The sequence below is a fragment of the Thamnophis sirtalis genome, unplaced genomic scaffold (assembly GCF_051295495.1).
Source record: "Thamnophis sirtalis isolate CommonGarterSnake01/CBP01778 unplaced genomic scaffold, rThaSir2_p1.2 scaffold_5, whole genome shotgun sequence".
NCBI lineage: Eukaryota > Metazoa > Chordata > Lepidosauria > Squamata > Natricidae > Thamnophis > Thamnophis sirtalis.
In genome coordinates this window covers 50,772,890-51,014,927 of record NW_028261385.1, presented here as the reverse complement: position 1 = coordinate 51,014,927, position 242,038 = coordinate 50,772,890, and the positions used below count along the sequence as shown (strand labels likewise).

The 242,038-nt window shown below is 36.6% G+C and overlaps 2 protein-coding genes across 5 annotated transcripts; one reads left to right on the top strand and one right to left on the bottom strand.

Moving 5' to 3' along the window:
- Nucleotides 1-1,662: 1,662 nt before the first annotated feature.
- Nucleotides 1,663-46,878, bottom strand: YTHDC2 (YTH N6-methyladenosine RNA binding protein C2). 3 transcript variants are annotated; one of them, XM_087715815.1, is made up of 32 exons: nt 46,544-46,614; nt 45,894-46,001; nt 45,159-45,249; nt 43,865-44,061; nt 42,534-42,733; nt 42,204-42,370; nt 40,179-40,281; nt 38,483-38,639; nt 35,089-35,196; nt 34,776-34,921; nt 33,779-33,914; nt 32,789-32,915; nt 30,000-30,065; nt 28,123-28,301; nt 27,248-27,344; nt 27,066-27,153; nt 26,904-26,984; nt 26,553-26,635; nt 26,204-26,309; nt 24,591-24,710; nt 24,192-24,464; nt 22,893-23,019; nt 21,674-21,879; nt 20,464-20,659; nt 19,227-19,336; nt 17,965-18,257; nt 14,557-14,619; nt 13,902-14,079; nt 5,119-5,322; nt 3,651-3,833; nt 3,264-3,366; nt 1,663-2,859 (listed from the first exon to the last, which is right to left on the bottom strand). In XM_087715815.1, the coding sequence occupies exons 3-31, from the start codon at nt 45,245-45,247 to the stop codon at nt 3,286-3,288; spliced, it is 4,164 nt and encodes a 1,387-aa protein (XP_087571941.1). In that variant the 5' UTR covers nt 45,248-45,249; nt 45,894-46,001; nt 46,544-46,614; the 3' UTR covers nt 1,663-2,859; nt 3,264-3,285. The 3 variants fall into 3 exon arrangements, with proteins under 3 accessions (XP_087571941.1, XP_013911441.1, XP_013911442.1); XM_014055966.2 differs by lacking the exon at nt 45,894-46,001 and having other exon boundaries at nt 46,544-46,878; XM_014055967.2 differs by lacking the exons at nt 45,894-46,001; nt 46,544-46,614 and adding an exon at nt 46,446-46,463.
- Nucleotides 46,879-54,831: 7,953 nt separating this feature from the next.
- On the top strand, nt 54,832-237,487 carry MCC (MCC regulator of Wnt signaling pathway). 2 transcript variants are annotated; one of them, XM_087715812.1, is made up of 19 exons: nt 54,832-55,042; nt 67,949-68,196; nt 79,216-79,427; nt 166,921-167,034; nt 171,483-171,625; nt 184,961-185,103; nt 193,914-194,077; nt 202,339-202,545; nt 210,342-210,488; nt 210,732-210,821; nt 211,867-212,015; nt 213,085-213,225; nt 214,939-215,039; nt 216,802-216,985; nt 225,113-225,347; nt 227,180-227,386; nt 228,446-228,543; nt 236,583-236,705; nt 236,993-237,487. In XM_087715812.1, exons 1-19 carry the CDS (start codon nt 54,891-54,893, stop codon nt 237,171-237,173), a joined length of 3,039 nt encoding a protein of 1,012 aa, XP_087571938.1. In that variant the 5' UTR covers nt 54,832-54,890; the 3' UTR covers nt 237,174-237,487. The 2 variants fall into 2 exon arrangements, with proteins under 2 accessions (XP_087571938.1, XP_087571939.1); XM_087715813.1 differs by lacking the exons at nt 54,832-55,042; nt 67,949-68,196; nt 79,216-79,427 and adding an exon at nt 92,872-93,431.
- The last annotated feature ends 4,551 nt before the right edge of the window (nt 237,488-242,038 follow it).

The following is a 242,038-nucleotide window of genomic DNA, read 5'->3' as shown; positions in this document are numbered from 1 at the left end:
TAGCACTGCAATTTAAACAAATGCCTTGACATTTGGTCTTACAAGTATATTTTCTGAGAAGCAAACCGATATGAAAACATTAGTTTTTGTAGAGAAATTGTTTCTAACCTGTCCACAATAAGTATTTCTATATCAAAACTGGTGAGTTATCCTTTGATTTAACTGTTTCAATGTGACTTTTAGTGGCCAGGAGTACAAACTGCACTTGTCTTTTATACAACATTTTTTCATCCCAGTGTTTCAGGACTGAATGAATCCAACAAGACAGTGTTTTCCTGTGAAGTTTCTAACAAACAGATGCAGTATGACTTTAGTTTATGGGAAGTAAACATGTTTGCTGAGGTCAATAGTCTCTCATTCCCATAATTTCGAACAGCTGGACCAATTTAAACAGCACTTTCTACACAAAGGAAGGAAATGGAAGACATTCCTAGCCAGGCCTAAATTGTAATCTTCAATTTAAAAATAATCTGTTTCCTGCTGTACAGAATAAAAAATGCTTATTATATCTAGGCCAAATAGACAAATCAATTCTCTGTGAGATCTTGCAGGGTGAATAGAAATGTAATTGGTCATTCTAATGAACTGATTTTAGTCCTTCATAGATATGAACCCTGTTCAGTCAATGCAGATGATAATCAGATTCAAATTCTGCATGTAATTTGTTTCCATTGCTGCCTTCATATTTCTTATTAATTGGAAATTTGACCCTGCCCAGAGCACCGGATACTGTTCTAGTATGGTGTTCCGGAGAGCCTACCGGCACTCTTTACCTGTCTTTAAACTCTTCGGCATTTCTGTGTATGCGCACGGCGCATACAGCACCTGTGCGACACTCTGCAAAGCAGCTGGAGCGTCGTGGAGGCGTCGCTGGATGGTAAGATGCATGTGCGTGCTACACGCATTCATATGGAGGATGCCAGGCTCCGTTGCAACTGTACCAGTTGCAACGGGATCTGGAACCCATCAATGGAGGATTGGCATGAAACTATACTTAACAAAAGATAACCAAATATGGTTCAATGCTATTCCTGCATTTACTTTAAAATAGAACTATTTACCTCAATAAAATGGTGGGTCATCTTACATTTGTGAAAAATATGATGTTTCATTTCGATCACTTTTCTTTTGTCAATCAACAAAAGAGATATAGAACACATCAACACTACACAAAGCTGAGATGACCAGCTTATCTTTTGTGCATATATACTCCATCTTGCTGCCAACCTATTGGTAGGCAGTGAACCTGAACCAAAGCAATTTTGCAGAAAAATTGCATTTTCCAGGGGAAAATGTGATATAACCTATACAAATGTTATGATTCACCTGCAAGAGGAAGCCGAGGAAGGATAGAGACTTTAAAGAAATTTAGAGCTGATGTTGGGGAAGGTATGAGTGAACCAACAAACTTGGACAAGAGGTCATAGAGTTCAGAGGCTAAAGGAAGTGTGAGAAATAAATCACAAAATAACCCCACTTTGTTTTTGTCTTGTATAGGATGAGATAGAGACAAAATTATTGGCTTTCAGAATTCTGTTGTTGTACACAGATTTTGAATGTAGTTTAACAATCAACAAGTGAAGAGAGTTTTGTAGGTCAATACTCTTCAATATAACTTGATAACTTTTTGGCAATACTACAAATTACTCCAAACCACACGACTAAAACAAAACAATTTTATTCTAAAACATCTTATTTCAACTTAAAACTTCTTGAGATACTGATTCACAATTGATTTACAATTATTATAATGATTTATAATTCATTAACAAGAGAATACTAAATGAATATGTAAAAATTACAAATAATCACACTATGGATAAATATATATCTAAAAAGGAACATCTGAATGAAAAAGCAATGAATGCTGCAGATGAAGCCTTCCGTTATAATTTCTTCTTCCATGTAGTGGTTTTGGATAAGAAATGTCATTCCTTTTTCATTATTAGATTACACCATGACAAATAATTAAATGGCTCTTTAACTCTATTCAAACATAGCTTAGATGTACTAAGGTATCATCTCTTTAGCATGACATTTTTTCTTCTTGTTCAACTGACCCACCACTTCTCAAAACATTAGATAAAGAAACTACAGGTTGTAGTGGCCAATATCACTCTAAAAGTAAAATGCAGTAAATCAGATAAAGAATTAAGTAAGGAGTAAGGTATTTAATAAAATATAAAAACCACAGAAAGAAAAAGAAAAATTAGAAGTACACAAAAGAAAAATTTTAAAAGGAAGGAGAGGGAAAAAAGTACTTGAGGTTGTCACATGGTTAACACCACATGGTTTTTCAAGTGTCCTTTTCTTCGATACTGAAGAAATTATTTCTGGTACAACTGCTACAAGAATATACAAAAATATCCAACACTTTTTGTGAGCTCATATTATACAGAATGTAAACTAAATGTCCTGAAACCAACTTAAAGGACCCTTTAAGATACATATAGTTCTCAATAATTTGATTCAAGTTTAAATAGAGAAGAAGCTCTCATTTGTCTATTTACTACAATTATTTCGACCTTAAACTTTCCATGCTCCTTATTTTTGCCCTTGAGCATTTCTGAACAGGACCTTATTGAAAACTTATGCATTGTAGATATATCTATTTCTCCAAAGATATATTAAATATAATTACAACATTATTCACAGTTCACCAGGTTCTTATCTGATTTGATGTGCAAACAGTAGAACTTCCAAGGTGAAGAACAAATTTCTTAGTGGAAGTTAACAGCAGCCTCTTTAGTTCAGTCTGTGTTTGAAAAATGCCCCTGGTTTCCTTCAATCTTATTCATTATGGCACTTCTTTTCTGCATGAGCATTGATGATTTTAGCTGCCTTTCACATGAGATGCAACTATGGAGGAGAAGGATGAAATTAAAATTTATCTATTACTTTTGCAATAACCAAAACATCTGCCTTCTGGTAAATGATCCTGACATTTTCTCAGTTGGTTTGCAAAGATCTGCCATACAAAATTGTTCTGGAAGAGTGTCTTGTGGTATAAGTAAGTGTGGCAATATGTCATAGATACATTAGTTTCCCCCCCTCCCCTTCTGCTGTTATTACTGTGATACAGAGAGTATATGCTCCACTTCTCCCTCTTCTGGCTTCACGTATATAGGCCATCTAACATTACATTAACTATGTGTTGATGGCAGCTACTTTCTCCCAAATATCTAAATGCCTTGAGGTGAATCAGTAAAAGAAGAAAATCTCAACACTTTCATTTATAATATCAACCTGGGACTTGCACCTACCTCAAAATTTGCCCTTTTATTTTCAGTCTGCTGTGTTTCTCTCCCCTAGAGGAATACGGTCCCATAGTTGTAGTAACTGTTCACCAACCTGAGGTTCCAGTTCCTAAATGGAAGGAGAAAAAAAGGCTTTGAGATTGCTAAAAATTTAAATTATGGCTTATAAAAAAGCAAAGCACTTTATAAACACAGACAGAATTGAAGCAATGAGATTCAGTATCATTTTAATAATAATGGGAAAAATTGTTTTTTTTTTCCAGAAATATTTTCAGAACTGCAAAAGACTCCCATCTATTGCTTTTAAAAAAACTACCTGTATGAAAACATTGATGACAATAAAGACTAAAAGAAGCAAGAAAATCATATTTTATAGTGTAAAAAGTAGCATACCTGGCCATCTCGGCTTATCTGTACTTTCTTATTGTCGTTCCAAGGATTAAGCAGATGATGAGCAAATTGAAAAGGAAGACTTTCCTTCCGGATCCATTCCACCTTGAACACTCCCCCTAAACCAGTAGAACCCCAGTCCTGACTTTTCTCACGGCCTATCTCAGAAGACATTCGAGCAAAACCCTGTGGAAATTTTAGCAAGATTAAAAATCTAAGTAAAATTTAGATATTAATTTTCAGCTTTGTGTTAAAACAATATCTTCTATGTTGTAGGTAATCCTTGATTTATAATCACAATTAGAACTGGAACTTCTGTCACTAGGCAATGCGGCAAGAAAGTTGCCCATGATATTGCAACCTTTTTTTGCTATGGTCATTAAACAAATCACTGTATTCATTAAGCAAATCTGGCTTCCCTCATTTACTTTGCTTGTTGGAAGCCACTGCAGTGAAGGTTTAGCAGCATAATCCAGGCAATACTTTAGGATTGTTTTGTCTTGACATTATATACCATTTAACCAAATCATGTATTAGTTTTCAGCCTTCATCCTTATATGTGAGCATTTATTTAAAAAAGCAGCCTCCTCTCCCAAAAATAGGTTTATTCCTATAAAATGAAGTTGTGATAAAATCACAACAGTCGTATTTACCACAATGCTATTACTAGTGATGAAAAATACTTCAATTCTATTAAGATTATTTAATTCAAACATTCGTAAAAATAAAATGAGAATGTTCACAAAAATGTGTTTCTGTGTGTGTATGTGTGTGAAGGGAAACCTTGTCTGAATCAGCTTTTATATGAAAATTTTACTGCACATGATATAAAATCTACAATGTTACTTTGCATCTGCAGGGAGCACAGGTGGTCCTTGTTTAACCATTCATTCAAGGACCATTCAAACTTAAGAATGCAGTGAACAAATGGTAGTTGCAACCACTCTTTATTCATATGGTCATCACAGTATCCCATGGTCACACAATTGCTATCTGCAATTTTCTTTGCTGACTCCCTGCAAGCAAATTCAATGTGGAAGCCAGGAGAAGTTGGCAAACAGCAACTACATCAGTGGTGGGATTCAAATTTTTTTACTGCCGGTTCTATGGGCGTGGCTTTGTGGACGTGGCAGGAAGGATACTGCATTCCCTCCCCACTATCAAAATTTCCACTACCGGTTTTCTAGAACCTGTCTGAACTGGCTGAATATCACCTCTGAACTACATGACATCGTTGTTTTTACTGATCCATAGTGATTCCCTTAATGACAGCAACCTGGACTGCCAGAATGTCTGTTGCTAAATGGAATGACATTGCACTTTACTACTATGTTGCTTAGAGATGTAAATTCTTGTTCCAATTACTGCCTTTAAGTGAGAATTATCTGTATATCACAAAAGCACATTTTTTTCCTGAAATTATCAACATGTAAGTAATATGTAGTGAATAGTGAATTTGGAAAGTTCTTACCTGAAAATGTCCTGATCCCTGGACAGAAAATACCAAGTAAACAACACTACTTTCCCAAAAAGCACGATTCAGTTTCCTCTCATTACTTGGAGTTGTAGACCAAATCCCCTTCTGTTGTGAAATCTCAAGATTCCTTAAATTGCTGCTTTTCATAATAAAGTACCGAATTGGCATATTTGGCCGTGGAGAAGGAGATTTGGAACCCTGCAAAAAAAGTTTTATTTTATAGTGCTTGGGATATATGATTACGGTTTGTAAAAACTTTAAGAACTCAGCAATTTTTGTACTATGTAATTTAAGAGCTGTCAACCAAAAGAATGAGAACCCTGTATGAATGCTGTATGCTCCAAATTAAGTACAAAATCAAATATAACAATCCCACTGACGTTTAACTGGTGACTTTGGAACTTCAGTATAATTGCAGTATAGAATCAATACACTTTGGTCCTTCTGCTATGGCTTGTCATTAAGCTTCCCAAAATAGTATGTAAATCTGGAAATAGATTTTATTTGATCTTATTTGTTTTAAACATTTTACAGTCAAACTATAGCCAAGGTTTCATAATTAAATGAGATGAAAAACTGTTCTTGATTCCTGAGCAAATTGGTATTTTGCCTCTTGGGAAAATGCAAAAATCACTATAGCTAGAAATGTGGAATGGATTATATAATTAAGTCACTATTCCACTTCACTAAGCATTTCATTTTAGCCTAATACTTGCTAACACATTGTTTTTAAAAAAATGTTTTATACCTATATTAAAGCTTTAGTAGGAGGGTGCAGTTTTACTTAATGGTGGTTAAAAAGGGGCTAGGTATTTTGCATAAAAGAATTTAAATTAATAATTTATTAATTTAAATAATATTATATCCAATAATATTAGTCATCAGAAAATATTGTCAGGACTCATCATGCTTTATAACAAGATGTTCCTATTCCATCAGTGCAATGTGGAAGTGGTCTAAGTAGGATGCAAGGCAAATCCAGCGAATCCCTATTGAGTGAACTTCCCAAGCATACTGTAGCCTTTCTGTTTGCACTTCAATCCTCTTTTAAATCCTCTTTTTTTTAACTCCTCCAACCAATTTGCCTCCTTTATACACATTACTGTTCCTTCAGCTAACACCATGTTTTTCAAACTTGTCAACTTTAAGATGTGTGGACTTCAAACCAACACCACCCCCAAATTCCACAACCAGCATGCTTAAAGTTGTCAAGTTTGAAAAACTCTTGAACTAATTTGTTGTTTTTCCAGCAACTGAAGATGTCACCCACTTTGGCAAACAAACTATTTTCTCCATGCTAGATCAACAAATGAAGTTGTAAGGTAGCACTTGAATAGACAGGGTGGAAAGCTGATAGTCATGCTTTGATGTGATCAGGACTATCTGTCTCCAAAGGTGGAATGAAAGCAACACCCCATCTCTTGATGCTGATGGAATAATTCCTCTTCACTCTCACTGCTTTCTTCCAGCATCATTCCTTTTTCTTTTTGTCACTCAAGCAAAAAAAGAATCAAGTTGTTTCTCTGGCAAAGTGGTACAGTGCAATTAGAGCCTTGGAGTACTTCAGACACAGACAAATTTCAGCTCAAACCTGCTCAGAAGTAGGCTAACAGAGTGACCTTCCTGTGAGTTTCATATATATATATGAAATATATATATGTGTATATATATATATAAAACCAGTGTTGAAGCCTTTCTTCACTGCTACCTTGTCACCACTATTATTATAAAAAGATAATAGAATGCCTTTTAAACTTGTAAATGTTTTTAAGGGAAAATGTATATTTTTGAAGTTATGACTCAGGTTTCTTGATAAAGTACCTGCTGGAATGTTAACATAAAATATTGAAAACCACAGTCTATTCACAATAACATACAGTAGTGCTTAAAAGTTTGTGAATCATTTGGATTTTTAATATTTCTGCGTAAAATCATCTAAAACTAGATAAAGAAAACCCAGTGAAACAAATGAATCAAAAACATCATACTTGTTCATCCATTCATTGTGAAAAACTACATCCTTGAGTTGAAACATTTCAAAAAAATGGGCTAAAATTCCTTTGAGCTGATGTGCAGGATTGATCAATAGTTTAGAAAATATTTACCAGTGATTGCTTGCCCAAGGGGTATGCATTACTGAAAAAGGAAAGGTTCACATTTGCTACATAGAAATATGTAGGTTTAGATCATTTTTCCCAATAAATATATGAACATAATCTGTATGTCTTTTACTCATTTGTTACTGGGTTCTCTTTATACTATTTTAGGACTTGTATAGACATTAGAATAAGTATGTAATGTACTTATTACAATCAGTGGTGAAATTCAAACTTATTTACCGGTTCTGTGGGCGTGGCTTGGTGGGCGTGGCAGGGGAAGGATACTGCAAAATCCCCACTCTCCCCCCATTCCTGGGGAAAGGATATTACAAAATCTCCATTCTCACCCCACTCTGGGGCCAGCCAAAGGTGGTATTTGCTGATTCTCCGAACTACTCAAAATTTCCGCTACCAGTTCTCCAGAACCTGTCAGAACCTGCTGAATTTGACCCGATTACAATATGTATTAAGACATACTTATGCAGAAATATTGAAAACGACCTTTCACTTACCTGAACGGTCCTTCTATGTGCGCTGCGAGAATCCAAGCATGGATTAACTTTGTCCATTAGCCTAGAGACTGAGTTATGAAATTGTTGACCACACCTCCTCTGACTGGAAGGGTTCAGTTTTGTACAAAGGCTCAGCCAGACTAAGAGATATAGCTTTTAGTCAGTTCAGATGTAAATGATAAAGTCCGACAAATTCAAGGCACGTGTCAATCCCGAATAATGCGGAACCAGAAATACAAGTTCCGAATTCCCCTGGACCAGCTGAAGCCAGGACGGGGTGGATTCTCCTCACAGTGCACATAGAAGGACCGTTCAGGTAATTCAACAGTCGTTCGCCTGTGCGCTGCTTGGAGAATCCAAGCACGGGACATGCCAAAGCAATGAATCTCAAGGGCGGGAGCTAGGCTGGTTGTGGGCCTGAGAAGCTGTTAGGACCCTCTGAAGGACTCATCGCCCAAATGAGCCTCTGCCGAAGCAAACACTCCAATTTATAGTGTCTGATGAAGGGCAAAGTCAATAACCAGGTCGCCGCCCTGCAAATTTCTTCAACCGAGGCTTGAGGGGCCCAGGCTGCTGAAGTAGCCGCACTCCTGGTGGAATGAGGAGCGATGCGTCTGGGCACAGGCCTGGGTTGGCTCTCATATGCAAGGGCAATGCATGCTTTCAGCCAACGTCCAATGATGTTGGAGGACACTTTCTATCCCATGGTTGCTGGCTGAAAAGCAACGAATAAGGCTTCCGACCTTCTGAATGAAGCCGTGTGTTTCACATAACGATGAAGTGCCCTGCAAACGTCAAGACCGTGCCATTGCCTGTCCCTAGGGTGTGCAGGCTGTGGACAAAAGCCCGGGAGGATGATCTCCTGTGCCTGATGAAACCATGAATTGACCTTGGGGAGGAATGCCAGATCCAAGCGAAGGATAACCCTGTTCAGATGAAAGATACAGAGGTCCTCGCAGACAGACAGGGCTGCTAGTTCCGACACCCTCCGAGCTGATGTAATGGCTACAAGGAAAATGGTTTTAAGGGTCAACAATCTGAGACTAACTGAATGGAAGGTCTCGAATGGCTCCGCGGTGAGAGCCTGGAGTACTCTGTCAGATTCCACATGGGATAGCGATGGATTACGGGGGGCTTGAGATTTGAAGCCCCTTTGAGAAATGACTGTACCCGTGGATGGTGAGATAGGGAACGACCGTGTCCGCCGCAAATGACCGTCGACAGTGCTGTAATCTGGCAGCGTAGAGTATTGGGAGTAAGTCCTTTGTCCGTACCTGTCTGTAAAAATTCAAGCACTTGTGGTACCGAGGCAGAGACGGGGTTAATGTTGGCTCTGTGGCTCTCCAGGTGGCTTCGTAAATGCATGTTGTCGACGGACGCTGAGCTGCCTGGATTGTTTTAATGACCTTGGTAGAAAACTTTTGCTTGATTAAGCTATCCCTCTCAAGTGCCACACGGCTAATTGTAAGTCTTGGGGGCTTGGATGAATTAGTGCCCCCTGGGAGAGGGATATCTGAGTGTCCAGAATTCTCCAAGGGTGGGAGATAGATAGATTCAGCAGGTCGGCATACCAAGGGCATCGGGCCACGTCGGGGCAACCAGAAGGACCTCCACTCTCTCCACCAATATTTTCTGAATGACATATGAAATTATTGGGAGAGCGGAAATGCATAAAGCAGTCCTGGTGGCCAAGGACTGCTTAGTGCATCGATACCCTCCGCTCCCGGTACCTGGAACATGGCAAAGAACCGTGGGACGTGAGTGTTCTGAGGCTGTGCGAAGAGGTCTACTTCTGGGTGACCGAACCTGTGGGATAGTTCCTGAAACAGTGCCGGGGATAGACGCCATTCCATCTGATCCACCGTTGCTCTGCTCAGCCAATCCGCTTGTACATTCATGGTCCCCGATATGTGCTCCGCTTGGATTGATAAAAGATGTTTCTCCGCCCAACAGTGGAATCATTCCGCCTCCAACATCAGTGACTTGGACCGCGTGCCTCCCTGGCGGTTGACATGAGCCTTGGAGGCGATGTTGACTGTGAGGACCAGCACATGACTGTCCTGACCAAGTCCTGAAATTCGTAAATTGTCAGCCGGATGGCACGCAGCTCCAGCCAATTGTTGCTGTTCCTGAGCTCTTGCGCGTTCCAGCACCCCTGGGCTACCTGATCGAGAGAATGTGCTCCCCACCCATATAGGCTCGTGTCCGTTGTTATTACAATGCGCTCCGGCTCCTTGAATAGAGACCCCCAGAGCAGGTTGGGAGTCTTCCACCAGTGGAGCGATGTGGACACCTTGGGTGGAATTTGCACCCTGGATTGAGAGTGGCTGGTGTGTATCCTCTGAAACGAAAGAAGGAACCACTGGAGGGGACAAGCATGGAATCGTGCTCAGGGAACAATGTCTATACACAAAATAATTTTTCCCAGAAGTTGAGAAAGTACTGCCAGTGGTAAGAACTCTGACCTTGAACATGACTCACCAGTGACTAGATGCTGCTGTGTCGTTCCGGAAATAATGCCACCTCGCATGTGTCGGAGTTTGTGGAAGTCCCAAGATGCAACAGTCTCGTAGTCGGCTAAATATGGCTTTTTGGGAAATTCAGTACAAAGCGGTGGCACTGCAAGGTGTTGATAGTCGTCTGAAGATATCAAACTGCCTGAGATCGTGATGACAAGAGGATCAAGACGTCGTTGAGATAGCAATATATTCTGACCGCTAGAAAGCGAAGATATGCGGCTATTGCTGCCAGAAGCTTGGTAAAGGTTCACGGGGCTGACGAAAGGGCGAATGGTAGGGCCTGGTATTGAAAGTGGAGGCCTGCAAACTGGAACCGCAGGAATTTTCTCTCTGCTGTATGCATTGGGACATGCAGGTAGGCCTCTTTTATGTCTTTATTTTATTTATTTTATTTATTTATAAATAAAAAATAAATAAAAAATCTTTTATGTCGATTGATGTCATCAGGTCGCCTTGTCTGATGCAGGTCAATATGCTCTTGAGGGACTGCATCTTGAATCTTTGATATTTGATGTAAAGGTTGAGTTGCTTTAAATCTAGGATGGTCCTCCATCCTCCCGAGAACTTGGGGACTAGGATCAAGATTGAATAAAACCCTAGCCTTTCCTATCCCTTGGTAACTGGTTCTATGGTGTCAATGGATAACAGGTGTTGGAACTCTTGGTTCATGAGCACCTATTTCACCTGATATCTGGGGACGGGGCACTTGATGAAACTTCTCGGGGAGATGGAGAGAAATTTTAGAGTGAGGCCTAGCCTCACTGTTTGAACGACCCAAGCGTCGGAGGTTGTTTCTGCCCATTGGCTTGCGAAGGCTGACAATCGCCCGCCAATAGGCCCATTCCTTTGGGAGTCACCTATACCAGTGAAAGGACTGGTTGTTGGCGCCACGAAGTGGCCACCGAGCCTGCAATTGTTGCTGATTCTGTTGTCTATTTCTATCCTGGGCCCGACCGGTCCTGTCCCTGTGTGTATGGCCAGTTGTACTGGGGAACATAAGGTGCCACTGTGAACCCAGAATCTGTGCACCGAAATGGTTGCCTCTTGAAATAAGGGTGGTGCCTCCTATCAGAATGCCTGTTGGTGGATGGAAGCACTTTGCACTTGTTCCTTGTCTCTATTAAAATGGGATCCAAGGCAGTACCAAACAGGGGCCCACCCTTGAATGGAGTTGAAGCTAAGCGCCATTTAGATTTTATATCCGCCTGCCAATGGCGGAGCCATAGGAGGAAGTGGGATGTGACATTGGACGCTACAACTTGAGACACAAATTTAGTTGCATTAAGAGTAGCGTAAGAGGAATATTCCAGTGCTGTGACCAATTTGTTGATTTATAGGCCGCCCAGAGTCCTCCAGGATTGGGCGGCCTATAAATCGTATAAATAAATAAATAAATAAATAATCCTGGTGGAGCCGCATATCCTCTCGGGCAACTCTGGCCTGGAGTTGTTTAAGCCACACCAGGGATGTCCGGTTCAAAAATGAGGCCGCAGCCGCTGATCGTAACACCCAGGCAGCTGCCTGGTGCGTCTTGCGTATCATCAATTCGGCTTTGTGGTCCTTCCCATTTGAGGCCTTCCGACAGTTTGGATGGTACCAGGGCTGGGGAGGCCAAAGCGGCAATTGGGGGGGTCTACAGTAGGGAACTGAAGAATCCCATCTACCTCCGGGGTTGAGCTATATAGCTTTCTGTCGCCACTGTTGGGAGGTGGGATCGCAGCAGGCTGCGTTCACTGTCTCTGCACTTTCCTAAAATAATTTAGGAAAGGGAATAACATCCTGCTCTTGAACCTGTTCAGCAAAGAACTGGCCCATGGAATCCAGTCCCACCGCCACCCATGTTGGTGGTGGTCTTGGCCTTGTATAACAATGATTTAAACAATGGGGGCCAAAATAACCCAGAAAAGGAAGGCTTGTCCTGCCCTGGGCCATCATCATCAGAGATTTCCTGCTCAACCAGGTGACCCAGGATAGAACCCTCACTGTGAATTGAAGAGAGCAGGAAGGGAGGATCCTCCTGGTAAGCGAATGGATCCCTGGACAAGGCCACCTGTCTGGGCCGTTGTCCCCTTGGCTGGAGTTCAGCATCTACTCCCTGAGTTATGGCACCGGGGAGAGCATATATCTGAGCTCCAAAGGAATATTGAGGGGAGAAGTTTCCTTGGGCCTCAATCCTGCCGCGGTGAGGGTGAAGGTGGCTGACAGTTCTGTGCACCCAGGTGCAGGCGCCTGACCCTCCAACATGACTGAGAAATCAGATAAGGATTGGGTCCCCAATCCCACTTCTCCTACAAAGAAGCCTTATGTCATAGAAATATCAGGGGACCAACCTTGGACCCCTGCCAGACTGGGTGGGGAAGCAGATGGAAAACCCTGCACCGTAAGAGCTGGTGGGGACCTGCTGGAAGTGGAGGTGGCCTGAGGCCTAGCTGCTTTCTCATTTTTCTCCTTGTGCCCGGAGGCCCTATCTGCAGCCACAGATGACGCGCTTGCCCTGGTTCTGCAGGAGGCCCTGGTGACAGTCCTCCCAACCCTATCGCTGGCCCTGTACTGATTGGATGGCAATGAGGGGGAGGTTTCTGCCCCAGAGTTGTTCCCAGTTGCCAAGTGATCTGCCATTATTGCTGTTAGAAAGCTCACTCAGATAAATCAGCCTAATTGAGAAGTAAAGATTCGTTCTAGCTATCGGGCTTTCACAATAGACTGCACTGTGTGAGGAGAGCACGAGCCGTTGAACTGCACCGGACAAATCCTCGCGCGCAATGGCGGCCAGCAATAAGAGGCAGTTAATTCCACCCTCGGGTGATCTTGCGTCACGCTACTTGGCGGGAAGAATCCGGCAGCCGTTTCTGTTGGCTCTGAATGGCGCAAAATTCAAACGCTACCAAAATGGCCACCGTTTCAAACTCCGTCAGGGGCAATAGCAGCTCCAACGCCACTTTCCCTCGCGGCAGCAACAGTTGCAGCAGTAGCGGTAGTGCTGGCAGAACGCTGAATGTGCCCTTTAAGCGGATCACATGTAAACTGGCAAGCCGATCACGTTTCAGCAGGCAAGCCCAGCAGCAAACTATTTCAGCAAAGAGGGGACTGATCACACTTAATAAGCGGATCACGCCTGCGGTAGCCGACACGAGAGTGGTGCACCAGCTTTCAGCTGCGGTGATCAGTAGGCAAGAGCAGTCAATCGTCACCAGTCCCAGCCGATTTAGGCATAAGAGGCTCCAATATTGCGCTGAGAAATGGCCAGGCGAAGCAGTCAGTTGGAACGGAACAGCATGCCCTTTATAATCTGTAGTCACCTAGAGGAAAAAAGGAGCATGCTACAAGAAAAAAATACTTACCTTTAATAAGAGTTAATTTGTCCATTATCTTAAGAGAAAATTATACGTCTCTTCAGGTTTGACTGAGTTAAAAAAACTGAACCCTTCCAGTCAGAGGAGGCATGGTCAACAATTTCATAACTCAGTCTCTAGGCTAATGGACAAAGTTAACCCATGCTTGGATTCTCCAAGCAGCGCACAGGAGAATTTAAAAGGGTTCACAAACTTTTAACCATCACTGTAGGCTTATTTTAGTTTGGTGTTTGATTTTAGCCAATGTTCTTCAGTTTGCATTATTTTTTACTAGGATTTCAAAGTATTATATACCTTCCCAGATGATGGAGGAGAAGGACTGGCACAGGGACTGGGGTAACTGATACTATCTGTAGATTTCACAGATGTTTGGTCTGCCCTGTCATCTGTGCTTCGTTTGGAATGCACAACACCCCTTTCTTTATATTTCAGTGGTTGGTGAAATGCTGGAGATGTAGATTTCATTAAGACTCTGTAAATGAAAAGCAGAATGCAATGTTTAATAAAAATAAGCTGTGGTTCTAACCAGAGATACTGCAGCTTTAATGTTGTTTCAAAAGGATTCCTGCAGGATTCCTCTTATTTTCAGGTCTATCAGACTAAGCACATTTTATACGCACAAGACAATCTCATCATTGTAGTATAGCAAAAATTAAGTAGTGTTAACTATACCTGGTATTAAGTAAATAGCTCAGAAGCATAGAAATACTTAACTGTTTCCAAGGTATTTCTGAGATCTGTCATTATGAAGCTAGGTTTAGGATTTGGGAATGGAAAGAAATGAATGTAATACTTACGGTTACCTAATATCATCAGAGCCCATAGTCTGAGATATCCTAAAGGTATCCTTGAGCTTCCTGCAAAGTTACCTTAATTTCCTGGAAAAATAACAATATTAATGCTACGGTAAATGTAAAATTTAAAAGAAGTGTTATAAGAGAAACATTACCTTAATATTGTATTATTTTGCTCTTTGTTTATATCATAGCTTAAAGTTGCTTTGGGAGTATTTCTGAAAGAGAAAAAGAAAAACTAAGTACATTTGAGGTATTATCATGATTGTCATCATTATGACTGCCTGCTCCAAAAAGGACACTATCCATATACACAATTGAAGGTTAAAAGCATGAAACAATACATGAAGCAGGAACTAAACACAACAGTAACAACAAAAACATGGCAGGGGCTCTCCAAATATGCTACTCCCAGGCCATGTAACAGAGCTCTTAAGGGTCTTCTAGAATCCCAGGACAGTAGGCAAAGACGTATCTTTGGGGGTTGCCATTTGGGGAAATGACAGAGAAGGCACATTTTCATCACAATACCACAATACTTGAGAGGCCCTGAAGCTCAATCACTGTCAAATGTACCAGAGTATTTTTAGCAGAAACAACTGGAGAATTATTTTTAGAGATGTTGTAACCACGTTCAAATTATACTCACATCTTTCATAAAACATTCCTTTATTTCCTATGTATTTGATTTTGAAGTTAAAGAGTTGGCTTTTGTTAAAGCTTATGTTATTTTGTCCGTGTGTGTATTATTCACACGCACACACATACGTGTGTGTGTGTATATACACATACATATACACACACACACACACACACACAGATATATATATATATATATATATATATATATATATATATATATATATATATATATATATATATATATATATATATATATATATATATAAAGTCACAACTCCTGGTATGCCCCAATTATGGGAGGAAGCTAACTGCTTCCATTCTCTGTCAATCGGCTCGTCACAAGAGTCCATCACAACAGAAACCCAATATTTTTACTGTTGCCTTTGTTATATTGGGTTTCTGTCATGATGGACTCTTGTGACGAGCCAATTGACAGAGAATGGAAGCAGTTAGCTTCCTCCCATAATTGGGCATACCAAGGGTTGTGACTTTAAATATATACCTTTCTCCCTGGCTCAGCTGATAACGGATTAGAGCCTGTGGCTTAATGGCTAAGACGTCTGCCTAATATGTAATATAGCCCAGGTTTGAATCCCAGTAAGGGTATGGCTAGCTGATGAGAGCTAAATAGCTTGAAATAGATCTATACTAGTCTCCCTTTATTTATTTATCAGCACAAATAAAACACACACACACACACACACACACACACACATATATGTATGTATTTATGCATACATACATACATACATACATACACACATACACACACACAGTACTGTGCAAAAGTTTTAGGCAGGTGTGAACAAATGCTGTAAACAAAGAATGCTTTCAGAATTATAGATAATGATTGTTCATTTTTGTCAATTTTCAAAATGCAAAGTGAGCGCACAAAAGAAAAATCTAAATCAAATCAATATGTGGTGTTACTACCTTTTGCCTTCAAACCAACATCCATTTTCATAGGTACACTTGCACAAAGTCAGAGATTTTGTAGGATTATAGTCAGGTGTATGATCAACCAATTATACCAAAAAGGTGCTAATGATCATCAATGTCACACATAGGTTGAAACCCAGTCATGAACTGACACAGAAACAGCTGTGTAGGAGGCGTAAAACTGGGTGAGGAACAGCCAAACTCTGATACCAAGGTGAGGTTGTGAAAGACAGTTTCATGTCATGGCAAGATTGAGCATGGCAAAAAGACGCAAGGTAGTTATACTGCATCAACAAGGTATCTCCCAGACAAAGATTTCAAAGCAGCCTGGGGTTTCAAGATGTGCTTTCAAGCTCTTTGGAAAAAGCACAAAGAAACGGGCAACGTTGAGGATCGTAGACGCAGTGGTCGGCCAAGGAAACTTAGTGCAGTAGATGAAAGACGCATCAAGCTTATTACCCTTCAAAATTGGAAGATGTCCAGCAGTGCCATCAACTCAGAACTGGCAGAAACCAGTGGGACCCAGGTACACCCATATGTACCTCTCTGGAGAAGTCTGGCCAGAAGTGGTCTTCATGTAAGAGTTGCAGCCAAAAAGCCATACCTCCAATGTGGGAACAAGGCCAAGCGACTAAAGTATGCATGAAAACATAGGAACCGGGGTGCAGAAAAATGGCAGCAGATGCTTTGGACTGATGAGTCAAAATTTGAAATATTTGGCTGTAGCAGAAGGCAGTGTGTTCGTCAAAGGGCTGGAGAACAGTACAATAATGAGTGTCTGCAGGCAACAATGAAGCATGGTGCAGGTTCCTTGAATGTTTGGGGCTGCATTTTTGCAAATGGAGTTGGAGATTTGGTCAGGATTAATGGTGGTCTCAATGCTGAGAAATACAGGCAGAGACTTATCCATCATGCAATACCATCAGGGAGGCGTATGATTGGCCCCAAATTTATTCTGCAGCAGGACAAGGACCCCAAACATACAGCCAAAGTCATTAAGAGCTACCTTCAGCATAAAGAAGAACAAGAAGTACTGAAAGTGATGGCATGGCCCCCACAGAACCCTGATCTCAACATCATCGAATGTGTCTGGGATTACATGAAGAAGATCTGTGGTTAGGTCTCCAAGATGTTTGGAACAACCTACCAGCAGAGTTCCTTCAAAAACTGTATGCAAGTGTACCTAGAAGAATTGCTGCTGCTTTGAAGGCAAAGGGTGGTCACACCAAATATTGATTTGATTTAGATTTCTCTTTTGTTCATTCACTGCATTTTGTTCATTTATGAGCATAAATGTTTAACACTTCCATTTTTGAAAGCATTAAAATGTTTTAAATTTTAAATTGAATATGATGTTTCAATGATATCAAACTACCTTAATATTTATGTTGGGAAGATGCCTGTTTTAACACATATGACACATTCGGCTTTTAGCAGGATTCACAGGAAAATATGAATAATGAGAGATTTTTTATACATACGTATGCAAACATATCTATTTACATACTGACCTTCCATAAACAGAGAACTAGCAGAATCTTCCCATATAATATAGCTTGTTTTTAAACTGTTAGGAAAATAATTATTTTATATGGTCATAAGAAAACTATGCACTTTACCAGGTTGTCCATATTTTAATTAATGAAACCAAATCAATAAACTTTAGGTAGTAGTTAAATGTCTGTCCGTCTGTCCATCCATCCATCTCATTGTACAGCAAGATTATGCATTTTTTTCGCAAGAGTAAGAATCAACCAGATTCCTTAATTCATCTTTTACAAATGACATAAGTTATGTAGCACCAAGAAACATCTTCTTGAAAGAAGGCAAACATATAGTATAAGGTGACCCACCTAGCTGAACAGCAATTTTTTTGGGTGACCCTGTCACTTCTAAAAGAAAAAAACTAAAAACTGTTTTCCCATTTGTTACTGGGGTTCTAAAAAATGGGTTTCCCGCTGTGTAAAATTTGAGATATTAACCTTTCTGCATTAAAAGCATCATCTGCAAACTCTGATTCTCCTGAGCTTTTTCGACTGGTGTTTGATCTCCAAGAAGATGCTAAGGGAAGTTCTTCAGAAGACATAGGTCTTGGTCTTTGCCCAATTCCTGAAGGTTGCTGCAGACCTGCAGATTGTTCTTCGGTGCTCAAAACTGCAATGATTGCTCGTATTGTTGCTTCATCAACTTGAGACCATGGCTTTGAAGGAGCTCTCATACGTCGCAGAAATAAACTATGCCATTTTTGTCTTAACTGCAAGAGGAGGGTAGCGGCCTGTTTTAAAAAAACAAGTTTTATTTTAGCACACATGCCTTTGAGGCTTTTTTGAAACTGACAATTCAGATACAAATAACTGTATAAACTGAACTTTCTACATCTCAAATACTATTAATTGAATTGAATGACAAATACAAGATCTATGATATGAGTCATAAACATACTATATTTTTGCATTTCATACTTATCCCATGAAATAGATATTTTGCTGATTTCTTTTTTACATGTGAACATGAACATTTGCAAATCTACAGCCAATCATTTACATATTCAAATATAGGAACAAAACAAACTGGACTTTCATTACCTTGAATGGCTAGCTAGAAGTGGTCTGAATTTTATTTTTTGTGCAGAACCAAAACACAAGAGAAAGAAAAGAAACCTCATATTAACACCATCAACATTGAACTTTTATTGTCTAATATGAATTGGTACTCAGCATCATACTGATCAAGGGCAGAAATTCCACTTAGAAGTCAGAATTAGCAGCTCTTCATTGACAATCTCTTTGAAAATTTAATCTACTCTCTTTTAAAGCATTGTATGCCAATGGCCATTGCCACATGGTGTAGCAATAAAATGTCATGTTCATTAAGGATTATTTGAAATTACTGATAACCAATTTTATGGAGTTCATACTTTGTGCTGGAAAAATATACTTATATCTATGTTCTCTATATTGTCCTTTTTAAAAAAAATAAATCCTCAAACCTTTCAGATCTTCTCCAATCTTTCAACTCTTTATTTCCAAAATTACCCTGCTTCCTTTTTTTTAAGCAACTAAATTCCACATAGAGTAACACAGATAAATGCAATATGTTATAAAAGTTCCATAAATTTACTGAAATATAGTAGTACAGAATTTTTTCTTTCTTTCACGGATCTACATTTGGAGTCCTCAGGTTAGAAGCCTTTAAGCAAACATTTCTCTTGGGGGGGGGGATTGTATAAAGTGTTTTTTTTTACCTCTGGATCTAATTTGAAATTGAGCCACTCATCTAATTTTAAAGCAGCCAAGTTCGCAGTTGTTCGATCCTCCATTTCACTATCACTGCTATCGTTAGGGACACCATCAACTATATTAGAAAACAAAGATCCTATGTATTAATCATTTTAAAATAATATTTAAATTAATAATTTGAGATTTTGTTTAATCTGTACTAAATACTCCCAAAAGTAAACATTCAATTTCCCTAAAATACAAAGTTATGGAATCATTGTTTTTCCAGGAAAGAGGAAACACGTCTAGAATCTGTATACTATGCAACATGTATATACAATCATATTCATTTGTTTAGCAAATTAGTTTACTTAACTAGAACAATTATGATATATTGTATATAGAGACTTATATAACTTTTTAAAGAATATACTGTTAGAAAGTATCAGAAATTTAGAGCTGTATAATTATTATGAAAGATAAGTTAGTTCAATAATATTATAGAAATATTATACTTGCAATCATATTTAATATTTATAATTAGAAATGAAATCAGGACTGTACATGTATAGATTTGCAGACAAATAAATAAATATAAAATTATGATTGTTCATATTGTGATCATCAATGGAGACCAAATTTTAGGATCACAATAAACTCAACTTGCCATGAATTAGACTAATATGTGAAAAACTATTCAATATGTCTAATAATCATATATTTTGATTTTATTCTGGAATTATTTCCTAATCAATAATAATACAATGTAGCTCTCCCTACAGTAGCCCTCGATTTATGTCCAGGCGCTTAGCAATAATTTGAAATTATGACACCTCTCCCCCTCCAAGCTACTTACAACCTAGTTTCTAAGTTACAGCTGCTGCAGTGCCCCCACCACCACACCCCCAGTCACATTCACAAAATTCAGGCTGATTCGCCCCTATGATTAACTGCAGGGATGCTGTAGCAACTTCCAGCTTATTCCCCCGGCCCCCATCTTGCTCAAACTGGTCCTCACAGGGCTTGGGTCCGTTTTCTACTCCACCGACTGCTGCACCATCTTTCCCACCCACACCCATCATCAATCGCTGACCATCCATTTTTCTTTCACCCAACCCATTAAAAATCATGTTTAGATTTATATTGAATAATACATACAACAAAACGAACTTGTTATCTATGTTTACATTTTGATCCAGTAGTTTAAACATTAATTTTCAAGGATTTCTTAAAATATAAATTAAAGGAATATAAATACCCTACCTCGGAAGGAAGAAGGCTCCTGTAAAGCATTACTTGGCAATCTAGCTGATCCACAAAAGAGGGCCACTGTGACTGGAGTCACAACTGAGCAGCACCTGATATTAGCTATTCGGTGGGCTCTTGTCATTTCATCATATATAAGCCAGTCAGTGGGAAGTGCCTGAATAGCTGCTACTTGGCCATTTGCAGGAGGAATCTGTTAGCAATTCAACAAAGTGGTTTGTTTCAGCATAATAAAAGAGGCAATTCAAAAACATTCACTTTAAACGATGTTGCACAAATTAACAAGAAAAGAATTGGGATCACTTAATGTTCTCAAATTACTAATCTAAGCAGCTGTAGAGTTTTGTTAAAAAATTTAAGCAGGATATTTCCTGTAAGTCATTTTAGTTTGCTGAAAGTCAATCTATTCCTATTCTAGAACCGAATACCTTACAACAAAAAATGCTGTTAAATATCAAATGTAACAAATCTATGGTTCAAAAAAAATGTTAAATATATATCTGTGTATAAAGAAACACAACACTATGTCACATATATTCACTATGTATAAAAGATTATATACACAAAATGTATTCATGTAATTCATAACCTGATATACGTCTTTATTTAATCTTCCATTGACTAAGCAGATTCAGACGTGCTTAATTCTTGGGTGGGAGACTTTCCAAGAAAAACAAAAGCTCTAGACAGGATGGAAAGATGAAAAAACGGCCCAAAAGAAAATAGTGGTAAACAATTTATGTACTGCTGCTAAGAAAATTCATGAATGTGTCTCTAAAATCACCAAGAGTCACACTCAATTTAAAAAAGACTTTACCTTTTCACTTGTCCTCTAAACAGAAATTAATCAATAGTTGAACTCTTTAATCTCCCTCCAAGCTGTTCAATCAGCAAACTAGTTTTCATTTTTCATATTTAATTAAATGTTTTAAAGCCTGGTAAATTATGTGAGAAATCCTGAGAAAAGTATCCCAAAAATTTGGGAAGTGAATTGCCCATGGATCTTGGACTCCCCCCCCCCCAAAAAAAAATCTGAATAGCAAGGTATGCAAAACACTTGAAAAAGATGCATCACAAAGTGTACTAGAATGAGCCAAGTGTTAAACTAAGGACACACTTAGTTTGGGCCTCAGTAACTGCTTTGAAGGCTATTTCCAATGCTCTCTTCCCATGGGCCAGGACTGCAACCCTAATAATTTTATCTTACCTTTTTATATTGGGGCTGGCTAAGAACAGATGTAGGATGAAAACGGACTTTTTTTTCCTTTGGTCCAGTCAAAACTACATTTTCTCTGTCAACATGAACGATATTTGGATACATTCCAGCTACTAAGGCTCCTTTAACTACAGCCCAATTTTCTGAGTTTGTGTTCACATCCCTTATATCACCACCACCTCTGGCTCTAACAAAACCTGAAAAAGAAACAAATAACTAGTTAATTATTTTTTAAAAAAACAACTTTATTTCTTGTTCTTATCTATCAGACTAGATAGTTTCTTAACTCTCACCTTGTTTTTAAGATATATTAATTGTACAATTAGCACAGATGAATTCTACTGAAAAACAGATTTTAGGAGATTTGCTCTCCACTTTATTTGGCTGGTTTGTATTGGTCTTTTTGTATCTTAATATCATATAGTTTGTTGAGGTTAGGTAGATATGTAAACTTATGTAATTCTGAACCTTCCATAAGACACCTTTTCACTATTAGTAATTATACAATGGCATTTCTAATCCAATTAGATATACTTATGAATTAGCTATAAATTCAGAAACTGCAGTCTGGAAATACTGTTCCTTAAAACAGTGAACAAAAAGCAACATCTAAAAGTTTTTCTAACAAATGTTCAGAAAATTACATAAAAATGGAATTCATTCCAACCCTCATTTCCCCTATTTTAATATTTAAAATAACATAAAAATAAGAACTTTTAACTTGAATAGAAGAAACTAGTTTTGAATATGGAAATGAATAATATTTTTGTGGAATATTCTAAGCCACTAGGTAGGCAACACCTCCTCCACCTCCCCAAAAAAACCTAACTGAAATTAGGAAGGGAATGAATCATAGGCAAAATTAAAACAATTAATTTATATTATTCTAGATACAATAATGATTTGACTTTATTGTATAAATTGCCTTAAATTCTGACATATAGATTTTTTAAAAGAATTATATTTTTATTATTTTCCATGTACTATTAAATTGCCTATAACAACTGATGTCCCTTTATTTTTGTGTTAGGAAACTAGAGCAATATCTGTTATTTACTATGTGTCTCAATACCGAAAACTGCAATGTGGCTTGAATAAATTACAGCAGCTTATTCTTTCAAATGTAAGGAAAGTTGTGGCTTTCTATATATGGAACCAAGAGATGGATTTTGTTATTATTTATGATTATTATGAATATACAGATTTGTACCTGATGCTCTCAGTTGCCCAAGCAACTGTGTTCTCATTCCTATGATAATTTCCATGGTTGCCTGAGAAAGGAAATTCTTCTCACAAAAAGCTCTTTCCCAGCCATCACTTCGTGCTTTCTGCCATGCCTGCCAAATATGTTGGTTTAAAATGCTTAACAGATTAGATAGATAGATAGATAGATAGATAGATAGATAGATAGATAGATAGATAGACAGACAGACAGACAGACAGACAGACAGACAGACAGACAGGATAAGACAAGACAAGATAAGACAAGACTGACTACATCTTCAGTGGCCTTTCCAAACTTAATCCCTTTCCAGATTACCAAAAAATGATGTATTCCCATAGCTCAAATTTACAATCATAGACAACCAATATCTATACTGCCTCTGCAGGCTCTTTGGGCAGAAGATCAAATTAATAAATCCACAATTCAAAAGGCAAAAACTATTACACTGTCTCTGAGGCAACTTATTAGGAGTTGCAGAAGTCTTTGAATTGTGTTCCCTTGAGGGCAGAAAAATCATAATAGCTGAGAGGGAGAGTTCACCAAAAGTCTCTATAGTGTTCCTAGAACCAATGAGTATATTTGGAAAATCAAACTGACAGAAGCAATTTCCAACACAGCAATGAAGAGAGCACTTCACTCTTCATTGCTCTTGAACACTTTTCAAATCAAACAATCTTCAGTCCTCCATTAACCTTTTATTACATGCAGCAAATAAACCAAAGGCTAGCTCTATAACAATGCTTTTTTATACACGATATCCTTTTCCCACAGCATAATCTTTACAATTGTTTTTCTATTATTATTTCAACTAATACGGAATTTTAAAAATATGAAAATAAGATGCATTCTTTTATCAAGTTTTAAGGAAAATGTAAAAGTTTCAGCAATTGATTTAAACATATTACAGCATTACAGGAACCAGAACTGCAAGCTGCAGAGGTTCCCACTTTTAACACAGGTTAAAGATGAAAGTCTTGAAAGCGATGAAGAAAAAGCAGAGAATACATACACATAGAACCAATATAACACTATTGTCTTTTGCCAGCTGGCAACAATGAAAAAAGGGAAACAAATAGCAGATGGCAATCAGAGGCTAGCTGGCAGCAGCGAAAAGGAGACAGGAACTAACAACAATATAGATTAGATTTTCAAGAGCACTGCTCCAATTATATTATTCCTAAGGTAACTTTTCAAAACAATTTGATCTAGCTAAAATAGCTCATCTGTTTCATATAATCAAACATGAATGGTTAAATGTCCTTTTAGTAAATAAACGTACAATACCTGGAAAGCCCGAAGAAGGGCCATATGGTCACTAAATGTTCCTGCAGTAAATCGTTTTCTACACAGCATGGCTGCACGTTTTTGAGAAGCCTGTGTGGGTAGCACAAAGGGATCCCGATACGCAAGTGTGCAAGCAATTGTCAGAATAGGATCCAGGCACTTCAGAACCACAGCGCACAGCACCATTTTCCCAAGATGGGGTTCTACAGGTAAGTCAGCCAGATGATAGCCAAGTTCTGTTAAATCTTCCCAGGTGTCCATAGCATCTATGGTCTATTTAAACAAATTATAAGCAATGTTGTAGACAGACATGCATAATCTTAAATATTTTCTGGGCCAAAATTAACGTTCAAATTCAAATTAGTTAAAAATTCAGTTTTTTTCATTCTATTTACTCACCTTAAGTATCTGCACAGCATTTCTCACAATTAAAGCAGGAGGTGGCTCTGGAGCTTTCATTAAGAAGTCAGCAATTGGACAATTGATGGGAGCTAGCAATTTTGTATGTAAACAAAGCTCCTATAATGTAAAGATATCTTTTTCAGATCATGACTTCATTTATAGTATAATCTTATATATGTCCACTTAGATGTCAGTGATGGAATAATGTTTTTTTTCCAATTTATTTTACCCATTGTAGCAACTTCAGCTCTTCTCTGAAGGAGATGAGAGGTTCAGAAATATGAATTATACATAAATAAATAAAGTGCTAAGAAAACTAGTCTAGTTGAAAAAAATCTTCCAAAACATTAGATTACAATCTTGCAGTTTCACTTCAATATTTATATTTTATTTACCATACACACACACACAATTTCTTTGCTGCTCATCTCACAGGTGACACTAAGCCATTGTACAAGTCACAATTGTCTTCTGACATTAAGTATAATTAAATAATATAAATTCTAATGTTAATTTTTGGGAACTGTTATTGACTACAGACTTTACACAATGCAATATCACCAAAATGCCTAGCAAACTCAAATTGTTTAACAAATAACTATGCCTAGGATTATAGTTCAACTGTATATACTTAAGATATAATATAAAAAGGGAGAGAGTTATATTAGCTTTTTTGACATGGTGAAGCAGATACTGGCAATGTAGTTGCCTGTAGCACCTTAAATTTTTGATACTTTTTGAAATGCTGAAATCATATAAGGTCAGATATTGTCAGGCAAAATTTCAAGCATTTCATTGCTTGATGAATCTGTGAGGTTTCAGTGATTTAAAAATAATTTTCCAGTTGATAAAATATTTTCCAGTGCAAAAAAAAAAGTGTTACTTGAATCTTTAGGAATATTCCAAGCAGTGTTATATATGCAGGCATGAAAAGAAAACCTACAACAGTGACTATCATCAGATTCAACATTGCATATTAATTAACTCTTGTTCAAGAGACAGTGAGGCTGAAATGCAGGATATCTCATAAAAATCTACTATCCCATTAAGCATTTAGTACAATTTAATATTTAGCACAATTGAAAAATACTGTTATTTTTAATATTCAAAAGATTTCAAGGTTTTTTATGCCATGCCTGCAAAACAGCTTTTAATATAGTTGCATATTTGTTGTGCATAGAGGTCAACCAGAATTTGTTTAAAGTTTTTTTGGGCAAGACACACTTACTCTTGTAAACATATAGATACATAGATACATACATACATACATACTTTGATAGGCTATCTGAACCTAGAAACCATCATTTCATATTTTTTTGCCTCCATAGGCTATTCTTTGAATATGGAAACAAATTACTGAACTTAACTGATGAAAATATCATAAAGTAAAAGAAATTAACATTTCTTTACTCACCATTTCTACATTAAGATTAATAAAAAGTGAATCAGATATTAGTTGAATTTCACATCTTGTGCCAAGCCTCTCTAGTTGATAGGCTAATTTGAGCCAAATCCTCACAGGTGATTCAACAAATAATAGTTAAAATAAACTACAATTTAACTCAAGCATAGTATTACCAGGGCTTAACAACAGAATAAAAATTACTCACTTGTAGAGGCATTCTTAGAAGTTCAGGTGTCTGAAATTCCAACATATTTTGAAATCTTAACCTACTGAAGAGTCTAAAACAAATTCCAGGTCGACAACGTCCTGCCCTTATAAGTAAAACATTATTTAAGTTATATTAAAAAATTACAAAAAATATGAATAAATTATCAAAGCAGATTAAAATTTCATTCATTAAAATTTCTTTCCTAAGTTAACATTTTCTTTCCACTTTTAATTTTATATATCTGTGAGGGTTTCTTGCTAGGTCCGGAAAATGGATTTTTTAAATGATGTATCTTAAAAAAATATCTCTAATGTAGCCAAAAAAAATTTTTTTTTAGTTTTATTACCTGCCCTTCCTCTGAACAGCACTTGCTTTAGAAATCCACACCATCTTAAGCATAGTTACACAATTCAGTGCATCAAAGGACTTCTAGAAAGTTAAGAAAAATCTACATTATAAAACATCTATGTTTATTTATTTATTACATTTATATGCCTCTAACTCTTAGCAATTAACATGATATAAATATGAACATCAAATTAGCAATTAAGATATGTGTATGTGTGTAACATAATAATTATTTTTTATTTTACTAAAGCAATGCCATCATGATTTCAATTACATTTTTCTGCAAAGTACTTTTCAATTAATATATACATTATATTATAAAATATCCATGACATTAAGGAGAGCATACCTCTTTCATTTTTCCTGAGTCAATCACAAAAACAACATCATTTACTGTGATACTGGTTTCTGCAATATTTGTAGAAAGTATCTGCAGAAATGAAAACAATAACCTTATAATGATGTAAAAATGGGAACAATCATTAAAGAACTAAAGTTATTTGATACTTGCTATTTTGCGGATGCCTAGAGGAGAAGTCTTAAGAACCTTTTTCTGATCAGATGTCTGCATATTTGAGTGGAGCATAAACACCTGGAATCTGATAGCAAAAAATCAGAATGGAATATCAAAAATATTTCAGTTTTGAAAGTAAATCAAAAAGCCCTTCAAAATAAAAATGTATAAACTTTTACCTATGAGCATTATCCGCAAATCTTTTGTCATCAAAGAGTATGCGATCTCTCAATCCAACTATCTCATCATATCCAGGAAGAAAAATTAAAACTGCACCTGTGTAACAAAATTCAAATGCTAAAGAAAAATGAACCTAAGCAATTCTAATTATTATTGCATTCAAGTTTCTCACAATTGATAAAAGTAGCTTTGGAATTTTGAGGAATTATATATGTTGTATTTAGCTTGAGAATTCATATTTTTCTATCATCAGCTAGTTCTGTTTGTTCCTGAATGTGAATGTGCTACAAGAGAAATAAAAATAAGCCAAGGTTTCAGCTTTCTTGTCTATGTAACTGATGTGAAACAAATCTTCTCAATTTCATTTATATGCATTTAACCTTGCTCATAATTGCAAGAAACAAGTGAGAATATCTAATCACTTGCTGCTGAAAAAAATACAAAAAAACCCTCATGTGTACAGAGAGAGAGAGAGAGAGAGAGAGAGAGAGAGGGAGGGAGGGAGGGAGGGAGGGAGGGAGGGAGGGAGAGGGAGGGAGGGAGGGAGGGAGGGAGGGAGGGAGAGAGAGAGAGAGAGAGAGAGAGAGAGAGAGAGAGAGAGAGAGAGAGAGAGAGAGAGCGCGCCTGCCTTGGGTACATGCCGGAGTGTAATGCAAATAATCCATCCTTCAGTCACTGATCTTTTATCTCAGGTCTTTCAAAGTTTTTAAATTATTTTATTGTTATTTTAATTTCTAGTAATCCTGTGGGATTAGGATTGAGCAAAAAAACCCTTTAATTAATAAACAAACAAATAAACAAACAAATAAATGAATTAAGCAAACCTTGATATGAAATAATGTATTAATACTGGGCATAGCTAAATGGACATTACCTGCATCACAGCTATGGCAGATGTTGTACAGTAGGTGCATTATCAGGTCAAGATCTACCTTTTCATCATCAAAACTGTAGTGATAAGCTTTCAGGAGCTCTCGATCTTCTATATTCAGTTCACCAGCATTAGCATGGACCAAGGAACTTTCATCTAAATTACCAGACTCTAATGAGGCACTGAAATATATAACAGAGATAAATAAGGTGTTAAATCTAAAAAACAAAAATAAGAAATCCCAAAATGATTTTTTCCAATTTTACAAATATTTGGAAACTACAAAGAAATATTTCTAGGAATTCAACAGCAGTGATTCAACAAAAACTCTGTTACTCCGCAATTATTTTGTCTATTTTCCCTTTCATTCTCAAAATCCTAAACAGGCAATAGTAATTCTATCTTGGTTAATAATCTACTGAATTTGTCTGAACAGACACACTACAATTAATCCATAATTTTATTAATCCATAATCCATAATTTTACTCACTTTATTTGTTCAATTCACTCAATGAAAACATTGCAAAACTAATCTCCATAGAAAGCAACACAGTTAACACTTTTAGTATGAACTATCAATCTATTTACCCTAGTGGCAAGAAGATGAAAGGGAGTTAAGCTTTTATTTATTATATTGCCCATCTTGCCTCTTCCCAGTTCCTAATGGTTTCTATAGCTCAAAGATGAGAATACAAAATGAAATAACTAATTCAGAATGTTGTGATAGAAAAACTCATATAGTGCTGTTATGCACTTGATATGCTTGATATGCTGTTATGCACCTGATCTAAATAGGACTTCCACTAAACAATAAAAAATATGTTTTACATTACATTTTTAAAAAATCTCTTCCCATACTGTGTTACAACTGCTGTTCAATAATGTTCCAGTTCATCCTATTTCGTATCTTTCAAATATAGGCTACATTACAGAAACAAATCATTTGCTAATTTTGCCAGGACCATTAATGCCTTGTTTTAGAGGTAGCTTTACTTTGAACATATACAACAAGAAGAAAATAAACTAATGTATGCAATAAAAACAGCTTGGAAATGATCCTAAAATACTTTTACTAAACATTAAGAGTCTTTCAGAGATCTTTTCCTATTTCAATTTTATCATGATTTCTTTTTACTTTAAGACTCCGTATCAAGAAATACAGATAGTCCTAGTAACTGTTTGACGTTACAACAGTACTGGAAAAAGTGACTTATGACCAGTTTTCACACTTATGTCCATTGCAGCATCTCCGTGGTTACATGATCAAAATTTGGATGCTTGGCATTTATGACAGTTGCACTGTTTTTGGGTCATGTGATCACCATTTTTAACCTTCCCAAATGGCTGACAAGCAAAATCAATGGGGCAAGATAATTTAACGACATGATTAACTTGACATACTGCAGTAATTTGTTTAACCACCATGGCAAAAAAGATCATAAAATGGGACTCACTCACTTATCAACTGCCTGTTTAGCAATGGAAATTTGTGGCTCACTTATGATTGTAACTTGAAGAAGTGGCACACGGAGCCATGTCGCCTGGCACACACGGAGTCACCCGTTCCTCTTCTGGGTTTTTGGTGTGCATGCATGCCAGACGATCAGCTGGTTTTTGTGCATGAGGCAGTGTCAGAAAGTGGAACAGTGCTGGAAACATGCTCACACATCACGATGGCTAGCTGATCATCTCACACGCATGTGCGCCAGTAATCAGAAGACTAGCATGCGCATCGGAAACCGAAAGTTCATTTTCTGGCACACATATGCCCCCTGGGCAGTTCATCTTCCAGGTTGCCTACGCTTCCTTTTTGGCACTCGGTGCCAAAAAGGTTCGCCATCACTGCTACAGTACATTTCAGTAACAGAAAATACTTTACCAATAGGATTCCAGCAGGTCAATTACTTCTGTCTGCCCAAAGTGTTTAGCCCAATCCAAAGCTGTCCTGTAAAAGTATTTAATAAAATGTCTGGTTTATGCACAACGGAACATTCTCAATACTCTTTAGTTACATTCATCAAGTATGGGATTTGCAATAGGTTTATGAAGATCTTTTCAAATAAATGCTTCACAATGACATGTAAACCATGCAGACACCAGCAAACAGTTTAGAAAACAGCTACATAAGCCTAGAAAAACACATGACTGCTTTAATAGTTACAAGAAATGTACTTTCTACATACCGTATTTTCACCCATATAACCCGCGGGTTATATGCGGTTTTTACATGCACAGCGCCCCCCTGCGGGTTATATGCGTGGGCGGGGTATACGAAAAATATTTTACACGATCGGAGGCTTACACGATCGGAGGCTTGCTTCTTTCTCCGTTTCTTCCCCCACCCCGATCTCAGCTGTTTCCTTCTCCTCCGTTCCTTTCCTCTTCCCCAGCGTGCGCAGGCTTCTTTCTCCGTTTCTTCCCCCACCCCGATCTCAGCTGTTTCCTTCTCCTCCGTTCCTTTCCTCTTCCCCAGCGTGCGCAGGCTTCTTTCTCCGTTTCTTCCCCCACCCCGATCTCAGCTGTTTCCTTCTCCTCCGTTCCTTTCCTCTTCCCCAGCGTGCGCAGGCTTCTTTCTCCGTTTCTTCCCCCACCCCGATCTCAGCTGTTTCCCTTCTCTTTTACTCGTCGCGGGTTATACGCGTGGGCGGGTTATATGCGTGGGCGGGGTATACGGGAAATATTTTACACGATCCGGAAAACCCGCGGGTTATATGCGTGTGCGGGTTATTTGCGTGGGCGGGTTATATGGGTGAAAATACGGTACTCCTTTACACTTATTTTGAAGAATTTGATCAACTCGGATCTTTAAAAATGTTTTATTACCCTGATATTGTTTAATGAGTCTCTTAATGATAGGGAAAAAAAGAATCTTAATAATATTTGGACCTCTAAGGTTGCACCTTTAACTACTGCTACTATACTAAGTAATCTATAGTATATGAAAAAAATCATTTCTTTTCTCAGGTGTCATATATTTAATGTAATTATTTGCAGAACCCCTAGCTACAGCTATTTCTACCAGTCTCACAAGTTTGTACTGCATGGAGTGTTCCAGATCCCCTCACTGAAGTTTTGCTATTTGATGGGATGTGGACAACGCAGGTTCTCTATCATTGTGCCTACCTTCCCTCACAACCTTCCCCACAAGGATTCTATCAATTTTTCATAGAACCAAGAAGACCGGGCTTTTCTCCTATGTATTGGGTATCACTTGTGGTTGGTAAAGAAAATAAGCAGTTAAGAAATACACAGCAGAGTAGCATTGGTAGGGCAGCTATGACAATTTTGGAAAACATATTTGTATGCAGTGATGTGATTATATCCTCAAGATAAGAATAGTGCAAGTAGTGGTATTTCCTGCGGCACTCTATAAAGGTGGAGTTTGAAGAAGCAGGCTATCTTGCTTTGCATATAATGAGTCTACCTCATATATTAGTTTCACTTTTTAAGTTGCATTACTGAAATAAATGAACTTTTGCACAATAGTCTAATTTTTCGAGTTTCACCTGTATACTGATACTTTTGAGCTGTGGTATTGAAGAAAACTCCTCAGAATACTATGGATAGCCAAGAAAACAAACTAGTATGTCACTGAACAAATCTACACAACTGTCATTCAAGAAACAAACGACCAGGCTGAAATTGTCCTCCTTCAGGCACATTACTCAAAGATCTAGCTCTAATGCTGAACAAGGTGGAAGGAAAGAGAAAAAAAGGATGACCAGGAGAAAGTGGGTAGCTTTAGTTACAATGGCAATGGTTTTACCATTTGAAGACCAAGTTGAGTACAAATTATCATGGCGAATACATATATACCCACATGCATTCATATATACATATATATGGAGAGAGAGAATAAATACTGACTTGATAATATATAAACAAATATATAAATTTATATATTTATAATTTACAAAAATATATAAACAAATAATAAACACTGACTGTTGAAGTGAAGGTGAGGACATATAAGACAATCAATTGCTTAAAGGTTAAATTATATTATATCTTTCAATGTTAGAATTAATATTATCCTTTTCTCCTTGCTATGTTCCAATGCACTCAGGCTTTCAACTTCAAAATAACTGATATACTGTATGCATTTTAAATTCAATCAGAGTATCAGAATTATAGTATCAAAATATGAGAAAAATATCCTTCCTTGATGCAATACATAAAGTGTATTTTATTAAATATTTTAAAAATATAAAGAAAAAACAAAGAGAAAAAATTACAACCATCACAGAATTAGGTACATAATTTTCAATATTCAATATCCAGTTTTAAATAATAAAGTATATAAACTGTTTTATTAAAATCCAAACAATATATAAAAAAATCAACAGAAGTAATTAGCAAATCAATCTACTGAAGATTTATTCTGGTTTAACAGATCTTTTTCAACTGTAGTATTTATAATGAACAGAAAACTCAAATTTCAAATCCGTATATAGAATTATAATCCAGGAATGGTTTCCAAGATAAGCTGAATTCTGTGGCAAGTTTACTTTTAAGTTATTTTTTTCATTGTTGGATACTACACACTAAAGCATGATCAGAAACTGAAATATTCATTAAAAACTAGAATTAAGCTCTTTCCTGCCCCCTTCCAGTCTTATATCTACATACATTCCCTAGATAAAAACAATGAAAAAACTGTATTTTTACCAGCCATTGGATGATTTTATATGGACATTTGCTCCCATACCAATCAGCTGTTCTACTTGATTCAAGAAACCTCTTCCAGAAGCTACCATTAGTGTTGTTGCACTTGTTTCATTATGCCTGTAATCAACTGGGGAGGGAGGGAGAAAAGATGGGAAATATATTTTAGAAATATTATTTATGAACTGCTCAAACTTTTAACTATTCTTCCAAGATTGTCAAAATATTCTGCTATTGTTACAAAGCATTAAAAATTGAATTGCCCAAATATTAATTACTATTTTTCAGAGCATAAGACACACCTTTTCCCCCCTTAAAAGTGCGTGGAAATGTAGGTGTTTCTTACAGGTGTTTTAAGCCTCCCGAACCCTCCGTGCATTGCATTTTTGTCCTCCCCAGCCCTTAGAAGCACTCAAAAAAAAAAAAAAAAAAAGGAATAGAAGCACTCCCATTTACACAAAAAAACACGCCTGATTTGGGACTCCAAAGCCCTCACGTTTTCACCCTCCCAGGTCCCCAGAAGCACTCTGCAGTGATCTGCACTGCCCGTTTTCACCAAAAATGGGCCAATTTTTACCAAAAACATGCCCGTTTTTGTCCTGCAGAGTGTTTCTGGAGACCAGGGAGGGTGAAAATGTGATGCACAGAGGACATAAACTATTTTTTCTTGTTTTCCTCCTGTAAATTTAGGTGCGTCTTATAGTCCGAAAAATATGGTATTATGACTGTTAAGTACAAATGTTATGTATATTTATTAGACAGCTTGTTAAAGATCAAGCTTCATTATTTAAGAAAATTCAGACACTGGAAAAAATGGTGATGATTCATCAGTCAGATAGCTGACTTATTCAGAAACCATCAACCATTTCAAAATTATTATTCAGACTTCTAAGAAACCAGAGCTGGGTTATTATTCTGTCAGATGCCATCGTCATTCTATATCGTATCTCAGCATATCATTCAGTAAAAAAATGTTAATTATTGTGAACTTACCACTGACATTTTCAGTTAAAATAAGATGGAACACTTGTGCAAAAGCATCAATGTCCTTATGTAGCCAAATATCAGAAAGACAAGCATCCATTTCTTTAATTAACCAAGGTTCAAGACAATTAACATCTTTTTCAGCCTGCAAATGAAAACTCACTTTGTTACTTGAAAAATTATTTAATTATTTTTAAAAATTATTTCATCATTTGTCCTAAAACTAGCAAAAGAGTACATTATTAAATCTATATGCCGCACAGCTCTCCAGAGGCATCTCAAGGCGGTTTACAACCATTCAATTAAAATGCAATATAAAACATTAAAACCATAAATAGGGGTCTTATATTAACATCTAAATTTCAGTTAAAATAAAATTGACCAGTAGAGAGCGAAGGAGCAAAATGTGTACAGGGAAAAGGTGCAATGTTATCTAATCGATTAGCCACCTCCAAAATGCCACACGCCCAATGGGGCCCAGGCCACTTTTGGAAAGCCAAAAGTTGACTGTAGATCTTATCTGGGAGAACACAATGCTCCAGAGGATAGAAGCCATAGCTGAAAAGGCTCTTCTTCTGGACCTCATCAGCCAAAATTACTGTACTGTTGTTACTACTGTAAAATCCGGAGAAAGTCATGCATATTTCTGATACAGCCAATTCAAGCTGCTTCCTCATTTATATATAGATCAAATTCAATTGTACATAATACAAAGTTAATAAAGCATGAACTCAATTAAGAGACAGAATGATAAAAGCATGAAAAGTTATTCAAAAACTGAAAAGCACAAAAGAATACAATGTGGAAGTTGTAGCAGAGTTTGGACTTTCACTGTCTTCTAATTTTTTTGTTGGAAACATAAACATGCTTATGAAGATATCTGTGAAAAAGATATATCAACCAGGACTTGATGTTTACTGGCACAGCCTGAGCTTACAACCATAACTATTCCTATCCAATATAAAATCTAACATAAAATATCGAAGATCTTAAGAGTAGTGCATACCAATTGACTGAAGACAGTGTCACCCCCATCATCCAGCAGTTCATATTCTTCAGCTACATTTGGAACTGCCCTCTGTCGTTGCAATTCAGGTTTGCTATTATCTTGCGCAGAATACCATTCAGTCAACGTTGTCTGCTGTTTTTCTTCTACATATCATATATATGTTTTAAATAAAGAAAAAAGTCAAGATTAGATGCATAGCTTTTGCTATGTTAGGGTTTTTCTAGTATTTTATAGCATCTTCCGTTTCCATTTTGCAATTTTTATATTAATCAAGATTAAATTTCCAACAACTGCAAAACTAGATACCCACCTCGCTGTTGTTCTTTTTTGTATTTGATCATCTCTTTATTTGTATAGCCTGTACTTCTTAATATGTCTTCTAAAAACATTTCCTTTACTTCAAAGGGTCTTCCTGGAACTGGTAACACAAACATTATTATAAATCCCCAGAGTTCATTCAGAACAATCAATTAGGAATTGTAATAAACACATGTGTCTTTAGGCAACACCTAAATATAGTTTAATTGAAAGTTTTAAAAACAAGAGTAAAAATTAACATAAAAGAGAAAGGAAAAAAGAAAAAGGAAGAAATAAAAAGCAAAGTCAAATCTTTCCATCTTTATACGTACGATAATCTTGCTGCAGTTATCATATGCAGGTAATCCTCGACTTACAACAGTTCATTTAGTGACCTTTAAAAGTTTAACAGCACTGAAATATAGTGACTTCCAACCATTTTTCATACAACGTTGCAGCACCCCCATAGTCACATAATTAAAAATCAGACCCTTGGCAACTGACTGATATTTATAATGGTTGCAGTGTCCTGGGGACAAGTGATCACCTTTTGAGACCTTTGAACAAGAATCTGGGAGGCCAGATTCACTTAACAAACGTATTACTAATTTAACAACTGCAGTGATTCACTTAACTGTATCAAGAAAGTTTGTAAAAGGGAGCAAAAAAAGTCACTTAACAAATTTCTCAGTTACCAACATAAACTTTGGGCTCATTGTGATTATAAGTCCACAATTACCTGTATAAAAACAAAGTTCCATTAGTTTTTTCCAACTGTTAGTCCAACAGTACCAAAAGAAAAAGCCCTGGTTTTAATTTGTATATCAATCTTTAAAATCTTCTAATTGGTGTATGATTTAAGCCCAAAATCTTCTAGCTTTTTTGCATGTCCACGAAGCACAATAAAATGATCAAATGAAGCAGATTTAAATGAAAATATTAATATCTGATTTAAGTCAAAGGATATATGTTTATTATACTGATTTGATTAGTTAGCTATTAGTCCACAGAGATGAACTTTAGCAAGTGATTAGTTAGCTATTAGTCCACAGAGATGAACTTTGAAGAGCCGAAGTGGTGCAGTGGTTAGGGTGCAGTACTGTAGGCCACTTCAGCTGACTGTTATCTGCAGTTCAGCGGTTCTAATCTCACCGGCTCAAGGTTGACTCAGCCTTCCATCCTTCCGAGGTGGGTGAAATGAGGACCCAGACTGTGGGGGCGATATTCTGACTCTGTAAACTGCTTAGAGAGGGCTGAAAGCCCTATGAAGCGGCATATAAGTCTAACTGCTATTGCTATTGCTAATTTTAGCACACTTGTTAATATGCTTTTCTGTACTGTTTGCTTTGCTCATTCTTAACGAGTTAAGCATTAATATATAGGTAATGGTAACATGTTTATTTAAGTATCCTTCTATTGATTATTTTTTTATTATTTATTATTTAATTAATTTGTATGCCGCCCACTCTCAAAGAGACTCAGGGCGGCTTACAAGTAAAAAAGGGGAAGGGAAGGACCATCACTTAATTTTAATAGGCTCCAGTTTAATTACATAAATCTGATTATCTGCAGTTTAGTTTAATTGCATAAATCTGGATCTGATTTTTGGGACTCTGGGTCCAGTCCCCACAAAATCGTTTAATGTATTCTTCCTGCCTTTGTGAAGTACAACTCTCTATGCAAGCAAACAAATAATGCAAATCATAGTACAATCAATCAATCAATCATAAATCTTCTGTTGGCACATTTTCCATAGCCAGTGACTTAACTTGCAATATTTTTCCCTACCCAATCTTCTTTCACAGACTGGAATGATATCATCTACAGAACTACAAACTCTTCATATTTTTCCTTCCAAAAATTTAAAATTATGAGATGAGATCTTTGCAACTATTCTAGGTAATAACATTTGTCACATACAAGAAATTAGTAGGCTTGAGCTTGACATCACTTGGGTCATGGGTACCTGTGGTGGCCTGAATGTTCTGTCAGCAAAAACAGGCTCCTAACCTCCGCTAACCTCCGCTGGGATTGCCTCCTACAACCTTCTGCTAGCAAATTGGAACTCGGGAGGGTCTCATGCCAAAAAGAGAGATTGGGACCCCATTTTCACTGACAGAGGTGCCAGAGGCTGGTCCTTTGCAGTTTCTAGGGTGGCCCTGCGGCCAGATCTAAGCACCTTGCGAGCCGGCCACATCTGGTCCACAGGTCTTGTGTTTTACACTCTGCCCTAGTGTATATTCTTGGAAAATGAAAACTAATTCTTAATAAGCCAGTAAGTCAGGCCAGCAGACAATAGCAGGTATCAGTCTCCTGCTATTCAAGACAACCTTTTCTATCCTGTTAAGTGGTGTTATTCTCCAGTTTGACTATACATATTGATGACCTGAAAGGTGTTGATAAATTCCAGCGCTGCAGAATGTGTAGTTTCTTGTTTCTCTGTGTTAGTCTTGTTCACTGGAATTTGGCTTTTTTTTTCAGTAAGGCAAATTGCTTCCTCCAACAATTCTGCTGTAATTCTGCCTTCTTTCTTTCTGGTAATTCTTCATCTAAGTTCTTTCTCAAGAACTGAAGTATGGCCAATATTTGAGCAAACATTGTCCACACTTCAGTTCTTGAGAAAAAACTTAGATGAAAACTTAACCAACAAAGGGAGAATTACGGTAGAATTGATGGAGGAAGCAAGATCCAGTGCTGGAATTATACCCTAAGTGTGCACGTTATAAATATATGCCATGTTTTAAGGCACAAAATCAATGCCACAAACACTGCTGGTTATGATGGCAGAACTATGCTTACTTATTTTATTTCTTAAGGCATCACAAATGTGTGTGTGTGCGTGCACGTGCATGTGTATCTGTGTTCTCTTTTCAAAATCCTTTGAGTTCCTTGTGGAACTCAAATGCCAAAGCTGTTTCATTGCCTCAATGCTCTTTTTAGACTGCTACTGTAACCACTGGAAAAAAATGTTAGGATAATTGTTTGCCCAATTAAATCAAGCTCCATCTAATACATAATAGGAGTAATATTTTTTTAAGTTTATATCCAAATCGTTTATATCCAAATTTACTTCTACATAGGCAACGATTACATACTCATGAATTGAACAAAAATATTATATCACAGGTAAGAGATTCTGATTTTTTTCAAAAACATACTATGTCAAATAATCTAAGTTCTACTAAATTTTTCATTGAGGGTAAACTTTGACTTGACAAAATGGTGCATAATAGGGCAATAATTTTGAACCAAGATATCTCGAATCAGCTAAATTACAGCATGTATCCAAAATATGAGATCCTCCCTCATTCCCTCTCCCCACTACCCCCCCTCTGTCTCACAGAATAATACATATCTTCCTGAACTGTATTTAGTACTGGGATTTTTAAAAAAATATTTGAACTTACTATATATCACTGGACAGCCTCCAAAATATCTGAGAAAGAGATTCACATCAAGAGCAGCACTAGAAAGTATGAGTTTCAATGACAAATGTTTTTGTAGCATATCTCTTAATTTTGTTAACAAAAAATCACTGAATCGATCTCTCTCGTGGACTTCATCCTGTAATATAAACAAACCATGATTTTTATAATAAAATCTGAGCATTTTGTTACATCACATTATAATTTGTTTCCTGTTGTCATGTCAACTGAAGTTGTTCATCTCTTGCAAACATCTCAATTATACATATCTCATTTATATATAAATTTAATAAGGCTCCTTGGACAGAAAAGGTGACAACAAGCATGTAGTCAGTAATATAAAAGTTTACCACATGGCTGAAAGACAAAACCACAAAATTCCACCTTACTTATTTCAGCCGTATCACATGATGAAACTCACTGGAAAAAATAATTATGCTTAGAATGGTCATCAGTAAAAGGAAAAAGGCTGTTAAACACAATGGGTAGATACTATAAAAGCCAACATCACCCAAAGAAAAAAATAACTAAAATAAACTGCACAGGATAAAAAAAATATGAAGAGTGCTGGTCCATAGAATCATTGAGAATCAAACATGATTGAACAGATAGTATAATCACTATGATTATCATCCATATTTGCCCTATGGCAGCCATAGTTCTTAAAATTCCAATGAAACCATTGGCCATGAGATTTTGAAACTCCTGACATGGAAAATGATAATAGAAACGATGGTCATGGTTTTTTTTGTCTTTATTAGCATACATCATAATGACCAAGGTTACTATACTGAAGCTATGCTTTGCTATGTTTTTACTGCATGGTCTACAAATACTGATTTTCATTTCTACTGGTCGACATATTTTCTCTATCTTGTGCACACTCTTAATATATGGGCTCAAACTCTCAGAATTACCTAGCAATTGTCCCATCTAATATTAACAGTCCCAAAAATCAACATATAATTCATCCTGGAATACTGGAATTTTATGTAGTATTTTGCTTCAGAATATTCAAGCTGTCAAATGAAATCCCAAATTCTACATGGTTCATTTGAAAACTGCTCCTTAAATTTCACATTCTGATTATATATAGAAATTGCTGAAGACAGAAAACGATATGCTTTCATAATTCGGTACCCATAGGTATCAAGTATGTTCATATTGGAAGTTAAATGTTTTTATCAAACCACTTTAAGTCAAAATGATCAGAATTTCAAAATAATTTTAATTAAATTGTAAATTTATCAATACATTATTACACGATTCAAGCTTACAAACACTGGTAAAAATATCTAGTATGTAGGTTTAGTTGTTCAAGCTTTAGAACCTACTAGTTATAAAAAGCATAATAATCAAATTCTATTCAACGCATCTCTAGAAGTTTAAAAAATGAATCAAAACCTACTCCTCTATTGGAGTCCAGGAGCAAGTGCCTCAAAGTAATATATGATCAATAAAGCAATACAAGAGTTACAGGAGAAAAGACATTCTTAGAAATTGATTAAATAAATAATACCACTAACATGCTAATAAAAAGTTTTTTTTTAATCTGTTAACATTTTTACTTTAAAACATTATTTAAAAATATTTTTATTTTAAAATAAATAAAATTTTGTATTAAAAAGTTTGCACATTAATAAGGATACCATTTCGGAAAAACATTGGCCAGACTTACCACAATAACATGAGTTACAGTAGACAATGCGCTATCCCCCGCCATTAGTGTACGAAGTAATACACCATTCGTGCAAAATGTTAAGAGCGTTTTTGGAGAAACCCTGTTAATATAAAGTTATTTGTTAGATTTTGTAAGTCTCTCCACATCATCAATGTGTGAGTTGGGTAGCTATAAAAATGTTTAATGAATAAATAAAAACATTTAAGCACAATTACATAGACAAGAAGTTTCTAGAAATAAAGGCTTCTAATTACAATGTTATCACTTCAACACTGTAAATTTTGAACAAGCTGTACTACACAGTTGTACTGCAATGGAGCAATATTATTCTGAAAGACCAAATGACTAGTTTTAAATTGTAGATTCAACACAAAGAAAAGATTAGAGTATAGAAAACCCTGTCTAAGCAAAAACAATAGAGAAAGACTATGTTACATGCAGTTCCTCTATCAAAATTTATCTGTAACATAAGCACATAGTAGCAGGTGGAAATGCTTTTTTTCTAAACTTACCTGCACAAAATCTAAGGCTAGAAGGCGGTGCTTAAAATATGAAACAGTTCATGTTCATTCAATGAGAAATACCGATTGATTCCTCAACAAATCAATGTCAGCATTACACACAGAAGCAACTTGCAAGAAATATTTTTTAAATACCTTATCTACACTTAGTTTCACAATTTCCAAGCTTGATTAACATAATCAAGAATAATGTGAGGAATCACAAAAAAGAGTAGAGTACTTGACAGTTAGAAGGAAAACGGAAATCACTACCAGTATTAAAACAAATTTTGGACTATATTTTTAAAACCTTGGAAATGTAAACCAATAAATCACTGGGAAAGGTTTTTTTTTTAAAAAAAATCTAAATCTATGAAACAAAGCTTCTGTGAAAAGCATCATATAAATACTATATCACTTCATTATGTATTGTGGACTAATTCTGGAAGGAAGAATTATAAAAAAATAGACTTGGGAGATGATGATATAGATTACATTTGGAAACAGTATATGCTATTAGTATTTATCATTATAATGCAACACAGCATTAATAGTCAAACAAGCCTATTATAGGTACTCCTTGACTTATAACTGGTCATTTAGTTGCAGGATCCAATCTGGGTCGGTCACCAGTACTAGAGATTTTGTCTTGAGCTTTCAGACTCATGTTAGATCCCACCTTCAGTAGAAATATGGGCTCCAGTACAAGTCTAAAAGCTCGGAAGACAAAACCTCTGGTCCCAGTGACCGACCCAGATTGGATCCTGCAACATTATCCTGGGACACATATATTTGCCTTTATTCGTGGTCATTTAGTGACTGTTCAAAGTTACAACAGGCCACCTCAAGAATATTGTACAAGTGTACAAGGGACAGAACCTTGGGACATAGTCAAAAAAGGAATTGGCCTACATTGCTACAAATGGACTAAGTTCAAACTCTCTGGAATTTTGTTGATACTTACCTAACACCAAGATAGTGCTAACCATTAATTTAGTAGATTCCTATACATAGGCATGACTAGTAATAAAATAAATTTAATTGGAATGTCATACTATCCTGATATTTCCCACCTGACAATAATTCAGATTCAAAGTTCTGACAGTCGCCTCCCCACCATTTTGGGAGCTTGGCAACCAGACCATTTATGATCATTTGCAGTTTCCCGTGCCATTTACTTCTGGTTTCCAGCAAAAAACACCTATTTTGGACAATGGTTTCATTTACTGACTGTCGCAAAAAAGGTCATAAAATTTGTAACACAGATGCCTTGACTTATGACCGTCATGATATATGACAGAAATTCTGGATTCATTTATGGTCGTAAGTCGAGGACTACCTGCATACTAGTCTTCCTATACCAAACGAAGAGGGATATAGAGGTATAGGATCAAAAAGAAAAAATATAATATGCCAAGCAAGGGGTGAGATTATCTCTTAAACCTTGTTATTTGCGCAATCTGTAATCTGCAAGTCTTCTAAAATACTGAAATCTAAGAATACAAAAAACATTTGGTGAGACCTGCTTTCTAATCGGATCTGATAACCAATAGTCTGACCAATCTTCTCTCTTCTTTCAGCAGCAACTCTTTCAGCCACAGCAATTGCCGCTAACCGTCTTGGTTGAGTGCAAAATATGCGACACGGTATGCCATTTTTGTAACAGTCGTCAAGTAGAAATTGTGGTATCTGAACATAAAGATAGGTGTTATTATTAGAAAAAAATCAGTTAACTATACATACAAACCCCACATCACATATTACCATGAAACTAGATGATTTTAAAATATTAAAACTATTTACTAATTAGGACAGCTGTTCCATTTTTTTATTTTTCTTATATATAGCATACCTGAGTAGTTTTTCCAGATCCAGTTTCCCCTACAATCAAAATTACTTTATTTTCTTTAATAATTCTAACGATTTCATCTTGCTTTTCATAAACTGGTAGAGACTGCCGAAATGAATCAAATTCAGATTCTCCTCGTTTCACTGGGATCTGAGGGATGCCACTGTTAAGACGCCCGCTTGTTTTGCTCATTTCTCTATTCTCTAGGGGGGGGGAGAAATAAGGATTATGATAAGATGAAAATTTATCTATTCTAACATGTAATAAATAAACAATTTTATTTTAGAAATAGAATATCACACAGCAAGACAGTACCAAACTATTAATTAGTTTGTACTGTAATAGTAATTCTTTGATAAATAAAATTCCGGTTGAACATAATTGTGAATAAACAGGAATTGCTCAGCCTGACAACAGACACACATTCCATTGTTCACAATGGATACAGAACAGCTATTCTTTATTTACATTTTCATTCTGAAAACCAGGAAAATCAAAGATGAAAGTAGTAAATAGCTTAGTGATTGCACAATAAAATCCAGAACTAATACAATCTGTTTTACAGCTCCCAGGTGAAAGCTTTAGGATTACTCTCATCATTTCTGTGTGGTTACCAAACTACCTGGTCTGCTAAAAGTTTGCCTATTTAAGACTTAATAGAAGGAAAATTTTAACCTTTTAAAAAATATTATATAGCTTATGGGATTAAAACAGCTAAACTCAGCCCTACCATATGGCGGAAGTAGAACGTAAGGATTTTTTTGGTACAAAAATAGTTTAAATTGGTCTTTGAACTACAATAGTAGGAAAAATCAAAAATGTTTCTGGGGAATCAAAGAGCAGGCTGGTCCACTGTGTATCTCCTCAGATTTCTTCAGAATCTCATCTGATATGGCCCAAGCTCCTCAAAGTATAATTTAAGAAATGTGGAATTTGTACTGAAATCCCACTTGAACAATGTCAAATTCTACCTACTGTTCATTCTTAATGAAGTTATTTCTGTGACTCTTATTGTTACTTGAAAATGTAGATAAGGGTATGAATGCTGAGTTCTGCTTGGAACTCATTAAAGGGAATGGGAAGCATTCCACCAAACTTCTCCTTTCTTCTTTAGGGAAGAATTAGAAAAGTTTTCAAAAAAACAATAAAACACTATTGGGGAAATGGTGAATCAGCAGCATCGACACAGGATTGAACTCACACTCATTAGGATAGCAATCATCACATTTATAAAAATCTCAGACTGTAATGGTGACATTTTTTTAAGCATGTCTTTCAGCAACATATTTTCCTCCCATAATTTTCTGTAGTTTTTCACAGGATATTCAACCTACCAGCTTCAACAGCAAATACATTTCCCCTCTCTGTCTTTGGTTGAAGTTCTGTGCGTTCTTTATTGGTAACAGGAAATCTCTGAACTAAACTTCTAATAGCATGCTTTGTGTTTGGAATCAAATTACAAGTCATCACTGTATGTGCCAATTCGGATCCATCTTTTTTCTTCACAGTTAGGTATCTGTTCGCTCCTTTTCTGTAATATGGATGCATTGTTGTATTTATTGCCAGAATGAGCCTTAACATTCACATTTATCAGAACATCTGGACATTAAATAATTATCTCAAAGAATATTAAAATATGCTAGGCTTCTGTTTAATTTGTTGTCTGTAACAGTTATTTCTGAATTATCAATGCATAGATCAGCTACTCTGAAATGTAATCAAACAAACAGCTGAATATCTTTACTGTATTTTAAATGCTCAGTATACATTTCAATGAATAGGATTTAAAACATGTAGAAGTGAGTTTGTTTCACTCATAAGGTTTTTTATACTATAAGCTGAAATGGCTATATAAACACATACTTTTTAAAGCATTAATAACTTTTTAGGAACATCTAGTATTTTACTAATGACAATAATATAAGAGTAAAAGTAAAGTATCTTTTAAATGAAGTTGGTGATTGATTGAGTGATTGATTGATTGATACATCCATGCAGTCTTCTTGATATAAGGTTTTCCACTGCTGACTTCTGGGATGTTTTTAACTTCCCAGTTAGTCTACAGTACTTACATCTTCCATTTCAACACTAACCAGGGAGAGTCTAGTTACTTTCCAAACTCAGTCAGATGCTGCCACCTACTGAGATCACGAATACGTATCACAATTATTTCTAACTAAAGAAATTTCATTGTGATTATTTAAATTATCATATATAGTTTTAGTATCTGATAAAAATTCCCAGAATAAAATACATTAAGAATTTTTACATAGGCAATGTTCAGAAAACCTAGTTAATTCTTAACAATATTTATTTAGAAGAAAGTACATCTCATTTCAATGCATTTTATTTCTAAAATCTACAAAATTTATGTACCTTCCAAACCTAAGAATAGTCAGTGTTATCTGGCTATCAATTCTATCTGAACATGGAATTATGAACAAGCACTTGACAGCAATACAGTAACTATATGTAGCACTATTTAAAACAGAAGCACACAAAACTCATGAAGAACTCAACATCATTAAAATACTTCAGAAGCATTAATTAATTAGAACATTAATTCTGAACAACCCATGTTGACTCACAACATATGGAAGCTGCTTATTTTATAAGATACCATCTTACCCTTTGCTTTTAGAAATCAAACCAAGAGATTGACTTAGTCGATGAATAAAAGCTCTCTCAGTGCTCGTCAATGATGAAGGAAAATCCATTTCTGCAGGAGAAAATTACAACAGGAATATTCAGTCTTTGGATTATTTTCATCCATAAACAGGAAAAAATATTTCTCAAACATGAGAAAGGAGTCTCATCTGGGAAGATTCCATTAAATTCTATGGATCTTATTTCAGAACAGAACACACAGAGTTATATCATCTATCAATTAACAAATTTGATTGGTAATACACTGGGGAGAAAATAAAAGTATTGACTGCTAAATGTACAAATATTCTTATTTTACATAGCATTTAAATAAATAGACAAATGAATATATGATAAATATTATACCAAAGTACATAAATTCTTTAATTTGAATAATTTCTTCAACCAAAAAATGCTTGGTGCCCAGGGCCTGATAAACTTCCTGGATTCATTATGACCACCATGCTTGCTTGTTACCTTTTCAAGGTATTTGGGAAAGCACAATTGGAAACATGCCTTATCTGCCGCTTGGGCTGGCTGGCTGGCTATACACGCGCGCACACACACACACACACACACACACACACGAGCCAAATAATCTAATTCATATTTAATCTTCCCTTAGTATACCTGATATAAAACTGTAGAAAAACCTTTTATTTCTGAATGCCTGAAAATATTATCAGTATGGGCAACTCCACATTAAATCATTTGTACCGAAGCAGTAGGCGTGAGCTTAAATGGATTCCAGAGGATGGTAGAGGACAGGAAGGCCTGGAGAAACGTTGTCCATGGGGTGGCGATGTGTCGGACTCGACTTCGCAACTAACAACAACAACAAAAAATTTAATAGGGGGAAACTGCCTTGTGAGTTGCAAGAGAATGAAAGATCCTAGGTATCTAATAGATTAAAAAAGATTGAATATCGTCCTTAATAAATGCTGTATTGATGCTGTTTATTGATGCTGCTACATTATTTCTGCAGCAGCAACTACAATCAGCAACCAAGACAGTCGTACTTTCCTAGCCAGAGTGATGCAAGGGGAGGAAAGGTTGGCCTCCTTTAGGTAACAGACATCTATCATTTTGACCCCAAGGGTAAGGAAAATAGTACAGACAGTTGTTCACCAGCAATTGTTTACTCCATAAGGGATATCCTCCAGTTGTGTTGAACCACAACCCCCACTGTGTTTGTCGGATACACTGAGAGAGCGGTTGCAGGTAAATCCAGAGGAAGAACCAACAAGAAGGATCACTTAATTTGCAAACCTTTAACAGTGGATTAGCTTGGGGGAGGGGGCTGCCCTGGTTCAAGGCAGGGACGACCCCATCAACTGTGCGCCGCCTCGGGGGTAGGAAGCCATTACCTCGTTGATCCCCATACCGAAACCGCTCCAGAGAGATATTCACAGCGATTTTCACTTCTTCGTCAATACGAATGTCCTTCAGTCCCTTAGCTCGACCACCGCCGGAGCAGGACGACGACGAGGAGGCGGCGGAGGCGGTAGAGGGGCCTCCGCCTGTGGACCCGCTCCCCGAGGGACGAGGCGAGACGCTATTCGGCCGGGACATCTCCTACAGCAGTCCTGGACCTCACGTTCAGCCCGGGACACTCAGCGCCGCCAGAGGGAGCCGGGTTGGGCCGCGACAGGCCCGAGACAGCCCAAAACTCCGTCGGGAAACCGAAAGGAGCAGCGTAAGGGGCGGAGTCTTCGGCTGCGCGGGGTGACGTCACAGCCTCCCAGGCGGGAAAGAAAAGGTAGAAAGAGAAGAAGCTGCCGCTGATGATGGGGGGAGGGGGGTCGTTTTCCTCCCTCTCAAAATTAGGTGCGATGATATTACGAGTCAAGCCCGATGGGTCGGTGCCACATTTTGGCCTAGTGAACAGACAATGATACTGCGAGCGTACGCGCACCAGTGTGCCTAACCTCCCTGTCCTACTGTCTCCATTTATTTGTACCCATTTTCTGTGTTCTGATTCATGTTTATTCTTATTCCTGTTATCTTGTACACGAGTGACTAGATAAATAAATAAATAACGATTCTAGGGTGATTTTTAAAAATATGGTTAGCGTGTTAGGCGAACCCATAAGTCTTTTGAAAGAGATCGCCTTCTAAGTATATTAACAGAACAACAACGCATCCTTTTCCAGCATCCTGGAGATGGATACATTTATTTTCATATAAGTTTTTATGGATCAGATGATGATGACCGCCATACTTCAAGTATTGTCCTAATAAGTTGTTTAGTAATGAAACTTCTGCTAAATAAAAAAAATCAGTGACTGCCTTCACAAATCAAACCAAATCAAAATTTGGCATCTTGACACCCTAGTTTTCTGTCATTCTGAGGAAAAAGCCCTTGATTTAACTTTAGGGTAAAATCCTATTTGAGCTCAGCCTCTTATATTTTAGTATACGGTATATTTAATGGTTTCTATAGGCAAATTCTGAATTTCATCACGGGATATCTGGGCTTCAGGAAAAAAAAAGAGATCCTACTGTCTGGCTAAACATGGAAGCTTTTTGGAGGCACGGCATTTTTATTTTCTATTGTACTGACTACTGCATTGTTCTGTATGCAGGTCTAATGTGGAAGAGTATTAAATTCATGTCCATCTTTGAAGAGTTGACAGGTGAGGAAAAGGAGTATGGATGAAGATGAAATAAATTTTCTTTCTATTCTTACCCACCATGGTCATGACCTAACAGTCAATCTAGTTTTGAGTTTACAGCTTACCAGAATACTACAATGTTTGAAAATGTTATTGCTATAAACTCAGATCTACATGCTACTAAAACTCTTTTCATCTTTAAATGGGTAATATGATGAACTATAAGACAACAATTTTTGAACCAAGATACCTTAAATGGGTTAACCTACAGGTACCCAACTAATGTTTTCCAAGGGAATGAAATTTGGGAACATTGTGGCTGCTGCTGGGCTGCAGCTCAGTCACACCATCTTCATTTTTAATGTTCTGTGACGGTTTCCCAGATACTTGCAATCCCTCACTCCCTTCCTGAATCAGTACCAGCCACTCGCCTGTTGGAAAGGGAGAGGAAGGGAAAGAGGAAGAAACAGAAAAGAACCCCTATGCACCCTTCCCAGCCCAGGCATCTACATGTTCCCACAACCTGTGCTGTACCCCATATGCCTGCCTTGACCCACCCAGCACTTTCTGCTCACCCCCATGCACTTCATCTTCCAGATCTGCATTCCTCCATGCACTTTCCCTGACCTATTTGACACTTTAGGGCATTCCCAAACACCCTTCCTGACCTGCACCACCTCCTATGCCTCATTCCCAATCTGCATAGCAATTTTTGTACACTCCCAAACATTTCCAGGTATCTTTCACAAACCCAGGCAATCCCCTACTGCATGCCATCCCTGACTGCATGTAATTCCCTGCATACTTCCATTCCTATTAACCTGCATTGTCACACTTTGCATCCTACGTGAGCTGCACAGCACCCCTTGTGCATACCCGTGACCCCATGCACTGTTCTTAACCTGTCATACATATAGCCTTCCTGATCTGCATAGCATCTTTTGTGCATCCCTCTGCCCAAACTATGCTGCTCATCCACATGTTCTCCCCAACCCATATGGCATTCTGGTGCACACACACCCATCCCTTCCGAATAGCACGTCTCAACTGCATCCATGTACCATTCCTGACCTGCACCTCTATGCACCCTCACTCCTTCACCTATCCAGTAGCAGCCATTTATACCCCTGCTGCAGAGGTGGTATGTTGCCGGTTTGCACAGGTTCGGGAAAACCGGTAGCGGCGATGGCACAAGACTCCGGTCACCCACCCAGACATCATCATGGACCTTCTGCACACGTGCATGCGGGCTCCCACTACTCAACCGGTAGTGAAGATAATAGGATACCATTACTGCCTTGCTGGTCTTGGACTTGCCACTTCCTGCTGGCTTCCCCACTGACTTTCTTCTTGGAAGCTTCCCACAAGAAAACTCAATGGGAAAGTTGTCAGGAATGCGAGGTAGAGAGGAAGGAAGGAAGATTTCCGATGCTACCTGCACAAGGAAACTTAGTGCTGAAGTTGGAAATTGCTCCTGATCTCATGTTTATTGCCCATTTGTGGTAATTTTGTTTCTCTGTTTAGTTAAGAAAATCTCTGAAACGATGACTCATCTGAACTTGGGTTGTCAAGTATAATATAACATTTTATAATCCATTTGATTTTTTATTTAATATATTTATGTGTTTCTTATATTATTATGCTATTTATTTAAATTTTTAATTCCAGGAGCTTTTTAATTGAGAATATCTCTCTGGTTCTTAACTGGCTTGTCCTAATCACTCATATATACAATTTAAACAGTTAATTTGTTCTATAAAATGCAATATAATTTGAGACTTGGATGTCTGAATTAATTTCTACCTCCAAATTAAGCTACTCTGCAATCTCTCCAGACACTTACTATAGAGGTTCCCAGCAACTTAGGTGAAATTGATAACAATTGAGGTAAAGGCCTGGGAATTCACTCTTACAGACATTACAGCTATTGCTTTCTCTCTCTTTTTAGCTCCCTAACCCTTAATGACACAATATACACAAATATAAAGCATACTGAGGCATATTGGCCCTCCTGCTGCTCCTTCAATTCCTTATACATTGCTAAACTGGTGGTAGTCTTCCCCTAAACTATATTTCAACTTCCTTGCTTTGCAGTGAGGTTGGGTTTACTCAAGTTCATGCCTACTGTGCTAACCATGGACTTCCCCTGAATTATCAGCATTGTTGGGTCAGCAGGTAGAAGCCATGATCAGAAGAGCCTTTGACTTATATATAACACTTCACAGTCCTCTCTAAGCAGTTTACAGAGTGAGCATATTGCCCCCAACAAACTGGGTTCTCTTTTTACCCACCTTGGAAGGATGGAAGGTTGAGTTAACCTTGAAATGTTCACCAATTGTACCTGTTCCTTAGTCTTTAAAATCAAGTAAGAAAATGTAGTCAAAATAATATAGTTGATGAATGGGCAAAGGAATTCTCCATGAGATTCCCTCTGTGTGTGTGTGTGAAATGTATCTGGTGAAAAGAGTGTGATTGTGGCAAAAAAGTGGATTTATTTGGAAAAATCCAGATATATGATAATCTTGCTTTGTTGTCTTCCTTCATTGATCCTTGTTTCTTTCCTCCATCCACCTATACCATTTATCCCATATCTGATAGTATTCTATTTCTTCTTTTCCCTGGATTTCTTTTGTTAATTTGCCCATTCCAGCACAGTCCATTATTTCATCTTCGCTTGGAATTAATTTGTTTTTCCATTTCTGGGCAAAGACAATCCTCACTGCTGTAATTATGTGTAATATTAAATACTCATTTTTTTATATTTCACAGTCATTATTCCGAATAAAAAAACTTCAGGTTTCCACTCTATTTTAACACGTTATTACCTCTAGCCACTTTTTGATCCTTTTCCAAAAATTTTAAGCTTTCTCACAGGTCCACCATAAGTGTTATTATGTTCCATGTATTGATTCACATTTCCAGCATTTTGGGGAGGTGTTTGTTGAGATTTTAGCTAACCTTGTTGGTGCCAGGTGCCATCTGTAAAACATTTTGTACTGGTTTTCCTTGTATGCAACTGATAGTGTTATTTTTAAGTTTGTTCCCCAAATTTTTTCCCGTTTATTCAATTCAATATTATAGCCAAAGTTCTCTGCCCATTTTATCATTTGTTCTTTCACGATTTCCTGTTCCATTTTATGCTTCAGGAGAAATTTATATATTCTCCCTATCATATTTCTATGAGCTGTGAATTATTTTATCCAATTCGGGTGGTTCTGTTTCAATGTCATATATTTTAGTATCATTATTGTGTTTAGTTTTGATTTGCAAGTAGGTTAGCCAGTTAACTTTCATGTTTTTTTCTGCCAATTCTTCAATTGTTTTTAAATTTCCCTGTCCGTCAATTATGTCTCTGTATCTTAGCATTTTATTCATAGCTATAAAATTTGGATGGATCGTCCTTTCTGTTAGTGATAGCCAATTCGGGATTTTCACATAGTGGATTTTTTTGATTTTGAGCCAGTTTGCAATAATGCTGTTCTAATTAAATATTTTTGAAGGTATTTGTGAATTTTATTTTTATCATCCCATAGGAATGTATGTCAACCTGCTTGCAAATCATGGCCTTCTAAGGTCAAAATTCTTTTATTCTTTAGCTCTATCCAATCTTTCACCCATGTTATTGTTACTGCTAATGTGTATAATTCCCAATTTGGTAATGCTAAATCTCCTCTCTCCTTGCTATCTTGCATTCACTTTAGTTTAATCCTCGCTTTTCGTCCTTGCCAAATGAATCTAGCAGTTATTTTGTTTAATTCTCGAAAGAAAGTTTTACCCAAGTTTTACCTGTTCCTTATCCTTTAAAATCAAGTAAGAAAATGTAGTCAGAATAATATAGTTGATGAATGGGCAAAAGAATTCTCCATGAGATGTGTGTGTGTGTGTGTGTGTGTGTGTGTGTGTGTGTGTGTGTGTGAGAGAGAGAGAGAGAGAGAGAGAGAGAGAGAGAGAGAAATGTATCTGGTGAAAAGTGTGATTGTGGCAAAAAGTGGATTTATTTGGAAAAATACAGATATATGATAATCTTGCTAAATCATACATATTTCCAAATTCCAGTAATAGGAGCACAACTATAAGGACATTCTGTTAAATTTAGGGTTGCTCCTTCTTGATTTGTATATTACTTGGTTAGCTATTGTGGAAAACATGTTACATCAAATGGGTACTTAAAGGCAAAAGTAAAGGTTACCCTGCACCTGAGTGCTAGTCATTTCCGGCTTTAGGGGCGGTGCTCATTTCCATTTCTAAGCTGAAGAGCCAGCACTGTTGGAAGACGTCTCCATGGTCATGTGGCCAGCATCACTCATCACCGAAGGTGCACAGAGCACTGTTACTTCCCCACCAAAGTGGTCCCTATTTTTCTACTTGCATTTTTTATATGCTTTTGAACTGCTAGGTTGGCAGAAGCTGGGATAAGTAACAAGAGCTCACCCCGTTACATGGCGCTAGAAATTTGAACCTCTGAACTGCCAACCTTCTGATCGACAAGCTCAGTCTCTTAGCCACTGAGCCACCGTGTCTCTGAAATGGGTACTTACTCTGGCCTAATTTGTTTCTGGTTATGTATTTAATAAGTTATGGCCACTTTCTAACAATAGAAATAAAGAAGGCTCAAGATAAGATTTATAATTACATGCTTTGAAGGGATATTATTGTAAAGAAATTTCATGGAAGGCATTTTTGAGTTTAATTACAGTGCTGAAGAAATCCAATTGTAAGCATACAATAGTACACATTCCAAGAATTAAAACCTGATAAGAATGCAGTAACCTGTTTGTAACCTGAAGTAACTTGTTTGCTGGAAAACATCTAATTAGTTCCACAGATGTATTTAACCCTTTTTAGAAATAGCCAGTAGCTAGATGAAGGCATAAGAAATAGAAGCATTATGTAATTAAAATTAGCAAGGAAAAATATATTGAGAAATGTATGATAAGAAAAAATGTAGAATGGGAAAAGCAAGGAAAGAAAAGATAAGAGTTAAGATACATAATTATGATTGGTAAAAATCATAAGTGATTCCTTACAAGGCCACAGGTTGGAGACTTTTTTAGTCTGAATAGATTTAGAAGTTTTGTACACACTCACAAAATTCTGGCCATATGAGAGCTATAATCAGTTATAAAGAACAATGTCTCAAAATTCTACATCTATCATATTCTCATGGAATACTTTCTGTACTACTTGTTTCCTTTTATTCTTTTTTGAAGCAACTAGGTGCATCTTCAAAATACTCTGGCTTTTTTTTCTGCTAAGGAAATTTACAGGTCAAATAATGGCTGGGGTGTGACAATAGAAGAGGGGTATTATTAAGATAGAGAGTTAGTGTAAGGGAATTTTCAGATTAGTGAAAGCAATTAGTTGGGTTAAGCAATGAAATGTCAAGTCTTTGATTTATTGCTGAAGCCAAGTGGTTATTTTAAAAAATGGGGCAAATATTAGTGATATAACATTTGTATGCAACTTGAAATCTGATCATTTGACAGAGCTTATTTGAATGACAGGCACCTACTTTCATATTCCAAGTTAATATTCTCCAATTTCACTCTAGATAAGTTATTATTAGATACCAGAATGTAGATGATTTGCAGTTGGGATGAGATGTGGAATGGCCATGTATATTAATATAAAATTATTTAGGACAATAAAATAAAAACAACTATCAACAAGATCTAAAATAGCATCTCCAAACTGAGGAAAAATAGTTCCATAACAATGAACTGGGCATTACATCATATGCCACTTGAGTACCATAAGCCAGACAGATAGTGCTGTATCAAAAAAACCTCAAAAACACGTCCATAAACCATTTCGTAGTACTTCAACTCTCAGGTATTCACAAACTAAAGTATAATAAAAGGAGATGGTAAAGGTTTCCCTTGCACACATGTGCTAGTCGTTCCCGACTCTAGGGGTCGGTGCTCATCTCAATTTCAAAGCCGAAGAGCCAGTGCTGTCCTAAGACATCTCCGTGGTCATGTGTTTGGCATAACTAAATGCCAAAGGTGCATGGAACACTGTTTCGTATACAACGTACAATAAAATTCATTGTAAATAAAATTGTAATAAAATGCATTGTACAAGTACAATGCAGCTTCTGAAAAGTAGAAAATAAAGCTACTAAAAACAAATGAAAAGCTGTCACATTGGCTAAAATTATTTAAAATTAAATTGAATCAACCTACATATCAAGTTGAAGATTTGATCTCATGTTCATGAAGCATGCATTTGCAGCATTCATATTTTGCTAATCAATAACATTGACCACTTCAAGAGAAATCAGACATAGTTATAAAGTTTTATTTAAGGAACTGCAAATTTACGATTACAGTAGAGTTAATGTGTAATATAAAGAGGTACGTTTTGGGAGGGATGCAACATTTTCTTCTACTTTTACCAATAATACTTTTACATCTCTTACATGACATACATAATGATTGTTTGGCACGAAACGCAGAGAGAAACATTTTTTGCTCAAGGCTAAACGTCAGCAAGCCCAAACATAACTTTTGCGAGCATAGTTCACATGCAGTGCAGTTTTACGGTGGTCTAAGGATATGCATGCACTCTGCAGACGTTAACAAATCTTCTTTCCATTTGCTCCAGAAAGATACTCCTCCGTTCGTTCGCCTACATCTCAGGGAAATAAGCCGAAACCACAACTAAGCACGCAAACTTCCACCTCTGCGTCCGCCACACCTTCCTTCTAACTCTCCCCTGCTCTTACGTTGTAACCCGACGGACCCCCACCCCCAGCTTTTGGTTCCAAAGAAGAAAAGGGCCAGAGAGCGGGTCTCGCGCGCCAGCCAGCGTGCGCGCCGTCCCTGGGATGTGCCTGATTGGCGCCCAAGGCGGCGCGCGCTGAATTCGTGCGCGAGAAGGGGCGGCGGAGCGTCTGGGTTTCCCCACCCTCCTTGTTTTCATTGTGCCGCCTTCTCGTGCTTTGTATGCGCGACAGCTGAGCTGGGAAAGGGGAGCACGCGCGGGGGGGGGGCGGGTTCCCTGGCGAGCTGGAGGTTCCGGGAACCTTGCTTGGACGCCTTGAGCGGGCTTGAGTCGCCGTCGCCTCCTCCTCCTCCTCTTGGGAAGAGAGGGTACGATGGCGACGGCGGCTAGCCCGGCAGTGGTGGTAGAGGTGAGCGTGAGCAGCACCGGGAGCAGCAGCAGCGACACTTCCAGCACGGGCGAGGAGGAGAGGATGCGGCGCCTCTTCCAGACGTGCGATGGGGACGGCGACGGTTTTATCAGCAGGTGAGGGAAGACCTGGAGGGCAGAAGCAACATTGGGGCAGATGCAACGTTTCGTTTCGTAGCGAACAGTCGTTAAAGCAGGTCTTATAAGAGATGTGAAGTGCTCCGTGAAGCCCCGTAAAGTGCGGGTCAACTTCCTCGCAAGTTTTCTGAGTTGAATTTCCGAGTCGGGTATTTGCCCCGAGCTGAATGGTGGGCTAGGGGAGGTGCCGTCAGTTCTGCCAAGAACGCCGCCGAATGGGCCCAGAGCACCTTCTGACTACTTAAGGGACACGCACGCTGGCATTTTCCAGCGAGTAGAAATGATTCTAAAGACAAGCCCTTCTCCTTCGAGCCATTTTGCCTCTCCCAGTTTCTTGCCCGTGTTTCTTAAAAAGTTCCGTATAAGATTTGCATTCCGACTGCGGAAACGCATTTTTGTCCCTTTTTTTTTTAGTCTAAAAGAGTATAAGCTGTGATTGGAAGTATTTGGGATGGTAAAAATGCCACACTGGTTACTTTAAAGTATCTCCTCTCGTTGTTACTCCTGTTGAGCTACTTCAGATTAAGCTGAACTGTTTTTTTATTTGTTCAGAAATTGAAGGAGGAGATGAAAAGGAAACAGGTTTCCACTATCACCGTTTTTCCCATTAGATATCCTTATCTTAGTTTTGGTATTAAGTAATGCAATCTATTTTTTAAATTTATTACATTTTTATGCCACTCACCTCCCCTATAAGGCGACTGTGGGTACTATAGCTTACAAGTTATAAAACAAGTAGAAAAATAATATATTAAAATATTGAAACTACACAGTTTAAGATTTTAAAACTAATTAAAGTAGGTTTTGGGGAAGGTATTCTCACAAGCCCCCAACATATCTTGATGGATTTAATACAGTATTAATTAAATGAAGCAATACATTACATGGCATCCTTCAATGATTAAATTGAGAATCTAAAATTAATTGACTATTCTTTATAATGAGGTGAAATAAAATCTCCTTTAAGCACAACAAAAATAATGTGAAAAGCTCAGAAATGTTCATGTTCCATATTGTCCTACAATAATTAAAGAACTGAAAAGTATAAATAAAAACACAAGGAAGCACTAAAATCTAGAACATCTTGTAAGACAGGGGAAGATTTAAAGGAGCATTGTAAACTTAGCATAAGAATCTAACCTCATCATGTTTCATATTTCTCCAATATATCTTTCTGATTTGAATTCTATTCATACTATGAATTTTTAAAAAGTTTTGAAATTGTTAATTGGTTTTGAAAACCATATGACTGAAGAAATAAAAAGACACAAGAGTGTTCAGGCAAGACAGTAGATTGTTATTGGTGGTAAATTTTTAAGTACAGTAGTAAATTACTTTGGCAATTCTATCAGTATGTAGAGGGATATATACTCTTAATTATAAATGGTTAAAAGCAGTCCCTGTGGAAAGCAATTTGAACATACTGGATTGTTAGTCAGCAGAAGGGCATAGTAAATACCTACAATGGAATCCTTTGGTGTTTGCTTTTTGGTAGTTCTTGCAGAATACTTATGCACAGGATGAAACTATCCTCCAAATTGATGAAATATTGAAAGTCTTGATGCTTTGATTTGTTATTCTCATTTGTTGTAAATAACTGGTGTATACAGTGTTTTAAAAATAAAGTAGTTGCATATATTTTAGTGAATTTTTACTTTACTTTATTTTATATTTTACTTTAAGTGAAGGTGTAAGATCATTTAATTTTTTTTAATGTATTCAATATATAATCTGAAAATATATTTTTGAAAATATGCACAGATTTATTTAGAGAAGGTTGTTTTGATTTCTAGGAAACTTCAGCTGATGTTACATATTAAAATTACATTATAAGGCATGTTTTTCCCTCCTTGGGCTGATGAATAAATAGCATGTTTTACTTTTTAAACATTTTGACCTTACAGACCAAATTGAAATATTTGACACTACTTAAAATAGGGGAAATGTTACAATCCAATTACCTTGACAAGTATCAGCACTTTAAGATCATTATCTTAAATCGCTTTGTCTAAAATTGCAATTCAATAAAGTATTGTTTTATGTGTATTACATATGCATGTTTCATTTTATAAAGGAATAGAGATTGATAGCTACAGTTACGGTATTCTGCAAGAACTACCAAAGAGATGTGGAATGTCTTGTGGTCATGTGACAGTCAATTGCAGATAATGGGCTTTCTTAATTCTGGGCATGTTTGTTTCATGAGTACTATAATTCCCTTAATGACCATTGCCAAGGTCATAAAATCAGATATAGTTGCGCAATGACCTGCATAATGATTGGCCCAACTTAGAACCATATTTCTGGGTTGAATTATAGTTGTAAGTTGAGAACTACCATACTGTATTGTAGTAGGAAGAAACAAAAAAGAAAAAGGCTGAACGTCTAGTACATTATGAACTAATGAACTAATCCCAGTTTTGGTAGAGTACATAACAGAAAAACCAGAATTTTTCATTCCAAACCAAGTGAAACTCATAATTCTTTTCCCAGTGAATTACATGGCTTTAATTCATTCACATTGCTTTGATTCCTAGCCTCATTTTGTTTTTTTAAATGTTTGGAAAGTGCTTCTATGTGGGGGTGTTCTATTCCATTAAAGTACTTTCATGACATTTATTTGGTGTGATAGTCGAATTTCTGTTATTGAAAAGTAAGAGAGATCTGCACTGGATTGATTTGGGTTGTTGCTGCTGCTAGTTAGTTTTATAAATACACTAACTAGGTTAGTTTTATAAATAAACTTTACCATTAAATTGCTTGAGCAATTGCTTATAAGAGTTGTAAGTTCTGTTACAATATCTAATTATCCATCTAAAAATACTTATATTGTCTTGTAAATACTTTGTAAGCAGAATAGAATGTATAGCTTGGCATAGATTCATGGAGACATCCCCCTCACACAAACACACACACCCAACGTTGAGTCCAATCTTCAGAGTTCTTTCACAAATTGCAATGAAATTGGAATTTTGACTATAACAATTAAAGTTTGGAAGAAACAAATATATGTTATTTTGATTACCCACTTTAGTATAATTTAAAATGAATCCATTGTTGTTTTAATCCTAGCTGCACTCACTGTGAAATGTATCCTGCCCTCCAGCACTCTAAAAAGTTATTTATCACTTCATGGCAGCTCACCAGCCCAGTCTAAAAATATCTTGGAAAACTCCTGAATAAAGATTATCCCTAGACTTAGTCTACCTAACTGATATATTTGGGGCTGATACATCCAGGATAGATTTCTAAGAAAACAGAAGGAAGCACATCAATCTGCCATTTTCCACCCATTCAGAAGCCGCACCCACGTGCGCATGTGTGTGTGTGCACACACATGCACGCACACCTTTGAGTCAATCTTGAGATCTGTCAACTGCCTTGACTAGCCCTGTAGTTTTCTTGGCAAGGGTTTTGAAGAGGTTTGCCACTGCCTGCTTCTTAGGGCTAAGAGAGTATGACTAACTAAGATCAGGATCACGATCATGTCTAAAACAGAACTAAATTCACAGTCTCCCGGTTTCAAAACTCATGCCTTAGCCACTACATCAATCTGTTTAGGATTGGGTTATTAGGCTGAACATCTTGCGACTGATTCTGACAATCTATCTGTTCACTTAGAGATTTACCTGAAGATATACAGCAAGAATTCTTAAATATTCTCAAGCTAAATACGTAACAGTAATGATCTTTAATGGGAAGAGTAACATAAGATGTTGTTGTATCAATTTCATGCATCTTTTGATTAATGATTATCTTAAGCTAGGATATTCTTTTATTATAAGCTTTGTTTAGTGATTGAGATTTCTAAGATTCTGGGTCAAAAAATCTAAACATAAAGCTCTCTGTCTACTTCCTCCAGTAAACACTTTGTTCAGAAATGATAATTTCTTCTCATACTTCTAGGTAGAAGCCCTTTGTGCTTGCTTCTATCAATATGATTGCCATTTCCTTTTTAACTGGTCATGAAACAGTTTAAGTTCAGTAAATCATCTTCCTGAGCAATAGCTTACAAATGAAGCACAACTCAGATACTAACTACTTACTTGTATATGAAGCTTCTTATATGAATCTGCAACAACACAAGATCGAATATCTTGGAAGGTACTATAAATACATATACTCTTGTCATCTCTGATCTCTCCAGCTTGTTTTGACTACCTTGTTTTCAAAGACAAGTATTGAGATATGACTTTGTCTGCTTTATAAAGAAAGCAAATATAAATTCAAATTAGTGAGGAATGTATTTTATTATACATGTGAAATTTAGCCTTTATATTCTGGATATTAAAACTTAAAAATATTTTCTTTTTTGCATGTATTTTGTTCCCTTGTTTCCCCGTGTGCATTATTGAATGAAGTTGTTTCTTGTCTTAAAAGCCCTCATAAACATGAGTTTTATAGAGAACTGATGTTTATTCTTTTTCTAAAGCAAGTGCTTTCCTATTGTATGCAACTTAATTTGGTGTATGGAGACAAGCTATTTGCATGCTTAATGAAGTTATATGGTGTCTCAGCTGTGAAAAGCTTTTGTGGTACATTAAATTGAAAACTCTTTGAATACTAGCTGGGTAATAAAAGCTGCATATGGAGAGAAAAGGCACCTCCAGAGAGAATAGTTAATTGTCATACTATGAATAGTTAGGGTGACATTTTAAAATGTGAATTAAAAAAATGCTGATTGATACTAAAAAGGAATTGCATTTGGCAGTACAGGGTGTCATTTAAAATTCAGCTAATGAACTAATGGTTTAAAATATTTCCTTATAATACAATGAACATTTTAATAACTGTTGTCAAAATAAAGAACATAAAATAACAAAAATTAGGCATAATGAAAACTCTAAATATTTCAATGTATTTCTATACCAATGTCTACTTAAACTGGCATTGGAAGTGAGAGTTAATATTTGTAATAATTTCAGAACAAGAGAATTTGGATTGTATATGACACAGTTTCAAAGATGCTGATTGTTTCCGGCAACAATATACAAAGGTAAATCATCCCAAATCTTGAATGATTAGCTAAACCCTAGGAACGCAACCCATGGACTCCATGTGCATGCTTCCTAACCTCTCCACTTGCGTCAGCTTCTGCTAATTTTTAGAAGCATGTATATGCCACCATGAAATTTGAGCAATAGGTAGAATCAAGCTGCTAGGAGGACGAGGAAAATGGTGATCATGTTAATACCTTAAACTCTTTTCCTTGTTCTCAGGTGATGGCCTGATGGCCATCAATATGCCAACTTGGATGTAGAGCATTTTAGAATTGGTCAGTCTTCAGTGACAAACTTTGATTTCAGAGAACTTAGCAGCTGATAAACTAGATTTTTTTTAAAAAGTGTGATTTTATTTATTATAATGAATAAGAATGTATTATATTCATAATTTTTATTACAACTAAGCATAGTATAGATACTATATAGAACAATAATTGGAACACTCATTTATTATAATTATTCTGACTAATATAAAATGACCTGATAAACCATGACATATAATAATATCCCTTATGTCAGAAGTCCTCAATGCTTTTGTCACCAATTTCCTGTAAGACGATTTTTCCACAGACGTAGAACTCCTATCCATCACCCTCCTATGAGAATCTAATGCCTGATGATCTGAGGTGAACTAAGGTAGTTCCACCTGGGGAGCGGCTGCAAATACAGATGGAGCTTCGTTCACTTGCCTCCAGCTGTGCAGCCTGGTTCCTCATTGTGCCCAGGAGTTAGAAACCCATGCCCTATATAATCAAAGTTCAGGCAATAATTTGTTATAAAGAAATTTCAGAGGAACCTATAAAAAGAATACTTTAGTGCTTTTTAAAACTTTAAATAATGTGATTCCAAGTGTGATCTTGGTGGTAATCTATTAAAAGAAACAGAAGTTGATAAGTAAAAGTTCTTAACTCTGACATTAGTGACGATAAAATTAGACATACTGGGATAAGGTTGGAAGGAAAGCAAAATTTACATTTTATCTGACTTGTTTTATATGTTAATGAATAAAATAAAATGATCAAATACAATGTTAAATGGATTAAATGGATTAGAAAAATTCTGCAGGATATAACTGTATTCCTGCTGTACCAGTAATGCATGTTAATTTCCTATAATGTTAATATGAGTGGCCTTGTGTACAGAATATGAAGTTTTTAACTTTTTATAAAGGAGTTTTATATTTTACGGCATGATTATCGTATCAGCATTGCTGTGTTAATGTTTTACACCTTTTTCTTCATAATTGCTTTCAAAGATTACTAAAATTGTTTTCTCAGATTTTTATGTAGAGCTTTATATATAATTATGTATGTGCATACTAGATAAGTCCTTTTTTTAAAAAAACCTACAGGTTGTTAATGACATTGATAAGAACTAGAATGTCAATAATTCAAAATTGTGTGTTTCTTTCCTGTGTTCTTTTAGATACACAACAATGTTTTATTTTGACTTTTCTGTGTATACAGTGGATTCTTGCTGTTTACATCAATAGGGCATTATGCATCACTTCATATACCAAATGTATATTTGCAACATACATGGCAGCATCATGTTGGAACATGGAACAATAATATATTTTTCAAACTTATTTCCGAGTATCTTTCTCATTTTAGTAAAAAGTAGCTAATAAAATAAGTTAGTTGTGACTATAGGGTATTCACGTTAATAAAATAGGTATGTAAATAAACATATACGGGTTATTCCAGTTGCTGAAATTCTTGTGACAATAAATCTGGTTAAAAAAGGTTCTGTGAGAATCTTTCATTCAGGTTGAGGCAATTGTCAGAAGCTTGACAATAATTGTAGCAAATATTTTACACTTTTGAAAAAGAGGTAATCTTCCTTCAATTTCATAAGCTTTGACTAGCTTTTCAAGATCACTTATTCAGTTGCTGCATTTTGACTGCACAAATAGAAATTACCACTTAATGGCAAGAAAGGGATAGAAAAGGAACTCTTTGTAAGGAATAAAAAAAAGAACCTGAGCATTGTGTATGCAAGTTGGAAAATGTTTTTCATGCCATGGATAACAGGTGAGACTAGAATTTCATCTGAGGGAACCATAATAGAGTAATGGCATTTCAAATATGTATGTGTGTGCACGTAATGTTTAATAGTGGAGTAAAAAACACCCACAAAAATTATAGTAATGGTTTTATAGTGAGAAAAGAATCCACATTAAATGAAGATGATTAAAATAAATGTAACAAGAAAGGGAGGGTCATATAAAATTACTTTATTATTTATGTAGAATTAATTCAGTCCTTTAACATTAAATTTAGACCACATGGAAATATAATGCATATTTAAACCATAAAGCCATTTGAGAAACAGAAGAGAAAAAATGTTGAAAAATGAATTCAAGAAGTAAAGTTCATGGTTTTTTTTACCCAGAGCAGACCCATTGATTTTCCAAACTTGAATATTTCAATTATTTTTTTCCCATGAAATATATAACTAACTTTCCTTTTTAATTTCTTATGTTGTTTTCTTAAAATGTGATACCTCTTAAAGAAGCTAAAATTTCAGATACCTTGGCTGCTAACACATCTGGGAACATTGTTTAGTTAATGCAGGTAGCTCTTGACTTACAACAGTTCATTTAGTGACTGTTCAGAGTTACAACGGCACTGAAAAAAAGAGACATGATAGTTTTTCAGACTTACAACCATTGCAGCATCCACATGGCCAGTCACATGGTCAGAATCGAGACTTTTGGAAGAAACTGACTCATATTTAGTGAGTCGGTTGCAGTGTCCCAGGATCATGTAAATTACCTTTTGCAATCTTTTGACAAGCAAAGACAATGGGAAAGCCAGATGCAATTTTCAACCAAGTTACTAACTTAACAACTATAGTGATTCACTTAACAACTGTGGCAAGAAAGGTTATAAAAATGGGTCAACATTCACTTAACAAATGTCTCAGAGCAACAGAAATTTTGGCTTCAATAGTCCTCAATAAGTTGAAGACTACCTGTAAATGTTGTTATAGTTGTATATGTTGTCACATGTGCATTGAGGACAAGTCATACTTAAATGAATATCTTAAAAAACAAGCATAAAAATTAACTAATTTAAAATATTATTCCCTTGTAGAAATTCTTATCCATTATTTTTAAATTTGAATTATATCACAAAATGAATTCTATATATAATAATGCAGCCTTTTATTATGCCTAACAGTCTTTAAAACAGAAAACAAATATCTTGATTTAAGAAACCTAGATCCTAATATATTTCAGGATGTCAAAGGTATTATGCATGTTTTCCAAATAGGTTCAGAGAGTAATAAAGGCATTCCACAAAATATAGATATTAATATAAAGGTCCCATGATATAGATAGGAAAGCATTTCTGAGATGAGAGATCCCCTGGCAAGAAACCAGCTGTACCTATTAAAAATTGGAAGGAATGGTTTTGGGAAATACTGTTATACAGGAGGTCAAACTAAATGATGTGGAAGAACACAGGCTATAAAATAGTTCAGTGATAAGAACTGAAATGGGGTTGAAGGGTATGTAGAAAATGCAGAGTCCTCTGGCGAGGAATATATAAATACAGAAAAGAACAGGTCAAGTTATGTGACACAAGGGTTTCAATAACTGTATACAAATATATAATGTATGGAGGACATATTTTAAGAAACACATTTCTTACTGCAGAAGACAAATGAGATTTAGTAGGTATTGCTGAAACTTGAGAAATGCTGAGGAATGTAGATGATGTTACATCTTCTTTCCTGCCCTCCCACATATTAAGGCTGCTGGTACTGTTATACTGACCTATGAACTCTTTTCCATCCTCCCCCCACAATCTTAAACATAACCCTTGAAGTTCTCTATCTATAACATTTGTCCAATGTATAAATAGACATTCAAGAATCAATCTTTTGGACTATGTAATACTGATAACAGTATGCCATTGAACTTCCTTAAGTAGAAGTCTTTGAAATATAATGGAACTCTTCTTTATTTTGGATTGTTTCCATTTTATAAGTTCAAAGAGTTCTTTTCTTTTCATAGCAGGCCAAATGCCAAACTTTTTCTCTAAGAAGCTTTCCTAACAAGCTTAAATGAGTACAAATGGGAACAGAAGTTAGAAAAGGTATAGGGAAACCTTTATTTTCTCTTTTCTTCCAAGTATGGCAGAAAGCAAAATAAAATCATGTAATTAGGTATTTTAGACAAGATGGCTAGCAATGACAGAATTTTTGTACAAGTCTAAGAAATAAGTTGTCTAAGAAATAGTGTAAAAAAGTTTGATGAACATTTGCTTTTTATCAGTTATCTCTAAATAGGGCTAAAAATGCATTAAAGCCTGGGCATCATTCTGTTTAACGACTACATCCTCACACAAGTCAGAGTGACCCGTCTGCACTATAGGACTCTTTGTATACTGAAAAACACATATAAAAATATAAGTAATTTCTGCTATTAATACACATGTAATTCATACTACATAGCTCTTATCTAGTTTCTGGGGATTTTCTAGAAAGCAGAATTTTGACAATACAGCTGCAGCCACAAACTTTAACAGTGTTAGTCAGTTTAGCTTTGAAAAGGAATGAGTTATTTGAAAATACCATTCAAAAGATTATTGCAAATAGTCTTGAACATAACAGTTGGGAATGTGGATATAGATTTGATTTGATGACATGCCTTATTCCAAATATTTCAGTTTGAATATGGATCAGTAAAAGCCAATTATAGCAGTAATTTTGACAACCAAGCCAGATGCTCAAACATGTTGGGATGTGGTTTGTTGACCAGCTATTCAGAGACAAAAAATTAAGCTAAACATGAGCTAGTTCTTACTTTTGAAAACAATTATGGATTTATTAGATTCAAAATATAATATGCTAAGAGAAATGCAAGATCAAGGCATCGTTGAATTTAAGTATTGTCCCTCAGAAGGCATGATAGCTGATGTGTTGAACAACCAGTTACCAAACAACTTTCATCCTGGTTTCATAACAGATTAATCTTGATTTAATATTACTTCATTTTATTATGCTAAATTATTAAAAAATAACAAACTAATACTTTTAAATCAAAATATAAATCTATATTAATTTTAAAAGTATTAATTGATGTAGTAGCTATATAGGATCAATACAATCTCAAGATTGATAGGCAGAGTAATAAAAAGAAAAGATAAATAGAGGGAAAAGCCTGAAAATTATTTTACAAACAGATAGTTACAAAGCTACAAACATATTACCTGAAAGTCTTCTTTGTTGGCCTATTGCTAAAAAAAAAAAGACCATTTCAAACTTTGCCAATACAACTATGCTACTTTATATATGGAATTATTTCTGTAAAGAACAATGTGTATTCAGTGCCTTCTTAAAAGTTTAAAACAAATACACACAGACAGACATAGAGATATACTGTACATTAAAATTATATACATTTTTAATATAAATAAATACAAAGAAAATATGAAAAAAGTTATGACTATTATTATTCTGTTGTTTTGTATGTACGCTGAAAATTTTTGCACTGGAGAAATTCCTCGTGCAAAATGGGACAGCATGGCACCGTGAGCTTGCTGCCGCCAAGTTGCCCAACTCACCGCTGCCAAGTCACAACAGGACAACTCCACACAGTCAACCTCTCACAAGGAAACTCTGCGGATGGCCCAGGGAGAGCCAGGCAGGCAAGCGAGCAGGTGGTCAGAGTGCAGAGTGGTGGCAGTAGCTAGAGGTTTACTATTTTCATACCCCAAGCTGCTGCCACCACATATGGACTGAAAAAGCTGGGGATAGTGGCAGTGGGTGGGGCGGAAGTAAGGTGGTGGCTGGGCACATCCCATTTTCATATATCCCGTTGCCACCACCATGGACTATATGTTGGTGGCAATGTTTGGGTAATGCAGTGCCAGCAGCAGTGGATGGTGGGGAAGCAGCAAAGCTGGGCACATCATTTTCAGACACACTGCCACTGCCGAATGGGTTGTGTGAAAATGGGATGTGATCAGCTGCCATTGCTTCTAACTACCAACCCGCTCACCACCACCACTGCCAAATGGCCTGAACTCTGAACTGCTTGGAGCTTGGCACAGCGGCGACAGCAGTGGCAGGTGGTGTGAAAATGGGAAGTCCCCAACTGCTGCCATCACTCTGCTCTGCATACCTGCTCGTTCACCCTCCCAGCTCTTTCTCCAGCCACCCCTAGTGAGTTATTCCCATGGCAAGTTGTCCATATGGAGTTGTCCTGCTGTAATATGGCGGTGGTGAGTTGGCACTGGCAAGCTGAGAGTAGTGAGCTGGTGTGCCAAATTGTCTTAGACCCATCTTGTGTGTCTAATCACACTTGGCCAAATAAAGTATTCAATTTATCAAATCCATAAATCATTATTTCCTTTTTTTCATTTTCATTATACATTTCCAATTTTATTGTACTTAAAGTACTAATTGTTTTGTCTCTGATCAAACAGGTCAGTTTTATCATTTCTGTCAATTCTAGCACCTTCACAATCCATTCTGCTATTGTGAAAGTTTCAGTTTTTCCATTTCTGCGTACATCTGTAATAATTATGTTGCAGTTTCCAGTCATCCAAATATATTTCTTGTTCTTCTGTCAAACATTAGGTTAAATTTTAATTACCTCCAACAAAAACAAACAAAAACAAACACTGGCGGTTTTAAAGAAGAGATTGGATAACCATTTGTCTGAAATGCTACAGGGTTTCCTGCCTAAGCAGGGGGTTGGACTAGAAGACCTCCAAGGTCCCTTCCAACTCTGTTATTCTATTTCTATATACTACAGAAAGGTAACAATAGTGTTATTGGCCTTCTGCTAATATGCATGCCAGAAGGTTGTCTGCAGCCTGATCCATTACCCTTGATAGTCTTTATCACTAGTGCTAATAGTTTACTTGCCCCAAGTGACCAGTGACAGAAGTGGGAAGAATTACAGCAGTCACCATTTTTCCCCAATCTTCTCCTTCTGTTCAGATTTGAATCTAAATGGCTAAAGCAGGCAGGCAGTGATAAGAAGAAAAACTTGGAGCAAACATTAGAAGTTAGAATATTAATTGCTTCATATAAATGTTTCAAAATATTACTAGTAGACAGCATTGCAGGGATTTATTTTAGCAATCATGAACAATTACCTATTTTTTCAATACAAAAGGCACTCAACAATATTATGCAAAATTTAAAAATTAAAAACTAGTTATAGTATAAGTTATATTAGTAGGCACAATTCTCACAAAAGTGTAGAACATGCACACTAAATAATAGAGAAAAATAGACTCTTAATGATTTCAGAGCGAAACGTTTGATGTTATACTTGAAATCTCTGTTTTTTAAAATATTCATAATTTTTTCATTTTGTTTGTGTCCTGTATATATTAAAAACATTTTTGTATGAGGATGCGTGAAATGTATTTCAAATACTTCACAGCCTACTTTAAGAGAAATAAAAATTCACATATACAGTACATATATCATACATAAATAATTGTGGTGTTATTTGCCAGTATCCTGATAGAGTATTTTCTTTTCCAGCTAATAAATTGGGATGAAGATGCGGGAGAAGTACATACATTTTGAATCCAGAAAATATTTTTCTTTTTTGTACCACCCTATTCTTCCCTCATATAAATTCAGAGATGGTATCATTTCTTCTTATTTGAAAAAGCATCAAATATTTTTAATAGACGGGCAGAATCTTGATTGTAGCAAAAATATTGGAGTATATAAATTTGCTTTTTTTAAATCAGACATCTTTGCTCTTGTTGAAATTGGTTATCTCTAAAATCTCTTACTGAGAAAAAAATATCATTCATTAACTATTATGTTTAAAATAACTGGACATCTTGGCATTTTTTAATTAAATTAAATTCATTTGGGGTTTTATTTTTTCTTTCTTTAGGAATGATTTGCTGATGGTGTGTCGCCAACTGAACATGGAAGAATCTGTGATTGAAATCATGCATCAGCTTGGTGCAGATGAACATGGAAAAATTTCCTTTCAAGATTTCACACGATGTCGTATGCAGCTTGTGCGAGAAATCAGAAAGGAAGAAGTGGAACTTTCTGTGAAAGTGGATGACCCATGTAAAAAGAAAACATTAAGGGATAGAATAGCTTCATGGCCAACCAGCAGCAATAACAGTTTAGGTCAGTGTGGTTTAATTATATCTATTACCTAAAAGTCCAACACAATTAGGAAGATTAACTGCAATATTTATATATTTAATTTATTTTAAAAGATTGATAAACCCATCAGAATATCAAATATTTTGAAATCTGGTTCAAAGTCCAATATGAAATAGCCACCACCATACTTATAATGTTATCTATATTGCAAATTATGCTGTTTGCCTTTAAATTATTCCTCATTCAAGCTAGCTCTGGGTTGTAAACCACAATAAATATATTTAAATCCTAAATTTATTAACTAAAACTCTGAAGAGAAAGCACAGCTTGGGGTCATTCCAGATGCTCTCGCCCACAGTTCGGCGGAGACTATTGCTGCGGCCTGGCACTCGGCGGCATCAGAGTCTCTGGACCGAATTGCGCCACTACGGCCCCTCCGGGTCAGCGGCTCGCGGAGACCCCCTTGGTTTACCGAGGAGCTCCGTGAGATAAAGCGCCGGAGGAGACGCCTAGAGCACCTGTGGAGGTCCGATAGGTCCGCATCGAACCGAGCACTGTTGACAGCTTGCACCAAGGAGTATATTTGGGCATTGAGAACCGCCAAAAGATCACATATTGCCTCCTTGGTAGCGTCCGCCGAGTCTCGCCCAGCCGCCCTGTTCAGGATAACCCGCTCCCTCCTAAATAGGAGGGAGACGGGGAACCCCCTGCAGGGTAAGGCTGAGGAATATAGTCAGTTCTTGGCGGACAAAATTGCTCGGTTTCGATCGGAACTGGACTCCACCCCCGCAGATCCAGCCGGGACACAGGGGAACAACTTGGTAGACCATCTCTGGGTTGAGTTTCAGGATGTTGCCTCTGGGGATGTGGACAAGGCTATGCGAGCTGTGAGTTCCTCCACCTGTATACTGGACCCGTGTCCCTCCTGGCTGACTGCCAACAGCAGAGAGGTGACACGAGGCTGGATCCAGGCGGTTGTCACCGCCTCTCTTCGGGAGGGACACCTCCCCACCGCGCTTAAGGCGGCGGTGGTGAGGCCCCTCCTGAAGAAACCGTCCTTGGATCCAGCAATTCTTAACAACTATCGTCCAGTCTCCAACCTCCCCTCTCTGGGGAAGGTTGTTGAGAAGGTGGTGGCCTTACAGCTTCAGCGTACCTTGGAGGAAGCTAACTATCTTGACCCCTTCCAGTCTGGCTTCAGGCCCGGTTACAGCACTGAAACCGCTTTGGTCGCATTGACCGATGATCTCTGGAGAGCCAGAGATGGAGGCTATGCGTCCATCCTGGTTCTCCTCGACCTCTCAGCGGCTTTCGATACCATCGACCATGGTATCCTTCTGCGACGACTGCGGGAGGTGGGGGTGGGCGGCACTGTTTTACAGTGGTTCTCCTCCTACCTCTCAGACAGGTCGCAGTCGGTGTTAGTGGGGAGGGAGAGATCGTCCCCGAGGCCCCTAACCTGTGGGGTGCCGCAGGGCTCGGTTCTGTCCCCCCTGCTATTTAACATATACATGAAACCGCTGGGCGAGATCATTCGGAGGCACGGGATTAAGTACCATCAATATGCGGACGATACGCAGTTGTATCTGTCCGCCCCGTGCCAACTCAATGAAGCGGTGGACGTGATGAACCGGGGCCTTGAGGCTGTTAAAGACTGGATGAGAGCTAACAAACTGGTACTCAACCCGGAAAAGACCGAGTGGCTGTTGTGTTTTCCTCCCAAAAATTTGGCTGACGTTCCATCGATCAGGCTGGGGGGGCAAAATCTGTTCCCCTCAGACAGGGTCCGCAACTTGGGAGTCCTCCTGGACCCACAGCTGAGTTTTGACCACCACTTGTCGGCTGTGACCAGGGGGGCATTTGCCCAGGTTCGCCTGGTGCGCCAGTTGCGGCCCTACCTGAATCGGGAGGCTCTCACAACAGTCACTCGAGCCCTTGTGATCTCTAGGCTGGAATACTGCAATGTGCTCTACATGGGGCTGCCCTTGAAGAGCATCCGGCGACTTCAGCTAGTCCAGAACGCGGCCGCGCGAGTGATTATGGGCGCACCACGGTTCGCCCATATTACACCAATCCTCCGTGAGCTGCGCTGGCTACCTGTGGATCGTCGGGTGCACTTCAAGGTCTTACTTACTACCTATAAAGCGCTCCATGGTAGTGGATCTGACTATTTGAGAGACCGCCTCCTGCCAATCACCTCCCTGCGTCCCATCAGATCGCACAGAGTAGGCCTCCTCCGAATCCCATCCGCCAGTCAGTGCCGACTGGCGACTACGCGGAAGAGAGCCTTCTCTGTTGCAGCTCCGACATTATGGAACAACCTCCCCGTGGAGATCCGTACCCTCACCACAGTCCAGGCCTTCCGCACAGCCCTCAAGATCTGGCTATCCCGTCAGGCCTGGGGATAGGATTATTTCTCACCCCGCCCGAATGTTGAGTGAATGTTGTATTTTTATGGTTTAATTTCTTTTAATCACGATTCTTTTTTTCAAGTCTTGTCTTGCACTCCCTTCCCTTCATTGTTGTAAGCCGCCCTGAGTCCCCTCAGGGAAAAGGGCGGCATATAAATCCTTAATAAAATACAAAATAAAAATACAAAATACACTATATTTTGTATGCTCCTACGAATCAGTCTGTTGCAGGCATACTATATTAGAAACCACTAGGCACATCTGGAGTTTTGAAAACATGTTATAAGCATCTTCAAGAAACTGCCTCGGTGGTCATTGCAGTCTTAAATCATTACTTGGCTAGAAGGTATATTGAAGTTCCACCCTACAACTATTTCTGGTCTTCCTCCTGTTCAAGGCAGCAGTTCTGTTCAAAAATGAAATCTTATGCAAGATTACACAAGCTTGCTTCTGTATTTAATGATGTTTGTTCACTTCTGTGTGCAATACTTTTGTAAACATGTTATTTAATATCATAACTATCAATTTGAAAATATTTAGCAAATATCGGAGTGATAGATGGGCTAAATACATTGCCAAAGGAGTGGTCTGCAATTTTCTAATTTTTAAAAAAGATTACCTCTGAAGCAGTGCCATGCAATCAGGGGAGGCAGGGCCTCACCACTGTCATCATGAAAAGGAAAAAAAATTAAAAGGAAAAAGGCTGAGGTAGTTGCTTCCAGAGTCACAGTGGATGACTCTGCTTAGTGCTTAACTGTTTAAAAAAGCCTCTTAAAAAAGTGCCCTCTACAGGAGGAGGTGGGAGAACCACGTGCCTCATTTAGTCTATCTTTATGATCACTCGAGCAGAGTTAAGCAAGGGTTAAAAGCCGAAAAATTCCTTATGTAGATGAGACACGTGGTTCTTTTGCCTCCTCCTGTAGAGGGTACTTTTTAGAGGCTTTTTTAAACAGTTAAGCAGAATCATCCATTGGAGACTCTGGCAGCAGCTAACCCAGCCTGACCTCAGCAGCTCTTACCTTTTTCCTTTTACATTTTTACATTTTCATCATGGCAGGCAAGAGCAGAGTTGAAATCCTCTGTGAAACAGCTGGAAAAGGTATGTGGGTCAGAGGGAGGGAGAGGAATTCAAAATTAATGTAATTTGTAAGTAATTGTATTATTGTAAGTAATTTGTGTGTGTATGTATGTTTTAACAGCCTCTGCTAGTGCGCGGGCTGGCACTTTTTTTTATGTCGGACACAGCGGCAGGGCTTTTGGGCTTTTTATGTTGGACATAGCCCTGGGGTGGCAGGGTGGCTTTTGCCTCTTGAAAGCATTCCCCCTCTATGGCGGACATAGTGCCGAGGCGGACATAGCGCCGGAGAGGCAGGGCGGCTTTTGCCTCTTGAAAGCGTCCTGCCTCTATGGCGGACATAGCACCGGGGCGGCTTCTGCCTCTTGAAAGCTATGCTGCGGGCGAAAGAAAGCGCTTTAATTAGTGCGGTGCCGGGAGAGAGGAGAGAATGCCTGAGCATTCTCTCCTCTCCCCCAGTATCCCCCGGTATCCCACTGACTAAAGCGCTTCCTTTCGGCTGCCTGAACTCTGCTGCGGGCGAAAGCAAGCACTTTAATCAGTGGGGTGCCGGGGAAGAGGACTGCCTCACCAGCCATAAACTTCACTGCACATCACTGCTCTGAATATAGGCATAGTCTAGAAGTGGCCTTGCAGATAGATGCTACACTTGAAGCATATCCTTTAGTTTTTAAGATGCTATCTTTTTATTTATATAATATGAGGATGTTCTTTTAGATACCCACCACCAGTAAGGATAGTATCTTTATCTTTCCTGTGTGGCTGCTATTACAAAAAAAGCTCTTATTTCTTCTCACTTAACATCTACCTTTAAACTTATAGTCTACACTATACAATTCCTATACTCATCACTATGACTGCTGTATCTGCATATCTAAGAATCCTAAGAATACTAAATCAGTTCTTTTTTGCTTGTTGTTGCAAAGTCTTTAGCCATTATTTAGCCAACTTCTTGCCAATTGCTGCCGAAGCACTGGCTTTGCAAAGTCTTTGGGGGAGGCAAAAAAAAGTACCTTCAACAACTACTGGCTGATGTAGACTAACCATCTGTGCTGGAACAGAGATACTGCCTGGCTCCCCTCTCTTTTTCAAGAATTCTGCTATTGGTTTGCTGGAATCTATCCCTGCTTCTCCTTCACAGGTGCCTACTATGCTAGACTTTATCCTGGCAACTGCTCCACATTTGTGCCTACAATTTCTCCTAATACTACTGGTCTTCTATACAATAAGAATCTCTTTCCAATGCATACCATAGTCCTGTGCTTTCCTTTGTGATGGAAGGTTGGGTGTGTATTAATGCTTTCCTAGTGAGGAAAGTTAACAAAGAAAAGGAAGGGGTTGAAATGACTGCTTCAAGAGTCTCCTTCCATAGTGTGGTTTCAAGAAATTTGTAGTAGAAGTATTAATTTTAAAAGATACGATGTTGGTGACCCTGAAACTGGATTTTCCCCCTAGTCTCTGTTATTTTCTGTTTGATAACTTGAGTCAATTTCATTTCCACTTTGTATGAAAATTATACCTTTTCCGTTCCTACATAGCCTGTATGTATTCTTTTATATAACATAGCCCTTTATGTTTCTTTAATCTGTTGATATAACTTGAAAACACTTTGCAACCTGCAGCTTTTTAATATGGGTATAAATAACATTGATTGCAAAAATTGTGCATTTGTAAAAAATGTGAAGTAGCTATCAGCATGGCAATTTTAGTGTATAATAATGTGCTGTGTTTACAATTCTGGCAAGTAGCAACATCACCAAAGATGAGAAATCTGTGAATTTTCAAAAGTTGCTCAAATAGAATTTCCAGACCTTGTAGCTAGCATAGTTAATATAAAAAATGCTGGGAGATTTGAACTGAAGAACATCTACAGAACTGCATGCTTCTTGCCTATGTTATATCTCAAAAGATTAGACCAGGAAGAAAAAAATATATTTGTTCCCTACATAATATCATGTAGTTCCATTTTCCTTAGTCCTACAGGTGAAACTCGAAAAATTAGAATATCATGCAAAAGTTTATTTATTTCAGTAATGCAACTTAAAAGGTGAAACTAATATGAGATAGACTCATTACATGCAAAGCAAGATAGTTCAAGCCGTGATTTGTCATAATTGTGATGATTATGGCTTACAGCTTATGAAAACCCCAAAGAAAACCATCATTGACACCCTCCATAAGGAGGGAAAGCCTCAAAAGGGAATTGCAAAAGAAGTTGGATGTTCCAAAAGTGCTGTATCAAAACACCTTAATAGAATGTGTGTTACATGGAAGGGAAAAGTGTGGAAGAAAATGGTGCACAAGCAGCAGTGATGACCGCAGCCTGGAGAGGATTGTCAGGAAAAGGCCATTCAAAAGTGTTGGGGACTTTCACAAGGAGTGGCCTGAGGGTGGAGTCAGTGCATCAAAAGCCACCACACACAGACAGATCCTGGACATGGGCTTCAAATGTCATATTCCTCTTGTCAAGCCGCTCCTGAACAACAAACAACGTCAGAAGCGTCTTACCTGGGCTAAAGAAAAACAGACCTGGTCTGTTGCTCAGTTGTCCAAAGTCCTCTTTTCCGATGAGAGCAAATTTTGCATCTCATTTGGAAACCAAGGACCCAGAGTAAGGAAGAAGAATGGAGAGGCACACACTGCAAGATGCTTGAAGTCTACTGTGAAGTTTCCATAGTCTGTGTTGATTTGGGGAGCCACGTCATCTGCTTGTGTTGGTCCACTGTGCTTCATTAAGTCCAGGGTCAACGCAGCCGTCTACCAGAAGATTTTGGAGCACTTCATGCTTCCTTTCGAAGTCAAGCTTTATGGGGATGCTGACTTCACTTTCCAGCAGGACTTGGCACCTGCCCACACTCCCAAAAGCACCAAAACCTGGTTCAATGACCATGGGATTACTGTGCTTGATTGGCCAGCAAACTCGCCTGACCTGAACCCCATAGAGAATCCCCATGAGACCGAACAATGCAGAAGAGCTGAAGGCTGCTATTGAAGCATCCTGGTCTTCCATAACACCTCAGCAGTGCCACAGGCTGATAGCTTCCATGCCATATTGAGGCAGTAATTGCTGCAAAAGGGGCCCAAACCAAGTACTGAGTACATATGCATGCTTATACTTTTCAGAGATCAGATATTGTTCTATGTACAATCCTTGTTTTATTTTAATTTTCTGAGATTGTGGATTTGGGGTTTTCATGAGCTGTAAGCCATAATTATCACAATTATGACAAATCATGATTTGAACTACCCTGCTTTGCATGTAATGAGTCTATCTCATATATTAGTTTCACCTTTTAAGTTGCATTACTGAAATAAATGAACTTTTGCACGATATTCTAATTTTTTGAGTTTCACCTGTATATATAAAATGTAAGCATCATGTTTTCTAATGAATTTCTTATTGAAAAAAATCACACAAAACATCTATTTAAGTCCTGTTAAAACATAGTTTTGACATTGTTCATTTAACATATAAAGAATTGAGCAATTTGTATTATTCATTGTGACAAATTAGTATTTTTTCATTTTATATCTATCTTTTTAAGATCAGTTAATAAAATAACCAGATTCTAAACCTACAGTATATGTATTATTTTCAATTGCTTTATAAAAGTAGCTGAATGCTTGAGACATTAAAATACACCTTGAAAATACACCAAGCATTTTTTGGCTAGTTTCTATTTTTATTAATGAGATTTCTATGCTGTCCCATTTCAGATTGATTGAGCAATGTACTGGGGGGGGGGGGGGGACATTACAAATGAAGAAAAGCAAAGCAAAAGCAAAGGAGAGATAACTTATGACAATAACATGTTTTGCATGTAAATGCAGCCATTGTTTGTATTATGCATTTGTTTTGTTCTGCTTCCAAAGCTTCTGTTGGGTGTCCTTCATGTTATCCTATGTGGCATACTGTTATCTATGGATGGGCAGATGGGTGTATAGAATATAAATAAAAGTGGAGGACTCCTGTATGCATCAAACCTTACTGGGAACATGTTCATATTTCATAAGTGATGTTAATATTTTCAGCTAGTTTTTCTTTGTTTCTTACTAAAAGAAGTCTTATCAAAGGCTGGCAAAAAGCTTGGAAGAGATTGGAGAAGTGGAGAAAACTGGGAATCCAAAGCTTTTTCATCCTTTTCTGCATAATCTGGCAGATAGGAGACAAATGATTGATTATTTACTTATATATTAGGTGCTTAGTTTGCCTTTATTACATTATAAGTAACTCAAGGAATCAAACATAGCTAATACTCCTTACTCCTATTTTTTCCATTAGAACAATCCTGTGAAATAGGTTGGGCTGAGAGAAGGACTGGCACAAGTTCACCCAGCTAGCTTTTCCAGGCGGGACTGGAACTCACAGTTTCTCGTTTCTAGCCTGGTACCTTAACCACTAGACCAACTAGACCCAAATGATTGATATAATACTAATCTAATACTCCTGGAGGGGAGGGGAAAGGAAAGGACAGGACAGGAAAGACTCACTTTCCCCTTTCTAACATTTTTCAGAAAAGATCCCAAAACATTTTGGTTTTGTAGGTGTATTGGGGATGTATTTCAGAACAGCTGCAAGGTGATGCCTAACCATTCATATAATGGCTACAATGGCAAAATGACTAATAAATAAAAATAATTTTATTGGAAGCCGTCCTGATATTTCCTAATGCTACCAACTTCCAACTTACTCTAGGCTTTTTTTCCAGGATAATGGACATACTTTCTACCTTTCTGGAAAGTACTGAACTATAGGTAACCACCACTTTGATTTAAGGTAAATACCTATGCTTCTGTCCATAATGAGAACTGACACAATAATTAATAAATTGTTTGTGAATAAGTAACAATCTATCTCATCCTTTATCTTTATGTAATCTATTTGTTCCAAATAATTTACTTTTGCAATATTTTTACAACAGATGAAAGAGTTGCACAGTTTACTGGTAAAATATTTTTTTTATTTTGCTTCACATCATACTTATGAAAATATTTTTTATAACTTGAAGATAATTTTCTTATCCAACATGACAGAAATCATATTTATCCAAAAATAAAGTAAATTCAAGATGATACTGCTCCAAGAAAAGAAGACTCGCATACCTCCATTACCATATTCTGAATGAATCTGAGACAATTTTCCTATTTCATGCAGTAAAGTTATTAGGAAAGCCTACATTTCATTTCTTTCAACAATTGCACAGTTAAATGTTCAGTGAAACAATGTGGGTTCAATTAAACTACAAAGCCAGCATTTCTAATATTTTTTGTACAGTCCTTGTAGAATCTAGGACAATTGTAATTTTACTTTTCTATTGGTTTCTTTTTCAGCAGTTAGGTACTTTTCAATGAATGCACGTTGAGTAAATTGTATTTTATTGAGGCATCAGTGCAGCTGCATTTGAAAGTAATTAACATGTGAAGCAAAATAACCATTATGCATAGAATTCAATAAAGATTTTGGCCTTTAACTCCCTCAGCTCAATGTGCTGCAGCTATTCTTCAATTGTTCAGATGCCGATGTAATTAAATGGGTATTGTAGTTATGAGTAGAAAAGATGCAGCATGAACTTTTCCAACAAGGCTATACATGCTTGTCTTCCATATATGTTGTATTAAAAAATCCAATAATTTGGATATTTGGATCCTATATCCTAGTTTCGAGTAATGAGCTTTTAGCAGTATACTGTATATACTATAAATGCTTGTTAACTGAGAGTTGCTTGAAAATTAAAATAGCATAATAAAGCAAATCATAGCTAAGCATTGTAAAAGAATAGCTGCTTGAAATATGATTTACTCTGACATAACTGAAAGGGTTGGATGAATAAAAATATGATCCACCTGGCATAAGGAAAATGTAAAGGTTACCCTCGCACATATATGGTAGTTGTTCCCAACTGTAGGGGGCAGTACACATCTCAGTTTCAAAGCTGAAGAGCCAGCGCTTTCCGAAGGTGTATCCGTGGTCATGTGGCCAGCATGACTAAATACCGAAGGCACATGGAATGCTGTTACCTTCCCACCCAAAGGTGGTTCCTATTTTTCTACTTGCATTTTTACATGCTTTCAATCTGCTAGGTTGACAGAAGCTGGGACAAGTAACGGGAGCTCATCTGTTATGAGATTCAAACTGCCGAAATGTCGACCTTTCTGATCGATAAGCTCAGCATCTTGGCCACTGAGCCACGATGTCACCTGGCATAAACAACAACAAAAAGAACCAAAGTGAATATCACTTAGAAACCTGAGAAAATGAAGAGTATCTGTGGGTCTAATTACAATTTAATCCTTCAAAAGTGATGGAATATATGGAGAACATGTGGAGCTACATACAAAGCATCTCCTCTCTAGTAGTTAAATTACCATCTCTTTCCAGACTCAGGAAACTGCTTTGGAAGCTATTTTTACTGCAGATACAGTTAGGAGTAGTCTCCAATACAGCACTGCAAGCCTGTAAAAAAACATAGTTGTTTTACCATTCCAAAATAGATGGGTTATTCCATGAATTTTTGTGAAAGATTTGAACAGGCCTAATTACTATTTTCAGAAGATGAAATAATTCAGGCAAAGGAATCAGAGGGTAATCCTTACAACCAGAAGAAATGTAATGTGAAAAAGGAACATTCCCTATAACTGCAATTTCAAAATATCTGGAAACTGGAATGCGTTTCTACTCAGCTGTTTCTAAAAACAGATTACCAAAGCTTTGCAGGTATTATTACAGAATATTGGAAACCTATGCCCCTCCAAATGTTTCTGACCTATAATTCTCAGAATCCATTGCTATGCTGACCTTGATCCTTTTAAGAGAATTATTAATAAGGTATAACAGCTCAACATTTATGCATTGATTTATTTTCTATCAATTTCTAAGATAGGTAATGATGTACTTTTAATATGTAACTGGAATTTGTTATATAATTGTGTGCTTCTTTCCTTTACACTCAGATTACATAGTTGAGGAGTTGTCTTTTTAATGTATGTTTTTGTTTTTTTAATGTATGTTTTTTTTAAAAAGCATAATCTGATTTATCAAGGGTAGCTGGGTATTAACCCACTTGAATTTAGAAATTTAGAGTGAAGAAGTTATTCTTCATTCAGATCAATGCCTAATTGCTCTGTGCTTATGAAGACAAAGCAGTGGTGGGTTGCAGGTGATACGCCCTGATATGGGCGTACCGGATCCTGCCCGGAGCACCGGATACCGGTATGGTGCTCCAGAGTGCCCTCCCGCCCGCACTCCCTACTGGTGCTTTATGCTGTTGGTCCTTCCATGCACACACATTGTGCATACGGCGCCTGCATGACACTCCACGGAGCAGCTGGAGCGTCACAGAGGCTTGCAGAAGCGCCATTTGATGCTAAAACGCACACCACACATGTGTGCATGTGGGTAACTCCGGGGCCGTTCCAACCGTACTGTTTGGAATGGAATCCGGAACCCACCACTGAGACAAAGAGCAAGTCAGTACAAGAAGATTATAAAATCAGAAGATATTTGTATAGAATTATTGCATTACTCTTTAAAAATAAATATCTTTTTCTATCCAGGTGCCCTTTCTGGAGCTAGAGAGAGTTGGGAATACGATTCTGGAGCTAGAGATCTTCAAAGCCCTGATTTGCATAGTTGTTCAATTTTACAAAAGCCATTTGAATATGGTGGGAATACTATGAATCAACAAGTTGTCCTTCAAAGATTGCTTACACAGGCCACCAATCTAAGCAATTCAGTCGGAGGAAGTTATCTAGAACTTGCCAACACTGTAAGTACCACTTTTTCAGATTCAGTTCTTTAATTTATCAATCTCAGCAGTTTTAACATGTGTGAATGTCAACTCCCAGAATTCCCAAGCTAGCATTAGGTAAGATAAAGTGATTTCATGACGTGAGTAAGTGTTATTATCGTTTTCCTATCAATGGAAATACTGATAAGAATCTACTATATTTTTGGGAGTATAAGACAGACCTTTTCCCCCCCTAAAAGAGGATGAAAATGTTGGTGTGTCAAATAAAGCCATTTTTGACCTCTGGAAACCCCCGCCCCGCACATCCAGTTTCTCTTGAGCGATGATCCACATGCAGTTCCCGCCAGTGTCCAGCCTTCCAGATCCAGGTGATCGAGGACATTCGCCATGTGATAGGCGGGAATTCTCTAGGTCAGGCGGGAGTTCTTTTTTATCCGCAGCTCAAAATGGGCCTGTTTTTCATTTTTCCAAACCCCCCACGCATCACATGTTTGCCCTCCCCAGCCCCCAGGAGCACTTTTCAGGCCTCCAAAACTCTCTGCATGCCCTGTTTTTCACAAAAGACGGGGCATGCAGGGGGTTTGGGAGGCTGCAGAGTGCTCCTGGGGGCCAGGGAGGCAAAACCTTATTTTTTAATTACCTTTTCAAAATCTTGTTGTGTCTTATACTCCGGTGTGTCTTATAGTCCAAAAAATACAGTAATCACAGGTGACCATATAAATGCATATAAAGGGCAAAATTCATTGAAGCAACTAAATCTGGAAAGATACATTAGATTGTTGCATTCATGCATTTTAATTATTCAGATCTCTCTTTTGCACATTAAGTCACTTACTTACTCTTTCATTGGCAAGGCATTTCTTGCATCCAATCCTTCATTCTAGTTTTCTTTTAGGGACTGAAGACAGTTGTCTCATCAGTATATGTGCATGACACATACTTCTCTAGAAGGATGACTAGGTTTTGCTAGTCAGGGCTATGCTTATCATTTTGGGGGGCCACACTAGATAGAACAATGGCACAGCATTGGTCCAGTTTAAAGTATTTATTTTTACTTTGTCCAGGCGACCTTTGTTGCACCTATTTCTAGACTTAACTTGCAACTTGTGTATATTTTCTTTATCAAAATTCTGAAAAACAGAGGTGCCAGTTTTCACCCAGACCTGATTGAGTTCTGGGGGCCATGGAAGAGGGATTAGGAGTCTGCATGTGGTCTCCTGAATATGGGTAAGCCTTTGGTTAACAATGGTAATTAGAGTTGGGAACTCTGTAATAAGGCGTGACTGTGAAATTACAATGGCAATTTCAACAGTCCCACTTGTTTCTGTAGGGATCATTCGGATTGTTATGAATAGGAATTAGTTGGGATTGTTGCTGTAGTACCAACATCCCAGCTGCATAGCAACCTCCCTGACTATTTCTGGGCTGACAGTGGAGTTCCCCAGATTTATGGTTCTAAGGAACTTAAACCTCCCTTTCTTAAGAGTTGGAATGGTTTCAGTTCATGGACATAATGACAGTCATGGACCTATATCAGGTCATCCTAAGATTGACATGGGACAGTGGTCACATTCTGCAGCTGGTATTTCTGTTGGAGCAGTGGCTATGTGATCTGAAATTGGGGGAGCTCTTGGTCTCTTCTTGTAGTGATATGCAATACAATTCTCTGCAGAAAGGAAGCCTGTAGCAAATTGGTTTCAACGTGTGTCGAGGTGGCTACATATTTTCTTTTTTCAGAATGCTCTGCTGCATGTGTGATTATTATAAGGAGATGGATTGAATTTAAACAAAGGAGTTAACAGAGTTTTGTAGCAGTACTCATATTAGGACCCCTTTTCATGTCTACAAATTACTGTATGGTTTTTGTGGGAATGCATCTCAAATCATTTCTATTTAATATAAAAGCATAAATATAAAATTTGCCAATTGATGTACATTGTACATCAGTCATACTTTATTGCATAATTGCATAGTGTCCTTTCAACTCTTTCAAGTATTATGAAAATAAATGGAAGAAATGCATGAAAGGTTTCTTTGCTTAATAATGAGGAAGAATAGCACCGTAATAATAATCACGAACTTCTTGCCTTTTGTGATAATTATACCACAAGACTGTACTACAAAATGAGTCACTGTTGTACTTCTTTGAACTGCTTCAGTTGAATCTCATTCATTTCACGTTTTTCAGGTTTTTTTCTGTTCAAATGCTAATTGTCTCCATTAAGTGTATTTTTCTAAGTGACTGGCAGAGGGCATACTATACATAGGCAGTATCATTTAAGCCTCTTGTTTTACTGCTTTCTTGCTATATAAAAAAGGCATTGCTAATGTTACGTTTTACTGCAAGCAAAGCCAGGGTTATTATGTTAAACATGTTGTAAAATATTAAGACCATTCAGATTTTTAAATTTAGAAATTATATCTTTATATTTAAATATGGTCTTAATTACATTGTAAACACAGAGCTTAATTTGATGATTTTCACATTTCCATTTTTGCTTTTCTATCTACATAAATGAATTTTGTTTAAAATACAAAAATTATAGGACGTGTGTGTGTGTGTTTGTGTGTGTGGCTTTATTCAATTTATGTGGCCGCCCATCTCAAATACATGACTCTGGGCAGGTACAAATACTTAAAAACAAGATAAAAAACATATAGCAAAATATCACATGTGGCAACCAAGAAAAAAACAAGCAACAGCAATTAAAATAGCCATGACACAGCTCAGTGAGATATCTGGGACTCAGGACTTTATGAAAAAACCAAGTTTTTGAGGCCTAATAGGATTGGGCCAAATCTGATCTCTGGGTGAATGATATGCCAGAGAGAGAATGTTACAACAGAAAAGGCTCTCTTTGTGGGTCCTACTAGATAATATTCCATCATGTTATGCAGGACCTGGAGCATGCTTCTCCTACCAAATCTAAGAGTGTAGATAGATACAACCAGGGAGGGACAGCACAACAAGTAACACAGTCACAAAACATGAAGACCAACAAGCTCTTGTGTGAGTTTTAATAGTCTGTTCCCTTCACCATGACATGCGATTGAATTCTATAATTATGCATAATGGTGCTTTTATAACATTAAAAAAACAGCTTGACATTTGATTTGTATTTGTTTTTCTAGAAATTCCTGTGAAAAATTAGTCAGGATTTTTTCCCCCAAAAAAGGGTAGATCATTCAGAAATATTTCTATATGGGACCAATTAATAAAACATGTTTAAACATTAGATCAGGATCCAATTTTGTCCTGGCATTGCATTGTCTTTTGCAGTGGGACATGCAGAGAATATTTGCATAAAAACAGAATATTAAACTTGACATACATTTGAAAAATTGGCTCTCAACTCTGTGTGTCTGCATATCCATAATGGCTTTAATTTTCTAAAGAATGTTTAGTGGAAAATAAATACTAAAATATTGAAACCCAGTAAATGGCAACAAGCTGAGTCTAAAACAGCCTATTTATATATACAGTTACTTAAAATTAATAGCTTTGATTCTTCTAAGATGAAGCTAACATATGTTTGAAAACTGTTTTTATAGTACAGTTTTTCTATACTATTTTAATTTTTATTTATTTTTTATTGTTGCTGAATGGTTCCAGATTTTAAATGTGATAATTGGGTTGTGTCATGTATGTGTAAACTGATATTCACAAATTATATTAGTCATGGTCCTAACTTTTGCTTTACTCTTCAGAAAGTTTTTCTGAAAATTCATCTGTACTTAAAAAGAATTACCATGTTTTAAAATGCTGGATTCAAATATATCATACATATTGGATTTACTCTAATTCATTTCTTATGTGCGCATGTGCTGTGAGTTACTTTCTTCTCAGTGTCTGTGGTTCTTTTGATAGTCCTATTAAAACATGTGGATAATTTCCTGGATGTGAAGGAAAAGAACTTTCAAAGTGGTGAAATTTTTGGAAATCAACTTCTGTCCAATATCCTTTGTTTGTGTCTGTGTGTATATTTTTTTATTTTAAAATTAATTGTATTTATCTGCCTAGGACTCATATTGTTCTGACACACAAAAACTTTAGCATATTACTAAGTTGTCTGAATAGCAACATCAGTCATAAGACCAAGCTTTTGTACTATTTACATAGCGAATTGATTCTGTTGGTTTTTTAATTTCCTAGTTTGGTTTTACATGAATTCATTTTTAATCTAAACTTCAGGGTTTTTTTAATTCATTAAGTCAATTTTCTTCACTGTGTACTGAAGAAACAAAGCATTTACCATCAACGTCAAGATGGTGATATTTATTTATTCCATTATTTAAGTGATATATATATTGAGCAAATTTGACCTATTTTATATTCAAGTCATTTAGATGCATAAACTGAATAAAAACAGTGTTACTCTACTTTAGCATGCTACCAAAAATCTTAATAAAATGTACAAATGGAACAATGAAACATCGTGTGATTGAAAAAGGTTGAAATTCACATTACTAATACTACTACGGTCATGTCAGGAACCCTGGAGCACTTCCAGGTTGAAACAATGAACAATGACATCACTGTTGCCCTGGGTACACTCTTTCATGTCCCCATTAAGTTGCCCACTGAAGTGGTACCCATTTATCTACTCATGGTTGGCTGCTTTTAAACGGCTACGTCAGCAGGAGCTGGAGTGCGTGACAAGAGCTCACTCAGTCCCACTGCGAGCCTGCCAATCGTCAGCCGACTATTCTAACTGCATTCCTACAATTCAGATTATGTTATAGTCTTAAGGACAACTTTTAAAAAATAATGTATTGTTACATGGTCATTTCCAGTACATATAACCAGAAATCTGTCTAGAACGTATAAAGATTCTTCAAATAAAGTTTTGGACTCAATTACATATAATATACAATTGAAACCTGAAAATCTTCTCTTGGATCCATTGGTTAAGTAGATGGGAAATATAATCATGGAACTTTGTTTTTTTATGACAACTTCAATAAGATTGTTGAGGTGAGGTAAGAGCCGAGGTGGCGCAGTGGTTAGAGTGCAGTATTGCAGGCCATTTCAGCTGACTGTTATCTGCAGTTCAGCGGTTCAAATCTCACCGGCTCAAGGTTGACTCAGCCTTCCATCCTTCCAAGGTGGGTAAAATGACCCGGATTGTTAGGAGGCAATATACTGACTCTGTAAACCGCTTAGAGAGGGCTGAAAGCCCTATGAAGCGGTATATAAGTCTAACTGCTATTGCTATTGCTATTGTTGAATGTTATGAATTTTTTCACAAAGATGAAAATATTCAACTTTATCTCAATGGAGAAATGGATTGTGAAGATGATGGAACTTGCTCAGATGATCAGATTGACTTATTTGATCAGAGAAAAGTCAACATCCATGTAAAGTGCTGTCTGGAAAACCTTTATTGACTTTTTGTATAAAACTGGAAAAAAATGAAATTATGATATACAGTTTTGATTATTAGAAAAATAGGTAATTCTTAATAAAATGTAGCTTTTGTAGATAAATTGGGTTTTCCAAGATAAATGACAGTATTAAAAATTATATATAGTTGTCGAGTGTAAGCACTTAACAATAAGAGATCACAAAATTGTTTTTAAATTAAAGCTGACCATTACTTTATAGCAAGGCCTACTATGGTAATCAATCAATTACCAGCAAAACATATTATGTATCTTAGTGAGAAAGCAGTTATAAATCTTAGTGGATCTTACAGTGGTTAATCCTGCCATTGTTATATACTGTGCAGGACAATGAAAAGGTCACCTTCCATTAGGTCCTGAACATTCTGCTGCCAGTCAGAAATATAGATCTATGAGCTGGCAGATAATAGTGGATAAAACTATCATTAATCAGAGAGTGAGATCTGAGAGCTAAAACAACCAGGTGGACAATTAGGTTATGATATTTTTTTTGCTAGTGGAAATCAAATAGTAAGTTTTCATTAATAATGACAGCCAGAAATAGTACTGTAATGTGTTTTTGTCACCCAGATAATAAATCTAAACTGTTAGCTAGAGAAGATCAAATAACTGGCTTCTAACTGCTGATTGTGATATTCACCATTATTGGTTTTTGGGTTTGGGATTTTTTTTTATTTTTCTCTTTTTGGCATAGCAATAGAAAATCAAGTTGAAATCAAATTGCTACGGGAAAACAACTAGATTTCTCTCTCATTCTGAGCAATTCTACTTGACATTATTCTTTTTTCTGCAATGTAAACCACCAGTTTATAGATCAATCATTGGAATTTGAAGATTCTTGTTACTTTCCTGTTCCTCTCACTAATTCTCTTATTATTTCTTGCTTCTGAAAGGGATATCTATGAATGGGTTCATATAGAGACATTTCCATGTTCCTGTGTGGCTCCTGACTTTCTATCGGCAATCAGCAGATTGCTTGAAACTGAAAAGAAATGTTCTTACATAAATCAAATATTATAAAACAGTAGTGTGCATTTTTGTGACCAAGGGCTGAACTTGATAGTTTTTAAGAAGCTGAGGACTTACCCAGAGTTGGTGGCATTCTATCATATGAGACTTGATTTGGAGTGAGCCTGGAAGGTTTTTTTTTTTTTAGTATGATCATGCTTATTTAATGTCATAGATTAATATTTTATTGAATTCTGATACTATGGAAGTGCTCTGAGTTTCAAGCAGTTAAGATTTGGAGGGATCCCAGTGATGCAAAAAGGGACTTCAGGGCGTTATATAGGTTTGGGGCTGCAAAAGGCAGTATCTTAATTTTTCAGTCATTCAGATATTCATAAAGGATGATGATCATAAAAATTGAAAATAAAAGGAAAAAAACCCAACAACCCCTAGAATGAGTGTGCAGGGTTTTTGATTTCAAGAAATAAAACCATCAAAACCAGCAACTAAGTTGCACTTTTTTGGAAAGTCAACAAGTTCATCATCAAAAGATTAAAAAATAGAAGTTGCAAAAAGCTAAGAATCTGTTACGAGAAACAACTGAGAAACTTTATTTAGACTTTTATCTTTGCAGGTACCGCTTCAGCATACTGAAAAGAAACCTAGATTTATGTGGCATTTTGGAAGGTCTAATTGGGAATAGATAGCTGTTAAATGAAATTGGGCTAGGATAAGGAAATTAGAGGTTCTATAAGCAAATAGTACTTTTAGATATAATATATATAGCATTTAGTGCAGCATGGCATGCCTTTGGCTACTCTTCTGACTTTCCTTTAAAATCTCTGGATTAGTTTTAATGAAGCTATGATCTTCCCTCTTCTTAAGCCAACAATTCCACCCTATTAGATAACTTTTGTCCTATCTCCAATCTTCTCTTTCTGGGGAAGGTGGTTGAGAAGGTGATTGTGTAGCAACTGCAAAGGTTCCTGGAAATCAATTATCTAGATCCTTTCCAATCAGGTTTCAGGCCTCAATATGGGACAGAAATGGCATTGGTCATGCTCTTGATGATCTCTGGGAGGAGCAGGAGAGAGTAGTACGTTCATTCTAACTCTACTTGATCTCTCGGTGGTTCACATCTTTACTCTGTGGTCACTTTCAGTCAGTGTTAATAGGAAATGAGACATCCGGCTCTAGTTTCCTGCTTTGTGGGGTCCGACGGGGCTTGATACATTCTCCAATTTTGTTTAACATCTATATAAGGCCACTGGGCGAGATCATATGCTATCATGGGCTAAGATATCATAAATATACTGACAACATCCACTAACACCCATGTCTTGCGCCATGCTGAGTTAAGTGATGCTATGACCTCCCTCTCACAGTGCTTGGAATCTGTTAATGGCTGGATAGGAAGCAATAGGTTAAAAGTAAACCCTGGCAAGGATTCAAGGTACTGGTTATCACCTTCAAAGCCCTGGGCTTCGGACCAGTTATTTGAAGGCCTATCTTTTCCTGGCTATATCTATCTGACCCACCAGAGCAGGGAGGCAGGGAATCCTACAGATCCCCTTTCCTAAGAAAGTTCATCTAGCAGGCCAAGAAGAAAGGTCTACTTCACTCATGGTGGTTCCCTCTCTGTGGAACATTATCCCCCTGGAGATAATGTTGGCTCTCACTTTTACACTCTTTCACAAGGTCCTGAAGACCTGGCTTTGCCAATGAGCCTGGGGACCCAAGAGTGGAATGGACTCATCAAGTGGCTTACTTGATTGTGGGTTGTTGCCAGGTGGATGAGGAGTTATTCCTTTCTAATGTCTTTATATTGGGTTTTTATGTCAGTAACTGACATAAGTATCTTAGTCACTGAAAGTGAGTTGGTTGAACATACAAATGTTCTTAAATAAATAAATTTTAATCCAGTGTTTAATTGCTTTTTAAATAAACAATATTTAATTTCAATTATTTTTACTTTGCCCATGTCTCTGTCTGAGAATGAATAAATATTTTGTTAAATTACTGTAAATAAGGTTTTTGGAGATTAGATTAAATAATCAATATTTATAGAAAGACGGGAGCTCCAATCACACTTTGCTCGCACAAGCATGAAGCCAAAGGCACCAGCCTGAAGATGGTGAGTGGGACCTCTCAATCTTACACGGGAAAAGACCCAAATACACCAAGACCTGCATACCTGTACCTGTGAAAATCTACAAGTGTGTGTGTGTGTGTGTGTGTGTGTGTTGCTCTTCTCTTTGGCTTTCACTGGTATAACATATATTTTTTTTGGCAACCAATTCAGGTTTTGTTCAAGAAAATTATCAGTTCAATAAATGATATAACAGTGTTGCAAAAGAACAATCAAGGAAGCAGATGGAATATTGCTACAGTATACATATGCATGAAAACAACTTTTGATTTTGTGCATATGTTACATTTAATTAATTAACATTGTTAATATACATAACATGCATAAATGTAATCTATGTTACGTTTAATTTGTTAATATAATTTGTGCAAATGTTACATTTAATTTGTTAGCATAACTTTATATTTGATCTTTGCTTGAACATTTCAAGGATACATGTTATTTAAAACAAATACACAACATTGATTAGATTAATTACATTCTTCTTCATATTCAGGACACCAGTGTATTTTCAACACACACAAGCAAACACTCAAGAATATTTCCAATATATTGACTGGAAACTGATTAGAACCTGAAACTGATTAATTTTAAGCAAATGATTTCATAACTGGGATATCTGTAGATAAGTAAAAGTAAGTATTTTATTTTGCATAGTTTACAATCAATATATAAACATGTATGCATTTTGACATTTCAATAAAAATTACTGATAAATATAGGTATAAATCTTACATCTGATAAATCTTTAGATTTAACTACCATCATCCCTAACCATTGTAACAAATGTTCTAAAACATCAAAAGGACATCAAGATGGGAAAATCATTCTACACAGTAGGATTTTTAGAAGTTCTTAGAGTGAAGCAGGGTACTGTTTTCTATTCCCAGAAACAGAATAATGTAGAAACAAAAACTATTGTCAAATGTATTTAATTTCCATAATTTACACATAATATAACATTTAGCTCTTTTGGCAGATATACTAAATACTGATTTTTTTCTTCTATACCTCTCCACTGTATTTATATGGTGTATACTTGTATATGTGATAGATTCCATTCTATAACATTCATTGAAAAAGCCCATTCGTGGGTTGATTCAGGATGATACTAATGGAAATACTAATAACAATAACAATTTCAACAGCATGGAAACAGAAAAGATTGTAAACTATTGGGGCTAACAACTGAAATACAGAGAATAATAATAAACTAGCAAAAAGTTCACCATAATTATTTGCCCACTAGGAGCTATAAAAACTTTGACCTCATAACATTTAGCTTACAAAAAAAAATCCTCTCTGCTCAGAGCTACACACACACACACACACACACACACACACACACACACACACACACACACGACCTTTGTTTAATTCTTAGGCTTTTGAATAAAATTTGACTTTACTCTAAACTACCAGCATTTACTGAACATTCTTAAAAAAAAAAAAGAGACGATATCTACTTATCTTGGAGAAAGTTCTATTAACTCAATTATTCATTATAAAAGATAATGCTGTAAATCTGGCCCTAAAAATAATCAGAGTATTATTTTTATTCCAACCAAAGAAGAATATGAAATTTACAATATACCTTGCATAAAAGTTAGCCATAAAAGCATTTTTGCTCCAGCGACCTTTTAAATCTATACTCTCCATGTTCTCTTTTAAAATTGCTTTTATTTTCAATAGGATCAGATAAAAATTACACTGCAACACATTAGAATACCTCAGAAAATAAACCCAGTAAGTGAAAATTTTGCCTGTACAACTACTGCACACAAGAAAAAATGTTTCCAGCAGTTCATTTTATAACCATAGGCATCCACGTGTATCATAACATCATCATATACATTATGCAAATTATGCAATTTGTGTCAGTGATGTAATGTGTTACATTAGTTGTGCAATTTATTCAATGCATCAGCAGACACTTTAGTATTTCAGTAAAAAGCTTCTGAACAACCAGATGCTCTTCATAATTTTATTGATGAAGTGAAAAAAACACCCTTCTAGGGGATGGCCCTTCTTTTTTATTTATAATTATTAGGAAGAAAGTATTCACTGAGATTGCTTGATTTCCTTCTAGCATAGGACATTGACATTTGTAGAGCAGGGAGCCAGGTTAACATTACTGCCAGAGGTTTGTATATTGATGAAATACCTTTTTAAACATATGGAAAACAAAGAAGTGGTTCTAATTTCAGGAAGGATAATTGATGTTCCAGTAGAAGAGAATATATTTCGCTCAGGGTTGAACTGTGGAATTCTTGGTACAGTACTTTGTGAGCTTGGTGGTTTGCTTTCAGTCATTTCTTGAGTAATATCTTGATTGCTAGAAAGGAGTGGGGTTTGCTTTATATACACTAGTCTGCCCTGTCAGTTCTGGTGGTGTTTTTCTCCTTGGTAGTTTTTTGATTAGGTTGTTGTTAACTGCTTCATTGTATGTCTGGATTGGTGTCCTTTAATTAGGGTATTGTTCACTGTTTGTCTGGTGGTGTTCATTCCTACTTCTATAACAGTTGATTGCAAATGACAATCTTTTTAGTCTTTTTGTTTCCTTTTTTAACTTTTTTATTGTCTCTTTGTTGCGCCCCTACCTGAACCGGGGAGGCTCTCACAACAGTCACTCGGGCCCTTGTGACCTCTAGGCTGGAGTACTGCAATGTGCTCTACATGGGGCTGCCCTTGAAGAGTATTCGGTGACTTCAGCTAGTCCAGAATGCGGCCGCGCGAGTGATTGTGGGTGCACCTCGCTTCACCCACATAACACCTATCCTCCGTGAGCTGCACTGGCTACCTGTCGATCTCCGGGTGCGCTTTAAGGTGCTACTTGTCACCCATAAAGCCCTACATGGTAGTGGATCTGGGTACTTGAGAGACCGCCTACTGCCAATTACCTCCACGCGACCTATTAGATCTCATCGATTAGGCCTCCTCCGAGTTCCATCTGCTGGTCAATGCTGACTGGCAACTACGCGGAGGAGAGCCTTCTCGGTGGTAGCTCCGACCCTATGGAACAATCTCCCCGTGGAGATTCGTACCCTCACCACCCTCCAGACCTTCCGCACAGCCCTCAGAATCTGGCTATCCCGTCAGGCCTGGGGCTAAGACTGTAACCCGCCCAAATGGTATGAATGTTGTGTTTTTAATTATGTATTGTCTTATATGTTAAAAGTTTGTCTCCCCCCTTTCCTTTGGGTTGTGAGCCGCCCTGAGTCCCCCCAGGGAAAAGGGCGGCATACAAATAAACTTCAATCAATCAATCAATCAATCAATCAATCAATCAACATTTATTTTTCGTATGGAGGTGTAGATAATAATAACTATTCATAAAAGTAGGGCTAGAGCTGTTATAAAATGTAAAAAATTATTAAGAGATGGGAAAATAAACATTAAAGATGTGCACCAGAGTTTTATTTCAGCAGGGTTTCTTTGGGGTGATGGATCAATATTGTCCATGTTATATTACTAAGAGATAATAATTGCATGTGATATCAGACTGAAAACTAATTAAACTTTAAATACTGCCATATAATTTTGGGGTTTTTCTTCTTAGCTATATACAAAAGAAACTAAGTATTTAAGGAAATTGATACCTAAGAGCAATTTTTGATCAACAACAGCCCTTCCAGTAGCAAAGTTAGAAACACTTTAGCAGATTAGACAAAGTTACCATTTTCATATTAATTTGTTTTTGCTGGGTTTTTTGGAAAAGATCTGCCACAGTATGCAGGAAATTAAATTGTGCCCTTTATTTGTTCAAAAAGAAAACACATGCAGCACTTTTCAGCGTCTTTTGCACTCTATTTATTAAACCACAGCAAAAATTAGGGACACACCCAGGTTTACACTTTTTGAACTGTGATATTAAGCAGAAGATGGGTGTGGGTCATTATCTACTTTTGAAACTAAGTATATACAGCAGGATGCTGATTTTATTTTGTAGTTGTTGATCCTTGACAACTGCCTAAAGTTAAACAGCTCTATTTATTAAAACTGTAAAAGATCTAATGATTGATTTTTTTTTCCCTTTTGATTGCTCAAATTTTCTTTTCTGTGTTTTTATCCTTTTGGTATATTCCTCTTAGAAAACGATTTTCTGAATTTCTGTTAAGAAAATAATAGGGAGATTTATATAAAAATTATGATTTGTACAAGGACAGTTCATGAATTCCAACACTTTGCTGTATTATTTTTGGCTTGCTCCCTAAATTTTAAAACTTACGGCATTTTAGAAATATATTTTTAATTTTCAATTGCACTGAAAAAAATGAAAGTGGTATATATGACATTTTTAAAAGCATTTGCTTTTACCTTTGTGGTATGCAAAGTTACTGTTGTGAAGAAGTTTGGTCACAGCAAAGAAAGCCACCTTTTTCCTGAGAACAAAGTTAAGTCAAGCCTTTAAAAGTAATGTAAAAGTAAAATAATCAGAAATACTGTGTGTAAGATCATCTTTAAGTTTTGAAAACTAGGTAATTTTATCATAGGAATCAGACTCTTGAACTAAGGATGGTTCTTCCATATTTTCCATTATTCCAATTTGAAGCTTTCAGTTTTCTGTCTTAGTAACTTCTATGTCATATTATCCTGCATAAAAATGAATAAGTATCAATGCCCCAAATGCCTGTAAAGTTTTCATCAGCTTTCTTCTGTGTAACAAAGAGGAGGTCAGTCATCAAAGTTACCTATTGGAGAGTTCCCTCCCCCCTCTCTCTCCCTTCTTCCCTTCCTCCCCTCTCTTTGGTTGCTTTGAACTTTGAAACACAGTGATTTTTGGGTGCACCCAGCACACAAAAACTCTGGAAGGATGCCTGCAATTCTAAAGTAAGCTCTCCGGAGCATGTGTTCTGCTTCCTCCCCCCCCCCCAACCCCTCCTCCATTGGTACCGCCTCTTCCAGGCACCCCGTAGCCAGCAGCTAGACAGCTGTATTTGATCATAAACCACTTAGAACTCCAGGCTCCCTTGAAGGGGAAACTTTAGCGGGAGCAGCACGGCACGTCTGCGCCCTGTTCTCTCCTCCACCTCTGGGTAGGATCTGGGAGTCGCTTCCAAGCTCCATAAACAATTTCCAAGTGCATTGAACTGCCTTTCTTTTCGAGCTAGCTGAAGCAGGAAAAGAATGAAGGCACGAAACTGAATCACGGCTATTTTAGCAGCCAGAATATATTTTTTTACATCCTGCTTGCACTCCGTCTGGCGGAGCGCTCTGCAGTATTTTTTTAATGAGTGTCTTGCAGCAACGAATTGTTTGTGAAACGGCAGGCAGATTTCTTTTTGTCTCTGTTTAGACAGACTGTGCATTATTAATTTCTAGGGGTCTAAATGTTCAGCGAAAATGGCTGTGTAGTGTAAAAAGTGCAAGACGGGTAAAGCTCCGATGCGAAGGGGGTATTGAATTTTCTGGAGCTTTAAAACCTTAACATCCATAGACAGCAGTCAAGCTCCGGTGAAAGTCCAATCATGAATACTGGAGTTTCCATGAAATATGGAAAGGACTCTGCGGAACTGAGCGAGGTAAGAGGCTTTTATGTCCTTATTTTTCACGCTGCTTGGATTTTGTTTTCGAACACAGTTATCTCCTTTTGGGCATCCGCTTCTGAGTTAAAAATTAATGGATGTGTATGTACGTTATCCCGACGTGTAGAGCTACTCAGGAAGTGATCTGAAATAGAGTTGAAAGGGTTAAGCGTTAGAAGGGAAATTGTTGCAACTGCACGGAGATTTGCCCTCTTCTCCGTTTAGCACTCTGCTGTAAGGAATCCCCCCCCCTGCACCGTTTTCCACACAGCAAGCATTCCATTCTGCAGTAGGTAAGGAGGATGGAGATCCCAGGCGAAATCAAGCTGATAGCATTTTATTTTAATTTAAAAGTATAAAACAAATATTCTTCAAGAAGTCTCATGACCAACTGGCTATATTATTAAAGTACATTCAGGCATTTTACTTTATTTGCTTACCCAAAAGTGTAACTCCTGGCACGGGATGGTCCTTTCTTAATGATAAGAACTGAGCTGTTTATTTTAGTTACTGCAGCTGTATATTTTGTTTCCTGTCAAGTTTCTGAATGCTTGATGTTGTTTTATGACCAGTGTTAAAGTTATGTGTTTGTAGGAGTTAGTCCAAGTATTCCCAAGTAAAGTTGCATAGATCAGGCCTTGTCATTTTACTTCTTCTAGTGTGCCAACGAAAATAAATAACATTACCAGAGAATATCTGTTGGATACATATTTAAAATAATATTCAAATGATCAGTTTTGAATCTGTGATCTTCCCTTTTTTCCCTAATATGTACACAGAAATAATTTCACATTAGAAGGTATTTTATATCTTCCTTATGTATTAGTGCTGGTAGCTGGAAATTGTGATCCTGACACATCAATAAAGTCCCCTGTTGGGGAAGATTGATTTATAGATAGAAGTGTTTATTAAGTTCAGAGAAAACTCTAAAGACACAAACGTGTAAAGAAAGAACAGTGAAATAAACTGGCATCCTGTCTAAAATTAGCAAAGAGGAGAAATAGTGTTGGGAAAGGGGATGATTGAGTGATAGTTTGACATCATGCACTTTGTCATTTAAGTATTTCATTTAAAGTTTTAGTTTGTAATCAAAATTAATTATAAGCTTTGAATGAAACCTGGCAGTTTCTCAAACTTCTCTGGTCAGCATTAAATCATCTGTACTTTGCGAGTGAGATTATTGTGGTTCAGATTTCTTGGCTAACACTCCTTTCTGCTTGTTCTTGATGTTGATGTACTTATATTAGACGCTTGATTGTTTTCCATCTCATAGTTCGTAAAAGTATTTCCCATTTAATATTTTTTTTAAAAGAGATTTATGATATGTTAAAAATAACACATAAAGTACAGTTAGAAACTAAAATTTGGCCTTAATACACATTCGTTTCAGATAACATTTAAACTGATTGTAACCATATTGTATATTATGTGAGTAGTCTTTAATATAAAAAGTTACATCTGCTGTGGAAACCTAAATGTGTATGTCATACTTAGATTATTTGCTTGAACACAGTACAATACTCTGTTTTTGGTGGCATTAATAGTTGTTTGTGTCACAGTGTGTCACACAAAATGTTAGGTTTGTGACTTGTATGTTGTGTATCATTGATTCTGGTTCAGATATTATTTCAGCTTCAGAAATGAGTCCCAAACTAATTATATGTGTTAGAATTAGAATTTAAACCAATGAAGATTATTACAGCAATAGCAAGTACTGTTATGAGCAGATGATCAAGTTAGTTGATTTTTTTTATTGATGGTCTACAATTGTAATAAAGATTGATTTGAGTTGATTTGATGGTTTCAGCAGACTTTGAATAGATAGATATAGATATAGATATAGATATAGATATAGATATAGATATATAATAAACATACAATTTTGTAATGCTGTGGTTTTGATTCCACAAAGGTGTTTCATATAACATGGTGGTATAAATATTATATTTGTCTCATCACTTTAAATAAAAGTCTACGCATTCTCTGCTATGATCACATGATACCACAAAAGTACGCACATGAGACTATCTACATTACTATAAAGAGTTGTGGGAAAGTGCTACATTCAAGCTCCAGAGCATCTTTCTGGAATAAAATCTGCATTTTAGAATAATCCTAGTACATACAGAAACAGCCCATTTCTACTTTTATCAGTATTTGTTGCAAGTAAATAAATAATGTTAAACTGGAGATAGAAAGAAAAATACTGGTGCTCAATGCACAAATAGTAGTTTATTCATGTTATGTTAAATAAAATATGTAATCCAAAATCAACCCAACCTATATTGAAGTCACCCAGCATGTCATTGTTATGAGTAAACTTTGTTCTTTTAGCATCAAATGCAATGATTGGTTACTTCTATATTTTTAATACTGGAAATACAGATTGAAGTTAAACTCTATGTTGCCTTGCATACCTGGTATAGTGGTTAAGCTGCTGGCTAGAAACTAGGAAATTGACTTCTATTCCCACCTTAGTCATGAAAGCTGGGTGATTGACTTTGGACTAGTCACACTCTCTTGGTCCAACTCATCTCCTTGTTGTGGGGAAAATAGGGGAAAGGCGTATTATGTATTTTCACTGCTTTGAGTTATTTCTAAAGTAATAAAGGGATGTAAAAAACCAATAAATAAATGGAGTTCATGGCATATATAATGCTGAACCATTAGAATTTATTATTCAGTCATCTGCCAATGTTTTCTAATATTATCTTTGTATTTTGTGTCTTGTCTGGTTTTTGAGAAAATGTAATGAGCTTTCTCCTCTGCTTTCCTCTTTTTGCCTGTTAGCTAATTTGTGCTGTTATTTTCTCTTCTCCTCCCCCAGTGCATTTTCTTGTAGCTTTTAATTGCATGTACTTGGCCATGGGGAGATAGGACTCCCATGATTATTAAAGGAAAGTAAAGGAATTGGCTATGGTTAGCACTTTTGCGAAGAAAAAGCAATCCTGTGTATTAGTATTTTTTTCCCAGTATTCCTAGTACAAATACAAATTGCTTGGTTCACATATGAGATCCATGTAAGCAAGTGTTTTTGTCCATTTAGCTTGTGGTGACCATCAGTCAGACTATGTCAACTCCTTTCTTTTGGTATGGCAGATCAGAAGTGTCAATAGGCTACAATCAACAAGTACTTAAATATAGACCAGAACTTTCTGTATATAGACAAATATTGGTATACAAAGCCAGGAATTGCCCAAATTATACAGTTAAAAAAGGCTGTACAGGAAAAAGAGACAATTGAGTGTTTTGTATCAATTTGTTTTAAATTTTATTTTGATTGTAAAAGATAATTTCCATAAACAGAGACGCACACATTTGGAGTAATATGTTGGCTTTCCATATTGCTATGAAATGTATTAAGTTATCCATTGTGAAAGATTTTTCTATCAGCATTGTATCTATAAAAATGTTTTATCTTTTTTGTCTTGCTTAATGTGTAGAAAATGTTATTTTTCTGTTCAGAGTTCATTCTTTAATTTCATTAATTTCATTATTATTCTGATTCATTCCAGTTCCTGTATCATATAAGTTGCACCAAGAATTATCATCCAGTTAGAAATAGTTAGCCTGATGTTTTATATTTATACAGTAATCTTGATGTCACAATACTGATTTTGATATGTATTAAGAATTCATTACATTGTGAAAAAATGTGTTTTCAGTAGTATAAGTGCTGTATAAGAATTCCTTCTTTGTTGCTTAAGTAATTCATAGTCCATATAAATGAAATTTATTTGCTTGTTTCATTTGGTCTTTTGAGGGTTTCGATTTTCGATTTCGATTTTATTGTATTTCTATGCCGCCCTATTCCCAGAGGGACTCAGAGCAGCTCACAAACCAGGGGGGGGGGGAACAAACAAGAAAAAAAGACATGGACAAACAATACCACAATTTAAAACAATCAACAGCCACACCATTCGAGCGGGGACAAGAACTCATCAGTCCCAGGCCTGTCGGAACAGCCAGGTTTTAAGGGCTTTGCGGAAAGCCTGGAGGGTGGTGAGGGTCCGAATCTCCACGGGGAGTTCGTTCCAGAGGGCCGGAGCAGCCACAGAGAAGGCCCTCCTCCAGGTGGTGGCCAATCAACATTGGCCAACGGATGGAATTCAGAGGAGGCCTAATCTGTGGGATCTAATCAGTCTGTTGGAGGTAATTGGCAGCAGACGGTCTCTCAAGTACCCAGGTCCAATACCATGAAGGGCTTTATAAGTAATGACTAGCACCTTGAAGCGTATCCGAAGACCAATAGGCAGCCAGTGCAGCTCGCGGAGGATAGGTGTGACGTGGGTGTACCAAGGTGCACCCACAATCGTTCGCGCAGCTGCATTCTGGACAAGCTGAAATCTCCGAATGGGTTTGCAACAAATTCAAATAGTAGCTGTTTTAAATTTCTTCCTTTTTATTGTTTTACATACAAATAGTAAGGGAACAGTAGCAAACCAATGGAAGTGATATTTTGAATACTTTTGAAACATATGAGCCATCCTGATTTTCCTCTGCTTTTGTAACAAGATAAATAAAAATAGGAACAATATGAAAAACATGCTTAAAATTTTAAATTATTTTATGTTAATTTTTAACTCATGAAAAAGTCAGACAAAATGGAAGCTTCTTATTTAACATTAATCTTGCCAATCAAATAAATGGAAAAGGTTAAGAATTTCTAAAGTTCTCAATAAGGATGGAAATAGCATCCATGAATGGGTTAACACGGTCCGTGCTCTGATTGGACTGAGTATGATTATTAATTACCAGCCTATATAACCCGCCTTGTGAGTGTCCCCACCCAGCTTTCCAACTCAGTTCACTCTGGGACGGTTGTGTTATCCACTCCTTACTTCATCCATGCTGAATCCCTTTACCATCTATTGAAATCAACTTCTGTAAGTTCTGGAGACTAATTGGTAGTACAAACCTACCTGTCAGTGCCGCTGGGCATTGCCCCACAGGCCCATTCTCTGCCTCTGTAGGACAATCCTCACGCCTTGAGGGGCTATGTTCAACAAGTGAGGCACTTGTCATTTTCGGCAAAGCGCTCTGTCCGGAGATGGCCAGGGACTGCTCCTAGCGCAGGCGCTGGCTTGCCTGGTCCCTTCTTGGCATGGAGCATTGTGGCAGGTGCCGGAACCACGCAGGAGGCTTGGACGATGGCGGGGAGTCATTTCTCCTGAAGGCCACGGTATTGCGAGCCTGAGGCGGTTGAAAAAGGTGCGAATAGAGGCACCATGTTGCCTCACAATTCCTGCAACTGGGAGAGAATGGCAGAGAGTAGCATCACAGAGACTCCTACTGCTGCCCACAAAAGCATGGCAGAGCCCGCCCAGGGACTACTTTTGGCATGTCAGGCATCTTGACCTCCAGTAGAGACTACTACTCCACAGGCTGCCTTGGGGGAAAGGCCAAGGATAAGGCCTCCTCTTCCTCTTCACACAAAGGCTCGAAGGCCAAGAAAGACTCAAAGCCTCCACAGGCCACTATGCCCCATCTTGCCCCCCTTGTTTCACAGGAAGGGGTTGACCACCTCTCCCCATTGGAACCACAACGTAATCCATCACCAATATCTGAAGAGGGGGAGATCAGGGATGCTGACCTCTCAGAGAAGGAAGGGGCTACTCCGGATAAGCCTATCTGCACCAACCTATTCCCTCCCGTGCTATTCAAACCGCTACTGAGCAAGGCCAAGGCTGCTTCTGCCTTGGAAACCCCAACAGAGGTCTCCACGCCCCCTCCACCACAGCCGGCCACACCCTGCGCTCTAAGGAGCACAAGTTGGAAGCCAATGTCATACCGGCTCCTCAACTTTTCATGGATGCAGTGCAGAGACAGTGGTCATCCCCGACATCCGGACCCAGTCTGTCTGCGAATGATAAGCGATTCTACAATGTCGGTGAACAGCTGGACAAGACGCTTCTATGGCCAATGGTTGATCTCCCTATTGCAGCCCTACACACCTCCACAGCCATGCCAGGATCCCAGGAAGACATCCTTAAGCCTGAGGATTGATGGGCTGACCAAGTCCTAGAGCAGGGTTATCAGGCAGCCACTTGGGTGGTGCGGGCCACTTCGGCGGTCTTGTTCTTCTCAAGATCTAGCCCTTTTTGGCTATTCTTGCAGGGGACTCTAGGGCTCACCAGGACTTGAATAAAATAATTGTCATGGCGCAATTTACATCAGACACCACCCTGAGCATCACCAGATTCTCCTCCAAGGCCATGGCCTTTGGGGTGGTTTCCCGCAGATTTTTATGGCTACAGCAGTGGCAAACTGATCTGAAACATAAATGGAAGCTGGCCTCGGAGCCTTACAAAGGAGTGGGGCTCTTTTTGGGGATGCACTTACTCTGCTGCTTGTCGAGGGCAAAGATAAGCATAAGGTTCTTCCCTCAAACCCCAAGAAGGGATTTACTCACCTGGCCCCTTATCCTAGAAGGCAGCCCTTTCGAGCCCAGGAGTATGGGGGGGGGGGTTATTTAGGTATCCAGATTATTCCCCCTCGGGCTTCTGCCCCCAAACTGGCTCTGGCCAGTGATCAAGGCAGCAGCCGTACCAGCAACAGAGGGGCACTCAGTCTCGCTGGCTCTTTTGGGGAGGCGGTAACCGCAACTACCGCAAACCCTAATCTGGCTCAGGATGGGCCTCCAATTGTTGGAAGATTACAATATTTTGTTGACCATTAGGATGTCATAACATCTGATTCCTGGGTCAGGGACACGGTCAGGTTCGGTCTGGCCGTGGAATTCATCTCTACTCCCTCCAAATTCTTTGTTAGGTGCCCAATCTCTGGTAACTCCCAAAGGGATCTCCTGATGGGTCGGCCCATTCAACATCTCTTAGATATTAAAGCCATTCAGGAGGTCCCGACCACACAGGTCAGGGAAGGGTTTTCCTCAATCTTGTTTGTTATTCCCAAGGGCTCGGGTGGCTGGAGGGCCATTTTAAATTTAAAGAGGGATATGTTTACTTCTATTGATCTTACTGAAGCCTACCTGCATGTTCCCATTTTATACGAGCACCATCAGTTTCTACGTTTTTGTTGATTCTCGCCACTCAATATACGGCTTTGCCTTTTGGCCTTTCTTCCACCCCCTGTTTGTTTACTAATGTTTGGGTGGCCCTGGCTGCATACTTACGCACCATACACATCAGGGTTCAACTCTACCTAGATGACGTATTGGTTCAATTGAGCTCCCAGGAGGCAGCTTCAGCCAGTCTTGCCATGGCATTGCATGTGTTTCGGGCCAATGGGGCAAAAGCCATTTCACACCTACCACCTGGAGGCCTGGATAGATTCAGTGAGCAGCCAAGTCTTCCTCTCCGAGGATCACGTCCGTAGTCTGCAATCACTCATGGCCAAAGTGAGGGGATCCCAAAGGGCGGCCTTCGCCACCTTATCCAAGTTACTGGGAAAAGTGGTTTCTGCCATCTATATCGTTCCCTGGGCTCATCTTCACACAAGTGATTTACAGTGGTTCTTACTCCCCTTTCAAAAGAAGAGGACCAGTACATCACTCGTCAAGGTGTCCCTGCTCAGGGACCTGGTTAATTCCTCTGTTGGTGGGAATCGGGGGCTATAGAGAGGGATTGTCATTTCAGTGTCCTCCACAGGGTCACTATCACCACAGACTCCAGCCTTTATGGCTGGGGGGCAAACATGGGCCCTCACATGGCACAGGGTCAGTGGTGCTAGGAGGAGGCAGAGATGAGTATAAACTGGTTAGAGCTGCAGGCAATCAGGTTGGCCTTATTGAGTTTCCAATACTTCATTGAAGGTCAGCATGTGTTGATCCTCATGGATAACACAACTGCCAAGGCCCATGTTAACAGGCAAGGGGGCACTCAATCTAGGGATCTGATGTTAGAGGCTAATGCATTGGGCTCTTGGGCGGAAGGCCATCTGCTTTTCATCAGGGTGGAACACATCTCAGGGGAGGCTAATGTGTGAGCTGATTGCCTCATCAGGTTTAGGATTGACCAGGCAGAATGGCAATTACACCCTTCTCTCTTTCAGGAGATTGCCCAGGGACCCGATAGTAGACCTGTTTGCCTCCCAGCACAACACCCAACTCCCCAGATTCTTTTCGAGGTTTCATGCACCTGAAGCGGAGGGTGTGGATGCTTTCCACTGCCCCTGGCCTAGAGGTCTTCTGTATGCCTTCCCTCCTGTACCTCTACTGCCCAGGGTGATCCGCAAGATTATCAGTGTAGAAGTGGAGCTCATCCTTCTGGCACCCTACTGGCCATGGAGACCATGGTTCACCCATCTCCAGGCACTGTCGGCAGAGAGACAATACAATAATACAATAGCAGAGTTGGAAGGGACCTTGGAGGTCTTCTAGTCCAACCCCTTGCCTAGGCAAGAAACCCTATACCATTTCAGACAAATGGCTATGCACATCTTCTTAAAGACTTCCAGTGTTGGGGCATTCACAACTTTTGGAGGCAAGCTGTTCCACTGATTAATTGTTCTAACTGTCAGGAAATTTCTCCTCAGTTCTAAGTTGCTTCTCTCTTTGATTAGTTTCCACCCATTACTTCTTATTCTACCCTCAGGTGCCTTGGAAAATAGTTTGACACTCTCTTTTTTGTGGCAACGCCTGAGATATTGGAACACTGCTCTCCCTGTCTCTCCTAGTCCTTCTTTCTATTAAACTAGACATACCCAGTTTCTGCAACCATTATTCATATGTTTTAGTCTCCAGTCCCCTAATCATCTTTGTTGCTCTTCTCTGCACTCACCTTGGGGAATTCCAGCGGAAAAAATCGTGCTTCGCCAGGGGTCACTAGAACACCTGGAGCCGCAGTGGCTTCAACTGACCGCCTGGCGATTGAGCCTGAGGGGAGGCATAGCCTCTTTCACATCACCCATTGGTCCGGAGATTCCTGAAAGGGGCTTCCAATCTGACCTCCAGCAATACATCATTACACTTCCTGGGACCTCACGAAAGTATTGGAGGCACTTACCGGGCCTCCCTTTGAGCCTCCATGGGAGGTTCCCATGCAAATACTTACCTGGAAGGTTGCATCCCTGGTAGCGATAACATCCACTAGGAGAATATCGGAATTACACGCCCTTTCGGTGAGGGAGGACCTATGCAAATTTTATCCTGACCGGGTGGTGCTGAGGCTGGACCCCTCATTTATGCCAAAGGTGGGGTCCTGGTTTCATAGGGCTCAGGAGGTTGTCCTTCCCAACTTCTGCCCCTCCCCGATTCATCACTTAGAACAGCAGTGGCACACATTAGATGTCCATAGGGCGCTTGAGATTTACATTCAGTGCACAGAGAGCCTATGGCGCTCAGAGGCACTGTTTGTTTCCTTATTAGAGCAATCATTGGGTCAGAAGGTATTGATGGCTATCATAGGGCATTGGGTACGTAAGTGCATCGCAGCCACCTATGAAGCACGCCAGGAGTCAGTGCCAGATGGGGTTACTGCCCACTCTACTAGGAGTGCGGCTACCACCATGGCGTGGGACACTCAGGCATCTCTGGACAAAATATGTAGGGCTGTGGCGTTGGCATCACCTTCGCCATTCATTAGAAATTATAAATTAGACAAGTTAGCATCAGCAGATGCTGCATTCGGGCGCAGGGTTTTACAGGCTGTAGTTTCCCACATTTTCAGTGCAGAACAGTCTACAGCCCACCCTTGAATTAGCCAGGCTTGGGTATGTCCCATTCATGGATGCTATCTCCATCCTTATTGAGAAAGGGCGTTAGTACTTACCTGATACGCCTCTTCTAGTAAGGTGGAAATAGCATCTGGTCCGCCCGTGTAGATGGACTGTTCCTTCTGATTCCTGTGGTCAAATATCGTTCTGATCGATGGTTGGGAGAGTTCGAATTTTTCTGGTTAGTGTATTAAGTTGAGTGCCAGTAAATTATGGTTGGATAACACATTGAGTCTGTGATTTTTTACTTCACCTGAAAGCTGGGTGGGGACACTCACAAGGCGGGTTATATAGGCTGTTAATTAATTAATAATTAGAGTCAGTCCAATCAGAGCACGGATCGTGTTAACCCATTCATGGATGCTATCTCCACCTTATTAGAAGAGGCGTATCAGGTAAGTATCAACGCCATTTTTTATACACACACAAACACACTGAACAAGAGAAACCTTTTTTTCTTCTGTTCTTTCCACCAACTTCTGGAAAAGACAGGTAGGATGACACCCAATCTTTAAGTAATCCTATTGTGTGCAAATCATGAAAAGCACTTTGTTTCATTAGCCAAGAAGCAGAACAGATATTAGTCAGGAGAAGTATAGATAGCTTCAGTTGAGAAATGCACTTCAGGATTGAGAAAATAAATTATATACTTGAAGATTTTGCAAGGCATGTTTCTACTTGTTAAAATGTGGCATAAAAGCAAAGATCTATAAACCATTAAGTAGGAACAGGTTTTATATGAATTCAAAGTGGAAATTAAAAGTCATAAATATGCTGTCCTTTTAGATTGCTGAGCTTGTGTGTCATTCTTTTAATAGTCAATAATATGTTGGTCTTTCCTTTTTTTCACATAGTCTATGTCAAACATAGTTTAACCATAGTTCATTGTTTAAATCGCCCTAGCTGACCTTATATAATACTGTGCATTGTTAACTTTGACTTAAATCATTGTCACTAGCTTTATATATTTCAGAAAGCCATGGTTTTACATTCTTTTCTGAACTGAATAGTCCACATTAATCAGGTACATATAATTTGCTCTGTAATATCATACTCATGATGTTACCTAGTCGGGTAATGAAGCATCTGCAACCTAATTAACAACTCAGCACCAAGAACTCCACAGTTGGAGGGCCATTTGTCTTCTCTATATATCCCAACAGAAGAAAATATTTGTAGCTCAGCTGAGCTACAAATATTTTCTTCTGTTGGGATATATAGAGAAGACAAATGATAGGCAAATCTGTTTGATTCATTGATTCATCTTTTAATTTTTTTTCTGGTATTCAATGTTTAATTCATCTCATGCTTTTTTCAAATAAATATTTTATAATTAAGCATTCCTTTTAAAATTGGCCTCATTAGGATAGTCCAATTTAATCAAACGATTCTGGTTTTTAAAACAATGTGTAGAAGCAGAGGAAGCATACATTCCAATAAAAATTCATAAAGTTATAAAGAATTCCAGTCTTGCATATAATTGAATTAAAACACTATAAATAGATTACTGCGCTGCCCAGTACATGCCAGAGAAGATAATACTCTGTTCCAAAACTCCTAATAAAAAGATGGTAAAGATTATGTAATTTCATTTATCAATTACTACATTTGGTTGCTTTTAAATTGTGGCTGACTCTAAGTGATAAACATGCTACCTTTATAAGAAAAGTTAGACCAGTATAAACAGTCAACACTAATAATCTTGATGCCTTGCAAAATACACTTTCAAGGAAACATCAGCTGCTGGATGACCATCTACATTTCATTCCATGAAGGCTTCCTGGAAAAAGCTGGGTCTTAATGATTTTCCTGAGCTCCATAATTTGATTGCATGGAGTAGAAGTTAAGGAATGCTTTCAGATTACCTGATTATAGCATCCTCTTACTGTTTGTTATTAAAATACAGCCATGTGGGGAGAAAAGTGCACCCTCTTTGAGTTCTACAGATTTACATATCAGAACATAGTAAAAATAATCTGGTCTTTAGCAGTTCTTAAAAATAGATAAATACTACCTCAAATGAACAACATGACATACTGTACCTGTGATGGCTAATCTATGACACGCATGCCTCAGGTCCGCCATCATAGGTGCAGTATGTCATGTTGCTGCAGAGAGGGCTCAGGCATGCAAAGCCCTCTCTGTGGACACAGAAGCCGTTGCCCCAACTCAATTCCACCACGCATGCATGTGCGCCTTCCGCCGGCCAACTGATTTTCTCTCCCATGCATGTATGAGGGCAGGGTGCATGCAGGAGATGCATGTGCATGTGTGGGAGGAGTCATGCACATATGCGGGGGTCACGGGGGTTTGACACACCCCGTGGCCCATTTTTGGTCCCTGGACTCTTCAGGAAAGCATAAGGGTGGAGGTGCCGGGGGGGGTTGCGAACGCATGCAGGGGGTGCCTGGAGTGGGGGAGATTGTGTGCAGAAGCGGTGGGTGGGTGCACAAGGGGATGTCATGCATTCATTGCATCATGGGTCTGGCACGCAACAACAAAAAAGTTAGCCATCACTGAATTACACCATATACGTGAAATCATAGAACTCAAAGTAGGTGTACTTTCTTTTTCATATGAGTATATGACAATTGCACCCAGAATTAGTGTTAAAAGATCTTAGATTAAGGTGACCAGATTTTCAGATTGGTAAAGAGGGACACCTTTGACCGGGGCGGGGGGAAGGGGGGCTTGATTAAAAATTTTATACGGAGCAACAAAAATTTTCATATAACGCAAAAATAGTACTGTAATTTTTTTTTATTTCAACATAACTACAATTTACAAATATAAATTGTAACTCTTGCCAAACATCAAAATTTTGATCGCGTGATCATGAGGATGCTGCAACGGTCGCTAAGTGTGAAAATGGTTGCTAAGTGTGAAAAATGGTCATCAGTCACTTTTTTCAATGCCATTGTAACTTTGGTCACTATACCACCTTTCTTGCCACAGTTCTTAAGTGAATAACTGCAGCTGGTATTTTGTATTTTGGATAGAATCTTTTTTTAAATAGTCTAAGACAATTTAAAAAAAGAATCCACACAGAATAAATTGAAGTAAAACATTTCAAAGTATTGTGCATAGAATTTTTAAAAATGGTTTTACTTCCATTTATTTTGGATAGAATCTATTTTTAAATAGTCTAAGACAATTTAAAAAAAGAATCCACACAGAATAAAACTTTTTAAAAATCCTAAGCACAATAAATAAAATATTATTTTAAAATACATACTCCGGAAAAATACTTACCTTCGGAAAGTCCAGGAAGTAACACTCGCGGCTTCTCTAGCCAAGCATTTCCTGGAGCTCTATGGTACTTGGTCATTTTTTCTTATAAAATGAGGTAAAAGGGGCACGGGGGGGTCTGATTTGTTGCTTTAACGTTTTAATATCTTCAATGAAAGTACTGAGGCAGAGAGAGAGGTTAGACAGGGTGTCTTTTGTCTTGCCCCGGTTAGGATTTCTTAAGCAAATCCACTGGGCTTTCAACATGAAGCCAGAAAATCGGGACTTTTTTAAAACGCCCCGGGACACGGGACAAATTGTTATAAAGAGTGACCGTCCCGCTGAAATCGGGATGTCTGGTCACCTTATCTTAGATGGTAATCCAAGGATGCCTCTTGTAGTCAGTTATCTACCATATTTACCCAGTAGGAAGTATCTTACTGTGTTAACAAAGAGGATTGTAGGAGCAAATGGCAACACATAGCTGCTAAAAAGTATTGATACTTTCAGAGATTAGTTTGAATATTAGTGACTGCTTTAGATATATGTTTGCTTTTCCACAATGCCTAAATGGGGATTTTTCTTTCTTTCTTTTTCCCCTTCTTTCCACTTTTTTGTATCCAGTTACCTTTAACCACACCCTCCTATTTTCTTCTTGTTTGCTTTCTGTTTTGGTTACAAGAAAGGAGAGATTGGTGGTTTTTATTTTCACAGAGTTAATTTTAATCGGTAGTTAATTCAGTTCACATTTTTGTCATATTTTGCGTAGAGATACGTGCATGCACACACACACACACTCACTCACACACACAGTCATGTTCAGGGATACATATTCAACGGGAAGTATCAAAATTAGTTGTGCCTGGAATTGGGAACCCTTGATGAAAAAGGAGAGAAAAAGGGCATTGTACAATATTTTTAATATTTAGGGGATTGTCTTAAATTCATAGTTGTCTCCTTTTGAATTAAGTGTGCTATGTATTAAAATGATAATAGTTATGTACCTTTTAGGATAATCCAGATAAAGTAGATTTATAAGCCAAAAAACCAAAAGTATGGACTGGATTAGGAGATTCTGAGTCCTAATTCTGTTTTAGATAGAAACCAGCTGGGTGATTTGGTCAACTTACTCTCTCTTTTCTCCCAAGGAAGAAGAAAGACAATGAAAATGGTCTTCCAAAAAATGTTGCTGAGAAAACTGCTTAGCGTCAAGACTGACTTAAAAATGCATGCACATGTGTGTGTGCGCGCACACATACACACACTCATTAAAATGAACACACTACTCCTATTGCCTCATACAAGCCTTTTCCCCAAATCTGGTGGGCAAAGGACTTTCAAGACACCTGGTACAGATTTAGAATTTGTTGAAAAGCAGAAGCTGATTTATGAACCATACATTTGTAGTAGCTAGAAATTTAAATAGATTAAATACATTTAAATAGCTTCAACATATGGGGATAAAGTTAGTCAGTTATGGCCGATATAGGTAGTACTCAACTTACTAGCACAATTGAGCCCAAAATTTTCATTGCTAAGCAAGACAGTTGTTAAGTATTAACTTACAATGGGTATTCTGATTCCAAATGTGGTCATAAGCCAAGGTCTACTTGTATAACTGATATTTTATTAGAGTTAAACAATGGTTTTATATAACATTGGTTTCAGATTTGCACTTTAAGATTATAGGCTTTGTTTGATGATGATATTAAAAATGTTTGTTGATGTATGTCTTTTTGCATTCCGAGAATTTTAAATTTAGTTGCTCCTGGAGTCACTTATGGGCTTTGTTTTCTATTTCCTCCATGGTATCATTTGCACTAGTGAAATAGGTTATAAATCTGGAGGAGACAATTTATATCCAAAATATCTTAGTGAAATAGTATTCTGGAGTGTATAATGAATTAAAAATACCAGTATGTAATTTTTACTAGGAGCTCATAAGATACTATTTGGAAATTGTGATGACGAATTACATCCAAAGTGACATGATGAATGCTGTTAGCTCAATGGTATTAAATACTTCGAATATTAGCTGTGGCTTATAACAGACTGGTTAGAGTTGTGCAAAACTATGTACTGCATTTTTATTCAGGGATATCTTTTGTGCTATTGTTCTTCTGAATTTTGTTAATATTTTAATAAGTGAGATGATTGTGGCATGTTGAAATGACCACATTCTCTGAAAGCAGATTTGCCTTAATAGGAACCTACACTTCATTTTAAGATAACCATTCCAGATTTTGGAGTTCCAGTAATACCTATATTACAGCACATTAAAATAAAACAAAGCTGGAAAAAAGCTGAAAGTTGTTGGAGGGATAAGAATAAAGAGTAATGACAATCAAAAGAGTTTAATAATTGTTTTGATCTTCCTCTTCATGCACTTTTCTATTTAAAAATCTCTTCATTGTAAATATATAGCTTAGAGTAGCTCCAGTTGTTTATGAAACTGATAAGGCCATTGAGACCTGATTCTGCCAGGAAACCTTAAGATGCTGGATTGAATAGAGCCGTGATGGTGAACCTATGGCACACGTCTGCCAGGGGGCACGCAGAGCCCCCTTTGCAAGCACGTGAGCCATCGCCCCCAGCTGAGCTCCACTGCGCATTCGCGCATGGACCTCCCATCGACAAATTAGTTTTCTCTTACGTGCATGTGGGGGGAAGGTCACATGTAGCAGATGCATGTGCATGCGTGAGAGGTCACATGCAGAGTGCATGCAAGCATCATGAGGATAGTGTGCATGCGCAGGATCGTGTGCACATGCATGGGGGTGGGGGAGCATGGGGTCACTCAAGCATGTGCAGGGGCGGGATACACATGCAGGGCTGGGATAGGTGGGGTGGTTAATGCACACATTGCATTATGGGCATTATGGGCTTTCGGCATGCAACAACAAAAAGGTTAGCCATCACTGGCATAGGGCCTCCCCTAAGGAGCTTCTTATTTATCTGTACTAGTGAGTGTTTCCTCACCCAGTAGTGAGGAATGACGATTCCTCATTTTAATGACAATTAATCATTTCTAAACTATTAAATATTGTATTGCTTTAAGTCCTGTTACAACTTGGGCATATAGCAGAAAGTGTCAATTGCAACTTATAGGTTTGAGTAAAAAATTAATAAACAAAACATATTTTGTACTTATTCCATCTACATGCATATTTTTGCTTTTCTTATTTGCAGATGAAGGCTGCTGAAAGAGAATATTTTTTAAGAGCTAAGGAAACTCATAACTGATATTAGAGAAACATAGTAATCACCTTTCATGGATGAGCTTTTTCATAATTCTGGGAAATTATTCTCTATTTCTGTATTATTGGAAAGTTTCAGCTTGTCAATTTTTTTCTGAATGATATGAAAAGCTGTTAACTGATTTTAATTAGTATGATAAACCTGTATTTAGAATTTCATATGGTAATATTCTTAGGTTAATAATTATTCAGGTTTCATCATGTGTTTCAAACCTTTCCTTCATAACATTGTACCATTAGTACTCTGTGCAGATAGTATATGCTAAGAGGACAATTGATATTCACACATATTTGAAGAAGGCTAATTGAGGTTGCATTGGAATATCAGAGCATGTATTTGGTAGCATAACAATATCTATTTTAAAATATGTAAAACCTGATTTTGGTATTGATTTGAATTAAGTTGATTCTTAAGGGATTTTTGGAGTTTGTTTTTGCAAAACAGGCGATATTGCTAACTTTCTAAAACAAGGAGCATGATGTCAATACTTATCCATTCTGCAAGAAATGTTTAATATGGCAGTATAGACTAATAAATAATATTTTTGATGAAAGTACAGACCTTCAGCTTTGTTTTAATGATGAAAAAGCAGAATATAAATGTTATAAATAAAATTATATGCGTGCCTCTGTGGAGTGATGTTTAAAAATACTTTATTAAGATGGGATAAATTGCAACTACCATACTTTTCAGACTATAACATGCACTTTCTTCCCCCCCCCCCACACCTCCTAAAAGAGGGTGGAAATGTTGGTGCATCTTATACATCGAATACAGCCATTTTTGGCTTCCAGAAACCTCGCCCCAAGCATCCCATTTTTGCCAAAAATAGTTGTTTTTTTGCTAAAATGGGGTGCACAAAGAGTTTGGAAGGCCTGCAGAATGCTCCTAGGGGCTGAGGAGGGCAAAAATGTGATGCATGTGGGGGGGGGGGGTTATGAGGTGGACCTGTTTTTTGTAAAAAAAAATGGATTTTTTTGTCAGGAGCATTCTGCAGGCTGCCCCAACCCTTTGCCCATCCCGTTTTTGGCTTCCCAAACCCACCAGGAGTGCCATTTTTGCTTTCCCCAGCCCCCAGGAGCACTCTGCAGGCCTCCCAAACCCCCGTTTTAATTGTGACTTGTGGATTTTAAAAATTTTTTTATTGTCTTATTTATTCCCTCCCCTGTTTATTGTGAGCCTCCCAGAGTCCTTCGGGAGTGGGCGGCATACAAAACCAATAAACCTAACCTCTGTGTGCCCCGTTTTTGCGAAAAATGGGACACATAGAGGGTTTGGGAGGCCTGCAGAGTGCTCCTGGGGCCGGGGAGGGCAAAAACGTTTTTTTCTTGTTTTCTCTTCAAAATCTTGGTGCATATTATACTCTGTTGTGTCTTATAGTCTGAAAAATACAGTAACTTTATTGGGTAATTAAGATGAATGTTTTACCAAAGATCTTGTTTCTGTTTCATACTTTACCAATACTTAAAATGATACTCCATTTAAACAATGGCAAATGGATATATCTAAGTTCATATGGCAAGGGAAAAAGCCAAGAATTAGATAAAAATTACTGCGTTAAAGAAAGTGGACGTTTGGATTTACCAATTTTGAAATTGTACTTTGTTTTGTCTGGCTTAAAAAGTGGGCAATTCTCCTAACAAAAGGTTTACTTGATCTGGGAGGTCATGAATTCAGATTTGGATGGCAAGCCTATTTATGGTATGATAAGATTAAAATAAATACTGATTTCAACAACCAATTTGCTAGACATTCCATCCTAAGGGTTTTGGAATAAATGTGAAGTAAGTTTCTTCAAAGATACCACTTTGATTGTCACTCCAAGGTTTCTTTAGAAAAGAAATGGTGGCAAGGCCAGACTGGTGGATTTATGATCAAATAATACTTTTTAATTACGGTGAACCTACCCTCAAATCCAAAGACAAGTTGGAATGTGTCTTTTATTGCTTTACATATTTACAATTGAAAGAATTGTACAATTTAAATTATATTTAAAAAGTTATGGATTTGACTTTCTAAAAAATGAATCAAAACTCTAATGTGTGATAATGATGAATATATTATTGCTAAGTTTTATAAATTGTGGTTGAAATTGAATTTTGAGAATGAATAATGTGAAACATTGTATGATCCAATGGGCAAAGAATTTTACATATAATATATGTCAAGGTTCTGAGTAATGAACCCAATCAATCTAGCAACTCCCGAGGCTTTTAGCTTTCTCAAAGAACTGCTTTATTAAGTACATCATTTCAGCACAGTTGAAAAACGAAACTAGCTCTGCCTAATTCCCATGCTTTCAGTATAATTAAAGAATGGACAACTCCCTATCTCCTTGTCATAGGCCACATTGCCCAATTAAATGTTCTGGCATCTCCTTGGTAACCTCTTCCAGTCTCTGTTGGGATGACCTTGGTTCTCATGAGATAGTAAGTTATTGATGTCTGGTCTTGAGTCCAACATTCCAAGCTCTCTCTTCCCACCAAAGTGTAGCAAGCTGAGAAACAGAGAACATAGCTTCAATAGGCCTGATCCATTTCAAAGTTGACAATATAATGCTTGAACGCTGGGGAAAACATGTGGATGAAGGATTTAAAACTTACATTAAATTATAGTTTCAAATATTAATTTTTTTAAATAAAATGATATACCAGTGGTATCTAACATCAGATAAATTGTCAAAAATGCATAAGGGGCTTCAGAAGTATGCTGTAAAAGTGAATCTAAAGAAGGAACTTTTTAACCATCTGTGACAAAGCAAAGAAATATTGGAATAAGATTCATATCATTAGAGGAGATTCTTAAAGTAAAACCACTTTTATTTTAGGCCTAATAGACAAAGAAGTTGTAAAAAATGGAACTTTGATGCTATATATGCTGACAGCAAGCAAGAATGCTCTTTACAAAAATGGAAATATACTTTAATTTCCACAATGGATGACTGGCTGCAAAAGTTGATGGAGTTGCAGAGATGGCTAATTTGACTGCTTTAATTAAAGAAGAGAATACAACTAATAATTTTGTTTCTACTTGGAAACCACTTCTAGACTTTGTGCTTGAGGTGCAAAAAATATGAAACTTTGATTTTGAGTTTTTCTGATTAATGGGTTTGTTTTTATAGACATAGCTAGTATATATTACTATGTAAAAGTAAAAAATAGAGGTGGTATGCTATTATCTGATTTTACTGTGCTAAAAAAGTCTAAAGTAAATGATTTTCTTTTTTCTTTCCCCTTTTACTCCACACTTTTTTTCCTTCCCTTTTCCTTCTCCTACCTTTATTATCTATTATTTTATTTTTATTTATCCTTGTAATTTACATTTTTATAAACTAATAAAATTCTTTAAAAAAATAAAATTATAAATAAACCTTTACTAGAGAACAGATACAATAGAATATGATACAACAGCGATAACAGATGTTTTATTCTAATTTATTGAAGCAGAGATTTCATATTAAATATATTAAATACTTCCTTTTGTATTATCAATTTGTCTTGAAGAATCCATGAGTGTATACAATTAACAAAGTCCTTGTTTATTTCACTAAATAAAGAGTAGTATTTCTATATCCTTGCCATCCGTGTTGCTGGCAAAAAGACATATATTTGTATTTATATCCTGGTTATTAGTAATTATTTTAAGTCAAAACATTTAATTACTGGTTTTATTTAATGGAATATTAAATGAATATCAGATAGCATTGTTGAAAGAAATGTCCTTTTGGGTTCAGCTCCAAGTGGGGAAGAAGACACTGGAGACATGGAGGCTGCTTGGAAAGATGGTTTATTGTTGGACAGGGACACATGGCTTGAGCCCTGTACAGAAAAGGTGATCACATGTTTCAATGTTGATGGAGAAGAAGAAGAGAAGGGCTGAGGAAGGGGCTTGCTAGGCTTTTTATACCTGTTTAGTCCCACCTCTCTGTTTCCTGTTCCTGTGTAAGAAATGTATTCTGACTGGTTGTCAGACTCCCATGGTGCCATGCAGGGGGCTACTCTCTAGGCTGTGATGAGTCCAGGTATAGATGAGTTCTCAGATGCCATGTGGAGAGTTGAGTAATATCCCTTCCCCCTACAGCTGCAGCGAGGAGAAGTCTTTATTATGTAAAGTGGGCTAGCCTGGCCATCTTAATGGCCCATTAGCTGGGGATGGGCAGAAAGCTATAGGCAACTATTCTGTCTTTTCAAACATGTTTCTTTTCACATCCAGAGAAATATTCTGCCTTTTCAATATTTCCTAGGATATTTCATTTTTCTGGGAGAGGGCTGGATGATAACTTCCCACAGCTTTTCAAAATATTGAAAATAAAGATGAAGGCAATTTTGAAAGTGGGGACCAACTGAAACTATTTCAGTCATTTGTGCTTTCCTTTTTCATTTATCCACTATGATACAGCGGGTTCTAAAGTAGTAGTGTGGTTAAAAAAGTTTTTAACCTAAATATTTTCTCAAATTAAAATATTCACGAATTGATCTGCAGGTAATCCTTAACTTACAACTGCAATTGGGAGCAGAAATTTCATGATAAGCGATGTGGTCGTAAAGTGATAGCAATCCCTGCAGCCCCAATTAAGCAAATCACACAACTTCCTGTTGGCTTCCCACAAACAAAATCAGTCAGGAAGTGGGCAGGAAATTGCAAATCCTAGGATGGCAGGATAGGTGGGGGAGAGAGCAAAGGGGAGTATGGGATCCAGGGGAGGAACAGAGAAGGGTTGGGGAAGAAACCCGGGAAGGCCTAATGAAGCATAAGAACAACAGGAAGGCTAGGGTAATTGCGTGGGTGTTTACTAAAAGTTTGCACCTTGATTTCTTAATTTTCTATCTTTGTTCTGGCATACCTATTGAAACAATTGCTAATATTTATATCAAAATTATTATTTAAGGGAAAGATGTAGAGATATATGAGTAAGGAATGTGCAGAATTGAGAAGAAGTGACATTTGAATTTTGGAATATTCATCTTGCAATTACTTAATCTAAATGATTTTGTTTTGAACAATGTCTTTATTGAGTGAAGACTGAATTGTAATATCATTGATAGACTTATAAAGTGTTTTAATAACCATTTTTAGTCCAGGCAGAGCAGGGTTTAAAATCATAAACATACTACCTATGAATAATAGTCTACTTTTCATATTTATTAAAATAGATGTTTGATTGTCTTCTACCTCTACTATAGGAATGATGCTGAAAAAAGAACAGATGCTTTCACATATTCTTTATAAGTCCCTGGGGATTCCACTTGACATCTTGTTCTGTTTATCATTTTCTTTTTTCCAGTGTAGAATAATTATTTTACATTCAATAAGAGCAAATTCTAATTAATTTGTCAGATTCACAGATTGATATATTGTATAGCAGTTAATTTTAGTTATAGTGATCTAGTACTTTGTCATTATTTGGATGTCTTGTGCCCTAAAATCCTTAAAATACTTTTCTTCTTCATTTGTTTAATCAGTGAAATCTAATATAAAGTTATGTAAAGGCCATGCTCAATAAAACATGTTTCCTTTACAGTTGCCAGATAGAATAAATCCTTAGTGTTTACAGTGTATTAGTGTTGAATTCAGAATCCCCCGATTGCTATTATTTTTACTCATGCACTTCAGCAAATGAAATTTGCGATTATACAATGCATTATTTTAATGGACAACCATCATTCTACTAACTGAGGCTAAAAATAGTTATTAGCCATATTACTCTCTTATGTTGTCAAAAATATTGCTTTGTAAGCATTAAGGTAAATGGAGTTTCAAACAGTCATGAATTGAATATTGCTGTGGCTAAATATTAAATGAAGATATTTTCTTCATATTGGCAGAACTCTGGTTCTCTTATGGTTAGTGTTAGTTCTAAGATAAATGCTATTTGTAGATGGTCTGGAGTTGAGCAAGCAATATATAGTTATAAAAGGGTTATAAGAAATCTCTCAAATGGTTTGGTAGATATAACGTAAATTTTGAACAGATACTATTTTTCAAAATTACTAGTAATTTGCTTTAAGTGAGGAGGATTTGTCTAACTGTAGAATGAACTTGTGTAAATTAATATAAAATACTCACTTCCTTCAAAGCAAATTCTTGCCTCTTTCTGGGCAAATGTTTCCAAAGAATTTAAAAAAAAAACATTGCATACTTAGAATCTTTCTTAAAAACAAAAATGTTAGAACTGACACATTGCTTTGTAATATGCTGGCTTCCCCTTTAATTTTCTGAATTTAAAAAAGAAAATGGAATCGGATTCATGTCAAGAGGTGTTATAGTGGGCATATTGATATTTGTAGCTCTCAAATTATTTTATCTCTGCTACACAAAGTAGATGCTCTCGAAAATTAACATATGTAACATATTCTATTATCTTTTATCTATAATCCATTTGTTGGTGTTCTTGACTATACACAGTATTTCAAGGAATCTTCCCTAACACCAATGTTCAAAAGCATAACATTCTTTCTATTTTGGGTCTTTAAAGCTGAACTTTAAAAAATTCTGTAGAATGTTAACAAGGAAAACCACTGCCTGCACACTCCTGATCTATGTAGATGTAGATGCATCATAATATTTAAATATTTTTTCCAAGATCTTCAGTGTTCTACTGAATGTTCATCTTTGGTATATTTTTTTACTGCTGCTACCTTTACTGTTGGTAGTCAGTCAAAAAAGACTATCAAGTTCTTCATACTGAATTTTAAGATTGATTGCTATACCTGTTCTATTAGTTTGGTATTCTTTGTATTGAAATTAGTTCTATTTTTTTTAGTATCGTCCCTGACTATCATAATTAGAGCTTCCAGTTGATTTAAATTTTCAGGTACTGAACTACTTTATCAGCACAATGTGAATTATTGCTGTTTTAAATCATGCTCATTTATTTCCAATTGCATTCTGTCAATGTATATTAAGCATTTAGATTCAATAAAAAAAGAATATACAGCCTTTTCTTACTCCTTTGTTCAGTTGGAGTCTTTCTGTTTTGTCATATTCTGTCCTGACTCTATTTTTTCCATTCTTATATATAGGCTTCCCATGAGCACAACGTGATATTCTGGGATTCCCATTTTCCTAAGGAAATTCCACAGCATGACATGGTCACCTTTCTATAATTCATGAAGCACATATTGTCTTCATTATGGTATTATTCCTCAGTTATCCAGCACACATCGGCAATAATGTCCCTTATTCTTCAAGCTTTTCGAAAGTCAGCTTAAACATCTGGCAACTCCATTTCCATATTGGGTTCTGATCTGCATCAATTAATCTTAAACATTATTTTGCTGACATGTGAAAGTAAGAGTACTGTATGATAGTTGACACACACTATTAAGTCTCCTTTCTTTGGCATTGGTACATAAGCTACCCCTTCTAATTTGTGGGCCACTGTATCACTTTCCAGATTTATAGTGTAGTTTGTATACTAGTATAGTTTGGTCAGAACTTTTACTGATTTTTTTAAATATAGCTTACCGTATTTCTACAGGTATTTCTGCAGATCAATTCCTGTAGCATTTCAGTTTGATTATTATCAGGTTTAATATCATCTTCTAGTACTATAGGTCTTGTAAGTAAGAACTAACTTCTAAGGTATCTTGGATATTGTTTATTTAAAATATTTATTTAGTCAATCATGGGAGCTTGCCAAACTTGATTTGCCACATGGAAAAGGCACATTTCCTAGATTCCACAATATGACAATGTTTAAGGAAAGGGATTGGATGATGCCCACCATATCTGATCTGGTAGAATGGATAGATGTCCTTAGGGAGAGCCAATCCCTCAGATAACCTACCCCAATGCCATGTAGAACTTTAAAGGTAGTAGTCAGCATCTTGAATTTTTTCTGAAAAGAAACCGCAAACCCAGTGTAGCTCATACTACAGAAGTGTTACATTGGTAAACCTAAGGCAATGATGGCAAACCTTTTTTTCCTCAGGTGCCAAAAGCAAGTGTGCGCATGCAAAAACCCATAATGTAATGCCCCCCACAGCCCCATTTCCCCCACCCACTGCGCATGCATGCATAATCCCCATTTTGGTGCTAGCAGGCCTAAGCCTCCTGGGGCTAAAAATGGAGTGCGGGGGCACTGCAGCCCCCATGCATGTGCAACCTCTCCCATGCGTGCGCATCTCCCAGCAGAGATCTGAAAATCAGCTGGCTGGCAGGAGGCACATTCTCATGCACAGTGCAGCTGAACTGGGCGACGGCTTGCATGCCCGCAGAGATGGCTCTGTGTGCCTCTTGTGGCACGCATACCATAGGTTTGCCACCACAGACCTAGGGCTACCCATCACGATGCCCGGTGCTGCATTCTGAACCAGTAACAACTTCTGGGTGGTCTTCAAGAGCATCCATGTTGCAGAGGATGTTGCAGTAATGCAAGTGGGAAATTATCAAGGCATGCATCACCATAAACAATAATGAGTATACTAGTTCTTTTCAGTTCCTGATTGGATTTTCTGAATTGAGACATTATTTGTCTCCTTGTTTTTTCCATATGTTTCTATCTTTGGTATCTTTGTAGGTATAGCAATACTGCTTTTTGTATGAAATTCTTTGCTAAATTCTTTTCTGAGATTTTTGTCTTCTTGGCAATTTCTAGTGACTTTCAGTTTCTCTTTCTGTTCTTTCGTACAGATGTGGTGGGATGTTCCTTTTATGCTTATCTATGCTAGGAACTTCCCCATTGCCATAGTGAGACAGTATAGCAGGACTTGACAAGGACTGTATATTTTATTACTAAAGTTATAATTTATTGACTCTGCTTCAGAACACATCAACTATCCCTGAAAATATATCTCTGTATGTATTAAGATTTAATATGCTATTGTGAAACAACTATAAATCTTTTACATGTAATGGGTAGAGCTATAAAGATAAATTAAAACATTTGCAAACTTTTCCTGTGAAGTTCCACTAGTCCACCTGGAAATAATTTGGAATTATACAGATATAGATTTAACTATAATTGGGGTCAAATACACTATGGTATAATTTAGAGAAATATTTTACTTTAAAACTATACATAGCATATCATTCAAAACACGGTACATGGAATAATCCTCAATTATATATTAATATAATTCTTGATGTCATGATAGATTTCTGTCACTCAAAATATAGCTGAAAAGGATGTAGGTTAGGTATATCAAGTAGTATATTTAACATCTGATGGATTTCTACTCAAAATAAGGCAATAACAAGACAAGTGCAGGCTCTGTTTGCTGATATCCGAAATTGAATTCCAACAGCAAATAAGAAACCTGGTCTAAATTTGTGTTTAGCAGAGGAGCATAGTATCCAGCAAGTGTCTAGTATGGTAAATCTTATGTATCTTGGGGAATAATCCAATGTCATTTATGATAATTACAAAAGCTTCCATATCACTATAAAGGGATAAAATGAACATTTACTTTCCTCCATGGTTTATTGGAATGGTTTAGCAACACTTTATAATTTTTATACATCCTTTTAAAATACACATTCATTTTAATATACAGTCTAGCAAAACAAATAAACTCGGGTCCTTTTAACAAATTCTTGAGTCCCTTCTAAAGGTAAGGTAAAGGTAAAGGTTTCCCTCGCACATATGTGCTAGTTATTCCCAACTCTAGGGGGCGGTGCTCATCTCCATTTCAAAGCCGAAGAGCCAGCACTATCCGAAGATGTCTCCATAGTCATGTGGCTGGAATGACTAAACGCCGAAGGCACACAGAACATTGTCATTTCCCACCAAAGTGGTTCCTATTTTCCTACTTTCATCTTTTACATGCTTTAGAAACAGCTAAGTTGGCAGAAGCTGGGACAAATAATGGGAGCTCACTCCATTATGCAGCACTAGGGATTCGAACTGCCGAACTGCTGACCTTTCTGATCGACAAGCTCAGCATCTTAGCCACTGAGCCACTTCTATCTAATCCCAATATATGGAAATTGCAGTTCCTCCCTGATGGTTTTCAGGAAAGACATAAAAATGAAAGTGTTCTCTAGAACATTGCATTTATAATCACAATTAAAGTTTATAATGTGGCTGGGTTCTGCTCACAGAGTAATTGCTATATAATTATTTTTTTAATGACATGGTTTTAACTGATATTTTGGTTAGGGATATACACTAAACCTCTTGGAATCCATGAGGAGACAGAGGTATATAAGTTAAATAAATTAAGAGCTTCCCTTTGGGGAAAAGTAAAATAACAGAAAATGGAAAACTGATTTATAGCTCTCTGATTTGCTTTCCGTGGTAATTTGTATCACATAAAAATAATGTTTTTAAAAATAATGACAGCCACTCCTCCTGAATTGGTATTTCAGCCAGGTTTGCAAAAGATGCTTGCCAACATTTCTGCCCATCCCATTTTTATTTTAAACACTCATACCCCACCCCAAGTTTTGCTGGATGCAGCAAGGATCCTATGACAAGAGGAGTTTCAATTTTCACCACCAGAGGCCGTGACGGAAGTCACACATTCCTAATTTTTTGCCAACCTAATGTATGCAGAATCATTATGAAGTAAGTAACCTTATTATCAGCAATGGTTTCAAATTTCTGTGTCTAATATACTTTTCTATTTGGAATAGGTTCACATAACATTTAAATTACCTTCATGATGACTTCACAGAAGCACAAGGGGTATTAGCTTCCTTTAAACTAAGGATATTGTTTGTCAATGGCATGTTTAGGAATACACATGGGAAGGGTGGGTGAAATTGTATTGGCTTTCAATTCATTAATATTTCATTAAAATTATAATTCATGTGATCCCTTGTTTATCAGATATTAATAATTCACTCTTTTTCCTACATTAACAGTTAGAGAAATGTTGGAGGTGCCTAGAATTGTGCACATCTAAAAGTTTTGGAGATTACATTTGTCTTTGAGGTCAGATTATGCACTTGTTGATTAGTATGTTTCTTTTTGTCTTTTGTCTTTTGTCATGAAAGTTCCTATAGGAAATTGCTTCAACTCAACCGATTGATTTAAGAGAATCATAAAAGCCAGATTATATTTTTAAGAAAGGATGAATTTTTGTGCATCTAGTATGTATAGGTGAATACATGTTAATGGCCATTGGGAGAAAGAAAAGCTCCACATCCAAGACCTTGCGCAATACATATTTTACAAAAGAATTAGTTCGACTACAGTAAATATTTATGAAAACTATTCCTAAAGTATGGATCATGATGCTTGAAAAATAATAAATGAAAAAAAACAATTTTCAATTACTACTTGCACATAAAATTTAGTCTGCAAACCTTTCTACTTTTAATTCTGAACCATGTTAAGTCCTACATATAGATATATCTTAAGACGTTCTTAAGGATTTTCAGCTTCTAAGAAGCCTAGCTATAGTACTCGCTCATTTTGGCTACTAATTTAATCAATGATGAATCATATATCCCTGTCTCCATTCTTACCTAAGAACTTCTGCCCTCCTCCTAGCAGAATCACAAAGTAGACTGTAATTGGAGCAAGTGACAGATAATCTCTTTAATTTGCATATGCACAAGAAGGCAACCATATTAAGTCTAAATTCTGACATCTAGCTGATGTTTGTTGGCAATTATCTTTTAGATAGCAATCACCAGATTAAAAAAAACCAAGAATTGTTGTTTCTATAATATTTGTTTTGTATTAGAAAACTGGAAATTATCTTTATTTTGGATAATAGGACTGTTGAATGTAGAATATGGAGATTCTGTTCTATTTCTACTTTACTTTATTATCAGGGTTGTAATGTCCAAGTCCAGTGGCTTTATATATTATTTAATTTTTTTAATGAAGATACTTGTGATTGTGTTATAAACATTTAACTAGATATAATAGAAGAGAGAGAATTACTTTGATAAGTATTTGTTTTAAGAAATTTTAGTTAAGAACCAGTTTTGCACATGTATTTTTCTAGTGTAATAATAGAAGACAAAAGCTCTTCGATCACTGGGCTTAATTATTGCATTACATTGTTAGCTGTGGCTTACACGTCACAATGATTGTTCATACAACAGACTAATTCAAAACCAAATTATGGTTTAATATAATTTGTGAACCCATGTGTTTTCCTAACTGGCATATAAGAATTTATTGATTGAACCTGAGGGGTAACACATTATATTTGCTTTCCTGCATAGCATCAATGGCTTTGTCAAAGGATATGTGCCATTGCAGTGTTATAAAGCTTATGTCAAATTGTGCATTGTATAAACAAGGCAGTGATAATACTGTTGTATTCTTCATCATAATGAGTATTGCATTTACTGTAATTGTTCTTCTAGTAGATGTAATATATTATTTTACCAACATCTGCAATCAATTCAGTCTCAAAACCCTCACCAATTTTAAAGCTACTAAATCATACTGAGGCAAAACAATAGATGGTTTCATGATATATATTGCAATTCCATTAACATAACTTTGTCATATTTTTAAATAAAAGCAACTGCTCTCATCAACTTCATTTTACTCTACCTATCATTTTAGAAGCTCTTAATAAGTACAGATATTTACTCCACAAAGGCTGTGTCATTTATTATGTAATACTTTTTTCTAAATCCAAACAGACTTGGTTAATGTATTTTATATGGTCTGTATATTGGTCTATGACTGTAATAAAGATTTGATTTGATAGAAACTCCATTGAGTTAATTCATATAGCATTATGTGGAAGTTCTTAAGAATTTAAAATCATAAGTTTGTAAAAGTATTGTAGGTTTTCTAAGCTAACCTCCCTGCCTAAGGCAAGAATGTTCAGACCATCCCTGACAAATGATTATATATCCTTTGTTGGAAAAGCTTCACTGATAGAGCACCAACAACTCGTTCTTATGACCAGGAAATTCCCCAGCCTTGCAGAACACAAGGACTTATTACTGTGGTACATTTAAATGTCTGACAGCATTAAAGTTTTAAAGTATTTTCATTTAACTAATTTCACTAGTAAGGAACCAACTAAATTTTCCTATTATTTATCCAAGAGAATTTTAATGTAATACATATTGCACAGAAGAAAAATACTGGCTTCTTGTTCTATTAATTCTATGGAAATACTTTAGAGCTAATGCTGTCAATTATTACAGTGTACTGTAAGAACCAGTGCTTATAAAAGGCTGGCCAAGGGCTATTAGCAGTAGGATGCACACATATACACACACCATCGCCACACTTCTGTGTGGAAAAAAATGTAGATTGAATTTTAAAAATGCTTGCTTATAACATTCTTACCAATGAAACTTTGTAGGTGGCAGTAGGTTTTTTATGAATTTTGGTCACTCTGGGACAAGGGAGTACAGTCGTTCCTCAGCTAATATATTTAAGTGTGGTGTACCTTGAAATGAAGGTGGATTAAGAAAAAAGTATATTTTATTAAATTTAATGTTTTGTAATTCAACTTAACTTGCAGAGATTTTTTTGAATAGTCCGCTAAGAGGGAATAGCAAAATTTCTTCAGAAATGAGTTCTGTAACTGATGTCCTCTGAAAAGATTGTCCTATATCATATCGGCCATTCTTTTTATAAAGTGGAGAAGGAATAAGCTATTTAAGACTTATGTGGGTGAATAGGAGTGGTCTATATAACGTGCAGATGTTTATAATTGACATTTGATATTTTAAAATATTTATGAAGTGGAAGAAGAGTTAGAATATCTTAATACTGTGGTTTTGGTAGAGGATTTTGTTCATTCCTTTTAGAAATTGCAAGCTCAGTTTCTGGAATCTTTGATTAAAAATTAAGTAAAGAGACTTCTACCTATTGAAGAAATACTACTCACTTGGCTAGACCATTTACAGGGCAGCTTTATTTATTGAACAGAAGTCAGTCAAGTATATGGTTGCATAAAACTCAAACTACAGTGCCTGTGTAATCGCTTTCTCTTAAGATTTGTCCCTATGTACAGCCATATAAATATTTGAAGACTGTTTCATAGAGTATTTGCTTTAACTTTGGAATTGGGACTAGTATTTTCATTACTAAACAATGCAGTCATAAGTGTGATATTACATGACCACATCACTTAGCAGCAGCAATTAAGCAAGCGCCTTATGTGACCATGACTTGCCATCTTCCAAAAAGTAGTCATTGGGGACTTCCAGTAGGGAAAAATGGCAAGCTGAATATCTCTGTAAGTGTGAAGTGTCAAAGCTAGAATTGTGATTAGATGAGGTGACGGTCTTGCAGGGCTTCTCTGGAGAAAATGAAGAGATCACTCACATATGCTCTGGGTGGCCACTGCTCACAAGAAAGCTGGAGGGTCTGAAAGAAAAGAAAATATTTCATTATTTGAAGAAATTAAAACTGGATGTAAGAGCCACAGTCATTCACTTAACAACCCATGAAACTAGAGATCCTTGCTTAATGACAATAATGGTAAGGTGACCAGATTTTCAGATTGGTAAATTTGACCGGGGGGGGGGGGAGTTGATTAAAAATTTTATACGGAGCAACAAAAATTTTCATGCAACGCAAAAATAGTATTGTAATATTTTTTTTTAATTTCAACATAACTACAATTTACAAATATAAATTTTTCCTTATAAAATGAGGTAAAAGGGCGGGGGGGGGGTCCGTTTTGTTGCTTTAACATTTTAATATCTTCAATGAAAGTACTGAGACAGAGAGAGGTAGTTAGACAGAGTATCTTTTGTCTTGCCCCAGTTAGGATTTCTTCAGCAAATCCACTGGGCTTTCAACATGAAGCCAGAAAATCGGGACTTTTTAAAACGCCCCAGGACACGGGACAAATTGTTAGAAATTGTGAGTGTTCCACTGAAATCGGGACATCTGGTCACCTTAAATAATGGAGACTGCTGATCATGGGATAGTAAACAAGTCCTGAAAGGGACAATTAAAGAAACTGGATATATTTATTCTACAGAGGAAAGGACTGTGGGAATATAGAATAGGAGACTTCTTATACCTGATATGTAGAGGAAGGGATCAACTTGTTTTCTGTTGCCTCAAAGTGCAAGACCAATAGCACTGAGTTCAATCTCAGGGGAATCAGATTCTGGTTTAGATATTTGAAGTCTGATGTTAGAGCTGTCAATTGTGGCATAGGCTGTCTTGTGAATTAGTATGTTTTTTTCCAGTAGAAATCTTTAGACACGCTGGATAGCTGTCAGTAACAAGTGCTATAACGCTTTTCTGTCTGTAAATTTTGTTGGAAACTTGTATGTGTTTTGCTAGGCCATTTACTTGACTAATCCGTAGTTTATATGACAGAATGATTAACATAGAACTTCCTACTTTTTCCATGCAGGACACAATTTTATAAGCCTTTTTATTCTTTTTCTTCAATTTATTTTTCAAAACTGATGTGGCTTTGTCAAAACTCCCATAATTCATCACCATCAGCCTTATTCACTAAAGATGAAGAAAATTGAAATTCAAAATGTCTGAAGAGCTGCCTACCCTTATCCTGAGGCTTTAACCTTCATGTATAGGGAACTGACCTCTAGAACATCAATTTTGATGGGAAATAACCATAATTACATGGTGATCCAAATGTTGCCAAATGTAAGTGTCTGTCAGCATTTCATTCTTAATTTTTTTTTTTTGCTGAGCTCTTCAACTAAAAAAGCTCTTTTCTGAATATTTACTTGCTGCATCATTTTACCCTAGTATGATTTACTTAACCTTTTTTCTTGGCTTTTGGTTCTGCATTTTATTTTTTAATTTTCAAAATGTATTAATAGTATTATTCATTTTAATATGAGCAAAGCTTAGAGCCATCTGTTCCTCTGGTGACAGCTGATAAATTAACCTTATGAATTAAATTGCTTGTTTTTCATTACTGTGCTTATGCTAGAGGGCTGAATTAGATTTTCAGTCCTTAGTAAACTAGCAGCAGAAGATGTGTCACATGAATATTTTTAATGGCATAATTCAGTTTACCATTTTAATAAATGAGTATTCTAAGAAATGTTATTGTCCTATTGATAGGAACTAAGAAGCACATTGAAGCTGCTAGAAATGAATCCTGTGATTGTCTGAAACCTTTGCGTTGTGTTGCTTGCTTTTATCATTCTATCTCTCTCCTTTTTGCTATGCTAATTCCATTGCCTAACTAACTTTGGTATATTAGCTATATTTGTTCGTACCTCATGAATTGCAACACATCATGCAAAACTCCAGATTGCTTTCTAAGGCTGCAGTTAGGAAACAGCTACGTGGAAGGAAAATGTAGCTAAATTGCTACTTCATTTCTAAATGAAAAATACTGGTTAAAGCCAAATCAATAAGTGTAAGGTGATGGATAGAACGCTTTCCCCTCCTTCTCATTTGTTTTTTATTCCATTCATATGTTTTACATAATAACCAGTCCATGCAACCAGTGTAAGTTTTTCCTTTAGTACCAATATTATTTGAGCTGTGATTCACTGGTAAAGGAAATACTGTATAGTTCCATATTACCAGATGGCTTAAATTTTATTGTTATTGCTGAAGAATATAATTCAATTCATAACTCTATGGAGTTCTTACAATGGTATTTCACATATTTCTTAAGATTTTACTTAAGTTTACCTGCATCTTTTTCTTCCAGCCTGGATTGCACAGAAGATTCTGTTGTTACATCCACTCATATAATTGCATACCTCCACATGCATTTGATTATATTCACTGCACTGGAAAACATAAAATTGGGAAGAAAACCCTTCAATAAAAGTTCAATAATGCATTCCATCTTGAAATATATCTGCATTTCATTTATGTTAAAGAAATGATTATGTTTTTCAAGAAAAGCAGGGATCAGTTGCCAGAGAATTTCCGCAAAATGTAATCATAGATTTAGTCCCACTATCTAGAAAGAGAAAATATTTGACTTGAATGTGAAGAGCAACAGATACTTAGGGAGGATAATAATATAGTTTGAGTCTATAAACTAATTTTTATTCTCTTTTTCTTTTCTTCTCCTTTTTCTTTTTTGAGTGCTTGTTGAATATCACATTTTTAGAAAAGATATAATCAGTTTGAACCTCACTTATTTGTTTTCACATGTTTTCCACCAGACAACTGCAGTAGCCAGTATTGAGCCTAGATTACCTAAGAGATAGAAGTGGAAGTGTTTTGTCAACCTCACCAACTTTAAGATGTGTGGACTTCAACAACTAGTATTTCCCCACCCAGCATGCTGGTTCTAGATTCTGTCACATTTTGTCATAAATATTTTATTTCAACACTATACCTGTGATGGCGAACCTATGGCATGCGTGAGATGGCACGCAGCACTCTTTCCAAGCCATTGCCCCAGTTTAGCTCTGCCACGCATATGCGCGCACCTCCCACCGGCCAGCTGGTCTCTGCCATGCATGCGTGTGGAGTGGGGCGTTGGGAGGCATTGGGCAGGGGCATGCACATGCGTATGGAGCAGGGCACATGCACAGGGGACATGTGTGCATTGCATTTTGGGGGTTCGGATGCACATGCACATTCGGGTCTGCGCGCACACGCTTTGGGCACTTGCTCCGTAAAAGGTTAGCCATCACTGCACTATACAGTTGAATAAAACACACTCATATAATTATATAACATGATTCCCTCCCCAAAAAAGCAATATACTTCAATTTAAATCAGTAAAAGATGGGAAAAAAACCAGGCCCCAGAAAATGATGAGTAAACAGGAACCTATAGTGAAGAAATAGAAGCAGAATCTCCCCTCTTCATGTATTAAACCAGTGCCATTTCAATTGTTCTTAAAATTATCTTTTTGTAAAAGTGGGAAAATGCAGGGGTTCAACTCTGCGTTCCAAACTCCTCCCCCAAAAGAAAAAACAGTAATGTAGTGCACGATAAAAGCAAGAAAAAGAGATTGGTGATAGCATGTAAAGATATCAGAAATAATGATAGAATCCTCACCTGATTAAAGATTGTGTCCAGAAATTCTTAAGGACAACAGTAATTCTATAGATGTTCCCGAAGTTCTTTGTTCAAGTGTCATCAAGTGAGAAGTGAATTATATCAGTTGAGAAAAAGAGGTATGAATATTGCACATCAAATGCAATAAATGGGACAATATTTAAAATAAAACGTGCTGCTGACTGAACAACAGCTTCTCAGCAAATACAGACGTACTCTGTGTAAGATATATTATTAAATCTCCCTTCTATCAGTACTGAGTACAGCTTGAGCTTCACTGATATAAATGTTCTTTCTATGTGTGTAAGAAGTGTGTAGAAATATATAGGCACTAAAATCCAGAGGAATAAATATTTTCCCCAGGAAGAAATAAATTACTTAGCAAAAATTAACTGAATAACAACTTCACACTAAAAATGACTTTTAGCTACTATTTCATGTGGCAGATTTTCAAACAAGCTAGTAAAAACAATTCAGGACAGAATTAAACATGCTATCAGAGTCCAAGTTTTGATTCAATAATTTCAAGGTTAAGTGTGCTATATCAAAGTAAAAACAAAACTCAGTGCTGAATAGCAAAAGACAAGACTTTTTAATAATTTAACAGAGGCAGGAGCTAAAGAGATCCCTCTGCAGGTAGACAGTTAATGTGTTGGCAGTTTTGGGAGTCCATACTTGCAACTTTGCAGAGAAATTTGGAGAAAAATAATCTGGGACTCATGTTTTAACGTTATTAGGCAGACTGTCGTTGGTGTCGCTTTTTTCTTTTTCCCATAATCACTCTTTTATTTCTACAATGTGGAAGAAACTGAAAGCCACCTCTTTTGTAAAGTGTTTGTTACTTTGTTCAGTCAAAAAAAAGAGGTGTCACTGATGTCAGAAGCAGTCAAAGTGGATGGAAACAGAACAGTATTTATTGGCTGTTCTGGATTGATGTTGACACTCCCCTCTTCTCTCTAAGCATCCCTGAGCAAACCAGCAGTAGTCTGCCGGAACCCACCCCTGGCTCAGATGTTTTTTGATAAAAAAAATTTATTCATGCCATCTATGTCACTGGGAGTATTTTCACTTATCAACTACACTTGGATTATAATGTTCTCTTTCTGTCAATTGCAACTCTCTAGCCAATGAACTATTTTCTCTTGTGACTGATGACCACATTAGGGTCCAAAATTTGTGTTGCAAGTAAGACATTTGTTAAGTGAGTTTTGCCCTGTTTAATGACTTTTCTTGCAATGCTGTTAAATGAATCATGGCAGTTATTAAGTTAATAAACTGGTTGTTATGTGAATCTGTTCTGTAATAACAAAATGTTTATCTCAAACATTATTAGAATTGATAAGAATCACACACAAAGTTTTGCATGCATATAGTGTGATTACGTAGTTTAGGCGCATACATCTCTGCTCACGTACATTAAAAAGTTTGATACTTTATTTTTGCTTGGCAAACTGGTGTTACTATACATATCCCTATGTGCATCATCTGTTTGTTTGAGCTCTGTCAGTCTCTATTGTGTATGTGTTTTTTTCATTTTGTCTCATATACACAGAGTACTCTGTTATGTTGGGAGTTGGGTGGAGTAGAGTTGATTTCCTAAAAGGAAGTGGCCAGATAAGTCCAGATTTTTATTATGAATATTTTTTCTAAATGTGACTATGAAAACAGAATGTTATCTGGCTTCACTTTGCTAGTGTGACATTAAGAAAAGAAGCAAACTGGAAAAGAGCTGGTTGGAAAATTGCATTTCACAACACAGAACAAATATGTTGATAAACCCTTCAGAGTGGAATGAAAACACATTTTCATGGTTGTTTTTTGAGGAGCTAAATGTTACCAACTCATGGATTACTACCTTTTTTCATCAAGAGAAACTACAATAATTAACTAAAACAAAATATTTAACATTTTATTCAGCTCTTTTATGAAGAAGACTCATTACAACTCAACTGGTATGTATATTTAGTTGACTTATGATGTTTGCCTCTAATATTGATTTTAAAAACTTATTTCTTGTGTTCTTCAGTTTGCAGTTAATTTAAGTCATATATAGACAGATTTTGAGAATCTCATCAAACCATGGCAATTTGTGAGCATTTATAAAATATACTATAGGGATTGTGTTCTTAAAATATATTTTCCTCAGAATACATGTACTATATCTTAGAGTTCTGTTTCTTTGGGATTTTTTTCCCTTCAAATTTTAGGTGACTCTTCTTTTCTCAACTCATTTTAAAAAAAACAAACATCAAGTTTATTTTCCTAAGGTCATTACATTTTCTTTTCTTTTCTGTATCTTTACTCTTTATTTTCCAAACAGTACTTCTGGAATAAAGCCTCCCAAAATCTTTCAGTGTGAATCTGATTTATTTTAATTGTCTTCTGTCTAATTCTAGGCTCTTGCTAAAAAAAATTTTTTTGGGAGGGGGGGGGAGGTAGTTGTATTTTAGCTGATTTAAAGTAGTAGTAACTTATTGTATTAATGTAAAATATATGTTACCTGTTATTAAAGTATATGTGTTTTCGAAAGCATACACATAGTACATTTTAATAAAAGCTTCTATTGTTCTTTGTAGTAACTTCAAAATGTGATAAAACAAACTGCCAGAAAAATGATAATGCATGCGCACACACGCGCACACACACACACGCACAAACACTGTGTGTCTGTGTGGTGTGGGTGTATAAAACTGTCATGGAGTTGAACCAATTCATAGGAAAGGTACAGTGTTTAAGTATGTAGCAAAAGGCCAGCTAATGTTGAATATATATAATTATGCATTGTATGGAGTTAAATATGGAGAAAAACTGGTAATTTGAGACCTCTATCTTTTGTTAATCCGTTTGTATTTCTTGTATGTATTTAAGAATGTAGCTGTATCTGAACATTTTATCACAATTGTTTTTGACATAACTTGACATGATTGAATTATTCAGTTTTATATTATTGTAATATAAGAAGCTTCCAGGAGGAATGAATAAAATTCTTGGAAAAGTTTGACTCCTGCTGCAAATTTTTGTTTTTGTTTTAATAAATTTGGGCAGATATGTGTTCAGTACTTCCTCAAAGTATTTGTCAAAGTGTAGGTTTGTAGCACTGTTTGATTAATGTAAAATATAAATATTCTTTCTATTTTATAAAAATAACAAGTTAAATAATTTGGCTAATAAATCCTTGGTAAGTTTCAAATATTTTTCATTTATGGAGCTGTACTATTTCTATTAAACAAATTCAAAATAAAATGAAAATCTGAAGTTGATATGTTTTATATTAATAAGTCTTATAAAAGCAATATGTGAATTATATCATGGTATCATTTCCAACCTAGCTAATAAAGGTCAATTCATATGTCAGCTGACTTCTTTATAATAACTTAAGTGGAACCATATGGAACCTCCTCTATATGTCTTTTAAAAAGTATAAAACTATAAGGGTAGAAGCTGGGAGAATGATTTTTAAAGGGTCAGTAGCAGTTTGTGAAAACATAGAGTTTTCTTCGAATACATCTATTTCTTGTTGCAGATTGAAATGCCATTTTTGACCATTAATTTTTGAAACTGTAATATTTTTTCTCTCTTAATAGCAATTAAGATTTCAACTAGAATAGCACAACACATAATATGTGTGCTGTCTCTGTACAAGTGAATTCAGTGTAGGGTAATTTATTCACTATGTCAAAAGAACAACTTTTCTTATCACATAACAGAAGCTTAATATTGTATCATTGCAGCTGGTCCTAATTATAAGGAGAGTGCTAAACTCTGTTGCTTGGCAAAATTCCCCAAAGTTTGTAGTCTCAGATCAGGTTTAAGAATGACTCATGCTACTCTTTGTCAAACCTTCATGGAGAGTGAAGCACCTGCAGCATTTCTAGGTAATTTGGTTTGGGATTATTAAAGTTACTAGCATTCAACATTACCTTTGCACCTGAAAGTAGGATCTTAGGATGAGTCAGTCTTCTATTTGAAGATTCCTATGGAACTCAGAACTATTGAGACTTGTGTTTGCCCTTACATATTTATCTGAAATCTGCGACCAATCAAAATAGTTCTGCTATAAAATGACAGAGAAAACCTTATCTATGGCCATTTAAAAAACATATCAAATAATTACCATGACTACTTTTCATAAAAGCTATTCCAAAATAGGAATATATAGCTTTGGCCTAACAAGTAAAATGAAAAGAAAGTCTTTAGGAAGTTATTTCCTACATTGTCAGTTGTATATAAGTTAACTGGATGTTGAAGAAGGTACCTAATATTATATTTGAAGACTTTATAGTTAATGAGGAATTACCTTATTATAAGGAGTAAAGGGGTTTTTGGCACATGCATTTTTCACTTCTCAAAGGTTGAAAGTCCTGTGAATTATACCCATACTGAATTTAAAAGAGATTAGATAATCAAGTGTAATTTGGTATTCACTAGTTTAAAATTTAAAGTTTCATTCTGAAAATAAAGAGACAGTTAAGTTTGATTGATATAGAATTTAGATATAATTTTGGTGTTACTGTGTGAGAATACTAATGCTTCCCTTATCCTTCTTAAACGTAGCTCTCTATTATGTCCCTAATGCAAACTAAAAATTGTATATGCCCTTCAAAGTTTGAGTTTGTGTTTGAAGATAAAGTTTGGATTTAATATTAAACTTTGTTTCTTACAAATAAGGACCTGCCAAGGTTTCTGCATCAGTTAATTTTAGATGAACAAATGAGTAACTGCACAAGTAAAGAAATCTCGTTTCACTAAAGGATCCTTTATATCTCAATCACACTGCAATTATACTTCTCTCTATCCACAATTGAATTTTTCAAAATATTTTCATGCACTTTCTTTCTTCTCTCCAAGCTTCTCAAAGCTAATTAAAGCAGACTATCCAATAATTCACTCTGCTGAACTCAGAATCCTGAGAATGCACTGAGAACACAATGAGGGAGTTCCTCCTGCTGAACAATGGGAACCTGCAAATAACATCTTTAAATCAGTTACCCACCCCCACAAAAATACCCTTCAACTTCACACTAGAGGAAATGAAATGTTTAGTGTGCTTTTTCAGGACACAGTAGGGTGTGTTGGTCTAAAATCTGACCATACTAAATTGAATCTGTTGACTACCAAGCCGTCCCTGCTTTTGTACTTAAAAGATCTGAGGTGGAAGTGAGTAGGTAATAACTTTTAAACAAAATGCATACGTTCTAGGGGGTGAGAACTGCAACTTATAGTAAAGATAGATCCACATTGTTCTGTGTTACAAACTGCAAATTGTTAAAATTGAAAATCTATTAAGGCTACTAACAATCATGCTGAAGATCCTTGCTTGGTTCTGGAATCTTTAACTGTTCTTGTTCTTTAAGTACATTCTTAAGCCAGAAAAAAAATATTCCTTGTGCCAAACTTGAAACCTAAGTATAGTTATGTAACAAGTCTTTCATAGAAGGAACATTTTAATCAGAAGTTGTATTAGTAAATCAATGAGGAACAGCCTTTAGGTATAAAAAGGAGGCCCTTCTCTGCTGTTGCTCCTGCCCTCAGGAACGTCTTGCCCCCAATGTGAGGTTGGCCCCAACCCTCCTATCCTTTTGTAAGGGCCTAAAGATCTGGCTCTGCAAGTTGGCCTGGGGCCTCAATGGGGGAACAGCACAGCGGAGGTGGTTGATGAGTAACAACAGATCCCACTTCCCCCCATTCCGCTCTCCCTACGTCCTTAGATTTTAATATTTGGTTCATTTATTTATATTTTCATTCAAATATAATTTTATTACTGTAAGCCACCCAGAGTTACCTTAATTAAAATTAAAGTAACAAACTTAGTGAAACTAGTTTGTTTCTATCTGCTTGGCTATTATCTAGATTTCATCATCGTTCATTTTAGAGGGGGAGATTAACAGAGACCACCATATTCCCTCTTCTTCCAACATTGCTATTGTTCCCCCCTTCTTTCCTCTTTGAACATTGCCTTCAGTTTTATAGAATAGGGAGGATAATTAAGAGCCAACCCTTTGGAGAACATTTAGTATTGCTTTGTGCAGTTAAGAAAAATAAAAATTCTATTAATATGCTGTGCAAATCAGAAATTATGTAATCTTACTTTGTAATGAATTTATAGAGGAAAATAGATTTGTTTTCTCCAGTTGTGTCACAGTTCAACGAAGACTACATGGGAGAAACAGTTTTTCTTGAAGGTGCTGGTGGTAGTGGTGATGGTGAAACAAAATATGAATTGTCTCTTGAACCATCTCAGAATTCTTGCTTACTACTTTTGAGTCTATTTTTCTGCTATAGTAAAACCAAGAAATTTGTCATGTACTGTTTCCAAACTTCTCAATAATCAAAATACCTTCCCTCCCCCTACCCCAAAGGGAAAAGAAAAAAAGAGACTCAACTGCCACTTAATGAATTTTCTCATCCCTCCAAAAGAGAAAGAGGAATCAGCAAATCTCATTTCAATTCAAAAAAGCATTGTTTTTAATGGCCTGCTAAACTGCAAGGACAGATAAAGCAAGAGTTTTCCCAATGGAAAACAGACATATAAACATCACTGTTGCAAAATAATGTCATCGTTGTCTCGTCCCCCCTTTTTTTTGTTTCTTTGTTTCTTTTCTTTTTTTAGCTTTGATTATACCTAAAGCCGTGATGGTGAATTTATGTCACATGTGCCACAATTGGCATGCGGAGCCCTCTCTGCAGACATGTGAGCCATTGCTCAGCTCAGCTCCACCACACATGCATGTGTGCCTCCCACTGACCAGCTGATTTTTGGGTCTCTGCCGCGCATGAGGGAGGCACTTGTGCATGTATGGGAGGGGGAGCATGGGGATGGAGCGCTTTTGATCCCAGGAGCCTTCAGGCAGGCCTGCTAGGCCCAAAATAGACCACAGGGTGGTGGTCCACTCCCCATGGCCTGTTTTTGGGGGAGTTGCACTCACATTGCATTATGGGTGTGGGCACACATGTGTGCTGTTGTGGGCACGCGCATGCTTTCAGCACGTGAGGACAAAACCGTTAGCCATCAGTGACCTAGAGCTATCAGTTTTGGGCTGCAAAATCCAGAATAGCATCAGCAGAGAAGTAGGTGAAACTTCAATGGTTTACTGCTGTCAGCCCAGACCTGGTAGTCATAGTAACATCACAACTGAGATGGAAGTGAATCAGTTTACTACCAAACTCCTCAATGACAATATAATCGTAGAGGTCTGGAGCTGCTTTTGAAATGAGAGAGTGCTCACATAAAAGTGCTTGATGTTAGATATTTGCATTCTTATACAAGTAAATAAAGATTATATTTCAGCTGTGTTGTTCAGCTTTTACTTTTAACATGCTTTGAGGGAAAACATTTCATGGTAAGAGATTACAATTATTTTAAACAGCATATAATATAGTTAGACTGTTTTCTTTTACCAGAGGTGTACATTTGTATTCCCTCTCTGGTTTTGAATTTTTTGTTAATCTTTAATAAGATTAATTATGATGATAAAAGGGAACTGTCTGCACCACCTGGAAAAGAAGGCTGCATTTTTTAGGAATAAAGCCAAGAAATGTTTCCTGTTTTTCAGGGACCTAAAATAGGACACCAGATCTTTACAGGAACTTTGATGAGTTCTTGGCTACTATCCATCAAGGAAGAGAGCTTAGTTATTACTTTTTATGACTAAATGTATATTTTGAAACAATAGGCTACAGTCATACCACTTGAAAATCCAGCAGTACTGCTGGAATGCTTATGCTAACTTGAAGATAGGCATTTAATAAAATTCTTTAGGATCCTAACTCATCTATTTTGTTCTTTTAGTGTTATAACTTATCACTTTCTGCACATAATAGTATGATAGATTTAGTGGCTAGGGAAAGTTGAAAAAGCTCTGCATAGAATTCTGAAATTTCTCCATCTGGAAGTAGCAGTCAGGCAACAGCGGCAATAGGAAGTAGAGCATTATATTAAACAAAGTGAATAATTCAGAGCCATAAGGTGTTTTGACTTAGCATGTTCTCTGAAACTATTAACAGTAAGTGGTAAAAGTAGGAATGATAAAGTTACATAGTTTAGAGAATGGGTGTCAAACACATGATCACGGCAATGTCACATGACATATCGGGACACCCCCCCCTTCACTAAATTGGGCATGGATGTAGCCAACATCTTGCCTGCATGCTAGGAGTTTGACAGTCCTGTTGTAGAGGGTACTAAATAAAGATAGACTCATAGTTGAAAATGTTATCAGCCTTAATTTTTTGTGTTTATTTTAGATAACTTGTTTTCTTTCTGTAGTAATATGTAAGACATGTTTTTGCAAACATTTTAGAAATTTGCCTATGTTTTAACAAGTAGGTTAAAAAACAGTATCTGTGCATCCAGTGTATGTTTGTTTTATTGATTTGGATTTAAGCAGACTTTAAGTACAGGTAGTCCTCACTTAATGATCACTCATTCAGTGACTATGCAAAGTTGTAATGGTGTTGAAGGAATGGTATGTAAGACTGGAGAAAAAGCCAGGCCTTAATGCTTGCTTTCTAAAGGCAAACAAATGGCATCTGTCATATATTGGAGGGGGAGATTATTCTACGATCAGATAGGGCAATCAGAAAAGCATGTTTCCTAGGATCCATAAGTTTGCAATGTTTAAGACATGGATCTAGAGCATGACCTCTTTTTGAAAGCATATTGAACAAGCAGATGTTCTTTGGAGAAGGTGATCCAAAAGTGACCCACTTCTATAACATACTGTATGTAGGAGTTTAAAGTGATGACATGTATCTTGAATTGTATCTTGAAGCCTATTGAGTAGTAGAGTCACATTGACATAACAAGCTATGGCTATTACTGCCACCTTAAGATATATACTGTGAGGAGTATACACCTCAAGGTTTCAAACTTTCCAAAGGATCAAAATATCCTTGGTTTACATATATTATAAAGTTACCTAAAGTTATCTACAGATAGTCACCACTTGTTCAGCAACCATTTGAAGTTACAAAGGTGATGAATGATGGGAGTTATAAACATTCCTTTTAGTTGCATCCCCCTGCAATCACATGATCACAATTTGGGCCCTTGGCAAATGGCTCTTTTACGACATTTGCACTTTTCTGTGGTCGCATAATATTTGCAGCCTTCCACAAAGCAGAGTCAATGACAAAGCCAGCAGGAGATCACAAGTAACAATCATATGACTATGGAACACTATAACTATGTAGGACTTGTCTTACAATGGGAACTGGAGCTGCTGCCCTAGCTAATAGGGTGTAATTATATGATGTCGCTCTTTATAACCTTATCACTTCGCAATGGAGTTCTGGTGCCTATTATCATTGTTAAGGACTATCTGTAAGATTCAGTTTCCATTTTTCAGAGCTTATTGGTCCAACGTTGGTCCAGTCTGAGATTTTGCTCATTTTCATATTTTATATCCTTTCTTATCAGAATTATGTGAAAAAATTTCCCATATGTATTTAACAAAAAGTTTACCTCAAATTTTTGTACTTACTCTTGCTGTAATTCTATTTACATAGGGAAACAATACAGACCGATCCTGGGTTAAGAATATTCGAGTTACAGACAACTCATATTTTCAGATGGGCTGCCTATTGCTAAAATGGCAGAGATGAGGTTCTCCATACTTGAGCTGAAGAGCTGTTAAAGTCATGCAATGTTTTTATAAATTGCTGAAGCTACCTGTTTTTAATATAGAGCTTGTTTTCAGCAGTTCATGGCTTCAGGGTTTATCAGCTTGAGAAAGGAGAAAATTGTCTGCCATTTGTAGTAATAGGTAATCCATTCATAAATACAATTTCCAAACATACATACAAATATAAGTTAAAGACAGACTTAGGAACGCATATCATTCTTAACCCAGGGACTGTCTATACAAACATTCTTTAATGGAGCGTAAATTCACAGCACATTAACTGATTGTTTATCCCTCCATAAACAAATCTTATTTCTAAACATTTCTCCTATTACACCATTTATACTGCAGCTTTATCATTTTGCAGCATTTTCACGTCATGGTGGGTCTTAAAAGGAAAACATAGATTTGTTAGTATATTGTGATGCAAAAGACTTCAAATAAAGTTACTTATCTTGGTTTTAATTCCATAGAGAAACAATCATAGAAGAAATTTAAATGTAGTGAAAATACTACAAAGTGATAACTTTGTGCCTTTGCTTCAGACTTTATCAACTGATTTTGCTCATCTGTGTAGCTCAGATGCAAATAAAGCAAGGGTGAAATGCTCTGAAGTCTGCTACCAGTTTGCTTCACGCGCGCATGCGCATCGCAGGTGCTAAAAAGCCATTTCTGAGTCTGCAAAGGTAAGTAGAACTGCAAGGGGGGGAACAGCTGTGTCGTGTGATTTAAATTTGCTACAAAGCAGGATTTCCTGCTTTGTAGCAAATATAAATCACACAGCACAGCTGATTGTCGCACAACTGATAGTTGAAACTTTTTAAAAACTTTTTTTAAGCATTTTTTTTTACTACCAGTAAAACTGATTGTTGCACAGCTGACTACCAGTTTGCCCGAACCAGTAGCATTTTTTAACTACCAGTTTGGGCAAACCGGCCCAAACCTGTTGCATTTCACCCTTGAAATAAAGGCTCTGTTATGACTTTAAAGCAAACAGTTTTGGCTAATTGGCATTTGTTTTTATTTGTGATTCGTTGGGAAAGAGCTTGTCCTAATTGGAATTAACCAAATCAGCATCTGTGGTGGTTGTACAGTAGATTTAACCAGTTGTGGTTTATAAAGCAGCGTTTCTGAGGATTTGGACATAGTTTTAATAACTAGGCTTAACTTTCAAATTAATATTAAATTGTGATGGAATATTTTCAGTGAAATCCAATTGCACCAGCATTTGTATGCACTGCATATTATCTTATTTTCAGATTTATGGATCAGAAATTGAGCTTCGTGCCTTTTTTTTTTGAGAGGGGATTTCTCTCAAACAAGAGCAGTATTATACATAGTTAATAGTAATATTCATATAACATGACCAAGTGACTTTGTGAAGAAGAGTGAAGGAAGTTTTTGAAAGTGATGGTTTCATTACCTAAACTCAAGCATAATTGAGGGACTAGTTGTGTTTTACATCTACAGAATTTGATTTATTTTTTCCTCAGAAATTAAACTGTCTTGCTTTCAAAAGCTTTTTTATTTTAAATAGATAATAGCCCTTTCCTTCCTTTAACTGTTCATTAAAGCTAAGCATGTCATTCTGTTTGGATTTTTTGTATGTTTCATTTTAAGTAGTAAATTGTTTGGAACTACTACATTGGAAGAGCTTGTATTGCATATAAAACATAAATACTGCCAGTTTTTTTTAAATACCAATTTTAAAAGGACAATTTTTTTAAAATACGTTGTACTTGTTTATGGAGCTTTTACACTTATTTCCTTCTTTCCTGATTATACAATGTATATTTTGGTTCTACTTGCTTGTTCTTAGTGGCAAACCATTAACTTGCCTTCATGCAATTTTAAATATCACCTTGGCAAGATAGGCGGCCTAGATGTTTAATAATAAATAAATAAAATAAACTTGGCAAAAAAAAACAACCCCTGTTCCTGCATACACAGATATATTTTGAATGTGTACATTCAGAGTAAAAATGTAAATATTCTAGATGCTTTTGTCACGATGACAATTCTAAATAATAAAAAAGTGACATGTTGGTAAAATTGTAGGAGCAGAAGAGGTATGTTTGTGTTTGTGCACACAGCATCCTGAACAGTTCAGAGGTAGGATGGGATAAAAAAATGTAGTATGTGCATATAAAACATTTTAAATATATACACAAGCATCTTTTTAAATATTTACTACTAATAGATTTCTTTTTCTTCCACACAATATATATGTAATTTGCTGTTTTGAAGTTCCATGTCTGCCAAAGAGATAATTGTAGTAAATTTCCTGGAAATTTAACATGACAATAGAATGTGCTGCAGTTTCCAATGAAGGTCATGTAAGTCATATTTGGATACAGAATAATTTTATTCTAGGCCTGTTAAAAGGTCTTACTGAAACGAAATGACGTTGGTGGTTAATATAGAATCATATACACATCATTCTTATTGCAAGTCTTAAGAAGTCTTCATGACAAATGGTAGTTATAAGGAAAGCTGAAATACAGTAGAGTTGCATAGTATACAAGCCAAGTATTTGAAGAGTAAACACCTGTTCTTTTGTGCTTGAATTAAATTTAAGGTTTGTTACACCTTGAAAGTTAATTAAAACCTGGAAGTTAATTAAAGTAGACTTACCCTTACAAGCAGGTGTGAAAGAATTATTTCCTTGTTAGATTATTGTTTTAAGAACAGTGGAAGCTACTGCACTGTTGAAAAATCATCTGCCTTCTACATCAGCATTGTTGAAGAAACCATTGGAAGAGACACATCTCTAAACATGAACCAGATTTTTGTATTTTTTTTACCATCAGCAGGGTGTTCTTTGATTATACTGAAGGAGGGTAATAAAAAAAAACACAACTAACTAATGTAGCTGAAGTCTCAGCAATAATTAGCATCTACTTTGTTTTGTGATATTAATACATACTGACAACAGATGCAGAATTAAATGTGAATAGACTAGAATGGCCAGAAGCTTCACTATAGGGAAAGCAGATGATCAGAATGCTAAATTTCGATAAATGCTTTCAGGTTTTGGACACAGTATGTCTTAGTTGAGCCAACGCCACTGTAAAATTACATGAGACAGCAAGAGAGACATGACTGGCTATTTTCCAAAAATAATATTTCATATAAGAACTTTCTCTAAATGTAAAGATATATTTTGTCACTCCACCAAAGTACTACCCAATCATTGTACTGAAATGTCCAAATAGATGTACAAATCTGTAATCATATATGTAAATAAGCACTATAGATTTTGAACAAAATATTGCCTCAAATGGTCACTACATCAAGAACAATACCAGGGTCCCTAAAAGCTTATATGTGCTAATTGAACACTATTTCTTTTCTGGAGATGAGGCTAACAGCTTGCTTTTCTATGTAATAAACACTTCTTTTAAACATAGTTCTAGGACAGATGGTGTCTATCAAGCTCCAAAATTTCTAGATAGTGTTGATATAATTGCAATTGTTTTGGGATCAATTATGCAGCTGCCTAGGTTACTTTGAAAGAATAACAAGGTCTGCTGGTTTTTCAAGCCACAGTTTCTTGACCTTGAGATTAGGATTTCATGTATTGTGTGATTGTATTCTTTCCTTGCAGACATTTTCTGGGTGGGACTGAGAATTATAGTTTGATGCTATGGCTGTTGTAATATCACATGGGATTCTATACTACCCTCCTGTGCCTTATGTCTTCATGATTGCTGGAAAAGATAAGTAGGCTTAATTGTCTTCATTCGGATTAGCCATTTATATGCAAGCAGTGCTTTTTTCAATCGGGCCAGTAATAATCAGACCCAAGCTAGTAATAGGCTGGAAGATAGTAATGCAGAGCACAACACAGAAAATATAACAGTATTAAGGAAGCAGTGCTGAATTAGAAAAACCTATTTAGGCAGATCCTATAGTGGCAACTGCGTACTTATAAAATCTGATCTGTACTCCCCAGCACCAAATATACAGAGTTTGTTTTACTTTTTGTTTATTATGCTCTAGACAGCACACACAGGGGTGGTGTGTGTGTGTGTGTGTTTGTGTGTGTGTAAATAAATACACCATATTTGAGAGAGGTCTTCCTTGTTGCCAGTCCCTCAAAGAGCTAGGTGGAGGACAGATAGATAGATCCTGGCCTAGGAGTCAAAGGTCAACAGAGAATCCTGTATCTCATAGGAAGGTAAGATGAAGGAAGGATCCTCCATTCTAACTCAGCAATCAAACTGCACACTAGTCACATCAAATGTGAAGGGTGCACTTTTTAATTTTGGTATTGCAATCAATGACCGAAGAAAGATCTAAATCTTTTTATGAATATTCTAAATAAAGCACATATATAAATGTTTTTCCTAACTGATTTAGTACCTATCTTGGAATGAATATTAGAAGCAAGCTTCCAGTTTCAACTTTTCATCTGTAATCAAAATATAGTATTCTTAATTTTAGCTTATGGCTGCAACTTCAGTTTGTCTTTAATGAGGAGTGGTTTCTTTGGTAAAGAAGTAATTTATTACTTTACTTGACAAACATTCTTTTTTAAAAAATTGCCCTCTAAGAGTTTACCAAAAACATTCTGCTGATTTCCTGATTTTTTTTCCCCTCTGAATTTTCTAGCCATTTTGGAGAAATCATTTTTTAAAATATTACTGAGGATTAAAAAAAAAAAAAAAGCTTTCCTTCATCATGTATTGCCTTCATGGTAGGAACTGCACTTACCCACAGACCCATATTGCTTTAAATGAAAAAAATAAATGGTAATTTAAGATTTTCTCATGCATTACTTGAGAAATTGTTTACTAGTGTTTCTTTAAGTCTTAGTGGAAAGGTTTGAACCTAATGAATTGCTGATGATAATGTTATATTTTTCTACTGTATTTTCAGCCATTATGCATGTTAGTTTATAAATTAGATGAGTTGCATATTTAGTATAACATTATTCCGTCCTATTTCTCAACTGTTTAAATAGACATTGGTGTTATAAGATCGCTAATTGATTATTGCTGTTGATTTTTTTAATGTGTTGTTTATTAATGATTGCTGAGAATGTGGCAATTTATAGATATATGAAGGACTAAAGAGGAAAACATAGCTGTTCACTCATTCATATTGCAATTGAAGGTCTAATATAATCTGGATAGTAAAAAAACATGAAAAGCATGATAATGTCTGCTAACGGGCATTCAGAATATTTAGGATAGTGAAGAAGCAAAGTTATTTTTTCATGTGCTTATAGTTTGGCCTGGGTATCAGAATGTGGGGTTATGGTTTGATTCGTTTTGCTTTAAGAGCTGGGCAAATCAAATTGTGCCAGCCTATGTGGAGGAAAAGCATGGCAGTTTTTAATACTCATGAAAAAGTTTGCTCTGGACAAAGATGGCTTATAGAAATCAAATCTCTTATAATTTATAGCTTTTTACACATAGATTTTTATTGTTTTACTCTCAATATCATCCCAAAACAATTGGGACAGAACTTTCCATCACTAAGTGGTACAGTTGTAAAATGCAATTGCATTCCTGCAGTCCTAATTGCTGTTATTAACTGAATCTCATGGTAATTAGGGGAGGCATCTTTCTGACCAAGCCAGTGGGAAATGCAGCAGGAAGTTGCAAGTCATGGGCCGCTTGCAAATAGCCCAGGAAGCAGGTGAATGCCTGCTGTTGGGGGAAGAAGAACGTGAGGGTGCACATGAGGTGCAGTGTCGAGGTGCAAGAGAGGCGGAGCAAGGGTTAGGGAAGGCATACAAAGTACATGGGGGTATTTGAGGGAGGCAAGGCTTGTGGAGGCTGTATGGGGATGTGTGAGTGGCCAATATGAGCATAGTAGGGCTGGGGGACGGTTTGTGATGGGGGTACATATATCAGAGATTTGGAACTTTCTCTGACAGATTACCCATTGACTTTCTTGAGAAGCAGTCAGAAAAAGTCACAATGGTGGTCACATGATTGCAGAGTGCTGCAATTGATCATAAGCACCCATGTTAAGCACCCAAATTGTAATCATATGACCACAACGATGCTGCGACAGTCAGAAATCTGACAACCGATTGGTAACAATCATTTAGCACCATTCTATCTTTGAAGGGTTGCTGAATGAATGGTCATAAGTCATTAACTACCTCTAAAACAGGGGTCCCCAACCCCCAGCTGCAGCCCAATACTGGGCCGCAGCCTATTTAGAACCAGGCCGCAGAAGCAGCAAGTGAGTGTATGTGCGTGCACACACACGAGTTGCATGAAACCATCCCATCTTCTCTCCAGCCCACCGCCAGTCCTCAAAGCCAGAAAGGTTGGGAAGTGCTGCTCTAAAATTTTCTCTCCGGTTGTATGGTTGTTGTGTGCTTTTAAATTGTGTATTGTTTTGTTCGTCTTTTTTATTCCTTATTTGTACCCCTTCCCTTGACTTGGATTGTGAGCCACCCTGAGTCCCCTTCGGGGAAAAGGGCGGCATATAAATGAAATAAATTCAAAATAAATTCAATAATAGCCTTGACTAACTTTTACAGAGCTATGGCAATTTTTCATAACCTGTACTTGGTCAAGCTAGTTCAGTTTTAAAACCTTTAACACTGTATTAAGAGATTTGTTTAAATCCTTACTCACATACCCAACAAATTATTCTCTTTCACTGCCCTGTCATTGTAAATTTCACACAAGGAGCCCCCTACAACAACACAGCAAATGTATCTTGCCCAGTACTCTAGTATGTAAATATTTTCTTCAAATTTCAGTTATTATCCTCTTATTGCACATATTCTTACATTGAGATTCTAATTGTAACAAAACCTGTCTAACATAATATAGTCCAGAGAAACAACTTTACTTGATTTTATTTTGTTCTTGGTTTTTTCTTTTGTGAGCTAATTTGATCTAATGGTTAAGGTTTCAGTTTACAAAGCAGGAGATCGTGCGTTTCTTCAGCCATGAAAGTAAGCTGGGTGACTTTGGGCTAGTCACACTCTCTTTGCCCAATCCACCTCACAGGGTTGTTGTTGTTGTGGGGAAAATAGAATGAGAAAGTCTTGTTGGATATGTTCACCACCTTGGGTTGTTGGTGTAAATAATATAGCAGGATAAAAATTACCATATTTTTCGGAGTATAAGACACACCTTTTTCCTCAAAAAAGAGGCTGAAAATCTGGGTGCATCTTATACATCGAATACAGCATTTTTTGCCTTCCCAAAGCCCCACCCCTTCAACAAAATGGCTGTGCATACCCTTATGGAGGCTTTCAGAGACCTCCTGGGGGCTGGGGAGGGCTGAAATGAGCAAAAAATGGACCATTTTTTGCCCCCAACCCCAACCCCCAGCAGCACTCTATAAACCTCCATAAGGCTATGCATGCATTTTTTTTACAAAAAACGGGCCTGCTTTTGCAAACAACAGGCCGTTTTTTTGCTCGTTTTTGCCCCCCCCAGAAGCATTCTGCAAGCCCCCCAAGGCTATTTATGCCTTTTATTTGAAAAAAACGGGTCCGTTTTCGTTAAAAACGGACCGTTTTGGGAAGGTTTGCAAAGTGCAAAAACTTTTTTTTTCCTTTTGGAAAGCTCTTTAACTGATTGATGAGAATTACATGGATCAAATGCTGTGCCAGCAGGAACAAGGTTGGGTACTGCAGATTGTCAGTGATTTCCTTCTCCAGCACATGGATAACTACACCTGGAAACATCTACCTACCTACCTACTTACCCTCTCTCCCTCTCCCTACCTATCTACTATATTTCTCTCTCTCTCTCCCACCCTCCCTCCCTCCCTCCCTCTCTCTCGCTCTCTCTCTCTCTCTCTCTCCCTCTATCTACCTACCTACCTCTCTCTCTTTCCCTACCTACCTACTGAAGAGCCGAGGTAGTGCAGTGGTTAGAGTGCAGTACTGCAGCCACTTCAGCTGACTGCTAAGCTGCAGTTCAGCGGTTCAAATCTCACCGGCTCAAAGGTTGACTCAGCCTTCCATCCTTCCGAGGTGGGTAAAATGAGGACCCAGACTGTGGGGGCAATATGCTGACTCTGTAAACCGCTTAGAGAGGGCTGAAAGCCCTATGAAGCGGTATATAAGTCTAACTGCTATTGCTATTGCTACTGCATTTCTCTTCCCACTCCCTCTACTTACCTACCTACTGTATTTCTCCCACCCCTCTCTCTATCCTCCTATCTATTTATCTACTCTCCTTCTCCCTACCTACCTACTGTATTTCTCCCCCCCTCTGTTTCTATCACTCTATCTACCTACTTTCCTATCTACTGTATTTCTCTCTCTCTCTTTCTATTTCTCTCTCTCTATCCCTCTACCTACCTACTTACATACCTATATACTCTCTCTTTCTCCCTACCTACCTACTGTATTTCTCTCTCTCTCTTTCTATTTTTCTCTCTCTATCCCTCTACCTACCTACTTACATACCTATATACTCTCTCTTTCCCCCTACCTACCTACTGTATTTCTCTATCTATCTATATTTCTCTCCCCCCCCTTAATCTACCTACCTTTTTTTTAATTTGCCTTTTTAAAACCTTGGTGAGTCTTATACTCCGAAAAATATAGTAACTTAAATTCTTAGTGAGTTTTCTATCTCACTTTATGTGAGACTGTTGTGTTGCAATTTTATACCATTTATTTGAAAATGTTGGGGGTGGAATATTTATATTCATTTATATGTATTTATATATGTATATATGTGATATTTGCTAACATATTTTCTATAAATTTTATTTCACTGAGTTAGCTCCAATGCATAGGAAACTCAATTATAGATTAAGGATAAAAATTATAATATTGGAATATTGTTTTGGCAAACCAGCCACTAAATGTGAAGAATGAAGGTTCGCACAGCAAGGGGCCCAAAGTTTCCTTATTTTTAGTTTTCGTTTGTCTGAGCTAATGACTGTGAATTTTTGCACAGTACTTTATAGTTTGTGAGTTTAAAAAACTGTTATCTTAAGCATTTCTTTTGGTCTGAGTTAATATTTCACATATTAGTCACCTATAATAGTCAATTTGCTAACAATAAAAGGATCAGAGGAATTAATTTATCCTACCCAATACACCCTTTCCAGGCTTTGAGACAAAGCTTTTACAATTTCTTCTTTTTCTGAATGTGAACATGGAGAAGAATAATCTTTGAAGTGCAATGATTTTCAGTGTGTAAATGCAATACATTTCTGAAAAATGTTTATTAACAGTCTGTGTAGAAACAATATAATTTTGACATTTACAGTAACCTATATATAATAGATATTATCTTACATCTGTACAGGTAGATTATGAATGTTTATCTTTGGGAGTTCAGTTAGGACAGACAATATTCCATAATATCTGTGTTTGATACTATGATTTGTATCTGAATTGGATTGGATTGAGTACTATTTTGTTTTCTTTACTAAAAAGTGCCTATAAAAACACTATCCACTTTGGAGCATTAAAAATAGAGTTACATACATCTTGTATTAGTATTTTAAAAATCTTCACATCAAAAGAAGTCTTAAAATTCTTTCAAGGTAACTTCAGCAGAATGAAAGTCTGTCACCTCCCCTTCATTAATATAAAATATTAAACTAAAAAATTCATACCTTTATCTAGATTTCCCTTAGTTGGTCAGCTGCTGTTTTGAAAACAATCTGCCAGGTGTTAAATGTCCCTCAGAGATTCCAAATCAGATGTTTGCATCTCTTCCATTCGAAGTACACATCTGTTCATTTTCATATCATTATCTATGTCAGATAAGATGATTTATTTACATCTAACTTTTGGTTTACTTCAAATCACACTTAAGTGATTAAGTCATTTATGTTTTGCATAGCTGAAATTCTGGATATCTTATGGGTAAGTTTCCCATTCACAGGAACTCTTTCATTTCTTTGCTTCTGGGCTCTTGTATTCAATCCCCTCTCAGCTATCTCCTTATGAAAGTGAAGCTGTTGCAAATAATCCTTCCCTAAACCTCTACCCCATTAACTCAGTATCTTGGAACATGAATCTGGGTCTGCCATAAACAATGCAGAGACGCAACAAGGGAGGGAGTGCAAGCATCCTTTTCAACCTGAGATACATAAGGAGGGAGTGGGGGGGTCACAAACACTCACTTTCACTTAACCCTACTTGGCTTTAAGGAGATAGTGCAAGAATATTTATGACTGGGTTGGAGTCTCACCCCAGCTCTCCACTCAATCCCAGATGAGTCTCTAATTAAATTCCCCATGATCCAATTTACAAGTGGACAACACGTGATCTGCTTGAACCAAGTTTATTTAAACAAAAGGGAGACAGAATGCAAGGTTTTGTTCACCTAAGGAGGATACAAAAAACCTTTATGTAGTAGTATATAAAATGCTGACTAGTAATGATGTCATATGTTAATCATTCTATTTTTGATAACATAGATTAGATTTTGTGCTTACAGTGAGAATATGTAATTAATAAAGTGTATGTTTGTAGAAATTGGCTTTTGTGGTTAGTTATTTCCTTGTTTCCATCTAAAATTTTAAGATCTCATGAGCCAACATATGCAAATGCCTAAGCAAAGTAGTAAGGAGCCTCCAGATGTGCTTTTCCCCCTTAATATCAGCCATGTTCCATGTCATGTGACCAATAGTAGAAAGCCATAAAAATTAAGTTGGTAGTAGCACCTACCTGACTCTATGACCTGGAAGCATTGGAAAACATTTTCCGGATTTTTTCCCTACATTTTATTCTTATGAGCTGAATCATTTTTGAACATTTATCTTTCTTTTTCTGGCTTTTGGTGTCCTTCCCTTTCATTTTGGAGAATTATCCTGCTGATAGACAAAAGTCCTGAGCCTCTTGTGTAATTTCTTCCCAAAATCTCATTGGCATAGAAAGAATAAGATATAGATAGTACAGCTTTTGGAGGGTTTTTTTTTAAACAACGAAAATATCTTGAAACAAAAATGTGGTTGGGAAGCAAAGCATTGATTCAATATTTTTCCCATTTCAGGATTAAATCAGCTGGAGAAAATGTTGATTAATTTATTGGTTTTGAAAGCAGATTCCAAAGAATTGGAATTGAATGGAATGAAAGAAATATGAAAAATCCCTAAGAAATACGTATCTGTTATTAATCAGTCATATTCTTTCATTCTACACTGTTCTTTGTTTCTGAAGAGACTTTTCCTCACACTTTCCTTCCCTTCCCCTTTCGCATAAACCTACTATATTATGTAGTAACTATTCCCAAATTTGGTCACTATTCCCAAGTTTACAGTCCCATTTGGTCAGTTGCAGCATTATGCTAAGGGTTTTGTAGTTTTTTTTACTTTTACTTTAGAGCTGGCATTAGAAAAAGTCTTCAGCACTTGTATACAAAATGTTGGCTGCGAATGTAATCTGATTCTGGAATGTTGTGCCCCTCCTGATGGATCTGGCTCATATTTTTCTGGCACTAATTTTTCCAGAACAGGAAGTGGTTTGTGGTGTTCCAGACTAAAAGTATTCCAGTTTGAAACTGGAATGGTTTGAAATGGCAATGATCTATTAGCTTTAAAATAAAAGTGCTCTTACTCTTCTATAATACTGGTCTTTTTTTTAGTGTAGCAGTAATAGTAGTAGTAGTTGTTGTTGTGTGTGGGGAGGGGCTCATTTCTACAGTCAGTTTCTTAATACATGGCAGTATTATTTTGGCACTGAGCTGGAGAAGTGTGAGATTGTTCTGTGTGCCTTCTTTTGGTATAAATAACAGGTCTCTAGTCCCTAAGTTTAAATGCATATTGTCAGGCCCAAAACCAAGAATGCCATATGGTTATTCTTCAAAACTGAGTTCTCTATTGATTCACAACAAATCTTGTCAAACTGACTACTTACTATGTGCATCTATGATACACACTGAACTATTAGAGAAGGTCATTTTCATGCTCTTTTTCTCACACATGTTATCTGGATTGAGATTTTAGTTCTCTGAAATATACCATCTCTCCCCTCCCCCCCACGATCCATATCCATTGCAAACTAGAGTAAATGATATGTTTAACGTGTATAGAGACCTGCATTTTGTTCTGTATGAAAATAATGTTTCATGGAAGAATACATAGAGGGGAAAATGTCTTATATATGCATATGTGCTTTTCTAATCTACATTTTGTACAACTGCAGTTTATTCTTTAAAAATACTTAGTTTACTGTGAGGTTCCATTAAAAGATTTACCATGTCATTCTCTATATACTATCAATCTTGCAAAGGAAAAAAAGTATCTTAAAACTAGAATGAATTTTGGAATTGTGGTCGTTGTGTCACTTTCCACTCTAGTTAGAAAGATTTTTTGGGGTTGGGGGAGCAGCAAAATATTTCCAGATGAATTCTAAAAAGCAAGTGATTTTGCTATTAGTTATAAATTGTGTTCAGCTTCCCGGAGAATGGCAAATATCTTAAGGTGCTGATTTTCCAAATGCCTTTATGAAGATAATTGAATGGCATGCCATTGGTGCAAATTCCATTTAGAGAGTGGCCAATGTAATGTCACAGAATTAAAAAATAATTTTTAAAAATTGCAGTACTAGACACCAGCTCCATTTCAGTCTTCTTTTCAGTATGTTTTTGGTAACGTTATTGTTTTTGTTATGTTTTATATTTCCTAACAGATTTTTATTGAGGTACTTGGCATGTAACTGCTGCTTTTAGCCTTGTGTATATAAAATATGCCTACAAATAAATGTTGACTCCTGGTAACTGCTAGACAAGTTCCTGCAGTTTCTTATCAAGAATTTGGAAACAGTTTGTCATTACTTGCTTCTTAAGGCTGAGAGAGAATGACTGGTCCAAGGTCACCTAGATCAGTGGTCCCCAACCTTTTTATCGCCGCGGACCAGTCAGCCTTTGATAATTTTACCGTGGCCTGCTGAGCGCACGCAGGGGTAGGGGGGCGTTGTTCGCGACGACACATTGATTGTTTATATATCAGATTGTTTTGATTAAACAACTTTTATTTTATTGTATTTAAACATACCTTACAAAATAAAATACAATTACATAAATATAAAGTGCAAGGCTACGCTACTAGCGCTGTCTACGCTAGCCCTACGTAGCTGTGCAGGCGCTCTTAGGTTTTTTTCAGGAATCGGCCAGCGCTGAAGCGCTGAAAAGGAATGAGAAGGGCGGCACTGGACACAGGGGGGCGGTGGGCCGCTGGTGACGTCAGAGTGCCACCAGCGGTCCAGTAACACCTCTTGTACCAGTTAGCCCTAATTTGCATACAGAAAGAAACTATGGCCCCCGGCCGCTGCAGCGATCATGGCCCCCAGCCGCTGCAGCGATCATGGCCCCCGGCCGCTGCGCGGCCCGGTGCCAGGTACTCCGCGGACCGGGGGTTGGGGATCACTGACCTAGATGACCTTGTGGCTAAAGCAGGATTAGAATTCACAGTATCCCGCATTCTAAACTAATACCTTAACAACTACACCAAACTGGCTATCGCCTTTACTCTGTTTACTTCAATTTTTGTAAGAATTGAACTTATTCTTTTTCATGCCCATTTCCCTTGAACCATAACATTTGTTTCCTATTTCATGTAGATACTACTTTAATCATTAACACTGAAAATTGCACAATCTCTTACAGTTTGATTTTTGAAGAGCCTACATGTTTTCAGCATAATTTTCTTTTTAGTTTCATTTATATCTTCTATTTATGTCAGTACAGGCCAAGTAAATAATTTCTGCTTTTTTATTATATCTCTGGCCAGTCTGAAATATCTGATTCATATAGATTTTCAGAGTTTCAAATACCATGCAGAATTAACACAAGGCATGCAGAAAGAGATTTTTGAAAGTAAGAGGTTGCAACATTCATGGAAGAGAGTTGACAGGTTATTAAGAACTCCCAAACTCTGTCTGTTATACTTCTACGTAGCATACTAAGAGATAGTATTAGTATTGTATTATAGGGCCACAAGTTAATTTTTAAAACACTATTTATTTATCACTTAATTTACCTAACCATAGATTCAATTACATTAATTAGCAACAGAGAGAAAAGTAAAAAATACTTTTCATGATTATAAAATATATGTATTCTATTCCTAGAAATGCTTAGTAGCATTCAGATACTTTGAGCATATTCTTTATAAAAAACCCAAGGTTTTTTCCCCTCTTATTTGAGAGATGAACTGATTTCCTTTTGTTCTAAAATGATAGAAGGACCTTAGTTTGTCAGATAGCAGGCAACTCTTATGATATCCGACAAGAGGGCATGCTGTTCTTATGATTTATTTATAAAAGAAAACAGGTCATTCTGACATGACCCCAGGGCTTGCATAAAATGAACCAGATGGAACCAATAGAAGGTGTGCCCATATTTAATTCCCATTTACATACCTACATAGATTACGAATAATATTAACCATTTATATAATGTATCTTGAACAGTGGAACATTAAGCTGCTTTATAGGTTGGCTTGCTCTGCATCACTCAGAAATGTTCATGTATCCTTGATTTAATACTGTAGTATCTAGTTTTTAGTTTATATAAATATAAGTATTATGCATTTTCCACATTTTAAAAAACCTGGTCAGCTCGTTGAAATAAATTGCTAAGTATATTTTCAGAGCAATATTATTGATGCAAAATGCATCACTGCCAATTGAGAAAGAATGTGATTTAGACCTTTTTTTAATATTATGCTTATTTTTATTTTTCTAAAAGTTCTGATTTTAGCTGAAAATATATCTAAATGGATGAGGAAATCTCAAATCCTTCAGAATCTAGCAATTATAGGGTTTTTTTTATAATTATGTATTCATAAAGATATTAAGTTTTGAAAATTAATAGTTTAGGTTTAGGTTTATTTTCTATATATGCAGTATATTGGTGGATGAATTAATCCATCGCTTAGCTTTTTAAAATGCTGATTATAAACATAACAATTACTGCAACAATTTACTAAATTGTAACAGCTCCATTGCTTCTTTTGCTCCTTACTTTTATATTTTTTAACCTTTTTTGCCAGATTACTTTCTAAATATTATATTGTCAGCTATGAAAATGTAAATGAGGTTACTTTTAACAAAATATAGAGAGCTTTCACAACAGACCACAATGCTGCTATACTTCTTAATTATTATTATTTTTGCTAAGTATATTCTTTCTTTATCATCCTATTTCTCACTTATACCTTTGCCAGGATTTAGTTAACTGCATAAGATGGAGGCAATTGCTTCTTTTAATCCATTATATCTCTTCTCTAAAATCAATTCTGATATATGTATAAGAGGGCAACTGCTCTGGTGATTTTCAATTACTTGGTAAATGCATAGTAGTTAGTTATAGCTTCTAGAATTCCCTGTAGATTATTACATTACACATTCCCCCACCCAACCTGTGCAAAAGCTTAATCTCTTTAAAAGTCTCAATTTTAATTAACTCATCATGGGATGGAGCAAGAGATTGTAACTAAAGATATTTATGTATTTCTTTGCAACATTTTTAATATGAGCTGATATAGTCTAGAAATATTGCTTTACGTTTTTGAAAAGTGGAAATAGAGATGAGTTTGAAATGAAATGTAAGCCTGACACAACAATATTACTGTTTTATATTTTCATGTTAATAATAAACTCTATCTCCAGAAGATAGAAAGTTGAGTTTGAAACTTAAAAAGTTCATGAAAGAATTGTGAAATATATGATCACAGATTGCTAGGTTAAAATGTGAATTTGTATTTCTTTTTTCCACCTTATTTAACTGAAGAAGACTAGGAATAAAGAGACTGAGATACCAGTTTATCTTCAACTATAGAAACTCTGGAAGGTCTCATTCCATCTCAGCAAAGTATTGTTATTATGAGGGAAAATTGAGAAGTGGGAGTTTCTACTTATTCAAACTTGAACTCTTGGAGTAAAAAAAATAGAAGTTGGATAAATTAGTGATGCAAATGGAATAAAATACAGAATAATGTATAATGGAAATAATATAAAATCAAATAACATGATGAGAAAGCAAGTGTTTAAATCAATATGAATACAATTACAACTCATTTTATTGATTATGCACTTGTAAAAGAATTCTAAAATTTGGGGAGAGCCTCAAGAAAGCCCTGCCTTTGAGTTTGTATCAAACTGATTCAGCTTGCCCAAAACCCAAATAAAAATTATACAGGATAATAGGATCTTTCAGATAACTGAAGTCCTAAAACTTACTGAGCATTGCAGATCATAGACAGACTTCCAAATTCAGTCTAGGGACAATATTCCCTATATAATAATAAAGCCCACCGTTCTTTTATAGCAAGAGTCACCTATCTCTTTTAACTGTTAAGATCATTCAGAATTTTGGGACCATGCTGTATATTACTGACACAAAATAATTGCCGTGGGATAGGCACAAAATGGCTATTTTAAATTTATTGTGTTTATTGTACAACATAGTATATATGATGGGATCTAAATCCCATCTGATATAACTACTGCTTCTGGGCACATAGATTTATACTCTAAAAGCACAACCATTTCATAGAAGAATTCTCTTCCTCTCTTTCTAATAAACAGTGCCTTTCCTTTTCTTACCTGAATCCCCAAACACATATCTCACTCTTCCCCATTTCTTCAGCTCAGCCAAAAATATGGATAATTATTCTATCCACAGCTACCTTTCCGATCAGCCTATACCTTGTATTTGTTTTGTAATCTGCCTTGTCAATTTTCCAACTCATACTCCTTGTTTTCCAGACAGCAATAGTCACAAGGATTGTCAGGTCGTATTGGATAAAAGACTGCTTTCTAACTGATACAGGGACCAGTTTTCATGCTTACCACCATTGCAGCATCTCTGTGATCATGTGATCAAAATTTGGATGCTTGGAAACTGGCATGTATTTATCATGATTGCAGTGTCCTGTGGTCATGTGATCCTCTTTTGTGACCTTCTGACAAAGAAAGTCAATGGGGAAGGCAGATTCATTTAATAACCATGTTATTAAGTACTGCCATGTTGCAAAATGGAGCAAAATTCTGTTAACAACTGTCTTGCTTGCTTAGCAATTGAAATTCTGGGTTCAATTGTGGTTGTAAGTTGAGGACTACATGTATCTTTACTTTCTAAAGATGATTATGGTAAATGCAAAACCCAACATTTTAAGGAAGTAAAGGTGATACCTACATTTCATTTTGCAGAATGCATGGCATTGGAATAAAATACCTTTCTTTTTTTTAATGCTACATTTCAGAAAAAAGATTTACAAGTAGCATGTTGGATATCTCCCATTTTTATACAATGGTTATGTGAAGTAGAAGTTTCAATAACCTCATCAACCATTTTTTTCTGGATATTTATCTTGGAGGATCTGATTGACCAAAGATTTTAAAACTGACATAGCTATTAATAACTAGGATTTTAGGGGGAGGGATCATAAGGTAAAGGGAAGAGAATAACATATTTACTCAATTGCCTGATTTATCATGTTTTTTATTTTCATTGGTGTAGTTTAGCCAAGGAATTTTTTTTTAAGATGGTCAGTATGGGATGGCTATATATTGGAAGTCTGCAAAATTCAAGGTTTATGTTCTTGTAACATTACTTAGATTTATAGCCATATCAATGATAGTAAATACAAAACCCTGCTCCATTAATGTACTGAGAGGAAGCAAACCCTGAAATCTAGAGAAGCACAAAATACATCATTTCACTTATAAATCACAAGTAGTAATTTACACAGGACATTTTCATATTTTTATTAGTTTGATCATTAAACATTTTAGTTAAATTTTTACATCCATATTTGGTTGAAAAGGGTTTTGTAATTATATATACATACATACATACATACATATACACATACATACATACATACACACACACACATACACTATTAGGAGAACAATGTAAAAGATGAAATATAGGAATAAAAATTTAAGAAGTCACATAGATTGAACATCGTTCTACTACTGATACTACTATTTGTTGAAATAAAAAAAATAAAAAAATTACAGATAATAGCCATCCAATAATTTCTGTAATATTAAATTGCTGATCTTTTAGAAAATTGTAATATGTCCTTGAGTTGACTGCTGTATCAGAAAATTTGGAAACAGAGTTCTTCTCTTCTATTTAGAGGAACTCCATTAAGGAGAAGAAGATAGAATTGCTGCGAACTGCCATTTGATTACCGGCCTTAGAAATCCTTGGGAAATATCCTTAATGAGAGTTGAATGTTGTGCTGTGGGCAGGATTTTCTCTGCTAGTAGCAATCATACTCAGCACATGGCATTGGTCAAGGTAGAAATCAATAGGTAAAGTTTCGCCTCGCACGCATGTGCTAGTTGTTCCTGACTCCAGGGGGTGGTGCTCATCTCCATTTCAAAGTCGAAGAGCCAGTGCTGTCTGAAGACATCTCTGTGGTCATATGGCCAGCATGACTAAATGGCAAAGGCGCATGGAACACTGTTACCTTCCCATCAAAGTTGGTTCCTATTTTTCTACTTGCATTTTTTACGTGCTTTTGAACTGCTAGGTTGGCAGATGCTGGGACAAGTAACGGGAGCTCACCCCGTTACATGGTGCTAAGGATTCGAACCGCTGAACTGCCAATCTTCTGATTGACAAGCTCAGCATCTTAGCCACTGAGCCATTGTTCAGAAAATCAATAGATTAGAATAAATCAAAGGCAACCAAATAGATTTTTTTTAAAACAAGTAACAAGAAAAAGAGACAAAATATTTAAATAAAATAGATTGCCTCCAGAAGTCTTGGATGTGATTCCCAAAACATTCAAAAGGTTACCCCTGAATTATTTTTAATACCTGGTGCTATCGTACTTGGAATGCAATTTCCTGCATGCCACTCCTATGGGAATCCTTGGTTTAAAAATCTTGTAATTTGAAATGTATTAGAATGATTTTAAAGCCTACAGAATCCATATTAAAAGGCTGAAAGAGGCTTTCAGTGAATGCCAGTGCATTCTTCATCAATCACAATTGCCAGATAGTTTTAAAGACAGTCCCAGTTTCAAAGGTAAGACTTCAGTTAGTAGGGGGAGAGAGAGTCTGACAGCCATATTTGTTGCAGCTGGGCAGAGGCCCCATGGCCATGGCCGTCACCTGCTGATGAAGCATTAGCTGTGATTCCAGAAAAATCTGCAAGACATGGCCTTGCCACTTCATTAAGAAGATGAACCCAAAGAAACAGTTGTTATCTTCACTGAGGCATAACTTAACTAGGCATTATTGCAGTTTGTTTGTTTGTTTGTTTGTTTGTTTGTTTGTTTAACTTGTATGCTGCCCACTCTCCGAAGACTCAGGGCGACTGAATTCACAATATAGATTGCTGTTGTTCATTCATTCAGATGACCAACCCAGACTGGATCCTGCAAAAAAAATATATTAAACCATGGGTTAAACTGTGGTTTATGTAAACCTAGTTTGTATTTTTACATTTACATTACCGTTCCTGTTGCTGTAAGAATTAAAAGAATGTTCAGTTACTGAAATGCAGATGCTTTTATTGATTTGGATGCTTGAGTTGAACTTAGCAATATGAGTTGGAAGTGATAAATTTATTTAAAAATACAATTAGCTCAATTAACCCAGACCATTAAATTTTGCTTAATAAAAGGCATGCACTTTCCTAATTGGAAAAAAATGTAACTTCCCTTTTCTTATGCTTCAGTAAATTTTGCCAGGATGCCTAAAGTTGGCTGTATAAGCAACATACACATCATAGCAAGCATACATATGCAATCTTATTTACAGTCACAAAGAAAATTAATTGCTAATCACTGCTATGAGATACTGTAAACTTGGGCAGAATTTCTGCTTACTTTCTTAAATGAGGAAGCAAGGATACTTGTTTAAAGGAAGTTAATTAAATGTGCCCTCCAGTGAACATTCAAGTACCAGACAGTGTTTTTTAACATACATTTATTTGATTATATTATCTGTTTGAATGCTCAGACTAGTCATTCTCCAGTGATACACTTCTTAACTCGCAAACATAAATTATTTTGAATACTTAATTTGATGTAGCTGACATATTAGAACATGTTCCGTAGCGATTGTGCAGTCCCAAGACTATAAACAAGCGTATTACAAAATTGCAGCTGCTTTACAGTGGCCCTGCCTCTTTGTGTCCTATATTGTAACTCTGTGAGATTAGAAGGAAGACCTGTTCTGTGCAACTCCCTTTGATGCAACATTGCAGTACAAAATTGACTAATAAAGGTTACCTTTATGGGAATATCTGCACTTCCCATAGAATGTGGGATTTAACATACTCCTGTTTCAAAAGCTTCATAAAGGAGCATTAATCCATACCATATATGTATTTTCATATTTCTGTGACAGGTGTAAATAGAATATATTCCATTATACTTACAGTTACCTGTGCCACTTACTCCCACACACTTTTCTGTGTAAGTCTGTGAGAAGAGGTAAATCAGTTCATACATACATACATACATACATACATACATACATACATACATACATACATACATACATCCTTTATTGTCATTGTACAATAAATACAATGAAATTTGTTTCAAAAGCTAATTTCTGCTGAAGATGCAGAGAAAGACAAATTATGTATATATAATTACGTCTGAATGACTTCATTCCAAATTATCAGTTACAGTTTTAAAAAGAAACAAAATGCCCCTAATTTGTTCAGTATATTACACTACTACCATCTACCCCCAATCAGCAATCCGTTTTAAAAAAAATGATTATATGAATCTGTAATTTGGAATACAACATTTTTCAGAATTTAAGTATACTTATTCGTTTAAAATAGTATTTTTATTCTCTAAATCACATTAGCAATTCATGCATTTTCTCAAATACCATTTTTTTCGCTTCTAAAAAAAATTACTTAGAATTCCATCTCGGGCATTTTTGCTTTGTATTTATAGTTTTTTGTGAATGTACAAGGCAGTTAGGTTTTAACAATACTGAAGACATGGGACTTTAAAAAATAATTTCCTGCTCAGAAATGTAAGAGTTTGAGTATGGTGTATTTCTACGGCTTTAATTTTGTTTGAATGGGTTTTCCATTCATTGGTTGATATAAGCTTGAAAACCTGTTTGGTGAGAAAAATACATGAGCACATCTGTGTTTCTACCTAATCGTCACTGAGCTGTTCCAACTGGGTGGGGTAGAGCCTTGCTCAAGGTTAGAAGCAAAGCGTTGGCTGTTCAGACAGTCTTTGAGGCAGAATTACAACCTTTGGAACTCTGATATTCTTCTGAGGTTAGTGTGAATATTTATAAATATAAATGTTTTGTGTAAGAGAATGGAATGTTTAAGTGGTTAGAGAACAGAATAGACAATCTCTGTAAGGGATCCATTGATTTCTTTACAAATGCAGGGAAACATTTTCCAGAAATGTACAGTTGGTCTTCTTTCTTTTACTAAGCTATTAAAAAAATTATACATGGTTTTTGTATTACAGCAAGTTTGTTCTAGGCTCAAAAATTATTTAATTTTTGCCTAGTTTTTTCACTGAAAGCATAACAGCTGTATAAGATTTATGACTATATGTAGGATTTATGAACACGTGTTACTGAGAGAAATATCTAAAAAGCAAATGTGAGTCTTAGATCTCCTTTTTAATATGGTTGTTATAAAGTGTATACTTTGTATTTCTTCCTAAGATTTTCTATTGATAGCTCTTCATTAACTGGTTTTATAAAAAAGTTTCCCAATAAAGTTTAGCGCGTAGGTCTGCAGTAAGATTGATGACCGTGGAGTAAATTATAATGTGTATCTATCAACAAATTTACAGTTGCAATTGAGGATTATAACGTATTGCCATAGTATTGGTTATATTGCTATGTGTTCACAAAATTTAGTTTGAATTTTGCCATTTTCTAATTCATGGCATGTTTTTTTTAAATTTTAAAAGAAAGCCCATTGGTCTCCTGAATGCAAAAGTAATCTATTTAATGAAATATGGAAAAAATAGGTGCCCAAATCCTTTTATTTATACCCATACCCATGTATACAGTCATGTGAAAAAGAAAGTACACCATCTTTGAGTTCTATGGTTTTACGTATCAGGACATAGTAAAAAAAACCATCTGGTTCTTAGCAGTTCTTAAAAGTAGATAAATACAATCTCAGAATAACAACGTATTACATCATATAATCATTTATTTTACAAAAAGAAACAACATCGAGAAAAACTGAAAAATGAGGAAAAATAAGTACACCTTGTGATTCTATAGCCTGTAGAACCACCTTTAGCAGCAATAACCTGAAGTAATAGTTGTATGTATGATTTTATCAGTCTCTCACATGGTTGTGGAGGAATATTGGCTTATTCTTCTTTATAACATTGCTTCAGTTAATTAACATTTTGGGGCATTTATTTAGGTATAGCTCTCTTAATATCCCACCACAGCATTTCAATCAGGTTGTCGTCTGGACTTTGACTGGGTCATTGAAACACCTTGATTCTTTTCTTTTTCAACCATTCTGTTCTACATTTGCTGATGTGCTTGGGATCATTTTCCCAGTATTGGCCAAACACATATGGCCTCATCTTTGAGTCTAGAATAGTTTGGTATACAGAAGAGTTCATGATCAACTCAATGACTTTACGGTGTCCAGGTCCTGTGGCTGCAAAACAAGTCTAAATTGTCATCTTTAAACACTATGATTGATGGTTTGTATGAGATGTTTGTGCTGATATGTTGTGTTTGGTTTTCACCAAACATGGCACTGGGCATTATCCATTTTGGTCTCATTTGTCCAAAGGACTGTATTCCAGAAGTCTTGTGATTTGTTTAGATGCAAACCTAAGTGATGCTACCATGTTCTTTTTAGAAAGAAGAGGCTTTATCCTGGTACTTGTTCAGTCTTTTTCTAATTATACTGTCATGAACATCAACATTTAACATGTTAACTGAGGCTTGTAGAGTCTAAGATGTAACTCTAGAATTTTTGCAATTTCTCTGAACACTACATGACTTTGGGGAATTTGCCAGGACATCTACTCCTGGGAAGATTGGCAACTGTCTTAAATGGTTTCCACTTGTGCATAATCTTCATCACTGTAGAATGATAGGGTTTAAACAATTAGGAAATGGCCTTATAATCCATTTCAGTTTGATGGGCAGCAACAATAGCTTCTCTAAGATCATTGCTGATGCCCTTACTCTTTGGTATTGTATTAACACACATCTCAGTGCCAGAGATCAGCAAACTCTTAAAACTTCAGCTTTTATAGAGGTAGCCACACTTGCTGATGATCAATTTATAAAAGGCACTTGAATAGCAGCATCTGGCTGCTACGGAACCTCTTCAGACCTTCTGCGGCAGTTGTGGGAGTGAGAGGCACCATTCTTTGGTGGTTCTCCTACCTCTCGGACAGGTCGCAGTCGGTGTTCGTTGGAGGGCAGAGATCAACCCCTAGGCCCCTTAAGTATGGGGTGCCACAGGGTTCGGTCCTGTCCCCCCTCCTGTTTAACATCTACATGAAGCCACTGGGTGAGATCATTCGGCGGCACGGGATAAAATACCACCAATATGCGGACGATACACGGCTGTATCTGTCTGCCCCGTGTCAACTCAGTGAAGCGGTTGACGTGATGTGTCAGTCCCTAGAGGCTGTTAGGGTCTGGATGGGTGTGAACAAGCTTGCACTCAATCCCGACAAGACTGAGTGGCTTGTGTTTTTCCCTCCCAATAATTGGCCTTGTATTCCAACTCTCAGGCTGGGGGGTGAAATTATATGCCCCTCAGACAGGGTTCGCAATTTGGGAGTCCTCCTGGATCCACAGCTGACTTTAGAACACCATTTGTCGGCTGTGACCAGGGGGACATTTGCCCAGGTTCGCCTGGTGCACCAATTGCGGCCCTACCTGAACCAAGAGGCCCTCAGGACAGTCACTCATGCCCTTGTGACCTCAAGACTGGACTACTGTAATGCGCTCTACATGGGGCAGCCCTTGAAGAGCATTCGGAGACTTTAGCTTGTCCATAATGCAGCCGCGCGAGCGATTGTGGGTGCACCCCGCTACACCCACGTTACACCTATCCTCCGCGAGCTGCTCTGGCTGCCTATTGGACTCCAGATGCGCTTCAAGGTGCTAGTCGTTACTTTTAAAGCCCTACATGGTATCGGACCTGGCTACTTGAGAGACTGCCTCCTGCCAATTACCTCCCTTCGATCAATTAGATCCCACAGATTAGGCCTCCTCCGGATTCCATCAGCTAGCCAGTGTCGACTGTCGACCACCCGGAGGAGGGCCTTCTCTGTGGCTGCTCCGGCCCTCTGGAACGATCTCCCCATGGAGATTCGGACCCTCACCACCCTTCAGGCTTTCCACAAAGCCGTCAAGACCTGGCTGTTCCGGCAGGCCTGGGGCTGATGAGTTCCCAGCCCCACTCGAATTTGTTGTGACTGTTGAGGAGTTTTTTAATCTGTTTTTTTGTATTTTGTTGTTGTCTTGTTTGTTTTCTTTGTATTGCCCCCTTTCCCTATCGGTTTGTTAGCCGCCCTGAGTCCCTTTGGGAATAGGGTGGCATACAAGTTTAATAAAACTGAAACTAAAACTGAAACAGACCTAAGAAAGCAGTAAGCTTCGACTTAGTTTTTCAAACATGGCTTCTCCATTTTGGTTTCTTTTTCTAAAATAAATGTTGACATGGTATAATATGTCATGTGTTGTTATCTATCTGAGGTTGTATTTATCTACTTTTAAGAACTGCTAAGGACCAGATGATTTTTACATGTCCTGATATGTTAAACCATAGAATTCACAGAGGGTGTACTTTCTTTTTTAGATGTGCATATTAAATTTAGCTACGTTATATTGTTATTGCATTTGATTCTGTATATTTTATTCATTTATCAAAAATGAAGTAACTGAGCGGTTTGCAAATAAAAGCCATGCAACCATAGGAAGACATAGATAAATATAAGTTAGACATAGAACTAAAAACAAGTTAAAAAGGCAGAGAGTGTCCTTGACTCTTCCAAGTGTTGCATGTCCCTCTTACATCCGTATGCCAATTGGCAGAGCTAGGTCTTGTCACACCTCCTCAATGTCAGCAGAGTAGGAGCTGGAATAGAGTTGTGATTTATATGAAAGAAGTTTGGATACTGAAGAGAAATTTTAAAAAGATAACAATAAACATCCTGTAGCATTTGAAATGCAACTATAAGCATAACCATATCTTTTAGAGCAATTGCTGTAAGGTTACAAATTGGAAGTATCAGTTGTTTCACTACATTTTCTCTTTGGCCCTTGAGTTCAAAACAGACTGATTCAGCTCAGACTCAGCTCAATTCAGCTCATCAGCCGGCCATCAACACATCCCAATCAAGACCTAAAAAGCCGCTTACAACAGGCACTGTAAATACCACACAGAGACCAGTACACAATCCTAGATCCTGTAAACCGATTCATAGAAATTATGGGCAATGTTTGAGGTGCTGAAAGTCACAAATCAGTCTCTTGATGTTCCAAGATACCACAAGACGTCATCTAAGTATCTCAAAGGGACAAGGCCAAAATAATTTAGATTCTTTTGCCTGTGTTTCTCCCTTCTCTCCTCCTCATATGTTAATGGTAAGAATGGAATCATTAAGTTAAGCTCACTCCAACCCCACACTATCATCAAATAGCAATTTTGAAAGGGTTTCAAAGTGGTGTAAGATGTTCAGATATAATTTTACTTCTGCATCCACTACAGACTAGGCCTTTTTTTAATTTAGCTATCACTCTCTTTCCAATTCTGTGGTTTAGAACCTTAAGGAAAATCTCTAGTTTGATCTACAATGAAACTTGCTCCAGGCACCGGTAACTTCTATGGACACATTGCTGCCACATTGAACAGGTGCAGGCCTCTCAGCTCCCTGTAGGGCACAATATGCATTAAAAAATAAACAACAACAAAGAAAACAAGAATTTGTAATCTGAGCTTTGTTTGATTCTCTCAGAGTTTTTCTTTGTATTCGTGGTGTTCTTAAGTGGAACATCATTCCATTCAAAAAACATTTTGCTGAGAAAAGATGTTATAGTCCCCATTTGCCTAGTCTTTCTTTGCCAAATGTGTTGTACTTCATTGCCCTTCATCTCAGATGCCATGATTGCTGTCACCGAGGGGAGCTATAGTCAAGACATCTGGACAACTGCTTATTAGAAGGACTTGTTAAGCATATTATATTTTTTTCTTTTTAATTTGTGTTTATTGCTAAAAATTTGAAGTACAAAGAAAGTGACAAAAAGTAAACTGACAGAAAAAGGCTGCTAAATTTGAATTGAAAAATGTAATTGAAAAAGGTCAAAAGTACATTACTTTTTAGTTATACTGTATATTTTCTGCTTCTTGTATATTTGTATCTGCACCAAAAGTCACAATTTAGATATTTAAATTTTGTCCTAGGAATTATTGGTTTCTTATTTGACTGAGATATACAAGTTCCTGCTTGAAGATATTATATCTTCTGTGTGTGATATTGCTACTTATGGATTGGACAAGGAAGCTGCCTAGGAATCATTAAGTTGATCGAGTGAAGGATTGTGACTCCCTATTCAACAAACTTATTGAGTCTTCTATCCAATAAACAAAAAAAGCAATACGAGGTTTTATGTACATTGAAGTTGCAAATTGCAGGCCTTTTATATTAAAGACTATAGCTCCATTAGTACATTTTTTTTACTACACTTCCTTAGTGACATTAGGAAAATAAGTTATTAATCCATCAGCAACTGCTTCTGCATATTTTACAGATGTTTTAGCTATGACTTTTTAAATGACTTTGCTACAGCTTAAGAAATAAAGTTTTAGGGATGACTAGACAACCCACAATGTTTTGGATCATTGTTTCAAGAATATTTCCTTACCTAAACAGATAATTACAACAGGTGGGCAAAAATCAGTGGGAGTGAGACAACTTCCAACTTCCCTATTCAATTTCCTTGTGGGAAGCTGACAGTAAGTAGCAAAAACCTTCCTTCCTTCCTTCCTTCCTTCCTTCCTTCCTTCCTTCCTTCCTTCCTTCCTTCCTTCCTTTCTTTCCAGCTTGGACACAGTAAGTCAATTTATTGTGGAAAGATCAGGTGAATACATCACTTTCAATGACTCTGTTTTCACTTTTATTTCTGCTAAATAGTCAAAAATTGATAATGGACATATGTCCATGTCCAAGTAAGCTTTGCCTAGACACAAGTGCTGTACTTGATTTTTAGAAATCTCTCCCTGACAGCTTTTTGTAGAAAGTGCTCCAGTCAAGCAGATAGCTGCTGAGGAGAGAGGATTGGTGTATCTAAAATGTCTAAGGAATTTTGTTCCTCGCTGTTGTTGTAAAGAATAAATACTGGGAGTAGCATAAATCTTCAATATCTATTTTGCACCAATGCTTGGCACAAAATTAGCTTTATTCAATTTTAGGAAAGTGTAAAAAAAAAAAAGCTCATTTTTTCCAGTAAAGAGATAACTGTTTTTTCCCCTAAAGCTTTGTGACATTTGCTCTTATGTTAATAAGTTATACTCAAATTCAGTTAATTAAGCTGAGCTTAGTTCTGAGAAGACATACACTATTAAAGTATTTGTTTTTCTTTAGACTCCTTATGAGAACATCCCATCTCTAATAATCATATTGAAAATGGGGGGGGGGGGTTGGTGTTGGTATGCCTTCAGATCATTTCTTGACTCCTGGAGCTGCCTTGGACAGATTCCTGTAGTTGTCATGACAAGTAGTTTGCCATTGCATCTCCTTCCTAGGAGTGACAGAATGTGACTTTCTCAAGATCACCCAGATGATTTTATGGCTAAGATAAGACTAGAACTCATAGTCTCCCAGTTTCTAGCATGGTGCTTTAACCAGTAAACCAAACTGGCTGTTTTTTAATATGTATGTTCATTAAATTCCTTAATAACATATTATTGAGAAAGACAACCATTTTATAGTGAAATTGTTTTATTTATTTATACTGAATAATAATAACAATTAAGCTTTTGATTAAACTGTGGATACATCAGGATTTTCTGTTGCATCAGAATTGTTTCTTGATGAGCAAATCCTGTCCTTGGACGTAACCTGCCCAGAAGTCAATTAAGCTGCAAATCTAATTAAAAGAATGAATAATGAAGTAACCATTTTTAAGAGAGCATAATTTAGTGTACTTCTAAGAAAATAATAATACAAATGAAGGATTTGTAAATGTTAGTTTAATGATAGTTCACCTGCCTATATAGCAGTAACGTAGGCTAGTGATGGCAAACCTTTTTCTTATGGCATGCCAAAATTGCATGCCCACACCAATTAAATCTTCCCCATTCACCTGCACATGTGTGCATGACACCCTTCCATGCATGCATGCATGACCCTTCCCCAAGCTCCAGAGGCTTTCCTGAGGGAGGGCGAAAACAGCCCCTCCCCCCGAGGCCCTCCAGAAATGGATTGTTTCTGACCTTCCAGTTGGGCTGTTGAGGCTGTCTTTTGCCTTCCGGAGGCTTCCCTGAAGCATGGGGAAGGCGATAAATGGCCCCAACAGCCCAACCGGAAGTTTGGGAATGAACTTACAGCCCATTGGGGCTGTTTTTCGCCCTCCCCAGGCTGGGGAGGGCAAAAATGGCCTTCCCCTGCCTTCCGGAAGGGCAAAAAATCAGCTGGCGGAGCTGACGGCTAGCATGCCAACAAATATGGCTCCGCGTGCCACAGGTTTGCCATCATGGACCTAAATAATTCTCAAACTTCTCGGTTGAGTATTTAAGCAGCTGGTATCAACTGGATTTCACATGGTGGTAGTGAACCAATTTCATGGCATTTTAGAGAAAGTGGATTGATCAGGTCCAAAGACCTAGATTGGTATAGCGAACCCTTGTAGATTAAACCTTTCAGTGGCTTTACCATCAGTCATTGTATTCTGTTGGACTGTATGCAGAGGTTTGAGATAATAGATGATCGCCTCTAATGGTCCTGCTCCTTCTTCAGTGATTAGTTCCAATCTGTGACATTGAGAAAGTAGTGATTGTCTACGTGGCCCCTGGGTGTGTGTTACTGCTTGATGTCATCCAATGGGATAATGTATCGTGAGAATGCTGATGATATCCAGTTGTACGTCACTGTTGTTGATGTTCTTTTCTGGTGCCTGAAAGCTACCTGGGTCTGGCTGTAAAAAACAGCTGAAGGTGAAGCCTAAAAAAATCTGAGCTGCTATGGGTATACCGGGTTTTCTGTTGCATCAAGTTGTTCCTTGATGGCCAAGAACTTGAGTGTTTGTTTGGGTTGGTTTCGTGGTACAGTTTAAGGTGTTGGTTTTAACCTTTTAAGCCCCTTTATGGCTTGCTGCCTAGGTGCAATCTGCTCTAGCCATTACTGGCTCCATCACTTACAGTAGGTCAAGCAGAGATAACTATTACTGATCCCACATTTTTGGAAGGTCCAGGAGGCTAAAGTTAAAAGTGCTACCTTTCTCTAGTAGAACCAATTCTGTGGATTGGCCTCCTAGTTTTAATTAGGCTACTCTCCTCATTGATGTTAAATAAGTTTTTAAAGATGAAGTTACTCAAAAGACTTTTCCTAATTTTATTATGCCATATTTACTTTTTTATTTTTATGGTGTTTTATGTTTGGGTGATGTTGCTTTAACATTTGTGTTGCTGTTATCAATGAATGTTTTACTCACTTTTTGTAACCAATGTCAGCTTTCAAAAGTCCCTAAATTGAGGCAGAGTAGAAATTTGGTTAATAAATGAATTATAAAATTTTAAAAAGAAAATGTATTAAACATTAATGCTGGAAATACACAGTAGAATTTTTTGAATAATGCGAAATTATTTGTTCTATTTATTCATTTGAAATCTCAAATTATGAAAATTTATATATGAATTATACCACTTGCATTGTCTCAACCAGGATATGTTTTGTTGATTGTATTTAATTTTAACTCCATTTTGTTTATATGTTACAGTTCCACTTAGCAGCCCTGGCATCTTTGAAAGGCGACATCGTTGATCTTAATAAGCGCTTACAACAAACAGAACGAGAGAGAGATTTGTTGGAAAAGAAATTGGCAAAAGCCCAGGTTAGTTATTATTCAACTATATTATTCAAATGGCCGTGGCTCAATACCTCAAGCTTTTAAACCAATCAAAAGAATTGTTGTTGCATCAAAGGCATCAAATGTGACTTTTCACAGATGAACATAATAAAGTCTATCAGAATAGTTTCTTGATACTAAGGGCATTGGGAAACAAAATTGTGTTATTTTTCTAAACAAAAGAACATAATACATAATCAAGTTATTGCCCTATTCAAAGAGTTTATACAGTTTTTGAAAAACAAAATTCCTGCAAGTATGACCAAAAATTTCCCTACCATGGAAATGGTACATTCAGTTCAAAAGGGTATGCATATTTATTAAGCTTCTCACCCATTGAACCAAAATTTTTGATTTGTAGAAAAATAAATTGATTTATAAGTGCTTGAAAAAAATTATCAGGATTCAGCATGGATTTCTGAAAAATCCAAGTCTTCTGCAGTGTCTTGCTAGACTAGCTTTCTGGTATTAAGCTTTCTCAATAGATTGTGGCAATATACATATACTATACATTTATTTTAGCAAAACATTTGATAAAAGGACAGAAAATATTTGACTAGCAGACTGTGTTAGGCTAGACGAGATGACATGACAGGTTGACACATACAGTAACAATCTCAAATTTGCACTTGAAGAATATTCACTAATGACTATTTCATCATATTGGAGTGATATTGGGTGTGATGCCACAAGACTGGAACCTGTTCCTAGAGTCTTAAAACATACTTGTAATGACTTAGATGAATTGGTGGAAGGAAACAAATGTCAGATGATGCAAAGTAGAGTAGGACAGTTAATATCAAAGAAGACAAGTAAAATTCAAAATAATCATGCAAGATTAGATAAATGAGCTGAAAGATAACATAATGAACTCAGTAAAGATAAATACAAAATTCTTCACTTAGGAAACTAAATGAAGCCACAAGTAAAGGATGGGAATACTTGGCTTGGTAATAACAGTTATGGAAAAAAAGGTGAGTAGCAATGTGATGCATTGTAAAAAAAAAGTCAAATACAAAATTAGGTTATATCGATAAGAACATACTCTGTAGTCTAATACAAGCAAACTGCAATTGTAATATCCTGGCCTTGGCTCTTCCCCTTGCTCACAAAATTAAAGAACCATTTTTTTAATGGGCTTCATTCTCTGATAACCAGTTTATTAGCCAAAATCTACATTGAACATTGCTATGGACAAAGCTTGACTGCTGGGTTGAGTACCCACTGTGCACTGCAACTTGCTCCTACTTAAGTATATTTATTACTCCTTTCTCTTTGTATTTTCCTGATAGCAGCAACCTGGTGAGGTGATTTGGGCTGAAAGAGAGTCACTGGCCCAAAGTCATCCAGTCACTTTTCATATTTAAGATGGGACTAGAGTCTCCTGGTTTCTAATCTAGGGCTTTGTTTCAAGTTATTGAAGACTATCTGCTAACAATAATAGCAGGAAGATTAAAAAAGAAATCCTTGCTCAGTTTGGACAGGAGTTAATACATATACCAGAATTGTGTATCCTTTGATTAGTATTAATATAATTTAATAATCACAAATCATTATATTCATGACATTTCCATTGTAGTTTGTTAGTGTGCCTTGAATTCTCTTGAATAGTTTCCTAGTATGCAGTATATCTATGGTGTTGTGAGTACAAGGCATGATTACTTCACTCCTTTCAGTATGAAATCTGGGGGGGGGGGTAATATGGGGAAACAACGATAAGCAGGCAAGTGTACAGTAAGATCATCACATCACCAGATAATTATTCTTTGGAGATCACATGCTAGCTATAATTATAAATTCTAAATATAATGTATCTAAACTGGGAACTATTTTATTTTGAGAATGAAGGAAAGTTTTCAAAGAAGTTGTTAACTCAGAAGAAAGAGCACTAGAAGCATATTCTGTTACCTCCCCTTTTTATTGCCTATGCTGAAAAATATTTGATGAATTTAGATCTTCACCCTGATTGTCAATAAATAATATATAATTTAAGATATACAGATGATACTATGCTCCTAGAATAGTAGAGAAACTAAAGAACCTGAGAATAGTGAAAAGTGTAGGTTACATTTTAATACAAAACCCTGCAAATGAAGAAGTAAAATAAAAACAATAATCTACTATACCTTTCTCTAGCAAGACAAAAAAAAATGGCAATTTTGGAAACTTAAACTCAGAAGAACGGGAGAAAAAAACGGTGTTGTAAAGTGGCAAATAAAAATTGCCAGAAATACTGTTTTAGAAATTAAAAATATTCTAATCTCAAGGAAAATAGATTTTAAATGAAGAATTAAAATGATCAGAAGCTGTAGTTGGTCAATGCGCTATATAATGGTTAGAAGGAACAATAGAAAAGAAGTAAGATATCACAAAGCAGCACCTACAGAAACCATCTATATATTTGGATTTCTCTGAATTATGAAAAATTGTGGAAGTAGCATAGAGGAGATGTGGCCATCCACATCCTGGTAGGAGAAGACACTTGAGCTATTATTAAACATATGAATACACAGATGCTCTTCAATAAAAACAATTATTAATTAAAGAAAAAATCATGCAATAATCTTCAATGTACTAGTAATATGCAATTCAATATTTTTAATGATTTGTAGTACTATCATTAAAAATAGATGGTTGGTCGCTGTGAATATTTTAATATACAAGATAACTAATATCATTTTTTTAAAAATTCTGATTATTTCCAAGTATTAATAATAATTGTTCAATTAATTAAAATGTTATATTGTGAAATTTATGTCTGAAATATTTGCTGCTGTGATAAAAGAGTCAAAAAGTAGCATGGACTAACTTCTTTAAATGATTTAGGTTGACAGTTCCATGAAAAAACATGAATCGTTTTCCAGTTAATGAGGTAGCTACAATATATCATAGATTTCTAGCTTAGAATTCTTAGTTTTCAGGCAGCCATTGTTTTACCGTAAAATAATGGAATGTGCATTTTGAATTCAGTTAAACCCAACAGATATGTGAAGATTATCCCCACATCAGGATTAATAATCATTCTCATCAACCCACTTTCATTAAAGCATTATCCCAGCTACTCTAAAGAGGAAAAGGTTTTGCATCTAGTTTTGCTTTCCTGCTTTGCTTCTACTACTCTAAATGAGTTAACAGGAAAAGTAGCCTCCTCTTTTCCTTCGGCATGACACACCTTGTAAATTAGCATGAAATTTGATTGATTCATTGAATAATGTAATGATCCAGTCTTCCTATGGAACTTTCATCACTTAAAATTTAAATTTAGTCTCATAATTAGCTGAGTCTACAGAGGTACAGTCTTTCATTGTAATGAATCTACAGCATGTTACTATAAGGTTTTATATCTAAAATGAGAGGATCCATTAAGTTCTTGTATCGATATCCTAAAACTGATAGGGTTTTCATTCCAAATTCCGTGATTCATATGTGTGCGTACGTGTGTGCATGCATGCATGCATGCATGCATACATACATACATACATACATAGCATAAGTTGCCATCAGGAATGTTCCAGATCAATGTTTTTGGTAGGAGTCTTTCTCTTCTTTAATATTAGGTCTGAGATTGGTATATAGCCAAAAATAATTTCAGTGTGGTCCATCTCACCAGGCGGGACACTTCTTTTTAGCAAACACACCAAACAGATTGGCCTCTCTTCTTTATAGTGGGAATGACATCCTATCATTGCGACTTTTTTTTTGCAGATCCAAACCATCCAGAAATCAACCTTTTTATCACTTACTAGAACAGGAAATTCACATGATATTGTAGCAGGAGATTGTTTGAAACCAGTACTGTGCAGGAAGAGTAAAGTGTGATCCAAAAGTTCTGAAAATTGTAGTTTAACAGCATTTTAAGGTTTATAGTTTCAGTTACCTACTATAAATTATATTGTGGTGATGAGAATACATTATCCCTGTGCTGTTACTGTGCACAGTGGATTAACTTTGTTTTATTTAATTAGTACATTTATATGGCAACCCAAATCAAACTATATGATTCTAGGTGGTATAAAAATTATTAAATAAAAATACAAAATAAAAATAACATATATCACAAAAGGAAACTAAAACAATTAAATGACTATCAGAAATAAAATATACTATATCCAACCAGCTTGGAACTTTCCTCATTGTGCTCCAGGAGCCTGGCGACAGAACAGGGTTTTAAATATCTTCCTAAACTTCATTTGGTGCTTTTTTATATTTACAATGACAAATAATTTCACGAAACAGAGAGATTCATACAAAAAAAAGGATTATTATGGCTTACAGTATATTAATTCTTTAAGGTATTTTTTCATTAATCAGTTTAATCTAAACCTAATTATCAGTTTTTATATGTTTGGGAAGATGACAGGTTGCAAAATAACATCATGCCTCATGTTCCATTTGCTTCCATATGATCTCTAAATGTTTTTTACACTGTTTAGTGTGAGCAATCTCACCTAATGAGGGAGCATGAAGATGTGCAAGAGCGTACAACGCTTCGTTATGAGGAACGGATCACAGAGCTTCATAGCATTATTGCAGAGCTAAATAAGAAAATAGATCGACTGCAAGGAACTACTATAAGGTACAATGATAAATGTATTTATTAACAAGATACTACCATGAACATACCTCTTGGGTTTCATGAAAACAATTTCTCTTTCTAAGTATACATTCTTTAGACTTTAGTTTATAACACCAGTTATTGAATTCTGTATTCTGCTTCCCCTGTTCATATCCTGGACATTTCATAAAAGCTCATGCCCAACATTCAAATAATTTCTGAATATCTTAAGTATAACTACAAGCCACTTCTAAATGTTGGACATTCTTTCTAAGGCCTTAGTATTTAATATCAAATAACACAAAATTAAAAGTTCATTTTTAAAAATCCTTAAACTTAAATATTTATAATAGAAATAAGATACTTGAGACCTTGACAGTCTGTCAACAATCTTCTGGTTACTGGAGAAGATTATATTATTGATAACAGGAACAGAACATGTTTGCTTGAGAAGACTGAGAAGCTGTAACTGTCAGGGTTCCAAATAACATCCAAAAGAAAATCAGAGTCCAAGGCAAAGTATTGCTCAAAGTTCCAATTTATTAAGAGAACCATGTTGGCACACCTGGAAAACCTGAATCTGAAGGCTTTCTGGTTTTCCCATCCAGTGGAAAGTTCAAGATCTTCCCCCCACAAGTTCATCACATGGTCCAATCTTCCACTGCCATGCTGGCAGCTTCCACCCATCCAGTTCCAGTCAGGTCCAGAGATGCAAAGACAAAGGATGACCTTGGCTTTCTAGAAAGAATTTTGTTATGGCTACATATCTCTAACTTTGAACAATCCCCCCTCCCATTTCTCACAATAGAAAATGCATAGTAGAATAATAGAAAGTGTGGCAGGCCTGAGATCCACCAGAAAATATGACTGCAGGCCTGACAGTAACACTCATTCCATGCCAATGCTGGAAAAGAAGCTGTGGGGGTTCATAGATAAAACTCTGTTCCATAGTAGATCAGGAGCCCTGTAATGATAGAGAAAAAGATATTTTACTCTATGACAAGATTGCATTTCCAAAAACCCACTATAGAGTTGGTGGTAAATTGGCACTGCCCAGATTTTGCCAAGGAACATGATACTGTGCTTTGCTGACCATTTTTGGCATTAGATGATTCTTAATAATTTTCTTTAGCTTCTTACATCTTTCAGAGCTATCTATCCTTGAAACATTAAGGCATCACACACTCTTGACTATAAATGTGTATTATTAATAAGTAGTCCATATTAATTCTACCAACTACTCTGCTCCATTGCTTTTATACAAAAAAAAACACTTTAGTGTTACATAGATTTGTTGTCCAAATCATAAGCTTTTATCAATAGATGGTAAAACTGCATGTACAGAGTATGCAAAATATATGGAGAGAAACATTTTAGTAATGAAGGCTAATACTTTTTTATTCAATATCATCTATGTATGTAAGACTTTGCAAAGCAAAGTAAGATCCATACCAAATTATAACAATAAGCTCTTAATGCAATTCCACTTGTTGTTCTTTCTTATTCATACAGTGGACTTATATGGTTGCCCATCTCATATTCACAACTATGGTCACCTAACAAAATTAAAAACCCGATAAACATATATGCAAAAAATATAAAACCTATAGCAGCAGAAAAAAATTATAAAGACCCAATTAAACAGTCAACATAACCAAACTAGCCCATCTCTAGAGCGTGCAGTTTCAAGCACAAAGCCACATCTTCAAAGCCTTATGAAAGGTCAACAGGGAAGGGACTAACCTGGTGTCTGAGGAATGATATTTCAGAGGTAGAGTGCCATGACTGCAAAGATTTTCTTCCTGGGCCCTGCACTCCTTCTGGACTGAATGGCATAGGTAGAAATAATTTAATGACTTCAAAAGCAGAGAGTATGCAATGCAATGTAATATTATATATTTCTTTTCTAAGCAGTCTGACTTTCTTTAATGACAGGATTGATTTGGTTTTTAGTATTGTCAAAGATCTTCCAAATTTATTCAACAAAGCAACATTTATTCAAATGAAGCCACACAACAAATGAGTTGGATAAGACATTTAACACTTTCAAATGCATTTGATGGAGGTGACATAATAATTAAAAAGTCAAGCCAATTATCATTCTGAATTGTCCTACAACAATGCAATTGCTTACTCTCCAACTGCTTGGATAACATATTTTTAAAGATGTGCAGTTATGTACAATTTAATATGAGATTTGAAAGATAAACTATCTGAAATAGTGCTGGTTAGTTTTTTTTTAAAAAACTTGTTACCAAAGGTTTGTGAAAAATAGGCTGTAGCATTGTAAATTATGTCACTTGTTCATAAATTGTTACAGCAAAAATCAATATTTTAGCTCTGAGTTTTTGTGGCAAAGTGGCTTGGAAGTTGTAATTAATGTAATGAAGTCAGATATAGCCTCTTCTGCTTGGTATGCAACAAAATCTATTGACTAAATTTCTGTGTTTTGGAATTTGAATACCTCTGGAAGAAACAATCAACTATAGCAGATCCAGAATGCTGTGACTAGGCTTCTATTGGGTAGGGTCCAGCCTCAGCTTAATGGGTGGTTACCATGACTAATAAACATAATTGTTTCCGTGTCAAATTTTAAATGCATGGTTTAACATAAAAATCTCTTTAAGACTTGGAAACAGCCTACTCCTTTAGTATATCACTCCAGTCATCATTTGTGGAGTGTTTCCCAAGCAGAAGCCCGGCTGGAATCAACCATGGCCATTGGTACACAGTATCTTTGCCCCAAGGGCCATATTAAAACATATGAGTATAATAAAAACTGAGTTCTGATGTCTGAATTTAGCTGACCAGGCAAAGAATTAACTGATGAAGTAAGATTAATTAGAATGTGCCTATAGGTTGCCAGGGAAGAGAAGATTGATGTCAAATTTTTCAGAGGGCATTCTAAAAATTAATTGTATATAATAGACCTTGGTTAACAAATGGTAAAAGATAAATTTGCAAATTACATCATTAATAAAAAAAATACTATTATTCTTACACATTTGATTGGTCAATGTTTTACAATGTCATTCTTAATAAATAAAAATTAATAACAAGTATACAGAAAACTATTATCTTGATTTCTAGTAAGGAAAAATATTAGGCAGCAATTGTGATAGATCAGATTAACTCCTGCTTATGTGGCAAATAAAACTATAATGTTACCAAAGCAGTAAATACAATAACAGTTAATTAAATTTTATTCTCTCTTTTTAAGTGATATGATTTTGAAATTATAATCACCTACTGGATAACTGAACCAGTTATAGCTCAATGTATTTTCATTGTACCTTTTTAAAAGGGCATCATATTGAAATTCTTTCAAAATATTATAATAGTGGAAAGATACTTTAACTTACAGTTCCCTTTTTAGTGTTTTGATTCATAACTTTTAAAAATGATGTGAAGAACCTTTTCCAGTTATATAACGACCAGAAAGTTTTGTTATTATTGTTGTTTAATAAACATTTTCAGTATGAGATGATAAGCTTTAGCTCCTATTATAGGATATTCTTGTGGTGCCATTCATTCTGTATTTTTCTGCCAGAATAAGGTCAACATTAAGAATATCTCATGTGGCTGACTTAGGAAATTGAAAGCTAGCACTGATGCTTTAATAGATATGTCATGTGATTAATAATAACATTATACATTGTCACAAATTGTCCTTGCTTACAATTTATTCTCCATGTGCACATAATCCTTAACTTTATCAGATCAAATATAGATGAGGAAATTACAATCTCTTACCTCATTAAGGATTCCTATATAGTCATGGCCTTATGAACTTTTTGAGCTCTGCTACATTGCTAAGGAAATTTGCCTATGATTAGACCCACATCCCTATTGGGATTAAAACAGGGGAAGGGAGCAGAGCAGCTAAATATTAGGAAGGATATTTGAGAAAGGTAGGAAGTATGAGGACAATAATCTGCTAATAACTTCAAGTTTGATACTCATATCTAATATTTTCTATTGGATTATGATTTATTCTAATGGTAATTATAAGTATAATTTTTTTGAAATAATTCAACTTTTTATAAGTTTTTAAGAGGTAATAGTGGAAGGACTTTTTTAAAACGTGGAGTTATGAAAGTTATAAAGATAACTATAGAGTATCTTAGAAATGTAAATAAGACCTAGAGTTAAGTTAAAACCTGTTCTTTGCACCCGTACCAGATGTGGGTTGCTCCCAGTTCCATCCAGATCGGGCGCGCGCATGAGCAAACCAGTAGTAAAAAAAATGGAAACCCACCACTGAACCATACTAGCTTTTTCACCAGGGCTATGAAAATAGTTTACCATTTTTCCTTCTAGCATTTTTTATACATCATAGTCTACTTATGAATAATTTAAAGATAAAGATAGCTAAACACTGCATTGTTGAATCTTTAATATGCTATAAAGTTTGCATCAAGAGAGCAAATTCTTCTATTAAAAATATAGGCATTGTTCTAAAATTCATTAATGCAAACCAAGGATTATTGCCAATAGTTACCACTTGAAATCATTATTTTCCTATTGAAAAATTGACCTAAAAGGGAAAATATTATTGCTGCTTGCTATTTTTTCTTTATTTTGTTTGTTGTGTGTTTATATAAGTCATCAAATAGATGTTAGTTCAAAATATATGATTTTTATAAGCAATATGGTAAAGCTTTGTTTTTCATTTAGCTTAACTAAAATAACATTTCTACATCCATTTATTATGTTTTGGATTATATAATTAATTTAAACCAGTTCATCCTTGCCACTTTTGGAAGTATCTGAAATAATGACTTGAAAAAAGCAAACTGTATTTGATTAACTATTCTTAATTTTAGGAATGCTTAACGAGAGAACCTAGAGGTGTTTAGCTTCTGCTTAGATCTTTACTGGTGTGTGACATACCTTACACACTGTCATTTAGAAGTCTGTGAAAGCCCATCTTGATAGCAAATAATTCTTTGCTTTTATGCTGCATATTTATTTTACACCATAAATTTCTTAGAGGAAGGAAGATTTCTTATTGTTTCTTAATTCTCTTATAATGAAAAAAATATTTTTTATTTATAACCAAAAAGGATTTCCCTTTCTCCATATTCCTTAGAATATAAGTATCTTAACTTTGCAAAATTGATTTGTTGTACAAGGGAACAAAGTCACCCATTCAGATTACCAAAGGGTCAGAAAAAAATGGAGGATTGTTAATCAGTGTTCATATGAGAGAACTAACAGAACATTTAACACAAATATTAACATAACTTGAATTATAACAACTCTTTTATTCACAGAGGATTTCATACCATAGATATCAAGGTATTGTGGCAACACTGATTAAAACAGAAGGGAAGTTGGAAAAAAGCCAAATTTTAGATTGTGTGTGAAACCATGAGAGAATTACTGTGCACACACACTGTTAGCATCTCAAATTAATTCCTTAGCGGAGGAGTGTATGGGGTAAAAGTTTGTGTAATTTGTATAATTTCTTGCATTTTGCTTAATGAGAAAAGCAAACTTATCTGATCTGTTATTAAAAGGATAAGTCATAACTAAGTTAAAATAGGATTGTGATGTGATTGAAAGTCAACAATGGCTAAATTAATAACTAGAAAACTAGGTTTTTGTAGAGAGAGCTTTGATTAACTCAGCATATTTCAAAATACTTCTATTATTATGTATACTTAATAGTTTTCAAAAATAAATTTAAGTAGCATAGCAATTAGTTGTGCCCAGAATGTCACATATATGATATTTCTTTTTTATGTATATATTGTTTTATCAATAGGAATAAAATACAAAACAGGAAAAAATGTACATCCAATAGTAACAACAACAAAAAATAAAAAAAATGACCCAAACATCCAACATTAAACATATAAAAAATCCATCCTGGCTGGATGCTGAAAAGAAAAATAAAAAAAAACTGATTAATATATATTTCTTGAAACCTTAGTTGTCATGCAGACTTTAATATGTTTTCATTAGGACAATGTATTATGTAATGATATCTTCTGAAAATATGACTTATCATAAGATGGTATTTGTGATTGAAAAGTATCAGCCTTCCTTATCTAATTCTTCTGAAAGGACAACTGTTAAAGTGCTTGATAATTATTTTAATTACCAATCACATTTTCAATTAAAACAACAATAACACATGCTTAAGATAACAACTTTATTAAAGTATCAAAATAAAATATGAAGTTAAGAAGCAATGGGTATTGAAATATATTAAAATGCAAAATTTAAAAAATGGGAGAAAAAATGTCAGTCTTCTTAAAGAGAGGCTGATTCCAAAAATGTATATTAAGAATACTGCTTCCTCAGATAGGTAATACTTTGAAAAAAAAATGAGCAGTTATAATTTCCGTAACATGTTTGACTTGAAATGTTTACATATGCCATACACTTACTAAATAGCCTTACATAAATAGCTTTCAATCTGGAGTCATACTGTGTTTGCTGTAATACAACTTTCCATAGGAGAATCTTCCAGATGCATTGAACTTCACAATTATCAGTCAGTACGACCAATACATCTAGAACACTAGGCTACCCTTGAAAAGTGTTCAGAGACTGCAGCTAGTCCAGAATGCAGCCGCGCGAGCGATACTGGGTGTACCTAGGTACACCCACGTTACACCTATCCTCCGCGAGCTGCACTGGCTACCTATTGGTCTCCGGACGCAATTCAAGGTGTTGGTTATTACCTTTAAAGCCCTACATGGCTTAGGTCCAGCATACCTCCCAGCGGCCGGTGAGATCCCACAGGGTGGGCCTCCTTCAGATGCTGTCAACCAAACAATGTCGGCTGGCGGCTCCCTGGAAGAGAGCCTTCTCTGTGGCTGCTCCGACCTTTTGGAATGAGCTACCCCCAGAAATCTGGACCTTACCCACTCATGGCCTTCAGAAAAGCTGTTAAAACCTGGCTATTCCGGCAGGCCTGGGGCTGTTGACCTCACTGTTGAGGTCCAGCCCCGATCAGAATGAATCTATGTGTGGTAATTTTAAATCTGTCTTTTTATTTTTTATTATTTCTTTTTTTTCTCTTTGTTGTAAGCCGCCCAGAGTCCCTCGGGATTGGGCGGCCTATAAATCTTATTAATTAAAATAATAATAATAAAATAAAAACAGGGAACCCCAGCCTGTTGGGAACTGGGCCACACAAATGGTGGGCGAGTGTGCAAAGCTTCACCTCTGCGTGTACAGGGTCTAGGTTGCACACAAAACTGCCACCCTGCAATCCATGTAAAAATTGTCTTCTCTGAAACTAATCCCTAGTCCCAGAAAGGTTGGGGACCACTGACCTAGAAGACACCACAAACATCTAACGTTGTGATACCTCAAATAAAAGAGATGGTGCAACACATTTTTGAAGAAAGTACCGTATTTTTCAGAGTATAAGACGCACCTTTTTCCCTCAAAAAAGAGGCTGAAAATCTGGGTGCGTCTTATACACTGAGTACAACATTTTTTTGCCTCCCAAAACCCCACCCCTTCACCAAAATGGCCATGCATAACTTGTAGGAGGCTTTCAGAGATCTCCTGGGGGCTGGGGAGGGCAGAAATGAGCAAAAAATGGGTCATTTTTTTGCTACATTTTGCTCCCCTGGCCTCCAGGAGCACTCTATAAGCCTCCTAAAGAGCTATTCATGCCCTTTTTGGGGGGGAAAAAACGGGCCAGTTTTCGTGAAAAACAGGCTGTTTTGGGGAGGTTTGCAGAGTGCAAAACCTTTTTTAAAAAATTTGCCTCTTCAAAACCTTGGTGCGTCTTATACTCCGGTGCATCTTTTTTTTTTTTTTTTCAAATATATTTTATTCATTTTCACATTCCATTTTACAGTCACTTATATACTGGATATTTGCTATAAGAACAGAAATAAAAAAAAAACAAAAAAAAAACACAACTCATCATTCACAACCCCACCTGACACTTCCATCCTCCATACACCCCATCTTCCCCCTCCAACTTTCCTTTCCTCCCTCTAACACTCCCCTCCTACTTCCCTTTCCCCTCAAACCTTCCTTCTCCCCTTACTCCCAGCACACCCTCCTTACATTCCTCTTACTCCTTCCTTACTCCTCCCTCTTCTTTCCCTCTACCTCCCTCCTTGGTGTATTCCTTTATTCAACTGTTGTTTATTAATATAATATGATAAAAAATAAAATAAACCAAGAAAAAAAGAATATAAAGAAAGAAAAGAAAGAAAAAAAAAAGAAAAAAAAGAACAACCGTATACAAGTGCATTCTTTTTCTTATTGAGACTATATTAACACCCACCCACCCACCACCCATAAATCCCCATCCCTAATCCTCCCGACTTCCCAGGGCCCACACCTGGCACTGCCCTCTGTCTAAAGTATCTTATGATTGTATAGATTAAAAATAAAAGTAATATATTAAAAAAAATAGATAGAAAGAAAATACAAATTATCTAAAGGAAAAAAAAGGAAAAAAAGAAAAGAAAAGAAAAAAAGAACTCTTTGTATTAAGCTCAGCCCCCCATCTTTATTTATGTTTAAATAGTGTAAGTCATTCTATATGTTTTTTATTCTCGTCTCTTGCTTCTTTGTTATTTACCCCAACCTCCTGTAAACTCTCCAGTTCTTCTTCCTTAACCTTATATTCAGATAAACATTTATACAAATTTGTATAGACATCAATATACCATCTAGCTCAAAATAATCTCACCAAACTTTCCCTTCTAGTAAAATTTAAGCAGCGTGGATCATTCCACACATTCAAATATTACTTTTCAGAAAAATAATCTCATCAAACTTTCCCTTCTAATAGTATTTAAACAGCGTAAATCATTCCGCGTGCATTTTACCCTCGTCCCTTGCTTCTCTAATATTTACCACTATTTCCCATAATCCCTCCAAATAATCTTTCTTAACCTTATTTTCAAACAGTAATTCACACAAGAGTCAAAATTTATACAAATTTGTGCAGACATCAATTTACAATCTAGCTCAAAATAGTCTGACCAAACTTTCCCTTCTAGTAAAATTTAAGCAGCGTGGATCAAATATTACTTTTCACAAAAGTCAGTTTGCATTCTATCTTAAAATGATCCCATCCAGCTTTCCCTTCTAATAGGATTTAAACAACGTAAATCATTCCGCATGCATTTTACCCTCATCCCTTGCTTCTCTGATATTTACCACTATCAAATTTATGCAGACATTAGTTTAAAATCTAACTCAAAATAATTTCACCAAGCTTTCCCTTCTAATAAAAATTAAGTAGCATGGATCCTTCCACATATTCAAATAATACTTTCAGCAAGAATCAGTTTACCTTCTATTTTAAGATGATCTCATCAAACTTTCCCTTCTAACAGAATTTAAACAGCGTAAATCATTCTGCATGCATTTTACATATATACATTCAGCATCACCCCACCAATATCCAATTCCGCTTTTTCTACCGGAGAGAGGTCGCAAACCCCCATTCAATCCACAACTTTGACAAATATTTTAGAATGTCTAAATCCTCGCTCTCCGCTTTTCTACTTCTCCGAGGGAGGGAGAGCTACCCCCTCCATCTTGCAGCCATGTGGTCTGTTGCTTGCCTTCTCCTTCAGCTTGTCTTTCCTCTTTTCCAAGTGAGTCAGGAAGTCCCGCCTTCAAAGTCTTGTAATAGAAATCTCGAGCCTCCGAAACAGAATTGAGACGAAGTCTTTGATTCTCAAATGTGACCGTAATGCCGGCTGGGGCCTCCCATTTATATTGAATCTGATGATTCCTAAGCTCTTTAGTTAAGAAAGTATAGTCCCTTCTTGCTTTTAACATCTGGGATGGTATCTCTTTGAAGACAATCACATCCTGGCCATCAACTCGCAAACTATTATTGTGAAACTTTTGCATGATCGCATTTCTGGATTCTTTTGTGGAGAAATATATAATTATGTCCCTCGGGAGCTGTCGCTGTTCCGCTACCAACGAATTCTGGCGATAGATTTTCCGAATCTGCCAATCAAAATTAAGTCCTGGGCTTCCCACCGCATGGCTGAAGGCTTCAACAAAGGTCTGTTTCAGATTCTCTCGCTCCTTTTCGCGGAATCCTCTGACTCTTATTGCAAATGCCTTCTTGTTAAAGTTTATCATAACGAGCTGTTCTTGAGTATCTCTAATTTTTTGTTGTAAAGTTTGAATATTAGTGGTCAAATTAGAATTAGCCTCCTCCAAACTTTCCAATTTATTCTCTATTTCAGCGGTATAATCTGACAGGGCAGACACGGCTACAAACGTATTCGCCTTCATTTGGGCAATTTTAGACTTTAAATTACCATATAGCTCCAATACAAATTCTTTAATTTCTTGTTTAAAATCATTAAGCATTTGAAAGAAAAATTCCTGTGTTAAGAATTCTCCAGTAGAGGGCGTAGGAGACAAGGGCTGCGATTCCTTAGTAGATTCTTTAAGTTGATTCATAGATTCTTTAGGCACATTCGTAGAGAGACGCTTCGATTTTGACCTGGGTGCCATTATAAATAAACAAATAAACAGCGCTTTCGCTCCCCTCTGTTTCCAAAAAAAAAGATTATTTTGTTAAGGAGCGGTCTGCAGGAAGGTAAAGCCGGCTAAGTACATCCCCTATCAGTCACCAACGGAGAGAAATCGCCATTTTGAAGTCCGTTTAAACAAAGAAGCCTCTAGGACGAAGAGGCTGGTATTTAAGATAGTAATAAAAGCATAAATCTCACAGGGGTGGGACCCGCCCGTATTAATCCTAGCTTCAAACAACTTTGCTTTGTCCTGGGGGGGGGGTCGCCTGTCTAGGGCTGCAAAAAAAAAGGCAGTTGAGAAGAACTGGCTGGAGATAAAGGCTCCGCTTACGCTGGATCTAATCTCTGTCCACAGCCAAAAAAAAAGGAAAGGCTGTGAATTACGAATAGACCCTAGCACACAGAGCTGCTCCCTGCCCCTTTATAGCCAAAAAGGGGTGATATCTATGATCTTATTTAGATATACAGACCAGATCTCTGAGAGGAGCTCGGTTGAGCCCTCCTCGGCGACAGGCTCCTCCCCCAGGAAGTCCCACTACTCCGGTGCATCTTATACTCCGAAAAATACGGTACTTACTTCATTCATATAAGTATAATTCATATAAGTATTATTTAATTTTGCATATTTTAATATATGTGATATCTGGGAGAGATGGGAGCACTTATTTACTAAATAAAATATGCAAGAAAAAATGCACAGTATAAGAGGCTTGTTGGAAACACAAGTTGCATGCAATGAAGTCATACTTAACTCAGAAATACTAATATTAACATGAGGCAGGGTATTAAGCTTGCATATGTTATAAAGAAAGGGAGCATATTAAACTGAAATATGTTAAATTAGACAGATTTCTTTCAAAACTAAATTAATTTTGAAAAAGATATTCCTTAAATGGATTATATAAAATAAAAATGAAAGAAGACTGATGTCTTTCCTTTAAATGAAGGAAATTGCATGTATAAGGGATGCCCTCAAAATTGGCTGTACTGTGTTCAGCTATAACAAGTATGAAATGTTTGTTTTCACAAAGAAAAAAGAGGTTTTCACATAACCTAGTTTGAATTTAACTCAATTTGGCTAAACAGAATAAAATTTAGATTCATTGCATCTTGTGTGTTCAGTTTCAATATGGTGAAAAGCTCATTCACCAGGAAAGAAGTAATTCAAGTTTTGAAATGAATGACTAATTGCAGAGAGTTGACTAAGCAAGCAAACAAATTATCTTTCTAACCAAAAAAGACATGTCTTCAACATCATGGTAATTGTTTTTTGCTTAAGGCTAATTATTGTTGGAGTGTAATGTTCCCAGTAATTAACATATTCATAGAGCATTAACCAATATTTCATTATCATGTATTTTAATTTGTGTGCCAGTTACTGTGCTATTTAGAATTTAATTCTCTTCTTTAATAAATATATAGCTTTGATCTCAACTTTAAACTAACTTCTGACATGTTTGGAATATTTATTGGTTTTCCTAATAAACTAATACTTCTCATTTGAATTTAGTTTTGATAGTTTGAATAGTTGTGCACTCACATGAAGAGCAAGTAATAATATTACATTTTCCTTTGATCATAAACATTTGATCACAAATAATTGCTATCGTCTTAAAGGAAAATCCTCAACCAATTAAATCTAGGCATCTTTGAAGGAATTCTGTAGGCATCCAAAGTCTTCCATTATTGCCTTCAATTGTAGTTAAATAGTTAAACTTAAATATTTTTCTTAAACTTAAATATAGTTCAAGAAAGCCCTTGAACTATATATTTACAATACAATCTATTTGTATTGGAATGTATTATTGAAATATTGTAAATAGTTTATGTACAATATGTCAACACAATAATATAAATTTCCCTGTAAGGTATAAAAAATGACTTCTGCAGTTCTTAAAGTACAGGTAGTCCTACAACAGTTCATTGAATGACCGTTCAAAGTTACAATGGGACTGAAAAAAGTGACTTATGGGCGTTTTTCACACTTGCAACCATTGCAGCATTCCCATGGTCGTGATCAAAATTCAGATACTTGGTAACTGACTCAGATTTATGACAATTGCTGCAGCCCAGGGTCATGTTTTTTGGCAATCTTCTGACAAGTAAGGTTAATGGAAAAGCCAGATTCATTTAACAACCGGGCTATTAACTTAACAACTGCAATGATTCATTTAATAACTGTGGCAAGAAAAGTCATAAAATGGGGCAAAACTCACTTAAGAAATCTTTTACTTAGCAATTGTGGACTCAATTGTGGTCATAAGTCAAGGACTGCTACCTTGACTACTACTAGATATGCTACTGAAAGTGATTTCTAGCTATAGCCTTCTGTGAAAAAAAGTGTCATTTTTCTAACTTGTATATTTTTTGTTCATTTATAAACTGCCAATTAATATTATGAAATAATGCATTTCTTAAAAGTAAAACATGGACACAGTAGCAAAGGATTAATGAAAGAAAAATGTGAGCGATCCCTGAGAGTAGATCAGATGGAACTGGGTTGAAATTCCATTTAGCCATAAAGTGGAATTGCGTAAGCTATGTATTTCTGTCCATTTCTGTGCTATTCTGAAAACCTGGAAGTTATAAATGGTAAAAGAATAAAATAACTATTTAAAGCAAAGTTTAAATAACCGAATCACTAATACACAGCACTGAATATATATAGCTTTATTTTTAATACCTTCTGTGATTAATTTTGTGAGCTTTATGTTCCTTCCATTGATCATTTTATGTCTTAGATCTTACAAACATCTTAGATATTACTAAATGTAATATAAACTATGAAAAGCATATTTGATCATTTGAAATTATTAAACTACATTTAGTTATTCTGAATATTTTATGTTTCATTCCTCAGAGAAGAAGATGAATATTCTGAACTGCGATCAGAACTTAGTCAGAGTCAACATGAGGTCAATGATGATTCACATAGCATGGACCAAGATCAGACCTCTGCTTCACTTCCAGAAAACCAGTCAACTATTGTCACAGCTGACATTGGTATTTTGAATATATTTATAGTTTTAAAAGATGGATCATTTTTAATACAGCATATAATGCCCTATTGCAATAAATTTAAATAACTAGAAAACCTTCCTAATCTTTTAAAATGTGAGGTAAACAGCAGCATTTAATAGTAATCCAGTTTTTTTCTAACCTTTTTGAAGAAAAAAATGACATCCACAGATGTTGAAAGTAAAGTAAAAATATCAATCATTATTTTTAATAATACAAATAAAATACAAATGTGTATTTTTAAAATACACATAATATATCAACACCCAGAAATAGATACAAAATATTAATTTCAGCAACAAGTTTGCACTTGAGGATTTAGTTGCAGTAAAAAAATCAGAAATGACATTGGAAGCAATCATTTTTTTAAATGTTTACAAAGTGCTGAAGTAAATCATTCTCATTTGTCCATTTACTTTTTTAAAAATATATTCTGAAATATATTAATTTAAATATAGCATTTTCTTCAATATTATATTAAATTATTAGGTTTTGACGATTTTACTTTTCTTCTTATGCCATTAACTGTGTAAATTCATAGATTTCTAGTACTATTAGATCAAATAACAAAGGAAATGAAAAGCCATGTTCTTCCAAGACTTGTTGCTTTCCGAAAGCTGTGTAATTTTTATACAGATGGCAGGTTTCAAATAACATTTGGCTGAGCTGGGAAGTGTTAGGGACATTTGTTTGTGTCAGAATGGCTCTTGTAATCATAATTTTTGTGAAGCTCCAGCAGGTTTTGTGGTTCCATTGCATGGGCCTATAGCCAATGTGCCGGATAGAAATAATTTGTGACAGAAAGAGTCAGTATATTAAGCCACATTTTAAAAATTCTGGATTCTGATGTTTATTTCAGAGCGATAACCCATTTTCAATTCTAATAGTTACTGCATCATTTTGATGTCTTCTAAACCTACCAATAATTTATTGGTAAGAGTATGTTGTGTAGTGTGTGTCTCAAATTTTCTTCAGTATGTGGAAATCTGTGTTTCTTATGACATATAAATTGCTGCAGCTAAGAAGTTGTTTAAATTATTATTGTGCTAACTATTGCAAAATATTTGATAAGTAAATGTTTAATTGGATCTACTAAATGTAGAAAATTGATGTGGCAAAAAATATCAGCATATAAAGGAACACTGAAACACTGCAATAGAAGATAATTTTATTCAAATCTACTCACCATTTACAAACTATAAACAATGATTTTTCAAATTGATCTATATCTTCGGTACAAGAGTCATTCTGGATAGAAACACTGAATGTGAATATTTAAAATATTTGAAATGTTTTCAAAAATCATGTATGTATGTATGTATGTATGTTTTTTAATTCCTATGTTATAATCACTATTTCTATAATTATTTCAGAGCAAAATAAAACTACAGAATAGAGTATAATAGGGTAACTGTTAACCACTATGACTATTTTTATGATGTGTAAAGCAAGCATGCTTATCATGGAAAAAATAGTGATGCAATTACTGTAAGATCTTAAAACAAAAGCAAAATTTATGCATGGGTATAATTTGTTGTTAGTTAATAATGATTGATTAATATACAGCTATATATGGCCCAGCTAATTTGGAGATATATATTTAATGATAAAGTTGCCCAAGGCAGGTTTCTAGATGTTTTTGTTTTAGGTACATAACTATATTATTTTAGATAATTCTGTTTGGGAAAATTTGCTAAATTCAGTTTTGAACAGGAAACAAATACTGTATTAGGCAGCAGCATGAATCTGGAAAAAGTTGTTGTTTTAAGAAGCTGCCAGACTGCCCTACATGTGACACCTATTTCCCTTTGAATCTAGTATACCTTAATGTTGAGCCTATACCAGTCAGAAAGCAAATAGTATATTTGTTTTCATTTGCATGCCTTTTTTTGTTCTACTTTTTTTTATAACTTTGTTTTTTTTTTAATTTTTTTGATATATTCACAAAGCAAATATGCCTCTATGTTGCTATAGGCAAAACAAACCCCCATCAAGGACTAAAAAAACCTTATTTGGGCCTATATTGTACATCTTATGTCCGGAATGGTGAACCTATGACACATGTGCCAGAAGTGGCATGCAGAGCCCTCTCTGTGGGCACACGCACTGTCGCCCCAGCTCAGCCAGCTGATCGTTGGGTTTTCTGCACTCTGGTACACGCGCGCTTTCCAGTTTGGGCACACTGTGCCTAAAAGGTTCGTCATCACTGTCCTATGTAATCTGCTTTCCCCAAGATATAGATCATTTTTGCTTTTAGTCTTATTTGCATTGTGAAATGTAAAAATGAGGAAAGCACTGTCATGTAAAATATGACAAAATGTACCCAGATTATTATGGTGATTTGAAATAAAGGAGGAATAACTTTGGGTTCTTGGTAATCCTTAAACTACAATTATTCTATATGATTGGAGAATAATTGTATCAATTCAGCAATTTCATTACTACATCTTTGTCTGAAACATGCTAATTATAAAACAAACATGTGGTTAATGCAGAACCATGATTTTAATTGTAGACAAATAGCTTTCTCATAAGTATATTAAAGCTTTTATTTTATTGTAGTTTATCTTTTGCAAACAGAGTTCAAAAGTATATCCCTGAGGTGGTAAATCCACATTGACATTAATTTTCTTTGTGGCCTTTTAACCAATTTTAAGGCTTATCTCCAGGGATGGTCAGAGCAGTGGTGGGTTCCGGATGCCGTTCCAACTGGTACGGTTGGAATGGGCCCGGTGGCATCCACATGGACGCACGCAGTGTGCGCATGTGTCTTAGCACCTCTGCAAGCCTCCGTGACACTCCAGCTGCTCCACAGAGCATTGCACAGGCTCTGTACACACCATGCACGAGTGCAGAAGGCTTAAAAGAAAGGTAAGGAGCTCGGGTGGGCGGGTAGGCCCTCTGGAGCACTGTACTGGAACAGTATCCAGTGCTCTGGGCAGGCTCTGGTACATCCGTACCAGGGCATGCCGCCTGCAACCCACCACTGGCTCAGAGGTTATGCAAGGGCTATACTTTGCCCATTTCTATTGTGTGCTCATCCTTCTATTAAAAACAGCTATACATAGTCTGTATTTTAAAGGAATTTAAAATGAGTAAGTGTTAATTCTTCTCTTGTGTTTCCTTAGGACACTTTTATAAATTCATTACTGTGATAGTCAAGTATTGGCAAATAACAGAAATATATTTTCTTCATGCATATCAAACAGGAAATTGTTTCATAAGCTATCATTCACATATGACGTACAGATTTCTTTCCTCCCAACGTTGTTGGAATGAATTCCTACAGTAATCACCTCTTGCTGAAGCGGTTGCATATTTATATTGTGCTTACTATTTCACCCTTTCTAGTTGCTTGAAACATCAGCTCTTAAAGAATTGTCACATCAATGTGGAAATATTTCATGCAAGTGGGCTGATTTGTGCAATAAGCCAAGTACAAATTTCATATCCTGCCATATAAAACACTGTAATGGGAATTTTTTTTATAAATTAGCCCTTAGAAAAAGCAATAGAACTCTTAATCATTTATCCCAATATAAATGTCAGAATTGTTCATATGTAAAGTATTTCAGCTTCATTATTCTTATTTGGTATGTCAGTGGAGTTTCACAACAAAATATCTCTGAAAAGATGGGCAGATAAAGTTAGGACTCTTCATTCTTTTGTGCTCCCTTTCCACTATACTGTAATTTCTTTTCTCCATGGAGCTCAGTTCAGTTAAAGAATGCACTATCACTTTCTGTTTACTTGTAGGTAGAGAAAATGCCCATAGTTCAGCTCTCAGTGTTTGTGTTGAGAATGTTTTCCTACCCTTGATCGCTTTGAAATCAACAAATTGTGTTTGTATATAAAATATGTATTAAATTTTAAGCATAAGATTAATTTTATAGCCATATATGTTAGGGCTATATATATATCAAACCCAAGATTAAAATTACATCCCTAACATATATGGCTATAAAATTAATCTTATGCTTATATATATATATATGCCATGATTGAAATAATGCATCTGTCACTTTAAATGCTCAAGTGAGATGCGATTGGATGCTGTTGCTTTAATCGGCCATAAGAACTACTTACTATTTGTAGGAACTACTACTGGTTGTTCCTGGTTGTTCCTGTATGTTCTCCGTGCTTATTATTGAAGTTGAATACTGTATATTGGATGGTGGCTACTCTGTATGTTAGTTACCTGTCTACATGATGAATCGTGAGTTGAGCATCTGTAAAGCAACGTGTTGTATCATAGACTGTGTATATAATTCAAGACTACTTATAGTTTGTTTTGGAGAATGTTTATCCTACTTTGTTTTTGTTAACGCAAGTAAAGTTATCCTTGTTTTAACTTAAGCGCTGTGATTGATAGTGTGACTATTCAGCTGCACATTCCTTGCTACCTTCTGCTACTCAACTCTAGTCTCCAAAAAGGAGATTTACTTAACAATATATTTTCTCTTCTCTTGCATTATATTTGTTTAATTACCATATAATATATATAGTCTCTTCAATAGATGAGAATATACATAGCTGAGAGTTGAACTTTGGAGTATTCAGTGGTCTAAGCCGGTTGCTTGCAGCTGCTTCATTATCCAGTTAGGTGGTAATATCAGTAGTAGTGAATGTGGGGTTTCCTCCCTGTTGCTTGCCCTTCCAATGTTTCCTCCTTGGTAGTTCTCTAATTAGGATATTGTTTTCTCTTAAATTTTTTTGTCTAGTGTTTATCTCTACTTACCTGGGTGTTGGTTGCTGGAGAGGATATATTCTGACCTTTTTGTTCCCTTCTTAGCTTTTTATTGCCTTTTTTGAATGGTGTGTAAATGTGGTTTATTTCTTTGTCTATTAGTGGCTGCTTTGTCTGAACTTTCCAGGAATTCTAGAATTCCCCAACATTTTTGTATTTAGCTTGTTCTGTGATATTCACAGTTTTCCATTGAAACTATGGTTGAGTTTGTCTATGTCTTGTGAGATTAAGGAGTTTTCATTATGCTTTCTGATTTCTGGTTGGCGTTTATGAATATTTGTGGATAATCGTCTGCCTGGCTGTCCTACATGTTGACTGTATTTATTTTGTGTACTATATATTGTAACGTACAGCAGGACAAGCTATTGTACAAAATCGGGGGACAAATCCCATGTTCATTACTGATGATGTTAACTAGTCAAGTAAAACAGCTGCAAGCAAACAACCAAGCTGAAGAGAGCATCCAGGACTACATACTGTGATTCTGCGATTCTGTGATTCTGCCAGTGGAATTGTTTCATACCAGAATATATTAAGTGTATCTGTGTTGACAAAATTTAAGTTTTGAGAACAGTTTTGTAATGTTCAGTTGCTCATTGAAGGTGGCCTACAGAGACAGAAAATATAGCAATATGTGCATATTGAAATTGAAGAATTTGAACTACATTAATGAAAAACTATTAGGTTACAAGTTTGAATATTTTACAATATGTACATCATTTTTATAAATTCATTCAGAGTAAAAACTTTTAGAAAAACTCAATAATATTTATCAGTACCTAGCAAACAGTTTCCTATACAACTAGGCTCTTCATTCAAGAAGCTTTTCCTGTTTAGGTCATATATATGAAAGTAAAGATGCAATTTTAATCTCCAGATTAGGCAATAATCATTTACATTGTCATTCTCTTCCAGACTCAGTTTACTTTTCAACAGAATTATAGCAACACATTATTTTGATGAATCAAATTGGTTTTTTGTTTTTTTAGAAATGACTTTCTTTACTAAGTAATAAATATGGTCAGAGAATCAATGATATCCCAGCTGAACAGACCAAGATTTTTACATATCTCGGAATTGATTTTGAATCTACAGCTGCTTAGAATTAACAAATGGCTTGAAAAGCTGTTGCTGTATGCCCAAAATCTTTCAATGCTATAATTAATTTTCCTAATTCTAACACTAGTTAGAAATATCAGCCAAATCTAATTTTCCAGAGTGGATCATTTGTTCATTTAGTCCTTGCTGACAAGTTTATCTTTTCTTAAGAAAAATACATGACCTTGTAATTGTCTTACTGCAGTCCTTTAGCCCAGTCGCAATGGTAGTCAGAGTCCTTGATTCAGATCTGTAAAAGGACAGAAGTTCTGCAAAGGTTCAAATAATTTTTATGGGAGATTTTATAATAGGCCACTTTTATCTCTATCATACAAAGAGGGCTTTTACATTGCAAGAGTTAGTGTTTTACCTTGAATGAACCAGGATGATGAAGGAAAATTCAGTGATATCCCATGTTCAAAGCACCTCTGTCCACATTCATATGCAGTGACGTGTAGTCAGGGGAGGCAGGGCCTCACCACTGTCATCATGAAAAGAAAAAAAATTAAAAGAAAAAAGGCTGAGGTAGTTGCTGCCAGAGTCACAGTGGATGACTCTGCTTAGTGCTTAACTGTTTAAAAAAGCCTCTAAAAAAGTGCCCTCTGCAGGAGGAGGCAAGAGAACCATGTGCCTCATTTAGTCTATTTAGTCTATCTTTATGATCACTTGAGCAGAGTTAAGCAAGGGTTAAAAGCCAAAAAATTCCTTATGTAGATGAGGCATGTGATTCTCTCGCCTCCTCCTGTAGAGGGCACTTTTTTTAGAGGCTTTTTTTAAACAGTTAAGCAGAGTCATCCATTAAAGGCTCTGGCAGCAACTAACCCAGCCTGACCTCAGCAGCTCTTGCCTTTTTCTTTTTACATTTTTTTACATTTTCATCATGGCAAACAAGAGCAGAGTTGAAATCCTCTGTGACACAGCTGGAAAAGGTATGTGGGTCGGAAGGAGGGGGAAGGAATTCAAAATTATTGTAATTTGTAAGTAATTTTTTATTGTAAGTAATTTGGGTGTGCGTGTGTGTGTGCATGTGTTTGTTTCTTCACTTCACTCAAACAAACTCAATTTGAGAGAGAGTTTGTTTGAGAAGAGAGGGGCAGCCTTGTTTGAGAAGAGAGGGGCTGGTGCTTTTTTTCTTTTGCCCGCTGTGCCCCCCTTCCCTTTCTCCTCTCCCCCCACTGGGAGCCCCGTCCTGCTCCCCTCCCCCTTTCCTCTACCTCCTCCTCCTCTCCCCTTTCTTTGCCGGCTGCAACTGAGCGAGGAGGCACTGCAGGGCCAGGCCCCTCGCACTCGCATCCAGCCCGCTGGAGCTCGCCGCACCGGGGGAGGAATGAGGCCCCGTTGTCTGCCGCCGCTTGAATGGGAAGGAGGAGAGAAGAGCGGTGAGGCCTTGTGCCGGCCAGCCTGGGAGTAGGGCGGGTGGGCTGGCTGGGTAGGGGGGATCATGGCCGCTCAGGTGGTCCCCAAAGCCCTGCCGCTGTGTCCGCCATACAGCGGGACGCATCCCGCTCTATGGCAGACACAGCACCGGGACTTTAAAGCCCCGCCGCCGTGATCAAAATTTGGATGTTTGGCAACTGCCTCATATTTATGATGGTTGCAGTGTCCTGGGGTCACCTTTTGCAACCTTCTGCCAAGCAAAGTCAGTGGGAAAGTCAGATTGATTTAACAATCAGGTTACTGATTTAACCGCAGTGATTCACTTAACTGTAGCAAGAAAGGTTGTAAAATGGGGCAAAACTCACTTAACAAATCTCTCACTTAGCAATAGAAACTTTGGGCTCAATTATGGTTGTAGATTGAGGACTACCTGTATAGGGAGATTTCTTTACTTAATGGATATTTACATGGTAGAATTGAGTTTCAAATAACACTGATTTCATTGTTCTCTTGGGTGACATCTGTGAAAAAAATTCAGGTGCTCAGGCATGAAAATGTGCCACTCAAACACTATACTTTTCCACAAACACTGAAAAAAAATTAGAGGGAACATTGTTCACAACTGTATTATTGCTTTCATTTTAGTCCATGATCATAAATAAAATAAGTGAAAGGACTTTGGATTCTATAAATATCACCTAGTAAATTCAGTAGGAATATATATTGCTTGCCTCTCACTTTATTATTGTTACCTATAAAAGATAAGTATGTTGTTGAATGCCATTAATTTTATTCCTCACCACCACCATTATGTAGGTGGACTATACCAATTCATCTTCTGACCATTCAATTTAATAAATGTAATCAGGGATGCAGTGCAAGCAAAAACAGAGATCATCTCACTTTCTTGAACAAATTATAATGAGGATATAGTGCTCCGGTATTGCAGACACTTATAAGGTGTTATAAAACATACGTGAGCCATGCTAAAGATTGCTTAGAAGAATATAATTACGTAATTCTGAAGATTTCCGTTTTGCCTTATTTGTTGGCTTCAGTGATATTGTGTAGATGATTCACATTTTTGGCAGAGTGACCTTACCATTGAGGTCTCCTAGTTAATGGTTTTCTCCTGTTGTGGAAAATCACCCTCCCAACCTTTAGACTGATTGGCAAGTCTCAAAAAAATCTCAACAAAGCCAGATCTGATTAATACTTGGATAGAAGATTATCAGGATGTCCCAGAGCTGAGAATAAAAAAAAATAAGCCAAAAGATAATGGCAACCAACCTCCATTTGTATTGTTCTGGAAAAAAAACTACCTTGATTTCCCTTACACAAAAATCGAGCAATATGAGCTTTAAGGAGGACTTAAAGAAGATTGTTTTTTAGCCTAGTTTTTAACCTTAGTTGTCAGGTAATCATTAGTAGGTTGCAAGATTAGGATGTTAGTATTTTCAAGGAAAATTTGAATCTGTTTGTCTGCTTCCTTCTTCCTCCTCTTCTTCCCTAATCCCATTAGAAAGATGAGGTTGTCTGCAATGCTAATCTGACACATTCCGTTTCATTTCAGATACCTGTAGTGACTTAAACTCTGAATTGCAGAGAGTGCTGACAGGACTGGAGAATGTTGTCTGTGGGAGAAAGAAGAGCAGCTGTAGCTTGTCTGTGGCAGATGTTGACAGGCATATTGAACAGCTCACTACTGCCAGTGAACACTGTGACTTGGCCATCAAGGTGTGGTAATATTAATGTTAATTGTAACTGTTTATAGGATATAATGTAATTGGTCCACATGTATCATCATTTATTTGATAAAGAAGTGTTTGATTGATTGATTGTTTGTTTGTTTAACAAATTTCTGCTGTCCATTTCACACAACTGAGAGTGATTCCTGAGACCGGAAGTGAACCAGCATAATGCAGTGCCTCCCCCCAACCCAGAGCCATTTCAGATGGATACCATGGTCAGTGTTATAAGATCTAGGGATCATCAAAAAGAGCAACCAGTGATTCTTTCCATCACATATCCCAGCCTGATATGCACCCTACATATCGTTTTATAGATTTTTCAAAACTTATACACCTTGTAAACCATTTTAAGAGATAATAAGGAAGTTTGACTTCCTGTTTGAATTATTATTATAATTAATAAAATCCATAATCTGAGAAGCTCAGGGAAGGGGCCTGAATTTTCATTTAAATGTGATCTGTGTAGGTCATCTTTAAATCTGTGCTGTTATATAAAATAACAAGTTAGAAATGAGAAGTTGTGGATAATAATAGAAATTAGAATTCTAATGATACATTTAGAAGGTACTTAAGAGGGAAGTAACATGTTGGTCAAAATATTTGAAAAATATTTAGAGAATTTTTCAAAATAAGCTCACCATTATACAATAATACAGAAACATGTCTTCCTACAAACAGTTAATTAGTTATTAGTTAATCAATGTTCCTGCCACTTTTGCACACATATTCAGAATTGAATGATCATAGCTCAGCCATAGCGTAGTGTACACTTTCAATAAGAAATAATATTATTGCAACCACGTACATTTTAACAGGAATAAGGGGTATTAAAATTGCACAAATTTTGGCTGAATTTATATATCTTGATTCATACTGATTTTTAAATGCTAATCACATAATATGTGAGTGATTCTAAAAATTTGTCTTATGTAGAAAGTATGTCAACATTTAATATTTCTCATTAACTTTTGTCCCTTTTGTATGGTAATTCTTCATTATGTTTTATTGGTTCACAACCAATGTTCCTTCTAAGCTGTGTGGGTGCGCGGCCGCGCAGGTGGCAACAAAACACAGCACAGCAGTGATCTTTAGCATGATGGACTTTAGTCTGCAGATAGCTAGGAGGCTTCTGTCAGCTGGTCCGGGATATTATAGTGCCTGGACACACCCAGAGGAGAGTGGGCCTTTGGACAACAGAAACGAGGCCACCTAGAGTAACGATTGGGCTCCCTCCGCCGGCGCATGGCTGATTGACAGGGAGGTCAATCCCTCATGGATCAAAGTTACTGAGGGGGGTAGTGGGGGTAGCAGCGGCAGCCAACTCTCCGCGGGATGTGCAGAGCATGCTTTCATTGTGGTTTGTCAGCTAAGCCCCCATGGCTGGAATTTATACATCTTGATTCATACTGATTTTTAAATGCTAATCACATGCATGCTTGAGTTTTATTGGTGACTAAACTTGTTGATTACTGTGTATCACTTTTGTACATGCAGGTAGGTTTACAGGTAATCCTCCACTTATGACCACAATTGGGACCAGAACTTCCATCGATAAGCAATGTAGTAATTAAGTGAGTGTAAGGATTTCATTTTGGTCACATATTCACCTTTTCTCAAAGAAAAGTACTATATCCTTCTTCTGCCACTTCATATGAATGGGGCTTATGAATAGCCATGGCATAACCTAAGCAGGATCTTAGTCATATAAATCACTTTTGCTATGACTATAGCAAATGCAATACATGTAGTCCTTAACTTACAAGAGTTTACTTAAATCAAAGCTACAACGGCACTGAAAAAAAGTGACTTATGACCATTTTTCACAGTAACGATAATCATGTGAGCAAAATTCAGATACTCAGCAGTTGATTCATATTTATGACTGTTGTTGTGTTCCCAAGGTCATGTGATTATCTTTTGCAACCTTCTGACAAGTAAAGTCAATGGGACAGTCAGATTCATTTAACAATTGGGTTACAAATCAACTGCAGTGATTCACTTAACAACTGAGGCAAGAAAGGTCATAAAATAGAGCAAAATTGTCTTAACAAATATCTCATTTAACAAAAATGTTGGGCTCAATTGTTGTCATAAGTCGAGGACTACCTCTATTGCCCATATCTTTGGCCAGTTTTAGAATTCTCTATCTTGGAAAACTGGGCAACAGATTTTGCTCAGTGATTTCTATGCCCCATCTTTCTTTTCTTATTAATTCTTGAGCCTGCAAAAAAGTAAAGCAGCATAACATTTTCTGCCACAATTGCTAATCCTTAGAATCCCTGTTTTGTCTTGTTGCCAACTGAGATGTCCTCACCTGGCAAAATGTAGGGATGGACTAGGATTTGATATCTGGCAAGATACATCATGATAAAAGTGATTTGGACAACACACCTGCTGCCAACTTTTTGTTCCAAAGTGTGTAAATATACATGCGAAGAACATTGAAATTTTTCTAGAGAACTTTTCAGTTCTACACGAATTCTTTCCTTTATTCTTACACATTGAGAAGAAAGATAAAAAGGCAAGAAGTGAGTGGTTTTTGCTAAACCCATAACTGATATTTTAGGTCAGTGATGGCGAACCTATGACACGTGTGTCAGTGCTGACACGCGTAGCCATTTGGGGTGACACGCACAGGATTTCATGTGATTCATCCTCGGCTCCTGCACGGCCGCCGAGGATGAAAGAATCTGTGCTGGAAGAACGGGGGGGCGGGACGTATGATCTTCCCCGCCCACACTCACTTACTGTATCGCCGCCGCCCCTTTCTGAGCGCAGGGGCTGCTGGTAAGGCATGCGTGCCATGCGCACACACGTCATCAGCGCGGCGAGGGAGGACCCGCAGGAGAGGAGCGCGGGAACAGTGCACGCCTCTCTCCAGTCAGGCCGGCACAGAGAGTCTACTCCTGGGACTGTCGGTTACGACCGCACCACAGCAGGGAACAGCGGAGTGCCAACGGGAACTGTGAGCGCCATTAGCAGCAACTATTGGGGTGCCATGGACTTGTAATTGCCCACAATAACTGAGATAAGTGAGGGGGAGGTTGTGTTAGCTTGTTAGGCTAGTTAACGTCCTCATCAACATGCCGCTCCGGCCCGCCCCCGCTATGAATATTCATATTCTTCGCCCTCGCGTCACTAGGAATATTCATAGCAGGGGCGGGCTGGAGCGGCATGTTGATGAGGACGTGGAGCTGGAAGCAGCCGACTCCACAGCCCTGGTTCACGGCACCCCAAACAAGTTCAATAATATCAAGGGCAACATACGAAATCGACTGATGAACAAAGAAGTTACTAAGCAGGTATGTTAAATAATTTGTTTTTGGTTTATTAAATACAATTACATATTGCAATTATACATTTTTGTAGTTTAAACTATAAATTGCGCAAAATTATGTTTTTGTCGAAGTGACACACAACGCGAGTTATGCTCGATTTTTTGCCGATTTTTGACACACCACGCCAAAAAGGTTGCCCATCACTGTTTTAGGTTAATCTGACTAGGAATAATAGCTGTGCCTTTATTGTTTCATAGTCAACTGTAGCTTTGAAATCAGACTAAAGAAGAAAGCCACACATTATATATGACAACTAAGTATAAAGGGAGAGGACAGATTGCAAGTTCTGTCTGTCTTTACAGAGGATCAAGGAATATGCTCCCTGCAACTCATACTGATGGTTTTCTCGCTTCAGTTATTTGGGGATGGGAGAAAAGAGATTTACATGGCACTGCTTATTGCTTCATTACTCGACTGCTTCAGGCATGATTATCTGCTCAGAGACAGCTGATTTAGTGTTCTTCAGAACTTCTAAGTTTTTGCAGTAACAACTCTTGTCAAAAGAAACCAGCTGTCAATTGATTGGTGACAAAATACTAAAGTGCAAGAGCTATTTCTTTTAAAACTTGGCTTTTGCAAAAAAAACAGGTCTCCAACATTTTCCATGCTGCTGTCCCAGAGATTGATAAACTGTCTGGCTACATGCATGTGGCTTCCTAAGAGAGCTGAGATGAGCAGCTCTATCTTGGTTTTATTCCTGGAAAGAGATGAAAAAGAACAGCAATTAAAGGAGAGTGCCCTGAATTCCAGATTGAAGTTGCAATTGGCTATTCCCAATTCCTTTGGGTCAGCTTATTGCATAGCAGATAAAGTAGTCAGTAAGACACATCAAATTTATTCAAATTGAAACTGTCATAGGTTACTGCTATTTGAACGGTTTTACAGAACACCTTTTAGACTGTGTCTATTCCAGATAAGGAACCTGTAGTGTTTGCATTAATAAGTGGTAGTTCATTCAGTTAACAGTAACTTTTTTTCTTAATTAGCTAATGAAAGCAGCAGTAAGTCCACTTAATATATCGACTGATTAAGTGGAATGCACTTTGCTACCCATTTTAGAACTTAATTAGAATGTTTCATGTACTTTATTGCCTACTGAGCAAATATGCGCTACAAATGTCAATGGTTTAGTATTGCTTACATTAGCATAACAAGATGTGAATGAAATAGGCCCTTTTTATCTTTAAAAAGTACAATTTCCTCTTAACTGAGTCTTAAACATAAGCTGTATGTATTTGGTTTGGAGGCAAAGCGCAGCCCAAGAAAGTTACAAAAATGAAATAGAAAGGAGTTGAGAACATCACAATTAGAAAGTTTAAGCAAATTTGAGTTACGTTTTCTTTTCAAGTGAATCACTGTTATTTCAAAGAAGTGAATACATGACAATATAAAATGCATAGTACTTACAATAACAGCATATGAATTGCAGCTGCTGTTATGAATCTAATACTGTAAAGAAGTTGTAACAAGTATTTTCTTGCAAACATAGTTGTAAGTAATCTATGTCAACAAATCTCATAGAAATACTCATAATTTTTTTAGCTCTAAAGAAATACCTAGATTTTCACGGTATCCTTTATCTTACTTTAAAGTTGTTTTTAGTTTTTCAACAGAAACTGTCATTTTACTGTTCAGATTAGTTTAGTTAAATGATATATCTTAAGGAAATGCTTCAACTTATTCTTCCAAGAAAACTTTTGGGGGGAGAAGAGAGATAATTTTGGTCTCTATTTTGGGAGCAAATAACACTATTTTTGCACAAAGTTTATTGCTAGCCTCCCTGATCTGTCCGGCTCTGTCTTTGCTGGTCTTTTGAAAGCTTTTGAAGGCTAAACTGTTTTGAATACCCTAAACCAGAGGTATCAAACTCAAGGCCTGGGGGCCATATACGGCCTATGGGGTGTGCTCAACCAGAACGTCCCAGAACGGCGCCCATCTTGTTGCTGAGTGAAGGAGTGATTGTAGGTATGCATGGTTGAGAGAATGTTCCCACGTGTTTTTAAACTTAAATTTTTAAATTTTCTATTCTGTATGATTGTATATTTTAATATTTTATTATTAGTGGGGTATGTGTGCGGAGAAGGTCTGGTCGGTATGCATGAGGGGATCGAGAGTGCGGCCCGGAGCCCCCTCCACTGAGTGCAGAAGCAGAAGTGGATGGGGGCCCGGTTCCGCCTCTCATCCCAGAGTGTATGATACGAATGGCCTGCTGGGGAGAACAGGGGCCGTGGGAGGGGAGGTTGGGTCTATGGTGGCGGGGACGGGACGGAGCATCCCGGTTATGGTTTCGACCAGCAGGGAGGTCACATGAGGCTGGCTCCAGAGAATTGTTAATACCTCTCTACAGGAGGGATCTTTCCCGCTGCCCCTAAAGGACGCGGTGGTAAGACCCCTCCTTAAGAAGCCTTCTCTGGATCCAGCTATTCTTAACAACTACCGTCCAGTGTCCAACCTCCCTTTCGTAGGGAAGGTTGTTGAGAAGGTGGTGGCCTTTCAGCTCCGACGGACCTTGGATGAAGCTGATTATCTAGATCCCTTTCAGTCAGGCTTCAGGCCTGGTTACTCCACTGAAACTGCTTTGGTTGCACTGACTGATGATCTCTGGCGGGCGAAGGATAGAGGACATTCCTCTATCCTGGTGCTTCTTGACCTCTCAGCGGCCTTCGATACTATCGACCATGGTATCCTTCTACGATGACTGGGAGAGGTGGGAGTGGGAGGCACCGTGTTACGGTGGTTCTCCTCTTACCTCTCAGATAGGTGTTGGTTGGAGGACAGAGGTCGAGCCCTAGGCCCCTAAAATATGGGGTGCCTCAGGGCTCGGTCCTGCCCCCCATCCTATTTAACATCTACATGAAGCCGCTGGGTGAGATCATTCGTCGGCACGGGAACATTCCAAACATTCCAAACATCAAATATCAATATGCGAACGATACTCAGTTGTATCTGTCCGCCCCGTGCCAACTCAGCGAAGCGGTAGAAGTGATGTGCCAGTGCTTGGAGGCTGTTAGGGTCTGGATGGGAGTAAACAAGCTGGCACTCAATCCCGACAAGACCGAGTGGCTGTTGATGCCCCCTAAGAATGGAGCAGATATTCCATCTCTTAGCCTGGGGGGCGAAACCCTTCGCCCCTCAGAGTGGGTCCGCAACTTGGGTGTCCTCCTGGATCCTCAGCTGACATTAGAATACCATCTGTCGGCTGTGACCAGGGGGGACCACTTCAAATGGTCACTCATGCTCTTGTCACCTCTGGCTTGATTACTGTAATGCGCTTTACTTGGGGCTGCCCCTGAAGAGTGTTCGGAGACTACAATTGGTCCAGAATGCAGCTGCGCGAGCGATATCGGGTGTACCTAGGTACACCCATGTTACACCTATCCTCCGCAAACTGCACTGGCTTCCCATCGGTCTCCGAATGCGCTTCAAGGTGCTGGTCATTACCTTTACAGCCCTACATGGCTTAGGACCTGGATACCTACGGGACCGCCTCCTGCCACATACCTCTCAATGACCTATAAGATCACACAGATTGGGCCTCCTTCGGGTACCATTGACCGGGCAATGCCGGTTGGCGACTACTCGGGGGAGGTCTTTGTAGCTGCTCCAGCCCTGTGGAATGATCTCCACGCAGAGATCCGGACCCTTCCCACTCTCTCAGCCTTCCGTAAGGCCACTAAAACCTGGCTGTTCCAGCAGGCCTGGGGCTGTTGACCCCAAAATATGGTCCAGCCCCACTTGGAATGGAGTGCATAGTGTGTTTTTTTTAATCTATCTTTTTTTTCCTCTTATTCCATTTTGATTTATTTGTATTGTTAGCCACCTGGAGTCCTACGGGATTGGGCGGCATACAAATGCTATTAAACTTTGAAACTTTGAACTTTGTTTAGATCTGGCCTGTGGGGCCACCCTAGAAACAGCAAAGGACCAGCCCGCAGTGCCTCTGCCAGCAAAATTGGAGCTCAGGCAGGCCCAGGCTCCATTTTCAGCTGTGACAGCCTCCTGCCACCCCCTGCCAGTGAAAACAGAGCTTGGGGAGGCCAACCCCCCCCCCCCAGCTGAGCTCCATTTTCACTGGCAGAGGGTGGCAGGAGGCTGTCGCAGCTGAAAATGGAACTCTGGAACCCGTTTTCACTGGCAGAGCGCTCGGGCCACCACAGACACCCCCAACATAAGTGACATCAAACTGGCCATGCCCATCCAAGCCCCCAAGTTCAAATAAAACCCTAATGCAGCCCTCAGTGAAATCGAGTTTGACACCCCTGCCCTAATTACAATTTAATGTTGTCAATTTCTTTATTCCTTTTCTTTATATTGTGGCATTACTGGATTTTGTTTTGTTGTTGTTTTTGTTTTTTGCATTGGGTATGTTTTATATTGTATATTTTTTCTGTGTAAGATGACATGCTTATGAAAAAAAGAACTTTAAGGAACTCTGGTTTAGAAAATACTTTTGATATTTTTTTACTTTGTTTTTTTTTAATTCTGGCTGTATACAGATGTAGCCAGAATAACACATATATTCTCTGTGTGTTTGTGTATACAGTGTGTGTGTGTGTGGGGAGAGAGAGAGAGAGAGAGTAAATCTGCAAACAATTTACTCTAAGAGTAAAAACATTGATTTTCATAAAAGATTAGGAAAAATTATATGAAATAATGTATTCTAATTCAAATGGATCCAAAGAAATTGGGGCAAGGCTGTGGAATAGCAACAGTATGTTTTTAGTGTATTTTTCCCATTATGTTTGAACTTATCTATTGACAAATGACTAAAATGGTAGTATAAATGATTAAAAATTATAGTTTTTAAACAAAAATATCTATTAAACAGCAATGAATTATTATGAATATGTATTTTCAGAGATTCCTCATGATGTATTCCTTTAAAGTTTTAATTTCTTATGTTTTTCAGACAGTTGAGGAGATTGAAGGTGTGCTTGGCCGAGATTTGTACCCAAACTTGGCTGAAGAAAGGTCACGATGGGAGAAGGAACTGGCAGGTTTGAGGGAAGAGAATGAAAGCTTAACGGCTATGCTGTGCAGCAAGGAAGAAGAATTAAACAGAACTAAGGCCACCATGAATGCTATCCGCGAAGAACGAGACAGATTACGCAGAAGGGTGAGGTTTCTTGACTGACATCTAATTTTGTGAGAAAAATAAACTTTCTACAATAAAGAGCTGTTTCATCTCTCTCTCAACTTTATCTTCTCTGTCATAAATTGGAGGGGATTAATAATTTGGCTGATTCTTCTTTCCCCTAGTGTTGCTAGAATTGCCAGTAAAAGACAATTACATAAAATAATCCCAACCTGTCCGAATGGAGTATTCTTAGTACTGCCATATTGGTTTTCACCTCAAATCTAAGAAATATATAGGAAGGTACTTTCTATCTTCCTTCCCCAAATCCAAAAATACAGAATTTAGCAAAATCTTGTGAGTCTCCTAGAAACAAAATGAATGTGCAGTCCAGTGGCTGGGAAACTTTTAATCAGAAATTCCATTTTTAAATAGATGAAGCCAAAACACTCTACATAAAGAAGACAACAGGAAGGCAACATAGTATTCCAGATAAAAATAATTAAGAGTATCAAACTAAATGGTACGTATTATGATTTGAAAAAAGATAGTGGCTTTCCGAACATGTTCAGAGTTAATTGTAGAGAGGATGGCTTGAAACAGAACATCTGATTTGCCTTAGGGTCTTTCAGTTTAATAGAATATAGAGGATAACAAAACACTAGCATCTTTTAGGAGACTGGTGCTTTCCTCAATTAAATGAACAGTTCTGCCTTTAATGATCTAGTCAACAAATTAAAAAAAAATCTGCCAGCTGAAGTTATAGTCCTAGCAATTTGGTGCTGCTGCCTAGTTTTCTACAGTTATGCCGTATATAAAGGATTACATGGAAGAGACTTCTGAAAATGCAGAAGATTAATTCTGTCTTCCTAGTGTTAGGGTAGGACTGACTTCATTGATATTTTGAAGAATGTACCTTCAGTCATATGTGGGGCAGTGACTTTTTGGAAACAGGATGTTTAATATGTGTGGTGCATATTGAATGCATTGAACATTTTTATACAAATATATATAGCTATATATTTACTTCTCACTGAAGCTTCATTTTTCACATAAATTGGATATAGGAATTAACATCAGAATACTTTCATAATTTTCCTTCTCATCTGAGGCACTAAAAATAGTAATTTCTGAATGCATTTCTTATTCTTTCCTTATTCTCTCATTTGTTATTTTTACAGATCTTGCTATTCTCCTATAGAAATAATCTCACTATCAAAACTTCTACTCAGCACAATTTAATGCGCCCCAGAAACATATTGCATATCTAATCAAGTGTATGGTATAATTAGAGCAGTAGAGCAGAAACCTTTTAAAAGTGCATAGATCAGGAGTATGCAATTGTTTGAAAGTTGTTCTCTTGTCATTGTACTAAAACAGCAATTCCAAGCTGAAGGGACCCAATCAGTCCATCACACAAAAAAAGCAGAAACTTGAGTTAGACTTTGCATCTTTTTTTTAAATTACAAACAAGTTAAAGATAAGGTATGAAGCTGGACTTTCCTTTGTTCCCATTTTAGAAAAAGGGTATATTTACTATAGCTGTCAGCTTTCTTTACCACCTGATATTGAAGGCTTTTTAAAATAGCTCCCCTTGCCTTCATATCTTCCAGATCTATCAGTCTAACATAGCTACAGAATGTTAAATTGTAGAAAATAGACTTAAAGTACTGGATGGCCTCAATTTTTCCTGGTCACTTTATTCCATTCTCCAGCTTTCAAATGTTGCTCATCTATTAGTTCATCTTAGCAGTCAAATATTGTTTTTGGCTAAAAAAAATGCTCCATTGCAAAATTCATTTTTATCTCTTCTGGTTTTGTTACAATCTACCTTGTGAGGAATTTTATCATTGAAAAGTAGATTATGGGGTTGTAGGTTTTTTTAGTTTAAACAAAAACCGTTCAGTGATAATGGAATGCATTTTATTTATCACACAGAAGAATTCTATTCAGATCTGTACTTCTACTATTCAAGGACCTTAGATTATCCTTAAGATCCAGCCTAATGCTGATTTTTATATCAGTAGACATGATGTACAATACATGATCTTAGTTTATCCAGAAAAGGGAAGCTTGGCAGCCTATCTGGTTTTATCTAGATGTGAAGCAATCAAAAAATGTTTTGTGCCAACAATTGAAACAGTTAGATTTAATTGCAAGACTGGAAAGTATGCATTCTTTTCTGAGATTCGGCATTTAAGTCCTCTCCCCACTTTACAAATTCCTTTCTTTCCCAGTAACTTGTTAGGGTTGCTTTGTTTGTCCTGAGCTGCAACAGCTGGTCTTAATAGGGTAAATTGTTTCCCTTCTATTTACGAATGAAATTCAGTTGTATTTTTAACCATGAGTTTAGTAAATAATGTAGCTGTCAGAAAGCAATAGAAGAAATGACCAGATTGAAATGAAACAGAAACTAACCTTAGTTTTGAACTATGACATTTTTTAAATAAAAGGACTTAAGTTTAAATAATTCAGGCTCTGCTTTATATATAGAAGCCACACACCTCTACGTATTAATGATTCACCTGTGGAAGTGGTTAGCAGCATCAAGTTTCTTGGTGTGCAGCTAAGGAATATGCTAGCTTGGTCGCTCAACAGTGAGGCACTGGTGAAGCGGACACAGTGGCACCTGTATTTTCTGCATCGCATGAGAAAAGTTCATCTTCTTTCCTCTCTCCTAACCATTGTCTATAGAGGGACGATCAAGAGCATCCTATCATATTGCATTACTGCTTCGGACAGGAAGACAGTGCAGAGAGTCGTGAGGGTGGCAGAAAAGATCATTGGTAGTTCACTTCCTTCTATCCAGGACATAGCATATAAGCGATGCTTGACCATAATCCACAGGATTGTCTGGTACACTACACATCCTCTTGATGACCTGTTTTCCTTGTTACCTTCTGGGAGAAGGCTTCATAGTATCCAAAGCAGAATATCTAGATTCAGTCACAGTTTTGTTCCATATAGCATCAACCTTGTGAACTCTCAAATTTCCTCTTTCTGCTACATATTAAAAATGGACAGTGGTGTGTGTGTGTGTGTGTGTGTGTGTGTGTGTGTAATGTGCATATATTTATGTACGTATATAGCATGTGTATATGTGTGTTGTATATGTGTTTGGGTAGATATGCAACAGAATTTCATTCTAAATGTGGGCCAGTGTGCTTACAGTAAAAAAAATATGAAAATAAAAATTATCTTATTTGAATTGGAGGGATCGAGTAAAGAAGCTTTGCAATTATTTCTCTGATTCTGTATATATGTGTACGTGCATGTCTATGTACAAATACACATGGACATATACAACTTTTGGTACAAATGTTTAGTGGACTGTGGAGAAATGCCAATCCCTGGTGAAAAGACTATAGGACAACCGGCACCAGGATACCCTTCTATCATGCTGGTCCTAGTGTGATGGCACTTCCTTGAAGTTTACCAAACAAATGATCAACAAGATGCTGAGGAGCATTTCAATAGTTGGGGAAATGATTGGTAGGAGCATAGGAAAAAGAAATTCCAGGGAGAGGTATTTATACCGGTCCTAATGGAACCTGCCAAGATCTGAATGTAGTCCATGGTACAATGTACTCTATAAGGTTCTATCCCTGGTCTGTCTAATGAAGTTGTCCCACTTTCTATAATGACTACCGATAAACAACTTTCCCTCCCAAACTGATACTAAATAACATGAATAGAGAAGTTCCATGTACTTCTTCTGTTTGACAGAGACTCCATGAATGAATCTAAATCCATTTGAACCTTGGTCCTTATCACATTTTATGGGAATTAAATATATAAAATAACATTTTGATCCCCATGCTTTTGTTCAGAATAGATCTAGCACTGCAATTATTGATCTCTGTCCCTGAAAGAAATAGTTTTACTTAGTATAAAAGCAAAAGTAATATGGGTTGGGGTTTTTTTGCTATTGTTAACCTGTAAATTTTGTTCTATAACATAGAAATTGAAACATAGGCTTTTATTCTTCATTTCTTCCTTCTTTCATATTGAAAATTAGGGAAGCCTTATACTCTAAACTAATGCTAATTTGCTTAACTGTAAGTTTATTTCTCTCTGGAGGAATCTGTCTGTAACAAATGTCCATGTCAGGCACATGATGTAATGGTGTGCACCAGGGATCTTATTTGCATTTGTAATACAGACTATAGCTGCCACACAAATTAATGTTTTCTGTGACCTGTTAAATATTTTATATATGCAACTCTAACCAAACGGGACTTTATATTACTTCCCTAGGGGATGAGAAAGAAACCCTTACTTAAATTTAGTTTTTCTTCTATACACATTAAATTGGGTACATAAAAGAAGTTGAAGCTTAAGAAATCAATAGCTGTTATTTTAGTTCAATATCTGTAATCAAACAAAGTGTTCTCAATTGGGTTTGGGAGGCTTGTTAGAGGGTTAATTAATTCAGATATTTAATGTATTCAGTTAACAGTTTGTTCTATTTTTGAGTATAACTAAGAAATGGCATGTATCTCTTGAAGGTCATTAGCAAATGAGGTAATTACTTAATTTTTTATGGTGCACATAATGTAGCTTTTCTTTTTTGCAGGATAACCATATTAAAAGGAGCAGTAAAAGTTGTACTGAACTGTGCATATTGCTTAATAATTCTGTTTATAAATTGATTTATATTAATATGTAATATTGCATTATACAATAATGCTATGCAAAATATTTCCAAATTCATTATATATATATAGTGTACAACCGTGGTATGCCCAAATATTTATCAGCACAAATGCAACATTTTTACACGGGAAAAGACCTAAATACAACAAGACCAGCATGTATGTATGTATGTGTGTGTATGTATGTATGTATGTATGTACTCTGTGTGTGTGTGTGTGTGTGTTATATATTTAAAAATATGTATCTATTGGTTAAATAAAAAAATCAAGCTAATGTTGTATACCTACGTGGTTCCTATTCATCTCTATAAGCTCATGGAAATAAGTGAGCAATTTCTAAACAGATCTGCCCTTGCTTTGATCTGCAGTACTGCATGTATATTTGTAAACACACAATATCTTCAGTTTAAAATAAACTTGGATAAATAAACATGTTGAACATCTGTTTTAGATCAAAGGTACAAATCATTCATATCTATGTTACTAGTAAACATATTGGAGATAAAATCATCTATTTTATTTTTGAAAAAATATGAAAGCCTGGAAAACTGGAAAATTAAACAATCAGGAAAGTAAACCGAATATGCCAGCTCTTTCCTCATCTGGGAAACTAGAAACAATGTTTAGCAATTCGCTAATGTGTTACGTATCTCTATGTTACTTAACTTTATGATCCTGAAGTATTAGCAATCATACATTAATTGAATTTTTTTTATTATTGCTGTCATGACCAATAGATTTTTTTTCTTTGTATTAAGTTAACCGCCACTTGTTCTTCAATACATATCAAATGATATTCTATGTTGGCACATGGTTATTTACCATGTACCTTATACCCCTAAATGGTGTCAAGCCACAGGAGATTATATGCCCCCTTTTCTTAATTATTAACATTTGATGGTAAGAGTATTCAGTTATTACTTTGAGTCAGGGGAGATATATAACATTGATTATGGAGCCATATGTTAGAACAATATGACATGTTGATGAGGTATGGCGGCAAACAAATATTTCTGCAAGGTTTCCAGGATATAAACAGTTTATTTCCTGAACATCACTTCAGACAAAATCTCAATAATATTGGATGGATAATAGAAATATCTGGCCCAGTCAATTAACAATGAAATGATCTTCCTTTTATGTATAGACATCATATTTATGTTTGATTTCATAACATTAAAATTTAAAGTCCTTTGTCACTGGTTTCATTGATGCAGTTGAAATATAAAGATAAACCATTTCTGCTTTTAAATATGTCTTGCTTTCAGATAGTTTGGCATTGTTCATGAGGCTTCTTTCAGTAGTTGAGCTAATAAAGTTTTAATAATGGTAATAACCATTTTAACCACAATTTCCTATTGTGGTTAAAATGGTTATTACCCCTTTTTTCCCAGTGAAGTGCAGTTTAAAAAGTGTCATGTTTCCAAAAAAAATCAAATGTGATACCCGGAATCTAACCTTCCATGATATCTTCTACCTATTTAATTTAACTTTCCTTTTCTGGCCATTATGCCAAGTATAATAACAAAATAAAGCCTCCATTTATGTTTTCCTCCCTAATAATGCCTCTGAGGTGTGGCAATATGGTGAATAAAACAAAAAATTATGTTTAGAGTGGGCACTTTGTGCTACGTGCCACTTCCCAATTAATTTGGTCAGTTTTTCAGAAAATCTTCAAAAAGTATCATTTCATTAAGGCTATTTTCTTAACTATGTTTAATAATAATAAAGTGATCTCTTTTCTGCAGTTACCCTTTTGTCTGAAAATATTTTTTCTTATCAGATTCTTTTTAAGATTTGAAATACAAATCTTAATTCACAATTATAACTCACATTCCTTTCTGAACTTTTTTTTTTACTCAACACAAATTTCTGAAGTCTTACTGCAGAATGCAAATGTCTTAAAATCAGAATTTTTACATTACTCTGCAACTACTTTGAATGATTCAGAACTTGCAAAAGCAAAGCATCCCTCTGTCTTTTAATAAAGCTTTTTAAAAAAAATTCTGAATGAGCCTGAAAAAAGATGTGTCTGCTTTAATAAACAGCAGAGTGGTATTATGGAATGCCCTTCTTTGAAGATGGTCCTAACCTTCCACTCCTTTCACATTTAGGAAAGATATTAAGACCATATTCAACCAAGTCTTTTGAGGTAGACCCTGGATTTTGTTTTCCTTTTACTCTGAGCTACCTTGACTGCTCAATAGTTAAAAACACATGTTTAGTTTGAAATAGTCAGTACTATTTCAACTCTACCCCGAATTAAAAGAATTAAGGGATTATAGGGTCGTAGAAAGGGAGACAGTATAATATAGATCCTAAGATAAGAATCCTCTAAAGCTGATTTTTCAAAACCTGAGCCATTTGTCTTGATAATAAATTATCTGAAAATATTTGGATGTTTTCTCAACTTTATAATCTAGTAACCAAGAAAAAAACATGATGCAAGCTTGTTTCTTTCAGCCCATTATTAATCTTTCCTTTTCCTACCTCAAATGTTGGAATCCTGACTTCTTTAGCCAGAAGTCAGAAATAGTATTTTAACAGGATCTTTTCTGCAAACTTAGTTAACACAATGATTAAAATCTATTTTATGTGAAAGGAACTAGGAAAGAGCACAACAGGTTAATGTCTTGTTTCCAGATTCATAAATCATATTCCATGAAAGATGATGACAACACCTCATAAAGGATACCAATTACTTTGGTATCTGACCTAGTAACTAACATTAAATCATATATTAAACTTTGTTTAATCTTTCCTGATTAAGCTTTGTTAGTTTAGGTCTGACCTTTCCAGAACAAACTTAACTTTTCAAGAATTGCTTTTTAGAGAATCATCTGTATCTATAGTTTGTTCTGTCTAAAAGTTTTGTAAGATAGTTATCCATGCCATACATCTTTTATGTTTCTTTCCAGAAATCTATTGATTGCATCTTCAATATATGCTTTCTCTACAACAGAAAATGTTTTAAATATATGATTACGTTAGGTAAAATGTTATAAAAATAAGTATCCCTTTGTGATATCAAGACTCAAGGAAAAGCTTTTGAATAAAAAATATTAAAGATTTGTTATTGTCAATTATCCCAACTTGAAGCAGAACTGAGTTTCTCTTACATTACCAAAACAAGTTAAAGAAAACAGAGTAATAGTATTGACTTACATAATTATATTTTTGTAGGTCAGAGAACTACAGACTCGATTACAGAGTGTCCAGGCAACAGGGCCATCAAGTCCAGGTCGCCTCACTTCTGCAAACCGTCCCATTAATCCTAGTACTGGAGAATTAAGCACCAGCAGCAGTAGTAATGACATCCCCATTGCTAAGGTGAGTCCTAGGACATAACTTCTTATTTTTGCTGTTCTGTTGTATTACTATTCTACAACGGTCCTGAACCAGCAGGAGAGATAACTTTGTAAGAAATTTCAGCCTTGTTTGGTCATAATACACATTCTTTTTTATATATGCATTTTAAGATTGAGTACCTGAATGAAATGAGGAGAACCTTAGAAGATACTGTAAAAACTCATTTTTGTGATTGGTTCCCTATCCTACCTTGACTGTTTCTAGATTGCAGAGAGAGTGAAGCTTTCAAAGACAAGATCAGAATCTTCAGCATCTGACCGTCCTGTCCTGGGATCAGAAATCAGCAGCATAGGAGTAAGTATAATATTCACACAAAGTGCATATTCAGCAACTTAGTTGACAGCCATGAAATTAAGATTGTATGAAAGTCACAGAAATAAAAGCAGCCCTCATCTTAAACCAAGCAAGTTCCCCTGGGCTTTAAATTTTATAATTTAAGGGTTCATGTTCTTGGTACTTCTCCTCTGAAGCATGAAAGCTACATTTCTTTTATCCTTCAGGATAAAGATATAAAGTGTACAAAAGCATACATTTGGATTCTGCAGTAAATATCTATAGTCAGGGTTGCAATTTCTGCAGCTGTTTTTAGACAGGGTAAACATTCAAATGGAGCACCTTTAAAATACATACTCAGGGGTTATGCTTTTTATGTGGCTCTGTTAAAAGTTATATGACCAATAGTAGAGAAAATTCAGACAATAAATCACTATATGAACCAAGTTTGGAATCTTCATCATTCCTCTCCCCTTCAACATTTTCTTTTCTTTGTATGTTGATAAGAATATTTTGAAAATAATTCTTAAAAATGTTCGGTTTCCCTAGACTCAGTTGAATAGAGTTGGCAAAATTAGTATACAAGTTTCATGTAATGGCCTTATGATTTCTTAAGAGGCGATAGAATTATTAGGAATGTACTTAATTATATAACTAGAGGAGCATGAGAAATAGCTATTTCTTATGAGGTTGTTTTTTCCTACTTGGCCATTCATTCTAGAAGTTGCAGGCTAAGCCAGCCATGATGTGAACATCTAAAGCAGATTTACACGGAAGTTTTGTTAACTTGTTTTGTTCATTGCTTTTAGCATGAAGGCAAAAATAAAAAATATAATTTCTAGGGAAACTCTACTGTGGTTCTCTTTCTTCCCCACCCACCCCATTCCTTTGTTATTCCAACATATTTAAATCTGAGTTGAGCATATTTGAGTTGTATCTCCAGAAGATACAATTATTTTAATGACTATTTCTGTTATTTATAGAACAAGGTGCAAAACAATATCCAATATCCAAATAATAATATCCAAATAATATTCATAATAGTTTTCTCAAAACCTGCGTACAGGTATCCAGTAGTGTGGCAGAACATTTGGCACATTCTCTTCAAGACTGTTCCAATATTCAAGAAATTTTCCAAACACTCTACTCACATGGATCTGCTATCTCTGAAAGCAAAATTAGAGAATTTGAAGTAGAAACAGAACGGCTGAACAGGTAAGATGGCATTCTTATGTGCAGAGCCACTTTGCAACAGAATAGATTCCCCATTTTAACTTTAATCCGAAGTTGGCACTGATGAAAATGGGCCTTCTCCATTTTGAGGCCAAATTACGGAACATTTTTCTGAGTTTTATCTAGCATCTACATCTTTTCTTTTCAAAATTAAGAAATGATAACTTAGGAACATGCATTCATCTTTTATACTGTACATTTTCACTTATTGTTTGTCACTGTGAGGAAGTTTTAAAAGAGCAGCTCATAAATAAGTGAAATAATTGGGCCATGAATTTATCTGCATAGAAAAATGTATTGTGAAATAAAATTGGCCTTCTATGACAACTACATATGCAAATTCATTATCAGTGCATAAATGTTAACTAGATTTTATATTTATCAAAAAAAAACTTTACATATATAAAAAGGAGAGAGCAAGAGTAATCTCTTTCAGTTAATTGATTTATTAACTTCTTAATTTTGATTTTTGTGAATTAAGCTTATACCAGCTGGATAGCAATATGGAAATTTATGATAATGAAAAGAGGACAATCCTAATCATTATCTTACTTTCAACAAGATAATGTAGTCATCAATATTATGTCATAAAGGGATTTGTTAGGATTTCCATATTGCTTTGTAAGTCATAGCAATAGCTGATGTTGTCTCCAGAGAAATGTGGTATAAAATCTTTAAGAGTGATTTGGATAGATCAGAGTGAGAGAAGTAATAAGCAGGAATTGCCAAATCAGACCACCATGTGAGAGGATTACGCTCCATAGCCTCATACAAATTCATAAGAGCACACACCTGCAATCAGTTATGGTATTGAAGAAGCACCAGCTGTGAAAAGCTAAGGCTGCTGCGATCCTAATTGGGATCATTGTCTCCATTTTGGCTCTAGGGGCTGACGCTTTATCCAGTTAAGGCCCTTGATACGTCCAAGCATGGATGGTTTATATTAGTTTTCCTCAACTTAAGGCTTGTCAGTATAAGCTGTAGAACTCCTAAGACAGTTAGGATGGCAGCAATCTCTACATGAATACTAAGAGGATTTTCTTTTCCACAGTCGCATCGAACACTTAAAATCTCAGAATGATTTATTGACAATAACTCTGGAAGAGTGTAAGAGCAATGCTGAAAGGATGAGCATGTTGGTTGGAAAATATGAATCCAATGCCACAGCCCTCCGGTTGGCATTGCAATACAGGTATAACAATGGAGAATATATGACAAAAAATTATAATAAATGAACTGATACATGTTCTTACATTGTTTGAGTTACAGGTAGTACTTGATTTATGATCACAATTGAGCCCAAAATTTCCATAGCTAAGGAAGGTAGCTGTTAAGTAAGTTTTGCCCCATTTTACAACCTTTTTGCCACAGTTGTTAAGCAAATCATTGCAGTTGTTAAGTGAATCATGTGATTAAGCGAATCTGGCTTCCCCCATTGACTAGGTTGTCAGAAGAGAATGGCTGGGAATATTACAAATAGTAACCACATGATGCTGGTACAGTGCAATCGTCATAAATACATGCTAGTTGCCAAGCATCTGAATTTTGATCATGTGATTATGAGGATGCTGCAATGGTCGTAACTATGAAAAGCAATGATAAGTACCCTTTTTCAGTGCTGATGTTACTTTGAACAACAACAAATGGTTGTAAGTTGGAGACTACTTGTACTATAAAAGGTTTAAGGACTGCGCCAAAGTATTGTGTTTTCTCTTTATTTTACTTAATTTCTTGCCTGCTGGCATTACTGTTAATATTTTCTTCTTAGCAAGTGAATTTACAGAGATAACCAGAAGTGGGTCATTTTGCATTTCAAGTCTACAGACTTATATGAGAGGCTTGGAAGGGAGCTGGGACAATTTCTAGTCGAAGCCCTGTCCCAGGGCAGGAATTTTCAGACCATTCCAGACAAATAGATGGCAATCTTTGTTTGAAAACTGTCAGTTCCAGTTCCAGAGGGCAAGTTGTTCCACTATTTAATGGCTCTCACAGTTGGGAATTAGTCTATTTCAAATTTGTATCTTTGGTTTGATGGATTGTCAGTTCATATGACAATATGGCTACTAAAGGAAAGTGATGTATATTTGTATTTAGTACTTCTTTGGTTCATGCTTATACCTTAAAACTCCAACTTATTTCCACATGAAGGCTTAACAAAGTATATAAATGTTATTTTTAAGAACAATTTAGTGAAACACATAAATGTTTTTCAAGCTGCTAATAAAAGCAATCTGTGTTTGTTATTATCCATGCTAAAAATCCAAAATATTTTTGGCACTGAAAATGTCTTCAGGGAAGTTCTTTATCAGCTATTGAGGCTGTTCCTTGTTCAAGCCAAAGAAAGACGTAATAAAAGAAATGCTTCAAAATATTCATAAATAAAAATATTTTTAAAAAACGCTTCAAGGAAAGAGTTTCTGCCCCTCTAATTCTTATTCATCCAATTCAACTGTCCCATATTTTGCCCTGGGATGCTTGATATCCTATAGGACATGTGGAGAGAAAAAGCACATGGCTTAGTTTAATCTAAACTATTTAGTTCTATACTAAAAGTAGATTTTTAGAACTGGTGTGAGGATGACTTCTAGGAAAAAAATAGTGTCTGGCTTAAACCTCTAATGAAACCTAGGAAAGTTGTTCTATAATTTCATAATATCCAGAGTTAAAGGCTTCTATTCTACAATCAAGAGTTTACTGTGAATTTTATTCACGCAGTTCTGCTTATGTTATTTATGTTCTCCTTCTCTTACTTATGTGAATTATTCAGGCTTTTATTTAGAAACATAGAGATCACCAATGACATCACCATACTTGCTATTTTCCCACTCAACAAAGTGAGGGTTTAAGTAGATTAATTTCCTGCATCAAGTACACATGCACTGATTCAGTCTTTTTCTCTCCTCAGTGAACAGTGCATTGAAGCCTATGAGCTGTTGCTAGCATTGGCTGAAAGTGAACAGTCTCTCATTCTTGGACAATTCAGAGCTGCAGGTGTTGGGTCTGTCGGTAAGTATTCATTGAATCACTTTTCCTCTAATAATCCAATTTGTACTTTATTTGCTATACATCATCCTTAAAGGGAATATTACCATAATGGATTATCTCATGGCTACCTGTGTACTTGTTACAACCACCAAGTACAGTTTTAACAAATGATTCAATTTGAAGCTAAATACAGAATGCAAGAAAAAGTGCTTTGAACAATAGCTCATCTTGATATAGGATTATAAAATGGAAATCATAAACAATCACATCAACAATTGACTGAGGAGGTTAATTATTTTATCTAGGTGCTTAGTAATTTAAAAATGCTATTTTTCATCCAATTTGTTTCTCAAAATTAGAAATCTACTGGAGTATTTCAGACCATGGAAACAGCATATTTGAAGATTTAATTCATTACCTTGGCATCTCCACAATGAACAACATGTTATATGGAAGTTTTTAAAGATCAAATGATCATCTGATTTCAGTGTTACAAGACAAATAAATTTCTGTCCTTTGTTTTAGCATATTGGAATTAATTATTCACAGTCACTGTGGAGAGTTCCACTATGAATCTTTTCTTTTAAATTGAAAACAAGTTTCTTTAGAAAACAACATATTTATTTATTTTAAAATCTATTTAGAACAATAGCTTTAAGAAGCCAAAGTTAATTGTATTCTTATTTCTTATAAAATGCAAAACAGTTTTGACAAAACTACTCAAAAGAAATAAAAAGTATAGCTTTTGTGATTTACATAATAAAAACTATACAAATTATAACATGTCCAAGTAGAAAACATTATTCCTGACTCATAGAAAATCAGGACTGAACAAAAGTAATCTGCTTCTAATCAAGGAGAAAACCAATCTACAACTAAGGAGAAATTTCCTGACAGTTAGAACAATTACTCAGTTGAAGTTTTAAAGTTGCCAAGTTTGGAGATGCCCTGATCTAGAGCCATATGGGATGATAAAGCAGGGGATTAGGGCTCTCCATACTTCCAAAAGCACTTGTTGGAATTTATTGTCAGTATGGGATCTGTAAAAGCTGTTTCAAAACCTTTCATATTTCTTTCCTGTAACCCCTTCTGAGTGGATTTGAAAGTATGCTTCAGTCTTCAGTCTTGTTGAAATATCCAAACATTCAGCTTCAGGTTTTTCATATTCATCTTTGTATCATGTAATGCATAGGTTACATAAAATGTGCATTTCATATGAAATATCAACCGTGTCTGTCACTATTTCTCCAATTAAATCCATATACATATATATATTATTTTAAATTGTACAGTGACATCCTTTTAGAACATAGTATAAACTTTTTTAATATATAGAATAAAAACAATAAAATGCTTAACCAAAACAGCAGAATATGAAATAATAATGATGATTGGAAGCTATGAAACCATTTGTATTTTGGGTAGTACAAAAAAATTAGGAGAGTCTGGATAGAGGTAGGGAGCCTTTATGGCTGTGATTCAGTTCTTATAGAATCCCATTCAATTCATGATACAGCTTTAGTTTTTCTTCAGCTCTCATTGTTCCTACAAAGATGTTACATGAGGAGCAAGAACAGAGGATGAAAGACTCACTCTGTGTAGACTCTGTGTGGAGAGTTCATGTTTTGTACCTCTGCCAATTTCACCTCTTTCTAAGCCCAATTATTTTTGAAGTTAAATGCTAACGTCCTCATCAGAAGTTTGTTTAAAAGCACATCGACTCATATTAATGCTTCTGAACTGCTCCAGTATTATGTTGTTCTGATCATTTGCTTGTGAACAGGGGATCAAACAGGGGATGAAAGCATCACCCAGATGCTTAAAAGAGCCCATGACTGTAGGAAAACAGCTGAGAACGCAGCCAAAGCCCTGTTGATGAAATTGGATGGAAGCTGTGGGGGAGCCTACGCAGTTACTGGCTGTAGCGTACAGCCCTGGGAGAGTCTTTCTTCCAACAGTCATACCAGGTAATTATGGCACATTAGCATGGTTAATCTCCAATCATTTGATTTTCTGAATGAATTGGAGGTTGTTTTGGAGGGTTTTTTGCATTAGCTAGCCATCCTCCTGCAACCTGTTCAATAATATTGCTGTTCCTAATAAATTATTACAGGGTGATCTCAATCTGTTACTGGATTCTCTTTCAATTTTTAGTAGGCTGTTTTAAATATATATTTGTGGAGATTTGTTGTATTTGAAATTAATCTATTTCATAAACATCATTTATTTTGATAATTTGTCTGCTACTTCTTTATTTTTCAATGTCTTCCCACTGAAACTTAAAGTATATATTACTAGTTCTTCGCAGAACTTCAATGAGTAAGAATCTGATTTCTCCAAGTTCCTTGTTAGCTACATAAATGAAGTCATTTGATGTAATTCCATTTGATGTTAAAAATGTAATGCAATATGTGGGGTCAGTTTGACATTTAGAATTGAATATACAAATATAACTTATTTGCTAATCCTCTGCACCTAGAGAACATTTTATTACAATGTGGATTGGTGAGTTTGGATATGTAAGAGGATTTAATCATCATTTTATTTAGCTATTACATCTACGCACCTTCCTTGGAAATGCTTTGGCAACTTCCATAGGTTCTTCTGGATGATTTCTTGCTAAAATACAGTACAATTATAGGGATTGAACTTTGCAACCACAGAACTGTATAAAAGATTGAAGCTCATAGATTCTTTGTGACAAACAGTGTACAGTGATACTCCAAATGTTCGCTATAATTCGTTTGCAAACTCTGTGAAGGAAATGGAAGAGCCGTTCTCCTTGGAAAAGACTTTTCATGTCAATGTGAATAATTTCTTCTGCTGTTTGAGACCCCTTAAAACGGGATTTGTAATTGAAGTGTTGACCTGGGCTTAACTTTGGCATCAAAAATGAGCTGCTGAATGTCAGATTGCCTAGCACATTACTGGGAACAAATGCTCAGGCAACCACTGGGGACAAGGAGGTTAAAGGCGATAAAAGGGAGCATTTGCAATAAAATGGGAAAAAGCAGCACACAGGCTGCTCTTACTGGCAGTAAATAAAATTAATAGCTAGAATTTCAATTTGCAGCCTCCCAGTCAGACTGCCTATTCCTTTGTGAAAAGAGAAATACATCTCTGGTGGATGATAATAATAATCGTTTTAAAAAGAAAAGCTTAGCATCAAAGCATGTTTCTAAGACGCACAATTGATTGAACTTGGAGGAAAAATAAGACACCAGAGGGAAAGGGTTAGGGTTACTTGATATGTAAACACAATAATATCAGAACATTGAAGTCTATTTGTAGCATAAACTTGCTGGGACTAGAGGTTATTTTGTCAGATAAATATGGATTCTAATCCGTATTATCTCTCATTCATGTTGTATTTAATCTGTTTGAAATATTTCTTCCTAGAGATTATTAAAACCATCCCTTGGATATTGCTAGATATATAATATTAGAATACTAATTACAACCTAATCCTTCTGTTGAAAAGGAATTAATTTATCTCATTTCTTTCATAGGAACCCAGTCTTCTGCATTCCAGGCCCTGAACTCTTCAGGCCTGATATATATTTAATTTAATTTATTGGAAGAGTGGTCTTCTAATACTTTTGTGCCACTCATGTAATTCAAGTTGATTCTTAACTTCAACATCTTGTGGAGGACATGTCATTCTTTCTCAATCAAACAATCTTACACTCTTGTTGTGTAAATAAAGTGAAGAAAAATCCCCATTTAAACACCTTGAACTACTGCAGAAAAGGTGGAATAAAAAGCTAGAAAGTGAATATGTACATTGTTTATAAATACCATTGATACATGAGATGGCATTTAGGTAATGTAGAAGAAGCTAAAAGAGCCATCAGCAAAATGACTCTTGAAACTTTCTGCAATTCCAAATTCATTTTGATACAGCATTACCACTGTATATTGGTGTACTCAAATAGTTAGATATCCTAAAAGATACCCTCATAGTACATGACTATTCACAAAAATTGTAATGATTTTCTTCTAACCCATACTTATCTACAACCATCTGCTCTCTCATGAAGTTTAAGGACAGAATGTTGTCACTTCCAAACTTCATATTTACTAGTCTCTCCTACTTGATCAACATTAGACTAGAAATGTAGCAAAGCTTATTAATTTAAGGAACATTATTCATATCCCAAGCATATTTATGCTCTAGAATATGGAAAGAGTCATATGATCAAATATTGCTTCATGGTATTCTTTGCAACTGTAGCCAGTGGGGTTTTTTTTACATTTGTTTTACAAATATGGATCCGTTCAGCCTCTTATGTCTTATTAAATTTATTTTTAAATTTAGAGTTGTCTCCATTACATCTCTCCCATAAAAGCATGCCTTAAGAAGTATGGAAATAAGCATAAGGTATAATTGGTTAATAGACTAATCCAAATTTAAAATGTGGGTTTGAGTCGATTAAAGCCATATTTAGAATTTATATTTATAAAACATGTTGAAAACATCTGTTGTAAATATACTTTCTTCTTCATTATTTGATTCAGTTAAGGAATCTATGGAGTTCAGAGTAGAATAAAAATCTGAATCTATCCTTTGCTGATGGTTAGGATACAAATGCAACCTTGTATTGATTTTTAAAGCCTGAACAGAAATTGTTTAGCTCTGATATATGCACTATGATATATTAGATTAAAAGCATGATGATATATTTAGAAGCTTGCTATATTTGTGTCTATTTAAGAGATGGAAAACACTTGCAGTGTAGGCTACTCTTAGACAATTTCAAGCTACATTTATTGCATTAACCTAATTGGCTTGAATTAGAGCAGCCTCTAGGTGTTCTACAGATAAAATCTGTAAACTTTATCACTTGAAGGAAAGCAGTTGAATTGCAGTGACTAGAACAGAGACAATATAGGCAGATTAAGTGTCATTAATAGGAAATACTTAAAGTGGCACAATCCAAAATCACTGAAGTTATTGGACAGTAATTGCCCGTCTTTAAAAAAAATATCACATTAAAAGCTCTGATCTGTAGTCTATTCTGGAAAGAAACAAACGTAGGAGCACTCTGGTGTACTTAACCCCATAAGAAGGCAGTCACATTCTTCTAGTATGAAATACAGTTAGTAATATTACAATATTTTCTATACTGTATATATGGATAAAAAATGCAAGGAATAGGAAAACACCACAAGGGCTCTTGCATAGGCACTGCTGTTTTCTGCTGCAGAGAAGCTGAAATTAATATCTCAGCAGAAAATGATTGAATCAAGTTCCTACCATCCCCAGTTCTGCTGCTGGGATTAAAACTCAATTACAAGATTGTTAAACTCGTATATTTAAACACAGATATGAGAATATAAAACCAGAATACAGAACATTATGAGAGAAATATCCAGGCTGCATATGTAATAGGCATGTATGCATGGCCTAAAGCCTAAATTGGTTTGATTGATCAAATTAATGCCCCATCCATCACATTGTATAAGTGATTCTGAGTGCTGAATAAGTTAAAACACCATTAAAATCCTTATGGAAATATGCAAGTTTTAAGAAGTTGCTCAAATTTTTAATCCAAATTGGTTATTTTTACAACCATTTTAGACTATATTTTTGTCTATCGATATTTGTGATACGTAGACACATAATACAATAGGTTTACTTTCCTAGTGATTCATTTAACTGAAATGTAAAAGTTCAGTTACACTCATAAGTTTTCTACCACATCTGAGCTGCACAAGCATTACAAGATTATCTCAGAATTGATGATTATGTATCTTGTATATGCAAATTTATTGACTTTAAAATGTGCTATAAATGGAATTTAATTACTAAGTATATGGTAATTGTTAGTGATTAATAGTTGGGTGCTTCTAAAGGAAGATTTCTAGCATTGCTAGTAATAGCTCATCTTCTGTAAGCTAAAAGCAGAATTCTCAGTGAATTCTTTATATATTAGGTGAATTCTTTCTTTTGTGCATCATTTCTGCACAATGGTGATCTGCAACAGAAATGGATGAAGATCTATCCTCAGCAATTTTTTTCTGGAGAGCTGAAGGTGCATACCACACAATATAGATTATTATCAACAACAGAATTGTATCACAGCAGCCAGTTGTTTCGCCGGATTTGGCATTGATTACTAGTCGGGCCCCATCTAGGGGCCTAGGACGTCATAATGTATTTTCGTAATATGCGTGCATATCCAAGCAGTGCGGCTTTTTGCATTTGACTGATGGTGATTTTGTCAATTTTTTAACTGTTTTAAATGTAATTCCAGTGCTTTTGGAATAGCACCCAGTGTGCCAATTACCACTGGAATTACCACTGCTGGTTTGTGCCATAATCTTTGAATTTTGATTTTTAAGTCCTGGTATTTCGTGATTTTTTCATATTCCTTCTCGTCGACCCTGCTATCACCTGGTATTGCGATGTCTATGATTGTGACCTTATTTTTCTCAACCAGTGTGATGTCTGGTGTATTATGCTCCAGTATTTAGTCCGTTTGTATGTGAAAATCCCACAAGATCTTGACCATCTGATTTTTGGTGACTTTTTCAGGCTTATGTTCCCACTAATTTGTTGCTGTCTTAATATTATAATTTTTGCACAGATTCCAATGGATCATTTGTGCTACTGAATTGTGCCCCAATTTATAATCAGTCTGCGTGATTTTTTTACAGCAGCTGAGTATGGGATCAACAGTTTCGTCAGCTTCTTTGCAAAGTCTGCATTTGGCATCATCAGAGGATTTTTCGATTTTGGCCTTAATGGCATTTGTGCGGATAGCTTGTTCTTGCGCAGCCAGGATTAGTGACTCTGTTTCTTTCTTTAATGTACCTGCTGTTAAGTATAACCAAGTTTTTTCACTGTCCACTTTATCTTTTATTATTTTTTTATTATATTATTATTATTATTATTATTATTATTATTATTATACAATTGTATCACAGCGGCCAGTAGTTTCGCCGGATTTGGCATTGGTTACTAGTCGGGCCCCACCCAGGGGCCTAGGACGTTGTAACGTATTTTCGTAATATGCGTGCAGATCCAAGCAGTGCGGCTTTTTGCATTTGACTGATGGTGATTTTGTCAATTTTTAACTGTTTTAAATGTAATTTAAATGTAATTAAATGTAATTTAAATGTAATTATTTAAATGTAATTATTATTATTATTATTATTATTATTATTATTATTATTATTATTATTATTATTATTATTATTATTATTATTGATATACACCAAATTCCAGTGGACTCCAGTGTGGTTGAAGGCATCTTATTGGGCAGAGCTAGGATTTTCCATTTTTCCTAGGTGTTGATGATAGAGGCCTTTTTAAAATTATGTTAAATATAACTTCGGTTTTTCACTATAGTGTCTCAAAATGGGAAGAAACCATACTATAAGTTTTTAGATGTTGTAGTTGGATAAGATAATAGGTTTTATGAAGACCTAAATATGAGATCCAAAGGAACACTTTTGAGCATAAACATCTATTAAATTTTCAGAAAGTTTTATGGAAGGTGATATTAATTGGGCATGGGGCTTCTCTGTTCTTTTGATATCTCTCTCTCTCTCCCTCCCTCCCTCCCTCCCTCTCTCTAAATGAAAAGTTTCAGAGACTTTTGAGGAAAATCAGAGGCGTTCAAGCCTATATATTTTTAAAGAGAAAGTACAGTTGTAGGCAAAAATGTGGATATTCCTGATCAAATAGTATTTCAATTACTTCCTGAGCCAGTTGTTATTCAATGGGGTTCAAACACTCTACTGAGAATTGAATACACATACCTTTGCATTTAGTTGATATTATTTCTATTTAAAGATGTTAAAAAGTATTGCCAGAAAGGTCTGAATTTCTGCATGCCATAATCATAGTTTTCTTGCTTTGAATCTGTAGACAATAGCATATAAACAGTGAAATTACAGAAAGTTGATGTTAACTTTGTACTGTAGTTACGTCAGCTTGTATTCGCCTCAAGATTGGTTGAAATTTATAGGAGCCTAAAATTCTGCATAAAACTGCATATTTATACCCAAAGGTGTTTTTCAAAAGGCACTGAAAAGACACTAAAGAACCTTGAAAAAGCTTCTTGGAGGAAGAGTGAAACATCTTCATGGAAAAACAAAGAAAATCCAGTTGCCTTTTGAAAAACACCTTTGGGCGGTGGTGTATTAACCGTTAAGCAGACTAAGCACATGCTTAGGTGTTCTGACCCCCTCCTCCATCCAGTAACGAAAGCCGAGACAAGTTTAACTAGAATGTACTTTTAATAGCAAGAAGCCAAAATCTCGGTGGCTGAAAGCCAAGAAAACAAACAGATAAGGATCTTGGCAGCAAGTCAGACAAACCTTGGCAGCAATACAGCCTGCCAAGTTAGTTACGTTCTCTTTAGTCAATGCGTTGACTTCTGCAAGAAGGGCGTGTCACAAGAAGTCTTTTCTATAGTCTGGAGAGGAGCCTAATGACCATCAGCTGAGCGCAATTACCTCCTGTAATTGCGTAATTTTTCCTGACGCCGGGTAGCTCTTTGATGGAGTGCATCCAGGAACAACTCACTGCTGGCCTCCGGCTCACTCTCACTTGTCTCCTCCCCACTGGTCCAAGGCACCTGGTGGCCAACCAGTCTCTCTGTGTCCTGCTCGGAGTTGAAATCCTGTCCAGGGTCCTCCAGAGCTGACTCATAGGGCCCCTCGCTGTCGGAGTCTGGTGGCAGCTCCAACGGCTCCTGCTGGGCCACAACACTGAGGGCACCAGGCCCAAAGGGGGCACAACAAAATTGAGATTAAAAAAAACCCAATGAAGATTTGTACAGTTTGTACAAAGGAGGAGCACCAAGATTTGTAAGTGCTTAGGGCACCAGTGAGCCTTAATCCGCCACTACCTTTGAGACAACCATGATTTGGATGGCTGATAATCTCCATAGACAGGCATATTTACACCATTCTCAATTATCAATGAAGGCAAAGGGAATTAAAAATAAATAAATAAATTGATTTCTTAGCTCACTGGTGAAATTTGGAGGAGGCTTACTGGTGAAATTTGGAGGATATGATGCTACTACATGAAAAGAATAGCTCAGGGAGTTCTGTGTACTTTGCCAATACTTTCTGTTAACTTCTAGGATAAACATGCTTGGAAATCTTTAGAAGACTGGCAAGCTGTTTATTTGATAACTTCTTTAAAATATAAAGACAGTTTTGAGTTTAATGGAATGAAAAAGAGACTATAAAGTCATGTTAAATATGGCTACAGAAACTATTCATGTGGTATGTCTATCTTCCTTCTCTTTGTCTAAAATGGATGGAAGAATATTGCAGCCCAGTGCAGAAAATGATTTATTCCCTTGCTGATAACTGAGATCATTCAGCATTCCAGACAGGCAGAGCTAATGGATGACTTAACCCTTACCCATCAGCTGATTACAGGTCCTCAGGAGACAACATAGTTTCTGCACAAGCTTGTAGAAAATGTGGAATTGTTTCTGTCTCTTTGGTGACAGTATAATTATGTTTAACAGTGAATGTTAAGGAATGAATAGAAGAATCACAATTAACCTCTACAAATCTTTTTTTCTTGGATGACTAGAAAGGCAAATAACTGAGAAATAACAGTTATCTAGAAATTCTGGAACATATAAACATTTATTTAAAATCATAACATGCACAATCAGGATAAGATTGTTTGTGTGTTCTAATTTGGGATAATAATATTGCATAAAAATTGACAGTGGGCTTATGTAGCTAAAGGCAGGATATTAATAAAATAATAAATTACAATTATAAAATGTGAAAATCAAATATTTCTGGCTTTAGATCATATCGGAGTACAGGTCATACTGATTATAGCATGTACTTAAAGATGACGAAGTGATAAGCTGCTTGGTTTCTCTTTTGGCAAATATTCTATCAAGCCCACTTTTGTGTAATCTAACTTAAAAATCATTCCAAAAATCTTAAACCATCAATTAAGTTATTCATTGACTCTAACACTGTTTTACTGAAAAAGCAATTTATCAATATCTGTAGTACACAGATACATGTTTTTGTTATTTCTTTTATTTTTATGCACACATTAGACTTATCTTTCCTAAATGTGCTTTCCCTTTTTTTCTAAGTACTACTAGTTCAACAGCAAGCAGCTGTGATACAGAGTTCACAAAGGAGGATGAACAGAGATTGAAGGACTACATCCAACAGCTAAAAAATGATAGAGCAGCTATTAAATTAACCATGCTGGAGCTGGAGAGTATCCATATTGACCCCCTCAATTATGATGTCAAGCCTCGTGGAGACAGCCAAAGATTGGATCTAGAAAACGCTGTACTTATGCAGGAACTCATGGCAATGAAGGTATTTTATGTAATGTATCAGGCAAGGCAATCTTGATATCTTGATTTTAATATATAGCTGCAATATTTTTATATAAGATCAGTTTATTTTTAAACAACAATTCAACCCAGTGAACTATAAAACACAAAATAGACATATGTTTTGTACCTAAGATTAGGAAGACCATATTTTATCAGCAATGTTCCCTCTAATATTTTTTCAGTGTGGGCGGAAAAGTATAGTGTTTGAGCGGCCTGAGCACCTGATTTTTTTTTTCACAGATGTCACCCAAGACAACAACGAAATCAGTGTTATATCAAATCAAACTAATAAAATTTTAAAACAAATAAAATTGTAAATGAATAAATTTAGAAATATTTGTTTAAAAGCAAACTCACTACAATTATCTTTTCAAATTCATTTTGGATTAAATAAAAAAGAGCTTTGAAGTGAATATATAAATGGCACTTAATATTGGTAATATTAAAATAGTAAATGTTTGATATACTTCATTTTAATGAATTTCACTTGATATACTTCATTTTAATGTATTATATGCAATTTGCTATTTTAAATGAGTAAAATGATTAAAATCCCCATGCATAAAGTCTCATTCACATCTAACAGTTTTCTTCCATCATTAATTCGTAAACTCAAGGATTTATTGCCTGTCTGTTCAACAATGCTTGCTGATTGTTTAAAAAATTGTGGCAATTTGTTCCTCTCCATACAGGTGGTTTCAGTAACCTACTATACTGAACTCTGGGAGACAATTCTGCATATAACTAGTGATAGTAACTAGTGACCCAAAATATCCAACAAAATTGCACAGATAAACTGACAGATAGGAAGTTTAATTAGCTTAAAAGCAAAAATATTCTCAATGACTTTGAAAATCCCAATGAGTTATCAAATATCATGTGATGTCACTTGACCGGCCTTGAGACTCAAAGATAGCTGAGATTGCACCCAGGAGAGGTAGAACAAGGAAGGTTTTCTTTGAAAGAGAGAGATGCATGAGGAAACAGACCCTGCTTCCTGCATTTGGATTGTGTGGTGCGTACGCTCTAGGTGGGCGTTTACGATCGCTGCCGCGCCACCCTGGATTTGCCAATGCGAGCCTCAGGTGGGTAGCCTTGAGAGAAATGGCAGCAGTGAACCTCCTGCCTTTGCTTTCGTTGCGGAGAGGTAGAAAGCGAAGGCAGGAGGCTCACTGCTGCCGTTTCTCTCGAGCGTGGATTGCTCTCTGCGATTGCTCGTTCTTGGTTCGCGACCAGTCCCCCCCCCCCCTTGTGGGCTTTTATGTGTTAATCGAGGCACGGATGCTGGAGAGGAAGGGAAGCCGGCTGCTTTCACACAATATGTTTATATCAGAGGCTGAATTAATCACGTGGGTCAGAAAGACAGGGAATTTTCTTTCAATGAATTTCGGCCAATCACTCCCCCACCCACCCAGAGGCAAATTTAGCCCTCTTAAACTTGTGCGAAGGCAGCTGTGGGCAATATTCCCTCTAAATAGTTGCTCCAGGAAGCCCGAGCCACCTCAAGTCCTCAACCCAGTCACTTTGCTGCCCTGCTGCACCTCAAGACTCCTGTTTAGTTGGAGGGATTTTCAATCACAATTGTGCGGCCGCTCTGCAGACAGCACTCCATGTCCCGCAAACGACACTGCACGGCAGTTGGAAACTGCTGTGCAGTGTTTACTTTCCATGTGCGCAGCCGCACAGCTTAGAGGGAACATTGCTTATCAGATACAGAATACTGCACTACAGAATACTGCATAACCGCTAGTTATGCAGATAATTCTGTTGATCTGACCTACTATGTTAATATTTTGCTGTCTCCCCCAACAGGAAGAAATGGCAGAGCTGAAAGCACAGCTGTACTTGCTAGAAAAAGAGAAGAAAGCTCTCGAGTTGAAGTTGAGCAGTCGAGAAGCTCAGGAACAAGCATATCTGGTCCACATTGAGCACCTAAAGTCAGAAGTAGAAGAGCAAAAAGAACAGAGAATGAGATCGCTTAGCTCAACTAGTAGCAATAGCAAAGACAAGTCAAGTAAGGTGAGTTACTGTCATATGGATAGTCCTTGACTTACAATCATTTGTTTAGTGACTGTTCAAAGTTACAACAGCACTGAAAAATGGGACTGATGATTTCACACTTACAATCATTGCAGCAAACCCATGGTCACATGATCAGAATTTAGGCACTTGGCAACTGGCATGTTCTTATGGCAGTTGCACTGTACTGGGATCATGTGATCACCATTTGTAACCTTCCCAACTGGCTTCAAACAAGGAAAGTCAATGGGAAAGCCAGATTTGCTTTACAATCATATTTCACTTAATAACGCCAGTGATTTGATTAACAACTGTTGTATAAGAAAGGTCATAAAATGGGGCACAACTTACTTAACAATTATCTTGCTTACCAATGGAAATGTTGGGCTCAGTTGTGAATGTGAATCGAGGACTCCCTGTATATATTTGGTTGGTGAGAGATAGGCTTATTCAAATTTGTTCCAAATCAATTATCAAATGCTTGAAGGGGGGAGAAATTTTGTCCTTGAAAAACTGTAGGTAATATTGCATCAATCATTTTGCTGCAATGGTTGCTAATTCATTATGGATAAATTTAAAGTTGTATCTTTGCTCTTTTAGTATGGGAAGCTACCTATATCCATGTGCAGCTCTGTATATTTTTAAGATCAACATTGCAAGTTTGCTTACCAACGCACTTCCAAGGTGCATAAAACTGAGTACTAACAATAGGAGCTTTTCTCTGCTAGACTCTATTTTGTGATATTCCTTTCCTATAGTACATGGAGGATTTTGTGCATGCTATCTTTAAGAGGATTTAAATCAATTTGTGTTGTCTTTTAAGTTTTAATGGCATTTGTGGATAGGTATTTTGAAAACTCTTACTATTTTATTACATTTTGGGGGGAGCACGCGCTATGCTGTTTTTATTTGGAAAGACTGTGTCCTTGAAAGAGGTTAAAATGGAGCCCAGTGACTGATACCCTGATGATAAAGATATGCTTTTATGATTACTATAAACTTTAAAATGTGCCTGGATTTATGTAAGGTAATCCTACCTTGTCCTGGTTTAATTTGCAGGAGTGCACAGATGGCACATCAGCATCATTAACACTAACTGAGCTCAGATCTTACAATGAAAGTGAGCTGACTACAGAATTGGCAAATGCCCTCAGACGGTAAGCGAGATGTGTTCTCCCCCCCCCTACCTTTTCCGAACAAAAAGGTGCTAATAAATCTGTGAGTTTATAGCGGCCTTTAAATTACTCAGATGTTCTCACTGTTCTGCAATTATGTCGTTTTTGAAGTATCCATTTTCTCATTTCATATTCTGAAATGCTCATCTGCATGTCCCTCAGGTTTTTACAGTATCTATAAACCAGCAGATTAATTATTGCTGTTAATTCTTACAACATACATGAAAACTCTAGAGGACAGAGTAGGTGACTATGCTAATCAAACATTATGAGAGAGACATGGCAAATTTAGAAATGGCATTCTAGAATTATCTCTGTTAGTTTAGATTCCCCATAAGAATAAACTGCCGTTTTATATTAACAGTAATACTGGAAATAACTAAATGAAAAAAGGGAATATCAGCAGTACTTCCTATCTCACAAATCTTGACAATTCTAAATTGCTTTCTAATTCTGGCCAGAGCGAAACAATTTAATTATGTTACTGTGCTGTGCTGTGCATTATAGCAGGCAATCCAGTCAACCATTTTATTACTCTTAAGAGCATAAAGGAACTACTTGCTAGCAGTTTGATGCTTTTAACTGTCATGCTGATAACTTTGATTGTTGCAGCTAGAAAGGTGAGAAAGTAGTTGCTGATATGCTCATACTAATATTGGTATGCCATGTAAATCCTGGACAGCTGCATTGTTACTACAGGTAGTCCTTGTTTAGCAGCTACCTTGTTCAAAGATTGTAGGGAAGAACTGGTCCAGATCCTGTCTGGGCATGCAATCTGGAGTGAGGATCTTAGAATGGAACAATCGGAAGCATTTCAAGCTGCCTCTCCCATAGAGATATTTAGGGGGGGGGGATTTCCCCTGGATTTTTTTCCCTGTAGGCTTCATATTTTAATTCAGTTTTTCTTTTGCTGACTTCTGCTATCACATCAAATTTGTTCCTATTCTGTTGATGAATGGTCTGAGCCCCTTCTAAACTTTCTGTATAACATTGGTTTAGGTTGAAAATGATAAAAGAAGCGGTAGGATTAGAAGAGATGTCAGCTGGAGTCACAATAGGCTGAGATGTTAAGATGTTAAGTATATAGCACCACTGTTAGCCTTATGGAAATAAAAATAGAAAGTAAAATTCTTGGGTTAATAAGGCAGACATAATATCAGTCAGCTTAATGACTCCCTAGTACCATGGTCTGCAAGAAGAACCAACCCTTTAGTCTTAGACCAAAACTGATTCTTCCTTGTTTTGCTTGTTTAGCAATGGAACCCCTATTATGAAAGATGTGTGATGGCAAACCCATGGCACGTGTGCCACAGGTGGCATGCGGAGCCCTCTGCAGGCATATGAGCCATTGCCCCAGCTCAGATCCATCACACATGTGCCTCCTGCTGACCAGCTGTTGTTTGGGTCTCTGCCATGCATGTGAGAGATGCACGTGCATGTGTAGGGAGTCACGCACACATGCACAGGGTGTGTGGTACGGAGGGGCGTGCCCTATTTTTGGTCCCAGAAAGATTCAGGGAAGCCTGCTAGGCTCAAAACCGGGCACAGGGGGTCATGCGTGGATGCACAGGGGGGCACACAAGACGGTATCACACGCACATTACATTACAGGAGTGGGCATGCACACGGGCATTTTTGGCAGGCGAGGACAAAAAGATTAGCCATCACTGTGATGGATGATAAATTTTCTTTAAAAAAAAATACTACAATGCTTGACAAGGTTATAGAAAGTAGAAGCCAACAGTTAAGATGGACGGAGAAGATCAAAGAGATTACTGGAATATTTTTGGAAGAGCTGAGTCAAGTCTAATTCAGTGGCACTTTCAAGAGTCCCCAGTCCATCGCAGTGTCTTTGGTATTTGCAATGGAGGGCCATGCACCTTGTTCAGGAATTAGGGAAGACTGTTAGAAATCTAAATCTTTTTGTGAGCAAGACCTGCTTTCCTTGCAAGCAAAGAAAATATTATAGTAATAGCAATGTATATATATTCTAATTTATCCTAATGTGGATATTCATTTTGTCAGAAGATGATACATGGGTGATCTAGTTCCTTTTTCTGATGTTGCTGCAGCGTGTTTGTGCTTATCTAAACAGTTCTTACACAAGGGATACGGTGTCTAAGATACTCAGCTTGTCAATCAGAAAGATTGGCAGTTCGGCGCTTTGAATCCCTAGCACTGTGTAACGGAATGAGCTCCCGTTCCCGTTGTCCCAGCTTCTGCCAACCTAGCAATTCAAAAGCACATAAAAATGCAAGTAGAAAAATAGGAACCATCTTTGGTGGGAAGGTAACAGCATTCTGTGCACCTTCAACATTTAGTCATGCCGGCTACATGACCACAGAGACGTCTTTGGACAGTGCTGGCTTTTCCGCTTTGAAACGGAGATGAGCACCGCCCCCTAGAGTTGGGAACGACTAGCACATATGTGCGAGGGAAACATTTATCCTTACACAGCTTCTCTCATAGGAGTATTTAGACATTAAATTATAAGGATCACAACATCCCCAAATTTGAGAATAGGTTCTTTGTAAAATAATAGATAGTACCACTTGCCTATCCTAAAATAATAACATGTACTAAAAATAAGATTATTTTGGCATGAGTGTTAAGTATAGCATTGTTTCTTGAGAATGAGTAAGCTTTCTTCTGCAGTCTTAGATGAGAGCTGCAGGCTTTGGTGTTTCTTTTTTATACATTGGGCTTTATAAATTCACTAACAGGTCAGGAACACAGAAGAGCAGTTACTCCACAGGGAAGAGGAATGAGCAAAATATCCTGTAGGGAACAATCATACATAGGCAGAATAGAGAGTAAAATGATCTAATAGAGACGGGTTTTTTAGGAAGGGAAAAGGTTTATTGTATCATATTTCTAGGATTCTATTAAAAATTCATGAGAGCAAGGAATGGATTAAAAACCTTTGAAACAGATAATATTAAAGGACTTCTCTATCCACATTACACACAGTTGTGCATGAGACAATATGTATCATTTTAAAAGCTACTCAATACTACAATTAAAGAATTTAGCAACCAGATATACAGTACAATAGTTTTCAATGCTAGTTCTGCAGGTCAGATCTCAGAATACCGAAAAATTCTATTTATCTAGCATGCTCTCATACAGAAAAACTAAAGCATTTGAAATTCTGAATCAAATTTGAAAATGTTGTTGCCCTACTTTAGCAGTCTCACACTGCTGCCAGCCAGGGATCATACTCACCTGCCTTCCATGCATGAAAAGGTTTGTGTCAACTTTGCCTGGACCTACTTGCCACCCAGGTGCAAAGGTTCTACTGCAAACTGCCACCCACAGAAGCTTCTGCTTGTCCTGGTTTTGTTTACCTTTACAAAGAGCCACCACCAACCTGCGAGTCTTTCTGCTCACTGCTGCTTTAAAGCAGCTCTCCGGTCTTTGCACCATGAAGGCAAGGCATAAGCAAGTGGTAAATGGGCAGCTGCAGGACATGTGGAGAAAGTTTTTGAGTGACCACAGCTGCAGTTCCATTCCCTCTCTGGTCCCTCTCTGGTGGGCCATGGATCCTGCTTTGGGAGTTCCTACCTGCAAAGCAGCCTCATGGGAAGGGGAAGGAAGCACTGCCACTGCTCAGGGTCCCTGTGGTCTTTTGGCTGAACTGGCCTAGACTTGGGCTGGAGAGTTTTGCAGGGCTTTGGCCATAGGACAGATTGCATCTCCCAGACCAGGCTGGGGTTGGATCGGGCAGAGAGGAAGGTAAAGACGATAAGGAAAGTCAGCTGGCAGTGGTAGCAGAGTCCTCCAGCTTCTTCATCTGTAGAAATGCTATGCAGGATGCCAAAAAGGCAAAGAAGAGGGAAGGAGAGATGGGGGGGGGGACTCAATATTAGATTGACATTGGCCACAACAAAAAACTGAAATCAAGGGATGAAACTTAAGGCTACCTCATCAATTTCTTTTTTTCAACTATAAGCTATTTTTTAACTAAAAGTATGTTGAGTAGCTTTTCATTCTCCATTGAAAAGAAAGATGTTACTTACTGATGGATTCTGTCAGTTTACTGGTAGTTCATGTTTAACAACTGCCTCATACAGTGACTGTGTGCAATTAATATGGTGATGAAAAATAAATGGCAGGGGGGGGAAATCACATTTGTGACCTACACAGCTTTGTAAAGCAAAGGAAAGTTGAAGTAAAATCACATGCACAGTCATGTTCAGTTAACAATTGCTTAACAAGTGAGTTGTGGGCTCCAATTATGATTGCTGAACAAGGACTAGCTGTGTATACCACTTTTCCATCATATAAATAATTTGATGCCTTTCAGAAATTGAACAGCATGATTTTTTAATAACATGAAAACTTTGATGCCACTTGTGAAACATTAACAGAAGTCTCTATTCATTAGCAAAGGATAAGGAGGAGTAAATGAATAAAAAGTGTAATGAAGTATAAAAAGCATTATGTTGAAAGGTAGGTCAAAATTGAAATAATATTCCTTTCCTAAGAACAATTATAGGGTATGCATGAAGAATTTATAAAATATAAAATTGAATATTTACATGGTTTTTGGACTGTAGATTCCCAACAAATATAAAAAAGGATGTCATTATTGTAAATGATGTTCCTCGTAGTTACATGCAAATTCCCATTAATATTAGTATTACTTTTTAAATTCCTTTCATTGTTTTTGTTACCTGTCAGAGCAGAGCTTGGAAGGGGCTCCTGGCCAGATTATTTCCAGACAGCTTTAATTTCTAGCATTTTGAGGGACTGGTGGCAAATCTGTCTCTGACCCTAGAGAAATGCTGCCCACTGGTGATGACTCTGAGCTCAAATGGACCTGTTTCAGTTTAGTGAAGTTTCTTTGTTCAGTGTGGGTCTAGATAATCTCTTCAGATATTGATTTGAACAAACAAACATCTAGTACAGCTCTACTCTGTACTTTTTCTGACCTCCATGTGTTCTGCTAGGAGTTATGGAGAAGAGTTATATTTATGTTGGCTTGAATAGGCCTAAAAGCTCTTGGCATGATCTGGATGCCGAATGAAGCAAGGTGCCAGATTCCATTGATCACTGTATTTGGTTTTGATCCAACCCCAGCACAGGATCCTTCAGCCTCCTTGTTGAATTCTTGAAAGCATTGTATCCTTCAGTAATACATGCAAAAGCTCCTCCTTAGAAGTAGTTCCCCTGCTATTCTTCCAAATCTGCCATAAGTGCTATTAAGCCATGGATTAAACCCTGCCCTTCAGTTAAATTAGATCAGTCTCTGACTCAGATAAGATAAAGAGTGTTTTTAGTCAGCCTCGTTCGCTCTAATTTCATTAATAGAGGTTCACCTCCTTAGAAAACTCACTTTACAGGTTGATTGGTGATGACAACATTGTTGAAGAAGCACTCCTTTAAAGTATCTGTTGCTCAACTGAAATTTACTAGAAAGGTTTTGAGCATTGTAGGCAGTGCCACCCTGAGGCCATATCAAGGTTGCAGTTGTAAATAAAAAGTTAACGGATAATATTGTGCAAACATTGTCCTGGCTCTTTGAAAATGATGGGGGTTCATAGATATTTTTTCAATATTGTTGCTCTGCTGTCTTGTTGTAGCCATTGATTGTTACAAATCAAAGTTTTCAAAGAAATAAAGATGACAATAAGAAAGTAAACTGAATGCTATCTTTTAATAAGTTTAGGACCAAGCTTTAATTTTTTTGATTAAGAAGCTATATTTTGGGGGCATTTTCATGGAAACTGGACAGTATTGTCACTCTTTTTTTTATATTTTTTTTTTTATTTTCAAACAAACACAAACAAAGAAAACATATAACATAAAAACCTCTTCAACTGCGTACAGTGTGTCGATTGGTTACAAGGTCTTTCTGCGTCCTTTCCATAATCATTACTTGAACTTTATTGAAAATCCCATATTGCCAATCAAATGTCTTTGTATACATTTATTATACTTCATTTGTTGGTTATCACTATTGTTTCCCCATTTTAAAGAAGGTATTCTAAATATGTGTCCATTTATATTATAATGATTCATTATATCATCTTCAATATATCAAATAATAAGGTATTTTTATATCCTATTCTGTCATTCTATTATTTTAGCATTAATAACATTCTCTAATAATTTTCAATTCCATGTTTTTTCCACTATTAGTATCATCAGTCTAATACACATATATACAAATTATTATGATTATTAAGCCATAGCAATAGCAGTTAGACTTACATACCACTTCATAGGGCTTTCAGCCCTCTCTAAGCGGTTTACAGAGTCAGCATATCGCCCCCCACAGTCTGAGTCCTCATTTCACCCACCTCGGAAGGATGGAAGGCTGAGTCAACCTTGAGCCGGTGAGATTAGAACCGCTGAACTGCAGATAACAGTCAGCTGAAGTGGCCTGCAGTACTGCACCCTAACCACTGCGCCACCTTGGCTCAATAATAATAAGCATCAATTTAAGCATAGCTATTATTACATTGTATGTATGTGTGTATGTATGTATGTATCAGGGATGTGCAGTCACTAGAGGCAAGGGGGCCTCACCAGTCTTCTCAGAGAAAGGAAAGGATTTTAAATAATTTTCTTAAAATAATTAAAGCCAGGGTAGTTGCTACCAGATTTCAAGTCACAGTGGCTTGGTGTCTGCTCTCAGTATTAACTAGGAGGAGGCCAGAGAACTAGGGGCCTCTTTTGCATAAGGATTTTTTCGCCTTTTAAGAGTTAAGCAAGGGTTAACAAGGGAAGAATTTCTTATTCAAATGAGGCACGTATTCTCTCGCCTCCTGTAGAGGGCATTTTTAGAGGCTTTTTAGAGTTTTCTAGGAGCGACTAGCTCAGTCTGACTTCAGAGCTCTGGCTTTTCAAGAGGGCAGGGTAGGGCAGGGAGAAGCAGAGTTGAAATCGTCTCTGAAACAGCTGGAAAAGGTCCGTGTGTGGGGAGGGGGGAGGAATTCAAAAAGTTTGATCGGAAGGCAGCAGGGAAAGGGGGGTATGGCAGAGGAGCTGCTTTCAAGCCTTTGGAAAATATATCCAATCCAACTTCTGTGTTTGTGTTTGAGAGTGAGTGAATGAGAGAAGGATCGAAGTTCTCTGTCTGTGTGTGTCTGTTTGAGAGAGGGGGAGGGAAGGAGAGAGGGAGGAAGGAGGGGGAGGGAGAAGAAAAAGAATGGGAAAACTTATTTTGCAAGGGGGAAAAATGCTGTCGCTTTAAATCGGAACTTAGCATGCCTGGCTGTGGAATTCTGGGAGTTGAAATCCACAAGTCTAAAAACAGCCTCACCGGGGCTAAAGCTGACCGCACGTCACTGGTATGTATGTATGTATGTATGTATGTATGTATGTATGTATGTATGTATGTATGTATCTCCCCTTCTGATATTCAGCAGATGCCTCCCCACTAGTCTTCTGAAAAGCCTTGGAGACCTGGCTTTTTCCACAAGCCTTTAGGGTATTCTGTGGTCTGAGCCAAGAAAGGTTGTTTGTTGGATGTGAGGGTTGTATTGCTTTAGAGGATGCTGACTTTTCCATGTATTATTTATAAGCTATGCAGGGTGGTGCTACGTACATGGGCAACCACATAAATCTTATTAATTTTCCTAAAATAAGGACATACTTTTACAGCCAATTTTACAAGTTATTAGAAAAGCAATTGTGTTAGCAATTAGTAATAGTATTTAATAGCAGCAGCATCTTCCATACTGAAATAGCCTTGGAGTGACTCATTAGAGTCCTGCTTGTGAATATCATTTGGACTCAGTATGGGCAGTCCTCCAGCAGTATAGTCATTTGCAACAATATTATTGTTGTTATATAATATATTGAGATCTGCATCACAGGAAAATGGTCCATGCTGTCAGCCCTTTATGCAGCTGCAAACCTCAGTCAGTAAGTTAATTAACATATGAACACCACCAGTATTGCTGTGGCTTTCATGCTGTTGGAATAATCCATGTTGCTCAGATTGCAGATGATAAATAAGAGTTTGCTCAACTTATTTGCCCTGAGTACATCATTTGCTTTGTACATTCCAGAGAAAAGAAACTGAAAGGCAGAGTGCAAGAGTTGGTGAGTGCCTTAGAAAGACTAACTAAGAGCAGCGAAATTCGGCATCAGCAGTCTGCAGAATTTGTTAATGACTTGAAAAGAGCAAACAGGTAACAAGTTCCTCCAGTCAATGGCAATATACTGTATGTTGAGCTAAATTCACATGTTTTGGTTACACTTGCTATGAATCACTATATGGAATATACATGACTGTCAATGCACTAGCAGAGTGTTGGATTTAAGATTCAGAGCAGAGCTGTGTGGCCAACTGGGATTGAAAAGTTGGTGTGGAGATCCTGCCTATGTCAACAAGTCAATAATCATTTAAGATGCTGCCAATCGGAATGAATGTGTAGGTATGACTACCTTGATCTATGTTTTCTATGTGTTTCCATAGTAACCTTGTTGCTGCCTATGAGAAAGCAAAGAAGAAGCACCAAAACAAACTGAAGAAACTGGAATCCCAGATGATGGCAATGGTGGAAAGACATGAGACTCAAGTTAGAATGCTCAAACAAAGAATTGCTTTGCTGGAAGAAGAGAACTCAAGACCCCATACCAATGAAACATCCCTTTAAGAGAGATTAGTTTTCTTTAAATCCATGTGCCATTACAGAAATGACTCTTTACAAGACTCATTGAGATAGTAGTTGTGAAATTGATACAAACCAGGCAAAGTTGGAGATCAGTACCTCATAGTGAGATTGCAAATTCAACCATACACAGCCATGGGCAGGAGCCCCCAACCTAATGTTTTTGTATAATTGAGCATACTCAGTGCCTGATGGTAAATGTATCAGTTTATCACGTTTCCAATGTAATAGTTTTACTGATGTTGTTACAGATTCTCTTATAAATTTCGAATTTGTATAAGTAAAGTATATTCCTCTTCTCTTAATTGTTGAACGCTCTTTGGAGTATACCATAACAATGAAGCAATGCTGGAGCACCAGTGCATTCATAGCTATCATTTGGATAATAGCATTTCTTTTCCCCTTTTCTTTTGTCGTTCATTCTGCATTCTCCCTTATAAAGCAAAGCATGTATCTGTAGCCAGCCTCAAGGTACATAGCAGATCAAGCCTTAGCACACAATTGGATTTTACTCTTGCTTTTTCAGGTGATGGGAAATTACAATAAGTACTGCACATATATAGTTATTGCAGTGATGAAGGTGTAAGTTGCTGAATAGCTGTTGTAACTCAAATCAAAAGGAAGATATAGTGGAAAGGTGATTTTAAGTTGAGCTTTTGAAGACTAAATTAGTTCTAGCTTTTTGCTTCTCATTAAATAGCAGTAAGAATACGCACAATGAAAGAATTATATGTCAAACCAACTGGAATAACTTCTTTCACACTATAACTATTTTTCTGTCTGATACTGCAGTGTCGTTTTTAGGATGTGCCCACTGAAAATGCCCCAGAATTATCCTGTTGCATGGTTTGGTAAACCTGCAGTTGGCCACATCAGTCAGTCATGCGAATAGAATCCATGGTAATTCTGAGGCTAACCATCTAGTGCAGTATTTCTCAAATATGGCAATTGTAAGATGTATGGGCTTCATCTCCCAGAATTCATCAGTTTGGGAAACACTCATCTATTATCTAAAGACAAGCTATTTCACTGCTGCTATCCGTCACAAATAAGAGGTTGTTTGTAGCAGTCAGGCATTTATAAAAGAGACGAAGGAGTATATTGCTGGACAATTTCTAATCCTTTGCATTCCGTTATAAATTACTTGAGTGTTGCAAAATATTCTAGAATGGTCTGTGTAGGATCTTATGTGAGAGATCCATAAAACTACGGTAACTATAATTCAGTGATTTATTTCCAAAATAACAAAATTCTACCTTCCTCGTTTTACTTTTTTATTTTCTGATTGAAACCAGCATAAAATGTTAAGGAATGTGCCTGAGTAAAAGAATGTAAATGTACTTCCAAAAAATGTTATGGGAACATTTCCAGCGGGGATCAGTTATGATGCTAATACTGTCCACTTAGCTCAGTAAACCGTATCAATTAGAATTACAAGAGAATGCAGTATTATGTCCCTTAAATTTTAAAGCCTTTTTAAATTGAATTGTCTTTCTATTCTATTTTTCTTTTGTGATATAGCATAAGCGCAGCAATAATTCTTTTTTCTTTAGTCTGCTGTATAGATATTGGACATTAATCTTTTGAGGATAATCCTCAATCGTGCCAGATGCTGTGCTGTGGTGACTTCCTCTTAGAATGGTTTCTCCTTGTACTGATTCTTGGAAAGACTACAGTAAGACCAATAGTCCTATCAATCTCTTCTTAGTCTTTTAGTGTTCTTTCATTTAATCTTTGTAGGCAATTTAATACCCTTTTCAATCAAAATGAAATTTTTCTTGCTCCTCTCTTTTATAGTGAAGATCAGCACCTAACCATGTTTTCAAATGAACCAGGTTAGCTATTAATTAGAAACATTACATTATCTCAACTTGGAGCCAAATGAGAACCATGTAAAATTTATTTAAAATAAACCCTGTGCATTTGAATCTGGTATAGACAGAACATTCCAGGTTGCCATTTCCAAAAGTGGAGTTTTTGTATCATGCAGGAAGCTCTTGCCTTATGAGCATCTGAGCTGATTTCTATGACAGGTTTGGGAGGAAAAGGATAGGGAAGAAAAACACCCCCTGAAGTTAGCACTGATTAATTCCATCTTTTTCATCCAATAGAGAAAAATGGCCTTCTGCTCACCAACATCATCATGACAGATATTGACTGTGATATCCTTCGTCCATGATTCTCCCCATCTCCATGTGACACCCAGGGTATTGCTCTGCAACTTATTCACATTAGACTTCATTTGGGCCAGTTTTCTTGCCTTTTTCCTGCTTGGCATTTTTCAACATAGTACATCTGTTTTACAATAAATGCTGTGATTGTTAGGCAAAACTACACCAACTCCATTATCCAAGCAAATCAGATATTTATCAGCAAGATTTTTCATGGAAAATATAGTAAAAAGTGAGGGGAATTCATCTCTTTGGTTCCTTTTCACAAATTGTAAACCACAAGTAATTCTGAAAAAAGATTATTCATTCCATTTTAAAATTTCTTATTGCATGATTTAGCATTTTTATCACTGTACTTAGGGTAGTCTAATTGTCTCAATCATTCTGGGTTTTAATTTGTTTTTGGATTAGTAATAATTCTTATTAGAAATTGCTAATATGTACTTCTGGTACATGAAAGTAATTTATTTCATTCACTTTTTTCTATCTACCACAGTTAGAAATCTTCAAAATTGTACTGTGAGCTACATTATACATTCCATACTTTACTTATAATTCCTAACCTATTTTAGGTTATGACATGCCATTCAGCTACTTTTCCATAAGGTATGGTTCAAAGCACTTTTAAAAATAAGGTGAGACTTGTAACAAGGAAATACAAATCTGACATTCGAACTGCAACTGTGGAGGATGGCAAGCTGTAGCTTAATCATGTAAACGCTAAAAAATGCATACTGAATACTATATATCAAGCCTTTCAAAATATATTTGTTTCAAAATTGTCTATTTTCAGCTTGTGTACCACATCAAACTATATTTAAGGAAGTTGAATTTTTATATTGAGTATAATGCTTAAATTGAAGAGAAATAATAGCTAAGGCTATAGTTCACATCAAATCAGCTTCATCTATGGAAAGGGAGTAAATAGTCTGAACAAAAGATTTGTAACTTAGTACTTTTTTACTTCCATTCTTTAGTAATCATTAAGTAATTTTTTGGCCAATGAAAGAGAAGCAAAAGGAGCTTTAGTTATCGGACATCACAGAATCCTTTACTACACTAATGTAGGCAAGCTTGGATGTATGTATGTCAGCTAAGAAGAAATAACAAATTGATTGCAACTAAATAAGGATTGGAATGTTTTGGCCTGCACCTCATTCCCTACAGCTTTCCTATATCTGCCTTCTAATACAATTAATACATTTCAGTGTTGCACATTTTCTTAATGAATATGTGAAGAATAGGTGGCCAAATGCATACAGGATGAGGAAAATGAAGTTTATGTACATTCCTGTGTTCAGTTTACTTAGTCCTGTTTTAGCACTGGGTTGGACTAGAAGACCTACAGGCCGGGGACCTTCCCTAGGATTCTATGATTCAATTGGAGTTCAGACGAATCCCAGCAAAGCTACAGCAAATGCACTATTCAGAACAACAGGAATACATTGATCAACTGATGTGGTGTGGCCTTCATTTTCCAACACTACCGCATCAAAACTTTCTGCCAAACTAAGCAAATCAGCCAGGAAGCTAGTCTTTGATCAGCATAGCTATAATTGCATGTTTGAAAGTTAACCACTAAGAGCTCCTGTAGATATTAGAGCACCTCTATATACCAATAACATCTTCCAGCAGACTTTTTTTATTGTGTTGTTCATTTCCTGCATAGGCAAGCATTTATTTTCCTCTCTCAAAGGTAAGCATGCTTTCTCTGCTCTAGGGATATTGTCATCCTTTGGCATAGATAATAGATCACACTGGCAGGTTTTTCTGGATTTACTGCTTTTGATACCAGTTACAACATTTTTCAAACTGCCTTATCTAGGCTTTTGGGTTTTTTATCCACAGTTGATGGTGTCAGATTCTTTTGATTCCAACATCTGTTACAAGACCGTATGCTTTTTATCTGTTTTCTTGCTGGCTGGATAGACCACATTATGTAGATTGACTGAAATGTTGCATTCGGATATTAAATGCCAAGGATTGATGACCCCGCTAATCATTAAACATAAGAATGTTTGAATTTTCTTATGAAATGTTCTTACAAAATAGGCATTTGCAACTTCAAGACATCTTAAGCAACGCTATCATTTTCATCCCAAAATAAAGTAATAGCTTTTGTACCTCCAAGCTTTAGTAAACCTACTCAGATGAGAAAATATAGTTCATTACATATAGTTCTTGCATTAGATCTTTGGTTGCATTTTGTTTTACAATTTTCATGATATCAGAATAGAATTTGGGTGGCTATAACAAAAAAATCTACAGTAACCAAATATGATGAGAATGTCAGTAAAACAAACTAGTTTTTGTTTGCATGTAGATTATAGAAGATTGCTGGTTAATTTGGAAATGACAACATAGAGACCAATAGCATGAATTATCCTGATCTAGTTTGGCAGTTAGTTTCCATAGTCTTGCTCAGAAAACCAGAGTCAGCCTTGTGTTGCTAACAAATCATATGATCAGGACATACATAGATAAAATACACTGACTAGCCTCTCTGTCCCTACAGGCAAAAGTGATTGTCAGCACATATAAATTAAAACCATTACTCCATATCCCAGTAGAGTTATGAAAGAATGTTAACTTAAAACAGTTCACTACAAACCTTCATGGTATTTCATTCCAAATTTGGCTATGACAGCATTGATTCAACAAGCATTAAAAGGCTTTTGA

Bases quoted from the DNA above. Each gene is read 5' to 3' on its own strand.
- YTHDC2 (XM_014055966.2), bottom strand. From the start codon at position 46,748: ATGTCCCGGCCGAATAGCGTCTCGCCTCGTCCCTCGGGGAGCGGGTCC. The intron at 42,371-42,533 runs GTATGCTATATA...CTTTATGTTCAG, and splicing joins GATCTGGAAAAACTACTCAG to ATACCACAATTTCTACTTGA. The intron at 35,197-38,482 runs GTAAGTTCAAAT...TTGTGTTACCAG, and splicing joins AGGCTGTCCAGTGATATATA to TTCCAGGAAGACCCTTTGAA.
- MCC (XM_087715812.1), top strand. From the start codon at position 54,891: ATGGCGACGGCGGCTAGCCCGGCAGTGGTGGTAGAGGTGAGCGTGAGC. The intron at 68,197-79,215 runs GTCAGTGTGGTT...TTTTCTATCCAG, and splicing joins CAGCAGCAATAACAGTTTAG to GTGCCCTTTCTGGAGCTAGA. The intron at 212,016-213,084 runs GTAAGATGGCAT...TCTTTTCCACAG, and splicing joins GAAACAGAACGGCTGAACAG to TCGCATCGAACACTTAAAAT.